The following is a 236,664-nucleotide window of genomic DNA, read 5'->3' on the forward strand; positions in this document are numbered from 1 at the left end:
GAGTCACAATACCAGAAGTCATCTCCTTAATACGGTAAGCGATGTGTCAGTCATGGATCGGAGGATACAGGGGATGTGATGAAGCAATCTGTTCCTTTGTTATGGTTCCTGCAAGGACCTGTAAAGGAGTGTAAGCGAACCATGAGTGTTTCTTGTTTTGTTTGTTTGTTGTTCTAACTGTTTTTATTTGTCATTGTTAGACGACTAACACTAAACGGGAGCTGTTGCTACAAGCCAGCACCAAACCCGGACTGCACTGCACCACTGTTTCACGGTCGTTGTCTTGCACCACACCTGCACAAAGAGCACTCACTGTCTGGAGAAGTGACCTTGTCTGTGTTGTGTGTTATTATTATTAGTGTCTTATTATTTCGGTTTTGTTGACACGCAACCCAGCCAAATAAAGGGCTTTAATTGTGAACTGTCTTGTGTCTGTCATTTCCGGAGCACTACATCATCACTGCATCTAGGGTGACCAGATAGCAAGTGTGAAAGATCAGGCCTCTTTTTTTTTTTTTTTTTTTTTGGGGGGGGGGGGGGTATAGTTGCGTATATATGATTAAAAAAATAAATAAAAGAACATTGGCACACAGGCCTACCTTGTACTGTAGATCGCACAGCTGTCAATTGTATTTACTATATTAGTAATATTTACTAATATTAGTGAAATACACTTTTTTACTAATACAAAAAAACACATGAATATAAGTATGGTCACTCAATCAGCCTCTTATGAAAAAATGTTTAGCAGATAAAATATTGCTTTACGAATTATCAAGGGGCACCGTTAATTCAAAATTGGGGTCTCAGTAGAGGCAGGTTTAATCGTACACGAAAACAGTTGGAGTTTTTACATTGAATGCTACATGTACTGAACCGTACTGGAGTACTGAATTTCAGAGAAACATGCCCAGTACGAAAGGGCCCTCAATGTCCGTACCTGGTGATACTCCTGTGCTGAAGTACTGAATTTCAGAGAAACATGCCCAGTACGAAAGGGCCCTCAATGTCCGTACCTGGTGATACTCCTGTGCTGAAGTACTGAATTCCAGAGAAACATGCCCAGTACGAAAGGGCCCTCAATGTCCGTACCTGGTGATACTCCTGTGCTGAAGTACTGAATTTCAGAGAAACATGCCCAGTACGAAAGGGCCCTCAATGTCCGTACCTGGTGATACTCCTGTGCTGAAGTACTGAATTTCAGAGAAACATGCCCAGTACAAAGGGCCCTCAATGTCCATACCTGGTGATACTCCTGTGCTGAAGTACTGAATTTCAGAGAAACATGCCCAGTATGAAAGGGCCCTCAATGTCCGTACCTGGTGATACTCCTGTGCTGAAGTACTGAATTTCAGAGAAACATGCCCAGTACAAAAGGGCCCTCAATGTGCTAGGTCGTTGATAATTCATGTGACCTTCACGTTGACATGTGACCAAAATATGCTGCTCAAAGCGTGTTTCAGACAACTGTAACTGACAGACAACTTCTGCTGTTACCTACCTGTAAAATATAATAGATACTTTTCTTTGAGGGGTTCCTGTTAATGAAATGATAACCTAAATCTTACCGCTGTGCACTTCCTTCCATTCTATATATGTAAGGGTCACATGTGCAGTTTTGCAAAAAGCATTGTGAAAGCATGACAACGTTTAGGTAAGCATTGTAAAGCCTAGAGAGGTATGGTAAAACATATAAATAAAATGTAACAAACCATGATGAACTATTGTAAATGCATAGTATAACCATGGGAAAAGCACTGTGAAACTGCAAAAGTACCCTAAAAATATACTGATTTTCTAAAGAGCCATAGCATTTTTATTTATTTACTGTACCACACTAGATTGAGACTGTGTGGTCCAGTGGTTAAAGAAACGGGCTTATAACCAGGAGGTCCCCGGTTCAAATCCCACCTCCACCACTGACTCATTGTGTGACCCTGAGCAAGTCACTTAACCTCCTTGTGCTCCGTCTTTCGGGTGAGACGTAATTGTAAGTGACTCTGCAGCTGATGCATAGTTCACACACCCTAGTCTCTGTAAGTCGCCTTGGATAAAGGCGTCTGCTAAATAATAAAATAATAATAAAAGACTAGAAGCGCAGAAATTTCAAACTACCTAGAAGCACCAAACCGGTCATTTTAACAGGTAGCTTTTTAAACAGCTGTAATATGATAATGAAAGACAAATGAGCATATAAAACACAAAAGTTTTATTTACATCAAATCAAACATTTGCATAGCAGAAACACCATATTTAAATGGAAAACAAAACAAAAGGAGCAGTACAAAACAAGAAAACATAAATAAAATAAACATTTCACTAGTAACTATTTTGTAATGGGTCTCTGCACATACGAAATTGTATAAACATTTTATTTGTTTGTAAACAAATTGTTTTTTTCAAAAATAGTATATAATGCACTACTTCAAAACATAAATAACTATAATACAATAAACTATTTACATAGCATATTTATTTAGCCTACATACCTGGCAGCTTTCTAACCTGTACAGTCCACACACAATACATGCTTCTCCACTTTCCCTGAGCATTTATCGCACACTGCCCTTCCACAACCGGCACAGACATCCAAAGTTTTGTTGTCGTTGCATTTTGAAACCTGCCAGTGTTTCCTCTTGCGTGTGGGTGCAGCTCTGCAGCACTACCAGAAGGGGTATCTGTCTCTGCCCTTTTCTGATCCATATGTGCTTGTTGAAGCTCCATGGCTAACTGCAAGATGAAGTCCCTCCTGTTGCAGTTTTCCCTGGTACATTCCTTGTACAAAACATATGCATTGATGGCTGCCAGGTACAAAATGTTATAAAATACAGCCACAGGCCCCAGACGAGCTCCGCCTTTGACTGAACACTGTCGTGCCATCTGGTCCAGCACATCCACACCGAACATGTGGCATTGTAGTATTCCACTGTATCAGGCTTTTTTTTGCCATTGGTTCCGAGCGCCACTTTTTTGTGCATAGAGCTGAGAATAATCACTGTTTTGTTCTTCTTGCACTTGTAAACACTGATGGTGGCACAGTTGCTATGCCTGAACAGTGTAGTCGAGTGCAAGGATGCTCGCAAGCCTGGAGCTGAAGGGGGTAGTTCACATCTTGCCTTATTTACAGTTCCTACCAGGCTGTTTTTTTTTTTTCTTCAATTCTCTGGCCAAATGCAGTGATGTGAAAAAAAGTGTCCGTGGTCACATTCCTCCCTTTGTCGAGGTACGGCTCAGTCAGCCTCAGCACCACACTGTCTCCCAGTCTCTGGCCAACAGGGCGAGTGTCATCCCTGCCCAGATAGGGGAAACCATTGACGAGATATTTTGAAACAACTTCCGCTGCCAGCTAGAACTTGATGCCAAACTTGTCAGGTTTGTTAGCCATATACTGGGTGAATGGACAACGTGATGTTTTGGCCTGGCTTGTAACAGGCAATACTGTTTGTAATGAAACCGTTCCAAATGTCCGATGCCAGGGCACATTTATCAGTCAGAAGGCGTGTGACTCTTGTTGGTCTCACATCAAAACGAATATATCGCATTATTTCTCTGAACCGATTGCATGCCATTGTCTGAGGAAAAAAAGAAATTCTCCACTGCTTGGACCACAAGCTCTCCATATGAACAGTTTTGCCCCTGTATGTGCCACAAATATACAACATTGCAATAAATGCTTGCAACTCCCCCGCAGATAATGTCCATGAATCATTATTTTGTATGCGATGTGCCTGCATTACTGTACATTGTACTATGTGCAGTAGCATTTGCATGTTGCTCAGCAACATAAAAGCACTCAGTACAGTGTTAATATTGCGTCTGGCGTGCGGTGCTGGACCTGGTGTTTCAGTGACTATGTTTTCAGAAGTGCGTCTTCTCACACTTTCCCCCCTGAATTGTATACGTTCTAAGACAGTACCTTCTTTTTCGATCTCTTGCAAACCACTGCTTGGTGTCGATGCAGCTGGTGATGGTGGTGCTGAAGCTGGCACAGCAGCAGGGGCTGCAGAAGACTGAACTTGCCCAGCTGGCAAGGCAGGTGATTCACCTGTTCTGCGGCTCAAACGTTGTCGTTTTCCATCCATCAACAGTCCACAGCACCTTTGACCATTGTTCCATTGTCCAATTTCTGTGTTCTTGTGCATATTCTAGCCTTTTAGTCTTGTTCTCCTTTCTTAACAAAAGTATTCTTACTGCAACACATCCTTTAAGTCCGGATTTAAAGAGTGACCTTCGTACTGTTGATTTGATGGACATCGACACCTGTGCCTTCTGCCAATTCTGTTGTCAATTTAACGCTTGTCTTCTTTCTATTCCTTAAGGGTATTATCTTCAAGTATTGCTCATCCTTGTTAGACAGCTTTTTGGGTCTTCCAGTCCTGGGTTTGTCAGTTACAGATGATGTTTCTCTGTACATGTTGATTATGCTTCGGATACCACACCTTGAAAATCGAGTGATGTGAGCTATTTCACTCAATGTTTTTCCTTTTTTACGCAAGACAAGGTTGTTATGATAGTAGAAAACACCAGTGGAGGCTTTGAGTAAATTGTTGATGCTCATAATGCATCAGAGTAGAAAAATGCAACATGTCTAAGACTTTTGCAGTAGTGTATATGAGGAAAAACCCAGCTTTTGTGGGAGGAAACCTCTGGTCCTGGCGAAGAGATAGCCCCCACTCCGGACATGCTAGCTATACTTGTTGAGCAGAAATACTATCAAGGAGAAAAGAGTGAATATAAGAATCCACTGCTGAGGTAGGACTGGTTGATTTTAACTTTGGCTGCTGATGTTGCTGCACCTATATGGAATGAATTGGAGAATAGGATTGGGGAAGAAGAACAGCTTTAGAATGAGCTGAGACAGAAGATTGCAAATGTATGAATTTAGTTGTAAACCAGTTTGCTGAATGGAGGAATGAGTGGAGGAAAAGGTTGAGCTGAGGGAGCCAGATGTCTGAATTGCACGATCTGTTATGAGAAAGAGCATCAGCAGTGTAATTAGCGATACCTGGAAGGTGTGGGGCTTCAAAATAAAATTATTAATAACTGAAATCCAGACTAGCTGGTGAAGAAGTTGCATAATAATAGGGGAAGAGGAGCGGCCTTTATTAATATGAACAGCAGATTATCACAAAAGATTAAGATAGTTTTCTGCCAAAATGAGCCCCAAAGACAGGCTGCGACAACAATAGGAAATACTTCAATACTTGTTTTATTTCTGGGGCCAGACAGCTGAGAACCACTGATTAAGAAAATACCACCAAACCGATAGAAGAAGCATCCATATGGAGTGAGAGGTCATGGGGGCAGCATTGAAGTTATCGTAACACAGAGAAAGGCCATTCCAGTGCTGTAGGGGAGAGATCTGAAAGGACTGAATGAAAGAGCGAATGCATTCCAATTTATCGAGAAGCAGTCTGGATTCAAATCTAATAGTATCCAAAGTTGTTCCTAGGAACTCAAGAGTGTGAACTGGACCGATGGTTTTCCCCTGTGAGAGGAGGAGCCGACTGCTGAGAAGAGAGACATGAGTTCTAAGAGTGCTTCAGCTGGAGAGGCTGATGGAGGAGCTATAAGGAGAAAGTGAATGTCATTCAGATGAAAGCGGGCAGGTGGAACCTGAATGAGTATCACCACAAATACCCTGCGTCCAGAAATTCTGAGAATGAACGTCTTTACCTTCAATAATATTGCATCTCAGTTGAGGAGAGAGTGAGTGCAATTAACTACTGAAACAGCAGAGGATCCTGAATTAGAGGCGGTCGCTAAAGTCAAGATTGGCTGCTTGAGAACAGGTGTGGGCATGGCTGAAGCAGCGGGCGCGGCAGGTGCTCTACACATGAGGATGTAATGACTGCCTATAGTAATGGAGGTGGATAGAGGATGAATGAGTTGATTGATATCGTTAAAAATCTGATAACGCAAATGAGAGGAAAGATCAGATGAAATTGAAAGCTGAGGGGTTGTAGATGCTGAATCGGAGGCGAGTGAAGGTTGCAATGTAACGGGGGCAGCGCGTGATTAGTTTTGATCTCTGCTGAGTCTTTTGAGGAGGACAGACAGACTCGTCTGATATGGAATTGCAATATGAAACAAATAAAGCAGCCAGATCGCACCCTGCTTCAATGGGCAATCCTTTTTGAAAAGGTTTTCATGAGTTTGTCGATGGGGCAATCCTTGTAAAAAAAAAAAAAAAAAAGTTGTGCTGGAGAATCGTCCTCATGTTTAATGTATTTAGCGAGGCGAAGAGAAATGGCAGCGGGCACAGCTGGATAAGATCGAAGCAGCAGCATTGTCAGGTGGAGGAGTGCAGGATGGGTGGATTTCTTTTACATTTTTTTCGCTGGATTATTTGTTGAAGGAAGACAGCCAGAAGGAGAGAGAATTTCTTCACTGGAGTAAGATGAAAATGAAAGCTGCCTCGGGTGAGTAGTCATTTATACGGATTGAAAACAAAGGTTTTGTTTTAAGATTGGGTCTGCAAGTCTGCGTGGCAACCACAAACTGAAAAGAAAGACGGGAATTAGGAAGCTGGCTAGTTTAAATAGGGTGACTGACAGGTCATTAAAGGTTCACTGACAGATATTTTAGCGGGATGACTCATGGGAGGAGTCTTGGCTCCGGCCCCCCTGAAATACACCAAGGTCCTACTACGACTATGACTACGAATAATAATAATTAATAATAATATCAGCAATATAGTGTACCTATTTTCATCTGTCAAATGTTGGAGGGTCTGATTTTCTTTTTTAAAATACTTTTCTTTATATATATATAAATGAACGCTATTATTTGCAATGGCATTAACAATATTATGTGTATATTGTTTATTTTAGGTTTAAGGTGAATATGTTAGTAAATACATAACATTAATTTAAATGGGAGTATATACTGGTAACTTTATACCGATTTATACAGATAGAAATGAGTACTCCTGCATGGTCCTTGCTTTTTATAGCTCCTCAAGGTGTAGCTAATCAGAAAGAAAACACTTGTGTGTTACATAACATTTAGTATATGTTTGTTAGTGGCCAAATAAGATCATTGTTAACTATAAAATGAAAAAAAGCATTTCAGTGATTTCAGAGAGCAAATCGCAGTGCACGTCTCTATTCACTTTCTGCCCTGCGTATACTGAGGTCACACACGTTAGTTCAGGGGCTATGTGCGCGCATACAGGCTCACAGCAGGCTTGGAGCGCTGCCCAAGTGTAAACGGGGGGCTCAAATGATAAGAATCTTTGATTCCAATCAACTCTAATCCAGTTCAGGTCAGAGCTGTAAGTATAAATATAAGAGGAGTGGTGTTTATCCGCCAGTGGGACATTAAGCTTGCGGAGGAGTGAGTAGCTAATTAGTTACATAGGCAAGACTGGGAAAAGAAGAAAGATGTGAACATTGGAAAAGTTAATACATGAGGGAAATAAAATAAAAGGATGAGAAGATAGGGAGAATCATAGATAGTGTGAGGTCTGAAGTGGGGAAATACTCTGACATTAAGAGCAGGATTTGATTAAAATATAGTCTTTACAGATACTTTTGGGAATGGTGCAGTGAATCACATTTTCTATTAAATTCAAACTTTGTAGGTTTTTTTTTGACTGATTTGAATGTAGACATTAGCAGAACTGAAGATTTATTCAACTAATAATCTCCTCAAATGAAATGCAATTGTTGCTTTCTCCTGAATTATCATTCCAATGGTCATATTGAGTTCTTCTGCTCTCCTGCGTGCATTTGAAGATTTGTGATTTGAAACTTTATTATCTAATTATGTTTCGCTCATCCCATGGAAAAGGTCACTGTGAAAGCATGCAGTTGAGGCATCCTAATCTAAAATAGTAAAATATATTCATTTCAGAAGTGTGTTATCTCAAATCCAGACACTGAGAGGGCAAAGCTGTTGCAGGAGCTGCATTCATAATGTTCAAACTAACATGTAAAAAAGTAACCAAAAAGAACAACCCAAAGCTGTGGCTAAACAATGATAGGTGACAATCAATGTAGGCCTTAAATCAAAACACAATGATGTAATACTTGTACATCTCCTTACACACAGCATTCCACAGATAATGCATACTACTGACGGAAAATACCTCAGTCTTCTATTCAAAACACTATTAATACATGATGTAATACTTCAACATCTCCGTACACACAGCATTCCACAGATAATGCATACTACTGATGGAAAATACCCCAGTCTTCTATTCAAAACACTATTAACACATGATGTAATACTTGTACATCTCCTTACACACAGCATTCCACAGATAATGCATACTACTGACGGAAAATACCCCAGTCTTCTATTCAAAACACTATTAACACATGATGTAATACTTCAACATCTCCGTACACACAGCATTCCACAGATAATGCATACTATTGACGGAAAATACCCCAGTCTTCTATTCAAAACACTATTAACACATGATGTAATACTTCAACATCTCCGTACACACAGCATTCCACAGATAATGCATACTACTGATGGAAAATACCCCAGTCTTCTATTCAAAACACTATTAACACATGTCAGCCCCAGTTATGATTGCAGGCTGGCAAACCTGGTCTTTTCATCTTGCACTGACGCAGAGTTACCTAATGAGCGTAACATGCCAAAAAACACATATGAGGGCAGACAGCTGGGGTGTGAATTAAATATATTATCAGGGAAATATTGGGAGTACAGTGCTGTGCAAATTTATTACACCACCCCATTGCTTCTGTGGTTTTGATTTGTTGTGCATATGAAATCAAACCATCGTAACTGAAAATCTTGGAAAATTGTCAAAATAGGCATTGTCTAATTTAATTGATAACTTTAATAGTACACACGTGCAATTAATTAAATAGTAAAAAAAATAAAAAATAAAAAAGGAACATATTGCCAGAAATCGTTATTTAAGATGCCTATTCTCACACCCAGAGGTTTTCATGCAGGTCGGCATATAAAGGATAGAAATGACCAATCCTGGGGGGTTCTAATATATGTGCAGCTACTGGTGGTGAATTACTATTTAAATAGGAAAACATGCTACATACCAGCTACCATCTGCTCTGTCATTGATCAGATTGCACACTGCATATGCAACTGGCTGCAGATTGCAGACTGCATATGGAACTGGCTCCAGATTGCAGACTGCATATGGAACTGGCTGCAGATTGCAGACTGCATATGCAACTGGCTCCAGATTGCAGACTGCATATGGAACTGGCTCCAGATTGCAGACTGCATATTGAACTGGCTGCAGATTGCAGACTGCATATGCAACTGGCTCCAGATTGCAGACTGCATATGGAACTGGCTCCAGATTGCAGACTGCATATGGAACAGGCCCCCAGATTGCAGACTGCATATGCAACTGGCTCCAGATTGCAGACTGCATATGGAACAGGCCCCCAGATTGCAGACTGCATATGGAACTGGCTCCAGATTGCAGACTGCATATGGAACTGGCTCCAGATTGCAGACTGCATATGGAACTGGCTCCAGATTGCAGACTGCATATGGAACTGGCTCCAGATTGCAGACTGGATATGGAACTGGCTGCAGATTGCAGACTGCATATGGAACTGGCTCCAGATTGCAGACTGCATATGGAACTGGCTCCAGATTGCAGACTGCATATGGAACTGGCTGCAGATTGCAGACTGCATATGGAACTGGCTCCAGATTGCAGACTGCATATGGAACTGGCTCCAGATTGCAGACTGGATATGGAACTGGCTCCAGATTGCAGACTGCATATGGAACTGGCTGCAGATTGCAGACTGCATATGGAACTGGCTCCAGATTGCAGACTGCATATGGAACTGGCTCCAGATTGCAGACTGCATATGGAACTGGCTCCAGATTGCAGACTGCATATGGAACTGGCTCCAGATTGCAGACTGCATATGGAACTGGCTCCAGATTGCAGACTGCATATGGAACTGGCTCCAGATTGCAGACTGCATATGGAACTGGCTGCAGATTGCAGACTGCATATGGAACTGGCTGCAGATTGCAGACTGCATATGGAACTGGCTCCAGATTGCAGACTGCATATGGAACTGGCTCCAGATTGCAGACTGCATATGGAACTGGCTCCAGATTGCAGACTGCATATGGAACTGGCTCCAGATTGCAGACTGCATATGGAACTGGCTGCAGATTGCAGACTGCATATGGAACTGGCTGCAGATTGCAGACTGCATATGCAACTGGCTGCAGATTGCAGACTGCATATGGAACTGGCTCCAGATTGCAGACTGCATATGGAACTGGCTCCAGATTGCAGACTGCATATGGAACTGGCTCCAGATTGCAGACTGCATATGGAACTGGCTGCAGATTGCAGACTGCATATGCAACTGGCTGCAGATTGCAGACTGCATATGGAACTGGCTGCAGATTGCAGACTGCATATGGAACTGGCTCCAGATTGCAGACTGCATATGGAACTGGCTCCAGATTGCAGACTGCATATGCAACTGGCTCCAGATTGCAGACTGCATATGGAACTGGCTCCAGATTGCAGACTGCATATGGAACTGGCTCCAGATTGCAGACTACATATGGAACTGGCTCCAGATTGCAGACTGCATATGGAACTGGCTCCAGATTGCAGACTGCATATGGAACTGGCTCCAGATTGCAGACTGCATATGGAACTGGCTCCAGATTGCAGACTGCATATGGAACTGGCTCCAGATTGCAGACTGCATATGGAACTGGCTCCAGATTGCAGACTGCATATGCAACTGGCTCCAGATTGCAGACTGCATATGGAACTGGCTCCAGATTGCAGACTGCATATGGAACTGGCTCCAGATTGCAGACTACATATGGAACTGGCTCCAGATTGCAGACTGGATATGGAACTGGCTCCAGATTGCAGACTGCATATGGAACTGGCTCCAGATTGCAGACTGCATATGGAACTGGCTCCAGATTGCAGACTACATATGGAACTGGCTCCAGATTGTAGACTGCATATGGAACTGGCTGCAGATTGCAGACTGCATATGGAACTGGCTCCAGGCTGTCCCAGTCTGACATTGGAAAGAGACTGGTTTCCTGATAGTGATGGGAATGTGTGTTTCATACTGCTGCCCCTGAGGGAATGTGAATGAGCTTCACAGTACAAAAGGGAAATAACGCTGTTGTTTGAGATTGATTCAGAAATAAAGAGTCTCAAAAGAACAACATATAATGTAATCCTAAAGCTCTTTATCGGGAGGTTTTTGGTCTGCTTTCTTGATTTAATTTGCCACCTGTTTAACATTAGATAACAAAACAACAAAACCCTACTGATCACTCAAAGTGTCAGTATAAACGAGGCTTGTGATTTTAGGATTTTACCAGATACAGGTTCAAATTAGTGTTTTTTAATATATCACCAGTAAATGCTGTAACAATATTACCAGACAGGCAGTTGTTTCAGTAATGACAGAAATTAAAAGTAAAGATTATCTTCTAAACCAAAGAACATGATTTGTTATATTTTAATATGCTTTTGATGCTGTAAGATAAAACAAAGGAAAGTTAACCATTTTATTTGAATTTCATACATCATACAATGTAGTTTGGGTGTTCTCAAGGAGAGCAGAAGATCACTGGTGACTGTGACTGTATAAATCTATGGAAATGAGTTCAATTTACAAACTACAAGGAATCCTGGGGGTCAGCGACAGGACAGGAAGCACACCGAGGCAAACTCTCACTAACAGCGTGATAGTGGATACAAAATCCATTTCAAACCCATCAGCTTCAGAAGAGAAGAAACTACACAGACCTTTAGTTCTAAAAGGGTATCCCGTTCTTTAATTTGTCTTCTTCTTTATCATTCATTACAGCAGAGAAAACCCAAGGGGGGAAATGAAGTGAATTTGACTCTTAAAATGCATCTCCACTGATCACTTGACAGAAGAACGGGGTTTCTCAAAGCTAAGGGTGAAGCTTTGATTCCTACATAACTGTACAGAGATAACCCTGGGTTAACTGGATGAAATAGTTTCATGTCATAAACGAGTCTACTCTTGTTATACAGTCTGGTTAGTACGTTGAATTCTGAAATCATTTTCCACACATTTGTCATGATGTTGCACAATAAGACAGTATGAAGGTATGCTAAGCAGTTTTTTTACAGTGCGTCTGCACATACAGTATAGATAGTGTAATACTGTACCGAAATTGGGAAGCATCATACACATTACACCACTGTACATTAGGTACCAGAAAGCAGCAGTTTAATTTAGGTTCTTCTTAATGTATTAAGGTAAAAACTATTTTTAAAAAGCATGCAAAGAACAAACTGTCCTTACATCTGTCATTAAAAATGAAAATCTTTAGTTACTAGTGCTAATAGGAGGTAGAGCAATAAACTAACTCTCCTTTAATTACAGACCTGAGCCTGGGGTTTCTATGGCTTGTCTGCAGTTCAACTTTGACAGATTAAACTACGTTTTAAAAACCAGGAATAGGAGTTTGTATTTCCATCCTTGTCGTAACGAGAGGCAGGATTGTCGCTCCTGCCAAGTTAGTGCTTTTCTATACAGGACCTTATGGGCAAACTAGGGTATCAGCACAACGATTCCAACTGTTTAAATGCCATTCTACTTGTGTCTGTACCAATCTAGACAAGCCAACAACTCAAAGCATCTGTTGTACTATCTGTTGAGAGTGAAATAAGCAGTCCAGAAGGGGAAGTCCCCTTCTTGTTGTTCCTGTTGTTGTTGAAGAACATCCAGTTATAGAAAATCTATTGATCCTGCAGTGTATAGCAATGTGAAAGAGAAATGGCCATTCCAGTAGAGTTGTGCACTGCACACTTCCGTTTTTAATTGAAACAGATATTTTATTCATGTTCTGTTCTTCAAGCTGAAACACTGAGCAGGGGGCAAGCTCCCTGTTCATGCATGTGTTTTTGCTTGAAGTCAAATCAATTGGATCCTGCTCCAATAACTGAACAAAGACTGTCCATTTCATTGCAACTAAAAAGCAATCAACATCTTTCCACCCAGACTTGGTGGCCAGCCAGCCTTTCTTTTACACAGTGTGTTTGAAAGACTTGCATTAACTGATTTCTGTTTCTTTTAAAACAATACAAGTTCACAATCCCATGCCTTGCCAATCAGTTTTTAGAACTTTATAGAAAATCTATGTGTATAGTTTATCATTTCAGGCACCACTTCATTTGTTCATGTCAAGGCTAATACTTCTCATGCTAAGCCAAGACGACTGCTTTTCCATGCAAAGGTTGATATTGATTTTTGTCTGCTTGTTTTTGCTGTAAACCAATGCTGATTTCAATAATGAAACACATCACTGAACCATTACTGAATCACCCCCCTGGACCTCTCTGATCACTATTTCATCTCTTTTTCTCTGTCTCTCCCCCCTCTCCCTGCTCCTCCTACCCCCACTATCACCTCTCGTCGTAACCTCCGCTCTCTCTCCCCCTCTGTCCTTGCCTCCACTGCTCTCTCTCACCTCCCTCCTATCGACTCCTTTTCACAACTCTCCGTAGACTCTGCTACCTCCACCCTCTTCTCCTCACTCACCTCCTCCCTCAACTCCCTCTGTCCCCTCACCTCCCGACCTGCTCGCCCCTCCCCTCCCCATCCCTGGCTCTCCTCTGCTCTCCGCTCGGCAGGAATCACACTGCGATCTGCTGAAAAGAAATGGAAGAGAACCAAACTCCCTGCTGCCCTAGACCTTTACCGCACTCTCCTCTCCTCCTCTACTCTCTCCTCTGCTAAATGTGCTTATTTCCAATCTGTAATCCAAGCCTCCACTAACAACCCTCGTAAACTATTCTCTACCTTCTCCTCCCTCCTAAACCCTCCCCCCCTCCTCCTCCCTCCTCTATCTCCCCTGATGACTTTGCCTCCTTCTTCTCTTCTAAAATCTCAGATATCCGCAAACTCTTTAACACCTCTCCCTCCCCCGCACCCCCTCCTGCTCCAACCCCTACACCCACTACATCCCCTACTAACTCGCCCTCCTTCTCCACCTTCTTGCCCCTCTCAGACTCTGACCTCTCCTCCCTGCTCCAGGGTCACAAACCCACCACGTGTGCCTTGGACCCCCTCCCCACTCACCTCTTTCAAGCTGCTGCTCCTGCTCTACTCCCCTTCATCTCCTCCCTCCTCAACACCTCTCTACTTTCTGGTATCTTTCCCTCTGCCTTCAAAAAAGCCTCTATCACTCCCCTCCTCAAAAAACCTACCCTCGACCCCAACTCCCTCCAGAGCTACCCTCCTGTCTCCCTCCTACCCTTCCTCTCCAAAACCCTCGAGCGGACTGTACACCGCCAGCTCTCTGCTTTCCTGTCCAACCACTCTCTGCTTGACCCTCTCCAATCTGGCTTCCGCTCTGCCCACTCCACTGAAACCGCCCTCCTGTCTGTCACCAACTCACTTAAGTGTGCCCGAGCTGCCTCTCTCTCCTCTGTCCTAATTCTCCTCGACCTCTCTGCTGCCTTTGACACTGTTGATCACTCTATTCTACTATCATCTCTTGCTGACCTGGGGATCTCTGGCACTGCTCTGGCCTGGTTCTCCTCCTGCCTCTCCAACCGCACTTACCAGGTAACCTGGCGTGGAGCAACCTCCACACCTCACCCTCTCTTAACTGGAGTCCCCCAAGGGTCAGTCTTGGGTCCTCTCCTGTTCTCTCTCTACACCCACTCCCTGGGCCCCCTCATCGCATCCTATGGTTTCTCATACCATTTCTATGCTGATGATGCTCAGATTTTCCTCTCCTTCCCCACCTCTGACTCCACCATCTCCTCCCGTATCTCTACCTGTCTGTCTGCTATTTCCTCCTGGATGCACTCACATCACCTCAAACTCAACCTCTCTAAATCTGACCTCCTTTTCTTTCCCTCCTCCTCCCCCTCCTCTGATCTCTCTATCTCTGTTCCTCTGGAATCTACCACACTCTCTCCCTCTTCCTCAGCTAAGAACCTTGGAGTCACCCTGGACCCCTGCCTCTCTTATTCCCAGCACATCTCCACTCTGGCACGCACTTGCCGATTCTTCCTGAGCAACATCCGAAGAATCCGACCCTTCCTCACCAACTATGCTACCCAGCTCCTGGTCCAGGCCCTGGTACTCTCCCGCCTAGACTACTGCAACTCCCTCCTGGCTGGCCTCCCTGCGTCCGCCACCCGTCTGCTCCAGCTCATCCAGAACTCTGCTGCCCGCCTGGTGTTCTCTCTGCCTCGCTTCGCCCACGCTACTCCACTACTCCGCTCGCTCCACTGGCTCTCGATCACCGCTCGCATCCAGTTCAAGACTCTTGTACTAGCCTACAGATGCCTTGACCAGACTGCACCCAGCTACCTCCAGACCCTCATCTCTCCCTACACCCCCACTCGACCTCTCCGCTCCGCCTGCACTAGAAGACTAGCTCTACCTCCGCTACGCTCCCCTGTCTCCAGAGCCCGCTCCTTCTCCACCCTCGCCCCGCAGTGGTGGAATGACCTTCCTACAGATGTCAGGACTGCCCAGTCCCTGACCACATTCCGGCGCCTCCTTAAGACTCACCTCTTCAAACAGCACCTGTAGAACTCCTCTGTTTGTATCCTGGGACACTATCACCCTTCATGTAAATGTGCTTTATGTTGCTCTTATCTGCCCCCTATTTTACTGCATTTAATCCTGTACTTCAGAATACTGTAATCTGCCAAGTGTTTAACCTGTAGTACTTTGTATTTAATCACATCCTGATGTAACTATCACTATTTAATCATATCCTGATGTAACTATCACTATTATCTGCTGTATTATTGAATTGTGGTTTGTCACACTTGAACAAAAGTTATTGTATTTCTTGCTCTTATTGTATTACTTGTATTGTAACACTTGAAATGTATTTGCTTACGATTGTAAGTCGCCCTGGATAAGGGCGTCTGCTAAGAAATAAATAATAATAATAATAATAACACAGGAGGAGTAAAACCACCAGGTCTAACACAGGAGGAGTAAAACCACCAGGTCATTAACACAGGAGGAGTAAAACCACCAGGTCTAACACAGGAGTAGTAAAACCACCAGACCATTAACACAGGAGGAGTAAAACCACCAGGTCATTAACACAGGAGGAGTAAAACCACCAGGCCATTAACACAGGAGGAGTAAAACCACCAGGCCATTAACACAGGAGGAGTAAAACCACCAGGCCATTAACACAGGAGGAGTAAAACCACCAGGCCATTAACACAGGAGGAGTAAAACCACCAGGCCATTAACACAGGAGGAGTAAAACCACCAGGTCTAACACAGGAGGAGTAAAACCACCAGGTCATTAACACAGGAGGAGTAAAACCACCAGGCCATTAACACAGGAGGAGTAAAACCACCAGGCCATTAACACAGGTGGAGTAAAACCACCAGGTGATTAACACGGGAGGAGTAAAACCACCAGGTCTAACACAGGAGGAGTAAAACCACCAGGTCTAACACAGGAGGAGTAAAACCACCAGGTCTAACACAGGAGGAGTAAAACCACCAGGCCATTAACACAGGAGGAGTAAAACCACCAGGTCTAACACAGGAGGAGTAAAACCACCAGGTCATTAACACAGGAGGAGTAAAACCACCAGGTCTAACAAAGGAGGAGTAAAACCACCAGGTCTAACACAGGAGGAGTAAAACCACCAGGCCATTAACACAGGAGGAGTAAAACCACCAGGCCATTAACACAGGAGGAGTAAAACCACCAGGCCATTAACACAGGAGGAGTAAAACATCCAGGCCATTAACACAGGAGGAGTAAAACCACCAGGTCTAACACAGGAGGAGTAAAACCACCAGGTCTAACACAGGAGGAGTAAAACCACCAGGCCATTAACACAGGAGGAGTAAAACCACCAGGCCATTAACACAGGAGGAGTAAAACCACCAGGCCATTAACACAGGAGGAGTAAAACATCCAGGCCATTAACACAGGAGGAGTAAAACCACCAGGTCATTAACACAGGAGGAGTAAAACCACCAGGTGATTAACACAGGAGGAGTAAAACCACCAGGTCATTAACACAGGAGGAGTAAAACCACCAGGTCATTAACACAGGAGGAGTAAAACCACCAGGTCTAACACAGGAGGAGTAAAACCACCCGGCCATTAACACAGGAGGAGTAAAACCACCAGGTCTAACACAGGAGGAGTAAAACCACCAGGTCATTAACACAGGAGGAGTAAAACCACCAGGTCTAACACAGGAGGAGTAAAACCACCAGGTGATTAACACAGGAGGAGTAAAACCACCAGGTCATTAACACAGGAGGAGTAAAACCACCAGGTCATTAACACAGGAGGAGTAAAACCACCAGGTCATTAACACAGGAGGAGTAAAACCACCAGGTCTAACACAGGAGGAGTAAAACCACCAGGTGATTAACACAGGATGAGTAAAACCACCAGGTATAACACAGGAGGAGTAAAACCACCAGGTCTAACACAGGAGGAGTAAAACCACCAGGTGATTAACACAGGAGGAGTAAAACCACCAGGTGATTAACACAGGAGGAGTAAAACCACCAGGCCATTAACACAGGAGGAGTAAAACCACCAGGTCTAACACAGGAGGAGTAAAACCACCAGGTCATTAACACAGGAGGAGTAAAACCACCAGGTCATTAACACAGGAGGAGTAAAACCACCAGGTCATTAACACAGGAGGAGTAAAACCACCAGGTGATTAACACAGGAGGAGTAAAACCACCAGGTGATTAACACAGGAGGTGTAAAACCACCAGGCCATTAACACAAGAGGAGTAAAACCACCAGGCCATTAACACAGGAGGAGTAAAACCACCAGGTCATTAACACAGGAGGAGTAAAACCACCAGGTCTAACACAGGATGAGTAAAACCACCAGGTCTAACACAGGAGGCGTAAAACCACCAGGCCATTAACACAGGAGGAGTAAAACCACCAGGTCTAACACAGGAGGAGTAAAACCACCAGGTGATTAACACAGGAGGAGTAAAACCACCAGGCCATTAACACAGGAGGAGTAAAACCACCAGGTGATTAACACAGGAGGAGTAAAACCACCAGGTCTAACACAGGAGGAGTAAAACCACCAGGTCTAACACAGGAGGAGTAAAACCACCAGGCCATTAACACAGGAGGAGTAAAACCACCAGGCCATTAACACAGGAGGAGTAAAACCACCAGGTCATTAACACAGGAGGAGTAACACCACCAGGCCATTAACAGAAGAGGAGTAAAACCACCAGGCCATTAACACATTAGGAGTAAAACCACCAGGTCTAACACAGGAGGAGTAAAACCACCAGGTCATTAACACAGGAGGAGTAAAACCACCAGGCCATTAACACAGGAGGAGTAAAACCACCAGGTCATTAACACAGGAGGAGTAAAACCACCAGGTCATTAACACAGGAGGAGTAAAACCACCAGGTCATTAACACAGGAGGAGTAAAACCACCAGGTCTAACACAGGAGGAGTAAAACCACCAGGCCATTAACACAGGAGGAGTAAAACCACCAGGTCATTAACACAGGAGGAGTAAAACCACCAGGCCATTAACACAGGAGGAGTAAAACCACCAGGTCTAACACAGGAGGAGTAAAACCACCAGGTCATTAACACAGGAGGAGTAAAACCACCAGGTCTAACACAGGAGGAGTAAAACCACCAGGCCATTAACACAGGAGGAGTAAAACCACCAGGCCATTAACACAGGAGGAGTAAAACCACCAGGTCATTAACACAGGAGGAGTAAAACCACCAGGTCTAACACAGGAGGAGTAAAACCACCAGGCCATTAACACAGGAGGAGTAAAACCACCAGGCCATTAACACAGGAGGAGTAAAACCACCAGGTCTAACACAGGAGGAGTAAAACCACCAGGCCATTAACACAGGAGGAGTAAAACCACCAGGTCTAACACAGGAGGAGTAAAACAACCAGATCATTAACACAGGAGGTGTAAAACCACCAGGTCATTAACACAGGAGGAGTAAAACCACCAGGTCATTAACACAGGAGGAGTAAAACCACCAGGTGATTAACACAGGAGGAGTAAAACCACCAGGTCATTAACACAGGAGGAGTAAAACCACCAGGCCATTAACACAGGAGGAGTAAAACCACCAGGTCTAACACAGAAGGAGTAAAACCACCAGGTCATTAACACAGGAGGAGTAAAACCACCAGGTGATTAACACAGGAGGAGTAAAACCACCAGGTCATTAACACAGGAGGAGTAAAACCACCAGGTCATTAACACAGGAGGAGTAAAACCACCAGGTCATTAACACAGGAGGAGTAAAACCACCAGGTCTAACACAGGAGGAGTAAAACCACCCAGCCATTAACACAGGAGGAGTAAAACCACCAGGTCTAACACAGGAGGAGTAAAACCACCAGGTCATTAACACAGGAGGAGTGAAACCACCAGGTCATTAACACAGGAGGAGTAAAACCACCAGGTCTAACACAGGAGGAGTAAAAACACCAGGTCATTAACACAGGAGGAGTAAAACCACCAGGTCATTAACACAGAAGGAGTAAAACCACCAGGTCTAACACAGGAGGAGTAAAACCACCAGGTCTAACACAGGAGGAGTAAAACCACCAGGCCATTAACACAGGAGGAGTAAAACCACCAGGTCTAACACAGAAGGAGTAAAACCACCAGGTGATTAACACAGGAGGAGTAAAACCACCAGGTGATTAACACAGGAGGAGTAAAACCACCAGGTCATTAACACAGGAGGAGTAAAACCACCAGGCCATTAACACAGGAGGAGTAAAACCACCAGGTCTAACACAGAAGGAGTAAAACCACCAGGTCATTAACACAGGAGGAGTAAAACCACCAGGTGATTAACACAGGAGGAGTAAAACCACCAGGTCATTAACACAGGAGGAGTAAAACCACCAGGTCATTAACACAGGAGGAGTAAAACCACCAGGTCATTAACACAGGAGGAGTAAAACCACCAGGTCTAACACAGGAGGAGTAAAACCACCCAGCCATTAACACAGGAGGAGTAAAACCACCAGGTCTAACACAGGAGGAGTAAAACCACCAGGTCATTAACACAGGAGGAGTAAAACCACCAGGTCATTAACACAGGAGGAGTAAAACCACCAGGTCTAACACAGGAGGAGTAAAACCACCAGGTCATTAACACAGGAGGAGTAAAACCACCAGGTCATTAACACAGAAGGAGTAAAACCACCAGGTCTAACACAGGAGGAGTAAAACCACCAGGTCTAACACAGGAGGAGTAAAACCACCAGGCCATTAACACAGGAGGAGTAAAACCACCAGGTCATTAACACAGGAGGAGTAAAACCACCAGGTCATTAACACAGGAGGAGTAAAACCACCAGGTCATTAACACAGGAGGAGTAAAACCACCAGGTCATTAACACAGGAGGAGTAAAACCACCAGGTCTAACACAGGAGGAGTAAAACCACCAGGCCATTAACACAGGAGGAGTAAAACCACCAGGTCATTAACACAGGAGGAGTAAAACCACCAGGCCATTAACACAGGAGGAGTAATACCACCAGGCCATTAACACAGGAGGAGTAAAACCACCAGGCCATTAACACAGGAGGAGTAAAACCACCAGGTCTAACACAGGAGGAGTAAAACCACCAGGTCATTAACACAGGAGGAGTAAAACCACCAGGTCTAACACAGGAGGAGTAAAACCACCCGGCCATTAACACAGGAGGAGTAAAACCACCAGGTCTAACACAGGAGGAGTAAAACCACCAGGCCATTAACACAGGAGGAGTAAAACCACCAGGCCATTAACACAGGAGGAGTAAAACCACCAGGTCTAACACAGGAGGAGTAAAACCACCAGATCATTAACACAGGAGGTGTAAAACCACCAGGTCATTAACACAGGAGGAGTAAAACCACCAGGTGATTAACACAGGAGGAGTAAAACCACCAGGTGATTAACACAGGAGGAGTAAAACCACCAGGTCATTAACACAGGAGGAGTAAAACCACCAGGCCATTAACACAGGAGGAGTAAAACCACCAGGTCTAACACAGAAGGAGTAAAACCACCAGGTCATTAACACAGGAGGAGTAAAACCACCAGGTGATTAACACAGGAGGAGTAAAACCACCAGGTCATTAACACAGGAGGATTAAAACCACCAGGCCATTAACACAGGAGGAGTAAAACCACCAGGCCATTAACACAGGAGGAGTAAAACCACCAGGCCATTAACACAGGAGGAGTAAAACCACCAGGTCTAACACAGGAGGAGTAAAACCACCAGGTCATTAACACAGGAGGAGTAAAACCACCAGGTCTAACACAGGAGGAGTAAAACCACCCGGCCATTAACACAGGAGGAGTAAAACCACCAGGTCTAACACAGGAGGAGTAAAACCACCAGGCCATTAACACAGGAGGAGTAAAACCACCAGGCCATTAACACAGGAGGAGTAAAACCACCAGGTCTAACACAGGAGGAGTAAAACCACCAGATCATTAACACAGGAGGTGTAAAACCACCAGGTCATTAACACAGGAGGAGTAAAACCACCAGGTGATTAACACAGGAGGAGTAAAACCACCAGGTGATTAACACAGGAGGAGTAAAACCACCAGGTCATTAACACAGGAGGAGTAAAACCACCAGGCCATTAACACAGGAGGAGTAAAACCACCAGGTCTAACACAGAAGGAGTAAAACCACCAGGTCATTAACACAGGAGGAGTAAAACCACCAGGTGATTAACACAGGAGGAGTAAAACCACCAGGTCATTAACACAGGAGGAGTAAAACCACCAGGTCATTAACACAGGAGGAGTAAAACCACCAGGCCATTAACACAGGAGGAGTAAAACCACCAGGTCATTAACACAGGAGGAGTAAAACCACCAGGTCATTAACACAGGAGGAGTAAAACCACCAGGTCTAACACAGGAGGAATAAAACCACCAGGTCATTAACACAGGAGGAGAAAAACCACCAGGTCATTAACACAGGAGGAGTAAAACCACCAGGTCATTAACACAGGAGGAGTAAAACCACCAGGCCATTAACACAGGAGGAGTAAAACCACCAGGCCAATAACACAGGAGGAGTAAAACCACCAGGTCATTAACACAGGAGGAGTTAAACCACCAGGTCATTAACACAGGAGGAGTAAAACCACCAGGCCATTAACACAGGAGGAATAAAACCACCAGGTCTAACACAGGAGGAGTAAAACCACCAGGCCATTAATACAGGAGGAGTAAAACCACCAGGTCTAACACAGGAGGAGTAAAACCACCAGGTCATTAACACAGGAGGAGTAAAACCACCAGGCCATTAATACAGGAGGAGTAAAACCACCAGGCCATTAACACAGGTGGAGTAAAACCACCAGGTGATTAACACGGGAGGAGTAAAACCACCAGGTCTAACACAGGAGGAGTAAAACCACCAGGCCATTAACACAGGAGGAGTAAAACCACCAGGTCTAACACAGGAGGAGTAAAACCACCAGGTCATTAACACAGGAGGAGTAAAACCACCAGGCCATTAACACAGGAGGAGTAAAACCACCAGGTCATTAACACAGGAGGAGTAAAACCACCAGGCCATTAACACAGGAGGAGTAAAACCACCAGTTCATTAACACAGGAGGAGTTAAACCACCAGGTCATTAACACAGGAGGAGTAAAACCACCAGGCCATTAACACAGGAGGAGTAAAACCACCAGGTGATTAACACAGGAGGAGTAAAATCACCAGGTCTAACACAGGAGGAGTAAAACCACCAGGCCATTAACACAGGAGGAGTAAAACCACCAGGCCATTAACACAGGAGGAGTAAAACCACCAGGTCTAACACAGGAGGAGTAAAACCACCAGGCCATTAACACAGGAGGAGTAAAACCACCAGGTCTAACACAGGAGGAGTAAAACCACCAGATCATTAACACAGGAGGTGTAAAACCACCAGGTCATTAACACAGGAGGAGTAAAACCACCAGGTGATTAACACAGGAGGAGTAAAACCACCAGGTGATTAACACAGGAGGAGTAAAACCACCAGGTCATTAACACAGGATGAGTAAAACCACCAGGCCATTAACACAGGAGGAGTAAAACCACCAGGTCTAACACAGAAGGAGTAAAACCACCAGGTCATTAACACAGGAGGAGTAAAACCACCAGGTGATTAACACAGGAGGAGTAAAACCACCAGGTCATTAACACAGGAGGAGTAAAACCACCAGGTCATTAACACAGGAGGAGTAAAACCACCAGGCCATTAACACAGGAGGAGTAAAACCACCAGGTCATTAACACAGGAGGAGTAAAACCACCAGGTCATTAACACAGGAGGAGTAAAACCACCAGGTCTAACACAGGAGGAATAAAACCACCAGGTCATTAACACAGGAGGAGTAAAACCACCAGGTCATTAACACAGGAGGAGTAAAACCACCAGGTCATTAACACAGGAGGAGTAAAACCACCAGGCCATTAACACAGGAGGAGTAAAACCACCAGGCCATTAACACATGATGAGTAAAACCACCAGGTCATTAACACAGGAGGAGTTAAACCACCAGGTCATTAACACAGGAGGAGTAAAACCACCAGGCCATTAACACAGGAGGAATAAAACCACCAGGTCTAACACAGGAGGAGTAAAACCACCAGACCATTAATACAGGAGGAGTAAAACCACCAGGTCTAACACAGGAGGAGTAAAACCACCAGGTCATTAACACAGGAGGAGTAAAACCACCAGGCCATTAACACAGGAGGAGTAAAACCACCAGGCCATTAACACAGGTGGAGTAAAACCACCAGGTGATTAACACGGGAGGAGTAAAACCACCAGGTCTAACACAGGAGGAGTAAAACCACCAGGCCATTAACACAGGAGGAGTAAAACCACCAGGTCTAACACAGGAGGAGTAAAACCACCAGGTCATTAACACAGGAGGAGTAAAACCACCAGGCCATTAACACAGGAGGAGTAAAACCACCAGGTCATTAACACAGGAGGAGTAAAACCACCAGGCCATTAACACAGGAGGAGTAAAACCACCAGTTCATTAACACAGGAGGAGTTAAACCACCAGGTCATTAACACAGGAGGAGTAAAACCACCAGGCCATTAACACAGGAGGAGTAAAACCACCAGGTGATTAACACAGGAGGAGTAAAACCACCAGGTCTAACACAGGAGGAGTAAAACCACCAGGCCATTAACACAGGAGGAGTAAAACCACCAAGTCTAACACAGGAGGAGTAAAACCACCAGGTCATTAACACAGGAGGAGTAAAACAACCAGGCCATTAACACAGGAGGAGTAAAACCACCAGGTCTAACACAGGAGGAGTAAAACCACCAGGTCATTAACACAGGAGGAGTAAAACCACCAGGTCATTAACACAGGAGGAGTAAAACAACCAGGCCATTAACACAGGAGGAGTAAAACCACCAGGTCATTAACACAGGAGGAGTAAAACCACCAGGTCATTAACACAGGAGGAGTAAAACCACCAGGTCATTAACACAGGAGGAGTAAAACCACCAGGTCATTAACACAGGAGGAGTAAAACCACCAGGTCATTAACACATGAGGAGTAAAACCACCAGGTCTAACACAGGAGGAGTAAAACCACCAGGTCATTAACACAGGAGGAGTAAAACCACCAGGTCATTAACACAGGAGGAGTAAAACCACCAGGTCATTAACACAGGAGGAGTAAAACCACCAGGCCATTAACACAGGAGGAGTAAAACCACCAGGCCATTAACACAGGAGGAATAAAACCACCAGGTCATTAACACAGGATGAGTAAAACCACCAGGTCATTAACACAGGAGGAGTAAAACCACCAGGTCATTAACACAGGAGGAGTAAAACCACCAGGTCATTAACACAGGAGGAGTAAAACCACCAGGTCATTAACACAGGAGGAGTAAAACCACCAGGTCATTAACACAGGAGGAGTAAAACCACCAGGTGATTAACACAGGAGGTGTAAAACCACCAGGCCATTAACACAAGAGGAGTAAAACCACCAGGCCATTAACACAGGAGGAGTAAAACCACCAGGTCATTAACACAGGAGGAGTAAAACCACCAGGTCTAACACAGGAGGAGTAAAACCACCAGGTCTAACACAGGAGGCGTAAAACCACCAGGCCATTAACACAGGAGGAGTAAAACAACCAGGTCTAACACAGGAGGAGTAAAACCACCAGGTGATTAACACAGGAGGAGTAAAACCACCAGGCCATTAACACAGGAGGAGTAAAACCACCAGGTGATTAACACAGGAGGAGTAAAACCACCAGGTCTAACACAGGAGGAGTAAAACCACCAGGTCTAACACAGGAGGAGTAAAACCACCAGGCCATTAACACAGGAGGAGTAAAACCACCAGGCCATTAACACAGGAGGAGTAAAACCACCAGGTCATTAACACAGGAGGAGTAACACCACCAGGCCATTAACAGAAGAGGAGTAAAACCACCAGGCCATTAACACATGAGGAGTAAAACCACCAGGTCTAACACAGGAGGAGTAAAACCACCAGGTCATTAACACAGGAGGAGTAAAACCACCAGGCCATTAACACAGGAGGAGTAAAACCACCAGGTCATTAACACAGGAGGAGTAAAACCACCAGGTCATTAACACAGGAGGAGTAAAACCACCAGGTCATTAACACAGGAGGAGTAAAACCACCAGGTCTAACACAGGAGGAGTAAAACCACCAGGCCATTAACACAGGAGGAGTAAAACCACCAGGTCATTAACACAGGAGGAGTAAAACCACCCGGCCATTAACACAGGAGGAGTAAAACCACCAGGTCTAACACAGGAGGAGCAAAACCACCAGGCCATTAACACAGGAGGAGTAAAACCACCAGGCCATTAACACAGGAGGAGTAAAACCACCAGGTCTAACACAGGAGGAGTAAAACCACCAGGCCATTAACACAGGAGGAGTAAAACCACCAGGTCTAACACAGGAGGAGTAAAACCACAAGATCATTAACACAGGAGGTGTAAAACCACCAGGTCATTAACACAGGAGGAGTAAAACCACCAGGTGATTAACACAGGAGGAGTAAAACCACCAGGTGATTAACACAGGAGGAGTAAAACCACCAGGTCATTAACACAGGAGGAGTAAAACCACCAGGCCATTAACACAGGAGGAGTAAAACCACCAGGTCTAACACAGAAGGAGTAAAACCACCAGGTCATTAACACAGGAGGAGTAAAACCACCAGGTGATTAACACAGGAGGAGTAAAACCACCAGGTCATTAACACAGGAGGAGTAAAACCACCAGGTCATTAACACAGGAGGAGTAAAACCACCAGGCCATTAACACAGGAGGAGTTAAACCACCAGGTCATTAACACAGGAGGAGTAAAACCACCAGGTCATTAACACAGGAGGAGTAAAACCACCAGGTCTAACACAGGAGGAATAAAACCACCAGGTCATTAACACAGGAGGAGTAAAACCACCAGGTCATTAACACAGGAGGAGTAAAACCACCAGGTCATTAACACAGGAGGAGTAAAACCACCAGGCCATTAACACAGGAGGAGTAAAACCACCAGGCCATTAACACAGGATGAGTAAAACCACCAGGTCATTAACACAGGAGGAGTTAAACCACCAGGTCATTAACACAGGAGGAGTAAAACCACCAGGCCATTAACACAGGAGGAATAAAACCACCAGGTCTAACACAGGAGGAGTAAGACCACCAGGCCATTAATACAGGAGGAGTAAAACCACCAGGTCTAACACAGGAGGAGTAAAACCACCAGGTCATTAACACAGGAGGAGTAAAACCACCAGGCCATTAACACAGGAGGAGTAAAACCACCAGGCCATTAACACAGGTGGAGTAAAACCATCAGGTGATTAACACGGGAGGAGTAAAACCACCAGGTCTAACACAGGAGGAGTAAAACCACCAGGCCATTAACACAGGAGGAGTAAAACCACCAGGTCTAACACAGGAGGAGTAAAACCACCAGGTCATTAACACAGGAGGAGTAAAACCACCAGGCCATTAACACAGGAGGAGTAAAACCACCAGGTCATTAACACAGGAGGAGTAAAACCACCAGGCCATTAACACAGGAGGAGTAAAACCACCAGTTCATTAACACAGGAGGAGTTAAACCACCAGGTCATTAACACAGGAGGAGTAAAACCACCAGGCCATTAACACAGGAGGAGTAAAACCACCAGGTGATTAACACAGGAGGAGTAAAACCACCAGGTCTAACACAGGAGGAGTAAAACCACCAGGCCATTAACACAGGAGGAGTAAAACCACCAAGTCTAACACAGGAGGAGTAAAACCACCAGGTCATTAACACAGGAGGAGTAAAACAACCAGGCCATTAACACAGGAGGAGTAAAACCACCAGGTCTAACACAGGAGGAGTAAAACCACCAGGTCATTAACACAGGAGGAGTAAAACCACCAGGTCATTAACACAGGAGGAGTAAAACAACCAGGCCATTAACACAGGAGGAGTAAAACCACCAGGTCATTAACACAGGAGGAGTAAAACCACCAGGTCATTAACACAGGAGGAGTAAAACCACCAGGTCATTAACACAGGAGGAGTAAAACCACCAGGTCATTAACACAGGAGGAGTAAAACCACCAGGTCATTAACACAGGAGGAGTAAAACCACCAGGTCTAACACAGGAGGAGTAAAACCACCAGGTCATTAACACAGGAGGAGTAAAACCACCAGGTCATTAACACAGGAGGAGTAAAACCACCAGGTCATTAACACAGGAGGAGTAAAACCACCAGGCCATTAACACAGGAGGAGTAAAACCACCAGGCCATTAACACAGGAGGAATAAAACCACCAGGTCATTAACACAGGATGAGTAAAACCACCAGGTCATTAACACAGGAGGAGTAAAACCACCAGGTCATTAACACAGGAGGAGTAAAACCACCAGGTCATTAACACAGGAGGAGTAAAACCACCAGGCCATTAACACAGGAGGTGTAAAACCACCAGGCCATTAATACAGGAGGAGTAAAACCACCAGGTCTAACACAGGAGGAGTAAAACCACCAGGCCATTAACACAGGAGGTGTAAAACCACCAGGTGATTAACACAGGAGGAGTCCCTGGAACAACATAGAAACACACCTTGGAAAGAATTGCAGCTCGTTGGTCTGATGTTTGTATTAATGTCTGCATGAGCAGATCTCAAGATCTCCAATTCCAACGGTAACTATTTACTGACAGTAATTGAATTCCCAGCCCTTTTCATCCTCTCCAAATTGCTATTGATATCTACTGTTCTTCGGGTAGCTCATTAGATTGTGACGGAAACATCTCTTAACATATTTGAAGTGGTGATAGCATCAGAGTACATCTTGTATCTAGTATAACAATGTTCTAATTGGTCTGTATTACACCTCATATCCACTCCCACAGGAGCAGCCTGACCCTTCACTATGTTGTATTTATTTGATATTCTCTGTTCAACATATTTACGTTTCTGTCTCAAATTGATATGTAACAGTTATAAAACGTATGATAAACCATTATAACTAAAGAATATGGACCCGGCAATTATACAATCACACCTGGTGTTCACTTCAATTTATTACCAACAATCAATTTAAACATTGTACTGTAGGCATGGTACATAAGATTGCAACTGTTACGCGTCCTGGCGTAGACTGTGGAGTCCCGTGGCAGATGAATTATCTGGATATAAGTTAATAAAGACAGAGTCGGTATTGCTGCTTTTGCTTCAGTGGTCAGTGAAGTTCTGATTTAATTTACCATTCAAAATAAAATGCACACAATTACAGAAAGGAAGCGGTGTGTTTGGTTTGCTTTTTTATAAGCTTCTTAAGGAGCAATTAGACAATAACCTAACTTGTATGTTTTCAAAGCAACATAATATAGTTATTATTTAATAAAAAGTGTATTAACCCTTCAATATCCTAACCTGCATATAAGTTAATAAAGACAGAGATAGTATTGCTGCTTTTGCTTCAGTGGTCAGTGAAGTTCTAAAGAGCAAGCAACAACGCTGGTCTATATCTGTCTACCTCAGACAGCACCACCAACAGGCTGCCTCCCAGACTACAGGACTTTAGTATACACAAAAATATATGCATTATTCAGATATTTCACAAGCATTAAATTATTCTTGTAGGTAAATACTTTATTTGTGTTATCTTGTGGGTGCTACACAACAACATATAAAATATCAGTCTATAGTTAATAGTCTACTACAGAATAAAGGTTATATCTACCCAGTCCCGGGAGCTCATTGCCAACTCAGGTGTTGGTCTGTGTTCCTTGATCTCAGGAGCTCCCTGAGCCCGGCCCCCCTGTGACAGGATGGTGACATCAGGTCAGAATGCCGGAAGAAAAACACACTGCGGTGTAAAATACTGCGGTGCAAAGGATGCTGCGGCACCGTTTATTTGAAAAACACACAAGTAAAATACTGCAGTGCAAAGGATGCTGCGGCACCGTTTATTTGAAAAACACACAAGTAAAATACTGCAGTGCAAAGGATGCTGCGGCACCGTTTATTTGAAAAACACACAAGTAAAATACTGAATTACAAAGGATGCTGCGGCGCCGTTTATTTGAAAAACACACAAGTAAAATACTGCGGTGCAAAGGATGCTGCGGCACCGTTTATTTGAAAAACACACAAGTAAAATACTGCAGTGCAAAGGATGCTGCGGCAGCGTTTATTTGAAAAACACAAGTAAAATACTGCGGTGCAAAGGATGCTGCGGTGCCGTTTATTTGAAAAACACACAAGTAAAATACTGCGGTGCAAAGGATGCTGCGGCACCGTTTATTTGAAAAACACACAAGTAAAATACTGCGGTGCAAAGGATGCTGCGGCACCGTTTATTTTAAAAAATAACAAAAATAAACTAAAACACAAAACACACAGGTCATGCTGGGCAGATGCTGTCACTGATCCTGTATAATGTATCATTTTTAACTTTTCTCCTTTCGCTGTCCCATACTCTCCCCTGTACACCCACCCAGAGCACAGAGAACTGCAGGCTTATATACAGGTGACCATCTTCTGATTAGCAACAATTAAACAATTAATTAACTCGGGAGATGGTCACCTTCTGCACATGGTTTTTAATGTGGATGGGGCTTCCCATCCACGCTGCTAAACAATACAAAATATTAGTAAAACATGGCTCCGCCGTCATATTTATGAATAAATAAATAACAATAACGATAACAATAATAATAATACCACAAAACAAATACAAAATAATAAATTGCACAGGGGCACGGGTACCCCGTTCTATAAATAAATAAATACATGTACAGGGCTCCTCGCCCTGTTACACCCCCTTATAACACTGTTGGGTTGAGGATGGGCTCAAGAGCTGACCTGTACATTCCTGTTCTTATCTCAGTGCCCAGGACAATTGTCTACATTTTTTTCCATTATATGGTTGTGCAGCTGTATTTCTGGTATTCAGCTTATCTGCAAGTTTCCATAGAACAAATGTCCTGTCCCAGATATCACATCTCAGCACATCGTGACCCACCCAAACATAGCTATACAAGCAAAGCAAGTTACAAAACTGCAAACTGTAGAAATGTGCATTCAAACACACACACACACACACATACACACTGTTATGCAATATAATGTTATTATTAAAATATAAAAATGAAGCTTATTCCTACAAGTATTCTAACTACAACAAGGAAACCATATCTAATTCCACACGTAGCATGCCCTCCCACACAGCCCAGTCCTTTAGCACATTTGAATATATTTTTTGTAAACTTGGAGAAATCTCAGTTGGAATAAGAATATACTGTTACTTTAAAGTAATTGTACAGTAGGATACAAAATTATTTCATAATGCATTTATTCCCAGCTATACAGTGCCTTGCATAAGTATTCACCCCCCTTGGACTTTTCCACATTTTGCAGTGTTACAACCTGGAATTAAAATGGATTTAATTGGGATTTTTACCATTTGATTTACACAACATACTTAACACTTTGAAGGTGCAAAATATTTTTTATTGTGACACAAAAGTTAATTAAACAAAAAAAGACATTTGTTGGTTGCAGCACCTTTGGCAGCAATTACAGCTGTGAGTCTTTTTAGGTAAGTCTCTACCAGCTTTGCACATCTGGAACCTGCAATTTTTGCCCATTCTTCTTGGCAAAATTGCTCAAGCTCTGTCAAGTTGGATGGGGACCGTTGGTGAACAGCAATTTTCAGGTCTTGCCACAGATTCTCAGTCGGATTGAGGTCTGGGCTTTGACTGGGCCATTCTAAGACATTCAAGTTCTTGTTTTTAAACCACTCCAGTGTAGCTTTGGCTGTGTGTTTAGGGTCATTGTCCTGCTGGAAGGTGAACCTCCGCCCCAGTCCCAGGTCTCTTGCAGACTGAAGCAGGTTTTCCTCTAGAAGTTCCCTATATTTGGCTCCATCCATCTTGCCCTCAAACCTGACCAGTTTCCCAGTCCCTGTCGATGAAAAGCATCCCCATAACATGATGCTGCCACCACCATGCTTCTCCATGGGGATGGTGTTCTCAGGGTGATGAGCAGTGTTGGCTTTGCACCACACATAGCGTTTTGCGCTAAGGCCAAAAAGTTCAATTTTGGTCTCATCAGACCAGAGAACCTTTTTCCACATGTTTGCTGTGTCTCCCACATGCCTTTTGGCAAAATCCAAACAGGATTTGATATGGGGTTTTTTCAGCAATGGCTTTCTTCTCGCCACTTTTCCATAAAGCCCAGCTTTTTGGTGCATCCGGGTTATAGCTGTCCCATGGACGGTTTCTCCCATCTCAGCTGTGGATCTCTCCAGCTCCTTCAGAGTTACCATTGGCCTCTTGGTTGCTTCTCTGACTAATGCCCTCCTTACCTGGTCACTGAGTTTTGGTGGACGGCCTTCTCTAGGCAGAGTCGCGGTTGTGCCATATTCTTTCCATTTTTTAATAATAGATTTAACGGTGCTCCGGGGGATGTTCACAGTTTGGGATATTTTTTTATAACCCAACCCTGATTGGTGCTTCTCCAGAACTTTATCCCGGACTTGTTTTGATAGCTCCTTGGTCTTCATGATGCTGTTTGTTTAGATATGCTCTCTAACAAACTATGGGGCCTTCCAGAAACGGGTGTATTTAATCTGAGATCATGTGACACTTTAATTGCACACAGGTGGACTCCATTCAACTAATTATGTGACTTCTGAAGGCAATTGGTTGCACCAGAGCTTATTTAGGGGTGTCACAGCAAAAGAGGTGAATACTTATGCAATCAAGACTTTTCAGTTTTTTATTTGTAAATAATTTTGAAAAATATGTAGATTTTTTTCCCCACTTCGACATTATGGACTATTTTGTGTAGATCAGTGACAAAAAATCCTATTTAAATCCATTTTAATTCCAGGTTGTAACACTACAAAATGTGGAAAAGTCCAAGGGGGGTGAATACTTATGCAAGGCACTGTATATTGGGGCTGATTTTCAAAGCTTTTTAGTCAAAAGTGTACATTACTCCAAGGTTTGATTTTTAAGGTGATTCTCAATGATAGGCAAGACTTTGTAAAGTAACATAAAGTCTGTATACTACTTGTTATCCACCTGTTCTCACAGAATATTCACACTCCATTTATCACAGTGAAATGAAACAAAACAGCCTCTTTTACACGCTAAAGATGACAGCAGCAGCACACTCGCTCAGAAATGTCTTCATCTAGACAATGTGGGGAAGCTATAAAAAAGGCTAACAAGATGCTTGGATATATTGTGAGAAGTGTTGAATTTAAATCAAGGGAAGTAATGTTAAAACTTTACAATGCATTAGTAAGACCTCACCTAGAATATTGTGTTCAGTTCTGGTCACCTCGTTACAAAAAGGATATTGCTGCTCTAGAAAGAGTGCAAAGAAGAGCAACCAGAATTATCCCGGGTTTAAAAGGCATGTCGTATGCAGACAGGCTAAAAGAATTGAATCTATTCAGTCTTGAACAAAGAAGACTACGCAGCGATCTGATTCAAACATTCAAAATCCTAAAAGGTATAAACAATGTCAACCCGGGGGGCTTCTTTGACTTGAAAAAAGAAACAAGGACCAGGGGTCACAAATGGAGATTAGATAAAGGGGCATTCAGGACAGAAAATAGGAGGCACTTTTTTACACAGAGAATTGTGAGGGTCTGGAACCAACTCCCCAGTAATGTTGTTGAAGCTGACACCCTGGGATCCTTCAAGAAGCTGCTTGATGAGATTCTGGGATCAATAAGCTACTAACAACCAAACGAGCAAGATGGGCTGAATGGCCTCCTCTCGTTTGTAAACTTTCTTATGTTCTAATGTTCTTATGTTCTTAAGAACAACACGAGAGATTCCAGTACAATGAAAACACTTCACACTTTCATGGAGAAGGGAAAGCTGTGGAACTACAAAGGTATGATTTTTACCACTGTCAATCTTCAGCATTCCCAGTCCCATGTCCACAACTGTCAACTAAAGCCTAGGTCACAGGGCATACCATTGTCAGTTTCTAAACAGAATAATAAGTCCGCTACATGGGTTCAATGTACATAACACAAAAGGGTGTCACGATCCTTCCAGAATGTTCCTATACCACTAAACCAAAGGTTATACCAAATTCACAACACTATGTAGAGTGCAGTATAAATCACATGTCTATAAAATATTATGCTCTGGTTGGTTGTTAAGCTCAATGACATACAAACTTCAACAGTGTTCCAAATTGACTGGAAATATACCTGTAGTTTTTTGTTGTTTTTTTTCTGCAGTGAGGTAGTTATTTTCCATGCTCAGTAATTGTTTTCTGAGTTACTTCCTGTGTCAGAGTGTGTTTTCTCCCACATCTTTTAGTCTCTGGGCCTGTTGCATTGAAACTCTTTGCTTATTTTATATAAAAGTTCAGGGTCCCTGTTAGGACACGTTATATTTGGTGTATGGTGCAGCTAACAGCTTGGAAATGCTACATTTTCTTTCCCCTGTTCCATCCAGAAGCAGGTCTGAGAGCTGCTAGGCCTCTGTTTGAGGTGTGGTGCTGCTGGAGCTGGGAATGCTGGGTAGTGCTGAATTAGTGTTAGGGAAGGAGATACCTGTTCTGATATATAAAAAGGGCTGTGTGTTTGTTTTTGATATCCTCTTCTTGGTGCATGGTGTATGATATAGTAGACTGCAGGTAAATGTTTTAGCTAGGGTCTGTCTTAATATACAGTATATGTTACCAGAAAATGTGGCTGTAAACTGGTTTTCCTTTTTTTTTCCACAAACTATTTTTATTACTTTATTATTTATTTCTTAGCAGATGCCCTTATCTAGGGTGACTTACAATTGCTACAAGATATCATATTATTTTAACATACAATTACCCATTTTATAGTTGGGTTTTTACTGGAGCAATCTAGGTAAAGTACCTTGCTCAAGGGTACAGCAGCAGTGTCCCCACCAGGGATTGAACCCACAACCCTCCGGTCCAGAGTCCAGAGCCCAGAGCCCTAACCACTACTCCACACTGCTGCTTCCTATTGTTGATTTGGCCAAATAAATCATTTTTGTTTTCATTCAAATACGCGCCCCCTTGTGTCTACCTAAAACCTGCATGCAAAATCAATTTCTTTACTTCCAAAAACATAAAACTGTTTTTACATTTCAGCTTGTATGTTGTTTCCTCAGCTGAGTTGAAGTACAGGTGCACAGGGGTGATGTTTTAGTTCCAGAACTTCATTAGCAGAGGTGTACTCAACATAAGCTGTGCAAATAACCACTGTGTGTAGAAGAGTTACTTTGTGCATTACACAACGTGTTATTCTAGTGCAAAGAGGATTACACACAGCCTGGCTTAGAACATAAGAACATAAGAACGTTTACAAACGAGAGGAGGCCATTCAGCCCATCTTGCTCGTTTGGTTGTTAGTAGCTTATTGATCCCAGAATCTCATCAAGCAGCTTCTTGAAGGATCCCAGGGTGTCAGCTTCAACAACATTACTGGGGAGTTGGTTCCATACCCTCACTGGCTTGCAGGAGTATTTCCTATGTCAGGCTTTCTCTATAAATGATATGCATTGTATCCATTGGCATGTTATTCACATTGTTGGGTTTCACAAATGAACCAAGCTGAATTATTGATGAAAATATAATGTTTTTTTGGTTGTGATAATGTTTTTTTTTGTTTTTGTTTTTTTTTCCACTACACGTACACAATTAATTATTCAATTCAATTATATTTTTTTATATAGATTATGCTGCATAAAAATACAGTAGAATAATAAAGTCTAAATTAAGATGTTAAAATGAACAGAGGGCCCTAAAGGCAATGGCAACCTAGTAAGAACAATGATTCAAAACTATTCATTCCCTCTGATTAACCTCTATAATGCATGATCAATGCACGTTGAAACCCAGTTTGCCAATCACTTCATTCACAGCCACGCTTTCAAAGCATGGTGTGCATTATATAGGAAGTGGGGATAAGGTATTAGTTGTTTGTTGATCATTTCAAATTGTTTGCCTTCCATATAGAGCCTCGGCAGTGTTTTTACTGACCTTTGGCATGTTGTGTGAATGGACCGTTTGTGTCCCTGCTCGTCTATTAAAATATTTACAAGATTTGCAGGCACACATCAAATTGTTGATATAGTCTAAGACTGGAACTTTCCAGTGCAGTGATAGTATATAAATCTGGATGGGAAGTCAGAAATCTGTAGCAACTGGGGTGTTTAGCACTGTGAGTCATCAGTCTATAGATGTAAGTTCCTTTTCAGCGTTTATTTTTAAGGGCTCAGAAAGTAACATATTTTGTTGAGCTGACTTGGCTCTGAATGCGATCATTTTCAATGTATTCTTTGTTTCTGAACAGCAGCTGACCAAATGCAGCTTGGCGGAGATATCCAAATTAAGGGAAATCACAGCAAATTAAATAGGTGTCAATCATACTTATATAACAAATTGTAAGAAATATGGGTTTTAATTTATGTTTTATACATTAATATGGTGTAACGACGGGCAGTGTTGTGTGATACACTGCGTTGCAGATTCTCAAGTGTGACGGGCAGTGTTGTGTGATACACTGCGTTACAGGTTCTCAAGTGTGACAGGCAGTGTTGTGTGATACACTGCGTTACAGATTCTCAAGTGTGACGGGCAGTGTTGTGTGATACACTGCGTTACAGGTTCTCAAGTGTGACAGGCAGTGTTGTGTGATACACTGCGTTACAGGTTCTCAAGTGTGACGGGCAGTGTTGTGTGATACACTGCGTTGCAGGTTCTCAAGTGTGACGGGCAGTGTTGTGTGATACACTGCGTTGCAGGTTCTCAAGTGTGACGGGCAGTGTTGTGTGATACACTGCGTTGCAGGTTCTCAAGTGTGACGGGCAGTGTTGTGTGATACACTGCGTTGCAGGTTCTCAAGTGTGACGGGCAGTGTTGTGTGATACACTGCGTTGCAGATTCTCAAGTGTGACGGGCAGTGTTGTGTGATACACTGCGTTACAGATTCTCAAGTGTGACGGGCAGTGTTGTGTGATACACTGCGTTGCAGATTCTCAAGTGTGACGGGCAGTGTTGTGTGATACACTGCGTTGCAGATTCTCAAGTGTGACGGGCAGTGTTGTGTGATACACTGCGTTACAGATTCTCAAGTGTGACGGGCAGTGTTGTGTGATACACTGCGTTACAGATTCTCAAGTGTGACGGGCAGTGTTGTGTGATACACTGCGTTGCAGGTTCTGTCCCATGTCAGTGAGATGAGTGGAGGCTAAAAGCTCTAAAACCATAATTACAGACGAGCCCAGCTCTTTAGCACAGGGGTTCGCGCCCTGCCCCCACCCTGGTACTTTGGGTTATACTTTCATTTTAGGTATTTTTTAAATCGCTGTAAAATAATCCAGTTACCTTCTGTATTTTAAACCTGCCTCCGTTATACCTGGTTGGCCCTGACCTCTCGCAAGATTTCAGCTTCCTAGTGAGATAAAACAGGCCCCCACACAGAAAGTAAATCGAGGAGACCTCTGAAAAGAAAAACACAGCTTTTGTGTTAAATCTTTGATTAACAGTGCAGTTTGTGAGACTTTACGACAAACTGTGGTTTCTTTTAAGAATAAGTGATGGGGAAAGTGATATTAATGTAATGTTTCTGTAACATCAACAACTGTATCTGATAATACAGATTCTCAGGAGGCTTTATTGAAGTTTATCGCACAGTTTATTATTACATCCAGAGTGATATATATTTAGACTAGCATCACAGCTTACGCCTTACAACACAACCACGCGGCAACCCTTTTCACCTTGTTCCCCTAATAACGTGTCCCTTATCCTTATAACCCATGCACATTGGTTCCGGTGCCGTGCTTCAATATAATTATAAATGATTGCGATATGTCGCCTATCATTACATCACCCTTCCTTTGAGTCTTATAGACTTCTGGATTACTATTAGATTAACTAAAACATTTGCTTTTCAGTATTTTTTTTCTCTTTTTTTTTTTTTTTTTTTAACTTATATACAGTTAAGTATTTCTTTTAAACATTTATTCAGAAATAACAAGCATCTCTATCTTTCTAAGGTTTCTGGGTAGACTACCAGTTGCCTTCATAGCTGCTGAGGGTTATTCTGCCTCCTTTAGCTTGCTATGTGTTAACTAGCTAGATTTGATAGTCTCTGTAGCGTATTGGTCTTTTCACAATTCGTCCTCTGGATGTCACTCTCACAGGACTCTGAGGAGGATCAGGCTCTTCGATATCAGGTAGCTCTTGTGTTGCTTGAGTTTTCTTTTGACCTTCTTCACTCTCTTCTTCCTGCTCTTCTAAGTGTGAAAAGTTTTCTTGTATGAGTCTCAAGTGTCTTCTGTTCCTGCGAAGGATTCCTCTGTCCGTCCGGACCAAGTAGGATCTGGGAGTTCCTGCTAGACGCAGTACTGTAGCTGTGTTTATCCAGCCTCGCTCTCCATCCAGTTTCACTGCTACTTTGTCTCCCGGTCTTAGTTCTGGCAATTCTTTTGCTGAATTTCTTCTATTGTAGAAGCGTCTGTAGCTTTCTTTCGCTTTGTCATCAGCTTTACGAATTAGTTTGAAGTTTGGCCACTTTGGATTCAAATTTTCCTCAATAGTAGTTCTGAGCTGTCTTCCAAGCATTAGCTGTGCTGGACTAACTCCTGTTGCTTGTAACGGTGTGGCTCTGTAGCTTAGTAAAGCTAGAAATGGATCTTTTTGCTTCAAGATTCTTTTGGCTGTCTGCACTGCTCTTTCTACTTCTCCATTGGCTTGCGAATAGTGTGGACTTGTTACATGGTGGAAATCGTAAGCTTTAGCAAACTCTCGAAATCCTCTTCCTTTGAACTGTGGTCCATTGTCTGTTACAAGTTCGTTTGGGCAGCCCCATCTAGCAAAGATGTTCTTTAGGCGAGAGATCACTGTATCGCTAATCATGTCTGGGAGATATGCAATTTCAATGTATCTAGAAAAATAGTCAACAGCAATCAAGTAGTGTTTCTTCTGTAACTCACATATGTCAGCTCCAACTCTCTTCCAGGGTCTATCTGGTAGTGGAGTCGTCATCAGTGGTTCTCTGTGTTGGGTAGGTTTTGCTTCTTGACACACTTTACATGCCTGGATTGTATTCTGGATTTCCTTTCCTATGCCAGGCCACCAAACACTCATTTTGGCACGCTCTCGACACTTTGTGATGCCGTAGTGACCATCATGCAGTCGTTCAATAATTTCCTGACGCAAACCTTTTGGAATCGTTATTCTGTTACCGTGCAGCAGGATTCCTTTTGATAATGAGAGGCAATTTTTCTCAGAATAGTAGGGTTTAATGCTCTCTGGTACATTTGCTGCGTATTTTGACCATCCTTCTTTCACAAACTGGGTCACTGTCTGCAGTTCTGGATCCTCGCTAGTCAGCTGTTTGACTTGTTCTAGTTTGCTTCTAGACATTGGCCATGCCGCCTGTGCTGCTTCTTCATAAGCGTCTATCTCTTCTGTCAATTCAGCTATTTCAGGCTGGACTGCTGGTGAACAATGTCTAGACAATGTATCTGCCACTACTAATGTCTTCCCAGGTACATATTCTGCTTGTGGGTTGTACCTCATCATGCGCATTAGTAGTCTCTGGCACCTGAGCGGTACACAGTCTAAGTCTTTGCTGTTTATCAGCGGTATCAATGGCTTGTGATCCGTCTGAAGTGTGAAAGTATCTAGACCGTACAAGTACTTGGAGAATTTCTCACATGCCCAAACAGCAGCTAAGCACTCTTTTTCTATTTGTGCATAGCGTCTCTCTGTGTCCGTTAGTGTCCTTGAGCAGTATGCAATTGGCTTTAATTGTCCTTTGTGGCTCTGCAGTAGGACTCCACCTAATCCATAGCTACTTGCGTCTGCACTGACTGTAGTAGCCTTGGTTGCATCATAGAAAGCTAGAACTGGTGCTTCTGAAATTAGCCTTTTCGCCTTTGTGAAAGCTTGTTCCTGTGCTAAACTCCAGTTCCAAGATGAACTGCTCTTTAGCAATTCATTCAGGGGTCTTGTTGTCTCTGACAGGTTAGGTAGGTATCTTCCTAGATAGTGTATCATACCAAGAATTCTTCTCAATTCAGATGTATTCTTGGGTGGCTGTAACTCTGATATAGCATTTACCTTCATTGGATCAGGGCGTATCCCGTGCTCGTCTACACAGTGTCCTAAATACTGCAGCCGTGTTTGACGCATTAGGCATTTCTCTTTATTGAGTTTCAGACCTGCAGCTTCAATTATCTGGAGGGCGTCTGACAGTCTTCTGTCATGTTCTTCTTCTGTGGTGCCGTATATCAGGATATCATCCATATACACCGCGACCCCATCTTGCTGCTTGAATAGTTCTGTCATCTCACGCTGGAAGATTTCTGGGGCACTTGTGATGCCAAATGGTAATCTGCGGAAAAAATACCTGCCAAATGGGGTTATAAATGTTGTTAGTTTGGCACTATCTTCCTTTAGTGGAATCTGCCAAAAGCCACTCGCCGCATCTAGTAGTGAAAATACTCTAGCATTGACTAACTTGGGGAGGATGTCATCTAGAGTTGGTAGGACGTATTTCTCTCTCTGTACAGCTTTATTCAGTTGTTTCAGATCAACGCATATCCTGACAGATCCGTTTTTCTTTGGTACAGGAACCATAGGAGCGCACCACTCGGTCGGCTCTTTAATCTCTTCAATCACACCGCATTCAATCATGCGCTCTAGTTCCTGCTTCACTTTGGGGAGCATCGGCAGTGAAATTCTTCTCGCTGTGGGTATGCTGTAAGGTACTGCACCTTCTTTAAGGCTGATTTTAACTGGATTAGTCTTTAGTAGACCGATATTTCCAAAAAGTTCACTGTAAATTTCGTTAACTTGGTATACTATACCCATTGTGGCTGCTACATCTCGTCCTAGTAAATTGCTCACTGGTGACCCACTAATCACATACACCTTGAATTGGTATTCTCTCGCTTTGTACTTTGTTTTGGCCAAGAATTGTCCCACGCACTTTAGCTTCCCGCCTGGACTGTCAAGAGTTACACCTGTACTTTGTAACTGTGGAGTATTCTTCAGACCGAAGTATGTTGTTTCAGAGATTACAGTAGTATCAGCTCCAGTATCTATCTTGAAATTGACTGCAGTTCCCTGAATCATTAAATCTATTTTCCATGCCTTGCTAGAATCGTCCACTCGTGTAACTGATCCTAAGAAAAGTGTTTCTTTACTTTTGCTTTCATGGTTGTATTTGCTTGCGATTGTAAGTCGCCCTGGATAAGGGCGTCTGCTAAGAAATAAATAATAATAATAATAATGGTTCCCACCTGCAATTACTTCATTCACCACACGGGTGCGACAAACTACAGCAAAATGGCCTATCTTCTTGCATTTGTGACATTCAGCATTCCTTGCAATACAATTATCTCCTCGCACGTGTGCTCTGCCACATCGTGTGCACTTTGGGCCGTTTAGAGTTTCATATTTCTGGCCTTGCTTCCTAGTTGTTTTACCCCAACCCCGCTTTGGCTGTGCCTGTTTCTGGCTTTGCTCCTCTTTATAGCCCCGATTTGGCCACGTTTTCTCTAAACGCTGTTTACGCTCCCGAGTTACTTCACAAAGCGCACTGCTAGTCCCTTGTTCAGTCAACTGTTCTTTGATCAGTTCAGACTGGCGTGTTAGCTGGATTGCTTTCTCTAAAGTCAATTCTGGCTTTAACTGTAACTTCTGAGACATGTCTTTATCTAAAATGCCTATTACTAGTCTATCCCTGATACTCTCACTCTTGGCATCCCCAAACGCACACGTTTCTGCTAATTCATACAGGCTTCGAATATATTCTTCAATCGTTTCTCCCTGCTTTTGCACTCTCTGGTGAAAGCGAGCTCTTTCATGAATAATGTTACGCTTTGGCACAAAATATTCATCCATTTTCCTCATGACTATATCGTAGTCTTTTTCGTCTGTATTAGTATCAAACGTGAACGTTTTCAGTACATTCTCAGCTTCTTTGCCTAAAGAATATATAAGAGTGCAAACCTGAACTTCTCCCGATTCCTTGTCGAGCTTCGTTGCGATCCGGTATCGGAGGAATCGCCGTCTCCATTCCGGCCATAGCTCCGGACGGCTGAAGTCAAAGTTGTCGGGAGGGTGAAATTTCGCCATTCTTCTTCACTTCTGACACCATGTAATGTTTCTGTAACATCAACAACTGTATCTGATAATACAGATTCTCAGGAGGCTTTATTGAAGTTTATCGCACAGTTTATTATTACATCCAGAGTGATATATATTTAGACTAGCATCACAGCTTACGCCTTACAACACAACCACGCGGCAACCCTTTTCACCTTGTTCCCCTAATAACGTGTCCCTTATCCTTATAACCCATGCACATTGGTTCCGGTGCCGTGCTTCAATATAATTATAAATGATTGCGATATGTCGCCTATCATTACAATTAATATGATCATATTAAGCACTGGAAATCAGCAGGGCCATAGGAAGCCACTGCTGGTAATAGTCCTAATGAATAATTAAGGATATAAAGCAAAATACAAAAAAAACATATTGTTTTGAATACAAAGCAATTGTTTTATACACTTTTCAGAATCCATTATCTACAGTAAGTGTTTTTTTCTGAACATTTTAAAGTATACATTGCTTAATTCATTGATGTATGTGTTTATGTTTGACTTTTCCTTTAGTATTGTAATGTGTTTGCAGTCGTTCTGAGCTGTTCTGGACTCTGTTTTTCCAATATTGAGATGATATCAATCTGCCTTTACCTTTAAAGAGGGGATTGAAAGGTCACTTTGTCACATGATTTGAATGGAATGAGGAAGATAGATCAGTGCAAGCCCTCGGGATTCTCCAGACAAGCTCAAAGCACACACAATGCCAGGTAATCACTGATAATCACTCACTATTGGAGCAGCAGAACCCAGAACAATCACACTGTATCCAAACATCATTAAATACAGCCAAAATGACCCTGAAGCGACTCACTATTTAATATAAAACTCTTTTGCTCAAGGACATCATGTATTCATGTTCATACCTGTTCATACCTAATTATTGTTATTACTGGTAAAGGTATAACTCCCTCCTAGTACCTCGTACATGCAGGGTTATGCTGTTAGGTGTGACTGGGATGTAAGAGATTGCAGAAGAAAGCAATGGGTTGTGACAGGAAGCATGTAAAGAGTGGTAAACTGGTCTCAGCTGAGTGCAAGCCCTGCTGAGGCTGTCACTTTTTGGATATCTCAGGCGTGCAAGCTTTTGATTGTAGACTGATTGCATTAAACATGTATATTACAATTTACAAAAAAGGGGGTGGCTTGTTGTAAATCGAGTGGCCTTATTTTCTAGTGCTTTAAGTTCAGCTTGTCAAAGTATTTATTAAAGTGGATTTGTAAGATCAATTATAAATGTACAATAGATCCGTTTGAAATTGCAAATAAAATATGTGAGGTGCGTGTTTGCCTTATTCTAGCCCTCTGCATGTTCTGACTGCTGTGCTGCTGGTACCTGGCATGCTGTCCCGCTGAGCTCTCACGCCGAACACACAATAACATTCAGTGTGATAGAGACAAAGTTTATATTTCTAAAACTGGTATGGACACATGGACTTGGACCAAACCACATAGTTTCTTTTAATTGAGTTCCCTTTTCATTAATTCAGAGGGTGTCAAGCCCCAAGTCTGATTTTTCAAATGTTTTCACTGTTGGAGATCCAATGCGTCAGTATACCCTAAGGGGCTAGCTGCTGTTGTGACATCTCATTATACCGTAAGGGGCTAGCTGCTGTTGTGACATCTCATTATACCCTAAGGGGCTAGCTGCTGTTGTGACATCTCATTATACCCTAAGGGGTTAGCTGCTATTGTCACATCTCACAACTTCTTCTAGTTTCTACTTCTTCTACTTGTTTCCTCTAGTTTAATACCCCTCTCTGGAATTCAAGCTGACTTGTTTCCACTAGTTTAATACCCCTCTCTGGAATTCAAGCTGACTTGTTTCCTCTGGTTTAATACCCCTCTCTGGAATTCAAGCTGACTAGTTTCCTCTAGTTTAATACCCCTCTCTGGAATTCAAGCTGACTTGTTTCCTCTGGTTTAATACCCCTCTCTGGAATTCAAGCTGACTTGTTTCCTCTAGTTTAATACCCCTCTCTGGAATTCAAGCTGACTAGTTTCCTCTAGTTTAATACCCCTCTCTGGAATTCAAGCTGACTTGTTTCCTCTAGTTTAATACCCCTCTCTGGAATTCAAGCTGACTTGTTTCCTCTAGTTTAATACCCCTCTCTGGAATTCAAGCTGACTTGTTTCCTCTGGTTTAATACCCCTCTCTGGAATTCAAGCTGACTTGTTTCCTCTAGTTTAATACCCCTCTCTGGAATTCAAGCTGACTAGTTTCCTCTAGTTTAATACCCCTCTCTGGAATTCAAGCTGACTTGTTTCCTCTAGTTTAATACCCCTCTCTGGAATTCAAGCTGACTTGTTTCCTCTAGTTTAATACCCCTCTCTGGAATTCAAGCTGACTTGTTTCCTCTAGTTTAATACCCCTCTCTGGAATTCAAGCTGACTTGTTTCCTCTAGTTTAATACCCCTCTCTGGAATTCAAGCTGACTTGTTTCCTCTGATTTAATACCCCTTTCTGGAATTCAAGCTGACTTGTTTCCTCTAGTTTAATACCCCTCTCTGGAATTCAAGCTGACTTGTTTCCTCTAGTTTAATACCCCTCTCTGGAATTCAAGCTGACTTGTTTCCTCTAGTTTAATACCCCTCTCTGGAATTCAAGATGACTTGTTTCCTCTAGTTTAATACCCCTTTCTGGAATTCAAGCTGACTTGTTTCCTCTAGTTTAATACCCCTCTCTGGAATTCAAGCTGACTTGTTTCCTCTAGTTTAATACCCCTCTCTGGAATTCAAGCTGACTTGTTTCCTCTAGTTTAATACCCCTTTCTGGAATTCAAGATGACTTGTTTCCTCTAGTTTAATACCCCTCTCTGGAATTCAAGATGACTTGTTTCCTCTGATTTAATACCCCTCTCTGGAATTCAAGCTGACTTGTTTCCTCTAGTTTAATACCCCTCTCTGGAATTCAAGATGACTTGTTTCCTCTAGTTTAATACCCCTTTCTGGAATTCAAGCTGACTTGTTTCCTCTAGTTTAATACCCCTCTCTGGAATTCAAGCTGACTAGTTTCCTCTAGTTTAATACCCCTCTCTGGAATTCAAGATGACTAGTTTCCTCTAGTTTAATACCCCTCTCTGGAATTCAAGATGACTTGTTTCCTCTAGTTTAATACCCCTCTCTGGAATTCAAGATGACTTGTTTCCTCTCGTTCCTCACATTCGGATGGTGGTCAGTCCCAGTTTGGGGTAGAGATTATTTTATGCACATATTTAGAGGTGAACTGTCGGCCACACTACAACATCATTTTCCATTATTCATGGAGGGAGAAGCAGTGGCTCTTACTCATGGTAAGCAAGTCTGTACAGTACATAGCTTCACACACATTGATACAGATCTGTAATCCTTTCACAATGAAATGTGTCTTCCTTTCAGAAATAAAGAATTTGGAGTAACTAGCTTTGAGAACTTAGCCCTTTGTAAAATAAAAAAAAAATATGTCAGTATTTAAGTATTTATGGAAACATTTGGAAAGACATTGTGCAATGGATGTATATTATAAAAAAATGAAAAGTTCCTTTATGTATATATTTATTATGTTATAATAATATAATAACCATATCTACATTCATTATTATGCATTAAACGCCTTGGGCTTGTAATGTTCAGCTTATAAATGTGTTTCTGTGGAAGGGTGTGGGAAAGCACCAGGCAGACACAAAGTTTGAATATGAAACACAGGCACAGGCGCCCAGATTTATTGTTCACAGCTGTATTGGCAGGTGCTTTGTTGACAGTTTGTGGCACTCCATCAGTAATGGTATTATGCCCCGTCCTTCATAAACCACACGCGCAGGTGTGGAAACCAAAAGAATAAGCAAAAGGTGAAAGGAAAAAGGAAAACAAAAACACTTTAAGGAAAACTACAAAGTAAAACAAAAAATGCACTTTAAGCCAGATACTGTAGAAACTGTACTGTTTTCTATTCTCTCCTAGATACAGAGGGACGGCTCAGTCCCACTAAACTACCTAGTGTGACTAGTAAAATTAAACAGCCGGTGCGTGGCTGGCTTGCACCACCGGGTTTGACTCACGCTTCTCCAGAATTTCTAGGTTTCATTTCCAAATGTCAGGATTCCGCTCTGAAGTCACACTCCACTATACTTCCTGCATGAGCCAGAGAGGATACAAAAACAATGCCTTTTTATTTAGCCATTCACCCCGTATAGCCCCACCCTCCAGCCAATGACAGAGCACCAGCAATTCATTCACAGCTGACTTCTGCCAAAAGACATTGCCTGACAGCTTGGGATTACAAAGGGTTTCCCAACCCCCCCTGCAAGATGACGGCCACTCCAGATCCCTCACAGTTACTCATTGACATGATGAGCTGTAACCACTAGGGTTTTTCAATGGAATATATCAAATGCAAGCAAAGTGTAGGACTATGCTTTTAGCGCATGTATTATGTTTGATGACAGAACTGCTCATTCGCTGAATGGCCAGTGGATGTAAAAAAAACTACACATGTTTACAAACAACATTTGCATTATCTTTTTGAATATTTTAATTGGTGTCTCTCAACCGGTGCTGAGATAGGCAGGGAGGCAGGGAGGCTGCTAGCCCCCCTGGCGAGGCTGAAAATGAGGTGGAGGTTGGAGAGGAGGAGGTCAACTCAAAGCATGGCACACACTGCAAGGAGAGGTTTACATGTACCTGGCTTGAATAGTATTGGTAGCTGCTACTGATTGAGGGATGACATGAGGGGGTTACCTCTGAAGTCAAATGTCTGCTTGACGTGGTGATGGTTGATTTTTCTTGTCAAATCGGAGAGGAAATGATCATTTGAAATACCGATATCCATCCACCTTAAAACAAATAGATCTTGATAGGATATATGAGAGATGCATTAGTCATTGCAGTCTGCAGGCTACTTTGAGGATCTAAAACTGCCCATTTTTCACATTAATAGGGACTGTTAACACACCTTCATACCAAATTGAGTGAACACACAGGTTACAGAACATGGAGCAGCAGGAAAGCAGTAAAGGAGTAAGCCTCCAGAGGCTCGTTCTTCAAGCCGGGCCGCTACAGCTCCCATGCAGGGCTAATTAATAACTCTTCAGAAATAATGGAGTCCCAGAGCTAATGTGTGTCTGCCCCTCCTGGCTCATCCTCTGTGGGGAGGAGCGAGGCAGAGACGGAGGTGAGGTTATTATTATGGAGAACCTGTCTAAAGGGAGAAAACTGTGCCATTAATAAGAAAGAAGCAACAGCATGAATACATTCATTCTAAACAGGGCAGTCGGAGGTGCTGAGGGACCGGAGCTGCTGATCCTCACTTGTTGCTTGTCTTTCACACAGATTCCTGGGGACTGTTTTCTTTTCTCTGTAATAAAGTCTCTGATTTCCCTCAAGAACACCATGTAACCTTGTAACAGGGCGAGCAGCCCTGTACATTGATTTGTTTATTTTTAGAACGAGGGTTCCCCCTCCGCTCCTGTGTTATTTTGTGTTTGTTTATTTTGATTGTTGTATGCATGACGGCGAGCGCCGTATGTTTGTTATTGTTTTGTTTATTTTTAAAACGTGTCCTGGCAGAGGCGAGATCGGTGCTCGTCCTCTGCCAGGTGTAATGAAAAATACTCGTGCAGAAGGTGGCCATCTCCCGAATTAATTAAGTGATTAATTTAGTTGCTAATCGGGAGATGGTCACCTGAATATAAAAAGCCTGCAGTTCTCCAGTTCAGGGTGGGTGATAGAGACGGAGAGCGAGAGAAGGTTTATTTAAAAACGAAACTAAAGCATAGCCTACAGGAACAGTGACAGCGACTGCCCAGCCTGACCTGTATGGTTTATTTATTTTGGATTTTGTGTTCGAGATTTGTTTTTGTTTACACTTTTATTTTGCTCTGTGAGCAAGTGTTCTTTTGTTTAAATATTTATTTTATTTTTGGATTCATTAAATAAAACGGCGCCCGCGCCACTGCACAATACCTTTTTGTTTTTGTTGTCCCTTCTTCTGCCGTGACGTCAGACCACTCAGCCGTTCCTGCCACACGTGGTGTCCTGCGTGGGATTGCAGCGCCTCCAGGACGCAGGCAGAAGAGGGTACTGCAGGTTTTTTCGTTTTTTTTCGTTTTTGTGTGTGGAGAAAAGGAGAGTGAAGAGGAGGATGGGAGGAAGGAAGATGGGAGGAAGGAGGATGAGGAGACAGCAGCCGCTGCAGCAACAACAGCAGGCACAGGAGGAGATGAGCTGGGAAGCCCTCCTCCATAGCATAAGCCAGCTGAGTTGTTGCTGCATCTGTGGGGAGCGGGGGCATTTCCCAGTTAATTGCCCCCTCCCTGAAGACTGGGATTACAGCTGCTGGAGGGGAGACAAGAGGGAGGAGTTGGTGCGTCCTGCGCCTGCGTGGGAGGAGCCCGAACGTCCTGCGCCTGAGTGGGAGGAGCCCGAACGTCCTGCGCCTAAAAGGGAGGAGCCCGAACGTCCTGCGCCTAAAAGGGAGGAGCCCGAACGTCCTGCGCCTAAAAGGGAGGAGCCCGAACGTCCTGCGCCTAAAAGGGAGGAGTCGGTGCGTCCACGGCCCGAGAGGGGGGAGTCGGTGCGTCCACGTCCCGAGAGGGGGGAGTCGGTGCGTCCACGGCCCGAGAGGGGGGAGTCGGTGCGTCCACGGCCCGAGAGGGGGGAGTCGGTGCGTCCACGGCCCAAGAAGGGGAAGGCCGAAGGTCCACAGCCCAGGTACCTGCCAGCAGAGGGGGAATACCTGCTGGTGCCGCCTCCATCTCCATGGGAGGACTGTGAGTCGCTCCCACCTCCGCCAGCAGAGGGAGAATACCTGCTGGTGCTACCTCCGTCTCCGTGGGAGGACTGTGAGCCGCTCCCACCTCCGCCAGCAGAGGGAGCATTCCTGCTGGTTCCACCTCCACCGCCCTGGGAGGACTGTGAGTCGCTCCCACCTCCGCCAGCAGAGGGAGAATACCTGCTGGTGCTACCTCCGTCTCCGTGGGAGGACTGTGAGCCGCTCCCACCTCCACCAGCAGAGGGAGCATACCTGCTGGTTCCACCTCCGTCTCCGTGGGAGGACGACATGTCGCTCCCACCACCACCACCAGCAGAGGGAGAATACCTGCTGGTGCCACCTCCGTCTCCGTGGGAGGACTGTGTGTCGCTCCCACCTCCGCCACCAGAGGGAGCATACCTGCTGGTTCCACCGCCGTGGGAGAACGACGTGTCGCTCCCACCACCAGCAGAGGGAGAATACCTGCTGGTGCCACCTCCGTCTCCATGGGAGGACGACATGTCGCTCCCACCACCACCGCCAGCAGAGGGAACATGCCTGCTGGTTTCCCTGTCGCTGCCAGAAGGGGAGGAGCCGCCTTCGCTGCCAGAAGGGGAGGTGCCGCCTTCGCAGCCTGAAGGGGAGGAAGCCCTGCCGCCTTCGCAGCCTGAAGGGGAGGAAGCCCTGCCGCCTTCGCAGCCTGAAGGGGAGGAAGCCCTGCCGCCTTCGCAGCCTGAAGGGGAGGAAGCCCTGCCGCCTTCGCAGCCTGAAGGGGAGGGAGCCCTGCCGCCTTCGCAGCCTGACGGGGAGGAAGCCCTGCCGCCTTCGCAGCCTGACGGGGAGGAAGCCCTGCCGCCTTCGCAGTCTGAAGGGGAGGAAGCCCTGCCGCCTTGGCCGCCTGAAGGGGAGGAAGCCCTGCCGCCTTGGCAGCCTGAAGGGGAGGAAGCCCTGCCGCCTTGGCCGCCTGAAGGGGAGGAAGCCCTGCCGCCTTGGCCGCCTGAAGGGGAGGAAGCCCTGCCGCCTTGGCCGCCTGAAGGGGAGGAAGCCCTGCCGCCTTGGCCGCCTGAAGGGGAGGAAGCCCTGCCGCCTTGGCAGCCTGAAGGGGAGGAAGCCCTGCCGCCTTGGCCGCCTGAAGGGGAGGAGCCCCTGCCGCCTTGGCCGCCTGAAGGGGAGGAAGCCCTGCGGCCTTGGCCGCCTGAAGGGGAGGAAGCCCTGCCGCCTTGGCCGCCTGAAGGGGAGGAAGCCCTGCCGCCTTGGCCGCCTGAAGGGGAGGAAGCCCTGCCGCCTTGGCCGCCTGAAGGGGAGAAGCCTTGGCCACCAGAAGAGGAGGAGCCCCTGCCACCTTTACTGTCAAGAGGAGAGGAGCAGGAGCTACCTCTACCTCCACCACCACCATTGGGAGAAGTGGAGCTCCTGCTGCCGCCTTCATGGCCAGGGGCTCCCCTCCCGCCTTCGGCATCGCCTTGGGTCGCCTGTGTCTCCCTTGCGTCTCCTAGGGTTGCTGCCGGTCCTGCGTCGCCTCCCGAGGGTCCGCTGCCGTCGCCTCCCGAGGGTCCGCTGCCGTCGCCTCCCGAGGGTCCCCTGCCGTCGCCTCCCGAGGGTCCGCTGCCGTCGCCTGGGGTCGCCAGAGATCCGGCTTCGCCTGGGATCACTACGCTATGGTCGGAGCCCCACGGAGGGGAGCTGCCGGCCATCAAGAAAGGGGGAGAGGTCAGGAGACCAGCTCCCCCAGCCGCACTTTCGCGGCCGAAGGTCATGTGGTCGGAGCCCCACGGAGGGGAGCTGCCGGCCATCAAGAAAGGGGGAGAGGTCAGGAGACCAGCTCCCCCAGCCGCACTTTCGCGGCTGGAGATAATGTGGTCGGAGCCCCACGGAGGGGAACTGCCGGCCATGAAGAAGGGGGGGGAGGTCAGGAGACCAGCTCCCCCAGCCGCACTTTCGCGGCAGGAGTTTGTGTGGCCAGAGCCCCCCGGAGGGGAACTGCTGGCCATGAAGAGGAGGGGGAAGGTCAGGAGACCAGCTCCCCCAGCCGCAATTTCGCGGCAGGAGAGAGTGTGGCGGGAGCCCCGGAAGAGGGAGCTGCCGGCCATGAAGAATTGGGGGGTGGAGGACATCCCACCATGGCCACCCCCATGGACACTGGGCTTTCCCCTCTTCCGGAACTATGAGACTGAGGGGGAAGGTGGCCGTTGGGCCATGTGTGCTTTGCACAAGGGGGGGGATATGTAACAGGGCGAGCAGCCCTGTACATTGATTTGTTTATTTTTAGAACGAGGGTTCCCCCTCCGCTCCTGTGTTATTTTGTGTTTGTTTATTTTGATTGTTGTATGCATGACGGCGAGCGCCGTATGTTTGTTATTGTTTTGTTTATTTTTAAAACGTGTCCTGGCAGAGGCGAGATCGGTGCTCGTCCTCTGCCAGGTGTAATGAAAAATACTCGTGCAGAAGGTGGCCATCTCCCGAATTAATTAAGTGATTAATTTAGTTGCTAATCGGGAGATGGTCACCTGAATATAAAAAGCCTGCAGTTCTCCAGTTCAGGGTGGGTGATAGAGACGGAGAGCGAGAGAAGGTTTATTTAAAAACGAAACTAAAGCATAGCCTACAGGAACAGTGACAGCGACTGCCCAGCCTGACCTGTATGGTTTATTTATTTTGGATTTTGTGTTCGAGATTTGTTTTTGTTTACACTTTTATTTTGCTCTGTGAGCAAGTGTTCTTTTGTTTAAATATTTATTTTATTTTTGGATTCATTAAATAAAACGGCGCCCGCGCCACTGCACAATACCTTTTTGTTTTTGTTGTCCCTTCTTCTGCCGTGACGTCAGACCACTCAGCCGTTCCTGCCACAAACCTTTATAAAGGTTTCCCATAGTAATAGCATTGCAATGTGTAACAAAGCATAGTAAAAGCATGGTAGAGCACAGGAAAGAATGGTAAAACCCAGAGAGGTATGGTAAAGCATATTAAACACATTGCAAACCATGTGTAACAGGGGACTCCTGCACAATTGAAGGATGACCGATTAGATGATGACGTGGATGCGTGATCGCTGCGTGATTGACAGGAGAATGAGACTGGAAGGTTGGGATTGACATGCCCTGCAGGTGCACAGGTTTATTTACATACAGACTACATACAGGAACCCCATGTGACACTACCAGCCATGGTAGCTCATGTGGGACATACGGCCTGGCGTACAAAAGGAAAAATAAACACTGTACAAAAACTATCAAACAAAAATGTGTCGTGAAGACGGCTCGTGCTACTCCCCTAATAAATGGAGGTCCTGCTTCCACACCTGTCTGCTATACTGGGTGGGATCTACTATCCTGAAACTAACTCCCAGTCTCTCGGGCAGTTCACCCAACTCCAACCTCGGATATACACTCAACTGCTGGTGTGATGCAGCTTCCTTCTCCCAGGACAAGCTCCCGACCTCGGAGCATACACACGATCGCTGTTAGAGGTGGTCGCTTTGTTTCCTGAGCCCAGTCGTTCAGCAGCACAGACGGACCGATGCTTCGGCAGCAGCAGCAGCGCTCTGACCCCTATGGCTTTACAGCAGCCTTGGTCTGTGTAATCGGACCCTTTTATTCCTGGTGCTCTGCTGCACCGCGCACACCTGCTGATTAGGAGCTCATAGCTGGTAATCTCACACACGCTGCTCATTCCTGTAACTAAGCACAGCAGGCAGGCTGCTACACACAGAGCGTCAGGTTCCCCATTAAAACCAATCCCGTTCTTATTTATACAATCACAACACTTGTATTTATAGTATTGTATCACAGAAGCCCCCTCCTTATGTGCAGCCCTGCTCTACCATGGTAAACTTTAGGAAATGCATAGTATAATCATGGGAAAACCTTTGGAAAGCTGCATGATTACCCTGCAAATGCAACAGGTTAATACTGTACAGTGGTTCTGACACCCTTGTTTCTTTATACAAAATGCTTTAATTCACTTTGATATTATTACCACTTAGGAAATTTGGATATGTAGGTACTAGAAATGAACATTTCTCTCAACACAAAAGTTTTCAATTACCAGTATGCTTAGAACTACAGCTATGGCCAAAAGTTTTGCATCACCTAGAATTTTAGGATTGAGACATAATTAAAATCTATGAACATAATGTAGATATTTTATTTAACATTAATCATGTAATAAAAGAAGCTACAAAATGATATTGCAAAAGTCTACCAGAAGCCATAATAGTACAATATTTCATGTTCGATTTTGAAATGTCACATTTCACATTTTTCAGTTTTTTGTTAAGTATATTGAAAACTACAAAGTGGTATGTAATTTAATCTGTTAACGTAACATTATTCAGCATGGTTTCATTCTACTTCATGAAGCAAACTTAGTTAATCGGGTGATATAAAATATTTGGCCAAGCTGTATTGTGTATATAGCCATTAAAACCAGTGATGGTAGAGGAGTGAAGAGGTTTCTTCTAACCACTGCAGTGGTAGTCTTGGAATGATGTTGTTTAAATTATTGGATCCTCTGAGAACCAAAAGCAAAAGGAGAGCAGTACGATGAACTAGAAGCAGAAATATTTTAGCATTCTGTTCCAATCACAGGTCTTCCACACCACAGGTGCAGGGAATTCAATCATCATTCAGTGTAGAGCAAACTTCTTGTATTGTATTGATATGCTGGGCTGGACCTTTTATTTAAGTGCATTTTGTCATACCCGACTTGGACTTCACAGCTGATTCTGTGCTGTAATGCATTCCGATGGGCTGTCCCGCACTGATTAAGTATGAATTGTACTGTATCTGTGCCACACATTCTGTCATATATAAAAGCTGCATCTCCCTGTTGTAAATCTGTTTTACTCTGATGCACTTTGATAGAGCGCTCATAGGAGCCACTCCCTTGGTTTGTTTGCCTTGCCAAATCAAATTTCAGAGTGATAACCCTTGAGGTCAGTCTGGCGAATAGATTTCATTGCAGATTTCCACATCCAACTTCCCCCCAGGACCAGATTGACAGTGTTTTACATGGCTGTGCTCAAGCATGCATTGTATCTTTGTAGCGTACGAAGCACGGTCAATATACAACAGAGAAGCGTCTGTAATTTTACCAGACAATGAGGAGAACTCGATTTGTCAATGAAACCCATTACTTTCAGGAAAGGATATCTTTTCTAGGAGCTGAGCAAAGGTCAAAAAAGCCATTATTTCTTCTGGGTGCTCCTGTGTTTTGTGTCTTCTTTTTAAAATGCGCTGCTGGGGATGCAATTGTTCTGTATTGTCTGTTTTATTTGAGTAATGAGAAGAGAGGCTTCATTTGGCTATTGATTGAATAACACAGCATGGTTTTATTGTGTGAGGGGACAGAACAATTGCATATAAACAACAACTAACACGTTGTCCAGTCATTTTACATTATTGTATTTTGCCTTGTGGCAAAGTGCCCCGCCCCTGTGTGCATTTGTGTGTTCTGTGTATGTATGTTGCGTGCGTATGTTAATGTTGGTGTATAGATTGGTACACGGGATATAAACGGGTCTGTGTTTCACGTGTGTTTAAAGTGTATAATTATATTTAGGCACGAGGATGGCACATCACTTCACGTGCTGGTTAAATGTAATATGTGAGCACGGGGTTGCACAGAATTAATTCACGTGCTGGGATTCAAGTGAATAATTAATTAGTAATTGAATCCCAGCACAATAGTATATAGAGACACGTAGCATGCAGTCGGGGGTTGGTGTTCGGTGAGTGGAGAACGGGATTGGAGACGGAGGTAAAGATAATAATAATAATAATAATAGTAATAGTTAAATCTGCTCACCGTGTTTTGTCTGTCTAGTCCGTTTTTGTTTGTCCTTTTATTTTGGCTACAAGTGCCGTGTCCTGTGTTTTGTTGTTTCAAACCTTTTATTTTCTGTCTGTTTATTAAATGCTGAACGCGATCACGCGTTCAGCCTCACCAAAACCCCATCTCTCTGTTTATTGTGTTCCTGTTTCTGGTCTGACGCCACCCACTCCGGCCGTCTTTGTGACACGTGGTGTCATCGTGGGATAGCCGCGCCTCCAAGCGTCAGACCAGGAGGGGTTTTGTAAAAAAAAAAAAAAAAAAAAAAAATATATATATATATATAATGGCAGAAGACGCCACAAAATGGCGGGACTGGTTCCTGGAGAATGCTGGGCTGGAGGCCCAGGCTCTGCCCATAGTCGTTCGGGCCCTGTGGATGATGGACAGTGAGAGATGGGAGGCCTATCAGCAGGAACACACCCCAAACACCTTGGAGGAAGGTGTGGAGTTTCTCCTCAGCTACCTGGAGGCAACGATAAACGGAACAGCAGCCCAGGTAGCAGGACCACCAGCAGAGGAGTACCTGCTGTCCCCATCTCCACCAGCAGAGGGTGAATGCCTGCTGGTTTTGCCTCCACAGCCCAAGCGGGAGACAGATAAAGAGGTGAAGGACAGGGAGGAGGAGTGCCGCCTAAGGGCCAGGCATCCACGGCGATGTAACAAGCCATCGTCGGGGTGCCTCCTCTGCGACCAGGATCACCTGTTCGCCCACTGTCCCTTCCGCAGTTATGGGGAGGAGCCTGAACGTCCACAGCCCAAGCGGGAGGAGCCTGAGCGTCCACAGCCCAAGCGGGAGGAGCCTGAGCGTCCACAGCCCAAATGGGAGGAGCCTGAGCGTCCACAGCCCAAGCGGGAGGAGCCCGAACGTCCTACGCCTGAGTGGGAGGAGCCCGAACGTCCTACGCCTGAGTGGGAGGAGCCCGAACGTCCTACGCCTGAGTGGGAGGAGCCCGAACGTCCTACGCCTGAGTGGGAGGAGCCCGAACGTCCTACGCCTGAGTGGGAGGAGCCCGAACGTCCTACGCCTGAGTGGGGGGAGCCCGAACGTCCACAGCCCAAAAGGGAGGAGTCGGTGCGTCCACAGCCCAAAAGGGAGGAGTCGGTGCGTCCACAGCCCAAAAGGGAGGAGTCGGTGCGTCCACAGCCCAAAAAGAGGGAAGTCGGGGCTTCCACAGCCGTAGGACCCAAGCTGCCGGCAGAGGGAGAATGCCTGCTGGTCCCACCTCCACCAGCAGAGGGTGAATACCTGCTGGTGCCGTCCCAAGAGCCAGAAGGGGAGGAGTTACAGGCTCAACCCCCTGAAAATTTTTGGGGGGGAGAAGGGCAGGATGCTGGTGTCCCCCAGCAGCCTCTAGCTATGCTGCTGAAGGCAGCACGGCGCGCACATGCCCAGCCGCCACAGCAGAGGGAGCCAGCACCGCCACAGCCTCCCTCTGAGTGGCCAGCATCAGCCCCATCGCCTCTACCTCCGCCACCTCCACCGCAGTGGGAGGACTGCTTGCCCCTCCCACCTCCACCAGCAGAGGGTGAATACCTGCTGGTTCCACCTCCACCGCAGTGGGAGGACTGCTTGCCCCTCCCACCTCCACCAGCAGAGGGTGAATGCCTGCTGGTTCCACCTCCACCAGCAGAGGGTGAATGCCTGCTGGTTCCACCACCGCCAGGAGCAGAGGAGCTGGAGCTGCCTCTGCCTCCGCCACCGCCCGGAGCAGAGGAGCAGGAGCTGCCTCTGCTGCCCGTTCCTCCGCAGGGAGTACGGTGGCCGGAGCCCCAGAAAGGGGAGCTGCCGGCCACGAAGGGGGACGAGGTCTGGAGACCACTTTCCCCAGCAGCAGTTTCGCTGCAGGAGTTCTTGTGGCCGGAGCCCCACAGGAGGGAGCTGCCGGCTACGAAGAAGGGGGAGGTCGGGGGACCACCTGCCCCCGCAGCTTTTTCGCTGCAGGACAGGACCAACAGGCTGTCAGCCGTGCCACTACCGGCAGGGGTGCTGACAGCATGGCCAGCCATGGGCCCACTGGAGCCTCCCTTCCCAGCCCGAGACTTTGTCCTGGACTGCTGGATTTTTAAGGGGGGAGGTGGCCGTTGAGGCCATGTGTGCTGCGCACAAGGGGGGGTATATGTGGCAAAGTGCCCCGCCCCTGTGTGCATTTGTGTGTTCTGTGTATGTATGTTGCGTGCGTATGTTAATGTTGGTGTATAGATTGGTACACGGGATATAAACGGGTCTGTGTTTCACGTGTGTTTAAAGTGTATAATTATATTTAGGCACGAGGATGGCACATCACTTCACGTGCTGGTTAAATGTAATATGTGAGCACGGGGTTGCACAGAATTAATTCACGTGCTGGGATTCAAGTGAATAATTAATTAGTAATTGAATCCCAGCACAATAGTATATAGAGACACGTAGCATGCAGTCGGGGGTTGGTGTTCGGTGAGTGGAGAACGGGATTGGAGACGGAGGTAAAGATAATAATAATAATAATAATAGTAATAGTTAAATCTGCTCACCGTGTTTTGTCTGTCTAGTCCGTTTTTGTTTGTCCTTTTATTTTGGCTACAAGTGCCGTGTCCTGTGTTTTGTTGTTTCAAACCTTTTATTTTCTGTCTGTTTATTAAATGCTGAACGCGTTCAGCCTCACCAAAACCCCATCTCTCTGTTTATTGTGTTCCTGTTTCTGGTCTGACGCCACCCACTCCGGCCGTCTTTGTGACAGCCTATATACCCTATGACAGCAATTCATCTTAGATACTGTGAATACATACACTTCAAGTTTCCCCACAGCCTACACCTCCTTTAAGAAAACTATAGTTGCTTTTCTGACAGTTTTATTAAAAATACTTAAATCTTCCAAAAGAAACCCTAATTTGATTGCAGTAGACTGTTTTCTGCAGAGAACACTGATCACAAAACAAAGAATATGCACTAGGGAAGGCATGAGAACTACCACCTTGTGTTAGAAAAAAATAAGATTCAAATGGTAAAAACAGTAACAGGATTTTAATGGCACATGGGAACTTCCTCCTGGATCGCTGTATGAAACATAGACAGTTTTCAGTCTTTTATAAGCAATAGTTAGTCAATCAGACATCTCCTCTCTGTAAACGTTCCTTCTGAAAGACAGTAAGGAGTTATTTATGATCTGACAGTTTGTGTGTAGAACAGCCAGCAGAAAATTGCCCGACTGCACTTGAAATTGCTTGCAATCAACAGGAGGTAATTATTACCTTGGGCACTGCCAGGGCTGTTCTATTTCCTGGCTTCGATATTAATCTTGCTGAGTATGCTGTCATGGTAAATAAAATAAGAGGGCTCACATTCTCAAAGCTTTTTACTCCAAATGGTTCAAATTAATTTTGTTTCACTAAAATTAATAAGAAACAACTTAAGAATGCTTACAAGCTCAGAAATTAAGTTCTTTATTTCTTGTTTATTAACTTTATTTTGTGTGTTTTTGTTGGTGATTAATGCGCTCAATATTCTTGATGTTCTCGAAACATCTCCACCCATATTTATAAACATTACCATGTTGGTGAATGTATAACACTGTCCTTGTTATTATATTTACACAGTACTTTAAACAGTACACATTATTCATGAGGACAGCAGTCCAGCGACGCTTTCCTTTCCCAGAGCTACATCACTCTTTCAGGATATAACCCCTCTCTCAAACAGTTGAGAAAAGGGTTAATGAACTGCAAACTTGATTTTTTAATCAAAATTATCTTTAAAAGAACAGTCCTGAATATTCCTTAAAACTGTGATTAGGGCCCAGGACTATTTAAATGTATTATAAGGCCATAGCAAATAAAAAACAATAAGACTTCAGGAAGAGATGCGAGCAAGGTTTTTTTGCATATGTAACCATCACACATATGAAAGATTCCTGTGAGGTCATTGTTTTATAAACTCTTAACCCTTTAAGGACCAGGATCGTGTTAACACGATCATACTGAAGTGGGCTTCTAGGATTGTGTAAACATGATAAGGAAGCACTTCTTTTTGATGACTTACAGGGCCACCATACTTTGCAGTACAGGCTTAAAACATGTCATTGGATAGGGGAGGGACTGATGTTCACGCGCTGATAGTTTTTTTTATTTTTTTCGTGTGATGTCACTGAAAAGGGCATTAGTGTCTAAAAGGTGGAAAATGTTTTGACAGCAAGGAGAGAAAAGACATCAAAGCCTGCTTTAGAGAAACTTGTAAGAAAGGTAAGAAAGACATGGAAAAACGCTGTAAATCTGATGTATTTGACACAGTTATATAGAACATTTATTCTGTCTCTGTGTTTTAATATGTATATGTTTTTAGAACATTTATAAATTATCAAGAAACAAGTGGATATAAGCAGATAATATTTCATGAACTAAATGTATCAGGTACTTTTTTGTTTCCTTATTACTGTTAATAATGGAATGAATAACTCATATTTTATTCATAAATATTTATTTTGAGCAAATAATCAATAGTAGTGTCCATTATTGCTTATAAAGACCCTGAGAATAAACGTGTATTATGTCATCGCAATCACTCAGGTGAAACAACGTCTTGCAATTTGCCCAAACATCAATATTTTTCAACAAAACTTTCAAGAAGTGTTGTAAGGTCCCTCGGGTCATAGAATAACATTTTGTATACATGTATCTCTAAGCAGAATACATAATAACAAATACTTAACTTTTAAAAAAGAAATATTGTCTTGAAAAAAAAGCGAAAAGTTTGTATGGTTTCTGTTCTCCTCCTTCTCTCACCAATCTCCTTCTAACACGACACGTAACTTCTCAGTACTCAAGACCAAAAACGAACCAACCCCGGTCAGCAAAAACTGCTTGTATATATAGTGGTCAGGGATTAACTGGTTATCAATTACCTCGTTTATCCCTCGACCTCACGGGTGTTCTAATAAGCATGATCAACAGCCAATTTATCGATAAATTATTAGCTGCCAACCACACATTCTCACGGGATGTATTTTGGCAGACACAAGAATATAACCCTGTCCCTGCCATAGACATTTAACAATAATAATAAAGATTGTTTTTCCCACACCATACATTTAAATAATAATAATAATAATAATAATAATAATAATAATAATAATAATAATAATAATAATCCCCTGAGGAAATTGCCTTTCTTTAGATACTCAGCGTGTAAGGGTACGTTCTTGGTTGGATTTTTAAAGTTTTTAAAGTTTCCTTCTTGCCTAGGGGGTCTGTTGACAGTGGTTTTCTGAGACTGTCATTGTCGTAGTCATTTTAAATCGAGATGATGTGAAAATATTCCTCATGTTTTTTTTCTCTTTGTCTCTTAATCCCCTGAATTAAAACAATGAAAATGTAAATTCTGTCATGAAAGATCTTTTTGCCAGTAAGACGTTTATTGCCAAATGAGTGTTCCTGGTCTGCTTAGTGGGACATTGGAAACACAGACCTGCAATAAAACTATTTTTTGTCAAACAATATTTTCCTTTATAAATGTATTATTTGTTAATGAAGAAAAATTAAATTAAAGGATGGATTTAGTTTGAAAAGGAAGGATTATAATTAAATTAAAATCCTTCCTTTTCAAACTAAATGCTTCCTAAAGAGTCGTATAATATAAATAACCCCAAAACCTAATTTAATCAAGTGAACTAGGTTCATTAAACCACCTCTTTGTCATAGTGCACCACTTTAGTTTGATTTCTCAAAGTTTCCTTTGCAGTATATTCCCTGCTATGCAAGCTGTAATAATTCACTTAATGGTGAGATGAGTGTACATTATTAAAATAAAACCACTCTCCTACATGACATAAATTACACTGTATTAAAATGTGCTCTTGCAAAGAAATCTAGGACAAAGGTTGGTTTCTTCAGTATTTTCAAAGACCTTGGACTCTATTCATAAAGGGACATTATTTTTGCAAGCATTGCCAATGCCATTAATTAACTTGACTGTATTGATTTTACTGTTACAGCCTGATTAACGCTGGGCTCATCAACCCTCGTCATTTTTTAAGGCAGTCATCTTTTTATAGTATTTCTTTACTGTTATTACCAATTTAGACCTAATTCATAAATCATTAACCATTTTTTGCAAGCTATTTAAAACCCTTTAAATTACCAAGCATACATGTTCATATTATATTACAGCACAGGTTCCCAAACTTCTTTACCTGAGGCCCACCTGTTCAGCTGCATTAGGCACTGCGGCCCACTATTAGCACTCCTTGGGAAAATGTCAAATTAAAAACATTTTATATGTTTAAACCTGTAACATTATAAATAAATCTAATCTAAACTATCCTGTATTCATTTGAATAAATATTGTTAAAGATGGAAAGCACATAGACTATGCACTGAGTGAAAATACAAAAAATTGAAACACTTTAATTTTAGTAAATAAAATAAATTGCAAAAACTAAACAGATGTTTTTTGGGAAATTCTTTCCGAATTCTATCCATCAGTGGAATGTAATTTAACTTATATAAATTAGTAAGATGTTTATCTACGTAAATTCCTAAATATTTGATTCCATTAGGTTTAATTTTAAATGGGAATCATCGTTCCAGTTGGGAATGGTCTTCACTCGAAAAGGGAAGGATCTCACTCTTAGACCAATTAATCTTGTGTCCTGAAAATTCACTAAATTCTTCAATAAGTTTTAAAAGAGCTTCTAATGATTTACACGGCTCTGTCAGGTATAATAAAATATCATCAGCATATAATGAGACTTTGTGAATTGTGTTCCCTATTTCAAAGTCTTTAATATTTAAGTCAGTTTCATTTTTTCAGGTAGGGGTTTGATTACAAGAGCAAACAGCGGTGGGGATAGAGGGCATCCCTGCCTGGTGCCACGGGAGATGGAGATGGAGAATGAGCTAGAGATCATTCCATTTGTGTTGACCCTGGCTCGTGGGTTATTATACAGAATACGTATCCAATTCACAAAATAGGGGCCAAACTGAAAATTTTCCAATACCATAAAGAGATATTCCCACTCCACGCGGTCAAATGCTTTTTCTGCGTCAAGTGACACAGCTATTGTAGGGCTATCTAACCTCCCTGCTTCATGTATAATATGAAATAAACATCGAAAGTTGTTGCTAGACATTCTGTTTCTAATAAATCCTGTTTGATCTGTATTAATTAAGGTTGGTAGAACCTTTTCAAGTCTAAGGGCCAGTATTTTAGCCAAGATCTTTAAATCAATATTAATTAAGGATATAGGGCGATATGATCCGCATACAGTAGGGTCTTTATCTGGTTTACATATGAGTGAAATTAAGGCTTCTTGGAGTGTTGGAGGTAATTCACCATTTTCCAAAATATGTTGATACATTTTAAATAATGGATCAATTAGTTCTTTTTGAAATTTTATCTCATGAATAGTCATACCTGCCCCTGGCATCAGATAACGGCGGCCATAAGGAAACAAGCTGCCTGTTACAGCATCAGCGCTCAGAGAATATCACGGACATTTGCAGAGCTTTTTTGAGATGTTATAGTAATAAAATAATGACTTGGATCGCATTATTAGGTGGTGATAAAACGAGTGATCAGGAGATGATCGATCAGTATGTACGACTATTATTATTATTATTATTATTTATTTCTTAGCATATGTGAAAGCGATAGCGAACGAAAGGGTGGGGCGGGGCTGGAGATTCCTAATGAGTGCTTTGTTGATATGCAGGGCCTTTTAAACCCGTTTGACTGTGGAAAAAAAATACTTTTAAACAGCGCATCTAAAATTAACTGCGCGTGTGAAAATAAATTAGACCTGACGCGCACTTAATAAATTGACTGCAAAGGGTTAAATTAGGTACCTTTGTATAATTGAACTTTTTAGAAATGCAGTTATTTTTGTTGGTCATCAAACAATAGTGTATGTCTCTTATTATTATCATTCATAAATGTCTGAACAGGAATCACTTTTGAGTAAAACCAGTACAACATGCACTAAAACATAACTCTTAAATCCTAATTTCTGAACACTGTGTAACGCCCAGCCATTACATCTCACGCCTACCTGTCATGCACAAAAAAGACGAATGCGCACAATACAGAGGGAAATGAGAGCCTTGAATAAGTTGCTTTTTTCGCCAATACTCTGTACAACAAAATACAACTTGCAAAATCACATTCAGTTGGCTTGCAACCCCCCCCCCCCCCCCAAAAAAAAAGAAATCGCGGAGCACAGCTGCCCCACTTAACCGAAAGAAAACCTATGAAAATAAATACATCTGCAGCAAAATTTGAATAAGTCCAAACTTTTTATTATTATTATTATTATTATTATTATTATTATTTATTTCTTAGCAGACGTCCTTATCCAGGGTGACTTACAATTGTTACAAGATATCACATTATTTATATACAATTACATTATTTTTTTACACATTATTTTTATATACAATTACCCATTTATACAGTTGGGTTTTTACTGGGACAATCTAGGTAAAGTACCTTGCTCAAGGGTACAGCAGCAGTGTCCCCCACCTGGGATTGAACCCACGACCCTCCGGTCAAGAGTCCAGAGCCCTAACCACTACTCTACACATGCTTATGTATCATATTTAAAAATAACACAAAAAATATTTTGTTTAATGTGCTAATGTTCTTTAGCAACTGACGTGATTTTTCCACCAAGTAAATCAGCAGTGCGCTTAGAGAGAAAAAGCTTAAGTGAGAAATGGATCATTTTGTGACAAAGGGAGAAAAACATACAACACAAACCGAAGTGAGGGCAGCAGCAGAGGTTCCAGCAAAATGCAGAAGCCGAAAATATGAGGAAGCATATTTAAAACATGACTTTACATGGAGCGGGTCCAGCGATGCACCGAGGCCTCAATGTGTTGTATGCGGCGAACTACCCACCAAACGATAGTATGCAGCCCTGCAAGCTACACCAGCATCTCGAAACAAGACACCTGACCTTAGTGTCTAAACCCATAGAGTTTTTTCACAGGAAGCTCAGTGGGTTAACAGGACAAAAAAAAGTTGTTGAAGTTTACAGCACTGTTAACATGAAGGCTACTGAGGCTTCTTACCGTGTGGCTTTACGCATTGCCAAAGCTGGTAAGCAGCACAACATAGGTGAGAAACTACTACTTCCAGCTGCAAAGGATATGTGCTCATGATGATGGGGAGAAAGCAGCATCACAGCTAGACGTGATCCCACTTTCAAACGACCCCAATGAACTGCGCGAGGAAGTCTGTATTTTTCTTGTAGACAATAACTCTCCACTTGTACAGCATGTCAGTGACACTTGTTGGATATCCTTGTTGTCATATCTGGCTGACATATTCAAGCGACTGAATTCTCTGAATGTGTCACTTCAGGGACGAGATGCAAATGTTTTCATTGCTAATGATCGGATAGCAGCATTCATTAACAAACTTGAACTGTGGTCTTCACGTGTGCAGCAGGGATCTGTTTGCATGTTTGCAACACTGGAGGACTTTGTAGAACAGTGTTATCAACATTTCTTAAAATGTTTGTGAAGTTTTATTTCAGCTGCTTCCATTTTCATTGTTTTTGAACTTAAGATTAATAATTCTGAAGCTCATACTGATCTATATTGATCAAATCCCTTCTACTTTTTATTCATTATGTTGCAACATACAGTAGGATTTCCAGTTTGTTGTATTGTTTCAGTAAACTGGGGAGGCGCAGTAATTTTTTTTTTTTATATAGCTCAGGGAGGCTCACTATGACAAAGTTTGAGAAGCCCTGTTCTAGATACACAGTCCAAATTCTTGTCTTTTTACAATGAGTTTTTTGGATATACATAATTAATATTTTTCAGTATTTTTATATAAAGTTTTTTGCACTTTGAAATACATGGTTTTTCGTTGATTGTTAATATAATGTTTATATAATAAAGACTGCTACAGGTATTTGCTGATTAATCGGACTACCCAGTCCTTAATAATAAACTAACAAATACTGTTAATGCATTCATGCCTACATTTTTAGAATTAAGTTTCATTTGCTGTACTTGTGTGCAGATGTGACTTAAGAACATTTCTAGTTTTTTGTTGTTGTTTTGTTTTGTTTTTAAAGTTAGCCTTTAAAAAAATTATTTTTTCTGCATCCCGTATTTCGGACACTAGGCACAGATGGGTGCGTATTTTAGCATGCTGTTCACATATATCTCTGGAGATATGGGATCTCTCAGCCAACACCAGTTGACAGGGACTGTGGTAGCCAGGGGAGTGCCTGAGGCCAATATGATCTGAGAACCACTCCTTCACAATTCTGGCAGTGTGCACAGTGGCATTGTCATTACTTTACTTCTTTCTGATTCGGTGTAGCTTAGTGGACTTTTGCTGAGTTCTAATAGGGTTACTACAGTGACAGTTCAACATAACCACAAGGCTCCATAATAATAATAATAATAATAATAATAATAATAATAATAATAATAATAATAACATCCCAGAATGTTCTAATATTGATAAATTAAACAATTGTTTCTTGACAGTTTCATTGCAGTTGTGACAGGAATATCAATATCTTTCCTTGAGTTAAAGTAAAAAAAAAGAAAACTTCTAGAAATATGAATAGAAAAATGGGGACTTGTTAGAAAGCTGCAATGCTATTGAGAAATAAGGAAATGTTTTTAGTAGACTTTATTTAAGTTCTTCAGAAAAATATTGGATTCTACTATCATCAGATCTCAGGAACTTTCAACACTGGATGCAGCATTTATTTAAGAACTTTAAACACTGGATGCAGCATTTATTTAAGAACTTTCAACACTGGATACACCATTTATTTAAGAACTTTAAACACTGGATACAACATTTATTTAAGAACTTTAAACACTAGATGCAGCATTTATTTAAGAACTTTCAACACTGGATACAACATTTATTTAAGAACTTTAAACACTGGATACAACATTTATTTAAGAACTTTCAACACTGGATACAACATTTATTTAAGAACTTTCAACACTGGATACAACATTTATTTAAGAACTTTCAACACTGGATACAACATTTATTTAAGAACTTTAAACACTGGATACAACATTTATTTAAGAACTTTCAACACTGGATACATCATTTATTTAAGAACTTTCAACACTGGATACAACATTTATTTAAGAACTTTCAACACTGGATACATCATTTATTTAAGAACTTTAAACACTGGATACTGCATTTATTTAAGAACATTTGAGTAGCACCCCCGCAGTAGGAAATACACACAAAACAGCTTTTGGTAAAAAAGAATGACAAGTGAAATATGTGCAGGTCTGTGATAACAGCTCTTTGCATTTATTGTAGCTTTTTTATACAATTGGGATAATGTTACTTTCTACTGCCATCTAAAGTGCACCACAGAAATGCCATCTTCTCCCTTTATCCATAGAATTACTCTGTGTGTGTGTGTGTGTGTGTGTGTGTGTGTGTGTGTGTGTGTGTGTATATATATATATATATATATTGCCACTTCAGAGTCTCATAGTTCAAATGAAAAAGAACACACACCTAAAGCAAATAACATGTTGAAATACTAACAAGTAAAAGAGTAAACAGCAGAGGAGGAGAAGGGGAACTAATCAATAGATATTGACTATTGTTAAGACAACTGAACTTCCCAGTTTCTCCCAGGGAGGTCTCAAAAAACCAAGATCAATAGAGCCGTTCCTGCATATTTCTTGATTTCTTGGGGAAATGTAAAGCAGCATTGGCTACAGCTCTGGAACCCGCAGTGTACTGAGAAGACAAACACAACCAGAAGATAAAGGCAAAATAATGATGTAGAAATAATCAGATTAGTCTCACTGTCTTCCTGTTAGTCTCACATTGACAATGTGAAAAACCCTTGTGAGGAATTAACTACTGTAGAAACATGTTGTAATGGTCTTTAGTAGAAAACACATTGCTAAGATCCATGGTAGGTCAGAACATTTTGAATTTCATTTGCTAACTTTCAGTATGTATGCTTTTGAATCATACATGTTACATGCATACAGTTGTGGTCTGGATTGCAGACTGCTGATGGGCCCAGTTTGATATTAGACTAAGATGCGATTGAGATTTATGCTGTAGTTGCATCTCACCATATCTATCACAACTTTTAAAATCAATTGTTATTGCAATACTGTCCCAGGATGGCTCACCTGGTAAAGGTACGACAGTGTGGTGTGCAGTGTGAGTCATACAATCAGGGGAGCGCAGGTTCGCATCCTGGCTGTGCCAAGTCCCCTGTCTTAGCTGGAGTTTCCAAATGGAGTGTTACAATGGCTATGGTACTAAAGTAGAAAGCCTTTCTGACTCCCATATTATTATTATTATTTATTTCTTAGCAGACGCCCTTATCCAGGGCGACTTACAATTGTTACAAGATATCACATTATTTTAACATACAATTACCCATTTATACAGTTGGATTTTTACTGGAGCAATCTAGGTAAAGTACCTTGCTCAAGGGTACAGCAGCAGTGTCCACCACCTGGGATTGAACCCACAACCCTCCAGTCAAAAGTCCAGAGCCCAATCCACTACTCCACACTGCTGCCCATAATATTCTACACAATGTCGCATTAGCGCACAATTCTTTGGGGGTTTATAAAATTGCTAGGTTGACTATTTTGACCACAGATATTATTCAACAATCGCTAGTTGTCCTTGTGCATGCAATCCATTAGTTTCACTGTTGATGATTATGACAAAATGTGCATGCAGCTCTACTTTTATCATTAGAATTGTTTATTGAGGTGACAGATACTCCAGTCTACAAGCTGCAAGCTGTGGAAGAGGAATGTGTCTCTACGCTGTGGTAATGTAAATGCAGATAGTTCACAGCCCTCCATGTGCGCTCCTTCCTTGGAGATCTGTCTTTCTGGCACTAATTATGCATTACGTTTCAGTTCCAAAGTCTTAGTTTAATTATTTTGGAAAATGAATGCAGTGATAGGCAGTTCAATTTCAAGTTTTAATTTGCCACTTGAAATTATTTTCATCCGCCTTGCTCTTTTTTAGTGCCTGTGTTGACCTACAGCATAATTACTGTAATTAATTGTTGTTTTCTTATCCAGTAAGTCACTCATAGTATTATATGGGTATTTATAATGCTGGATTGAACTTGAAACTGGGACAGTTTTTCAGCAAGCAACTTCCTTCACATTCATGTCACCAACCTGTGTGAATGGAGCAGCAATCTGTGTGAGTATATTCATTCCACAAGAGCAATCAGCACACATTTAATAACTATATGTGAAAGAATATTTAGCCCAAGAGAGCTGCCCTCGAAACTTGACAGCTGCATTTTTAATTAGACTCTCTTTAATTAGAGATTGGGGGAGGGATTATGAATGTTTGCTCCCTCCTTTGATCACTGTCCTGTTATTTAATTAGAGATTGGGGGAGGGATTATGAATGTTTGCTCCCTCCTTTGATCACTGCCCTGTTATTTAATTAGATTGGGGGAGGGATTATGCATGTTTGCTCCCTCCTTTGATCACTGCCCTGTTATTTAATTAGAGATTGGGGAGGGATTATGAATGTTTGCTCCCTCCTTTGATCACTGCCCTGTTATTTAATTAGAGATTGGGGGAGGGGTTATGAATGTTTGCTCCCTCCTTTGATCACTGCTCTGTTATTTAATTAGAGATTGGGGGAGGGATTATGAATGTTTGCTCCCTCCTTTGATCACTGCCCTGTTATTTAATTAGAGATTGGGGGAGGGGTTATGAATGTTTGCTCCCTCCTTTGATCACTGCCCTGTTATTTAATTAGAGATTGGGGGAGGGATTATGAATGTTAGCTCCCTCCTTTGATCACTGCCCTGTTATTTAATTAGAGATTGGGGGAGGGATTATGAATGTTTGCTCCCTCCTTTGATCACTGCCCTGTTATTTAATTAGAGATTGGGGGAGGGGTTATGAATGTTTGCTCCCTCCTTTGATCACTGCCCTGTTATTTAATTAGAGATTGGGGGAGGGATTATGAATGTTTGCTCCCTCCTTTGATCACTGTCCTGTTATTTAATTAGAGATTGGGGGAGGGGTTATGAATGTTTGCTCCCTCCTTTGATCACTGCCCTGTTATTTAATTAGAGATTGGGGGAGGGGTTATGAATGTTTGCTCCCTCCTTTGATCACTGCCCTGTTATTTAATTAGAGATTGGGGGAGGGATTATGAATGTTTGCTCCCTCCTTTGATCACTGCCCTGTTATTTAATTAGAGATTGGGGGAGGGGTTATGAATGTTTGCTCCCTCCTTTGATCACTGCCCTGTTATTTAATTAGAGATTGGGGGAGGGATTATGAATGTTTGCTCCCTCCTTTGATCACTGCCCTGTTATTTAATTAGAGATTGGGGGAGGGGTTATGAATGTTTGCTCCCTCCTTTGATCACTGCCATGTTATTTAATTAGAGATTGGGGGAGGGATTGTGAATGTTTGCTCCCTCCTTTGATCACTGCCCTGTTATTTAATTAGAGATTGGGGGAGGGATTGTGAATGTTTGCTCCCTCCTTTGATCACTGCCCTGTTATTTAAAGTTCAGGTAAACTCACCTAGCTGTTGCAGATGCAATTCCATTTTGTCACATGATTTCAATGGAAAGAGGAAGTCAGTCAAGCCTACAGTAGGCCAGTTATGACATGTAAGAAAAATAAAAGTAATAATAATAACTGAACAACATTATTAAAAGGCAAGGGAACAGAAAAACTTAAACTACATGCTCTTTAAAATCTAAAGAAAATGTGAACAATATTGACAAGTGTGTTTAATAACTATTTATTATTGATATGCATTATACATTTATTGAAGTCCATAAACATTGAATAGATTATTATTTATTTCTTAGCAGACTTACAATTTTTACATACAATTACATTATTATTATTTATTTACACATTATTTTTTCATACAATTATCCATTTATACAATTGGGTTTTTACTGCAGCAATCTAGGTAAAGTACCTTGCTCAAGGGTACAGCAGCAGTGTCCCCCATCTGGGATTGAACCCACGACCCTCCGGTCAAGAGTCCAGAGCCCTAACCACTACACCACACTGCTGCCCTGATATGCAATCATGTGTGTGTGTGTATCATATTCCTTATGCATGTTGAGTATGTTTATGAAATGTATGTTTCTGTTTTGTCATTTTCATATTTTTTACACAAACTGTGGAGAATGTCATTTTGATCTGATGAAATGTGCATTATTGTCTGAATACAGTCAACCACATAAGTGGACTGTCTTGCATGTGTGTTTTTTTAGTGTTTATTTTGTAGCCTGTGAATTTGTACACAATCTCTGAGCTCTAGTTTCCAGAGTGGCTTGGGGATTTCACGCTTGGTGAGTTTCTGTTGACATGTGGTCCTAGAGCTGCTGCACTGTTTGTTTAAGATGAGTCTATTGCTGCACTGTGCTAATGGAGTGGTTTGCAATATTACAAGGATACAGGATAATATTAAGTAGTGAAGTGCCTGTATCTCAGTTTCTATTTTAAATATTCATGATACAGGAAAGTAGTTCTCTAAATTCCGCTGTTTAATTTGGTTTCAACATTCAACTTTCGTTTCTGTGTATTGTATGTGTTATACAAACAGAATACTCCATGAACGTTCATGGAGTGCTGTGGCTTTTTAACTCAAGAGGATAGCCATCCTCATTCATGGACCAGGGATGGCAATAAGACTCCCATTGCATAGCAGTTTGATCCATTCCTGGTTTCACTATAAGTTTAATCAGCGACACCTGAGCTTGTTACCTATAGACTGTGGCTAATTAGGTTTGTATTAAAAACTGGAATGGGTGAAATTGCTATGAAACAGGAGTTTTATTTCCATCCCTGATGAACTTGTATGCAGTCATGTAGAAATCACCTTATTTCCAACAGCAATTTGAGCTGAATAAAAAGCAGCTCTTAAATAAATGGTGGGTGGGGATTTTGTGGAATGTACTTTTTTTCATAGTTTAAAACATATTTTAAAATATTTATCAGTTTTCTTAAAGCTACAGCAGATTGATGCAATCCAGGGTGATTAGCCAGTGCCATAAAATGTGCTAATAAAATCCAGCTGTGACTTGTCCTAGAAGTAGATTTATTTTGTAATTAATTTTTTTGGCAGACACCTTTATCTAAGGCGACTTACAGGTGTTACAGGGCAGTACAGGGTTACAATGCAAGCTTAATATTTAAATAGTGTAGTTTACAGTAAGTGCAAATAATAATACTAAAATACAATATGAACTAGGATGCAGTTAGGATCACAACAGTTTATATCTACAATGATATAGTAGCGCAGTGGTGCAAGAATAGTGCATTAGCTGAGGATCCAGTAACATGGTGATAGGTCAGGTAAGTTCAGTGCATAATAGGAGCAGTAGAGCAAGAGATCTACAAGTGCAGTCTAAACAGCTGGGTCTTGAGGAGGGAGGGGAAGGCAGTGAGAGACGGAGCACTCCTGAAGTTCTCCAGTAGCTGGTTCCACCACAGAGGGGCTAAGGAAGAGAAAGACCAGTCATGGGAGGATGGAGAGTGGAGGGAAAGCATGACCAGTCAGCCTGTAGAGGAGGAGTGGAGAGGGCAAGAGGGGCTGTAGGGAGACACGAGGGACTGGAGATAGGAGGGCAGTGTGGTGAAGAGAGGTAGGTAAGAGTAAAGGTCTTGAATTGAATGCAAGCATAGATAGGTAGCCAGTGGAGGGTGCGGAGCAGAGGGGTAGCATGAGAGTAGCAACCCCTTGGTAAATTAACCCAATCCTCTGCTGTTGTTTCTCTGTGCTTTAAAATACACAAGGTAGCAGCCATTTAGCGATTTTGTTAATACAGAGAACCTGACATATCCGATTTACTGTCATTGATTCCAGGGGTCCACCGGGTGGTACCTCAGAGGGAGTGGTTATACTGCATTGTAGTTGCTTTATTAACATCGGGGCATTATTCTGAAACACCAAAGTACGGGACTGCATGTGTACTATCAGTGAAAATGATTGCAAAACAAAGCACTGCAATACAGGATTTGGCCATTTACAAAATAGCAAAAACAGTTCTTACCATGCTTTCTCAGTCTATACAAAAGTAATCTGGGTTTTTTTGGGGGGTTTTTTTGACCGCGTGTTAACTCACAATGACAAACTGGCTTGGAGGTTGTTTAATCTTTTTAATGTTACAGTAATTATATTAATCCCTTGTTTTCTTTTATTTAACATGGTTAAACTGGGCAGTTATGTGAAGTGGCAGCCCCTGTGTTATTTTGTATTTGTGTTTTATGTTTTATTATTGTATTTATATATGACAGCGAAGCGCTGAGTGTTTTGTTATTGTTTTGTTTTTATTTAAAATGTGTTCTGGCAGAGGCGAGGTTGAGTACTCGTGCAGAAGGTGGCCATCTCCCAAGTTAATTAAGTGATTAATTTGTTGCTAATCGGGAGATGGTCACCTGTATATAAACCTGCAGCTGTCTACCCTCAGGGTGGGTGTGTTCAGAGGAGGAATGAGAGCGAGGAGCGAGGAGCGATGAGCGAGGGGGTGAGGGAGCGAGAAAAGTAAAATTATATACCGGAACAGTGACAGCAATTGCCCAGCCTGACCTGTATTGTTTTGTTTTGTATCGTGTTTGTGATTATTTTGTTTAAATCTTTTATTTTCGCTCTGTGAGCAAGTGTTTTTTTGTTAAATCTTTTATTTTATTTGTGTCATTTAAATATAGAACGGCGCAAGTGCCTTTGCACCGTAACTGCAGTACTTGCCTGGTGTCAGTTTGTTCCTTCCTGCTTCTGGCCTGACATCACCACACAGCCACCCTGCCACAGACCCATAATAAAATGGGCATTTATCAGTTTCCATCAGTACCGTTCAGTTGGTAGCAGCACATGTACAGGTAGTAGACAAAAAAATGGAAACACCAATGTAAAGTCACTTAATAGGGCGTTAGGCCCCTAAGGTATCCCGCTCTGTGGAGTTTACGGCGGACCGTTTTTGATGAAACTGACTGCTTGCGCCCCAGGTTGAAATTTGCAGTCAGTTGATCTGCAGTTGCTTGCCTGTTTTGCCTTGCACTTCGAATTAATGCACAGATATCACGATCCTGGAATAGGCACTTTCGCCCACTGCTGCCCTTTGCTGATTATGTCTTTCCCTTGGAGTTCCATGCCGACATCACCTAGACAACGTTGCTCGTGAAACATCAGCAAGTTGAACTGTCTTGGTCACTGAAGCTCCTGCTAAATGCGCCCCAACAATCACCCATCTTTCAAAGTCACTGAGGTCTCCTCTTGCAGCCATGCTGGCTATAATTATAGGCAACCAGGCCTGTCCAGCATTTTTATACATGACCCTAAGCATGCTGGGATGTTATTTGCTTAATTAACGCATGAGCCACACCTGTGTGGAAGCCCTTGCTTTCAATATACTTGGTGTCCTTCATTTACCCAGGTGTTTCCATTTTATTGTCCACTACCTTTAAATGACACGTGCCAGAGGTCCATCGGTTAATAGAGGGTATCGTATCTTCTAGGATCGGATATGACAGGTTCTGCTGTACATGACAGGATTAAGTTTGTTGCCGTTTTTCTAGTATTTACTTCTTATGGTCATACATGGACACATTTGCAGACTGGATCATTTGCTTCTTTGGTTTGAAGTTGATGATTGTCAGTATTCCATCCAGAATGTCTGTCAATACAGTTAGTGCTAGTCAGCAACAACTACAGGCCTGTCAATGTCAGAAGAACATAAGAAGAACATAAGAAAGGCTTGGGAATGAGAAAAGGTCATTCGGTCCATCAAGGCTCTTCCCTTGTTAGCACACCATTCTCCATTACTGGGAGCACAGAATCTAGTCATTTTTGTAATGTTCCCAGTGTTTTAGATCATACTACTTCAATCTAACATTCTATTTGCCTTTTTAATTGCCTCACCACATGGCAAGATACTTTTAATGATGACTCCACTAACCCTAAGGTCCTTTTCAAGGTCCTCCATCCCGTTCATTTTATAACATGGATTATTACACCCAATATGCAATACTTTACATTTCTTAACATTACAATTTGTTTGCCACAAGTTTGCCCCTATACATAGAAGGTCCAAATCCGTTTGAATTAGCTGGGCTGCGGTTTCAGAGTCTACTACTACTCAGGTTTGGTATCATCTGCAAATGTAACAATCTTGCAATGTGTATCTTGGTCAAGGTCATTTATATCAATGAGGAACCATGAATTAACTCGATGTTCATGATGTTCTGTGCTCAGACATTTTTTGTTGTTTACTGATTTATGGGTTAAAATGTGTCTTTTACTGACTGTCTGTACATTTGCGGCCCTTGGGATGATAACATCTTTATCTTAGAGTTTTACTTGATCATCAGATATGGTGCAAAGAAAAATAAATAATGAGAAGAGTGTACTTTTATATGCTCAAGGAGAATATCTTCCAGTTGGAAAAAAATAGAGGAAAACAGATGGCAACTACAATAACCTTTACAGAGATTTAATGAGTTCTAGATTACAGACATAATTGCATAAATAATTGCTGTGCATTTCCACCTGATTAAACAGATGTAGGTGGAAATGCCATTAAAATGAAAATGCGATTAACAATGGTGTATGTGAACTAACACAAGAATCTGGAGGCGAAAAGAATGTCTGGAGAAAGCTTTGCTAATTCCGCTAATTCAGTTATTAAAGGTATTTTTAGATAGGCTCAAAGGAGATGTAAGCACGATTTAGAGAGTATTAAAAACATGTGCACCCCAGGCTCAGAGTGTCCAAGACAAACTTACTTACTTAAATTCAATTACAGGTCTATCATTACTAAAGGCTAATCTGGGGCAGATTACACTTTTAATTTAAATCTCTAAGACAAACAACGTTTCCAATTAGATTCTTTTAAATTGCTTGAGATTCATCTAAACTGAATTGGACTTCACTGACTGTTTGATAGCTTTCAGTGAACCTTGGAAACCCATATAAAGCTAAAGAGTAATCGTATAGTCCAGTAGCCATACCTGCACAATGAAGATGTTCATGCCTATGTTGACTAAAATGTTAGGATACTTTTTATCTGCAGCAATACAAGGTGTAGCTACCTCAATTAACCATATCATCAGTCCTTCCTTTTGACCTCACAAACTGGACATGGAGGTCACCGTCACAGGTAGATAAGCTCTAATGAACAAGGACTGTGGGAAACCTACAGTAACAATGGATTACTTACTACAGCATCTGTTTTCAATTCTCCCATGAGTAAAGCAATTTTGTTGACTTTTTAAATGAAATCATAAAAAGGCGAGTGGCCATCACAATTGGCCCATCCAATGCAGCAGTAGAACCGATGACCCGATTTGGGCACAGTTCTGTACTTTTACACAGTCAGGTAAAAGCATGTGTAAGGGCCCATGTAAAAGCATGGCTCCTGTCTGTGTAAGGGCTTTTGTAAAAACATGGCTCCTGGCTGTGTAAGGGCTCTTGTTAAAGCATGGCTCCTGGCTGTGTAAGGGCTCTTGTTAAAGCATGGCTCCTGGCTGTGTAAGGGCTCTTGTTAAAGCATGGCTCCTGGCTGTGTAAGGGCTCTTGTTAAAGCATGGCTCCTGGCTGTGTAAGGGGTCTTGTTAAAGCATGGCTCCTGGCTGTGTAAGGGCTCTTGTTAAAGCATGGCTCCTGGCTGTGTAAGGGCTCTTGTTAAAGCATGGCTTCTGTCTGTGTAAGGGGTCTTGTTAAAGCATGGCTCCTGGCTGTGTAAGGGCTCTTGTTAAAGCATGGCTCCTGTCTGTGTAAGGGCTCTTGTTAAAGCATGGCTCCTGTCTGTGTAAGGGCTCTTGTTAAAACATGGCTCCTGTCTGTGTAAGGGCTCTTGTTAAAGCATGGCTCCTGGCTGTGTAAGGGCTCTTGTTAAAGCATGGCTCCTGGCTGTGTAAGGGCTCTTGTTAAAGCATGGCTCCTGGCTGTGTAAGGGCTCTTGTTAAAGCATGGCTCCTGGCTGTGTAAGGGCTCTTGTTAAAGCATGGCTCCTGTCTGTGTAAGGGCTCTTGTAAAAGCATGGCTTCTGTCTGTGTAAGGGCTCTTGTAAAAACATGGCTCCTGGCTGTGTAAGGGCCCTTTCATAACTAGTTTGTTTGGAGAGGATTATTCGGTCAACACCCAAGTTCGGTTCGTTTTGCCAGGCGTGAAACTTCAAAAATATTTGTTTAGCATCACAGTGTGCACCAGATGCGGGGTCTAGGATTCACTTGAAAAGGTGGTCAGCAGAAACGCAGCAGAAACCAAACCAACTGGTGGTGATGTAATGCATAACCCACAGTCCACAGGAGCTACGTTATTAAAAGAAATTAGGCATAAGCATACCGTTTCTCATGTGAGGAGCCATTTCAGACAACAGTGTGCCATTGCAGAGGGAGACCACGTTTTGCAGTGAGAGAGACCAAAGACATTTTTTTTTTTTTTTTTTTTTTTTTTTCAAATTTAGTCGTCGCCAATTATTTTTACCCCGGTTTTCACCCCAATTTAGCATGCCCAATTATTATCTGTATCCCCGGCTCACCGCTCGCAACCCCCCCGCCGACTCAGGAAACGGAGGCTGAAACACGCGTCCTCCGAAACGTGCTCCTTCCAAGCCGTCATTTTTCGCACTGCAGATCCACAGCAATGCTACCAGACCTATAGTGCCGGAGGACAACACAGATCTGGCGGCTCCGCTGCAGAGCCACAGGCGCCCTATCGGCCACAGGGGTCGCTGATGCGTGGTGAGCCGTGGATTCCCCTGCCGACCTAAGCCCTCCCTACCCGGGCAGCGCTCAGCCAATTGTGCGCCGCCCCCTAGGAACTCTCGGTCACGGTCAGCTGTGACATAGCCTGGATTCGAACCAGCGATCTCCAGGCTATAGGGCACATCCTGCGAGGAGCGCCTTTACTGGATGCGCCACTCGGGAGCCCCTCCAAAGCCATTTATATACGTAACAGCTACACATAATATTACATTATTTTCCCCACTAGTTTAACAGAGATGTCCTGATAGAATAGCCAGTACAGAGTGTACACTAATAGCAAGTCCATCGTTTAAATCTCCTTTATTTGTAGCAAAAAAAAAGATTATTAATGATTGGTACTGAAATAAAGTAAAAGTTATGAAATATCATATTACAATATGATCATATTGAAAGACTATTGAACAGGGATTGGTAGGGACTGCCACTGACTGATGTCAGACTGATGCCAGTGGCAGTGCAACAGCCAACACAAAATTCAAAGAATAAAGTATAAAGCCTCGTTTGTCACCTTTGAAAACGTCTCCTCCCTACACATAATCTGGCACGAAAATGTTGGTGTTCCTCTTTAATATTTTTAACCTGACTTTCGTGCTGCCTTTCTACCTATAGCAGACTGTGAATAAACCAAACAGGAAGCCTGACACGGACACAACCATTGAATAGCCATCTGGGCATCAACAGCCAGGCAGAATTTAGGTCACATATCCAGACAATCAGGTGCACTTGCACAAATTGCAGTGTGAAACTAAACAAACTGCAGTGTGATTACAGTAAAGCGAACTTGTATTCACTTGGCGGCGAACTGCAGTTCATTTGAAACCAATCGAAGCAAAAGGGCAGCATTTCAAGTGAATTCTAAATCAGATCTTTATAAATGAACTTGGTATGAAAGGGCCCTAAGGCAAAGGCTGGACTTTTTGACCAACATATCTGTATGCATTCTTTTTCGTAAAAAGAAATCTGATAGTTTATTTAAATTAACAGCGTAATTAATTGACTATTTTTCCGTTTAAACGAAGTGAATCTGCAGCATCGCATGCAGCATTCAAAATGCCCAGCTTGTATATTTTCTTAACTGCATTTAAAAAGAAAAATAATGGACGAATAGTGCTGTGATAAAGGTGAACTGTATGTAACACTGTTTTTTTTATAGTTTTGCTATTTCTGTGGTTTTGTAGTTTGTCTTGTATATGAACGTATTGGAAAGAGAATACTCATGTTTTTCATGTACAGTATTGCATTTTTTTTCTTTTTCCTACAGAAAGGCCTTTTGAAGTCGACCATCAGAGACATGTGCCAATTATAACAGATACTGCTCCAGAGTCTGCCTTTCGACCCAAACTAGCCCGGCCTCTAGCTATGTGTAATGAGACTGACTCCCATGGGAATAAGGGGCCGGTTGCACAAAAAAAGTCCAGCGAAATTGGTCTAACGTAAAAGACCTTGAGATAAGTCTGTTGCACAAAGCAAAACTTTGTAGGTCTTAAGTACTGTTGCTAAGCAACAAAGACTGGTCTTATTTTTTCGAGTCTGTTTGAAAAAATCAAAATTGCTGCACGCAAAGTGAAGAAAATACTATTTTAGCAATGAAGGAAATTTGGCAATTGTACTAGAAGTAATTAATAAAAAAAGAAATATATTGGGGAGGTCAGGGGTGCCATTAAAAAATTCTGACAGAAATAAACCTTGGCAAGAAATTACTGAAAGGGTAAATGCCATCAACCCAGCCATAAGTGGTACTGTAAATTACATTAAAAAAATTGAAAAAAGCTGCTGGCTGAGGCCAAAAAAGAAACCAAACACTGGAGGCCTACCTTCTGAATAACTTCTTTAATAATTGATATTTATGGGGAAACACGTCCCATTTTCAGAAGAATTGAACAGGTGCAGAGATGGGAATAGAGGATGCTACGGTAATAGCAGCAGCAGGGAAATTAAAAATAAGTTGGTTAGTGTCTATATATTTTCAAATACCGTTTAATTAAAAATGTATTCAATCGGTAGTATTCTTCTACTCAAAATCTGGTAATCACTCAATTTCAAGACAGTATTAATCTTGTTCAGGTAAATACATACAATAAATACATAAATAAACTTTTTTAGAACCGTGCAGTGAAATCGTATATATATACACATCGTTGTGGCATCCTTAAAACCACTAGGTAAAGCTGTGTAATTATGACCACGTTTGTGTAAAGCCAATCAAACACATCTGTTATTGCAATGATCTATCTGTCAACTTGTTATACAGTGCTTGAAAATATTGTTTTCTTAAATCAGATATTTTTTATCATGATTTTGTGTAACAGCAACGTATATGTGGCTGTTACGAGTACAGACAAGTTGGGAATGAAGTTCATTAAAAAGTAACTGTTAGATAACTTTCACAGACCATTTTTTTACTGAAATGTTTAGTTTGTTTATATTTTGCAAAAAGCTGCATGCACATTTTTTAAATGTATGTGTTGTTGACCTCAGCTGGGCAAAAAACGTGCAGATTAGTTTTAACAGTTAAAACTAAGTGGTTATACACATATCAAAGTTTGACTTGTTTACAGTAGTGTATGTCTCTTGGACAAGGGATGGTTGTTTGTGCAGAAAACATTCATGAATAGGGTTAAATGAATCTGATACTACCATTGCGGCTTTTTAATCCTGCTGGCTGACGATTTGTGAATCCCTGTGAAGTCTCCAACAACATTTTAAACACTTCCAGTGGCATAGAAACGAATTGCCACACAAACTTGAATGACTGCGGGGATTCTGTGGCTTCTGTTAGCTGCAGGCTCCAAGTCATCTTGTAACATCTTGTGACAAGGCTGGCTGAGTGATGATGTCAGACCCAGCAAAGGAAACACACACAGGACGGTGAAATGATGAAGGCGCTTGCTTGCGCCGGTTTATTTCAAATAAAAAGGTTGTACAAAACAGAAAAACACAGACTGAACAAACAAAACAGCGCGTTGGCCAAAGTAAATAGACAGACAAACAAAGTGGACGAACAGACAAACAAGTACCGCGCTGGTGCTTCCAGCGCGCAATAGCAATTGTTATTTTGTTTCTTTTTTATTTTTTACCTCCTCTCCACACCTGTTCTCCACTCACGAACACACAACCCCGAGTGAATGAAACGTGCATCTACTGTATATATACAATTGTGCTGGGATTCAATTACCAATTAATTATTCACTTGAATCCCAGCACGTGAACTAAATCTGTGCAACCCCATGCTCACATATTATTAAATACTTTAAATGCACCTGAAGTGACCCCGTGCCTAAATACAATTATACATTTTAAACAGTCGTGCTCATTACCCGCATTATATCCCGTGTACCAACTACAATACACCAACATTAACACACGCGACATACAACATAAAACACAAGAATACGCACAGGGGCGGGGGACATTGCCACACATCTCCACTAAAGTTAATACATCCTCATTGTGGAAATGCAGTCGTTCAGACACAGCAATTGTTTAAATTCTCTAAGGGATTGTGCCTGTCCTTAAATACTCTTTACCTACGACATGCCCTTTCATTTAAAAATTCAGCAAAAGCTATCAGGTGTGCTGCCATGTTGGCTTCTATAGCAACAGATACTTGTTTCCCATCTAACCCTGATGAGGGGGAGGCTTAAAAAATTACTTAAATTTAAGACCGGAATCAAATTAAGACTTTTTGTGCAATATGTCTTATTTATTTGGGGCTTAAATTTTAAGTCTAAGTCCAATAAGCGGTCTTAAAAGCATTTAAGACATTTTGTGCAACTGGACCCAGAACTTGAGCTGTAATGAGACTGACTCCCATGGGAATTAGAGATCAGAACTTGAGTTGCAAATAGGCTGACTCCCCACAACTAGAATTCCCAGATGTTAGGGTGCCCCAGTCTTGGTATTGAAGCAATGAGCTATGTACTGCATGTAAGTTTGGTAAAAACAGTGAGATTGACTTGGACAGAGAAGAAGAGAGGAGGAGACAAGAACTGAAAAATGCCAGATCTCAATTAAATCCAGCTAAAAAAAAAACCTAAATATTGTTTAAATGACTTAAAAAGGAACTGTTTTTACCTGGATCGCCATTGAAGAAAGGAAACATTAATAATTGATTAATTCATATGGACTGAGTGTCCTGCTGTGTTAGACATCCCAATGCAAAGAGGATTTTCTCATTGAAATAAGAACTGAGGTGGACAGCACCCAACACCATCGCCCTACAGACCCGGATCTGAGGTGGACAGCATCCAACACCATCGCCCTACAGACCTGGATCTGAGGTGGACAGCACCCAACACCATCGCCCTACAGACCCGCATCTGAGGTGGAGAGCACCCAACACCATCGCCCTACAGACCCGGATCTGAGGTGGACAGCACCCAACACCATCGCCCTACAGACCCGGATCTGAGGTGGACAGCACCCAACACCATCGCCCTACAGACCCGGATCTGAGGTGGACAGCACCCAAAACCATCGCCCTACAGACCCGGATCTGAGGTGGACAGTACCCAAAACCATCGCCCTACAGACCCGAATCTGAGGTGGACAGCACCCAACACCATCGCCCTACAGACCCGGATCTGAGGTGGACAGCACCCAACACCATCGCCCTACAGACCCGGATCTGAGGTGGACAGCACCCAAAACCATCGCCCTACAGACCCGGATCTGAGGTGGACAGCACCCAACACCATCGCCCTACAGACCCGGATCTGAGGTGGACAGCACCCAACACCATCGCCCTACAGACCCGGATCTGAGGTGGACAGCACCCAACACCATCGCCCTACAGACCCGGATCTGAGGTGGACAGCACCCAACACCATCGCCCTACAGACCCGGATCTGAGGTGGACAGCACCCAAAACCATCGCCCTACAGACCCGGATCTGAGGTGGACAGCACCCAAAACCATCGCCCTACAGACCCGAATCTGAGGTGGACAGCACCCAACACCATCGCCCTACAGACCCGCATCTGAGGTGGACAGCACCCAACACCATCGCCCTACAGACCCAGATCTGAGGTGGACAGCACCCAACACCATCGCCCTACATTCCCGGATCTGAGGTGGACAGCACCCAACACCATCGCCCTACAGACCCGGATCTGAGGTGGACAGCACCCAACACCATCGCCCTACAGACCCGGATCTGAGGTGGACAGCACCCAAAACCATCGCCGTACAGACCCAGATCTGAGGTGGACAGCACCCAACACCATCGCCCTACATTCCCGGATCTGAGGTGGACAGCACCCAACACCATCGCCCTACAGACCCGGATCTGAGGTGGATAGCACCCAACACCATCGCCCTACAGACCCGGATCTGAGGTGGACAGCACCCAACACCATCGCCCTACAGACCCGGATCTGAGGTGGACAGTACCCAACACCATCACCGTACAGACCCAGATCTGAGGTGGACAGCACCCAACACCATCGCCCTACATTCCCGGATCTGAGGTGGACAGCACCCAACACCATCGCCCTAAAGACCCGGATCTGAGGTGGACAGCACCAAACACCATTGCCCTACAGACCTAGCTCTAGCTCCTTTAGGATGGAGGGGGGGGGGGCAGTAGACCCCTTAGAGGGGCCACCATTTAGACACATACTTTTAAACATAGTAATTTTTCGTTGCAGTAAACATATAGGCTTATAGGCAATTCCATGACAAACAAATGCAAATGCAGAGTGACTCAACAAATACTGAGTATTCTTTTAGATGTATTCAGTGCATCTCTGCCACCCATGTTCTACAGGTGTACATCATTTGGGATGACGTTTTTATCTCTACCTCTTTTTTTCTGAGCTGTATTTTTTATTCCTTTAAACTTAAACTGCCTTTCCATTCATTTTATTTAAACTATTATATATATATATATATATATACAATTGCATTCATTTTATTTATACTATATATATATATATATATATATATACAATCTTCCTTTCCACTTTCCAAAAGTGATGAACAAAAAAATGAAAGCAATATAATTAAAGCATAAGTTTTCTATGTTCAGACTCAAAGTGATAGCTTTTTCATGACCCAAAATAACTAAGTTTCTCTTTCTGTCATGAAGCATGGATCGACGAAAAGTATAGAGTATAAGTACCCGTGACAGAGTGGAGAAGGAATTTCCACATGAAGCTGGAGATACACCAATTATTAAAGCTGACACATACATCTTATGCAGCAAAGGAAATGCATCTGCATATGCATGCAGAAGTTTACAGACAGCAGCACAGCCTGCATCTTTGTTGATTTTTTTAAGCAACATAGGTGTAGTTACAACAGTTTCACTGGCCGTGTCATTTTTGTCAATAACATCATCTGAAGAGGCTGTAGCACGGTAGCATCATGTACAAGTCAAGACAAAGACTTCATTAAATCCAGATTTTTCTGAGACAATCTGTGTTCCATCTCTGACACTGCTCTATCTAGAATGTTTAACATGGGTCTGTCACAAAGACGGCCGGAGTGGGTGGTGTCAGACCAGAGCCAGGAAGTAACACACAGACAGAGACTTGGGGTTTTGGTGAGGCTGAGCGCGTGATCGTGCTCAGCATTTAATAATTAACAGACAGAACAGAAAATAAAAAGTTTGAAACAGAAACACAAAACAGGACACGGCACTGGTAGCCAAAATAAACAGGTAGACAAAACGGACAGACACTAACAAACAGGGACGAACAAACACAGTGAGAAACACTTATTATTATTCTTATTATTATTATTTTTACCTCCTCTCTCTCCCGTTCTTTCGCCCTGAACACCCAACCCCGAGTGACAGAAATGTGCATCTATATATACTGTTGTGCTGGGATTCAATTACTAATTAATTACTCACTTGAATCCCAGCACGTGAATTAGTTAAGTGTACTCCCGTGACCACACATTACATTTTACCAGCACGTGAAGTGATTTGTGCCCTCCTCGTGCCTAAATATAAATCTACATTTTTAAATACACGTGAAACACAGACCCGTTTATATCCCGTGTACCAATCTCTATACACCAACATTAACACACGCACGCAACATACAACATATAACACACAAATGCACACAGGGGCGGGGCACATTGCCACAGGGTCTCTTTAATGTCAGACTGCAGTCAGATTTAGCAGTACTTGAAGAGTCTGAATGTCCTAGTGTTGAAAACACAACAGAATCAGCTAGCTGCTTACTTGTGGTTTTCTGTCTCTTTGTAGGATGCACATCTACAGCTACACCACAGTGCTCATTCCAGAAATCTTCATCTTGACGGAGATGTTTTAATGCATCTACTGATGCATTTATCACCTCACCAGCACAAATCAACAGATTGTGACTGAAGAACAGCACTGGCTGGCTTTAAAATACTAAGAATATGGACTAGGAACTTTCCAAGAACAAAGAAGCTCTGTCTCTTCAGCTGAGAAAAAAGATGGGATGCTTCTGTACATAAGTCTATGGAAGCAATATTATCCTCTGAGACTTCTGACAGTATATCAAGAATTATATCCTGATTATTCTGGATATTCAGGAGTAGTATGGGCAGCAGTGTGGAGTAGTGGTTAGGACTCTGGACTCTTGACCAGAGGGTCGTGGGTTCAATCCCAGGTGGAGGATACTGCTGCTGTACCCTTGAGCAAGGTACTTTACCTAGATTGCTCCAGTAAAAATCCAACTGTATAAATGGGTAATTGTATGTAAAAATAATGTGATATCTTGGAACAATTGTAAGTCGCCCTGGATAAGGGCGTCTGCTAAGAAATAAATAATAATAACTAGATGGTAACTTTACAAGTAAAGTTGTGGGGCTTGCTTTAGCTCTTTAAAAGTATTTTTGTGGTAGTGGAAGAAGTTTTAAAAGTTTTACTTTTTAAAGCAAAGCAGTTACATACAGTCAAAGTTAAATTTAGTAAAATAATTGGTCTGATTACTTTGATAGACTCCTATATCAACCTTATTACTTTGGACTGTGGGGCAGTTAGATCACACATTTCATCAGACATGTACCGTTTGATTGGGAGAAGATATTTTTGAACTGATTTCAGATTTGAATAGCAGAGAAGTAGAGGAAGATTTCATACACTAACTTTTTGTCTAACTTGTTGGGAAAGTGGTCAAAGTAGCTGATTTGTGTCAAAAGTCACATTGTTTACTAATTGTCTCATGCTTAGAATGTGCTATAATTTGAAATTTCTCAAAGTTCTATGACAGTTAATTCAACAGTGGGAAGTAGCCTACTGAAAGAAGTTGATGCGGTTACTAAAACAGCTGTAGCTCTTGATTGGTAGACGTCATTCCTGTTTTGATTTCATATTTGAATAGCTGAGAAGAAGAGGAAGATATCATACCCTCTAACTTTTTGTCTAGCTTGTTGGGAAAGTGGTCAAAATTTCAGTTGTTTATAAAAAGTTAGAGAAAATTTAGTTGGTGCGGTTACTAAAACAGGTGTACCTCTTGATTGGTAAAAGTTATTTCTGTTTTGATTTCAGATTTGAATAGCAAAGAAGTAGATGAAGATGTCATACCCTCTAACTTTTTGTCTAGCTTGTTGGGAAAGTGGTCAAAATTTCAGTTGTTTATAAAAAGTTAGAGAAAATTTAGTTGGTGCGGTTACTAAAACAGGTGTACCTCTTGATTGGTAAAAGTTATTTCTGTTTTGATTTCAGATTTGAATAGCAGAGAAGCAGAGGAAGATTCCATATGGTCTAACTTTTTTTCTTACTGTGACAAAGAGCGAATTAATCTGAATCAACCATCTCCCTCTCGACCTGTGAGAGCACTGTACAGCAGGAATTGCGTGCCCCATACTGAATGTTTCGGCAGTTCATTCCGGGGGCAGTCGGAAGCCGGCCATTCAGGAAAGGGATGGCGTCACGGTACCAGGAGTCATCGCCCTAGTACGGTAAGCGAAGTTTCATTCATGAATTGGAGGAGACGTGATTGAACTAGCTATCGTAGGGGGCGGGGCTGAGGGTACTTTAGGGGGACGTGACGCTATAATCGGTTCCTTTGTTGTGGTTGATGGGACGAAACGAGGACTGTTTGGAAGGAGAGTTGTTTTGTTTGTTTTTGCAACCGTGTGTGTTTTGTCTTTGTCAGACTGATTAGACGGATCTGGGAGCTGCAGACTGAGGCCAGCGATTCAGCCGGACTTCACCGCACCTGCACTTAACCGGCATCACTGTTTCCAGCACCGCACCTGCACCCAAGCACTCGCTGTCCGGAGACGTGTCTGTGTTTGTGTTGTGTTTGTGTTTTGAGATTATTATTTCGGGACTGCAACCCCTTGTTTTGGGCGCTGGCAATACCCATTGCTGGGTAGAGCCAGCTTTATTATTTAATTGGTGGTCAAGGAAATAAAAGAAACTTGAACCGTGAACTTTGTGTTTTGTCCTTGTCTGGAGCACCTGCATCACCCATTCACCACGCACTACAACCCACACGTTCACACTTACTTGTTGGGAAAGTGGTCAAAGTAGTTGATTTGTGTCAAAAGTTACATCGTTTACAGTAAATAGAATGTTGGAAGTCTGGGAGTTTTTAAACAATGGGGAGTTTCAGAATGTTGAAAAAAGTCCCATTAAAGTGAATGAAGATGGACAAAAAAAGGACAAAAAGCTTAATAGTTTAAAAAGTATAAAATATATTAAAAAGTTGTATACAAGCACACTACTCCAGACCGGTCTACACGTTTTAAAGTTTGAACGGCGTTTCTATCTTAAACGGAGTAGCGTGTCAAAGAATAAGAAGAAGAAGAAGAAGTATGTCGAAGATTTAAAGTGGGGACTCTTGCTTCACAAGCCCCACTAATAATAATTATCAACAACACATTTGATCACTTCAAAGTGGCTTGTCCAGTGAATTTCTAGCAATCTCTTTAGTGAAGAGCCATTGTACTTTTCAGTAATGTAGTGCCGATAAAAGAATGCATACAGAGAACTGCAAAGATCAAACAATCTCTTTGCACATGGTTCACTTTGAATTGCATGCACTGCTACTAAGTGCAGCTGGTGTTTGTATCAATGTATGTACAGTATGTGCCTTCCTAGTCTTTGCAGCAAAGCCGGCACACCTCCATTAACCCCACTCATCACTGATGCACCATCGTAGCACTGGCTGATGATGCTGTCAGCATTAAAACCTACTTCAGAGAGGTGTTGAAGTATTTCAGTTGTAATGTATTCTGCATCCAACTGATGCAATTCCACCAATCAGATGCTCCTCAGGTACTGAATCAGTAACAAATCTTACCATGATGGACAGATTTTCTACATTGCACTTATCTCATGTCCCAATCACTTTAGATACAGTACCCACTAGAATCAAAATGCAGATATTTCTCTTTAATTTGATTAAGAATCATTTTACTTAATGTTTCTATCACTTCATTCTGTATATCTTTTGATGTATACTTTGCATTTTTGTGGTATAGTCTTTACTATCTCTGCTAATTTGAGTGTATTCAAATAGCTTTATGAAAAGCCCAGTTGTAAAATGGTCCACATCATCTATTTTATCACTATCCCCACGAAGGGGGAGTTCATCTACTACAAGAAAACGCACTCTCTCTCCAATGCTTTTAACAAAGCACCTGTTTTTCTCCACATGTTTGGGTCCTAACAGAGAATCAGTGGTTTCTCCCGTTGCCTGTCTGTGTTTAAACTCACAGCAAGCAGCAACAGCTTGTAAATGAGCAGGACTCGTGGCATGTCTGTGAAAACCCTTTTCACGCTGAAGCACACATTTCCAATTGTTAAACCCGCGTACTGTAAACACGGTGTCCTTGTCATTTACGACCCCGAAAATGTGACACAGAAAACAAAAGCAGGTATCTTTTGTTATTGAATACTCAAGCCAGTGACGGGTTTTAAACCCACCTGCGTTAAAGCTTCTCTCTCGCTGACCAAACATACCTCGGCGTGGAGAGGATTTTAAAACAGGCTGGCTAGGAGTATCTATGTTAAGATCGTCAGCTGTTGCACTAGAAGAACAAGAAGCAATGGCAGATTGTATGTTACTTTCCTCTGTTGGACTTTTATTATCAGTGCTACTAGTAGTAGTGTGGGGCACGGGCTCTTTTATTATCAGTGTTTCTAGTAGTAGTGTGAGGCACAGACTCTTTTATTATCAGTGCTTCTAGTAGTAGTGTCAGGCACAGGCTATTTTATTATCAGTGCTTCTAGTAGTAGTGTGGGGCACAGGCTCTTTTATTATCAGTGTTTCTAGTAGTAGTGTGGGGCACAGGCTCTTTTATTATCAGTGTTTCTAGTAGTAGTGTCAGGCACAGGCTATTTTATTATCAGTGCTTCTAGTAGTAGTGTGGGGCACAGGCTCTTTTATTATCAGTGTTTCTAGTAGTAGTGTGAGGCACAGACTCTTTTATTATCAGTGCTGCTAGTAGTAGTGTGGGGCACAGACTCTTTTATTATCAGTGTTTCTAGTAGTAGTGTGGGGCACAGGCTCTTTTATTATCAGTGCTTCTAGTAGTAGTGTGAGGCACAGGCTCTTTTATTATCAGTGTTTCTAGTAGTAGTGTGAGGGACAGGCTCTTTTATTATCAGTGTTTCTAGTAGTAGTGTCAGGCACAGACTCTTTTATTATCAGTGTTTCTAGTAGTAGTGTGGGGCACAGACTCTTTTATTATCAGTGTTTCTAGTAGTAGTGTCAGGCACAGACTCTTTTATTATCAGTGTTTCTAGTAGTAGTGTCAGGCACAGGCTCTTTTATTATCAGTGCTGCTAGTAGTAGTGTGGGGCACAGGCTCTTTTATTATCAGTGTTTCTAGTAGTAGTGTGGGGCACAGGCTCTTTTATTATCAGTGCTTCTAGTAGTAGTGTGAGGCACAGGCTCTTTTATTATCAGTGCTTCTAGTAGTAGTGTCAGGCACAGACTCTTTTATTATCAGTGTTTCTAGTAGTAGTGTCAGGCACAGACTCTTTTATTATCAGTGCTTCTAGTAGTAGTGTCAGGCACAGGCTCTTTTATTATCAGTGCTTCTAGTAGTAGTGTGGGGCACAGGCTCTTTTATTATCAGTGTTTCTAGTAGTAGTGTGAGGCATAGGCTCTTTTATTATCAGTGTTTCTAGTAGTAGTGTGAGGCACAGGCTCTTTTATTATCAGTGTTTCTAGTAGTAGTGTCAGGCACAGGCTCTTTTATTATCAGTGCTGCTAGTAGTAGTGTGAGGCACAGGCTCTTTTATTATCAGTGTTTCTAGTAGTAGTGTGAGGCACAGACTCTTTTATTATCAGTGCTTCTAGTAGTAGTGTGGGGCACAGGCTCTTTTATTATCAGTGTTTCTAGTAGTAGTGTGAGGCACAGACTCTTTTATCATCAGTGTTTCTAGTAGTAGTGTGAGGCTGTGGCAAAGTGCCCCGCCCCTGTGTGCATTTGTGTGTTCTATGTTGTATGTATGCGTGCGTATGTTAAATGTTGGTGTATAGATTGGTACACGGGATATAAACGGGTCTGTGTTTCACGTGTATTTATAAAGTGTAGATTTGTATTTACGCACGAGGAGAGCACAAATCACTTCACGTGCTGGTTAAATGTAATATGTGAGCACGGGGTTGCACAGAATTAATTCACGTGCTGGGATTCAAGTGAATAATTAATTAGTAATTGAATCCCAGCACAACAGTATATATAGAGACACGTAGCACTCAGTCGGAGGTTAGGTGTTCGGTGAGTGGAGAACGGGAGAGAGAGGAGAAACTAAAAAGTGAATAATAAGAAAGAAAACGTAAATATAAAAGTGACTAACTGTCTCACTCACCGTGTTTCGTTTGTCTGTCTGTGCACTGTCTGTTTACTGTGTAGTCCGTTTTGTTTGTCTTTTTATTTTGGTGTGTAGTGCCGTGTCCCGTGTTTTTGTGTTTCAAACCTTTTATTTTCTGTGCTGTTTTATTAAATGCTGAGCGAAACCATTCGCTCAGCTCCACCAAACTCCAAGTCTCTGTCTGTTTACTCCCTGCTTCTGGTCTGACGCCACCCACTCCGGCCGTCTTTGTGACACGTGGTGTCCTGCGTGGGATCTACAGCGCCTCCAGGACTCAGGCCAGAGCAGGAACAGCATTCTTTAAAAAAAAAAAAAAAAAAGGAAAAATGGCAGAAGACGCGATCAAAGTGCGGGACTGGATGCTGGAAAATGCTGGGCTGGAGGCCCAGTCTATCCCAGTAGTCGTCCAGTTCCTGGAGTTTATGGATAGGGAACGATGGGAGGCTTATGCGAGGGAACAGACCGTAAGCACCTGGGAGGAAGGTGTGGGGTTGGTCCTTAGCTACCTGGAGGCAGTTATAAGTGGAACAGCAGCCCAGGTAGCAGGACCACCAGCAGAGGAGTACCTGCTGTCCCCATCTCCACCAGCAGAGGGTGAGTACCTGCTGTCCCCATCTCCACCAGCAGAGGGTGAGTACCTGCTGTCCCCATCTCCACCAGCAGAGGGTGAATGCCTGCTGGTTTTGCCTTCACAGCCCAAGCGGGAGGCAGAGACGGATGAAGAGGTGAAGGACAGGGAGGAGGAGTGCCGCCTAAGGGCCAGGCATCCACGGCGATGTAACAAGCCATCGCCGGGGTGCTTCCTCTGCGACCAGGATCACCTGTTCGCCCACTGTCCCTTCCGCAGTTATGGGGAGGAGCCTGAGCGTCCACAGCCCAAGCGGGAGGAGCCTGAGCGTCCACAGCCCAAATGGGAGGGGCCTGAACGTCCTACGCCTGAGTGGAAGGAGCCCGAACATCCTACGCCTGAGTGGGAGGAGCCCGAACATCCTACGTCTGAGTGGGAGGAGCCCAAACGTCCTACGCCTGAGTGGGAGGAGCCCGAACGTCCTACGCCTGAGTGGGGGGAGCCCGAACGTCCACAGCCCAAGAGGGGGGAGTCGGTGCGTCCACAGCCCAAAAGGGAGGAGTCGGTGCGTCCACAGCCCAAAAGGGAGGAGTCGGTGCGTCCACAGCCCAAAAGGGAGGAGTCGGTGCGTCCACAGCCCAAAGGGAGGCAAGTCGGGGCTTCCACAGCCCTGGGACCCAAGCCACCAGCAGAGGGAAAATGCCTGCTGGTTCAGCCCCAAGAGCCGGAAGGGGAGGGGTTACAGGCTCAACCCCCTGAAAATTTTTTGGGGGGAGAAGGGCAGGATGCTGGTGTCCCCCAGCAGCCTCTCGCTATGCTGCTGAAGGCAGCACGGCGCGCACATGCCCAGCCGCCACAGCAGAGGGAGCCAGCACCGCCAGGAGCAGAGGAGCTGGAGCTGCCTCTGCCTCCACCACCGCCAGGAGCAGAGGAGCTGGAGCTGCCTCTGCCTCCACCACCGCCAGGAGCAGAGGAGCTGGAGCTACCTCTGCCTCCACCACCGCCAGGAGCAGAGGAGCTGGAGCTGCCTCTGCCTCCGCCACCGCCCGGAGCAGAGGAGCAGGAGCTGCCTCTGCTGCCCGTACCTCCGCAGGGAGTACGGTGGCCGGAGCCCCAGAAAGGGGAGCTGCCGGCCACGAAGAAGGGGGAGGAGGTCTGGAGACCACTTTCCCCAGCAGCAGTTTCGCTGCAGGAGTTCTTGTGGCCGGAGCCCCACAGGAGGGAGCTGCCGGCTACGAAGAAGGGGGAGGTCGGGGGACCACCCGCCCCCGCAGCTTTTTCGCTGCAGGACGGGACCAGCATGCTGTCAGCCGTGCCACTACCGGCAGGGGAGCTGACAGCATTGCCAGCCATGGGCCTACTGAAGCCTCCCTTCCCAGCCCGAGACTTTGTCCTGGACTGCTGGATTTTTAAGGGGGGAGGTGGCCGTTGAGGCCATGTGTGCTGCGCACAAGGGGGGGTATAAAACAAACTCTTTTATTATCAGTGTTTCTAGTAGTAGTGTCAGGCACAGACTCTTTTATTATCAGTGTTTCTAGTAGTAGTGTGAGGCACAGGCTCTTTTCTTATGAGTGTTTCTAGTAGTAGTGTGAGGCACAGGCTCTTTTATTATCAGTGCTTCTAGTAGTAGTGTCAGGCACAGGCTCTTTTATTATCAGTGTTTCTAGTAGTAGTGTGGGGCACAGACTCTTTTATTATCAGTGCTTCTAGTAGTAGTGTGAGGCACAGGCTCTTTTATTATCAGTGTTTCTAGTAGTAGTGTCAGGCACAGACTCTTTTATTATCAGTGCTTCTAGTAGTAGTGTGAGGCACAGACTCTTTTATTATCAGTGTTTCTAGTAGTAGTGTCAGGCACAGACTCTTTTATTATCAGTGTTTCTAGTAGTAGTGTGAGGCACAGACTCTTTTATTATCAGTGTTTCTAGTAGTAGTGTGAGGCACAGGCTCTTTTATTATCAGTGTTTCTAGTAGTAGTGTGGGGCACAGGCTCTTTTATTATCAGTGTTTCTAGTAGTAGTGTGAGGCACAGACTCTTTTATTATCAGTGTTTCTAGTAGTAGTGTCAGGCACAGACTCTTTTATTATCAGTGTTTCTAGTAGTAGTGTGAGGCACAGGCTCTTTTATTATCAGTGTTTCTAGTAGTAGTGTGAGGCACAGGCTCTTTTATTATCAGTGCTTCTAGTAGTAGTGTCAGGCACAGGCTCTTTTATTATCAGTGTTTCTAGTAGTAGTGTGGGGCACAGACTCTTTTATTATCAGTGCTTCTAGTAGTAGTGTGAGGCACAGGCTCTTTTATTATCAGTGTTTCTAGTAGTAGTGTCAGGCACAGACTCTTTTATTATCAGTGCTGCTAGTAGTAGTGTGAGGCACAGGCTCTTTTATTATCAGTGTTTCTAGTAGTAGTGTCAGACACAGACTCTTTTATTATCAGTGCTTCTAGTAGTAGTGTGAGGCACAGGCTCTTTTATTATCAGTGTTTCTAGTAGTAGTGTCAGGCACAGACTCTTTTATTATCAGTGCTTCTAGTAGTAGTGTGGGGCACAGGCTCTTTTATTATCAGTGTTTCTAGTAGTAGTGTCAGGCACATACTCTTTTATTATCAGTGTTTCTAGTAGTAGTGTGAGGCACAGGCTCTTTTATTATCAGTGCTTTTAGTAGTAGTGTGAGGCACAGACTCTTTTATTATCAGTGCTTCTAGTAGTAGTGTGAGGCACAGACTCTTTTATTATCAGTGTTTCTAGTAGTAGTGTCAGGCACATACTCTTTTATTATCAGTGCTTCTAGTAGTAGTGTGAGGCACAGGCTCTTTTATTATCAGTGTTTCTAGTAGTAGTGTGAGGCACAGGCTCTTTTATTATCAGTGCTTCTAGTAGTAGTGTGGGGCACAGGCTCTTTTATTATCAGTGCTGCTAGTAGTAGTGTGAGGCACAGACTCTTTTATTATCAGTGTTTCTAGTAGTAGTGTCACGCACATACTCTTTTATTATCAGTTTTTCTAGTAGTAGTGTGAGGCACAGACTCTTTTATTATCAGTGCTGCTAGTAGTAGTGTGAGGCACAGGCTCTTTTATTATCAGTGTTTCTAGTAGTAGTGTGGGGCACAGGCTCTTTTATTATCAGTGCTGCTAGTAGTAGTGTGGGGCACAGGCTCTTTTATTATCAGTGTTTCTAGTAGTAGTGTGGGGCACAGGCTCTTTTATTATCAGTGCTTCTAGTAGTAGTGTGGGGCACAGGCTCTTTTATTATCAGTGTTTCTAGTAGTAGTGTGGGGCACAGGCTCTTTTATTATCAGTGCTGCTAGTAGTAGTGTGGGGCACAGGCTCTTTTATTATCAGTGTTTCTAGTAGTAGTGTGGGGCACAGGCTCTTTTATTATCAGTGCTGCTAGTAGTAGTGTGAGGCACATACTCTTTTATTATCAGTGCTTCCAGTAGTAGTGTCAGGCACAGACTCTTTTATTATCAGTGTTTCTAGTAGTAGTGTGGGGCACAGGCTCTTTTATTATCAGTGCTGCTAGTAGTAGTGTGAGGCACATACTCTTTTATTATCAGTGCTTCCAGTAGTAGTGTCAGGCACAGACTCTATTATTATCAGTGTTTCTAGTAGTAGTGTGAGGCATAGGCTCTTTTATTATCAGTGTTTCTAGTAGTAGTGTCAGGCACAGACTCTTTTATTATCAGTGTTTCTAGTAGTAGTGTCAGGCACAGACTCTTTTATTATCAGTGTTTCTAGTAGTAGTGTGAGGCACAGACTCTTTTATTATCAGTGCTTCTAGTAGTAGTGTGGGGCACAGGCTCTTTTATTATCAGTGTTTCTAGTAGTAGTGTGAGGCACAGACTCTTTTATTATCAGTGCTGCTAGTAGTAGTGTGGGGCACAGGCTCTTTTATTATCAGTGTTTCTAGTAGTAGTGTGAGGCATAGGCTCTTTTATTATCAGTGTTTCTAGTAGTAGTGTGGGGCACAGGCTCTTTTATTATCAGTGCTTCTAGTAGTAGTGTGAGGCACAGGCTCTTTTATTATCAGTGTTTCTAGTAGTAGTGTCAGGCACAGACTCTTTTATTATCAGTGTTTCTAGTAGTAGTGTGAGGCACAGGCTCTTTTATTATCAGTGCTTCTAGTAGTAGTGTCAGGCACAGACTCTTTTATTATCAGTGTTTCTAGTAGTAGTGTGAGGCACAGGCTCTTTTATTATCAGTGCTTCTAGTAGTAGTGTCAGGCACAGACTCTTTTATTATCAGTGTTTCTAGTAGTAGTGTCAGGCACAGGCTCTTTTATTATCAGTGCTTCTAGTAGTAGTGTGAGGCATAGGCTCTTTTATTATCAGTGTTTCTAGTAGTAGTGTGGGGCACAGGCTCTTTTAACTTTGAAACAGTCTTTAAAGTTATAAGTGCAAAAAGTTGTCAAAAATGTACTTTATTTAAACAGTTGTAGTAACATGTGGAGGTGTTTACTGTTATATTTTAGAAACCCTGCTACTTACTCTTTGAATGTAGAAATCTCTCAAAGTTTCCAAATATTTTCTGCATAGAAATGACCATGTCACCATACAAAGCATCTGAGCCAGCGAAGAAGCCAGAGGACTTCTGACATTAGAGGGAATATCTGCAATATGGAACAGCTGTCCACAGTACATACTGTAGCATGCAGGAAAAGAAATCAGCCCACGCTCCAAACAGAAGTCAGGTGGCTGTCTTTATAAGCATACCAGCCACTGCAATAACAGCCTGATCACTACATTTACATGCACACAGAATCATCAATCCAAACACAATTGAGATTGGGAGGCTTCTGAACACTTGAGCACTTGAATCAGATTGAAACCCCAATTCAAGCTCAAAACTGATTTCCAGGCCGGGTACTGTATATATTGCTCAAACAGGTCGTCTGAATCCAATTAGATTGTGCATATAAACAGGACAAATGACGAACTTGGTAAGGGCGTGTATCATCTTACCCAATGTATTGCTGCTGTTGTTACCTATGTGGGGTTGTGAGTGGCTCACCCGGTATAGGCACGACCATGTGATTTGCCCATGTATTACTGTCCGACCCCCTGGATCATTACACTATAGACAGGTTAAAGAAAAAAGAATCCTCAAATGTATAACACACGTTTAGCAATAAATGAAAAACACACACACACACACGAAATCTGGAACGAGCTGTACATGTTAATAATGACAGGATGCATTGTTTTAGAAACTACAAAAATAATAACTTTTAACCAGAAGTGCAGAAGAAATGTAATTTCAGATATTTAAAACGAATTGGATATTAATGTAATGGGCAGCGGTGTGCAATGTACTGCTATCTGGCATCTGTCGGTGAAACTGGGCTGAGAGCTCTATAAGAACACTGTAGAGCAGACGGTTGCTTTAGCGCAGTGCTTCAGGGGCTCGATGCAGACGGTTGCTTTAGTGCAGTGCTTCAGGGTCGCGATGCAGACGGTTGCTTTAGCGCAGTGCTTCAGGCGCTCGATGCAGACGGTTGCTTTAGCGCAGTGCTTCAGGGGCTCGATGCAGACGGTTGCTTTAGCGCAGTGCTTCAGGCGCTCGATGCAGACGGTTGCTTTAGCGCAGTGCTTCAGGCGCTCGATGCAGGCGGTTGCTTTAGCGCAGTGCTTCAGGGGCTCGATGCAGACGGTTGCTTTAGCGCAGTGCTTCAGGGGCTCGATGCAGACGGTTGCTTTAGCGCAGTGCTTCAGGCGCTCGATGCAGACGGTTGCTTTAGCGCAGTGCTTCAGGCGCTCGATGCAGACGGTTGCTTTAGTGCAGTGCTTCAAGGGCTCGATGCAGACGGTTGCTTTAGCGCAGTGCTTTAGGGGCTCGATGCAGACGGTTGCTTTAGCGCAGTGCTTCAGGCGCTCGATGCAGACGGTTGCTTTAGCGCAGTGCTTCAGGCGCTCGATGCAGACGGTTGCTTTAGCGCAGTGCTTCAGGGGCTCGATGCAGCCGGTTGCTTTAGTGCAGTGCTTCAGGGGCTCGATGCAGACGGTTGCTTTAGCGCAGTGCTTCAGGGGCTCGATGCAGATGGTTGCTTTAGCGCAGTGCTTCAGGGGCTCGATGCAGACGGTTGCTTTAGCGCAGTGCTTCAGGGGCTCGATGCAGATGGTTGCTTTAGCGCAGTGCTTCAGGCGCTCGATGCAGACGGTTGCTTTAGCGCAGTGCTTCAGGGGCTCGATGCAGACGGTTGCTTTAGCGCAGTGCTTCAGGCGCTCGATGCAGACGGTTGCTTTAGCGCAGTGCTTCAGGGGCTCGATGCAGACGGTTGCTTTAGCGCAGTGCTTCAGGGTCGCGATGCAGACGGTTGCTTTAGCGCAGTGCTTCAGGTGCTCGATGCAGACGGTTGCTTTAGCGCAGTGCTTCAGGCGCTCGATGCAGACGGTTGCTTTAGCGCAGTGCTTCAGGGGCTCGATGCAGACGGTTGCTTTAGCGCAGTGCTTCAGGGGCTCGATGCAGACGGTTGCTTTAGCGCAGTGCTTCAGGGGCTCGATGCAGACGGTTGCTTTAGTGCAGTGCTTCAGGCGCTCGATGCAGACGGTTGCTTTAGCGCAGTGCTTCACGGGCTCGATGCAGATGGTTGCTTTAGCGCAGTGCTTCAGGCACTCGATTGCAGTGCTTGTGGGCGCCCTTTCATGATCCGTCTTCGCTCTGTTACATTGTTAAAGAGTGAAGGTACTTTAATTATGGATGGATAGCCATGCCTATTTGTAATGTTAATGGGGGAGTAGTGGTTAGGGCTCTGGACTGCTCGTCTGCTAAGAAATAAATAATAATAATAGTTTGTTGCTGTTTGGTTGCAGAGCAGTGGCAGGTGTCTGATATTGACATATTTCAATGCATTCCAGTTTTAAGTAATATGGTTTGCTAGATAGACTGCAAAAATGTTAAAGTGCTGAGTTCCGGAACATTGCTTTCACTTGAATTCCAGCAAATCACTTTTTTTTTCACAGACAGTTAAGTTCAAGGAAAAAAAGGTTCTTTTTTTCATTTAAAGCTGTCTTAAAGTAGTTTAAACCATTTTTTGTGTCAGCTCAAAGCAAATAGTGTGCTGCATTTCAATATTGTAGTGTGCTGCATTTCAATATTCTCCTGTATGTTCCCAAATTAACTATCTCATTCATTTGATATTGTATCAGGTCTTTGTGCTGAGGTATCAGGTGAAAGTATGTAAGATTAACCTCATTAAGTGCACTGAATGAATGTTATGCTCATTAATAACCAGCACTAGAACATAAGCTAGGTCCTATTCAAATGCATTCAGCACTCTGGTACATATAATGCAATGCATGTGAATCATTACCAGTTCTGGAACTTTATTTCACAATAAAACCAATAGTTTAACAAAACTACTTATTAATATTTTTCACAAAAATACCCCTTTCAAATGAAAACCATTATGTGTAACCCGATTTTAATCATAGATGCTATTTACACATGTTGCAAATAGAGCTTGGCCTCCTAAGAATCAGACGGTTTTAAAACATAAAAAATATAGTTTCTCAAATTGTGAAATGAATCTTAAATCCCTTAACTAACATTTCCAGGGGTTTTGAGCTAGACAAATTTCTAACCTGTTTAGAAAAATAAAGAGAACACACACACACAGTTCCTTATTTTCCTGTCTTCAGCTAGTTTATCTGTGCAAGAGCACAGGCCGCTCGTCTTATTGATTATATTAAAAACACACCCTCCGCTGGGCACTTTGAGAACTGCAGCTTAATCCAACTTTCAATACATTATTATTATTTATTTCTTAGCAGACGCCCTTATCCAGGGCGACTTACAATTGTTACAAGATACCACATTATTTTTACATAATGTATAAATTTATACAGTTTGGTTTTTACTGGAGCAGTCTAGGTAAAGTCCCTTGCTCAAGGGTACAGCAGCAGTGTCCCTCACTGGGGATTGAACCCATGACCCTCCGGTCAAGAGTCCAGAGCACTAACCACTACTCCACACTGCTGCCCATACATGCAATATTATTTATCTCTCCTGTAATTACTTGGGTGCCATAGTGTTAACAATACTGTATTATCTGGCTATATGGGAAATAATATATATAGTAACACTGAATGTGCTGTGGGTTCTAGCAGGAGGTGACACAGTGTCGACTGTGGTAATAACTGGAGACCAGGCCAGTGGTGTGGTTCAATTGGTCCTTAAAAGTATAGTTTTTTAAACTGATCTTTAATAAAACCCAAACAAGTTCAAGAACCTCTTAAATATTGCCGCCTCAGGATCTCATTGGACACTTTCACACAACCCTTCATTTGCATGTTTTCCTTAACCAACCCCATATGGCACACAGGCAGCATGCGCACGTAACCACTCACTCACTGACAGCCGTGTATGGAGGGGGGGGGGAGACGACACACACCCAAGCATGCTCCCTTAACTATTTATATAATTTACATTCTCTGACCCCTTCTCCCTTCCTCACTCACAGTCCGACAGTCCCTGTTTCGCACCGCCGCTACACTGCCCCCCTCTACAGCTTGTCGCCCTGGCAAGCACAAACTTAGTTCCAGAAGCGGAGGGGTGGTTGTAAGTTGCGGCGGGGACTCTGTCTCGGGGTTGGTCCTGAAGTAGGTGACAACAAGAGGTCCCGGGGGAGTCCCGGATAGAAGAGGGGAGTGCGGGGGGGGTGGGGGGGCGCCACTTCCGTCACTGGCAGGGACGAAGGGCCGGAGTGGGAAGAGGAGATAGCTCTGGACCGGGGGTAGAAGGAGAGACAACAGGGCTCGAAATGGTGGTTGCTGGGCGTCGAGGCCTCCTCCGGCGTGGTTGGTGCGGGAAAGAGCCCGGCTCGGGCATGGGGCATTGGTTGTGTCTGTTCACCTGGAATGCTTCCTTACACAGGTCATTCCAGACAAAGGGTTGGTTTTTCTTGAAGGTGAAGGGGGGATGCGACGCGGCCAAAGTGGGGGATGTACCGCCATTAATAGGAGGTCAATCCGATCGATTGGCTGAGGCCACTGATCCACTGCCTTTGCATGGTCTCTTTATGCCCTCACGCCCCACAATGTGCCCCAGGAACTGCATCTCCTGCTGCATCAAGCGGCACTTCTCGGGGTGAAGTTTGTGCCCTGCTGCTTCCAGATGCTGGAACACAGCTCACAGATGGACCAGGGCTCGGTCAAAAGTGGGAGCATAGACCAGGCAATCGTGGGGGGAATGCCAGTCAGTACCCGCTCCATCAACCTCTCAAATGTGGCGGAAGCATTGCACAACCCGAGAGGCATCACCTGGAACTGCCGCAAACCTGTGCCAGTGGTGAATGCACGTGCTTCAGGGGCCAGCTCAACTTGCCAATAGCCGCTGCGCAGGTCAAGTGAGCTGGACCATGCTGACCCGGCAATCAGGTCCAGTGATTCATCAATCCAGAGAAGCAGGTACGAATCCTTCCTGGTAGCATCGTTGAGCCGGTGGTAGTCCAAGTAAAACTTCGTCTCCCCGCTCTTCTTTTGGACTAGGACCACCGGTCGGGCCCAGGGGCTATCGGAAGGCTTGATCACATTGGCCTCGCTCATTTTCACAGCCAGCCCCTGTTTGGTGAGGGGCAGACAGTGGGGACGTTGGCGAATAAGGGCCTCATATCTGGTGTCAATGGTGTGCTGAATGGCATGCGTACAGCTGTTCTCTTCAGGCTTGGTGGTGAAGCTAGCTGAGAACTGCACCAACAGTGTCCGCAGTTGCCTCCGCTGCTCCGGGTTAAGCCCCTAGCACCTTGGACATGAAACTTCCATTGCCGGCTTCACTCGGTGCTGCTGGCAGTGGTCCATGACAGGGTGGCAGGGCGAGACGGGGTAACCGGAATGGTGTGATGAATGGAAGCAACGGAGGGTCGATGGTCAGGTGCTGGTCAGGTGGAAGTGGCCTATTGGGCTGGGGCCGATGGGGACTGTAGTGTAGACCAGGTGCAGGGTGCTTCTCTCTGGCTAGCCATCGTGGTCTCTGGACCGTAGAGCTGAATGGGGTTTGGCAGCTGAAATAATGTGCCCATGTTCGAAGTCGAGTCTTGCCACCATAGGTTACCTTCAACCAGCCCTGCCCTTCCATCGGGGCCTGCTCTCCGGTCACAGTTTTCAGTTTGACATGAGTGGGCTGTACTTGCTATCTCTCTCCAGTCTCCCTCGGCTTGCAGCAGAACATCAGGACAAACTATGGTGATGGTCGAGCCAGTGTCAATTAGTGCTATGCATGTAACCCCCTCTATATACACTGGAACACGCACAAAGTCTCTCTCTCCGGTTCTCCCCACTACCCTTGGTTGGCTGGACAGCGGAAAAGCGACACTGGGGTTCAGCTGGCGGGCCCACATCTTCCCCTCTATGCTATCCCGGCTCTCTTGTTTACAACTCTCACTCTGAGGGTGGATAGCTCTCTCTCTCTCTTCTTCTCTCTCTTCTATTAGTGCTTCCACAGCACGTACTGGCCTGGGGTCGGCGCGGCACGGTGCAGGCTCTTCATCCAGTTGGATCTATTTTTGGTCATGTGATGAGGTTTTAACCAATCACATGCCAGAATTTCTAAGGACTGATATATATATATATATATATATATATATATATATATATATATATATATATACTGTATATACTGTATGTATATACAGACGTGCTCAAATTTGTTGGTACCCTTACAGCTCATTGAAATAATGCTTCATTCCTCTTGAAAAGTGATGAAATTAAAAGCTATTTTATCATGTATACTTGCATGCCTTTGGTATGTCATAGAATAAAGCAAAGAAGCTGTGAAAAGAGATGAATTATTGCTTATTCTACAAAGATATTCTAAAATGGCCTGGACACATTTGTTGGTACCCCTTAGAAAAGATAATAAATATTTGGATTATAGTGATATTTCAAACTAATTACTTTCTTTAATTAGTATCACACATGTCTCCAATCTTGTAATCAGTCATTCAGCCTATTTAAATGGAGAAAAGTAGTCACTGTGCTGTTTGGTACCATTGTGTGCACCACACTGAACATGGACCAGAGAAAGCAAAGGAGAGAGTTGTCTGAGGAGATCAGAAAGAAAATAATAGACAAGCATAGTAAAGGTAAAGGCTACAAGACCATCTCCAAGCAGCTTGATGTTCCTGTGACAACAGTTGCAAATATTATTAAGAAGTTTAAGGTCCATGGAACTGTAGCCAACTTCCCTGGGCGCGGCCGCAAGAGGAAAATCGACCCCAGAGTGAACAGAAGGATAGTGCGAATGGTAGAAAAAGAACCAAGGATAACTGCCAAAGAGATACAAGCTGAACTCCAAGGTGAAGGTACGTCAGTTTCTGATTGCACCATCCGTCGCTTTTTGAGCGAAAGTGGGCTCCATGGAAGAAGACCCAGGAGGACTCCACTTTTGACAGAAAAACATTAAAAAGCCAGACTGGAATTTGCTAAAATGCATATTGACAAGCCACAATCCTTCTGGGAGAATGTCCTTTGGACAGATGAGTCAAAACTGGAGCTTTTTGGCAAGTCACATCAGCTCTATGTTCACAGACGAAAAAATGAAGCTTTCAAAGAAAAGAACACCATACCTACAGTGAAACATGGAGGAGGCTCGGTTATGTTTTGTGGCTGCTTTGCTGCGCCTGACACAGGGTGCCTTGAATCTGTGCAGGGCACAATGAAATCTCAAGACTATCAAGGCATTCTGGAGCGAAACGTACTGCCCAGTGTCAGAAAGCTCTGTCTCAGTCACAGGTCATGGGTCCTCCAACAGGATAATGACCCAAAACACACAGCTAAAAGCACCCAAGAATGGATAAGAACAAAACATTGGACTATTCTGAAGTGGCCTTCTATGAGTCCTGATCTGAATCCTATCGAACATCTATGGAAAGAGCTGAAACTTGCAGTCTGGAGAAGGCACCCATCAAACCTGAGACAGCTGGAGCAGTTTGCTCAGGAAGAGTGGGCCAAACTACCTGTTAATAGGTGCAGAAGTCTCACTGAGAGCTACAGAAAACGTCTGATTGCAGTGATTGCCTCTAAAGGTTGTGCAACAAAATATTAGGTTAGCAGTCCCATCATTTTTGTCCATGCCATTTTCATTTGTTTTCTTATTTACAATATTATGTTGAATAAAAAATCAAAAGCAAAGTCTGATTTCTATTAAATATGGAATAAACAATCGTGGATGCCAATTACTTTTGTCAGTTTCAAGTTATTTCAGAGAAAATTGTGCATTCTTCGTTTTTTGTGGAGGGGTACCAACAAATTTGAGCACGTCTGTATATACTGTATATACTGTATGTATATATATATATATACACACATATATATATACACACACATATATATTATTATGGTATAGGGGCAGCAGTGTGGAGTAGTGGTTAGGGGCTCTGGACTCTTGACCGGAGGATCGTGGGTTCAATCCCCAGTGGGGGACACTGCTGCTGTACCCTTGAGCAAGGTACTTTACCTAAATTGCGCCAGTAAAAACCCAACTGTATAAATGGGTTATTGTATGTAAAAATAATGTGATATCTTGTAACAATTGTAAGTTGCCCTGGATAAGGGCGTCTGCTAAGAAATAAATAATAATAATAAGGTACTTTACCTAGATTGCTCCAGTAAAAACCCAACTGTATAAATGGGTAATTGTATGTAAAAATAATGTGTAAAAAATAATGTAATTGTATGTAAAAATAATGTGATATCTTGTAACAATTGTAAGTCGCACTGGATAAGGGTGTCTGCTAAGAAATAAATAATAATAATATATATAAAACACACAAAATAAGGCATCGCCCAATCAAGTAACATTAATGTAATTCCCTCCATTAATGCCATTGTAATATGTTCCAATACAAATTTCCAATAGCTGCCCAATTTTTGGGATTTTCGATACAATTATATAGTGACACTTACCCTTAAATTCATGAGTGTAACAGGCGGATATAATTGGATAGGACTGGGACAAAGTAGTGTAATGATATAATTGCAGCAATGAAATTAACCAGCAGATGGCATCAGAGAGGCATTTTAAGACGCTCGGGACTGGGTTACATGTGTATGAGGGTCAATTTATTTGTTAATTCTTATTAGAAACTCAAATTACTCCAAATTGTCATTAGCACAGTTTTTTTTGTTTGTTTGTTTTTTGTAAACAATCACAGCAGACATTTATTAGGAGCAAATGACTCTAAGATAGTAAACAATGGTGGATGCATAGCACTGTATAACCATGGACAAAGGTAAACATGCCAAATGGTAAACCTGATTACAGTCATTTTAATTAATCAGATTACATTTTATTTTCACTATACAGCCTGCTATGTAGTACACATAATAGTGGAAAACACAAGAAAGGTATAAGCATATATATTGTAGTGTGTTCTGGATGCTACGCTTGTGCTGCCATAGTTTATCTATCAGAATTGTGTAAAGCAACCAAATGCTAGCCTTCTTAGAATACGATTGATTGCCCCTGTGATATCAGGTGGGGTATAAATCAGTTGCGTGAAAGATGAATGTGACTGATATTATCAGGAGCACGTCCCCGAGTCCCATTATATACTGTCCGGGACATTTCAGTGCTGATAATAAGACGAGGGTTACAGTAGCACAGGAAGTCTGACTGATGCAAAATATTTGGTGGACCAGTGCACTACAACATAATTCCTTTGGTCTTTAAGAACTATTTCTATAAACAGTCTGGTTTGATTGCATTCCCCACAGTAGTCTCAGCTGTCAGGACACAAGTCGTTTTTGCCTCGCTCTGCTGGCCAAATGGTAAGACTTCCCTACAGCCTGCAGAAGTAGGGCGTTATAACTGAATTATTTCACTATATAGTCTGGAAGATACGCTTAAATAAAAAGGGGAACACCCACCTTTATGTTATGCTGATAACGTTTCACAGAAAACTAGATGGCGAATTTGTTCAACATGGTCTTATTGGGTTCCAACAATGGGTAAAACTCCATTTTTCAAACCGGCCATATCTTACCATAACACAGCAGAGGCAAATATAAATAACTTTGAAAAAGAAAAAGAAAAATGTTTGGATTGTTCTTGAAATATACAGTAGGTGGCAGCAATAAGCCACAGCTGCCATTAAATCAGAAGGAAGCAACAAAAAAAAGGAACCAGCCTGCAAATCAAGATCATCTATATCGACAGAACGTCACGGAAATATTTGCATTTTTGCAGTGACCGTGTTCTGGGTCTGTTTTTACACAATTGTTTACTCTCTTGTCAACAATTTAAAACACACTCATTCTGCGCTGGACCATACGGGAGGTGTAGTGTGACAGTGATTTGGCAACAGCATACAGTGTGAGACAGCGAAGAGGATGAATTATATGGTTTACAAGTGAGGACACGGCGAGACCATTTTTAAAAGTTCCCTTTCAGGCTGGGAATTTACAAATTCACTGAATCTCGGTGTTTTGCAAGTATCGGGACCGACTGTTAAAGCAACAAAATGAACACAAGCGACGCCAAAGAGTACCTGTCGAAACGAGAAATCCCTCAACTCTTTGAGGTAAGACGTGCATTTTCAAATCTCTGTTCGTCTGGTTTCAGTAGATAGACCTGAGTGTAGTTCTTTGCCCATATTGACCACTTTGATAAGTATTTTATTTTAATTGTTTAATAATTTTAATATTGTAATATTGTATATTTTAAACCAAGAAACTGCATAAACGTGTTAAAAGGTACAGTGTAAACACAATAAGAAATACTTGACATTTAATTAAGTTTTCCATCCAGTAATAAGTCTCACCTGTGTGCTGGAGAAGGTCTGGGCAGTCATGGAGGAAAGCAGTTTACCTTGGAGCAGATTGGTGTGATGGTCCAAGAGTGAGACTTGGTTTGGACTTTGTGTAGCACACACATTCAGAGTATGAGACTATGAGGATTAAGCAGTTTGGACTTTGTGTAGCACACACATTCAGAGTATGAGACTATGAGGGTTAAGCAGTTTGGACTTTGTGTAGCACACACATTCAGAGTATGAGACTATGGGGATTAAGCAGTTTGGACTTTGTGTAGCACACACATTCAGAGTATGAGATTATGAGGATTAAGCAGTTTGGACTTTGTGTAGCGCACACATTCAGAATATGAGACTATGGGGATTAAGCAGTTTGGACTTTGTGTAGCACACACATTCAGAGTATGAGACTATGAGGATTAAGCAGTTTGGACTTTGTGTAGCGCACACATTCAGAATATGAGACTATGGGGATTAAGCAGTTTGGACTTTGTGTAGCACACACATTCAGAGTATGAGGATTAAGCAGTTGTCTGTCTTTACCATCTCCCTGTGTCACATTGAAGAGTTGTACGTGTAGAACCGCTTTTCCGATTGTGATGAAACTTGGAAGCATATTCATTAGAACAAACTGCTGCGAGCATCTCGAGATACATGTCATAGCCTGCCTGTCTGCGTACAGAGGTTACATTTTACATGTAAATACATGGGGATGTAGGTCATGGCAGTCAGCTGTTACAGCCAGGGCAGGGGATGCTTACTGGAGTGTCACACTGAGGAAGAACACAAGTAACAAGTGTATCCATTAGAAACACTCAATTCAGAGTATGATGCCCTCAGTAACCAGAAGCAATCAAAAGGTAAGTTTACCTTATAGGAAGACAGTCAGACAGACATATCCCCTGAGATTATAATACATGAAATACAACATCACAGTAGGACATGTGGTTCTCCAGCTATATGTAGAAACAGTGTGACAATGGACAGATGGACAGCCGTCCATCTCCAGTACAGTACAGCATATCCTCCAGCAGTATGCACCCCCAGGGAATATAATTAGAATTTTCATTGACGCATGTGTTGTATTTTGTGTTACATGTCTACGTGGTGCTTTATAGTTCTGGATAAGTAGTGGTCACTAACTAGTTCCCAAGGGCCACATACTGACCTAGACAGTACAGCAGTGGATAGGTCTCTAAATGGTCCCTGAGCCAAGGGCCACACTGACAGAACACAACAATACCACACACCTGAGCCGAGGGCTACAGTGACAGAACACAGCAATACCACACACCTGAGCCGAGGACTACGCTGACAGAACACAGCAATACCACACACCTGAGCAGAGGACTACACTGACAGAACACAGCAATACCACACACCTGAGCAGAGGACTACGCTGACAGAACACAGCAATACCACACACCTGAGCAGAGGACTACACTGACAGAACACAGCAATACCACACACATGAGCCTAGGACTACACTGACAGAACACAGCAATACCACACACCTGAGCAGAGGGCTACCCTGACAGAACACAGCAATACCACACACCTGAGCCGCGAGCTATACTGACAGAACACAGCAATACCACACACCTGAGCCGCGAGCTATACTGACAGAACACAGCAATACCACACACCTGAGCCGAGGACTACACTGACAGAACACAGCAATACCACACACCTGAGCCTAGGGCTACACTGACAGAACACAGCAATACCACACACCTGAGCCTAGGGCTACACTGACAGAACACAGCAATACCACACACCTGAGCAGAGGACTACACTGACAGAACACAGCAATACCACACACCTGAGCCGAGGGCTACAGTGACAGAACACAGCAATACCACACACATGAGCAGGGGACTACGCTGACAGAACACAGCAATAACACACACCTGAGCCGAGGGCTACGCTGACAGAACACAACAATACCACACACCTGAGCCGAGGGCAACACTGACAGAACACAACAATACCACACACCTGAGCCGAGGACTACACTGACAGAACACAGCAATACCACACACCTGAGCCGAGGGCTACAGTGACAGAACACAGCAATACCACACACATGAGCAGGGGACTACGCTGACAGAACACAGCAATAACACACACCTGAGCCGAGGGCTACGCTGACAGAACACAGCAATACCACACACCTGAGCCGAGGGCTACCCTGACAGAACACAGCAATACCACACACCTGAGCCGAGGACTACACTGACAGAACACAGCAATACCACACACCTGAGCCGAGGACTACACTGACAGAACACAGCAATACCACACACCTGAGCCGAGGACTACACTGACAGAACACAGCAATACCACACACCTGAGCCGAGGACTACACTGACAGAACACAGCAATACCACACACCTGAGCCGAGGACTACACTGACAGAACACAGCAATACCACACACCTGAGCCGAGGACTACACTGACAGAACACAGCAATACCACACACCTGAGCCGACGGCTACACTGACAGAACACAGGAATACCACACACCTGAGCCTAGGGCTACCCTGACAGAACACAGCAATACCACACACCTGAGCCGAGGGCTACCCTGACAGAACACAGCAATACCACACACCTGAGCCTAGGGCTACACTGACAGAACACAGCAATACCACACACCTGAGCCGAGGACTACGCTGACAGAACACAGCAATACCACACACCTGAGCCGAGGACTACGCTGACAGAACACAGCAATACCACACACCTGAGCCGAGGACTACGCTGACAGAACACAGCAATACCACACACCTGAGCCGAGGACTACGCTGACAGAACACAGCAATACCACACACCTGAGCCGAGGACTACGCTGACAGAACACAGCAATACCACACACCTGAGCCGAGGACTACGCTGACAGAACACAGCAATACCACACACCTGAGCAGAGGACTACGCTGACACAACACAGCAATACCACACACCTGAGCCGAGGACTACGCTGACACAACACAGCAATACCACACACCTGAGCAGAGGACTACGCTGACAGAACACAGCAATACCACACACCTGAGCTGAGGGCTACGCTGACAGAACACAGCAATACCACACACCTGAGCCTAGGGCTACGCTGACAGAACACAGCCATACCACACACCTGAGCTGAGGGCTACGCTGACAGAGCACAGCAATATCACACATCTATGGGCAGTGTTGGAGAGTTACAGATTACATATCATTACTACAGTAAGATTACCGAACAGCAGTAGCTATTGCAATCCATTATAATTACTTGCGTTAAACCTTGAATTTGATTACGGTACCTGTCATTATTTTCATGACTACTGTTGGGAATTACACAAAAACATGACCACAATGTACTGTATGCTATGGAGCTGTATGAAGTGGAGACTGTGAACAGGTGTAAACATTGGTGTGGTTTACATGCAATTTAGAAACTCCAGATTCTCTCTCCATTGCCGTGAGACTGTGACTTAGCAGCACATACCACACTGTGAATTGGATTGGTTTGTCAGGGGTGACGTCAGACCAGAAACACAAACCAAAGCAAGGAATACAGTGCTCAGTGCTTTAATTAAATAAACAAATAAAAGATTAAACAAAACTACACAGAACAAAAGGCACGTTGGCCAAACAAACAACAAATCAGTAATAAGTAGTATGTTATTTGCGAAACCAGCATACATAGCAATTGTTGGCTTTTTACCTCTCTCCCAACCTGTTCTCCACTCATGAACACACTCAACTCGTTGCAGCCAAAGCTGCAGGTTCTTATAGTGGTGACCGAGGGATTGACTAGCTATCAATTATCTTGTTAACCCCTCGGTCACATTCTGCACGGGTCTACTATGGATTCGTGACTGTCCGCTAATTATATTATGTAGCTGACCAGTCACGCATTCCCACGAGGTAATTCAAAAACTAAAACAATAACAAGTAATGGTGGCGGATTTTCGTCTGCGCCACTAACAATAATATAATACAAATACTGTTTTTTCACCGTCATATATACATTAAATCATAACAATAATACAACAAAACAATATACAAATAATAATACGCACAATATGCAAATCAGCTTCTCGCACGAAAAAGGGGGGTAAATCAGCTTCTCACTAAAAAGGGGGGTAAATCAGCTTCTCACTAAAAAGGGAGGGAAATCAGCTTCTCACACTAAAAGGGGAGGTAAATCAGCTTCTCACACTAAAAAGGGAGGTAAATCAGCTTCTCACACTAAAAAGGGAGGTAAATCAGCTTCTCACACTAAAAGGGGAGGTAAATCAGCTTCTCACACTAAAAAGGGGGTAAATCAGCTTCTCACACTAAAAAGGGGGGTAAATCAGCTTCTCACACTAAAAGGGGGGGTAAATCAGCTTCTCACTAAAAGGGGGGTAAATCAGCTTCACACACTAAGAAGGGGAGGTAAATCAGCTTCTCACTAAAAGGGGGGGAAATCAGCTTCTCACACTAAGAAGGGGAGGTAAATCAGCTTCTCACTAAAAGGGGGGTAAATCAGCTTCACACTAAAATGGGGAGGTAAATCAGCTTCCCACACTAAAAAGGGGGTAAATCAGCTTCTCACACTAAAAAGGGGGGGAAATCAGCTTCTCACACTAAAAGGGGGGGTAAATCAGCTTCTCACTAAAAGGGGGGTAAATCAGCTTCACACTAAAATGGGAGGGTAAATCAGCTTCTCACACTAAAAAGGGGGTAAATCAGCTTCTCACACTAAAAAGGGGGGGAAATCAGCTTCTCACACTAAAAGGGGAGGTAAATCAGCTTCTCTCACTAAAAAAGGGAGGGTAAATCAGCTTCTCACACTAAAAAGGGAGGTAAATCAGCTTCTCACACTAAAAAGGGGGGTAAATCGCCCCCTAAAGTTATTTTTTTGCATGGCAACAAGTCTGAAAGCTATGCTATATGTTCATGAGATTTTAGCAGTGAAGATCCTATTTGTGACGTAACCTTGCTGAACTTTCTACTATAACTAAAGGCTGTCCCAAGCAATTCTTTATTATCAACTGAGATCTATTGGGAGGAGCCCTGGCAAGATTCTTTGACCAAATTTAAATTATAATATTTATTATTTATTATTATTATTATTATTATTATTATTATTATTATTATTATTATTATAATACAAGGGGTTTGTTCAGTATGTGTCAATTGCAGCGTACGAAATGTAGTCCTCTTGATGCGTCTAACTGGTGAATGAATTAAGCAGGTTTAATCCATTTGATTGGACTAAAGTTAGTACACCTGCTAATCCTGATTGCAGTGTAGCAGAAGTTAATCCTCACAGGTGGATCATCTGCTAAATCAGACTGAACAAGATCCTGATTGCAGCGTATCAAATCAGATTGGTGATGACCCTGTTCAAGTGGATATACTTAGTACTGTGAAGGATAAGACTCACTTAGTACACATGATCGTTCAAAGCATTTACTGGTTAATTTTTTTTTTGCAGAAACAGCTGCTTTTTTCCTCAGAAATGACTATATTTGAAAACTTTATTCCGTACATTTCTTTATGTCCGTCACATTCGGGCAGTCAGATCCATAAGAATAAAGTCTTGCACAAAATATATACATTTCAAATAAACTTTAATTCTGTACCTTTGATACCATAGTCAGTTTAATGCAATACATTTTCAGTTATTATGCTTTTACTATAAACAGCTAATGGTCCAATGTCACGCAATTGAGTCGGCATCTTAAATGCAAGTGTGATCTGCCAGTTTGAAATGTGCACAAAAAGACATGACAGTTATTTGTACTTAAATATGTTTGATGTAATTATTTTTGTACAGGGAGCCCTTTATATATTTATCTGACACTCAATTCCACATATCGGATTAGTAAAGTGGGTTTATACAGCTATGGCCAAAAGTTTTGTATCACTTAGAATTTTAGGATTGAGACATAATTAAAAAAAACAATATGAACATTTTTGTTACATATATATGGAAAACTTCAAAGCGGTATGTAATTTAATATATTAACGTAACATTTGATTTTATGAAGCAAAATGTGTTGTTTCTGTAGGGCAATGCAAAACTTTTGGATATAGCTGTAGGTTAGTCCCCATAATATCGGTCCTGTTCCGATCAGTTAAACCAGTTACCGGGATCACCTGCTTGGTACGCTGCAATCAAGATTAAGTACAGATTTGCGCATGATTTTCTAGTGTGCATTTTAGTCCACGTGATGTGAACTAAATCTCTGGTACGCTGCAGTTGAGTCGTCTGTGTTTTTTATGTGTGATTTATTCAGCGTTTCAAGTTATTGCTATTTACAGGTGACTCCTAAAATAAAAGTGCATTATAATTTAGTTGTTTTATAAGCAAAGTTATGGAAAAAAATACTGAAGCAATTACAAAGTAAAAAAGGCAACCCTTTGCAAAATAATAATAATAATAATTGGGTACCATCTATAGAGTAAAATCTCTTCAACCTAATTCATAGTGCAAAATGTGTTTCACAAGAATGACACGAGAGAGACAAATATGAAGCTTAATGTCAGCTTGGTGCAAGACAGAACGAAAGTAAAAAGAAAATGCCTGCGTGGATTACATCTACTTGATCGTTGATCTCATACGGGCTACCAGTATACTGGATCCACAATAACAAAAAATACAACAACATTCCCGCGATCCCGCGCTGAAATTCAAGCCCTGAACAGTATTTTGAAAATATACTCTACTAAACATGTATATGTTTATGTTTTTATATCATATATGTTTTTATATCATTAAAATGAGGTTCCAACACAAGCTCAAAACTTCTTGTTAACTTTAAGAAAGCTGCAGTTTAACACAGACTGTTTGCACAGAAGTGTGTGTTCCGTGCTGTACATTAGGTCTCTTCTACTTGAGGAAGTTACAAACCCACAAAGTATACCTTGCAATTGTAGCTGCTGTAGACTCTAGACTGCGGTCAGAGTAACACAGAGTTTATCATTTCCTAGTAACCTGGAAATTCAACAGCCTGTGAGAATTAATTACAGGAGGGCTTATTTAATTAAACGATTTTAAAGCTTGCTTTAGTTGTGCATTTTATATCCCTAATTAAAAGCTAATCCTAAGTGGAAATCTTACTGGCAATGTTTAACTTGCACCTGTTCAAGTGAGCTGGTCTGGTAACCACAGACCAAGGTTAAATTATGCACATTATTTCAGTTGTAAGTACCTGTATGGATTAAGAAACCTCAAAGCCATTCAATTTGAATTTGAAGTGTATCACCAGATAAACCTATCCTTATGAAGTATGTGTTTTAAATCTGCTTTATCAAAAGCATTTATCACATGAATATTGTTTGGGATACAGACTTCATAGCTTCCCTATGTCCAGTTTTGTTTTATGCCGTATTTTATTTCTATTTTTTCATCCATAACTTCAAAACGCTCAATCAAAACATAAGGTAAAACCGAAACTAAGTCAAGTAGACCCACATTTTGGCGACCGTCTTCCTCAGTGTACAGTATTTAACAGAGCTGCTGCACAGTCTTAAACTATGAAGATATTATCTTCATAGCTGCAGGATTTTAAAACACTGCAGGCTAAAGATGATTGGCTGATTGTACATTGCAGACAAGGATAAGAGCTTGCTTTGCCCTGCTGAGACCTCCCTCCTGGTAATGTAGTATTTCTCAAGTGTATGCACTCTATCAGTGATGAGGCCCAGACTCTTCACACAGACAGAGTACAGGTACAGTATACACAACCGGCAAGGGGCCAAGAAGTAATTGCACTTTGACTCTGTTCCATTTTACAAGAAGCACATGTTTCAGCGAACATTTCTTAATCTGTAAAAACGTATATACCCCCCCCCCCCCCCCTACACACACACACACACACACATACTTGCTCACAATCGGTAGTCTACAGAAAGAGATAGAGGAAGAAAACATCTCGGTAGTAGGGCCGCTGATCTGTTTTAGCTTTAGATGACTGTAAGAAACATGTTTATTGACAATAATATGATCATTCATAATCCTTTTCCAGTATAATAAATAATCAAGACTATACAATTATAAAAAATAAATATGTATATATATATATATATATCATGGTAATCAATTTTTTTTCCAAGCAGTACAGTAAATAGTCATCTGTAGTTTAGCCTTCCTTTACTGTGAATTGTCTTTAATCAGAAAGCTGACTTTGTTGAGCAGTTTGTTTGTTGGTTCACACTGTTAAAATGTACACTCTCTCTCTCTCTCTCTCTCTCTCTCTCTCTCTCTTTTGGACAACTTGCAATAAGAAAGGACACATTGAATCTCTGCTGTAGCTCAGGGAGAAGTTACTGGACATCAAAAAAGGGATATCCTTTTTTCCCTTTGTTTTTGTTATATTTACAGAATTTTACGGAAAGTACCTAAAAGTTTTTTTTTTTTTAAACAGTAGTGGACACACCTTTAAACAAACAGAACATGTTCAATTTTGTCCTGTGGAATTCTGCTTTGAATGAAGTTGACACTGTTCACTAACTTGTTAAAAGCTGTTGCTAGTTAAAGGCTGTTTTTCAATTAGAGCTCAGTGTTTTGCCTGAGAATTTTTGTAAATCTTAACAGGAGGAAAAACCTTCAGGCTCACTCAGTACCTCGATTTTATAATGATATCCTTTGTGCTACATTTTCTGCTTGTCTTATAACCAACCAGCCAGGTGCACTAACTGGCTGTGACAGTAACAGAATGCAGAGTGGAGAGACAGGGCCATCCCTCAACACTACTGCGCAGTCACATACAACTGCAGTGTGTTATCGGAGAAACAAGGGTGTCCACATTCTTTGGCTGTTCAGGCATGAAACATGCTGCTGACGGTGCATGAAGTAAACTAGACAGAACTCTGGCTCTCAATGACTATTCCAGTCTAGGACTGTTCCAACCACGTCCTAAATTAGTGAATTGACCCTGAGCCAATTAACTAATTTAGTACCTGGATGGTATGAATGTATAGACTGGAATGGATCTCGAGGGCCAGGGAAATACTGATATAAAAGATTGACTGAATTGTTGCAAAATAAATTATAATCACAATATAAAAATAGGACACTTTAAATACCTTGCACCACTCAGGTCCTGGGCTAAAATTACTAAAGTATTCGGAACAAATTGAGACTGATTGCTTTAAATTTGTACTTACAAGATACTGTCTGTAAGTTACTGATATAGTTGTTTTTAACTTGTCTGGATTCCCACTGCTTTACATTGTGGAAGCTTCATTTTGATCTCCTGTAAGAGCCTTTATCTATCGGGTTGACAGCTCTATCTGCGCAATACAGACCTGCGCGATGCATAACCTGCTGCCAGGCTGGTTATGAGACACGTGTGGCTACTCGCTTAAGTTTCGATTGCCATACAGTACATTGTAGATTTTTTAAATTCATTCGCCATTTTCCTCGCTTTCAATTGAGGAAAAAATAAGAATAAAAAATAACAATAAAGGTTGTCCAAAGCCTAAATTGGACCTTCTTCAACAGGGAGGACCAAAACAAAATTGCCTTTTTAATTGCTTATGGTACGAAAAAATGAAATGGTTGACTGCAAGTATTTGCGGTATTTCAAACCGTCTCTTCATCTTCCCTGTGGATTTCTGTGGGATACAGTGATTAAAATTTTTTTCATGAGGTGTAAAAATATTTTTTTCCACTATGTTTTTGTTATATTCAGTTGCTTGCCTTATGTGCTGCATATACTATCTTACTGTATTACATTTCTTATTAAATTACGATGTACCTTATGAAACTGTGTTTAATTCAGTTATTGTTTGAGGGTTTGTAATTATTTTTATGTGCACGTGTATATAAGGTTGTTATTTTGTCGGTGTTGGGGTGGGTGTTCGAGTAAGAGGAACTTGAACGAGAGACGGGAGAAAGATAAATAATAGAAAAGCCTAGAAACATCTCAATCATGTTACTGAGTCCACCAAACTAATTTCACTTCAGTAGCTGGATTCGAACCCTAGATGTGAAAGGCCTAAACTGTTAGTGATTAAGCCGACCAGGTCACCTAAGCCCCCGAAATATTACAAACAGGAGTTTAATAAGCAGATGAAATTATACACAATATAATTACAAACGTACTAATCCATTTGAAATAAGCTCTTTATAATTCTCCATTCCAAATTGGCTGCTTTTCTGTGTCATTGTATTCATTCATCTGCAAGCTATATCACTGTTCTCAAGCAAGTCCTTTAATTGAAAAATGGGATTTATTTGCTTCTCACGTAAAATTAATTTAATCTGAGAAGGGAAAGAAAACCTCAAACAGCCCAAGTGAAGTGATCTCCTTGTATCAGTGCAGTAACCATGGAGACATAATACTAATTTACCTCACACAATTCATTGAGTACCCTTTGAAAGCTATCCAGAAATCTACCTTGAGGAAGTGGGGGATATAAATGGATGTCTACACTGAGCAGGAATTGGAAGCTGGAAAAACACAGCACAGCTAAGCCAGGTTTAAGTGTATCTCTGCATGGTAAACACAGCGAGCGCAGCTGAGCCAGGTTTAAGTGTATCTCTGCATGGTAAATACAGCACAGCTGAGCCAGGTTTAAGTGTACCTCTGTGCATGGTAAACACAGCATAGCTAAGTCAGGTTTAAGTGTATCTCTACAGTGGGCAGGAATTGGAAGCTGGAAAAACACAGAACAGCTGAGCCAGGTTTAAGTGTGTCTCTGCATGGTAAACACAGCATAGCTAAGCCAGGTTTAAGTGTACCTCTGTGCATGGTAAACACAGCATAGCTAAGTCAGGTTTAAGTGTACCTCTGTGCATGGTAAACACAGCATAGCTAAGCCAGGTTTAAGTGTACCTCTGTGCATGGTAAACACAGCATAGCTAAGTCAGGTTTAAGTGTACCTCTGTGCATGGTAAACACAGCATAGCTAAGCCAGGTTTAAGTGTACCTCTGTGCATGGTAAACACAGCATAGCTAAGTCAGGTTTAAGTGTACCTCTGTGCATGGTAAACACAGCATAGCTAAGCCAGGTTTAAGTGTACCTCTGTGCATGGTAAACACAGCATAGCTAAGTCAGGTTTAAGTGTACCTCTGTGCATGGTAAACACAGCATAGCTAAGTCAGGTTTAAGTGTACCTCTGTGCATGGTAATTTAGCAATTTTCTCAAGGTTATACTATGCATGGTTTGCTATGCTTTACCATGCTTTCACTAACTTCGCAATGCTTTTACTATGGGACACTTCTATAAAGGTGAAGCTGTCGTGGTGTTTTCTGGGTTGCACATCTGCAATGCGAACTACTGTTGCATGTTGGATTAAACATGGAATATGGAACATGGTTGTCTTCACCATATCCTTTAAATTAATTTACAAAACTTGAGTTCTCATTAATCAAAGTGATTGCAGTGAGGAGACCCAGTAAGATCTCATGCGGTAATCTTAATAGCAGTTTATTGTAATGCATTGTTGCTGTTGTTTTTCTGACTGGGCGTTCTCTTTAAGACGTTCGGTCGCTGAAGTGATGACGTTTGTTGTGCTTTACCACGTAAGAGGGAAGACCGTGTGAAGCTTGTCATCTTCCCCACAATCTGATCACCGCAATGCGGAGCAACCAAACTTTCAGTGTGCACCTTGGTGACCAAAAGAGCCACAGGTGGAGGTTGAATAACAGGCTCCATCAAGGGTACTTCCTGGCTCCAGCCTTATTCAACATCTACACCAGCAACATCCCATCAACAATGTCTCTCAAATTCATCTATGCGGACGACATAGCACTGACAACCCAAGCCTCCACATTCGAGGAAGCGGAGTGAACCCTGGAGGTGGACCTGACAGTACTCGAGAAGTATAGTGCTTGAAGCCCAATGCGGGGAAGACGTCCGTGCTCAAGGTCAAATTCGGTGGCATCCCACTTAACCATGACCACGAACCCCTATACCTCGGAGTCACCCTCGACCGGACTCTCAGCTATCGCCATCACCTCAAAGCCACCATCAAGAAGACGAAATCCAGGGGTCAACATTATTATTATTTTATTATTATTATTTATTTCTTAGCAGACGCCCTTATCCAAGGCGACTTACAATTGTTACAAGATATCACATTATTTTTACATACAATTACCCATTTTACAGTTGGGTTTTTACTGGAGCAATCTAGGTAAAGTACCTTGCTCAAGGGTACAGCAGCAGTGTCCCCACTGGGGATTGAACCCACAACCCTCCGGTCAAGGAACAGCCTTGTTTCTCCTTGCCCCAAGGACAGTGGAGTGCTCTCATCAGCACAGTATTTCTCAACTGTGTCCTAACAACGCATGTGAGGTGTGGATCTCTCTTCCACAAATGGAAGATCAATAACTCGGCAAGCTACGAATGTGATGAGGTGCAAACCTTCAGGCACATCACTGAGGATTGCCCAATACACTCGGATTCTGGTGGAACAAGCGGACTCCACACAGCTACCCGGATCCCGTGGAATGGCTTACAGAACTTAAATTTATTTATTTATTTATTTATTTTATTTCTTAGCAAACGCCCTTATCCAGGGCGACTTACAATCGTAAGCAAATACATTTCAAGTGTTACAATACAAGTAATACAATAAGAGCAAGAAATACAATAATTTTTGTTCAAGTGTGACAAACCACAATTCAATAATAAATTACAGTTGCAGCCCGTTGCTTTTCAAATGCCATATGAAAGCAGAAGAGTGCCTGCAAATCAAATATAACATTCTGGCCTTTGGTAGAATAGTGTTTTGTCTCGGTCCTGCATTTCTGCAGCAGGTTTGCTAGGACTCTGAAGAGGCTGTGCCTCCACAGATGATGTGCTTGAAGGTACATAGAGTGCTCATGCTCTAATTGTTGCGTTAATTATGTAACTTGGTAATTGTATACATTTGAGTTATAATTGAGAAGTATTTATTGAAGAGTGGAAGCTCTGAAATCCGTCTACAGCAGAGTTGTTATCGTTCTCTAGTTGATAGCTTATGTTTATGAGAAATGTGGAATTAAGCTTCTTAGGGGTGTAGTGATTCATTGTGTAGCTTTACATAATAAATCATATCATAATAAGAGTAGAGGAATGTATCATTTGTAATGTTATACAAGATCATTGTAGTTCACCATATGGTTGTTAAATGAAGAATAAGTGTGTTTTATAGTTGCTATGAATACATGCTCTGCTTCATTTAATTTGTGTTTTTTAACAAAAAGGTCCATCATCAAATTGTCATTTGTTATTCTCATGCATCACAAACAGCCAACAGTTCCATCACTGATATCGTGATACATAGTGTATCGTTACCTGCATATCGGGATGCATATCGTATTACACCACTACATATTAATGTGATCATTAAAAATATAGGGACAAAAACAATGCTGAATTACGGGACTCAAATGCAAATGCATAAGACACACCCACCCTAGTTTTACCCAGTGCTTTGGTAGTTTGTTTTAAATATACTGCACTAGGCCCTTCAGTCCCTGTGCATTTCAGTGCCTGTGTGTCTGCCCTCAGCCTGTTTCACTGGCCAGGTTTGCGTCACTGTCGGCCTGCTTGTGGATGCGGTGCAGAGTTTCCTAGCAGCCAGCCAGGGCTTTGCTTCCTGCTCTGAGAGAGGCTTCCTGTCCTCATGGGGTTTACTGGAAAAAACAAACAGACAGCGCCCCCCAGCACAGTCAATGTGGGCGGGGAGGAGGGGGAGAAGCAAGGACCTTAGTATCAGGAGGAAGGCTGTAGTTCACAGAGAGGCCAGAATTATTCAAGGAGCGAGGAATCCTATGTGCCTGCAGCTCTAACTATCTTAGATAGTGTAAACAAACTGGTCAGCCAAGTCTACAGCTATGGCCAAAAGATTTGCATCACCCTATAGAATTTACTAATTTTGCTGCATAAAGTCGAATGAACCCTTCTGAATAATGTAACGGTAACATATCGAATTACATACCACTTTGTAGTTTTCCATATACTTAACGAAAAACTGGCAAAAATTGAGAAATGTGACATTTTCGAAATCTAACATTAAATACTGTACTGCTATTATGGCTTCCGGTAGACTTTTGCAATATCATGTTGTAGTTTCTTTGATTACATGATGTCAAATAAAATATCTAAATTATGTTTATATAGTTTCCGTTCCTTCAGATGAAACGTAAAACCGAGGTCCTATGTAAGTCACTCTGTAACAGCAGTTATGATGCATAGTTCACACCCTAGTCTCTGAAAGTCGCTTTGGATAAAAGCGTCTGCTAAATGATGAATTAATAATAATAATAATAATAATAATAATAATAATAATAATAATAATAATAATGTATTTTTTTTTTATTATGTCTCAACCCTAAAATTTTAGGTGACGGAAACTTTTGATCTATCTGAGTGCACAGAAGGCTAAACTGGGTAAACTTGTCAAATCAGTGCCACACTGACCCCTATCTCTAAAAAGTTTGCTATAGGAAAAGTATAGCAAATTGTAATAAAGCATAGTCAAGTAGTAGTAAAGCATAGGCAAGCATATTGAAAAACATGGCAACCCATGGTAAACTATGGAACATGCATACTATAACCATGGGAAAATCATGAATGTTATAGTATTTGAGAACACCTTGTTCCTTTTCAATTTCAGTGTTTTACATATCAAGCAGGTGCTGCTAGCTCATGATAGCTTGGCAGAGGACAGATCTGGTAATAAAGTAACTCATAATTTATTACAAACTCATCAAGAACATCAAACAGAGATTAAATATAAATGCATGAATTACATCTGTGTACGACCTTTAAATAATTGGGTTTGATGAATTCTATAGTCTTGCACATTGAGATGATTCCGGCTGCCATTAGAGGTAATAAAGCATAAATCAATGCAATAATGTTATTAGTATTTACCGGTAATGGATATTTGACAAGTATTATCAAGATCAATTTGAGCATTTGATATCTTACACTAGAAACACCTGCCATAACAGTGTCAATACAGTGTAGTGCCACAGCCAGTAAGGCAATAATATGATACAAGAAGTCTGCAAGGTGTTCAAAATGTTCTTCCCATGTTTAAGTAGAAATCTGCACTCCATTTTTGATGAAGCATCTCTACTTTGGACAGTACTGGCTAGCCAACCAAGCACCTTTCACCTACCCTCTGTCAAAGTCTGTCAGATGGGCCGTCTTTACCATCTTGCAACACGGGAATGCAACAAGTAGAGTATTGTGCTTCCCTGAAACTCAGATGAGGAAGAACCCTGAATTAAAAAAACAATGTAAAGCTTCAGCTGAAGAATCCCAAGACCGCAGTGTGGTTTGCTATTTCTGCACGGGCTCTTGGGAGTTCATTTTCCTTCCTGTCTGGTAATTGACATGTAAATGCCCTCCTCCGAGGTTTGCTGGGGATTAGCATTACAAAGAGAGAAGTGAAAGAGAAGCAAGTCCTTACTGAGAGAGTCTTCCTCTGCACCTGCCTTCCCTCCCCTTCCCTCGTGAGAGGCATCAGAGCTGAGAGCTACAGACCCTTCAATAACACCGCACTGAGCTGAGGGTACCCGACCCCACTCTGCTTCTTGTTTAGATTCACTTTGTATCATTAGAGTCATCAAATCCTGGTTACTAGAGCTCCCAGAATCCTATCTAAGCTCTAACTACATCAGGTACACCAGAATGTAACCATTAACCAGCCCCCTGCAACACCAGTGGATGTGAAATTCCACATATCATATATATAAAGTACATGTGGTATTTCTTACTCTTACTGCAGTTGAGGTGTATGTCATATCTAACAGCGGCAGGGTTCTATTGAGAGATTCAGAGGTTCTTTAAAAAATACATACCAGGATCACACATCTGGAAAGCTACATTTCTGTAAATGTAATCCCTCATCTGTTGCAACTTCAGACACACAAGCCAGAAAAGAAACCACCAGTTTCAAATGTAAACTCTTCCATTTATAGCCCCTGAGTGGCAGTGTTTTCAAAGAGTCAAAATTAAGTTACCATGGCTACAAAAGCATGGCACAAGCAGACAGGAAGTATTTGCTGGTGGTAGTGGGATGATGACCTGGCCCTTGAATTGTTTCACTGACGCCTGTCATGTTGAGTCATCCAACCCAGCCCTTTAGTTAAGAGCAGTGAGTACTTCTCAGTGCTGCGGGTCTAATACTGCCTGTATAAAAGGACTGCAAACCAAGACTTTAGAATCTATTTCCTTACCTAGTATTGGCATTAGCAACATTATCACTACCCCACTTCTTCAGGAGTGCTATGCATTATTATGAAGGATCTTGTCTCATATTGAAGAAATTAGCTATATATGTGCTTCTTTTCAAATGATATTAGTGTACAACAAGCACCAAAAATGTAAATATGTGTTTTGCTTCCCTGAGAAGCTACCTAAAGAGAAGTAAGCTTCTTGGTAATGTGGCCTGGTTTCTGACGAAGCCTAGTGTACAGAAGGCAGAGTGGAGAATGTAGTAAACATGGACCCAGGAGCCACACTGCAGCTTTAGAATCAAATCGACAAACTTTCAACTGATGCCTTAATTGCTATGTAGGTCTCGCAAGTGCAGTTCTGAAAGAAATACATGGTATAGCAAACATGCATTTTCACATTTAAAATGATGTCTGGTACCATAGTAAAAGAAAACTGAGGTCAATACGGTGCACGACAGGTAGAGCAGCTGTCTAACCCCAGACTCTGATCACACAGCACTGCAGCAGAACAGCTGTCTAACCCCAGACTCTATCACACAGAGCATGCTGACAGGGCTGATGTATCACCGGCCCGAGGACCCACTGGGCTACCTGGAGAGCTGCCTGCAGAAAGCACGTGAGCTGGGCGGCCCTGAGAGGGTGAGGTGGGACACCTTCATCACACAGGACCGTCGGCCCCTGCCACCCATCAACGGGGGCCAGAGCAAGAAGACCGTCTTCAGAGCAGGTAAACTCCCTGGAGGACACTGACAGCATAATCCCAGGAAATCAAGCATAAAATCAACTGCCGTCACTCTCTTAACATTTGTCGTAGCAAGACTCTTATAAAAATGCACCGCAGTAAATCTACACAGTGATTTTTCAGTTTTCCCATCCCAGTTTATCATGGTATACCATACTTAATAAGGGAGAGTCACTATAAACCCCAAGCCTGTAATATATGCAATGTGTCCCTGCTCCCCCAGAGCCAGAGAGAGTCAATATAAACCCCAGGCCTGTAATATATGCAATGTGTCCCTGATCCCCAGAGCCAGGGAGAGTCAATATAAACCCCAAGCCTGTAATATATGCAATGTGGCCCTGCTCCCCCAGAGCCAGGGAGAGTCAATATAAACCCCAAGCCTGTAATATATGCAATGTGTCCCTGCTCCCCCAGAGCCAGGGAGAGTCACTGTAAACCCCAAGCCTGTAATATATGCAATGTGTCCCTGCTCCCCCAGAGCCAGGGAGAGTCAATATAAACCCCAAGCCTGTAATATATGCAATGTGTCCCTGATCCCCAGAGCCAGGGAGAGTCAATATAAACCCCAAGTCTGTAATATATGCAATGTGTCCCTGATCCCCAGAGCCAGGGAGAGTCAATATAAACCCCAAGCCTGTAATATATGCAATGTGTCCCTGATCCCCAGAGCCAGGGAGAGTCACTATAAACCCCAAGCCTGTAATATATGCAATGTGTCCCTGCTCCCCCAGAGCCAGGGAGAGTCAATATAAACCCCAAGCCTGTAATATATGCAATGTGTCCCTGATCCCCCAGAGCCAGCCCCTCTAAGCCCCTATAGGCGGTACGAACGCCTGCCTCCCATCCAGGCTCAGTTCTCCATCGAGAGTGACTCGGATATGACAGAATCCACCGGACTCATCCAGGAGTACGACGTCTTCGACCCCTCCAAACCACGGCCGCCCATCATCTTTGTCGTCGGTAAGGGACTCGCGGTGCACAATATCACCACAGATTTCAATCCAGAGAAGCAGATTCATTGCTATACAGTGCTCCCACTTTATTTCTCTACCTGACTAAAGGCTGGTTTATACTTCCGACTGCGACCCAATGTTTGGTATCAGTCAGTGGTCTCCGGTCGGAATGACAGTCGTACGGCCTTTTCTTGTGTGTCTGCGACTGAAAAAAGCAAAGGGTCGGAGGATGTTGAAAAAATCCAATAAGCCAGTGAAGCGCGATTGAGAACGTTTTTGAGGAACCCAATAAACATGAACAACAGAACAGGATTTTAAACTTGCCTCTAAACTGAATGAAATTAAAGCATAAATTAACCTTTGCTAAAATGAATATTGGTGATTACATAGGCTACCATGCGCAGCAACCACTTGTATAATAATAACAATAATAATGAATACAATGTATTGTTGTTATTCTTTTTATATATTTGAGTCACTAATAAGTTGACGTCGCTATTTATTTTCTGTATGAAATGACTTTCCCCATCAAATCAGTAACGTTGCTCAGCTGTTCAATACGTGTGATCGGAGGCAGTATGGAGAACAGCTGATCAGTTTTACTTGTTTGCTGCTCATAAAAATATATCTGAGCCAATTTACACATTCACTTCATTCATGAGACGGGAAATTTTAAAATCCTGTCTCAGTGTGGCGGGATTGTGGAGCCTGTTGGCAATCCTAGTCACAAGTCGACTCCGGCAGTAACGCAGACTGGCTGAAAGTATGACCGACAGCAACAACCACTTTGCTGCGTCAAAAAGTCTGCGAACTCGGGGGTGCTTCAGTCCTTCTGGCGCACCCGTAGAAGTGTCTGCAGCTGACGTACAGCTTTTGTCTGCGAGAGAAGTATAAACCAACCTTTACACATCGAATTCGAACCCAGGCCTCCAGAGGTCAAATGAGACGCTAGTGACTTCCACTGCACCACCCAGCCCTTACTACGTCATTTTTGGTAGATTTTTTTGCTGTACTCAAAGTATTGTTTTTTAAGTGTTAAGGTGCTCTGACTGTGTTCAGGAGCTGCTCTTCATCTCTGGTTGCCTGTCATAAGTGATCATCCAAAGTGTCTTTATAGCAGTGTGTGCAAAGCACTTTGACACAAACTTATGAAAACAATGAAAAATGTAATATTTGAGTAATTACAAACAGAGCCAATCACAATGATTGAAAACACAATAAGCAGGGAAGGAGACAGTGCTGCGTTTGAAGCTCCTCACTCAGAAGTAGAAGTGCTGATTTGGATACTTGTCTGTGTTCCCCCTCGCTGGGTCCCTCCCTTAATAGATTCTTTCTCTCTTCTCATTGGCCAGGCGGGCCGGGTAGCGGAAAAGGCACACAGACTGCCAAGATGGCACAGCGCTACGGTTACGTGTGTGTCTCTGTGGGAGAGATCCTGCGCAACCAGCTGCTGCATCACGCCCCCAGCGACAGGAAGTGGGAGCTGATCGCAAAAATCATCGCCAACGGAGAGCTCGCTCCCCAGGTACTGTCTGTCTGTTGAACAGAATGTATTAACATCCTCTATTCATGTCAATAACATTCTCCTCTACAATAAGTGTTGAATATGATTCACTGGGGTCAGTTAAAACTGATCTGTCGAGAAGAGCAGCAACAGATATCCCCAAACTTGTGCAAAAAAGCTTGTACATGCTATAAGGTTGGATTAGAAATACATTTTTAATTATAGACTACTGCCATTAATTTTGACTTTCTCCCTAGTTAGTAGATCTCACACACTCTTGCTTTTTTTTTCGGCCTGATTTTCCCTTTTTAAAATACCTCTGTTCTCTTACACAGTAGAGGGAGGACTGAATACTTTTCAGACATCCGTTTTAATTACGTGGCACCTAACACCCCTGCATTTCTTTATGGACAAATCTGTTGCCTACAGGATGAGAGGGGAACAAAACATCTTGGTAGCAGTGGTGTTGATTAGACACGAGATTATGGCTGTTAATAATTTTTCAGTACAATAAATAGTGCTGGAATTAACATTTTCTTGTTGGGATATCCCTTCAGAATTCAGACAAGTATCTGAGTATTCTTTCATTTGCAAAACATAATCAAGGCCGCTATATTTAACACTGTGTTAAAGAAAAAAAAATATCACAGAATATCAGATATGTGTCCCAGCACTAACAATAAATAACCAAGACTAAACAAATGATCGATAATATCATTATAATCTGTTATTGCTCAACCCTAACATGCATTAACAAATCAAGGAAGTGAAAAACGTGCGTCAGTACTTCAACACATTTTATTGTCATTGAAAGATAATGAACTATGTAATTTATGAACTAGTAACAGTACCTTTTAGGAGACATGGGTTGATTGAGTATCTGGAAGCAGTGTTGGTGTATGCAGTTCTACTGCAGCGTTACAGCACTAGTAGTTCAGTAGTAGTGCCTCACCTACATGTCTTTCTGTATCGTGTGTAAGCCTGCTCCAGCCTCGTGGCATGTTCTCAGCAGCACAGCTCTCTCTCTCTCTCTTTCTCACTCTCTTACTCTGCCACCTCTCAGGAGACGACGATTGAGGAGCTGAAGCAGCAGTTCATCAAGCATCAGGATGCAAAGGGCTTCATCGTGGACGGCTTCCCGCGAGAGATCGCACAGGCCTTCACCTTCGAGGAGCAGGTAGAGAGGCTCACTCAACCTCTCAAGTGTGACGGGCAGTGTTGTGTGATACACTGCGTTACAGATTCTCAAGTGTGACAGGCAGTGTTGTGTGATACACTGCGTTACAGATTCTCAAGTGTGACGGGCAGTGTTGTGTGATACACTGCGTTACAGATTCTCAAGTGTGACGGGCAGTGTTGTGTGATACACTGCGTTACAGGTTCTCAAGTGTGACAGGCAGTGTTGTGTGATACACTGCGTTACAGGTTCTCAAGTGTGACGGGCAGTGTTGTGTGATACACTGCGTTACAGATTCTCAAGTGTGACAGGCAGTGTTGTGTGATACACTGCGTTACAGGTTCTCAAGTGTGACGGGCAGTGTTGTGTGATACACTGCGTTACAGGTTCTCAAGTGTGACGGGCAGTGTTGTGTGATACACTGCGTTACAGGTTCTCAAGTGTGACGGGCAGTGTTGTGTGATACACTGCGTTACAGATTCTCAAGTGTGACGGGCAGTGTTGTGTGATACACTGCGTTACAGATTCTCAAGTGTGACGGGCAGTGTTGTGTGATACACTGCGTTACAGATTCTCAAGTGTGACAGGCAGTGTTGTGTGATACACTGCGTTGCAGGTTCTCAAGTGTGACGGGCAGTGTTGTGTGATACACTGCGTTACAGATTCTCAAGTGTGACGGGCAGCTTGTGTGATACACTGCGTTACAGATTCTCAAGTGTGACAGGCAGTGTTGTGTGATACACTGCGTTGCAGGTTCTCAAGTGTGACGGGCAGTGTTGTGTGATACACTGCGTTGCAGGTTCTCAAGTGTGACGGGCAGCTTGTGTGATACACTGCGTTGCAGGTTCTCAAGTGTGACGGGCAGTGTTGTGTACAGATTCTCTCCCCTGTCGGTGAGATGAGATGAGGTTAAAGCCATGAATGCAGAAGAACCCGGGTTTTGTGCATATTGGTTCAAATGCTTGCTTGTAGTGTACAGGGTCACCGGTTTGTCCCCCAGTCTGTGCCCTGTTACAGATGCACAGCCAAGAGGCAGAACCTTCTTACAGTCACTTCGTTGGGAAGCTTTCAAATGAAGCTGTGTTTGGTGAATACTAGAATTGAAGAAGTCTCTAGTCAAATCGTTTGTCTGCTTGACTTAGTTTCTTACAGTTGTACCTGATGGAGGTATTAGATGAAACAGTGGTCTGTATAATTTACCAGTTGATTTGATCACCATGTACCGCACCAGGATGAATTACAGGTGATTTGTTTTTCATTTAACAGTACCGAGGAATCCACAAGGATTGCATCAACGACTTCTTTTAGAGCAACCCCAAGATAACCACAGATAGGTGGTGGATGCAATCCAGGGAGATTCTCTAGTGCTGTAAAATGATCCAATAAAACCCAGTTGTGGCTTGTCCCAACTGAGTATAGCTTAGTTTCTTATAACATAACCTCAGAGTTTATAACTGAGTGAGAAGCTGTGGCTGGGAATACTGGAATACTGTAGTTAACATGTTTTTTTTCAGCACAAAGGGTGATTTCTGTTGTTAGGAGCAGGGGTGAAATTCTCAACACAGAAGTGCAGGTACTCCTATGCGCAGCCAGGTGTAAACATTACAAAAGTGTAGCCAGTTTGAGTGCCAATGTATAAATAATGTCGGTAGACAATACTTTTTTAATACAAAATAGGCCTTAATAAAGAAGATGAAAACACTGAAAGCTTTGTGCCCTCTGTAACTATCAGTCATGTGCTGTAATATAACACGTAAGCTAAACCTGAAATGATATGTATTAATACATATTACACTGTGCAGTAGCTGCTGTAGAGAGAGAGTTTTTTTTCAAGATATCCAAAAAAAGAGGTGATATTCTAGAAAAAAAACAACTGTGCTATAAAAAAAATGATACAAAAAGGTCTTCGTCAAACAAGGCACACTAGGGGCTGACATTTGTACTGATGTACTTGATTTGGCCAGTTTAATCTCCATAGTGTTCTCTGAAATCACCCCATACTTTCCAGACCCTGGGTGCTCCCCTACAACAGGACCTGGCTGTGATATATTGATAGCCTTGGATTAGAACATACTGTATATCCCTGTTGTTATAGTTTTATTTTTATACTTATTACTTCTACAATGATATGTTATGTTATGTGTGCTTTGCTGTGTTTCTGTCTATATTAATTACCATGAACTACTCCAGAACAAAATAGCTTTTGAAAAGGCTTCTCAAAGCTGAACAAGAGGAAATGTGATGGGATCATGTCAGTGTTATACGTGCTGTAGAGTTTCTTCAGTTGAAATGTGATGGGATCGTGACAGTGTTATAGATGCTGTAGAGTTTCTTCAATTGAAATGTGATGGGGTCATGTCAGTGTTATACATGCTGTAGAGTTTCTTCAATTGAAATGTGATGGGATCATGTCAGTGTTATACATGCTGTAGAGTTTCTTCAATTGAAATGTGATGGGATCGTGACAGTGTTATACATGCTGTAGAGTTTCTTCAATTGAAATGTGATGGGATCATGTCAGTGTTATAGATGCTGTAGACTTTCTTCAATTGAAATGTGATGGGATCGTGACAGTGTTATACATGCTGTAGAGTTTCTTCAATTGAAATGTGATGGGATCGTGACAGTGTTATACATGTTGTAGACTTTCTTCAATTGAAATGTGATGGGATCGTGACAGTGTTATACATGCTGTAGAGCAGGGGTGCACAATTAGAATTCAAAGAGGTCCAGTGACTAACATTTTCTCCCCCCAAAGGTCCAAACCATTAAAATGTCTAACGTGCGCTATGATTTGGGGGCATATGTAGTTCTTGTATATGTATAGCTAATAAACAAAGTACTACATTTCAATAACATTTCAACAATATTTATTGCACATTTTCAATGCAGACACATTAAACATGAGGTAAAATAAATATGCAGCCTAATCATAAATAAAAGTAGGCCTATCACAAATGTTCTCATTTCAAGCAAAACAAGACTGCATCTTCACAAAAAAATAACAAAAGTGCCTGTTTCTAAAAAAGTGCTTTGATTTTTGAACAAATAAGAAAACACAGGTTTAATATTTATCTTTCCTACTCTCTCCCACTTCACTTCTCCATCTCTCTTCTTTAGTGAGAGAAATGGGCTTTTGCTTGCCCTGCCAGTAATTTGAACCTTGGCTGGAATGGAGTCAGTGCCATTCTCATGCACATATGTAGGTGCTCATTGGTGAGTCTAGAACGGTACTTATTTTTAATGATGTTCATAGTGGAGAAAGAAGACTCACAACTGTATGTGGAGCCAAACATGGTCAAGGTGTGTAGTGCTACTTTGGTCAGACCAGGGAAAACAGTCTCAGACACAGCCTGCAGCCTGAAAGTGTCATGATCAGTTAGTTGAAAGTGCTCTCTTACTGCAACATTTGCTTGCAGATCAATCAGTTCCATCTGTAGAGATCCAGCATGTGCCCACTTGAAGGTCTGTGTCACCTCCTTTGAAAATCCCCTGACATCTGTGATGAGGAATGGATTCTCAATGAGAAGAAGGAGCTGCTGTCCAAGGCTGAAGCTGTCAAAGCGATTTCTGAAGTTTCCAATCAGCTTATCTATGAAGTCAACATGAGGAGAAACATCTCTCTCACCGTGAATCTGTTCCTGCACTTTTGGGAAGTGTGCACAGTCTCCTTGAAGATCTTCCTTGAACACTTCCAGTTTCCTCTGGAAGGAGCGGACAGCTGTCATCAAATCACAAACTGAATTGTTCTTGCCCTGTAGTTTCACGTTGAGCTCATTAAGGTGTGATGTGATGTCTACCAAAAAAGCAACAATATCCATTTTGCTCTCATCTTGCAAAAAAAGTGAAAACTGTGTTGCCTTCTGACTCTTGAGCTGTACTAGGAAAGCTGTTATTTCCTTTCGAATGGACCAAAAGCGTTCCAACACCCTGCCTTTACTGAGCCATCTTACGTTGTTGTGCAGCAGTAGGTCATTTGCATTTGCCTCAACTTCTTTCAGGAATTCTCTCAGCAGGCGATGTTGACGAGATGAGGATGCCCTGAGGAAGTTGATGAGTTTCATCATTGTATTCATCACTTCAGCATACTCTTCTGACAGATTGGCGCACAGGACAGACTGATGAATGATGCAGTGGTAAGCTGTGAGATCAGGGTTGTCCTCTTTCAGCCGTGCAACAGCTCCTCTCTCCCTTCCTATCATGGCAGGGGCCCCGTCTGAGGTGATAGAGACCACTTGTTTTGGATCTATCCCCCTCTTTCTCAGCATCTCCTTTATGGTCATGTATATGTCCTTTCCTCTTGTATGTGTCTCGAGTGGTGTTACACCTAACAGGTCTTCAAAGAATTCCTTCTTCTCTGTGTGGTAAAATCTAACATACACCAGAAGCTGGGCATTATCACTCACATCAGTAGATTCATCAACAGCTAATGCTATGCATGGTGCACTCCGAATAGCTTCATCAAGCTGTGTTAATACATCCTCTGTTAGTATTTCACTCTTTCTTGCTGCTGTTGTACGTGACATTGGGATTTGCTTGATCTTTTCACACAGCTCGTCTTTTTGTTTACCGTCAAGTAAAGTTTCAGCAACAGCATTCATGCACTCCATCACCACCCCCCCGTCAGTAAATGGCTTTTGGTGTTGACCCAAAATCCAAGCTATTTTTAGTGAACATTCGTTTGCACGTTGTTGGGCAGTGAATGCATGGGAGAGGACTCTGGTGGACCGATCATACTGGGCTTTGAGTTCGTTTATTTTGCGTGCCCTCACCTCAGACTGCTGTGGATATATTTGCTCAAAAGTTCTGTGCTTTGTCTCGTAGTGGCGCTTCACGTTGGCACTTTTTATTAGAGGCACGGTCTCTGATCATATCAGGCAGAGTGGTTTGACACTCGCTGCGGGAAGGATAAAGGCATATTTGTCTGTCCACTCTTTGAAAGCTCGATTTTCTGTATCGACTTTCCTGACTTTTGCGCACGCCATTCTATAATTTCTCCTCTCGCTTCCGCTTTTGCGTCTCTCGCTGTCTCTCTCTCTGACAACATCAGTCTCCTAACATGCATTGTAAACATTCGCTTTGATTGGCTGAGTTTCGTGAAGCGATTTAAATAACACACGTGATTGGACAACACACAGTAGTATGGGGCGCTGTCTGAGACCTTCCCAGCTGTGCTACATATGTGTACATTCATCAGTATTTAATTTAACTATTTATGATTTAATTATTTATGAGAAATGTGTCGAGGTCCATATAGAACTTTTGTGTACCTCTGCTGTAGAGTTTCTTCAATTGGCATGTGATGGGATTGTGACGGTGTTATACATGCTGTAGACTTTCTTCAATTGAAATGTGATGGGATCGTGACAGTGTTATACATGATTGTCACAAAGACGGCCGGAGTGGGTGGCGTCAGACCAGAGCCAGGAAATAAAACAAGAGAGAGGTGGAGTTTGGTGGAGCTGAGCGAATGGTCTCGCTCAGCATTTAATAAATAAACAGAACAGCAAAATAAAAAGGTTGTAACACAAAACAGGACACGGCACTTCATTCCAAAATAAACAGACAAACAAAACGTACTAAACAGTAAACAGACACGGACAGACAAACGAAACACGGTGAGTGAGACACTTCTTTTCTTCTTCTTCTTCTTCTTCTTCTTCTTCTTCTTCTTATTATTATTATTCTTTTTACCTCCTTCTCCACACTCGTTCTCCACTCACCGAACACCCAACCCCGAGTGAGTGAAAACGTGCTGCTTTTATGCAGCTGTACTGAGACTCAATTGCTAATCAATCAATTGGAGTCTCGGTACAACTGCACGTGAATTAATATAGTGTACTCCCGTGACCACACATTACATTTTAACCAGCACGTGAAGTGATTTGTGCCATCCTCGTGCCTAAATACAAATCTACATTTTTAAATACACGTGAAACACAGACCCGTTTATATCCTGTGTACCAATGACTATACACCAACATTTACACACGCAACATACAACATATAACACACAAATGCACACAGGGGCGGGGCACATTGCCACAATGCTGTAGACTTTCTTCAATTGAAATTTGCTAGCCAGCAGGGCAAATACTTAAATGAACACTCTACCTCCCTGCCTTATGAATCAGCATAACATTGTTTAAAAATGCAATTTTTATTAAGAAGAGAAAGAGAGAACAGTGGGTGTGTTTAGCTGCTACAGCCTTCATCAGCATTGGAGACGTGAAATCAAGATTCACCGTAATCGGTTCCAGGTAGACTTTCATCGTATAATTATTTACTGTAAGTGGCATTTCTTCTCACGCAGAATGGTCAATCAAATTCCGAATCCAACTGGACTTAAAGAGATTAATTTAACACGACAAAAATTTAGTTGACAAAACTAAAGCATGACTTTAATTTTTATCTTCATGGGAGTAACATTCATAAACTCAGTAGCTTACTAGTTGCATCGTATACATTAAGGAAATAATTATATATTATTTCACTGAAGAGCAGTTCCCAGAATTCATATTTTACTTTTCAATGTCAGAAAATGCCTGTATTTTACAAATTCTGTCATAATCATTGTTTTGAAGGTTTAAAAGAAGAAAATAAAATACAGTATCAATCAGGAGACTAAATTAAAAATGTCATAACAGTAAACTAACTTCAGATGTCATTCATTCAATGAACAACCGTCTTACTTTCCATTTCTTAAAGAATTAGTAATCGATCAGGGGAGAGTACCGACAATGTTATTGACCAATCGGATGGATGGAATGCATGCGTGGTGGATGAAAAGCAGATTAAATAAGTCCCGGTACCCAGTACCAGCATCAAAATAAGTCCCGGTACTGAGTACCAGCAGAATTTCACCCTGGGAGGGAGAATCTCTGTATGAAAAATAAGTGTATCTGATAATGTGTACAGCAAATTCATTTGAATTGATTTCAGAGAAATAACTGAGTTTAGTATAAAAATACCCTGTAGCACTAGCTACATGAATGCAGCATAAGTAATTTGCTGCCTGCTGCTCTTAATTGAGTATCAGAATACCTGGCCAGGTTAAGTTAATTCTCTATTCAATTGCTAAATAAGTGATTTTGTCCTCGTTTCTAAAGTGGGCCTTTCAGATTCTTAAGGTAAAACTTAGGTGAAGCTATATCAATTTACTGTCAGTTTTTGGTAAGGGGTTTATCTCTGCACTGGTCTCGCTCTCTTGTTTTAACTGAATGATCTTTTCCTCAATTTCCACATGGAAGTTCTAATTAGAGTCAGGTGTTGCTAATTGCCTTGGCAAAGGACTTATTGAGCTTGATTTATCATTGTCTAAGTATCTTAATTGGGAGCTCTTTAAATATGGCTATTACTTCCTGGGAAGGGTGTGGTTCCTTTTTCTGGGGTGATTCTTTTTTGGGTGTGGTTTTTGTGGATGCAGAGTGTTTGGCGGAAAGAGCAGGGTTTTTTGAAGAAGGTTGCTGTCTATAAAAGAGAGATCGGGAAGCAATGATCTGTTGGTTGTTAGAAACATGTATTTTTTCTAATCTGCCATTTTCCAGTTTGAAAGTAACCAGTTATCTAATCTCCTGCCCAACTGAAACTATCCACATCATTCAAATTGTTTATTTTTTATCCTAAAAGCAACAACGGTGACTAATCCATTTATTATCCAAATCATCACTTTTTGTCTCCTTACCTGGTTGGAAACTCCAAGCTCTACAGGACCAAGGAAGAACTGGGTGAGATCCCCTGATGGGGAGGAATCTTATCTTTCGCTGCTGGATTATCTGTTTTGTTCTGACTGTTTGGAATTATTATCATTTTGGTTTATTTATCGGGGTTTAACAAGCACCTCGCATAGAAGTCTCATTTGGTTTATTTATCGGGGTTTAACGAGCACCTCGCATAGAAGTCTCATTTGGTTTATTTATCGGGGTTTAACGAGCACCTCGCATAGAAGTCTCATTTTGTTTCTTTATCGGGGTTTAACGAGCACCTTGCATAGAAGTCTCATTTGGTTTATTTATCGGGGTTTAACGAGCACCTCGCACAGAAGTCTCATTTTGGTTTATTTATCGGGGTTTAACGAGCACCTCGCATAGAAGTCTCATTTGGTTTATCTATCAGGGTTTAACAAGCACCTCGCACAGAAGTCTCATTTGGTTTATTTATCGGGGTTTAACGAGCACCTCGCATAGAAGTCTCATTTTGTTCATTTATCGGGGTTGAACGAGCACCTCGCATAGAAGTCTCATTTTGGTTTATTTATCGGGGTTTAACAAGCACCTCGCATAGAAGTCTCATTTTGTTTTTTTATCGGGGTTGAACGAGCACCTCGCATAGAAGTCTCATTTTGGTTTATTTATCTGGGTTTAACAAGCACCTCGCATAGAAGTCTCATTTTGGTTTATTTATCTGGGTTTAACAAGCACCTCGCATAGAAGTCTCATTTTGTTTATTTATCGGGGTTTAACGAGCCCCTCGCATAGATGTCTCATTTTTGTTTGTTTATCAGGGTTTAACGAGCACCCGCACAGAAGTCTCATTTTTGTTTGTTTATCGGGGTTTAACGAGCACCCCGCATAGAAGTCTCATTTTGTTTATTGTTGTTTTTTGGTTTTGTGTTTTAAACTGTTCTGGCTCAACCTGCATTCTCAATACGGACCTCGTATAACAGCTTGGGACTTTTAAAGTATTGGTTGTGGTTGTTTTATGGACATTTTTTTCTATAAGGACTGCCTGATGGACTCTGTGGTAAACACTTTAATCAACATGAGCATGTTAGGCTGTACATTTACTAAAAGCTTGATCTGTTCTATATGATTAGTATTAATATGGTTTCTGGTAAACCATTTTTAACTGGTCCAAATGCTGTCTGATTAAAACCCATGTACACCAAATGTTTGTGGGACAGAACAATCCCGGGAAGGGACCTACAGGTCATTCCATGTGAAATCAACAGGCATCGACGCATCACCTCGCCTCACATCATCTGTGTGACTGTGTCTCACCCTGTCGAGCTGTGTGTCCGTGTGTCTCACCCTGTCAGTCTGTGTGTCTCACCCTGTCAGTCTGTCTGTGTGTCTCACCCTGTCAGTCTGTGTGTCCGTGTGTCTCACCCTGTCAGTCTGTGTGTCCGTGTGTCTCACCCTGTCAGTCTGGGTCTCCTCACAGATCGGCTCTCCTGACCTGGTGGTGCTCCTGGCCTGTTCGAACCCTCAGCTGCGGCAGCGCCTGGAGAAGCGAGCGTCTCAGCAGGGTCGCCCTGACGACAACACCCACGCCATCGAGAGGAGGCTGGAGACCTTCAAACAGAACATCGGCCTCATCGCCAAATACTACCAGGAGAGGGCGCTCGTCGTGCGGGTATGAACTGTCTGTCTGTCCCCTTGAAGCAGAGACATAGAAGAGGGACCCATGTGCATGTTATAGTTCTGGGTTAGAATCCAGCTCTGAAACTGGTTTCTGGTCTCAACCTAGTTCATATGGACACTGTCACACATACTTCTGCTCTCACTTGTAAAAACAGTGGCTTAAAAAAAAAAATCAATTAAAAAACTAGGCTCTGGGGCTCCCGAGTGGCGTATCCAGTAAAGGCGCTCTGCGTGGAGTGCAGGATGTGCTCTATAGCCTGGACGTCACCTGTTCGAGTCCAGGCTATTCCACAGCTGACCGTGGACGGGAGCTCCCAGGGGGCGGCGCACAATTGGCCGAGCGTCGTCCGGGGGGAGGAAGGGTTAGGTCGGCCAGGGTGTCCTTGGCTCACCGCGCACCAGCGACCTCTGTAGTCTGGCCGGACACCTGCGGGCTTGCCTGTAAGCTGCCCAAGAGCTGCGTTGTCCTCCGACACTGTAGCTCTTGGGTGGCTGCATGGTGAGTCCGCAGTGTGAAAAAAAGTGGTCGGCTGACGGCACACACTTCAGGAAATCAGTTCCTCACTGCACTCCCCTTCTCTCTGCAGATCGATGCTGATCGGGAGGAGGGCGATATTTTCGCCGATATCAGTGCCACAGTCGAAGAGAGACTGTTCCCCAAGGGAATCGAAGCAGAAGGTAAGGGAGGGACTGCCTGTTGCAAGAGAAAGTACACTCTCAACTTGATTGTCATTAAATCTAAAAGAAAACCATGAAAACCTGATATTAACATACTTGATCTATTTTTATAGACCCTGTGCAGTTTAAACCTTTAGGATGCTTTTGTGAGTGCGAGATCTACACTCTCAGCAACAGAGTAATTGCTGCTAAAAGGGTTCCAAGAGGGTTTTCAATTGAAACCCTCTGTGAGGTACCACAAGCATAGATACAGGTACAGGTTTACAGCTGAGCTAGATGTTGGGATATTTATTCAGAAGTGTGCAAGAAAAGCCAATGCTTGAAATGGGCCGCTACTCGCCAGTACGCAGTACCGCCACTTCTCAGTTTCAAACATTCGAGTACTGGCACTTCTCAATTCAAAAGACTTATCTACCATCACTTTCCGAATGTAGTGCTATAAATGGACCGGTTTTAGCTTTCATCACTGAAACTTATCACAAGCAAAGGCTTGAGTACCACCCTCTTTTCTATCCAAACTAGTGAGCGGTTGTCAGTGTTTGACTTCAGACAGAGTATAGACTACAACTCCCAGAGTGCATTGCAAAACAGCACAGGAACTTGCTTAATAGCACAGCTTGTAGACTTGTTTCAGTTAAAAACGTAGAACGATTGTGTTGAGTCCCACATTAGATATGATGCTGTTAACATGGATAAAGGGTAGTGGTACGAAAGAAAGATTCAGGAAGAGGACTCAGAAGTAAGACAGAGTGTCGATTCTCACCCCGAGATTGCCGTATGTGAGATGGGGGAAAAGTGCTTCAGAAAGGCCTCTGGAAAGCTGCAATGCCATCAACAGAGATGCAACTGCAACAGATCCACCAGACTGCTGGGCAGCAGAGCAAATGCAGTATTTCTGCCACACGATCGAATGACTTCTAGTAAAGAACAAAAAGTTGGGGTGCTTAACATGTCAGTCTTTAAAATCGTTGGGACCGTACAAGTTGCAAGGGCTGAGGATCTCAACAGAATGGGGGTAGAGCTCAGTGACATACAAAATGACTGACAAAATCAAAGCAACAGGCCTTATTAAGAAAGAAAATGACATGCAGAGTATTCTGTACCGCCTAGGAAAGAGGCAAATATGGAGGCTGTTTGTAGATATGTCAGTGGATGTGGATTTGCAAGAGCTGAACAGGCTTAACATGGGCAGAGTGCTTCACACAAACAAGTCATGCGCTGATATTACTGATCACATTGCATCAGAAATGAGAAAAAAACTGGTGAATGATATTCTGCAAAACAAAAGAAAAATGTGTTTATGGATTGATGAATCCACCACCTTAGGTGGTAAATCTGTCTTGTATTGCAGTGGTCAGCAATAGCGGGCGAAGAAAACGCTCAGACTTTTTTCTTTGACTTGCTTGAGCTTGCGGGAACTACCGGCAGTTCTATTGTTGATGCATTGCTACTGTATCTACACAGACATGGTTTCAATGACTTTCTGTGTGAATGTCTGATTTCCGTTGCCTGTGACAGTGCTTCAGTAATGCTGGGAAAGCGGACTGGAGTTGCAACTCAACTTCTAAGTCAATACCAGAATCCGTTTGTGTGGCACTGCTCAAATCACCGTATAGAGCTGTCAGAGACGTCATTAAAGACGTCGCCGGTCTGAATCAATTTCAGATTTTTTTGACAAACTCACTGTACCATGCCTCTCCAAAAAACCAAAGAGAACTGATTCACTGTGCAAGAGAAACTGGACAGTGTTTGTTAGCTATTGGGCATATTTTGTCAATTCTCTGGGTTGCGTCCAGTGAACGAAGTGTCCAAACAGTGTGGGAGAATTATCAAGCACTTCATGAGCGCTTTTCTAAAGCTTCCATTGACACACATGGAGATTTGAGAGAGAGCGAAGTGTGCCTTTGTCACTAGCCTTTGTTCACAATTTGGGGGTCATGTTGGATGCTTTGGTTGAATTAAGTGATCTTTCTCGCCATTTTCAACGACGCAAAACGACCTTTCCCGAAGCAGACAAAATGCCATCTCGACAAATCTGAGTGTTTGAGTGAATGGTGAACACTCCTGGCCCCTACACAGAGGAAGCAAACAAAGCCTGCAGCCAGTTAGCTTTGAAGGGGGTTGAGTTGCACGAGCACAGTGAAGTTGCAAATTAACGCAAGTCGGTTTTATAGGAGCTCGGCAGAGAACCTGAGATCTAGATTTATGACAACAACTTCTTCTCATGTCAGTACCAAGGTGCTGGAAGCTCCATCTAAAGAGAACGATAACAAAAATATCGTTCAACAAGTCAAAATGCTCTATCCTGAATCCTGGCCAAAGGAGGAAGAGCTTGTGCGGCGACAGGGAAGTGAGACAACTTTGCCAAAATCTAAAAATCGATATAGTGGAGAGTATAAAAGGATTTGGTGAATTACAAGGAATGCAAAGCTGCCCATATCCCAATGCCTTAGAACCACTATTGAAAGCGATCAGAACCATCGCTATATCAACTAGTGAATGTGAGCACGCTTTCAGCTGCATGAATGACATTTTGACTTCAAAAAGAAATGCTAGCTGTCAGCCGTCAATCCAGCCTTGTATTTTTAAAGTGCAATGGGCACTTTTGTTTCCCATTTCAAGCACTGAGAAAAACTCTTTAAATGTACAAAGCACATTGGAGTTATCGTATTTTGGCAGTGGAAAAGTTGCTATTTATGCTGTGTTTTTTCATTTGTTTTATTTTTTGAAAGAAAGAAACATCTGATAATATTACAAAATCAATAACAAACAACTTTAAGGAGGCAGTGTGGTACAGTGGTTAAAGTCCAGGGCTTGTACTCAGAAGGTCACCAGTTCAAATCCTACCTCTGCCACTGACTGACTCACTGTGTGACCCTGAGCAAGTCACTTAACCTCCTTGTGCTCCATCCTGCGGATGGGATGTTAAATCAATGTCCTATTGTAAGTGACTCTTCATATAATGCACAGTTCACAGCCTACCTCTGTAAAGTGCTTTGTGATGGTGGTCCACTATGAAATGCGCTATATAGAAATAAAGATTATTATTATTAACTTAGGTGAAATTAAATTAACCTTCTTCAATGTATAGTTTTCTAGTTTTTCCAAATGAGCATATTGATATTGTATGCTAACTTTGTACTTGGATAAAATTATTTTAAAGAACCAGGCCTATAAGGGTTACATTGCAGTGGTCCTTGATTTTAGGAAGAAGCTCAGTCGATTGAGAAGCACAGGTCTAATCTCTGTCTCTCTCCCGCCTCCCTGTCTGTCCCCCAGGTTTCACAGACCCTGATCCTATGCAGGAGCAGTACGAAGAGGAAGAGGGCGAGTTTGACAATGCTGAGGGGCAGGTAAGGGGCAGTTACAGCACTATTCTTCTAAGGGCAGAGTAACCTAGGGAGCCTGAAACATTCCCAAAGCTCATTATACTGCATTCCTACATTCCCAAACCATTAGTTTGCTGCACTGCCTATACCCAGCACTAAACACAAGATCTCTGTGCACTGCCCGCACCCAGCACTAAACACACAAGATCTCTGTGCACTGCCCGCACCCAGCACTAAACACGCAAGATCTCTGTGCACTGCCTGCACCCAGCACTAAACACACAAGATCTCTGTGCACTGCCTGCACCCAGCACTAAACACACAAGATCTCTGTGCACTGCCTGCACCCAGCACTAAACACGCAAGATCTCTGTGCACTGCCCCCACCCAGCACTAAACACACAAGATCTCTGTGCACTGCCTGCACCCAGCACTAAACACGCAAGATCTCTGTGCACTGCCCCCACCCAGCACTAAAGACGCAAGGTCTCTGTGCACTGCCTCCACCCAGCACTAAACACGCAAGATCTCTGTGCACTGCCTCCACCCAGCACTAAAGACGCAAGATCTCTGTGCACTGCCTCCACCCAGCACTAAACACGCAAGATCTCTGTGCACTGCCTCCACCCAGCACTAAACACGCAAGATCTCTGTGCACTGCCTGCACCCAGCACTAAACACGCAAGATCTCTGTGCACTGCCTGCACCCAGCACTAAACACACAAGATCTCTGTGCACTGCCTGCACCCAGCACTAAACACACAAGATCTCTGTGCACTGCCTGCACCCAGCACTAAACACACAAGATCTCTGTGCACTGCCCCCACCCAGCACTAAACACACAAGATCTCTGTGCACTGCCTGCACCCAGCACTAAACACACAAGATCTCTGTGCACTGCCTGCACCCAGCACTAAACACACAAGATCTCGGCCTCCTAAGAACAACCGATGGGTTATTAATCCCATGTATTCTGAAGTTTAGTACATGTTTTCTCTTGCTAGAATTAACGAAACACTGGTGAAATAGAAAAATGGTTGATTAACCTCACTTAAGCCACATAATGCTTACACAAGTGGTGTAACAACACACATCTATAAAGAAAATATTGTGAGATTCAGTGGAAATTAAGTACAGCTGCCACTTGGTCATTTGATCTCATCCTGCACATGATTTATTCAAAGGTCTGTCTTACAATTCACAGAGATCAAAGGGCAACCCTGACCCAAAGAGCACTTTAACAGTTGCAGAATGAACTGCGATGTTAAGTTTAGAAATGTAGAGCAGGTTTGTTTCACAGGATACACACACTATCTGTAAATCATAGTTTCTAGGCTGGAGTGACAGTCATGTCTGTTTTATAACAGTTCTAAAAACTTTGCTCTTTAAATGTCATTTTGGTTTCAATTTACATTGTAAATCTTTAACAGGTTCACAGTTTTATGAGGGGAAGAAATTACTGGTGCCCACCCCTACTAACCCCCTAGTGGCCATTTTTATACGGCTTTGCTCAGGCTTGCTCCCTGAATCCCCAGATTCAATCACTTGTGCTGAAGAATTTCCTTGGCACGTTTCATCACAATTGCACATGCACTTTTCTAGAGACACAGTACATCCAAATGTAAGTATGACGTGCATACAGACAGAGATGCATCCTCCACATAACTCCCAGATTCTAATAGACAATTTAAAATTAATATTGCTGAGCTCCCAAACCCTATAAAAAGGCCATGCTTCACAGAATTCTAAAAATCCTTTCTACTGTTTTGAGGACTGCCTTAGTCAAGTGTATTTCTATCTCCACTGTCTCTTTCCATCCTGATTTCTTACTGTCATGTTCTAGTGATGTGGTCACAGTGCAGCTATCAGGCCGTTTATATCTAATTAGGATACTTTCATAATGAAAACGATGTCTAAGTATATAGACACAGCGGTGGTATCTTTTTAATTTTCTCCCATGTGACGTGTCCCTGGGTTGAAGCAGGAAAGTCTTATCATCCTGCAGCAGCCTGAATCAGCACTTTCCAGCAACCAGCCAGGCACTCACAGTGACTCGCTGACACACACACACACACACACACACACAACCAGCCAGGCACTCGCAGTGACTCGCTGACACACACACACACACACAACCAGCCAGGCACTCACAATGACTCGCTGACACGCACACACACAACCAGCCAGGCACCCGCAGTGACTCACTGACACGCACACACATGCACAACCAGCCAGGCACTCACAGTGACTCGCTGACACGCACACACACACACAACCAGCCAGGCACCCGCAGTGACTCACTGACACGCACACACACAACCAGCCAGGCACCCGCAGTGACTCACTGACACGCACACACACACACAACCAGCCAGGCACTCACAGTGACTGGCTGACACGCACACACACACACACACAACCAGCCAGCCAGGCACTCACAGTGACTGGCTGACACGCACACACAACCAGCCAGCCAGGCACTCACAGTGACTGGCTGACACGCACACGCACACACAACCAGCCAGCCAGGCACTCACAGTGACTGGCTGACACGCACACGCACACACAACCAGCCAGCCAGGCACTCAGTGACTGGCTGACACGCACACGCACACACAACCAGCCAGCCAGGCACTCACAGTGACTGGCTGACACGCACACGCACACACAACCAGCCAGCCAGGCACTTGCAGTGACTCGCTGACATGCGCACACACACACACAACCAGCCAGCCAGGCACTCACAGTGACTCGCTGACACGCACACACACACACACACAACCAGCCAGCCAGGCACTCACAGTGACTCACTGACACACACGCACAACGCACACGCACACACAACCAGCCAGCCAGGCACTCGCAGTGACTCGCTGACATGCACACACATGCACAACCAGCCAGGCACTCGCAGTGACTCGCTGACACACACACACACACACAACCAGCCAGGCACTCACAGTGACTGGCTGACACGCACACGCACACGAGTCTTATAAACCCATCCTAATTCATTTAAGGTTTGTCTTTTAACAACATAGTAATCACTTTATCTTTTTATACGCTATGCAGAGTTAGACTGGGGGGTGGACGCGGTCCACTTACTTTTTTGGAAGGGTGGACTCAGTCCACCCACTGTTTTTGGTGAAACGGCATTATCCACACTCTCGTCATTGTTATATATCTTGAATAGTAGCCTATTTTATTTCTCCCCAATATTTCATCCTTTAGTGTTCCCGATGCAGCTTTTCCATGTATTGCGTGTGCGTCTGCTCTCTGGAGCACACGCAGTCAGTCACTGGAGCCTTTGTACTGAGATTGACAGGCGGCACCGTGAACGGTTTTGGGCGAAATAATTTTTTTTTTTTTTTTTTTTTGTAAAGAATGTTATCACATGATAATAACGTGCTGAGTCAGTTAAGATATTTCTGAAGTAACCTAAGTGAAAATTAGCATAAGACACTGCACACCCATTTGTACTAGGCTTTAATATAAAGCCTTCTGTTCTTTATTATATTGCATATATTGTGTCATGTTAATTTTTATTTGTGACGTGCTGTTTTGTCAGATTTGTAATGTTTTGTTTTAATTATGCATTCTGTTTGCTTGTTTCTTATTTCAGTGATCTGTTTTTTTTTTAAACATTATCAGACATTTTATTGTAAATGTTTAAACACTTTTCTTTGGTTACCAGTTAGGAGATATGAATAGTCAGATTGTTTTCAAAATGATTTCATGATGTGGGCACAACAGGCATTAACATTTTTGAAAGTCCAGTATTGGAAAGAGTATAGCCTTGCACAAAGGAAAACGAGCACCGTTGGTCCACGTTGTGTAACGCAGAGTCCACTCATTATTTTCTGTAGGAGTCTAACCCTGACGCTGTGCAAAGGATGGATCCCACCTGGACCATGTATCAATGTGTTCTTGTTTTCAAATGCGAATCACGAGTCATGTACAGCATTACTCTGTGTCATTGTGCAGTGTGGGTGAAGCGCTGGATCAATCGTGACAGATTTGTCATGCAATGGTGATTCTGCAGTTGCTCATTCATTAATGTGCATTGCCTTGGTTTTACAAGATTAAGTGTTCAAGGACACTGCAATTTACCCTGCTAACAATGATGTCTACAAAAAGTCTTTGTATCAGATTATTCGTATCAAGTAGCTTACAGCAGATAGCTTGTAAGATGCCTCATTAACATTAGCAATACTAACAAATTATTCTAATTTAACAATGCAATGAAAACTATAGTATAGGTTGCTGTAAGATGCAAGCTGCTATTATTACAGCACTCAAGGTCATAGTGACCAGAAAGTGGAGTTATTATCAGCTTGTATAGAGTATTACTCTATAAAGATACAGAAAATCAGCTTAAATAAAAGGCATGCCATTCAAAGGGTTATTGTACACTGTAATATTGTGTGTAATGTTGATTAAAAAAAAAAAAAAAAAAAGCATAACTGTACAATCCTGTTCTGCCTTTCTCTGGGGATATGAAAATCAATAACTCTCCAGACTAGCACAACAGTGAATTAGGAGTAACTGTGGGACCGAAAGCAAAAGACTTCACAGAGGAGGGGGCAGTTCAAGCAATCAAAACGGCAGCAGTTCTCATGCTTTTATACTGGAAATACAATCTGAACAAAAATGCCCTTGTCAGTGCGTGAGGACCATGTTGTAATTATGTAATCAATCGCAGTATTTAGATTCAGAAGGCTTTGGATTTTATAGACCTGTGTGTATGTAGACAAGCAGAAAATAATAAGGGAGAGGGAAGGCGAGATACAGTATCAAGCTTCATGCACTAGCGATCTTCAAGCCGCATTCACCCTGCACCTTGCATGAAGCAGCTTTCTGCAGCACAATTCAATGGCGCTCTCTCTCTCTCTCGCTCTCTCTAATTGATATGCGGAACTGCACCCTGGAGTCAGATAACCGCCCAGACAAGGACAGATTCATTCATACACACACACACACACACACACCTCTTCCCACAATGCAACAGGCCTGAGCCTCCTTAGTTCTATATAAAGCCAGGAGAGGGAAGCAGGGGGGTGCGTGCAGCAACTACGACAGCTTAGAGACAGACGGGAGCAGCCTAGCTCACTGGACAAGAGCCCACAACTCACTGAGAGGTCAGTGCTGAGGAGGAAAGGCTGGGGGGGGGAGTGCAGTATTTCTTGTCTCTGGGAGGCTGGAGGTCGGGACGGGAAGGGGGTTAGAAAAGAGGGGATGCTTGATCTGCTGTTTCCAAGCTAGTAATTTCTGTTTGGGTGTTGTTGATGTGCAGGTATATAGCAGGCGTGTGTGTGTGTGTGTGTGTGTGTGTGTATTGGTGTGCTAGTAATTGCTGTTTGGGTGTTGTTGATGTGCAGGTATAGCAGTGTGTTGGCAGGAGACTCTGGAGTTCTCTCCTGTCAAGGGATTCCTGATGACAGCTGTAGGGCAGTATTGGCAGGGAATTGGAAAAACAGGTGAGGCAGGCTCAAGAGTCTACATCTCTCTGCCTGTCTATCAATGTATACAGTGTATATTTTCAGTGTATACAGTGTATATTCTTGTTTAGGAAATGGTACTTGTTCTCACATATCATTACTAACTAAAGGTTTTACTAAATGCCCGAATCATTTGTTAAATGATGGGTTTGATAACTGGCAGCTGTTAAATCACCCTTACCCTATTTGCGCCGTGCTAGATTTATTGGGAGACACACACCATGTATCTTTTGCACAGGCCACTTACAATTAAGAGCGCCAAAAAGCCCTGGAATATTGCTATGCAATAGGTAGTATATAGAGATAAATATATGTATAATGTGGAAAAGCTTAAGGGCCCTTGCATAAGCATTCAGCGTGTCAGCTAATGCATTTGGACTGCATGCATTTATTGGGATGGTTTATTAATATGCAGCTGCCTCTGGGCCACAGATCTGTTTATAGCTCAGTGCTGTTAGAGAAGCTGCAATACTGAGCAGCTTGTGTGTGTTGTTTCCACACGCTTCCTTCCCCTTAGTGTGTGGACTGTGTGACTGTTCCGAATCCTAGCTGTGTGTGTGTGGACTGTGTGACTGTTCCGAATCTTAGCCGTGTGTGTGTGGACTGTTTGACTGTTCCGAATCCTAGCCGTGTGTGTGTGGACTGTGTGACTGTTCCGAATCCTAGCCGTGTGTGTGTGGACTGTGTGACTGTTCCGAATCTTAGCCGTGTGTGTGTGGACTGTGTGACTGCTCCGAATCTTAGCCGTGTGTGTGTGGACTGTGTGACCTGTTCTGAATCCTAGCCGTGTGTGTGTGGACTGTGTGACTGTTCCGAATCTTAGCCGTGTGTGTGTGTGGACTGTGTGACTGTTCTGAATCCTAGCTGTGTGTGTGTGGACTGTGTGACTGTTCCGAATCTTAGCCGTGTGTGTGTGTGGACTGTGTGACTGTTCTGAATCCTAGCCGTGTGTGTGTGGACTGTGTGACCTGTTCTGAATCTTAGCTGTGTGTGTGTGGACTGTGTGACTGCTCCGAATCCTAGCCGTGTGTGTGTGGACTGTGTGACCTGTTCTGAATCCTAGCCGTGTGTGTGTGGACTGTGTGACCTGTTCTGAATCCTAGCCGTGTGTGTGTGGACTGTGTGACCTGTTCCGAATCCTAGCCGTGTGTGTGTGGACTGTGTGACTGTTCCGAATCCTAGCCGTGTGTGTGTGGACTGTGTGACTGTTCTGAAGTGTTGCTTGTTGTCTGTAACTGCTCTATACTGTACACTTCTATTACTGGATGCTCCTTGTCAATGGATTTCAGACAGAAGTGTGAGATAGTGGCTTGAGATCATGGGAACCTCACACACAATGATAGGGGTTTCAGTGAGCTGCTGAAAAGAAATACATAATCTTATTTTTTTATTCTGTTTTTCACATTGTAGAGAGTATATGGGCTATTTTGTTTTTAGATTAGTACCACAATAGTTTTTATTTTTATTATTACTCAATGAAAACTCTTTGATAGTCTTCCAATTTAAAGCTTTAAGTCAAACTATGACAAATGGATGTGGTGGATTTAGGATTCCATTTAAATTGTGAGAAAACGAATAACTAGTAAATTGCTTCTGTAGTGTTATCCTTTAATAATTGCAGTTGTTTTGGGTACTTTTTAAAAGCTGTTAAAATGATAGCAGCGTCATAATTAACGCCAATCCCAAGGTAAAGGTTTTAGGTATGACAGACTTTCAACACCCACATTAGGCTAGGGGGAGAGATTAGGTTGAAAAAAAGAAAAAGTCTGTGCACTGAATGCATTCTCTAGATCCTAGTTCAAAGCGATGATGAAGTTGTGATGGGGAATATCTGTACTTGACGACGCAGCTTGAGGGAGTTTGAGATAGTTTATCTAATCCCATGTTGGTTCCTGATTTACAGATTAAACATTCCAAAGACATTGTTCTGCAGGTGCAGTATAAAAATATTCTACTTTTTAAAAAGTAGCTAAACTGACAGATTCCTGTTAATCAAACAAGTCTGAGCCTCTCCTGGGAGTTTTAGTTCTATTGGCCTTCCCCATGATTTAATTTTGTATGTAATAGTTTTATGTGTGTGTAGGGTGCATAATATTGTATAATTTTGCATAGTTTGAACAGCCACAACTGTAACCAAATCTAAAGGAAATAATACAAAACAGTGTGAGTCTGCATATAATAACAGTAATATGTACCCCACCCTTAACGGTTGCATTTGGATCGAACATACTGTACCTGCATCAATCAAGATGCACATTAACACAACTTCAGGAGAGGCGAAAATCTCTTTGGAGTGACTGGACTTAATGGCTGTAATGGTGGAAACCACTTAGCATTCATATAAGCGCTGAGCTACTCAAACCACTACCTCCCACACTGCAGCTCAGCACTCTAACCACTGAGCTACTCAAATCCACTGCCTTTCACAATGTAGCAGAGCACTCTAACCACTGAGATACTCAAACCCACTAACTTCCACTTCCACACTGCTGCCCGGCTGTAACATTTCCTGTTGCCCCTCATTTGGAACATGTAGTGCCACTTGTAAAATACTTTCAACTGTCCATTTGTCATGCACACACATAAAGATAACTTGTAGTGGAATGTTTTTAAAATCCTTAACTGGCAGAGAGGGACTTAATGCGTTTTAATCGAATGTTGAATAAATTGCTTAGTTAGCCAAATGGTGTTTAATTCCTTACATAAAGCATGCTTTAAGACCTGCTAAGCATTTTGAGAAATGGGAAGGATGGTTTCATGTGCCTCACTGTCTTTGAAATGTTTTAGGTGAAGGAGGGCTTGCTCTCACTAGCTGTTGTTTGACTCTTCTTTACACACACTACAGTGCAGGTAAAACCCGTATCGCCAGACAAGCTCAACCCCATAGAAACAGAGTTTGGGGCGAGGCTTCATATGAAAACATTACATTCATACTGTCTCTTTGTTTCTGTGCGCAAAATCTACTTCAGTTTAAATTCTGTGTCAAATCTCAATTACCAAACAAGAAACTCAAATCAAGAAATATTATCTTCCAATCGTGCTCAATCCTCTCAGTAAGACTGACTTTTTATTTGATATTTGGAGATGTTATTTTATTACTAAGGTAATATTTAATGGAATGGAATGCATTGTTACTAAATATTGTAAGGGTTAAATGACTTTGGGTCAGAACTGAAAAATGATCTGGTAAAACCTTCACTTAACTGGAATTCAAAGGCAAGCAATGCTTTTTACTACAAAAGATATTTACATATTAATAAATGAAATTTATAATTAAAGTTCGGGAGGAGGGTCAGACACCAATCTCCGCATCACCAAACTGAATCATTCAATTTACACATTAGCTAATTTAAATTGTTAGCACTATAAATACCCTCTTCACTTATCTCTCAGTTGCGTTTTGATTTCATCGTACATGCACGCATCATGGTCTGCAGTCTGGATTATTCCGTTTCGACGGATGACGATCTGTTTGCTGTTTTCCCGGAGCCGAGATCCACGCAACCAGTTCAACCAGCCCTTCCCGGGCCAACTCCACCACAACTTCGGTCGGCGGTATTACCACTCCAAACTTCTCTGCCCAGATGTCAGCTTCTCCTGTCTGCTGTGGCTCCCGCCTGGCCACTCGTTCCTCCGCAACTCCTGACATCAGAGACTGGACGATCTCCCGGCTCCAGCTTTATTTTCGTAGCAACAACATCCCATTCAAATCTACAGCACGTAAGGAGAATTTGTTTACTTTATTTCATCCTTCCCGTCGCAGGCGCTATGACGTCATCACTGATCGTTGCTTTACCCAGTGTTGCCAAGTATCACAAAACAAGCCCAACCCATGTCAGTATGGGTGTTTTTACAAATTCCAACCCGCGACTCAAGAAGAAAGCCCAATTTCCGCGTATTATAAGCGGACTTGAAACACCTCCCCCGCACCGACTGCATCTCCACGAAGCGCTTCTACTACCGGAAAAATCCGAAAGCAGGACCATCGCACCTGTCAATCAAAGGCTCATTTAGCAGTTCCTGAGCATTCTGGCTCCAACTATAACCTTTCAGGTTACCTCCCCTCACTGCAGGCCCCTGCAGTGACCTCTTTTTCCACTATGGGCGTCCAGCAGGCCCTCATAGTGATCCTTTCTCTGTGAAATGCTTTTCTTTCTGTGCTTAAGCAGTTTTGAGCATTTGTATCCAGAGATTGTTATTACAGTTAGGAGCGGCTGCTCCCGCGATCTATCCTGGGGTTTCGACACCCGCCACTGTTGTATAATATGCATCTGTAACCTTCTGGTTACACCCCCTCATCACTGCAGGCGTCCAGCAGGCCCCTGCAGTGATCTCTTTGGCCACTATGGGCGTCCAGCAGGCCCCCATAGTGCTCCCTTCACCTCCAAATATAACCTTTCTGGCTCCCTTCCCTCACTGCAGGCGTCCAGCAGGCCCCTGCAATGACCTCTTTGACCACTATGGGCGTCCAGCAGGCCCCCATAGTGCTCCCTTCACCTCCAACTATAACCTTTCTGGCTCCCTTCCCTCACTGCAGGCGTCCAGCAGGCCCCTGCAATGACCTCTTTGGCCACTATGGGCGTCCAGCAGGCCCCCATAGTGCTCCCTTCACCTCTAACTATAACCTTTCTGGTTCCCTTCCCTCACTGCAGGCGTCCAGCAGGCCCCTGCAATGACCTCTTTGGCCACTATGGGCGTCCAGCAGGCCCCCATAGTGCTCCCTTCACCTCTAACTATAACCTTTCTGGTTCCCTTCTCTCACTGCAAGTTCCCTAACCTTTCTGGTTCCCTTCCCTAACCTTTCTGGTTCCCTTCCCTCACTGCTCATCGGCAGTTTTGAGCATTTGTATCCAGAGATTGTTTTGCCAGATTTGTAATAACTTCATTGAAGGAACCTGTGCTATTCTGCCTGTAACTTCCTTCATTTCCGCTCACCGTAACTCCACCACACCCAGCATCAACAGTCCCTCACGAAGATTGCTCCCTGCAATATGCAAATCGACCACGCCATATTCTTAATCAAAATTGCTGGGAAAAACGCATGACTGGCTAAAGCCAATATATCAAACACATTTAAAATCATGCCCATTGAGCCTGTCCTCAGGGGATTGTATTTTTTTTATATTTCCACTTTTCTGTCCGGTCTGGTCCCCCCCCCCCCCCCTACTAAACGCAATCTTCTGTCCCTCCTAGGCCATTTAAACTACATGGGAGCATGGGAGGATTTGCAAACAAGAGGATGCCATTCAGCCCATCTTGCTCGTTTGGTTGTTAGTAGCTTATTGATCTCAGAGTATCATCAAGAAGGATCAAGAAGGATCCCAGGGTGTCGGCTTCAACATTACTAAGTTGGTTCCAGACCCTCACAATTTTCTATGTAAAAAAAAAAAAAAAGTGCCTCCTATTTTCTGTTCTGAATGCCCCTTTGTCTAATTTCCATTTGTGACTCCTGGTTCAAAAAGTCTCCTGGGTTGAAGTTGTCAATACCTTTTAGGATTTTGAAAGCTTGAATCAGATCACCGCGTAGTCTTTGTTCAAGTCTGAATAGCTTCTTTTCTTTTGGCCTGTCTGCATACGACATGTGTTTTAAATCCGGGACAGTTCTGGTCGCTGTTCTTTGCACTCTTTCTGGAGCAGCAATATCCTTTTTCTTTTAATGAAGTGTCCAGAACTGAACACAGTATTCTAGGTGAGGTCTTACTAATGCATTGTACATTTTTAGCATTACTTCCCTTGATTTTAAATTCAAAACTTTTCGCAATATATCCGAGCATCTTGTTGGCCTTTTTACAGCTTCCCCACATTGTCTAGATGAAGACATATCTGAGTCAACATAAACTCCTAGGTCTTTTTCAAAGATTCCTTCAATTTCAGTATCTTCCATATGATATTTATAATGCACATTTTTCTTGCCTGTGTGCAGTACTTTACACTTCTCTATTAAATGTCATTTGCCATGTGCTTGCCCAGTTCTGAATGCTGTCTAGATCATTTTGAATGACCTTCGCTGCTGCAACAGTGTTTGCCACTCCACCTATTTTTGTGTTGTGTGCAAATTTAACAAGTCTGCTTACTATGCCATAATCTAAATCATTATGTAGATTAGGAATAGCAGAGGACCTAATACTGATCCCTGTAATACACCACTGGTTACCTTGCTCTATTTTTGATGTTTCCTCTAATCAGTAATTACAGTTGGGTGCGGCTGCTCCCGCATTCCCCACCCCCCATCACTGCAGGCCCCTGCAGTGACCTCGCTGGCCACTATGGGCGTCCAGCAGGCCCCCATAGTGCTCCCTTCTCTGTCAAACGTTTTTCTACCAGCTGCGAGCTTCAACAGGGCCCCACTGCCCCCTTCTATTCCTTACCTCCGCGGTCTTCCAAATGTAACCTTTTAGGCTACCCTCCCCTCACTACAGGCATTCAGCAGGCCCCTGCAGTGACCTCCCTGGCCGCCATGGGTGTCCAGCACGACCCCATAGTGGTCTCTTCTCTGTGAGATGCTTTTCTTCTTTCAGCTTACCGGCAGTTTATTCAAACACTTTCAAAACCATTCCCATTTCTTTGAATATCAGTCAGGGCCGCAATACTGCATACTCTGGAGGCCTTCTGTTTTCTACATGTTAACTACTCCCTAATCCACGTGCATGCATTTCATTGAATCCCTACTGCGTTCAATATGAGAAATTAATCTTTTATGTGGGACTTTGTCAAAAGCTTTCTCGAAATTTAAATAAACCATGTCATATGCTTTGCAATTTGTACGCAATGAGGATAAATCCTCGAGGCAGAGCTTTTATCTCCTACCTTCTCTCTATTTGATCCTTTCTGTCGATTCCCTCAATGATGTCATACTTATGGTTTGGTTCCTTTTTTTTCGCAAGGAACTCCGCCTGTGGGAGCTCCTACTAAAAGAAAGGAATGGCAGTACTTTCTTTTACGACAACTGTCTCCTGCTGCACAAAGACATTCAGCCGTTCAAAGATGCAGCTCCCTCTCTTGGCTTTGGAGGATACTACAAGGGAAAATTGGTTTTCTGCTCCATGGCCCAACGAATTCAGCATTATTCCTATAACCGATCACTCCTCGTCATTGCGCAAAGTGTGTCCATTTGCTGTAGCCGCACTCCTTTTGGGGGTCTTCCTGGGCTCAAAATCCATTCTTCTCCACTCACAATTCACCTTCAGTCTAAATCTTTAACAAGATCGTTCATTATAATGAGAATATTCAGAAGGATTACCTGTTTATCTGTTACTCATCAGTTCATTTTCAGAGCTCAACACATTCTCTGCCACCTGAATATAATTGATTCTTTCTCGTTTCCAAACGCAGGGATTCAGAGCATTGGCTTCCGAAGACGACCTCCTGCAAACTCAGATTCCTCTTTTCAGACCTGACATTCATGTGAGCCACCTGCTGCATTCCCTGATTTCTGCAGGCTCAAGAAACAACTCTTCTCGGCATCACTCCCCGCTCACTGCAAATGTACCGGTCATCCTGGAATTGCTTTAAAATTTCACTTTGCATTCAACATTCCTTTCCATCATTTTCAGTGCCCGTAGTGTCATCCTGTTTTATGTCCCTTAAGAACAGAGCGATAAGATTTGAATTTCCGGCATCAAGTTTTTCTACAAACTCAACTCAATTTCAGTGTCCCAGCTCTACACTCTGCAACTCACAAATTTCACTAATCCTGAAAGGGCTTCAACTATCAGAATCTCTTTCTCCTCCTGCTTGCCTACCTATTGCCATCAACGTACTCTCTTGATGCCTCTCATCTGCTCCAGCTACTCCTGCCTGTTTTAGATAAAACCTTACAGCTCTTTCTCTTAGCCTTCTTGGGTTCCCATAGGTGCTGGGAGTCTACATCGCTCTCAAATTCAACCCCCAGATTCACCCCTTAATCTCTGACCTAGCAATCCCCTCATCTGATACCCTTTCCTTCCTGCTCAAAAGAAGTAAAACGGACAAGGAAGATTAGAGAAAGCTTTTCAATTTTGTTTATAAATTAAACTCCCATGTTGGCCCATATGACCCCTTTCTCTCTTGTCCATCTCCATCTTTCTCAGGGCGCATCACCCTCAGGCCCGCTGTTTATTAACAAAAACTGAACAATCGTCACCCAACATTTGTTCTTCTTTCACCTGATTTATTTCCAGGTCCGGATTCGCAGCTGAGCAGTTTTCCGGTCCTTCCTTCAGAATCGTAGCAGCTTTTTCCCACGGGGTTCCAGACTCTCTTATCAAACGGTTAGGTCGTTGATCCTCCAGTGCTTACCAAGTTTACATTATAACAAATATTATGGAGCCTAAAATTGCTTTTACAGAAATGTGCTCTTAAGTGTTAGTAGCCTGCCTGGAGGAAGGGCAATCGAATCAGCCATGGATTCCCAGAGGTTTATTTCCCAAAAATGGGTTTTGTTTTCCTCTCCTGCGTGCTGATGATCATTTGTTAAAGGTTGGCTAAACCTTCAAGTGGGCTATATTCAATTCTAATTGTGGCATTGAGACCGGCTTGTTCTTTTTGGGGGTCTCAGCCTCGTCCAGTTGGCCAGGCAGCGAACCCTCAAACCAAGTTTAGGTTTGATGCCAAATGAATGTGTATATACAGCATACTTTTCTGTTAAATCGCATACTCCGCATTCTCTACAATAAATATTTGTACTAAAACATTTTGTGATTGGTGTTTGTCCCGAACTACTGAAATGAAATTTATAATTAAAGTTCGGGAGGAGGGTCAGACACCAATCTCCGCATCACCAAATTGAATCATTCAATTTACACATTAGCTAATTTAAATTGTTAGCACTATAAATACCCTCTTCACTTATCTCTCAGTTGCGTTTTGATTTCATCGTAACCCACCACCTCCCCATCTCCACCTTTCTTAACAGTTTTTATGTTTTATCAAATGGGGGTCTCAGCCTCGTCCAGTTGGCCAGGCAGCGAACCCTCAAACCAAGTTTAGGTTTGATGCCAAATGAATGTGTATATACAGCATACTTTTCTGTTAAATCGCATACTCCGCATTCTCTACAATAAATATTTGTACTAAAACATTTTGTGATTGGTGTTTGTCCCGAACTACTGAATAATAATAATAATAATTTAAAAAAAAAACAGAAATAGATTCACCACTATAGTCGATTTATCTTTCATCTAATTTCACACTTCCAAAAACAGCACCTCAATAAATACAACTTGCTTTTAGTAACATAAATTCCTATGAGAAATGAAAAATATTACTCCAAAAATAGTATTTCTTGATGTAGATTTTAATTTATTATTTTTAATTTATTTAGCTAAGGGCACAATGTACAGTATGGATCTTCTTAAGGGAGCAGGTGTCTGAAACAATTTACGAGAGGGACATATTTAGAATCCCATGGAGCCATGGGTGTCTCCAGCCAGGAGTCAAAAATAGGCAAGCCAGCCTGTCAGTGAGACCTACAGCTGACTCAGGGCTGGCATTTAAAAGACAAGGGTCATCTTGATAAGCTGGACTCAATGTTTGATCCACAAGATCTTTTAAAGGAGAGGGACAGTGGCACTAGCTGCAGTCAGGTGTGGGGTCTTTATCTACGAGATCTTTGAAGGAGAGGGACAGTGGCACTAGCTGCAGTCAGGTGTGGGGTCTTTATCTGAAATAGTTCAGAAAACACAAGTAAAATGTGTCTATCAGATCTGGACTCTCAGTTTCTAAAACAGCTCTACTATATTCAGTTCTTGGGGGCTGTGCAATTGATCGAAATAAATACTGCCACTGAGATAATGAATTAAAATTGTAACAGGTTTATGGAGGTCAAGCATGTAACAGTGCAGGTGGGTTTCAGTAGTGCCTTTCTGTCTCTAATGTAGGGTGCTAAGGAGTCCTGTTTCTGAAGTGTTCCAGAACCCTCCATACTGTACTGGCTACATATGTTTGAACTGTTGCTTCCTCCTTCAACACTGTTGCCATTCAACTTTGTCATGAAGCAAATACAAAATCCATCATTTAATGAAATCTGTTCTATAGATCAGAATGGCACTCACCTGATGTGTATTTTGTTGAAGTGCACCCTGGGTTCACAATTGCATCCTATTGTTCAAGTACTACAGTAAAGTCCCATATGTTTTAAACAGAAAGGTTTAATTAAAGTTTGCTGTGAATTATTAAAACTTTATTCAGCAGGATAACTCAATGTAGTGCAACAGCTATTACACATTCCCACAAGATAAATTCAACATAAAAAGATACCAAATGTAACAACGCTAATACTTAACACACAAAATTAATTGGCTTGACACATAGAACTTCAAACATTTAAAGGCGAGCTAAACCAAGCTTTTAAAATCCATAAATAAATAAATAAATAATGGATTATTTATTGATCTGCTCTTCAGCTTCAACAACTATGAGCACTGCTGCTGGCCACTGTTGTATTTCAGAGTACCTGACTGGGCATCGTTTATACCGTCTTAAGCACGCTGTATATTTCGGGCAAACTCTCTGTTTGGATCTCGTAATGTGCCATTCACATAGATTTAAATAATAAACACACTGCTTGTTACTGTAGGAATCGCTCTTACTAATCCACCAATCAGCTGTTTTCACCTCATTACGTTGCCATTCACATAGATTTCAATACAAAAGGCAGCACTTTACTGTAGTAAAAGCTTGACAGATCGATCAATCAGCTGTTTGCACCTCGTTACTGAGCGATTACCCCTGTACTGTACCTTGGCTATTTAATCCCTGTACGCAGTGTAGGTTTACAGTTTGAAAAAACAGCACTGACTGCAACAGCAAGCATGGCTGGAAAGAGAAACATGCGCATCACGAAAATTCAGTGTGTAAATAAAATGTCTCTGTTAGATACTGTGCGCTTGCTGAAGCATTCTTGGAACTCCATCAGTCAGCAAGCAATGCCATGTTGCTTCAAAAAAGCTTGGAATGTTGTAGTTGAAGAGGAGAGTGCTGACGAAAATACAACCGAAACTGAAACTCTGACAACACCAGAGGAAGAATTCTCAGTGTCACCTTAGCAACCAGGACACTGCCTGAAACAGACACGGATGACGTAATCGTGTGCGTGCTGCGCTTGTAACACTACTAATATGGAGCAGCATCCGGATATAAAGCCGAACTGGGATTTTTTAGAAAACACTGACAAGGTTTGCCGTTAATACTTGCAAAAAAAGATTGTCCAGATACGTATCACAGAGTTCTTAGCTGGAAACAATCTGCAGTAACGTATCCTGCCTGTTCTGTACATTTCTGCACTTGCATTACTTTTTTGCACTTACTTTTTATTACATTCAGAGGTTTTAATACATCTTTTTTATTAGTGTAATGAGTGTCTTTTTAACTGCATACACACTTGTTTGTTTTGATTACTGTGCTGGTGATTGGGGGATATGTAGAAGAGAAAAATAATGCAAATATTCTTAGAAAAACAATAAGCGACATAAATTTAGTGAGAAATGACCTCAGCCACATGCTGTCCATGGGATGTTATGCAGTATAGACTGATTCAGAAAGCAAAGGGAATCATCCAACTCCACCGATTCTCTGATACTCCGATTCTTAGTAGTAGTTATTATTTGTTTATTTAGCAGACGCCTTTATCCAAGGCGACTTACAGAGACTAGGGTGTGTGAACTATGCATCAGCTGCAGAGTCACTTACAATTACGTCTCACCCGAAAGACGGAGCACAAGGAGGTTAAGTGACTTGCTCAGGGTCACACAATGAGTCAGTGGCTGAGGTGGGATTTGAACCGGGGACCTCCTGGTTACAAGCCCTTTTCTTTAACCACTGGACCAGACAGCCTCCCATGTAACATGTTAATAACATAACAAATACTGAGTGTTAAAATAAACTTATTTTACATTTTTTTTATTCTTCAGTTGTTAATAATAAACACTGCTAGTTACACAACTTCTGTCTGTGATGTCACTGTGTATTATAATAAATAATATACACCAAAATGGTACATGTAAGGCTGTCATTCTATCTGGGCTAGCGCCCTCGTGATTTATATGTAAGTAGAAACCCTTGATAGAATTACAGCCTCATTCCGCACAGGTGGGTGTACAGTATACATTATGTAAAGTATTTATGAAGTTTAGATATGAATACAGGAGAGTGGGGTGGCTGTGGTGCGTTACAGTACAAAATCCTCAATCTGTAAGCGTCTCGGATTCAGTTTCACAGTCAGGTCGGTTTACACTTGTACAGAGCTATTAATATTGAGAGAGGAGCTGAGGAGCTCCCCTAGACTATTCAGATCCCTGCATGGGCTACAACTTGGAAACACATTGCATCTCCCAGCGTTCAGATCCTAACCCTTACAGAAAGACCCTGAGTGTTCCAGAACAGCGGTGGTTCCACATGCAGGATATCTGTGTGGCACACAGAGCCATGACGTATTCCTCAGCATGGTCCTGCCGACCGTATGCATTGCGGCTTCCAGCTCCTCCACAATGGCCTTCCAGTCCTTATGGGTCATCTCTTTAATGAATGCCCCAGACTCTGTCACCTCAGGTGGGGTGCTCAGGACTGTGTGGTGCTTCTGGTCCTTGGAACTTGGACCCCATCCACTACCATTCCTGTGTTCTGGGACTTATGAAACACCCAGTCTCCTCCCAGCTTGTAGGGATGTAATACTGAAGAAGGTATAACCCGATACAGTGACCTGACCTTTTGGTAGCCGCTCATTCCGTGTTATTCAATAGGCAGAGCCAACAAGTGCTGGTATACAGGAAGCAGGGTTGTGGTGCTGGGTAGCTTCACTACTGTTTTTTTTACTTTTATTCTTTCTGTTTTCAGGTTGAAGGATTTCTACTCGCAGATCAGCTCATCATGGCAGGTAAACATGTGCTTTCATCAGTGTTGTCTGTAACAATGTAAGTGAGATTCAGGAATTGTGAATTATTCATCAGAGAGTAACAGTGTTTCCTTTCACTCACTAACACTTAGGTGTGTTTTTAAAATGTGAACAGTAGATCCTATAGACCTTTCATATTAGCTCAGGCTCGTGCACTAGATTGTTGCACGACAGTTTTCTCAAATTAATTTTTCGAGGAATTGACTGCTGCTGTTTAATGCCAAGTGCCCAGGCATTGTTGTCGATTAACATATTCCATAAAAAGACTCCACAGGGAGTGTTGCATCGTCCCTGGATCTCCCGGAAGTTAGGGCAGCAGAATCGGCAGGGAATCGCCTTCCTACAGGGACCCCTACTGGCTAGCCACTCGGTGATCTTAGGCAGACACCTGCAGGGATGGCCTTTGTCCTCCAGGGGGCGATACCTCACCGACATCCGCTGTCAGGCTCCAGAGTGTAAAAAGGTGGTCGGTGCTGAAATCACGTCTTGGAGTAATCAGCCTAGAGCAGTCACTCCTCATTACTGCCAGCCTGCCTGATTTACGAGCTCCACAAAACAAGAATATACTGTGGAGCCGTAGCTATGGTACAGTACTGTGTATGCAGTGGAGTGGAAAGTGTGTTTATTTATTTAGAAAATCTTACAAGACACTGCTGGGCTGTTAATAAAATAACAACTTAGGGCCAAAAGTATTTGGTATAGCAAAGCAATGCAATGTCCGTCTGAGATATTTGATAGTGAAAAAAGATTTTCTTAAGGGTCTGCACCGTCAGCCCCCACCAGGAGGTGTAGTTGAGGTGGCTGGGGTTCTCTGTTGACTGGATGTTTGTCTGAGGTATGTTAGATAAGAGACCAGGAACAACCCTTGCCCCTCTGTCTCTCTCAGTATTAAATTATTAATTATCACTCAGCAGGTAAATGCGCGACCCTGAGATGGACAGACTGGGCTTTCAGTGCTGGAGGGCAGGTCATGTGAGGCCTGGCAGTGTGTGTGTGTGTGAAAATAAAGTATGCTAAAACCTAAAAGAACTGTATTCCACAGATCAACTGGAATGCTTTAGATACACTAACTTCACATCTACCAAACTATAGTTTTACTAGCAAGATATATTTCAAAAGAGGATGGGATTCAGGACATGTAATAAAATATACTAGATCTGACTGTTTTTTATTACGGAGTATTGAAACTACAAAAAGTTTCCGGTGTATCAAAATTCACATCACTGTGTAAGCAGTCAGGGTGCTGCTTATAATCTAGGAAAAGACCCCCCCACCCCAGCTCTGCTATAATTAGCCCCCCAGTCGAGGGTGTGGAGCAGGCAGGGTGGGAGGGAGGGGTGGTTTTATAAGTTCAGACAGACTGACTATATCGCCTGTGGAATTCAGGGAGAGTATGATTACCCAGCCCACACCACGGGATCGGGTTCCCAGAGAGGAGCTGCTGCTGTCTGATCCAGACTGTCCCACCCACACTGGGTAGCCTCAGTTTACACCACTGGTACTCCTGCAATGAAATGGCTGAAATGCTGTGACCAATTCATTAATAATAGATTTGTTCTATATGTTTCGTTCGACATTGCTTTTGTCCTAGTGTGTTTTATTTCAGTCAATTAAAAAAAATGAATATTCAAAATAAATGTATATGCGACACATTTCCTGCACCTTCCGACCCTCCAGCAAGTATTGGGACACCCTGTATTGTCCGACTTATTATTTTTTAAAAACAAAAAATTCACGATTTGGGGTGGCAGGAGTATAAAAGTAAAACAAACTTTTAACTCCCCAAGTACTATTTCAAAACCTGAAGAAATCTGTTGATTGGTTTTATAAAAAAATAAATAAAAAAGTATAAATCTGTATAGTGTCTCAATACAAAATATAGTGCCATATTAATGCAATAAACTGTTGTGTAAATTATTTTGGACACTTTTGTATATAGTAGAGTGCATAATATAGTGTGGTTGTTCTGGTTACATTCTAATACAAAGTTACTAAATAAACTTTAGTATTACTTTTTTGTAAGAAATAGACTATATAGGAATGCAGAGTTAAAATATGTTTCAGACTGCAGACTATGCAAACACACAGAATAAGGAATTTAGTGACATGTCACATTTCTGTAATGGTTAACCAAGCTGAGCTTCTTAAGTCAATCCAGAGCCAGATTTATTCTTATCTTAACCAGGGTAGAGCTTTTGAGGGAAGCACAGTCAATAATTAATAAAGTTTTTTTGTGGAAGCACAGTACTTTTTTTCTTATAAAAAAATAAAACATACACTTCTGTGTTTTATTTAAAAAAAAAAAAGAGAGAGAAAGAAATAAAAAAAAAAACTTAACCTTGTCCAACCCTCCACAACTCAGCTGCCAAGTTGTGTTCCTTTGAAGTGGGCTAGGCCTGTCAGGCTAGCAACCGTAACCATGGCAACATCTGTTTGACTGTAGCCAGAGTGAGGAGGAAAAAGTTAAGTAGCAGTTCTGTTTGTTTCTGAGAACATTTGCTCTGGAGAAAAGAAGGGCAAGGAGAAAGAAAAGTGGAAATCATCCGTCAAAATGGGAACCAGTTGTTCTTCTGAAATAGCGACAAAAGTTCAGTCTGCCTCTGAACCAGGTACTGTTGTGAGCCTATGGCATCAGGCAGTCACAGGCTCTGCTAGGAGTCGCAGGACACTGAGGAAGGTGTTAAATTGTTTCTGTTTGTGAGCAGTGAAGTTCTTCCCTCGCTGTAAGGGGAGGGCTTCAACAGCAGGGCCTCGTCCTGTTGTTGACTTTTTAAACACAGTGTTCCTGTTTTGCTTTATGGGGGAAATTACATTAAATGGTCTTTCTCTGTGTCTCCCTCAGATAAACTGAAGAACAGCAAGATCATCTTTGTAGTTGGTAAGTCCCAGTGATTTATATTCCATTCCTTCTTGTTTTAACTCTCAGAATGCCATCACTAATGTCTTTGTAATGCTTCACTGAGAAGCTCCCTTTGGAATCATATACAGTGCTCCCTTGATATTCCAAAATGTGGTTAATTCACTGTTTTCAATGATTTCAGGGAGCACTGTATTTATTTAGCATGTTATCTGAAAATAGAAATTACTTTTGATTTATTTTTAAACAGTATTTTTACAAATGTGTCCTTACCATTGGTCAGGATGGTTTCTGGCGGTGTCTAATTTCACTTTATCACCTTGGTTGACTTTCCAGACATACTGTAAAGGGAACAACCTTCCAAACCCCTTCCATCTTGATATCTTGCTACTTATCACTTAAAGTGCAATAAAAAAATAAAAATAAAAAAGTGTAAAAAAAGGAGAAATAAAACCAAAAGGGACGTGACAGTGGCTACTCCAGGCCGGAATAGGCACTATGAATGATTCATCTCCCCTGCAAGCACAATCCTGGCACAATTATGTCCATTCAGCCCTGGGTCTCTCTCTTCAGGGATATAGCCAGTTGTGGACTAAAATAGCAGGGTGCTCTTAGTTCATGTTTAGAGTGCATTTATACATAATTACAAAGTAGTAATAACTCTTCTTTTGAGATGAGCAAGTCAAAAGAAACTGTTCTTAAAGGTTTAGTATTTTGAAAACCATTACAGGTCAGTGTGCTGAGTGTGTGTGCATCTCTGTTTGCAGGCGGTCCTGGCTCTGGCAAAGGCACCCAGTGTGAAAGGATTGTCCAGAAATATGGCTACACTCACCTGTCCACTGGTGACCTGCTCAGGGCAGAGGTCAGCTCAGGCTCAGAGAGAGGCAAGAAGCTGTCCGCCATCATGGAGAAGGGCGAGCTTGTCCCCCTGGTAAGAGACCCAGACCACACCCTCTCCCCCTTTCCCCGTCCCCCTGGTAAGAGACCCAGACCACACCCCCTCCCCCTTTCCTCTTCCCCCTGGTAAGAGACCCAGACCACACCCCCTCTCCCTTTCCCCGTCCCCCTGGTAAGAGACCCAGACCACGCCCCCTCCCCCTTTCCCCGTCCCCCTGGTAAGAGACCCAGACCACACCCCCTCTCCCTTTCCCCATCCCCCTGGTAAGAGACCCAGACCACACCCCCTCCCCCTTTCCCCATCCCCCTGGTAAGAGACCCAGACCACACCCCCTCCCCCTTTCCCCATCCCCCTGGTAAGAGACCCAGACCACACCCCCTCTCCCTTTTCCCGTCCCCCTGGTAAGAGACCCAGACCACACCCCCTCCCCCTTTCCCCGTCCCCCTGGTAAGAGACCCAGACCACACCCCCTCCCCCTTTCCCCGTCCCCCTGGTAAGAGACCCAGACCACGCCCCCTCTCCCTTTCCCCATCCCCCTGGTAAGAGACCCAGACCACACCCCCTCCCCCTTTCCTCATCCCCCCCTGGTAAGAGACCCAGACCACACCCCTCCCCCTTTCCCCCTCCCCCTGGTAAGAGACCCAGACCACACCCCCTCCCCCTTTCCTCTTCCCCCTGGTAAGAGACCCAGACCACACCCCCTCCCCCTTTCCTCTTCCCCCTGGTAAGAGACCCAGACCACACCCCCTCCCCCTTTCCCCATCCCCCTGGTAAGAGACCCAGACCACACCCCCTCCCCCTTTCCCCATCCCCCTGGTAAGAGACCCAGACCACGCCCCCTCCCCCTTTCCCCGTCCCCCTGGTAAGAGACCCAGACCACACCCCCTCCCCCTTTCCCCGTCCCCCTGGTAAGAGACCCAGACCACACCCCCTCCCCCTTTCCCCGTCCCCCTGGTAAGAGACCCAGACCACACCCCCTCCCCCTTTCCCCGTCCCCCTGGTAAGAGACCCAGACCACACACCCTCCCCCTTTCCCTGGAGATGGGGTTTGCACAAACTGTCCACTAGATGGAGATCAACACAGCTCAGGCCATTACACAAATGCCTATTTGTTATACAACAGTGGAAATGACTGCCGCACTTTTGTAGATTCAAGTCGGTATATTTTACGACGTGCTTACTCAGTACAGAATTGGTATATTCTGTGGTAAACCCAACATTATAAAGGCTTTACTTTTTAAATCTCAGCAACTGAATGGAACTGACACAGACCTGAACATTCAAAATGGCAGTCTGTTTAATGTAGTATTAGTAGTAGTAGTAGTAGTAGTCGTATTGATAATAATAATAATAATAATAATAATAATAATAATAATGCTTTAAACAGATCTTATTTGGATACTGTACCAGATTGGATGTTCGAATAAATAACTACTGTCTTTAAAATATTTTTTTAATAGAAAAAAATATATTGTGTTGAAATTTGTTTTTATTTGTACTTTACTGGTCACAGGTCCCAAACTGAAAAGCCACAGGGTCAGCTGCAGTGTACCAGTACTAACTTCAGGACTAGAAAACAGAACAAAATGGTACCAATTGGAGCAAACTAGATCAGAAAGTGAATTAGTTTAGCTGATCTGATCGAGTGGACTAAGTTAGACTGAGCATGGGAAAACCAACCCATAGAGGAGTATATAGAAAATATAAACAAGGATCTTAGACGAGTTAAAGAAACATTTTCTGTGTGTTGCAGTGCAACTATATTTAGAGCACATTATAGCCCTCTCTTTTATATAGTTTATTTACATGATCTCAGATTTTTTTTAACAGACAGGACTTGAACTAATATTATCTGTCATATATAAGAGAAGTGGAATCCACTGTTCTACACAATGCATATGCTGCAATATATCAAGCAGGACAGTCTACATGCCCCATTGCGCTCTGCATACATGTTAATGATGTATAATCTGCTTCATAAAGGCTGTTTGCTTTTTGTACTTTCAATATTCATAGTACATTTAGTGGTTATTTTAATATGAAAAACAACCCCATCCAAACTGCAATTAATTATCTGCATAATTTGCATAGGAAATATCAAAAATAAAATATACACAGAAATCAAACATACATTTTAGGGCTTTTTTTCCATTCTTAGTATCTGTAGACTCAACTCGGTTTATCGTTTATAGGTTAACTGTGTTATAAAGGTGCAAAGTTGAAGTAATATTCATATTCTTTAAAACTTAACATGGATCTGTGCTGTGACTACAAAGGTCTGGTATAGTACGCTGTAATCAGCACTAAACTCAGGGGCGGCTGGTTAACAGTGTTCTCTAGCTTCCCTTCTTCCGGGTGATGTGCATTATCCTAGGTGATGTGCATTTCATTTTCCCCTCTCACGTGACACTGGCATGTCAGCAATGCTGTTCATCCCTTGTGTTTAACAGGCTGAAGCTCAGCTGCGTTCGCTCAGAAATGCGAACGCGCAAGTCAGCCGTGCGCATGCAGCCGTCACCCAGGACTCGCTGTGATTGGCTGGAAAATGTCTGGCTTCAGCGCAGATGGTTAAAAACAAGGCGATTAGCACGCATGTGTCAAAACAACAAAGGCTAATCTACACAAACGTTTAAACTATTTAAATATTCAATTTAAATGTATGAGTCTAATTATATTTGTCTTTGTCTAACTTTAAATGTTTTGAGTTTATGGATACTCTTATTTGTTCAACTTCGTTTTAGCTGCAGATAGAAGGCTCACACAGCGTAGCTCTTGCATGGAGCTCACATAGGGTAGTGCTGCGCGTGCAACTCGTAATTTACAATATGTCGTGCTTCATTCACCCTCAGCACCGCTACCATGTGACCATAAACAGGGTGTGGGAGGGGGAGAACACTGAACATAGTGATTGCCCTGGGAGAATTCATTGGTGATCCACGGCCAATACCTCACAAACCTTAGGTTTTTAGCTCGATCCCTTTTTTTAGTGTTCGTTTTTTTGATCGAGTATTTGTGAATAAATAATTTTGTGACTTTTTAAAAAAAATACATTTAGCCTAATTCTCATGGTAATATCTTGCTGTGTTCAGCAAATTTCTTAGCTTTTTACATTGTTAATTTATTAATCGTTTATTATATATACCGTACAGTATATTTCTATTTTAATATCTTTTTTATATATTTTTTTACATGTTGCTGATAGCCGCACCAGGCATTTTTTTTTCTTGTGTGTTTTTAGCTGATCAGCCTTTTATTCGGTTTATATAAATCTTTAAACTAGATACCGACTTGGATTCGGGGACAATTTAATTTTAAATAAATACAGATTTCAATTTCTGAGTACATTCGGTGTGTTTTAGTTTTTTAACCTTTTTTTTTTTGGTACATCGTTGCCAGGTAGAATTTTTGCTTGCTAATAATTTTTCTACAATGGAGGAAGTGCAGAAACTCTAGATCAAAAGGTTAGGACTAAGCAGATTGTCAGTAAAATTAGTGCAGGTGAACAGTGACAGAGGACGGGCATTCACTCGAACCTTTAATGAGTCGTGCTATAAGCTTAGGCCATGGGGTTGTGCAAGTGAAATCAACAATGCACTGTTTTGCTTTCCTTGAGTTACAGACCTGCAACATCTCTAAATCAAAAAAATAACATGAGAACTCAAGAGTTCATTAGACATGTGAAATGCGTCTAGGTATGTTAGGGAGAGTGAATATTGCTGTCCAGCCTAGCACTGCCTATCGAAATGCCATAAAGAAGCACAATGAAGAAGTGTCTATAAACCGACACATACTGACACGCATCATTGAATGCATGAAGTTCAGTGGAGCTTTTGAATTGGCCTGACAGAGTCATGATGAATCATCATCATCGTCCAATCCTGGTGTGTTTCTTGGGCTGGTAGATTTTGTTTCAAAGCTTGATCAGGCAATGGAAACGCACTTGAGGAAGGACACAGTCTTTTAAAGGCGCCTTTAAGACTGTTCAAAATGAACTTCTAGGCTGCATGTTGGAGGTTTGCTGTGACTACAAGGGTCTGGTATAGTACGCTGTAATCGGCACTAAACTCAGGGAAAGAACTGAAACAGACTGTTTTATGTCGCTAGTCAAGTTGATGAAACCAGTGACATTACAAATAGTTCCCAAAGTGTACTAATTTTAGGTACATTGTTCCCAAAGCTAGACATGTTGTTGAATGATTTTTTGGGTTTACTGAGTTGCAACGTGGAAATGCTGAAGCTATTTCCACTGCCACTATGCAACAGCGAGATGCCATATTCACAGAAGAAAGTGAAAAGGCTCAAATAATTGCACAGAGGTATGATGGAGCTTGTGTAATGTGTGGCGAGACTGGTGGGGTCCAGAAGTTTGTAAGTGAAAAATATCCAAATGCACATGGTGTCCATTGCTGTGCCCATCAACTCAATCTAATAATGGGACAAGCAGCCAGTCAGTTTCAGAGGCTCGCATTGTTTTCCAGACCCTCTCTGGTTTCTCAGCTTTTTTCTCTCGCTCTCCAAAGAAAACTGCTGTTTTGAATGAAGTTGTAAAGAAAAGACGACCAGCTGCTTCTCAAACAAGGTGGGATTTTGGTAATGGAGCAGCGAGGACAGTGTTTCAACAGTGCAATCACCTGTTAGTGTTTTTAGACAGTTATTAATTCAGGAGACTTTGACAGTGTCACAGTTAGAGAAGCTAATGGTTTTTGGACAGAGAGTTTCTGTTCTTTCAGTACTTGTTCCAAAACATCATGATGAAGGTGGATATTTTCTATGGGAAACCCCAGGCAAGGAATATTACAGGTGTAACTTAATTTATTCAAAGCATTCAGGACATCCAAGCATCTGTTAGAACACAGGAATCCAGCCTCCCCGAGAACCTGCCACCAATACCAAAAAGACAAAGGGGCCCAAATACTACAGAAGATTATGACAGAGCTGCCTTGCAAATTTGTGACATTATTATGTCTCATGCAAAGGACCGGTTTGACTTCATAAAGCACCTTGTCTCTGCAGCGCTGTAGCAGAGTGACCGTTTTGATGAATATCAGGCAGCTTTCCTGGATGGTGTGCTAGAGGAAACAGTTCCAGCATATCCAATGCTTAATAAGACTTCCTGTACTGACTTGCAAACAGGGTATGAAACAGAAGCTTTTAAAAGGCAAAAAATTAATTACATATGTTTGAACTGATGATATATAACAACTTAGACAGAACATTTCCGGAGATTACAAATCTACTGAAGATAGTTGTTACCACTCCGATGACTACAGCAGAGGCAGAAAAGGGTTTCTCAGCACTGAAGCGGATAAAGACCTTCCTGAGAAACAGAATGAAAACCCAATGATTAAACACTGTAGCCATGTTATTAATTGAAAGAGACATGATCCTGTAAATCAGTACGCTTCACAGCATATACTATAAACACAAATGTTTGTTTTACATAACATTTGATGGGGTTTCTACAGGACAGCAAACTAAAGTTGTAGGTTTTACACACCTTTAAAAAATAGCGTTTGAAGTTCAAGAAGACATTGGGTCTTGTACATTTTTTTACTTGTGCTATTTTACGGTGGACTTCTCATTTTGTCTTGATCGTCGTGAATTGTTTTTTCATTTTAGAGAAATTGATTGTCTGTTTCCAGTTTAAGTTTGCAAAAAAATAATGTATAATTAATGGTAAATGTACCTCTTTTTCACAATAGGAAAACAACCATGAGATCGCACCTGTACCAAAAGGTTGCCAGTTGCCGGTTCCAAAGCTGCTTGTGCTTGTTTTAGAAAATACCACCACTGCAAAATGATCCCCAATCTAAATGGCCATGGAAGAAGTTATCCAAAGCACACTCGTTATTATTATTCATTCATGACATTGTCCCCGCTGTTGGCAGTGCCACTAACAAGGTTCTACTGGTCCTGTGTAAGCTTGTGCTGGGGTAGAATTTCCATCAGGGTACACTGAATAATAAGAGACATAACCTGGATAAAGACACAGAGGCGTGGTATTGTGAATATTTAGTTCCACGGTGAATGCAGCTCACCCCTGACCCTGCTGTGCTTGGTCTGCAGGACACTGTTCTGGACATGCTGAAGGACGCCATGATCGCCAAGGTTGACGTCTCCAAGGGCTTCCTGATCGACGGGTATCCCCGCGAGGTCAAGCAGGGAGAGGAGTTTGAGAAGAAGGTATGAGTGGCATTGGGCAGGGCTATCCAGAACTAGATGTGGTCAAATCGAAATTGCTACTCGATAAGATTAAAAGGTTTTCTGTAAACATTATATTGTAAGTTTGCTCCTATGTTTTCTGAAATGTTGTTATAAAGGAGTAAGAAACCACTCACAATGGTAATTAAACTGCTCTTACTTGCACTAAATTGTTCTGATTAAACTGCCCTTACCTGCACTAGTGTTCTGATTAAACTGCTCTTACCTGCACTAGTGTTCTGATTAAACTGCCCTTACCTGCACTAAAGTGTTCTGATTAAACTGCCCTTACCTGCACTAGTGTTCTGGTTAAACTGCCCTTACCTACACTAACGTGTTCGGGTTAAACTGCTCTTACCTGCACTAAAGGGTTCTGATTAAACTGCCCTTACCTGCACTAGTGTTCTGATTAAACTGCTCTTACCTGCACTAAAGTGTTCTGATTAAACTGCCCTTACCTGCACTAGTGTTCTGGTTAAACTGCCCTTACCTGCACTAGTGTTCTGATTAAACTGCTCTTACCTACACTAACGTGTTCGGGTTAAACTGCTCTTACCTGCACTAAAGGGTTCTGATTAAACTGCCCTTACCTGCACTAGTGTTCTGATTAAACTGCTCTTACCTGCACTAAAGGGTTCTGATTAAACTGCCCTTACCTGCACTAGTGTTCTGATTAAACTGCTCTTACCTGCACTAGTGTTCTGATTAAACTGCCCTTACCTGCACTAAAGTGTTCTGATTAAACTGCCCTTACCTGCACTAGTGTTCTGGTTAAACTGCCCTTACCTGCACTAGTGTTCTGATTAAACTGCTCTTACCTGCACTAACGTGTTCTGATTTTTTAAGAAACAAAATATGAAATATGAATTGATGATGCTACAATACCATAGCAACATGAACCCTAGGATTACATTTACATTGCAGGACTATACTTAGAAGCTTTGAGAAAATACAGTACCAAATAACAAAACTACAGTTACAGTGCAGGAGTATTTAATGCAAGTGGTATCAGTTAGATCTTGATGTGAATTGTATTTAATGCCAGCTTCTTCAGTTAGGTATTGATGTGAATTGTATTTAATGCCAGCTTCTTCAGTTAGGTCTTGATGTGAATTGTATTTAATGCCAGCGGTATCTGTTAGATTATGATGTGAATTGTATTTAATGCCAGCAGTATCAGTTAGATCTTGATGTGAATTGTATTTGTCACATTTTGAAAAGCCGCTATAAGGATAGCAGTGGCAACATTCTGATGTAATCCTGTTAGTGAGAATGCTATAGAAATCCCGGGTGATTGTAGAGTTGTGTGTTGAGTAACGCTACCCCTTCCCCCGCTCTCCAGATTGGCGCCCCGACTCTGCTGCTGTACATTGATGCTGGTGCTGAAACCATGGTGAAGAGGCTTATGAAGCGCGGAGAGACCAGCGGCCGCGTTGATGACAACGAGGAGACCATCAAGAAGCGCCTGGACACCTACTACAAGGCCACCGAGCCTGTCATCGCCTTCTACGAGGGCCGTGGCATCGTCAGGAAGGTATGTCTGCAACTGGGGCTCCTATCCAAGATACAGGGGGTCTTCAGTCACTGAGCTGCTCTGAGCGAGAAGATCACTGATGAAATGTGCTCTGTAGCGCTCGCCACTGCTCAGGAGGAGTGGAGCTGAGCATGCCGTTATGTGGGTTCTTTCACTGAGTGGCTCAGCGAGGAGATTTCTGCTCACTGAGATCTCTGATGAAATGTGCTCCGCAGCGCTCGGCGCTGCTCAGGAGGAGTGGAACTGAGCATGCCGTTATGTGGGTTCTTTCACTGAGTGGCTCAGCGAGGAGATTTCTGCTCACTCAGATCTCTGATGAAATCTGCTCTTTAGCGCTCTGAGCTGCTCAGGAGGAGTGGAACTGAGCATGCCGTCATGTGGGTTCTTTCATGAGCAGCTCATTTACTTAACACGCCCACCGTATACACTGGAACTTGCTTGGCCAGTCAAGGAACCATCAAAGGGTGCCCTTAGTTTTCTACATGCAAACTTTTCTAAGCGTTTTAGTTTGAAAAAGTTTTTCACTTATATCAAATGCACAAAAGAGGTGCATCATGTTGCAGTTTTCAGAGAGTTTGGTAGTTGACACTGTGTTGCTTTTTCTAAAGCAAGGTTTTTTCAGAGAGTTTGGTAGTTGACACTGTGTTGCTCTTTCCAAAGCAAGGTTTTTTCAGAGAGTTTGGTAGTTGACACTGTGTTGCTCTTTCTAAAGCAAGGTTTTTTCAGAGAGTTTGGTAGTTGACACTGTGTTGCTCTTTCCAAAGCAAGGTTTTTTCAGAGAGTTTGGTAGTTGACACTGTGTTGCTCTTTCTAAAGCAAGGTTTTTTCAGAGAGTTTGGTAGTTGACACTGTGTTGCTCTTTCTAAAGCAAGTTTTTTTCAGAGAGTTTGGTAGTTGACACTGTGTTGCTTTTTATAAAGCAAGGTTTTTTCAGAGAGTTTGGTAGTTGACACTGTGTTGCTCTTTCTAAAGCAAGGTTTTTTCAGAGAGTTTGGTAGTTGACACTGTGTTGCTCTTTCCAAAGCAAGGTTTTTTCAGAGAGTTTGGTAGTTGACACTGTGTTGCTCTTTCTAAAGCAAGGTTTTTTCAGAGAGTTTGGTAGTTGACACTGTGTTGCTCTTTCCAAAGCAAGGTTTTTTCAGAGAGTTTGGTAGTTGACACTGTGTTGCTCTTTCCAAAGCAAGGTTTTTTCAGAGAGTTTGGTAGTTGACACTGTGTTGCTCTTTCTAAAGCAAGGTTTTTTCAGAGAGTTTGGTAGTTGACACTGTGTTGCTCTTTCTAAAGCAAGGTTTTTTCAGAGAGTTTGGTAGTTGACACTGTGTTGCTCTTTCTAAAGCAAGGTTTTTTCAGAGAGTTTGGTAGTGGACACTGTGTTGCTCTTTCCAAAGCAAGGTTTTTTCAGAGAGTTTGGTAGTTGACACCGTGTTGCTCTTTCTAAAGCAAGGTTTTTTCAGAGAGTTTGGTAGTTGACACTGTGTTGCTTTTTCTAAAGCAAGGTTTTTTCTGTGTTCTAGTTCCCAATTCTTTTGACTCCAGTTTTCTAGTAAAATAATCAGTTAATACGCAAATGTAAATCAACAGAATTTGACTAAGTACTTAAATGAGTTAATAATAAATTAATTCAAATGTTTTTAAAGTTGTTAGTTAAATTATATATATATATATATATATATATATATATATATATATATATATATATATATATATATATATATATATATAATTTGTAAACATCACTAATTTCACAGATTTTTCCCTAAATATAATTGATTTGTCTATCATTTTTTGGGTCTATGTGATCCAACAGAAATGTTTCCATCATGACATTTTAGGACTTAACATAAACTGTTATATTTAGTATTTCCTTCTACAGAGTATGTGCACAGCCCTCCTGTTTCAGTTATATGACAGATTGCCCAGCTAACCTCTGCCTCTCTCCTCGTTCAGATGAACGCAGAAGGCAGTGTGGATGATGTCTTTGGCCAGGTCTCCAAAGCCCTTGATGCCTTGCAGTAAACCAGACGAGGAGGACAGGGGAGGAACCACCTTTTCCAGGAACACAGTAATGAGTCGGACTCAATTCAGTGAAAGACCTTAAAAGACAATCTTTGCCTTATCACAGCGACCCTAACCATTGCACAGACCCTGATCAAGAACTGCAAAACCGCAGCCACAATAAAAAAAATAAGCATGCACACATACACGCAGGGGGTTGATTTCGGACTTTGGGCGTTTAACTGCACATCTGTAATTATTTAAGTGAAAAACGCAACCATGAACAAAGATAGACCATAAGAAGTGGAAGGATTCCACCCCCCCAACCCCCAACACGACACATTTTAACGTGATGGTCGTGGATTTTATAGGTGGTGTGAATAGGCTATTAAATGCCTGCAGATGAGACATATTCAGTGTATTGATTACAAGCAAAAGGTACTCAGATTGCTGCCACAGTCCTGAGCATTTTAGTACCACTGCTAATTCAAAATACTCTCTATCTTTTCTTGTGTAGGTTCTCTCATCATGTCCTGTTTCCGTGGTCCCTGTTGTTGCTATCTCATTTGCTGTTCATCTCATCTCCTTCAGTCCTGTTCTGTTTTCATTAAACATTACCACTACCTAACTGACCCAACACTGGGATCTGCTGCTGCGTGTGTGCGATCATAATAAAACACAACGAGACAGAGAAGGGTACCTCTGAAAATGCAATCTCAGCTTCACAGAGTGAACTGTTCTGTGAAACACAAGTCTTTTTTTAGTGGTGATTTGGAATTAGACAGTATACCTGTTACTCATTTCACAGAAATGCATTTTTGAAAGAATTATAAACTAAAGTATTATATTTGATAAACAAACAAAATGATGTGTCTCTGAACAGTTCCTTTTTTGCCTTGTGAAAGGCAGAATGTCTCATAGAGGCTAGGGGTTGATTTGCTCAGCCTATACCATGATAAGCCACAGCTGTATTTTTCAAGCATTCTACATCACCAGCCATTAACCAACAGTGTGCTGTAAAATGCTCTAAAGAAATCAAGCTGTGGCTATAGCGTGATCAAATAAACTCATCCAAATAACAAATGAATTATCTCAACTGTTTAGACACAAGCACAGTTTAAATATTATTGAGCATCAGTGCGGTGGGGATGTGTCACAGAAATGTCTTAAAGTAACATCATTTTTATGTTGCTATACACTAGACTCTCGCTAATCCAAAACATTTGGGATGAGACCCTGTTCAGATTAGGGATTTGTTCTGAGTGCTGATCGTTATCTATACCATACAAAAATGGTCTTGTCTAGTCTTTGATACTTACATTTCATCAAAGATCAGCAATAAATAAAACACAGATAGACAACTGCAAGCATTTTACACACTCATCACAGAATTGTGATACTGAAGTTTCCACAGCTGCTATCAGGCTGCGTTTTATCATGAAAACACGGTTCAGATTTTAGGTCAACTTGGATTTGCGAGAATCAACTGTACGGTGAAATGAAATCCCCCAGGTTTACACATTTTCAGGTGTTAGATGAATATCTCTGTTGAATGAATATCTCTGTCTCTATTCAGATCATTACAATAGACCTCTGAGTGTGTAGGAGCCACGATCTCAAGTGCATTACTGGTGACATCATGGAACATATGATGTGGCTGTCTCAAACAAAGACATTTTCAGGGATAAAACACTGTGGTGGGTCAAAATCCATTCTTTAAACATTATCTTAAGAGTTCTATCGGTGTTATCTAAGAACTGTATAAATATATATGAATTGTAATTTTATATATATATATATATGAATAAAAATTAATTGGAAAAAAATAAACATTGATTTAAAGTTCTCTCACAAAAAAGAATGAATTTTTTCTTTGGAATCTGAGTGCTTTATGAAAAGCAACAAATATTGCAGCACGCAGTCTGCACTGACAATGAAATAGTGTCATTACTATATAACATATAAACATGTTTCCAGAGTGGTACCATTCTACCAGGCAGCTGCCCCTTAGTAATACTGCATTTCCATAGCAGATCATTTATTTGGTAAGGGGTCTGGATCTCAGGGACTTCATTTTAAAACGATATCTAGAATTTAACCAGTTAAATAGTTAATATAACATTTAGACAATTAACACCTATCTTCTATAATCTCATGCACGGTTTAGATAATTATAAAAAATCAATACCTACAGTACAGTAGGACTTTCCCTGCAGGACTGTTGAACAGCGAAAAAATGACCCATTTCACAACCCCTTGTGTTCTCCTCTCACCTGTTAATCGTGCAAATACGTATCTGAACCAGGCTCTCCGGTAAGGTCAGTTCTTGAAAGGAAAAATGGCGCTGAGATCTGTGAGCGCAGTATTTGTATGCCCTAGGGTGCAGACCCATACGGTAATACAGTAGTTACATTTCGTACTTGAAAGGGAAGAAACAGATGTATTTATTCAAACATTCAGTGACAACTGTAGCCAGCCGTCCTGGACCGTGTGCCACAAGTCACACCAGTGGAGTGTAAACCCCAAGTCGGCTGCAGCACTGGTGGAAACTGAGGGTCTACAGGAACATTGTAGCCAATCAGAAGACCTTGCCTTCATTTCGGTTACCATGGCAGACCTCGACAGTGGATGTCATCAAGCTACCCCCCCCCCCGGAGGACAAGGGCCAGACCTGCAGGTGTCCTCTCTGCGCTCCCAGGACGCCTGGCCAGCAGGTCCGCCGTGGCTCAGTGAGGAGAAGTCTCCCTAACTCGTGGAAGCACTAGAGCTGATGTGACACTCCCAGTGCAATCCCCAGCAACTTCTCACAGCCAGGTCGCAAGCCTGTGCACCTTTATTGTTATAATTAATAAGCAGCCTGGGATAACATCCTAGATAACAGTAATTGTGCACATGCATATGGTAGTACTCCGGTTTAAAACATCAATATTGTGCACATGCATATGAGAGTATTCCAGTTTAAAACATCAATATTGGCACAAGAGAAAGTTGTCAGAATTAGAACACGCCAGCAGGTGGTGTGAGGACAATTACTGTCGATTCCTGTTTACAAATTTGAAAGGTCAGAATGCCAATGTGTAGATAGCATCTAGATCAACAAGGATGTCAGCATGGCTGTGCAGTCATGGAGCAGGGGAGCTGCTGTTTTTTCCCTGAAGACTGCATGGTGTCTCTAACCCAGGAAGCTGTTTCTATGGTAACAAGATGATTCATTAATAACTAGGTATGAATTCAGATTCTTTTAGAAGAGGGGAAGTTGCTTTGGCGGCCAATTCAATTACCGGACAGTCATTTCACTGTCTGGTGGAGTCGAGTGAAGTCCTCAGGAAATTAAGGTTTAAAGAGCCAGAAAGTTTCATGGACTTTTTTTTTTTCAAAACAACGCCAGCAACAACTTCACAGAGACATTGTACGTAAACTTTGTGAGACTGCAGTTGAATTCCTTCTAAGAAGCTGTTCTTTGATGTCTCTAAATCTACAAGCAAACAGCTCACAGATTTTTAGCTTGTGAGAACTTTTTTTAATTTATGAGGACAGCTACTAGAAATTTCTATGAGGATACATCATAAATATCCATAGAGTACTATTGTTGTAGTAATATATATATATATATATATATATATATATATTACACACACATATAGATATATAGTGTGGCTGGATGCCTCTCAGTGTGGGTGAATGTGTAACTACACTATCTACAAGGGTTGGACAAAATAATTACAAACACATGCCACAACACTATCAACTCATACCACACTCCTTAAGATGGGGATAGAAGTCGTCAGCAGCATTTCTGTTGAGACGTCACTAATATAAAAGCACATTCCAATGAAGCACCTACTTTCAGACCTCCATCAGTTTTGTCTGCTGTCTTGCCTATTGTGATTGAAACTGACTTCCAATACAGAGCTGGCACTTTATATATTACAGAACACCTACTGTCCATAGCCATTAAACACTCAATAGTGGTACAAGTAGGAATATTAAAAAAAACTGAATAAATTTAAAGACATTCCACCTGGAAATCTTCTTGAAAACATTGAAAAAAGACTTCTAGTCTAGTCCTTAAGTCTATTACGTTTCTTTTAGTTTTCTGAAATACATCCTGTTATTTGAGGGAAAGCCCATTTACACAAGAGTGGAGTTATATATGCAGCTTCCTGGCCCCAGTACGTGTCTTCAGGTAATGTATGTGAGTGTGGGTCTGTGCTGAGCTGTCTCCTCTCACCTCAATGATGGCTCAGGGCTGGAGCGGAGACTGAACCAGGTATCCATGGCAACAGCCTATCTCTGCAGCACTTGAGACAGTGAAAGGGTCGCAGAGATGACAGCTGATATTATAATAAAGATGCTGCAAGCCGAGGAGTCGTGTGTGTGTGCGTGGAGGGGGGCTGTCTCAATTCAAACTGAATCGCATTCAATCACCCACACCACTTCTTCATCTTACACAAGAGCCTTCTGCTTTATAGAAGAGGGAACAAATGAGTCTGTACATCCGAATACAGGGACACTATACATGTGATCATTATTGCATACCTTCATTTTGGTTTGTCTTGGATTAATAGAAACGTTTTTGATTCAATCAAAGAGCAAGTAGTTTCGAATGTAATTGTAATAGCTTTTTAGGTTTTATAGAGTTTGCAATCAGACTGAGTGGTTCTGGGTTCTGTTGCTTCAATATTAAGCTCTAAATTCACCAGAGACCCAGAGTACCTGCACTCATTCAAACCATACTGATCCCATTCAAATCATACTCTTTCTTTCTTTAGAGAGAGAGAGAGAGAGAAGGTGGGTTTTTTAGATTAAAATATTGGGACTAAGATAGTAATGTCAGCAAATGCGTTAATAATTCCATTCATCAACCTATAACCTGCCAGGATACACCACAGCTGGATTATACAGCACATGTAAAATTACAGCACATGTAAAATTGTACCGGCACTCATTCCATTCGAACCATACTGATTCCATTTATGATTGACATGCAGTATCCTGAAGAAGTTAGAAGTGCCCAGGCTAAAAAACTACAAGTTCAAAATAATCAGAGAACACCCAGAGTGTCTGTATGCAGATTATGATCTCACAAGACAGCAGAGGGTTAAAACAAAACTTCTATACAGAGCATCCCACTGCCTGGCACACAGCACTGTGTAACATGTACAGTAATATAAAGAAAAGAGGGATTGGGCAAACACAGAGAGAGCCCTGCAGCTGCTGACCCGGCCCACCATGGGGAGCCCCCGCACCACCCTGATCCACACCGGCACCAACGACCTGGCCGCACAGTGGGAGGGGGTGGCCAGGTCAGTGAGCAGAGTGGCAGAGAGAGCCGCACAGCGTTTCCCTTGATGCCAGGATCATCATATCCACCCTGCTGCCCCAGCACGACACCCCCCAGCACGTCATCAACGGCATCAATGTGGAGATCTCCCGAGGCTGCGCAGAGCTCCCCAGCATGCACCTGGCACAACACCCCACCCTGAGCACCGAGCACCTCTATGACAGGGTGCACTCAACCAGCAGGGCAAGATTTTCGCCAAGACCTTGAAAGACTGCGCCCTGAGCCGAGACCCAGCCAGCCCCCTCTGCAAGGACAGACGCAGGGCACAGCAGAGGCAGGAGCCAGCAAGGAGGCCCTCCCCCGGGAAACCCCACACCAAAGGCTGGACATCGCCAACTCACACTGCGTCCCCCCAGGCCAGCCCAGCCTGACCCTGCTCGGCCCATCACAGCAACCAGCATCAGCACCAGGGCAACACTGGACATCAGCAGCAACAGAGCTACGCTGCGGCCCTCGCCCAACCAGGCAGCCCTGCCTCCACTGAGCTAGGAGAGATCAAACAGCTCCTGAGCATATTATGTGCAAGGCTAATTAGCTGAGGGACACCATACTGATTTGTATTTAAAATTCACATTGTGTTTTGTTCTGAATGAAAAAGTTTGCTTAGAGAAAAATAATGAAATATATAAATATGAAATCGCTATCAATTTGCAGCTGGAACATTCAGGGTCTGTATTCCTCGTTTTTTGGGCTGAAGAGCACAGACCCTGAGTTCCTCAACAGTATTGAAGGAGTGGACGTGTTGGTGCTGCAGGAGACATGGTGCAGAGATGACATGTCCACCCACTGTCCATCAGAACACAGGGAGCTAATAGTGCCCTCTGTGAAACACACGCAGGTCAGGCATGGCAGAGACTCGGGGGGCATCATCGTGTGGTAGAGAGAGGAACTTAAAAACCACATCTCCCCAGTAAAGAGAGGGGAGTCACATATAGAGGTCAAAATTAAAGGTGCAGTGTTCCAACAGCAAAGTGACACATACATGTGTGCGGTTTATATGCCACCCTCAGACTCCCCCTACTACAAAGAGGAATACTTTCAACATCCAAAACCACATTACCCATTTCCAAACCCTGGGCTCTGTGCTGCTGTGTGGAGATCCCAATGCCAGGACTGGCAGAGAGATCGACTTCATCAGCACAGAGGGAAACACCCACATAGCGGGGAGCGCCTCTCTACACCACACACCTGTAAGCCCCCAAAGACAAAGCCATGACAGTGTGGTGAACAAGAGTGGGAAGCAGGTCCTGCAGCTCTGGAAAGGCCTGGGTCTGTACATAGTGAACAGCAGGACCAGGGGGGACTCACATACAGCTCAGCTCTAGGGAATAGTGTTGTTGATTATGCCATAACTGATATAGACCCAGAATTAATAAATGCTTTTATAGTCAGGCAGCAAACGCCCCTATCTGACCACAATCAAATAATACTGTACTTAAAACGGTCAACACAAAACATCCAAGAACAAGAACCCCCAATAAATGAATGAATTCAGCTCAAACCCCGTTATAAATGGACTGAAAACTGTACAGAGGAATTTAAAAAACACACGAGCAGCCCAGAGACTGAAAACATGTTAAACAATTTCCGGTCTACTGATTATGAACCTAATAAAACTGGATTACATTTAGCAATCAAAAAATAAATGAAATATTTGAAATTATAGCAAAAACATCTAAAATAAAAACTTTCAATACAAAAGGTACAAACGCAAAAACAAAACAAATTGAAATCTGGTTTGATAACCAATGTGCGGCTGCCAGAAAGGACCTCAGACAGCTATCTAATAAAAAACACAGTGAGCCCCACAATCAGGAACTACACCTCAGCTACTGCCAGGCTGGACAGCCCTACAGAACCTGCTCCGAGAGAAACAACAAGACACACATCCCAAAAATGAAATGACATCCAAAAGTCTATTGAGCAAAACTCCTTCTGGGAAACTCATCTGGAATCAAGGACTGATAACCACGATGTATAAGAGTGGTGACAAATTCGACCCCAACAACTACCGAGGCATCTGTGTGAGCAGTAATCTGGGGAAGGTATTCTGCAGTATCATTAACGCCCGGATACTGGCCTTCCTTACCGAACACAGTGTCCTGACTAAGAGTCAAATCGGATACTTACCAAACCATCGCACATCCAACCATATTTATACCCTACACACCCTAATCGACAAACAAAAAAAAAGAAGGTAAAATATTTGCTTGCTTTATTGATTTTAAAAAAGTCTTTGATTCAATCTGGCAGAAAGGACTATTTTATAAGCTCCTTCAAAGTGGTGTAGGGGGTAAAGTCTATGACGTTATGATTATTTTGATTATTTATTTCTTAGCAGACACCCTTATCTAGAGTGACTTACTTCTATTCCATAAAAAATCAGCTTTACAAAATCAAACCACCAATAAAAATTTGGCTAAAAAATTCTGACATCGTCATTCAGCCAATTCTTCTGTATGGTAGTGAAGTATGGGGAAATCTAAATAAACCATGTCATATGATTTGCAGTTATCCATTGTCGATGTTGCATCCTCAAAAAAATCAAGCAGGTTAGTTAGACACAATCTCCCTATCCTAAAACCATGCTGACTGTCTCCCAGGATATTGTTACCATATAGGTCATTTTCCATTTTTTTTATTATAGTTTATATAAGTTTACATATAATAGAAGTCAGGCTTGTTGTTCTGTAGTTATCTGGTTCGGTTTTGTCTCTCTTTTTGTGAATCGGTATTACGTTTGCAATTCTCCAGTCTGTCAGTACAACCCCTGTGTCAAGAGACTGTTGCATGATCTTGGTTAACGGTTTGTAAATAATTTCTTTCATTTCTTTGAGTACTATTGGGAGGATCTCATCTGGCCCAGAGGATTTGTTTATTTTAAAAGTCTAGTCCCTTTAACACTTCTGCCTCTGTTATGCTAAAGTTATTTAAAACTGGATAGGAACAGGTTGACATGTGGGGCATGTTGCCAGTATCCTCCTTTGTAAAAACTTGTGAAAAGTAATCATTTAATATATTTGCTATTTTTTTCTCTTTGTCTATGATTTTGCCATTTGTATCTCTTAGACATTTAGCTCCTCTCTGAATCTGTGCTCTGAATTCATTAGAACCCCTAAGACAAATATTATATATCCAAAAATCACCACTGTAGAGTAAGAGAAGAGCTAAGGTTTCTCTGTGATTTGAAACTCCTTGCTGACAGCATCTCTCAAACTGCTGCTGTTTGCTTGACAAATCAGTGCCACCTAGTGGTATGATTAGGAAACTACAGCTTTTACTGTTCACCCCATTCTGTGCTTTACCTAGGATACCATGATTAGGGAAGAAGATTGTAGGGTTCTACCACCATGGTTCGTAAGGGTGTGCTGTAAGGACAGGGCTTACATCCATGGTAACATTTCAAACACAAAGCTTTGAATGGGTAGCTTTAACTCGACCAAAAACATTTGCAGCTATTTATTTTGAATACTTGGCAAAAATTATAGCATTTATAGTAATCCTCATGGTTCAAATTGAAGGCACAAATTATGATACTAGTATTGTTCTTTTTACATAAGAATGTGCCTCAACATTGGTCACATTATATATGTTGTTTTTATGTTATATGTACTGTACAGTACTGTAGGTTTGTTAAATAATGTCCACACTATTGTGCTTTTACCATGAATAACATTGCTATTTAAATGGCAATTAATATGAGCAGAAATTTTTAACATAGATTTTTTGTTAAAAAAAAATACAGTAGCCCAGAGGGTGTATTATTAAACAAATATCGCAAATATTTAATGATTCATAAAAAAACAAAAAAAACAAAAAAAAACAATGTAAAAACAATGTAAAAGACTACTGCACGTGATACTGCAGAAATGGTATACAAATTAGTAAAAGCTATTTGGCGCACTCTGCTGGAAACAGAAAGTATTGTGTTTACATTTAAAGCATCATTACCACCTTGTCACCCCACAGTTTGTCAAAGGGGAAGCCCTGTATTGTTGTCCAGAAGTAGTACATCCCCTTGGGCGTTATGCCCAGCCTCTCAGTCTGTTTATCTGTCTATCTGTCTCATCTGCCACCCTAGCTGTCAATTATCCGTACAATGAGAATAAAACCAGCAAGTCCTCTACTATCAATAACAATACACTTGCAATTGTGCACTCTGGTTGGCAGCGAGTGAAACAGTTCAGTGCAGCACTTCAGCAGAATATTCTGTTCCAGCTCAATACTTTCTATATATACTTTTGTCAAGAAGAATTTCTAATGGCTGAGTTGCATTTAAAGAACAAATGATGTGTAATCTGAAGGACTCAGCAATCTTCCAATCTGCAATAATATACACTCACGTGTGTCTGGGGATGGCCTGATATAATGTGACTATCCTCAAGAGACAGGACCAAGTTCTTAATGAGATGCATTCAAGAGTCAGGACCAAGTTCTTAATGAGATGCATTGAAGAGTCAGGACCAAGTTCTTAATGAGATGCATTGAAGAGTCAGGACCAAGTTTTCTTAATGAGATGCATTCTAGAGTCAGGACCAAGTTCTTAATGAGATGCATTCTAGAGTCAGGACCAAGTTCTTAATGAGATGCATTCAAGTCAGAACCAAGTTCTTAATGAGATGCATTCAAGAGTCAGTACCAAGTGCTTAATGAGATATATTCAAGAGTCAGGACCAAGTTCTTAATGAGATGCATTCAAGAGTGGACCAAGTTCTTAATGAGATGCATTCAAGAGTCAGGACCAAGTTCTTAATGAGATGCATTCAAGAGTCAGGACCAAATTCTTAATGAGATGTATTCAAGAGTCAGGACCAAGTTCTTAATGAGATGCATTCAAGAGTGGACCAAGTTCTTAATGAGATGTATTCAAGAGTCAGGACCAAGTTCTTAATGAGATGCATTCAAGAGTCAGGACCAAATTCTTAATGAGATGCATTCAAGAGTCAGGACCAAGTTCTTAATGAGATGCATTCAAGAGTCAGGACCAAGTTCTTAATGAGATGCATTCAAGAGTCAGGACCAAGTTCTTACTGAGATGTATTCAAGAGTCAGGACCAAGTTCTCAATGAGATGCATTGAAGAGTCAGGACCAAGTTTTCTTAATGAGATGCATTCTAGAGTCAGGACCAAGTTCTTAATGAGATGCATTCTAGAGTCAGGACCAAGTTCTTAATGAGATGCATTCTAGAGTCAGGACCAAGTTCTTAATGAGATGCAGTCTAGAGTCAGGACCAAGTTCTTACTGAGATGCATTCTAGAGTCAGGACCAAGTTCTTAATGAGATGCATTCTAGAGTCAGGACCAAGTTCTTAATGAGATGTATTGGTAACCTGGATTTGTTTCTGTTTTGCTGCAGTATTCCACAGAAGCCCGGATAGGTTTGAACAGGAAAGGTGTACAGTATGTGCAAATTAAAGGTAAACAAGTTCAGAACAGAGAGGTCTGCATGCACTTTCTCACTCAGGAAAATTAAAGCACATGTAAAATATGTGAGCTCAAAGCAGTGAAACAGTGGGGGAGAGAGGTCATTCAGGGCACCACGGTGGTTGTTTATTCCACAAGAGGGAAACGGGAAGAGCTTTGAGCCATAAGGGATGAATGACTTCTTCTTGACCTCTTCTTCACTCACACGTCTGACTTCTTACAGTCTGAAGGCTGGTCAAAAAGGCAGCTTACACTCCTTCATGTTGCTTCCCTGGTGTCTTAGAGCACACAAGAGTAAGACTTAGCAGTCTCAAACAGGGCTCAGCATTATTTTTTGAGAACTTACCAGTAGCACTTTCTAAGGACCGGTCTCCTCAATTAGATTTGGCATTCTCCTGGTGTGGGGAATGTTCTCTTGCTATACCTTGGGTACAGTGTTGATGAAGTTACTTTTAAAAAAGAATCTGTTATAGTTACAAGTTACTTAAACAAAATAGTAATTTTTTTTTTCTTCATTTTTCTCAAAATATTCTTTGAAGATCCAGCTATCGAACCCACTGGCTCCCTCCTCTGACACCATTTCTTAGCAGGATGGTATGAAAAGCAGGTTTGTGTAACATGTAAGGTTTGAGGTCCATGTTAAGCATTAGCCATAGTGATTTTTTTTAATGCAACACAAAAATAAAAACATAATTGTTTCACATAAAAGGAAGCCGTCAGCACATTTCACTTCTTGTCTAAAAAAGGAACATTACAGTTACTGAAAAATATAATCAGATAATGTGTTACTCTCCAACACTGATAATATGGATTATTAAACCCAGAGATGTGCATCCCAATTGCATATACAGGGTCACATGACCAAAAACAGTATGTACTGTTGCTGAAAAAAACATAATTGAACAATTAATACACATCACAATGAACAAAGTGGTGGATCAGCCACGCATCTCAGATTTCTTTTGATTAATTATGTTAATTAATAGGAGTTTAATTAAAACGGATGCTGACTGGTGTTTTCACCTTATTGGGACATTAACTCAACAAAATAGAGTATGTGGTATAAAGAGCAGTATGGTAAATCACCTCTAGGGGGGGGCAGTGTTGCTAAAGTGTGTTCACGGAACACTGCCAGTCATTGCAGTTTGCATTAGATAGGGGTTTACAGTGAGTGTACAGCATGTGAGCTTTTCCTGAGTGACAGTCTGTTTTCGGTGCTGAGCTGTGTCCATCCAGTTTGAGATGTATTAATAGTATGTGAGACTAACCCTTCCGCACAGCGAGTACTGGTGCAGTACATGGTGACTCCAGGGTAATGTGATAACATGATTTAGTTCTAATCACCTTACACATGTTGTATCAAACCAGCTCTGGCTGATACCCTGTTCACATTGTAATGGCAGGAGTTCCTAATTCTAAACCAAACCCTGTACATGGGTAACACAATAGGCTTTCCCTGCAAATCTCTTTTAATGAAACAGCTATGCTGTACCCCTGGCACTGCATTAAAACACTTAGCAAGTTTTCATCATGTTCTGTCTATAATAGGATATGAAAATACACATTTTGTAAAAATGTAAAATACTTTTTTTTTTTTACTTGGTTTAAGAAAGATTCTACAAAAACTTGAGCTGTTTTTTTGTTTTAAAACATCAGCTTATTTTCCCATTTACAAAAAAACTGAAGCAAATTCAGAAATGATTTAATACTTAATGAACTTGGCTCTCAAAGTATTTTTCAGCATGAATTGTATGACGCAAAGAGGACGTACAACTATGATATAATATCAAAAACTTCCTGTCTACTTCATTGTGGTGACCAGAACTAAATTCCCACAAAGGAAAACACAAGCAGGTTGCTAGGTAGTGACAATGACAACTAATAACAGCATTCCTGGAACCGGCACTTATGTTATAAACAGCGTTACATCACAAAATAAGGCAGTTCTTTAAATGAGAAGCCAGGCAGTCTAGAGATGCGATCTGCAGTGAAAAGCACGACTGATAGGGAAAGGTGAGCAGAACAAGGGAATGCCTCCCATTCTAGGTTTTACTGTGAGCTAACTGTAAGTCACCAGCACACAAGGTGTTGGATTGTCTCAAACTGCTGTGTAAAGGGAGCTATTCAATTATACCAGGAGACCTCCTAGTGATAGACTACAAGAAACACAAATACACAAAAGCACACTAAATAAAGCACACAGCTTCAAACGTTCATCAAATGAAGATCACAGCATTAACTTGGCCAAAAAATATAAGTGAGATTCCAATGTGACCAAAAGAAGAAAAAAGAATACCTGATTTGGACCAAATTTTGGTTAAAAACAAAACAAAAAAAACAAGCTTTGCTCAGCTGTACTAAAAAATATTTTAGATGCTGAAAATGCTGAATAAAAAATACATTTAAATCTTTAAAAACCTAAAGTGTTTTATTGAATAAAATAAAAAAGCAGTGCTATAGAGAGGTTGATTTGTTTATTATCTAAAATAGTCAAAACATTTAAGCAATAATTCCTAGTTTATTAGACACATTTGATAACTGGCTCTTTAATGTTAAATATATATATATATATATATATATATATATATATATATATATATATATATATATATATAGTTATTTTACGCATTTTCTGTCACATTTTCCCTCATAATCCTCATAAACCCACAAGTAACGTACCTGCAGTAACAAGTTACTTGCAATTTCTAATGACAACTAATCAAATTGGAAGAAGCATCTGTGAGAAAATAACGTTTCCGTAAGCATCTAATTAATAATAATTAATAATAATTAAATTATTATTATTATTATTATTATTATTATTATTATTATTATTATTATTATTATTATTATTATTATTATTATTAGCAAAAGTAACTTGAAAGTAATCAGTAATATATTACTTCTATAAGAAAGTAATCAGTAAGTTTCATCACCAGTTTTGGTGCCAGTAATCAGTAATCTGTAGTATATTACTTTTACAAAGTAATAATAATATCCCTGAAGTAAAGTGCTTCCAAACACTCATACCCTGGCCTGTATACTATATTGAATACCCAACACTGTGGTACAAAAACATTTCGACTAGAAGTCTTTTTCAGTGTTTGTCATTCAATGTTTTAAATTAATTTTAGTATTTCCAAATTGAACACTATTAAATAGTTATTGGTGATGTATTCAAAAATATGCAAGCAAGTTAGCTGTTAATGTGTAGCTGTGTCTTGCTACAGTCTGTAACACCAGAACCTGCTTCGCTTTAATATAGTCATTGAAAATATTCAGTAAGAAGAACCATGTACACATACGAGCCGACAGAAGATTAGGAATAGTTGTTTTGTTACATAAAGTTTGCCTTTCATAGAGAAAACGTGGTGCAAACTTAGCCCTAGATCCAATTTAAGAGCTTCTACATATTACCTGTTCCAGGAGATGTATAACATTACCATTTCCCCTTTTATCATAAAAAAAACATCTGCGCTACGCTTTGTATAGGGCACGATGTATCACGCAATGATAGAATATACGATCAAAGTTATACAATATTCGTATATTATGTGTTTATTTTATTAAATGAACAGTGTGGTGATATAGCCAGATTATTTAAATGAATACAGACGATGGTCTCTGCAACTGCGTGTATTTTTATGATTAAAAGACCCTGCATCACACACTTTTGCGAAGTAGCATACACTGTAAATCAAATGTTTAAGAATTAAATCCGCAACAGATTATAAAGACATTTTGGTAACCGTTTTTGCTAAATTGCTCCTGAAGTATGTTCTCATACAGTTAAAAGAAACACTAAAATGTCTTTATAATCTGTTGCATTCGCATCTTTATTGTTAATTGTGTGGTTTTACAGTTCAGTGCTGTCTTATTACATCTGTTTCAATGAGCTATTACCGTTTCTCTTACATCACAGTGAGACTGTACAGTAACCAAATTACGACCCGCCTCCCGCTCCGCCCTCAACGCGAAACCACAAGACGCGGTTGGTCGCTGTGCTTGTATGTCGGGTGACGCGCTGTTCAGCAGACCAGACCGGAGGAGTGCTACAAATCGTTTCGCAGGAATGTAAGGACCTTCACTTTTGGGAAGTTGTACAGACAGCTTGCGACGGCAGTGGAAACTTCGAAAACATTAGAAAAAAAGTTCTCCTTAGCCAGTAAGTGATTTTCTTTAGTTACAATTTCTGTTTTGTGTGATTACTTTAGCTGTCAGTTTGTGATCTGTTTACGGTTCGACGCCAGCTAATTAAAAGAGTTCAGATGAGATGTGTTTTTAATCCATGTACTTTGATGTATCCTATCTGATGCATCGGGGTTTGGTACACCCAATGACTGCCGGCTTGTTACATTTAAAATGTCAGAAACACTTTTGACGCTGTTTCTCAAAGTGTTTGTTTTAAAATAGGTGGTTGTGTTTATTGTTTAAATGTGTATAATGCATGTGTCTGCTGCATTATACAGATTGGATAAAAGTAGAAAATGTATTTATTATATCTTCATGACAAATACCATTATTGTGTAGACCAGTTTGATTGTGATCAACTTTATTACACTTGTAGCTGCTAGATATCATATATTGCATATTTAAGTTAAACAGTAGCTTGCAGATAATAAAGCTAATGTAGGCTGTATATCTTGCAGATACATGTTATCGGTCCATATCATTATCAGGTCCCACCAGATTCACATTGTCTGGGTCGCTGGTGGCCTCTGTTATTGCGTGGTTTAAGGTTTTTTCCAGTTACTCAACAAGGGCTTATCAAATCTACTCATTGTAATGGTATTTAAAGAAAGGAACCGAAGTGCCATTTCCGGATAAAGTCGGCCAAAAGTCACTGCCGATTCCACTGCCACAGCGCAGCACGCGTGTGATGTGGTCGTGAATGTGCAATCCACAGGGAGATGCTGACAGCTTTCTCCAGAGGATCAGCTTTGCTCTGTACATCCAAATGAATCCCGCAGTGTGCTGAATATTACTAGACTTGGAAGATGATCATGTTTCTTTTTCATGTAACATCTGTGGTTCAGTTTAGAAAAGTACAGGACATGTTTTTGTGGCAATTATTACGGTAGATTCAATGATAAACTACTAATTATTCCGTCCTACTGTAGTTACCGTTTAATACAATATAAAAATATATAATAAAAAATGTAATTATAAGAACGTTAACATAGTGCTATAATAATGATGATGATGATGATGATGATAATGATAATGATAATGATAATGACAATAATAATAATAATAATAATAATAAGAAGAAGAAGAAGAAGAAGAAGAAGAAGAAGAAGAAGAAGAAGAAGAATACAATATTTATGTGGATTAATATATATATATATATATTGGACTAGCGCCTGCGAATACCTCATTAACCGGTTTTAAAAATACATTTCAAAATACACATTATTTGTTTGTTTATCATACACCTTGGCTTTATCCAAGGCGATTTACAGAGACTAGGTGTGTGAACTTACAACAACAACGTCTCACCCGAAAGACGGAGCACAAGGAGGTTGAATGATTTGTTCAGTGGCTGAGTGGCCGGGATTTAAAGCAGGGGCTTCTTGTTTACTAGCTCTTTTCTGTAACCACAGGACCACACCGCCTCCGACGTATTTATCACGAATTAATAAACTAATGCACATTCTTGAACTGCGTATGAACTGTAAATACTGGACTATAGGCACGAGTAGAGGAGCCGTAGCATGGAGTGTTGCCTTTATGACTGAGGCTTTTTTAAAGTGCGTTCAGTTAAACACCGGACATTGCCAATGTATGGATATTTGTTATCTGTGAGAAAACATTTGTACGGTTCTCACACTTTCCGAGACAAACCAAATGCACAGTAGGCTACTTGGTGTGCCCGCCGTATTTTCACCAATTCTATATCCTCATGGGAAAATCGTTTGTTTAATAGTTCTATTTATAAAGAACAAGTCGAGTTAAAAGTGCAGACCATTCTCCATTGATGATGGATATGAAATATGTGTTTCTATACCTAGGCCCCTACAAAAAGTTGATAACCACGACATTTAGAAGAAAACGCAACCAACAGTTGTCTTCCTATTAACCTTTTTTTTAATTATATATATATATATATATATACACACACATATTTGCTTTATTTAATTGTCATATAATTTTAGGTAATTTTAGTGCGCGAGAGAGGTGAGGCCGGATTGCGCACAGACCACCGGACCATCACGCGGGACTTACCGCCTGTAGAAAGACTTGTAGAGTAGGAACACTCTATGTTTGTTTTTTATTTTTATTTTTTAATCTATTGATTGCGTTAGTGTTCCTAATGTACACTAGACTTCTACATTAGTATACTCACAGTGTGTTAATCACAATTTTAAGAAACCAGGTATATAAGAGCAGCTTTAGTGAAGCAGAGAATTATGACAGCTGCATTAGAAAAATCACGGTGAAATGACACAATTACACAGTTACATTGCAAATACCGTGGCAAACGTTTATGTGTGACTTTCTGAATTCTATTCTATTCAATTCTATACGTTTGTGTGACTGAATTCTATTCTATTCAATTCTATGCGTTTATGTGTGACTTTGTGAATTCTATTCTATTCAATTCTATTCTATTCTATAAGACAAAAATGCCCCCAAAATGTTTTTTTTCAAACTAGCGCTTGATCTTGTGAGATTAATATTCAGTGCCATATAAGATACATTTATTTTTCATATTTAAAAAGGTTTCTGTAAGCTTCTAGGACAATATCAGCAAATTAAAAAATGAGCTAAAATGTTTAGCTTCCTGAGCCATAAGAGAGCCAGGAAATTTACTTTAATAACCCCCTACATCTGCAAGCTGTGGCAGGAACATAGGCAACGTCTCGTTGATAATTTATAATAACGTCTCATTGATAATAATAACATCTCATTGAGTAACACTGTGGAATTCAGCTTTTCAACAAAAACGGGAGGGGAGTAGCCTGCATCAAAAACTAGTCAGAGAATGTACTCAAACTGGACTGTAAAGGACTGCTGTCTGATGAAGTAGTCCAGTGAAGAATAAACACAGATTATGCATTCACCAGACAGCAAGGGAGTGTAGTGTCACAGCACTGTGGTACACTGCTTTAAGCTACACATTTCCAGTGCTTGAGCCTTCAGACACAGGGGTTGATTGAAGAGCATTTTACCCAGGGTGATTCCTGGTGCTGTAAAATACTCTCATAATATAAAAAGTAGCCTAACCCTTTGAACTATAGTGAAAACTGAGTAAAACACTTTATTAAACGCGTGTAACACATTTGATTCCCTAGCAATATACACAAGGTACTGTTTCTTTCTTTCTTTTGTTGGGGCATAAACCATGGAGGATTCAGTAAGTCACTGGGTTGAAGTGATAATATGTCCCACACTTCCTTTTGCAGCTGATTTGTGCAATCATGCTCATCTCCACATGTTGTTTTCAATTTGAATTGTCACTTTGGTTTTATTTTGTTGTTTTACGGTATTCGTGGGTGGAACCTCTGTCTTCTGGGTAACCACATTGGTAATGTTCATGGGAAATTACAAACACAAACTGTTCTTACAAGCCACCGTTACAAGAGCAGAGGAACTTAAATTATTTGCAAGCATGCAAGAGACGAACACACTGGCTCTTGAAAAGCTGAAAGCAGCTTATTTTCCTTCTGAGGCAAGTTAGCTGGGTGTGAACTTTAATGACGGGATTTGAGGGTTTTGAACTGAAATGTTTCAGCCAATGCCTTCCATCAATGGTATTTTTTTTTGTATTGTTCTCCTCATTGAACAATTGTCAATTAGGAAGAAATGTTTTAAATGGGATAAACCACGGTAAGTGTTGAATCGGTAAAATAATTCACAGTGTCTCGTGCCTAGCGGCACTCGAAACGGCGGATTATTTTACAGATTCAACACTTACCGTGGTTTATCCCTTGCATAAAACTGTAAGAAGCTGGTGTTATAACACAGACATAGGCAGGAGCTGAAACATTATCACCTACTTAAACTTAAACGTAAATGATTCAGTGTTTGAAGTTATAAAAAGAATAGAAACTTCACAGGGTTACAAATGGGACAAGTAATTCTCTGGAAATCCCTGAAATGTGGTACAAAAAGCGATCGCTAAGATTGTGTATGCTTGTGTTTTTCCTTCAGCTTTCTAAGACCCGTCAAGGCTGGATTTGCGTGGACGATCCTGTTTAACGGACCTATTTCCAAACCCCCAGCCACAGTGTTGCCAGAGAGAGACAGTTGGGCTAGTGCCTGAACTTCTTGACACAGGGTAGAGTAAAGACCACAGAAATCCAGAAGCATGAAGGTGGCCATACTGATCGTTGTGCTCATTGCTGCACACACAAGTAAGTGTACTGTCTGCTTGTTTACTAATTTAGCTTTACAGTTTGTTCTGATATGACCCCATGAGAGTTGCTACCGATTTGTTATGTGGGGGGGGGGGGGGGGGGGGGGGTTGCTAGTTACTGTTTTGTAAGATAGATCACAAAAAATGAATACTAGTAGGCTGCACACTTTCACAGTTCCTCAGCTTTATTACTAGGGCAAAGTGGCTCCTAGTCTCTTGGCTGCACTGCCTGCAGTCTCAGGCTCAGTTCTGGTCCCTCCATGAACAGTTCAGAGCAAGAACAACTAATAAGAAAAGCGTCTAACATGCAAGCTGCTCGTGGCCGAGGAGCCCTGTGTCCTCCGGAAGAGAGACTCGACGGGAGCATTATGTAACCATCAGATAACACGACGCAGGCTGACAGACAGATGGCTTCTTAGATACTTTGAAAAAAATAAATATGCCGTCAGAAGTCTAAATAAGCAACTTTAAACACCCCCCCCCCCCCCCCCCCCCCCTCCTGGCAGTCGAGACTGGGTGGCAGTGAGACCTACCGACGCGACCACTTGTCGCCCCTGGAGACACTGATTCCTATCTGAGGGCAGGAATTAACAATCTGCACTCCAGACTGCTTTTCAAATATACTAGTGCTCTTCAATGGCAGTAGCACTACAATCGCAATGCCACTTTTTTGTACTAATGGGCTATTGTAGCACAGGGGGCAGCAACAATGGTATGAGCCTTTCGTTGTTAGAACGGTACCACAGTCGTGACATACTCCCCTAGTAAGGCGTCACAATGGTAGGAGCATCTCCTACACTTGTGGAACCCATTGCAGAGCTGTGGTTTGAGAGCTGGCTGTGTGTTACTGTATGAGGACCACTGTCTGCAGATCCTTTGAGTATCTGTTGCTGGTAATGCTGTGATCTGTTTCTGTGTCTGCTGGGGTTTCTTCAGGGTAACACAGTGGGTGTTGTCATGCTATTCCAATGGTACACTTTGTATCTCATAAGAGGCAGGCATATGGTGAGCATTTCAAAGAACATCTTAGCACTGAGGAGTCGGTTGCTATTTAGTAGTCAATTAGCTTTTCTAAAATTAAACTTTTCAGTTCTGAACTTTTGCATTTACTGTATAGCAGGATAGTTATGTCACATTCCCCTATTGTAAGTTTGCATGTACATAGTGTAGCATAGAATTGGGTAAAAAAAACCAAAAGCCCAACAACAGCCTCAGCTGAAGCCTGTTTTTCTTCCCCCATGCAGTGATAAGTATCTGCTGGATTTGGGTTTTTCTCTCAATTTTCACAGCCTTATGAAAAGAGTTATGTTCGTAGGAGGACACTTTTTCACTGAGTTGACTGGTAATAACCAGCTTACTAACACGTTGCACAATGTTATTTTAGTACAGGACAAGGAGACGCAATGCCCTTACTGGCATGATTATATGAATAATAATAATAATAATAATAATAATAATAATAATAATAATAATAAATCAGTGTAAGCACTATACTCAGAAGCCGATCCAGTGGGAACGACACCTGGAATGTGTTTAAAGGGTCGTGGAGGTCCAGGCTCACTTTCCCGAGTGTGTCATAAGCTGCAAGCTCCACACGCCTCATTACCACTCACTCGCACACACAAGGGATGCAGAGCTCATTACAGCCTGATAAGCATGTGGAATATTCCCCAATCACGCTAGTGCCAGCCGTTATGAAAAGGGACTGCATTCTTTCTCTTATCTCTGGGGCTGAGATCCAGGGGGGGGGGGGGGGTGTACTGGTCTGCAGCCCCCCAGCTTGATGAAGATCTCTGCTGATGAGCTGAGGATGAGATCCTGGAGGGGGGGGGAGGGGTGTACCGGTCTGCAGCCCCCCAGCTTGATGGAGATCTCTGCTGATGAGGATATAGTAGATGCACCCGTGCATTAGTAAAAAATTACTTAAATAGAAATATAAGACTGTGCATTTTGGCCTCCCTTGTATTGTTACTGTAAAGCATATTTATTGATTGAAGTTACGTTGCACAGACTATATACTGTAAGCATTGTTTGGCAGAAGTGTTTAAGAGTTTATGAAACTAACCCATCAGAGCCTCTCTCTGGAATTTTATGAAATTTTGCAAAGCCATTTGTTTCTAGTTATTCCACAAATCCACACCAGATGTGTTGAACTATGTTGGGGAATGCAGTTCCATGAAATTGATTTCCCATTAATGTGTGGTTATTGTTGTTCTTGTTCCTGGATAGAATTTCATGACTTTGAATGAGAACTTTTTTTTATTATAATTTTTGCTACCTAGGGACATGCACAGTGAGGGTTAGAAAGTGGAGATTCTGGGAACTGGGTCACAGTTTTGAAAGAGAACTGGGACGGTTTGGGGTACTTTTACCTGTGTGCCTCCACCAGAGGAGAAGGCCTGAGCCCCCACGGCCCCAGAAACCCTTTTAAGTGGTGCCGCGACGGGGTGACTGTGAGGTGACACAAGTCCTTCTGTGCAGTCCTGATAAGAGCTTGTTTACCTTCCTCTGGATGGAGAGCACTGCCTCTCGCTGAGGAAACGGCAGGACAATAGGTGTCTGGAGTAGAGGCAAGCCTGCTAGAGCCAGCCCTGACCTTGGATCCAAACAGCCTATTCAATACACTGACCCTGACCAGCAAACAGGCTTGGAGAAACCGAAGGGACATCGCTCAGTGCTGTCACACTGTCTGCGTTACACCCAGCTCCTGGGCCTTGGACTCTTGTGTTCATTGGAGTGAATTTAGATGGTTTATGTACAGTAGGATAATATTTACATTACATTATGTTACAATGCCAGGCCTGTCAATTGAAGAGCGACAAAGATGAGATGCTGATCTTTAAAATCCCACCAGTAATCATTGAAAAGGAAGGACAGTGCTGTCCGTCGTGTCTGGCTCTCAATAGACTTTTTCAAGATAGAGATTCCAGCAGAATCCAAGATGCACAAAGCTCTGAATTGCTGTTGTTTAAAGAAACGTGCAAAAGCAAAACCAGTTGACAGCCTTCAAATATACAGAGCCCAGTATCCACTGCCAACACGTTTCTGAATCTGCTCGGAACAGAACTGACTTTTTATAGGAGTTATCCAACGAGTCCACTCGAGTCTAGAGAGTACTAAGTGATATTTTAGATTGTCTGCTGGAAGAGCTACAAGTAACCATGAAGGGAAGACAGTTCATCCTAATCAGGTTGGTTTAGTGTACTGATTCCAGATTTTCGCATGAGCCTGAGTTTCGTAACACAGTTCTGCAAGGTCTGGTTGTGGCAGCATGCAGTGGCAAGGGGCCCCATTCAGCAGTAATCCCCACAGTAACTGAGCGCCCCGCTCGAGCAGTCTCTGTCAGGGGGTTGATTGCAGGGTGAGTGGCCCCTGTTTAGAGACGCAATGAAGGAAGTCAGCGCTTCCAGGAAATGGCCAGTTGCCAGTAATTAGGCCAGATTTCTTTCTGACTTGTTGTTGCTGTTTGGAATGTTTCTTTACAGTACTTGTTGAAATAGAGAGAATAAGGTATGGCTCTCCATTGCTGTCAGTGTCTTTACATAGACTTAGACTAAGACAGACCAATGTGGAGCTCCAATCTCATGGTAGACCTAACAGCGCTTATGTTCTTATGTTCTTAAGAAAGTTTACAAACGAGAGGAGGCCATTCGGCCCATCTTGCTCGTTTGGTTGTTAGTAGCTTATTGATCCCAGAATCTCATCAAGCAGCTTCTTGAAGGATCCCAGGGTGTCAGCTTCAACAACATTACTGGGGAGTTGGGTCCAGACCCTCACAATTCTCTGTGTAAAAAAGTGCCTCCTATTTTCTGTTCTGAATGCCCCACTATGTAATCTCCATTTGTGACTCCTGGTGACCAGAACTGAACACAATATTCTAGGTGAGGTCTTACTAATGCATTGTAAAGTTTTAAAATTACTTCCCGTTATTTTCACGATATATTCGAGCATCTTGTTGGCCTTTTTTTATAGCTTCCCCACATTGTCTAGATGAGGACATTTCTGAGTCAACATAAACTCCTAGGTCTTTTTCATAGATTCCTTCTTCAATTTCAGTATCTCCCATATGATATTTTATAATTCACATTTTTATTGCCTGCGTGCAGTACCTTACACTTTTCTCTCTTAAATGTCATTGGCCATGTGTCTGCCCAGTTCTGAATGCTGTCTAGATCATTTTGAATGACCTTTGCTGCTGCAACAGTGTTTGCCACTCCTCCTATTTTTGTGTCATCTGCAAATTTAACAAGTTTGCTTACTATACCAGAATTTAAATCATTAATGTAGATTAGGAATAGCAGAGGACCTAATACTGACCCCTGTGGTACATCACTGGTTACCTCACTCCATTTCGAGGTTTCTCCTCTAATCAGTACTTCCTGTTTTCTACATGTTAACCACTTCCTGATCCATGTGCTTGCACTTTTATTATTATTATTTATTTCTTAGCAGACGCCCTTATCCAGGGCGACTTACAATTGTTACAAGATATCACATTATACAGATATCACATTATTTTTACATACAATTACCCATTTATACAGTTGGGTTTTTACTGGAGCAATCTAGGTAAAGTACCTTGCTCAAGGGTACAGCAGCAGTGTCCCCCACCTGGGATGGAACCCACGACCCTCCGGTCAAGAGTCCAGAGCCCTAACCACTACTCCACACTGCTGCCCACTTCCTTGAATCCCTACTGCATTCAGTTTGAGAATTGGGTTGCCACCTCATGACCTCAAAAATAAGGAACAGACCCTAACACTAACCCTAATGCCACACAACACCCGTGCTGCCCCCGCCCCCCCCCCACCACCACCCTCACAGATCCAGTTGACCTCTTAAAACATAATTATTAGTTAATCTATTTTAAGATATTTTGACAAATTACATTTATTATATATAACGTTAGTTCCAGGGCACTTTTGTAGATTCTTGGCAATTCAAACAAATGTCAGGATTTCACACACATTCAATACAAACAAATATCAATGAAAAACCTAGAACTATGTGGAATTACAAGTTCCCTTTAAAATAAATACCACAAAGCTATTGCACATTTCAAATGAAGCAGTGGAGATGCAGCCTGCCCTGGTTCCCGATGAAATTTCTGCTGACAGGAAGTCACATGACAGAGTGAATATGCTGCATAAAGCTAAAGATAAATACAATAAAAGATCTATTGATCTTCTAAACTCTCTGCATGTACAAATTCTGAGCCTGAGCTTGTAAGTCTTTACAGAATCAGAATTGGTTGTCAAAATGACTAAGATATGTGAATTTAGAAATTGTTAGTAAAGTAGAAATTATTACTGATTTACAAATTGCTTATGATGAGCTAATAACAATGCTGTTGTGTCCAAACATGGAAACATATATTGAATCTTTATTGGCAGCCATTAAGTTCATTATTTCCTTTTCCATGCATTTTTTTGGTTGCTTCTTGCAGCAGCAAGGAGAGGTTTGCCCTCCATGATCAAGGAGTGGAAGTCTGCACACCCCACATCAAAATAGAGGCTCACAAGGAGCTCACTTTTGATAAGCTCTACTGAACACCTGTTTCGAATGTCGCTCCATTTGTTTTGCACGCTCCATAGTTGACATGTGTTGTTCGCCACTAAAAGCTGAAACTGAGTTCAGAGATAATCCAAACCTCTCCAGTGAGCTGGTGATGCATGCATCTGCAGATTCATCTAGATTTTAAATAACATATGTGTATATATATACATATATATATATATATATATATATATATATATATATATATATATATATATATATATATATATATATATATATATCAATAATAATGAATAAGGAATAAAACTTCACTCTAGCTACATTAAGTAATACTAGCAAGTTATTTCAATATTTAAATACAAATTGTGTAATGCAAATAATAATAGCAACACGTTCAATACATACTATTAAAATGTGAATATATAAATAGGCTACATCTTAGATTAGAAGAACCCAGAAAATGATCGATATATTAAAACGCTATTTACATATCACACATCAAGAAAATACACTTAGAAGGATGAACGGATTATGAGTGTGCGCACGTAAAGTATAAAGTCCATTTAAAACTTTAAGAGTAACGTTAGCTACTAATTGGGGGTGCGCTTTGAATTTATATTATTATATTATATTATTTATTTCTTCGCAGACGCCCTTATTCAGAGCGACTTACAATTGTTACAAGATATCACATTATTTTTACATACAATTACCCATTTATACAGTTGGGTTTTTACTGGAGCAATCTAGGTAAAGTACCTTGCTCAAGGGTACAGCAGCAGTGTCCCCCCACCTGGGATTGAACCCACGACCCTCCGGGCCAGAGTCCAGCACCCTAACCACTACTCCACACTGCTGCCCTATTGTGAGAGCGGCCCAGAAAATGTATTTCGTAAACAATCAAAACTACACAAGAACAACACTGTCCAATCCATAATTAATTAAAATAATTACACTTAAAGCCCACAAGAAAGCAAAAAAAGAGACCGGAGACCGCATTACAGAAGAAAATCATAACTTCATGCTCGGGTCTGTGAATGGCTAGAAATTGTGTTGGGTAACATTAGCTATCTAACGTTAGCTAATAAAATTGTAATCGCTCTAGCTAGAGGAATAAATTGTGCAAGGAGAAGTACAGTAGCCTGCCTCCCTTATCAGCTTCAGGTGATCTCTCTGGAACAAAGAACGATTGAATAGCCTGATTGGTTCTCCTTGTTCGTTATGAGCATGGCCTTCTCCCGCTTCATGCTGTCTAAGGTCACAAACTCCGCCCTGAGAGATCGAAAATTCTTTCCTGCACACAGTGCACCGGGCTTTGAAAATATTGTCATGAACTTTGTTCACCCATGTAAAATTCGTCTCTATATTTTTGCATCCGTTTTTTATTTTTTTTATTTTAACAGAATTTGTCATCGTGTCCGAAATCGGTCAGCTAGGTTATATGTTTCATAGCTACATAGCTGACAGAGGCACACACCACCCAATAGGATTTAGAACTGCCTGGCGCTAATCGATCCTTTTCGCACAGTATGTATAAAGTGAATAATTGTTAATCAAATAAAGTACAGCTCCCATAATTACCTGCTAACTCTGAGATGGACCCGGTTCCGGTAGGAAGTTGGTGCTTCACCAGAGACGGAGATCTCTGACTTCTCATGCTTGAAAAATACATTTGGCTCAGTGGTGCAAAATACAGAACAAATTGCATTCCGTATCGATTTGAAACGGAACGCAACATTTTATTAACCAATACGGGACGATTCCGTATTCTACAGAACGGGTGGCAACCTTAACAGCACCTTTCACAATGTGGGGAAGACCCCTTAGATTCCAATGTTGAGGGGATTGAGATATTTTGAAGGTAAATGTATATATGTATCTATTTATTAAAATCCCTAAATAATTAATTTCCAGTAAAGTTTTTATTTTAAAATCATTGTAAAATTCAGTTTGAATGAATTCCTGTTTTCCCCCGGCTATTTGTAGCTTTTCTGTATTCAAGTCTAGTTTGTATGTGAAACCGTACTGCTGTTTTTCAATGCTGAGGCTTATTAGCTGGTAAAGGGAAGTGACCACTTAGTTCATGTGACTTAGTTCAATATAACTCTTTTTTTGTTTTGCTGCCATTTGCATTTGTATCTGCAGTAAATCTCAGGAGATCTGTGTATGAGCAGTTTCGGCAGTATATCTCAGGAGATCTGTGTATGAGCAGTTTCGGCAGTATATCTCAGGAGATCTGTGTATGAGCAGTTTCTGCAGTATATCTCAGGAGATCTGTGTATGAGCTGTTTCGGCAGTATATCTCAGGAGATCTGTGTATGAGCAGTTTCGGCAGTATATCTCAGGAGATCTGTGTATGAGCAGTTTCGGCAGTATATCTCAGGAGATCTGTGTATGAGCAGTTTCGGCAGTATATCTCAGGAGATCTGTGTATGAGCAGTTTCGGCAGTATATCTCAGGAGATCTGTGTATGAGCAGTTTCGGCAGTATATCTCAGGAGATCTGTGTATGAGCAGTTTCTGCAGTATATCTCAGGAGATCTGTGTATGAGCTGTTTCGGCAGTATATCTCAGGAGATCTGTGTATGAGCAGTTTCGGCAGTATATCTCAGGAGATCTGTGTATGAGCAGTTTCGGCAGTATATCTCAGGAGATCTGTGGATGAGCAGTTTCGGCAGTATATCTCAGGAGATCTGTGGATGAGCAGTTTCGGCAGTATATCTCAGGAGATCTGTGGATGAGCAGTTTCGGCAGTATATCTCAGGAGATCTGTGGATGAGCAGTTTCGGCAGTATATCTCAGGAGATCTGTGTATGAGCAGTTTCGGCAGTATATCTCAGGAGATCTGTGTATGAGCAGTTTCGGCAGTATATCTCAGGAGATCTGTGGATGAGCAGTTTCGGCAGTATATCTCAGGAGATCTGTGTATGAGCAGTTTCGGCAGTATATCTCAGGAGATCTGTGTATGAGCTGTTTCGGCAGTATATCTCAGGAGATCTGTGTATGAGCTGTTTCGGCAGTATATCTCAGGAGATCTGTGTATGAGCAGTTTCGGCAGTATATCTCAGGAGATCTGTGTATGAGCAGTTTCGGCAGTATATCTCAGGAGATCTGTGTATGAGCAGTTTCGGCAGTATATCTCAGGAGATCTGTGTATGAGCAGTTTCGGCAGTATATCTCAGGAGATCTGTGTATGAGCAGTTTCGGCAGTATATCTCAGGAGATCTGTGTATGAGCAGTTTCGGCAGTATATCTCAGGAGATCTGTGTATGAGCTGTTTCGGCAGTATATCTCAGGAGATCTGTGTATGAGCAGTTTCGGCAGTATATCTCAGGAGATCTGTGTATGAGCAGTTTCGGCAGTATATCTCAGGAGATCTGTGTATGAGCAGTTTCGGCAGTATATCTCAGGAGATCTGTGTATGAGCAGTTTCGGCAGTATATCTCAGGAGATCTGTGTATGAGCAGTTTCGGCAGTATATCTCAGGAGATCTGTGTATGAGCAGTTTCGGCAGTATATCTCAGGAGATCTGTGTATGAGCAGTTTCGGCAGTATATCTCAGGAGATCTGTGTATGAGCAGTTTCGGCAGTATATCTCAGGAGATCTGTGTATGAGCAGTTTCGGCAGTATATCTCAGGAGATCTGTGTATGAGCAGTTTCGGCAGTATATCTCAGGAGATCTGTGTGAGCAGTTTCGGCAGTATATCTCAGGAGATCTGTGTATGAGCAGTTTCGGCAGTATATCTCAGGAGATCTGTGGATGAGCAGTTTCGGCAGTATATCTCAGGAGATCTGTGTATGAGCAGTTTCGGCAGTATATCTCAGGAGATCTGTGGATGAGCAGTTTCGGCAGTATATCTCAGGAGATCTGTGTATGAGCAGTTTCGGCAGTATATCTCAGGAGATCTGTGTATGAGCAGTTTCGGCAGTATATCTCAGGAGATCTGTGTATGAGCAGTTTTTTAAACAATGCTGTTAGTATGAGGATGAAAAGGAAACAAAACATAACTGAAAAATAAATTCTCAGACTATAATGATGGGCTGCAAAGTTATAAATAACATTTTTTTTAAAGAAATAAGAGACAGCCTAAAGTAAACCGGCTTGTGTTTGTTTCTTTTAGAGTGTTGAGTATACATCGACAGGCTGCCAAGAGAGCCCTTGGGTTAAGCAGGGGGAAGCTTTGAATAGAATTTGAAATCAAAGGGAAAGGTTCAATTTTCTTTGGACATTAAAATACAAAGGGAGAACTGTTTATGGATACCAAGCTATTTAATAAAAAGCTAGCAGCCTGAATGGGGTCAAATGGATAATACATTGTAACAGAAGGGCAGCTACAATGATATGAGCCGTTGGTAGAATTCTGACATGATAGCCAATGGTCTGACCCAATAAACACTAGTCAGTACCATTTCTGATGAGGAGTTGTTCTGCTAATGGTTTTGCTATGTTTCCTTCAGGGTTAGTACACAGATATTATGCTGTGTTTATGTATTATGGTTCTGTAAATGCGTCTGAGACATGCCCAACAGTGACTACATAACTTCCTGGCTTGGTACACAAAGAATAATCATTTTGCATTGTATAAAATGAGCACATTGCATGACCAATACATTGTACAGTATGATTCAGTAATATTCAGTAATTTGTGGGTTTTGTAAATGGAAATTACCTTCAGATTTTTCCATTTTGATTAGAAACACACCATGAAACATCACAGATTAAAAACAACTGCCTCTTCTGCTAAAGTGCATGAAAAAACTGAAAAAACAATGTAAAAGTACAGTAAATCTAAAGTAAACGAATGTAGGAGAACCAGTAACCAGCATTTCACCAAAACTAAGCCTGTCTCTCTCTCCTTGTATTTGATGTGCTTCTGGTGTTGTGCCTGTTTCCCTGATTCACAGCCGTGTGGCCCCAGATACCATCAGCACAGCTCGCTGCACACCATTGCACCGTCTCGCTGCTCTGACTGGGAGCTGGGAGCGGAGCGCCAGCTTCACTTCCCCAGGAGAGAGACCAGACTGCCAAGAGAGAGAGCGCCATCATTTACTGTGAAGCCGGTGTAATATTAGACTGTCCCATACACACAGGCGGGTCTTCTACAGGTTGCCTTCTAATAAAGTGTTGACAGTATTTAGACTTGGGAATAGCTAGGTTAGTTATTTGATTATGTTTCTGAGATTTGGACATTGATAACTATTGGACTACTAAAAGGAAAATTGCGGTGGTGTCTCTTCTAATATGACTTATGGACGGTCGGACAGACAGACAAACAGCTTCAGTCTCCACTGCTGTCATCATTCGCAATTTAAAGATACACATTTTTTTGAGATGACAGGCTTTTTTAAAGTCTTGTAATCAGAAAACAGAAACAGGAAGTATGTTTTTAAAAGCCACAGGTGAAGAGCTGTGAGCAGGGTATGAGAAGGCTTCCAGGAAGGCATTAAGTGACAGTTAATTAGAGCCTGCTAACGAGCTGTGACACTCCGCTTGGGAGCAGCGATTCCCGGGCTGTGTCAGGTCTGCAGCCTCCACTTGTTTACGTCCCATGTCACGCCAGGGCCTGCCAGAGCCCGGCGTCATCGGCATGCTGTCTAAACAGGACATTTCCTGTCAGGAAGCTGCAGTGGAGGCATGGCAGTGGCCAGGCAGACAAACCTGAGCTCAAGAGCTGCCTGCCGGAGAGCTGTTCGGCGTCTTTCCCAGCTTTACTGGAGCGCTGGCAGCAGCCACTGGGGTCCCAGCTCAGACAGCAGAAGCACATCTCAGGTCCTTACATTGATGGCCTCTATGAATAGAAGCCTAAGAGAGAAACATTCAGGATGAAAAGAATTCAGGTACATCTTATCATAAACACTTTCAACCTTTCTTCATATTCAAAAATGCACCATCTGAAGCAATGCAACCATTTCAGTTTTTTTATTTATTGTGATGTCCCTAACCGAGAATATTGAAAATCACGCGGTAGACACAGGACACCTAACCGCATACCCAGTACTGCATCAAGTCAGCGCATGTAGTGAATTCTGAAAATGAAACCAAATTGTCAGCTTTGACAGGCAGAGTTTAAGATATGTCCACAATAGCCAGTAGATGACAGTGAAGTTGAATTATTAGCATGCACCTGCAACAATTATAATCTTTTTTTGTGTTTATCATAGTGGTACAATCTAATCCTTGGGTTGTAAAAAGGTGAAATACCAAACGATTTTTTTATTTTTTAAGGAAAATAAATGCTGTTATACAAGAGCTGGAAAAGGAATTGAAGTTGTGATAGGTAGTGATTAGGGATGTCACGGTATACCAGTTTTACGGTAAACCGCGGTATAAACTGCCACGGTTTTGAAACTGCAACCATTTTTTTATACCATGATTATAATAATAATAATTATTTATTTCTTAGCAGACGCCCTTATCCAGGGCGACTTACAAGATATCACATTATTTTTTTTTACATACAATTACCCATTTATACAGTTGGGTTTTTACTGGAGCAATCTAGGTAAAGTACCTTGCTCAAGGGTACAACAGCAGTGTCCCCACTGGGGATTGAACCCATGACCCTCTGGTCAAGAGCCCAAGAGTCCAGAGCCCTAACCACTACTCCACACTGATTACCAAGTTCACACAGTTTAAGGTGATATAGGCACGTTTTTGTATTCACCGTTTGCCCATTAGTTAGTTCATTAGAACTAACTAATGAACACTGACATCTCAAGTCCTGAAAACTGCCATGCATGAGATTATCCGAGTAAGCTATTAAATAAGTGATGTCATATTTAATATAAAACGCCCTACTAAACAATGATCGCTAGCAAACGTGATTGTCAGTAAATGAAACACAAATACTCAAATGTCAGCAAGAACAAGGCACTGTAACTTTTCATCACTGCCTTCCTATTAATTTACCAAACCAAAGAAGTAACAGCAGCTATTATCTATCGAATGGGTCAAGAGAAACGCAGTAAGCACACACCAAGGCAGAGAATCAAAAAGTCTATTTCCTACTATATAGCTAAGTCTAAGATGCTACAGGCATTTGTATTATTTTTATTTTAAACAGTATTGTAAAGATGTTGCCATTTCCTCAAGTTGATAGTGTTGTAGGGATTTTGATTTTATGTTAAAACATTTATACAATTTTATTCCCATTTAAAAAAAAAGTCCCTTAGATGCCGCTTAACTTTGCAAGGGTGTCATACCCACCTTAACTTTTCTTGTTTCCTTTGTGTTTGTTGCTGTTAACATGCAGTCCAAAAAAAAATAAAAAAATGTGCAGTCTCCGTCTATGTTTTGCACTCTGCTGAGAGATCAGTGGGCGGGCGCTGCATGTCTTAAAACGCACTCGATTGGCTATTGCTAGGTAACACTGTGCTTCTCTTAACTAATAGGATGCCGTCCAAACTGAAAGATGAAGAGTGTACTCGGTTGCAGTGGTCACATCCTTATCCCCTGTCATTCCAGACTGAGCCCAGAACATGTTAATATTTTGTTGTTTCTCCACAGTAATGTGAAATAAAAACGCAGCATTATTTTGCTGACCCAGTGTGAGCTGGAGTGAACACTACTTCCAGTTAGTGCCTGATAGAACTGTAGTTGTATTTGTTTTTACAACTTTAAATTAAAGTAATTTTCTTGTTAAAAAAGTACTTGACTTGAGTGTATTTCTTTAAATAGCCATTTAAAAACGGATTACGAAAAAATTACATTATACCGCGGTACGTCGATAACCATGGTATATTTTTTGATGGTTATCATACCGTCAAAATTTGCTACCGGGACATCCCTAGTAGTGATTGGTTCGAATAACTGTCTAGCTCCGTTGAGACACATGAGGGTAGCCACATACAGTACTATACAAACTGCTAAAGCCATCCTGATTACTGCCATCCAAGTCTTTTTCAGGCCACAGGCGTTGGGTAACTCGATGAAAAGCTATTAAGAAGTCTACATTTCACAACACTCAGGTCTGCAGGGAAGAGATTGCTGTGCCTCTGATCCTGCAGGAAATGACACCTGACCCAGCTTCCCTGAGGAAGGACAATGTCTTGGGGAATATTTATTGGCTGCTAACAGGAAACTCCTCGAGGAATGTCTAGCTGGAGTCTTAGCAGGGGAGTGGTTTTTAAAGATCTGGCTGCCATCTTCTGAAAAGTTATCCATTTCCCCTTGGAGAACATTGCAATAATAGAATCCCTGCTCTCCCCACATCCCCTCCACACACACAGACACGCGCGCTTGTAAATAACAGCGCCTGGCATCCTTCACAAAGCGCCTATAGAAGCACATCTCGTAAGCTGTTTGGAGTCCAGCTTGTGGTGATTGTTGAGGGAGTTTACCTTTCCAGAATGCGTGATGATAAGCAGAATGTGTCGAACATTCCATATTTCCTGCCAGTACTAGGTATAAACTATTTAATGCAGGCCTGGGCAGGATCATAATCTGACTGCATTATTTATACAGACTTCACATTTGTGTTTACTGTTTTGAACCATGTATTCCAGTATGTACAGCCATTACCTTACACAGACACATTGTCACAGCATCTGCACTGTACCATGCGAAAGACAGCAAGCATGACCATGGCTCAGTAACAGTACACCAATTTGTTTAGCTTTCTATTATATTTGTGTCAAAACATACCTTTCAGTGCTCCCAAAGCATGCAGGTTTATCATATATCTGAAGAACCACTTATCCAGTTGTCATGAAACTTACTATTAACATTATTTAGCAGAAGCTACTGAGAGTATCAGATTCCTGTATGGCGTCGTCTGTCTGTCCTTACAGCTGTCCATCTGCATGGCACAGAGGAGTATCTGGAGAAGCGCTTATCAAATTGTCACGGTCATCAACGGTTTCATCATACAGTACAGCTTGAATGTAGAATCTCCAGCTGTGGTGGGGATGCATGCTGTTTGAACCCCTGTGCATGTCTTTTGGTTTAGCTGTGTGACAATAACCCCCATGACGTTTTGAGATTCAGAATGTAAAGGACAGACGGAAAGCATTCTTTTGGTGTAATTTGTAAAAGGATAATTCGTGCTTATTGTAAGTAGGGGAACTCAGAGAAGTCTTATTCCATAGGATACAAGCTGTTTCCATGTTAAAGGATGAACAGACTATACATGCACATGTTTTGTTAACAATTCTGTATTATTTGAAGTGTCTGTGGTAGAATTGTTGTCAGGTCCTGGAATCCCAGTAAAGTAGACTCACCCTGTTTGCTTTCTGCAGGTGCAGTACCGCCCTGTGAGCTTAAGGAGGTGAAGGATGAGAACCCCATAAAAGTGACTCCTTCTTGGGTCTCCCAGGGCTGCTGGAGTGCGGACACCAGTGAAGGAAGAGAAATCCACTTGATTAACCTGAATTTGGACATGATCAGCTCGGTACGTTTCTGAAAGATTGACACGCTGGTTTTGACAGAATTGTAGAGCATGATGAAAATGCAGATCCTCTTAATGTTAATATATTCAACACATTGTGTCTAAATTTATAAGGCCCTGTTTATAAAAGTGTGAAGACTTAAGGTATTTTATGTGTTAGCACTCATTCAGGGTACTTAAAAAAACTATTTAAACAATAGAATGTTCATGCAATGAAAAGGACAAAGTTGCTACAATTACAGGAGAATATCCAGGCCAGTATTCTCTTCTTTTTCACACATGTGTGTTAAATCGCTTATACCCCATATCTGCAGGACACAGCGTGCCCTATTCACAAAGCTTGAGCTCATGCCTTAGTTAAATAGTTCTTTGAACTCTTTTTAAAGGTTAATAAAGTTTGTATTTGTGTACATTTTCTCATCTGGTGTTAAATAGACCAACAACCGTCTCGAACTGTTTCATCAACAATATAACATTTTATATAATCCATGAAAACAACTTTCAGTGAGCTTTGTGAGGAAAGGAAGCCAGTGAAATGCAGTGGTGTGGGTTTCTGAACAGACACTTGCATGTATAGCTATACATAGCAGTACTGGCACAGCTAGTATGTAAAGAACATGTCATGTACTGTACTGTACTGCATGAAACAAGGCCAGGGTATTTAATAATGGATCCGAATTCCACAGAAAACTAAGCAGAGAAGTTTACCTGTGTAATGGTGGCACAGAGACCTGTTTTTAATGTAACATTTGTTTTTTAATGGTTATTCTCACTACTACCATCTGGCTAATATTTGGTCGAATCTATCAGTTGCAGTGCTTCAGGGTCAGTTAGTCTGCTCTGACAAATAGGGAAATGGAAATGTTAAGATAGAGTGGAATCTCAGAAACTGTTTTCACTTCTCTTTCTGATACGTGATTCCAGCTGACAAGTACCACATGTCTGATAACGCATGGGATCAGTCCCTCAGAGCCGCTAACACTTTTCTGCACTGAGAACAACATGTGGGGAAATGGCAGGTCCAGCTCAGCACAAATATTTTCTTTGGAATTGCTCTTGTGAAAGTCAGCAGTAAAGCATACAACATTTCTAATACAGAAACTTAACTTGTGACCTACAAAAGTCTCTTAACTTTGCAAAGGATGATGCCTTATGTTATTTCACTTTTATACACTGACTGGAAAAAAAAATGCTGTTTGACACCTTTGCAGGCTCCATCATTCATTCATTACCTGCTTACAGCTGATGGTGGTTTTTGTAAACCTTTTCCATTCCACCTGGGAGACTTATTGATTGATAAATTGTCAATGTAGCCACTGTGTCAAGGTAAGAGGTGGTTGCACAGACACCAGCTGCCATGCCCTTGTCAAGTCACTGAGATCTCTCTGTGCACAGTATGCTGCGCACTTGGGGATTTTCTCATTTTAATTGCATTCTCCAATTTTTAAGCCAGTCTCTATACATCATTTAATGAACCTGCCAGTTATAGTGCTGTGTTGCAGTGGGTCATATAACCATACTGTACACTACAATTGTTTAAAAAATGTTTTAATTAACATTCAATAACTTAAACAATGCAACAGATGGGAGCATGTTACGGGGTGTTTGTTGTAGGTAGAGGAATAAACTTGTTAAGGTAATCTTAAGGAATTGCTCTATGTGTAGTTCATTCCAAGTTGGTTGCGATCAGCATTGTTAATCGTGTTCTTGAAAAATGCTTCTGTATACAGCTGAAATCAATTTTGTAGTTTCTTCTCCAATTTTTCCTACATTTATTTGACCGTAATATGCTTTCTTGGATATCTCATAAGGTCCTTGACTAAATGATCCTTAATGACAATGCAGTGACACAGGATTTAGTATCGAGCGCATGCAAGAGAACTGTGAAGCTCATGCCCTAAATGCTGATACCTTGTCTGAAGTTTGCAAAAATGCAACCCTTTTTTCTAAATGTAGGGAATGACATTACTATCATTTTATAGGTTAAAATGTTACTGTTGCATTGGATATTAATGTTAGAAGTTACTTAAATGAAAGCATTATAAAGCAAGCATGGTACAGAACAGAGAAGAAAGTTAAAGCATATTAATTGCAATAGCATGATTAAGCGAGGTGAACTCAGCTGCAAAATGACAGCGCATATCTACTGAAGTGAACTGTTATATGGGAATGATTGAGTCTAGGGAATAAGCAAGCCAAACAATACAAACTGATTCAGGAAAAATCCTTTTCCTTTCTGGCGCCTAGTTTTGTACTTCCTTTGTAATGACTGATTTTGGTATTTTCCTTTTTTTAGATTACTTCTTATTGAGTTTTAATCTTTCTTTCTTTCTTTCTTTCTTTATTTATTTATTTATTTATACATCATACAAAAATAAATGAAACCCCCAAAACAGAAAGCTAACAAGCTAATAGTAAAAAATAAGTGACTATAATTGTTCTCCTATTCTGTGTTTTATAAGCATGATATTTTGTTACTGTGTACATGGTCGCAGTATGACAGAGTTATTGTTAACATGTTGTGTAACAGAGCAAGCTGTGGGGGAAGCTACTTTATAAAAACGTGACCAGCACACAAAACAATCTCCCTGTTTTCCACAGGTAAAAATGGAGGCCAGTGTTGTGTATGTTGGTATCAGAGCAACTTTGTAGGCAATGCTGTTTTGTTGTGTACTGGCAAAACCAATACGACCATTTTTCAGGCAATGTTTGTTCCTGATTTTCACATACAGTACAATATTTGCCCCAGCTACCATACCAATATGACAGTTTTGTGTTGTTTTTTTTTTACTATGATAGGGTTAATCTAGCACTGGCTATAAACTTGGCTTGCGTTCGGCCCATATATTCCTAGCCTTGATTTGAGGTCTGGCCAAAGACTCCTGTCTTTAACTGCACGTATTTCACATGCACAGAGACCAATGATATCTGAATGGCCGGGCCACACTGACTTCTCCAGAACTGACCCCAAAAAGTGAACCTTTTCAGCAGCAGCCAGCACAGTAAACAACAGTGATGGAATGTGCATTCTGAGAGGGGGGGCGGGGGGCTAAAACCCAGATTGATGTCATAGCTTGGCACCCCGCAGACACTGCTGGCACTGCTCCTAGTCCAGAGCTTGGAGCTGTCTTGGGTTAAAGGAGAACTGAAGAATTACGGGAAGCCGGTTTGCAGAAGCAAAGCAAAAAAAAAAAAACAGCTCTCGAGAAAGAAGAAAAAAAGTAGTCGAAAGGAAAACAATTGTATCTGTGAAACACAGGAGCAAAAATAGCAAGGGTGAGTGAGCATGGCCGGCACCTTCATTGTTCAACACTGAGAGGGAGAGGGGCGGGGGGCTGCTTTTCAGCAAACACTATAGCATGTTCACTTCAAGGAACGCCTTGAAGGGTGATTCATAGATTTGTAGATTTTTTAAATTATTATTATTATTATTATTATTATTATTATTATTATTATTATTATTATTATTAATAGTAGTCGTAGTAACTGGCACAGACCACCATCCGAGACTAATACATTCCAGAGGAATATTATTATTATTATTATTATTTATTTCTATATGAAGTGGGATTCTGTGCCAGCCTATAATTGGTCCTGATTCCACTCATTTGAGATCACAGTGTATACAGTCAAGTTCATACCATTTGATTGTTTTTTCACGTTCTTTCGTCTTTAAATATCTATAAATATAAATAAGTGCCCGATGAAAGCAAAGCATTGTCTTGATATACTGTAGATAAGACCATTTTGTAATAAACATCAGCCATAACACTGTCAATAAGATCCAGAGCCACCAGATTTCACTTGACGATGCGTGGCCATTGCTCAATGATTAGAGATAAGTCTGTTCAGAATAAACAAAAGTCATTTGTGCAGCGTGGGATATGGAAGCTTCCAACCAAGCACATGCAATCAATCCTTGTGTTGTATATCAACCTATTAAGTGCCATTGTCCACATGGTGTCATTTCTTGGGAGCATTTTTAACTGGCATCTAACTGTTAATTTTTCTCTTAAACTATGTTGTTATGATAACCTACTCTAATTTTGTTAACCGAAAAAGTGAAGTCTTAATGTTATGTATCAAATTACATAAATACAACTTGTGTTCTGATTTTTTTCAAAGAAAAAAAATTAAAGATTTGGTACTTAATGGGTTAAAGAATATTTATATTTATTTGCATTACAAATAGTAATTTAAATAAAAGTGTATGCTGCATATTGCAGGTGTAACCGAGTAGCATTGGTGTGTATGGAGTCATCAACCCCCAAAGGACCCTGGGAGGGTTAAAAGGTTTTGTTTTTTCCCCCCGGTTCCTGTGAATCAGTTGTCCAGGGCCTGATGTTCAATCAGCTTCCTGTCTCTGAGACTCTGAATCAGACGGGATTGCCTGCTGTTTGTTTAAAACCGCTTCACACCCACGCAGTGGGGTCTGGCAAAATCCACCTTAAATCTTTAAACTGCGTCCGTACTGACGAGGAATTGGGACTATCAAAGGGAAGCTCTCCCCCAAACGGAACACTTTGATTCTGAACTCTTGTTCTCCTTTGCTAAACGGATTTTTGGTTCACAAGAAGTGCCTTGCAATTCTGTTTAAACATGAATTGTGTCATCTGCAAAATCCACTGCTTTGTGACAGATTTTTAGAGGTTATTGTTAAAAAGACACATTTACAGTAAATTGGTTTGAGAGTCATTACTGGATGTTCATGTGTCTGATTTCCACTGTGCTTTTTTTTTTTTTTTTTTTTTTTTTTTTTATAAATGAATCAGCATTTATCATAGTTTATCCTTTTAAGCACAGGAAATGAGTACTCTTTTAAGCTGATAAAACCCTGGGCAAGGTTGGGAAATGTATTGTCGTCACTTTTTATTTGGCAAAGACAATAGGGCTTTATTGATTTCAGAAACATTTGGGTTCATTTAACATTCCTTCCTGACTAAACATGTGTCGCGAGCGTGTAAAACCAATACAAGAAAACATACTACTCATTATTACTCCCCTGGAATATCGGGCCTTTTAGTGGTCTGCATGCAAGTTAACCTGGCAGAGAATTTAATAGTGGAGTGAAGCAAACCACAATTAATTGAAACCAGACATACAATATTTAGCTTTTAAGTGATCAGGTAATTGCTGAATGTTTTAGAACATGAAACAAAGTCAGTTTCACTTCAACAGGGAGACTAATGGAGAGTAAGCATTAATAATTGTTACAAAATAATAATGTTTATTTAAATTTGTGGCAGAGTACACAAAAGGACGTATTTGCCAAACCTTTGTAGAATTTTTTTAAAGCGCCGGGTATGCAGGAACAATTATTATTATTATTATTATTATTATTATTATTATTATTATTATTATTATTATTATTATTTATTTCTTAGCAGGCGTTAAACAAAAATACATTTCAAAATTCAACAATAACTCCCCCTCACAGCTCTGCCATTCAGTCTGAGGCCTCTCTAAGCACTGGGTACTGGGTAGGAACACGAGTCTCCCTCACAGCTCTGCCATTCAGTCTGAGGCCTCTCTAAGCACTGGGTACACAGGAACATGAGCCTCCCTCACAGCTCTGCCATTCAGTCTGAGGCCTCTCTAAGCACTGGGTACACAGGAACATGAGCCTCCCTCACAGCTCTGCCATTCAGTCTGAGGCCTCTCTAAGCACTGGGTACTGGGTAGGAACATGAGCCTCCCTCACAGCTCTGCCATTCAGTCTGAGGCCTCTCTAAGCACTGGGTACACAGGAACATGAGCCTCCCTCACAGCTCTGCCATTCGGTCTGAGGCCTCTCTAAGCACTGGGTACACAGGAACATGAGCCTCCCTCACAGCTGTGCCATTCAGTCTGAGGCCTCTCTAAGCACTGGGTACTGGGTAGGAACATGAGCCTCCCTCACAGCTCTGCCATTCAGTCTGAGGCCTCTCTAAGCACTGGGTACACAGGAACATGAGCCTCCCTCACAGCTCTGCCATTCAGTCTGAGGCCTCTCTAAGCACTGGGTACACAGGAACATGAGCCTCCCTCACAGCTGTGCCATTCAGTCTGAGGCCTCTCTAAGCACTGGGTACACAGGAACATGAGCCTCCCTCACAGCTCTGCCATTCGGTCCGAGGCCTCTCTAAGCATAGACTGCTAACTTAGCCAGCTTGTACAGGGTTTTGTGATATGGACCAATGTCCACGAGAGGCTAGTGAATTAGACCACTGCACCACCCAGCCCCTTTGACAAACTTAAGTATTTGCTCTAATGCATTTGGGTTCCCATAGTAAAATACTTGTGCAAAGCTACTGCCTACTTCTCTCTCTCTCCCTCTCCCTCTCCCTCTCCCTCTCTCTCTCTCTCTCTGTCTCTCTCTCGGCTGTTGTTTTCCAGGATAAAAACCCTGCTCTTATTACCGTATCTTGTTTCCCCTCACTCATTTCCATCATAGTTCTGAATGCTTCCACAAAGCATCTCTGCTTCAACCTGTCACTACTACCAGTACCTGCAGCTTTCTTTTGGCAGTGCATAGTTTGAAACATAACACGTCCCAGAGTCAATCCTATTTGTAAATGACCTATACAAAAGATGCATTTTTGTTTAGAGCAAGAACCAAAACACAGGCAACCTGCTTTTACATTCTATTACCATATTGTAGCACTGCTTAAAAACCATTAGAACACTTTTTTTTATCTTGTAGTCCTTTAAGCACTTTGATGGTTGCTCATTTTTTTAAGCTTTAGGTCTCTGTCTCCTGTACTGGTTTGATAATAGCACCATTATATTTGAAATGCATGGAGGATAGCTGATTGGGTGGAGATTAACTGTTTCACGTTAGTTGCCAGTCAGTGCTAGACCCTAATCATTGCAGAGGTGAAGATATTTACATGCCTGCCACCTCTCGATCTGTTCAAGATGAGGTATGCTAATCAGGCTTGACAGCGGGGCCACCACTGTTTTCAATCTCTTGCTAACACTTCAGCTAATTAGGAGCCATAGTCTCAGTGGAAGTATGACTGCCAGCTCTGCTTTTTTAATGTGGAAGATGGAAATGTGGCATAAAATACATCAAATCAGTTCAAAATGAGTTTTTTTAATACCACAACATCCACATCAAGTTGCTAAGCAGGGACATGTTGAGTTTTCAGTTCTCTCTGGGCATAACCTAGGCAGAGTCAGATGGAGAGTGCCACATGCTAAAGAGCCCCCAGGGTGCAGTGAGGATGCTGGGATTGGCACCCCTGCCTAGCTTGGGGATGAGTGATATTTCCTCGCCCTGCCCAGGTGAACGGGACAGTGGGCAGAGACTATCAGGAAGAAAGGGATTGAGTCATGGAAGAAAGTGGGAAGTGAATGTAGTCGCTTGTTGACGTACCATGTAGAGGTCAAGGGGACCATCTGTGACAGCAGCGTCCTGCACTGCAGGAGGGGGACAGGCTGTCCTTCCAAACACAATGAGAATCCCCACTGGTCGTGGGGCATGACCGCTAAACTTAGCTCCCGCTGACAAGCTGCGCACACAAGCCTCCTCTGTACAGGACCAGGTGGACTCAGCTCAAGGGTGGAAGGATTTATTTATTTTTGTTTTCAAATACCGGTATATAGCTGACCTTGATACAGAACTGAATTTCCCATTGGGGAAAATCATATGAACAGACGTGCAAGACAGGAGACAAGATGTTTCTTTGTGGGCCTGTTCAATCAATCTAAACTGTAAAACTGTCCTGACCTATTTTATACAACAAATGGCAATGTTTCTTGGTAGTTTTGCCATGAGAACAGAATATATATATATATATATATTAAGCTTGTTAAAGTTGTGGTTGAAAAAATAGTAGTTTAGTGAGTTGTAGAGGTTAGAACTCTTTAGGGCACAGGTTCAGTTCTCTGACTCCTATGTTAATCTTTCAGCTGCCACCGTAGAACGCTGTCTCTCCTGCTGTGCCGTGCCACTTTATGTTGTTTTACTAAAATCTTTAAGAATTTTACAACCATTACTATTGTAATTATTGATCAAGTCTTAGAGAAAACTTCCAGCTGCCTCAAAACCAAAATATTTCTATACTTCGCTGCGCACAGACTTCGGTCAGTCCAGAAGTAATTGAATCTTCATCTGCTCTGCATATAAATGCTGACTCACAGCACCTCTGAAAGTATTAAGTACAGTGTCATGCTGAATTTTGCATTCTTTTGAGATGTGTTTTTTAATTTTTTATTTAGTAGATGCCAATTAGTTTTTTTGTAGTTTACCCCCCAAAGTAATAGTGTCCAATTATTTTTGTTTAGCTCAGCTCACCGCTACCACCCCCGCGCTGACTTGGGAGCGGCGAAGACGAGCACACGCTGTCCTCCGAAGCGTGTGCCATCAGCTGACTGCTTTTTTCACACTGCAGACTCACCATGCAGCCACTCAGAGCTACAGCGTCGGAGGACAACGCAGCTCTGGGCAGCTTACAGGCAAGCCCGCAGGCGCTGGGCCAGACTACAAGGGTCGCTGGTGCGCGGTGAGCCGAGAACACCCTGGCCGACCTAACCCTCCCTCCCCCCGAGCGGCGCTTGGCAAATTGTAAAACGCGAGTGATTTTACTGGATGCGCCACTCGGGAGCCTTGAGATGTGTTTTGATGTGGTTTTTTTGGTTTTTTTTTAAATTTAGCAGTCGCCAGTTAGAGGGTACAGAAGTTGTGGATGTGTTGATTTATAGCTATTGAATGTCTGAAATGCATTTGTTTGTCGGATTCTTAGAAAAACAATCAATGGAATAAAATCAATGGAATAAAATGGTTAAATAATACTTTAGTGTGTGGTGTTTGCCTGCGAGACTGACAATGATTGGTATGTATAGGGTTTGTTTTTTTGTATCTTAATATAAAATAAACTGAAATGCAGATTTTTAGATTGCAAGCGTTTCTGAAATGTAGGTTTTCAAAGTGTAGCTCAATCTCTGTTGCATGATTTCAACTACCCTAAAGATCACACTGGACCCCACAGAGATGCTCTGTGTTTATTAGTGTTCCATACAAGGCATGTGAAAGTTCTGCATTTGATTAGTTTTACAGTAATAGACTTGTCTACTTGGTGCTGAAAGAGTTAAACCCTCCTAAGACTCCTTATTATAACATTTGTTTTTACTTTCAGGATTCTCGCTTGTGTCCTGTTTGACAGCTCAGGAGGTTGAATTAATTGGCCTCTAGGGTTTACATATCAAGACAGTGTCTGAGCGAGAATCCAAAACCAACTCAGTCTGGCTCCTGGTGTTTAACTCTAATCTCTTGGCCGGCCCCAATCCCTGTATCTAAGCTCCAGTTCACCCAGCCTCCAAGTCTGTGCCTTGGGAGAGAAACCAGATTTTGACTGGCTCCCATGCCTGAACTCAAACCACTAGGGCTTGCTGAGTGCTGACCTCCAGTTCACCTCAGAAAGCCATGCAGCCCATATTGCTATTTTATCTCAAAGAAATTGGTTTCCTATGGTTTTTCACACATTTCAATTGTAAGAGAAGGGGTAAGAATGAGACTTCCTTGAAGCTGAGGGGCTACGTGCCCGCTTTGGTAATAACATTAGAAAGGGCCAGCAGGGCAGGCTGGAGCTTGCTTGTGAACCTTTATACCAGAAGAGAGCGCCAGAGCTGCAGTGTGGTACTTACAACCAACCAGGAGAGCGCTAGAGCTGCAGTGTGGTGCTTACAACCAACCAGAAGAGAGCGCCGGAGGCAGTGTGCTGTAATGGTCAGGCAGTGACCATTAGAGGGATCACTGGACCACACTGGGAGGCAGTGTGGTCCAGTGATCAGAGCTGAGGGGCTGGGAGGCAGTGTGCTGTAGTGGTTAGAGCTGAGGGGCTGGGAGGCAGCGTGCTGTAGTGGTTAGAGCTGAGGGGCTGGGAGGCAGTGTGCTGTAGTGGTTAGAGCTGAGGGGCTGGGAGGCAGTGTGCTGTAGTGGTTAGAGCTAAGGGGCTGGGAGGCAGTGTGCTGTAGTGGTTAGAGCTGAGAGGCTGGGAGGCAGCGTGCTGAAGTGGTTATAGCTGAGGGGCTGGGAGGCAGTGTGCTGTAGTGGTTAGAGCTAAGGGGCTGGGAGGCAGTGTGCTGAAGTGGTTATAGCTGAGGGGCAGTGTGCTGTAGTGGTCAGTGCTGAGGGACTGGGAGGCAGTGTGGTCCAGTGATCAGAGCTGAGGGACTGGGAGGCAGTGTGGTCCAGTGATCAGAGCTGAGGGACTGGGAGGCAGCGTGCTGTAGTGGTTAGAGCTGAGGGGCTGGGAGGCAGTGTGGTCCAGTGATCAGTGCTGAGGGACAAGGAGGCAGTGTGCTGTAGTGGTCAGTGCTGAAGGACTGGGAGGCAGTGTGGTCCAGTGATCAGAGCTGAGGGACTAGGAGGCAGCGTGCTATAGTTGTTGGAGCTGGGAGGCAGTGTGGTCCAGTGATCAGAGCTGAGGGACTGGGAGGCAGTGTGGTCCAGTGATCAGAGCTGAGGGACTGGGAGGCAGTGTGCTGTAGTGGTCAGTGCTGAAGGACTGGGGGGCAGTGTGCTGTAGTGGTTAGAGCTGAGGGGCTGGGAGGCAGAGTGCTGTAGTGGTCAGTGCTGAGGGGCTGGGAGGCAGTGTGCTGAAGTGGTCAGTGCTGAGGGGCTGGGAGGCAGTGTGCTGAAGTGGTCAGAGCTGAGGGGCTGGGAGAAAAGTTTGTTGTAGATAGAAGTTGAATATAAAAAAACAAGAAAAATGAATTAGTTAAGATAACTGATATTTCCTACATCAAGGTGCGTATTAACATTTTGCTTTTGTTCTCTTTCTAGTTTACAATGGACCTGAAGAATACAGTTCCTGCAAGCATCATCCTGAACAGCAACAAAAACGTCTCCTTGACTTTATTGAACGAGAATATTTATGCAAAAGTCTACGTGAGTATGGGTGTTTAATATATGCAGTAGTGGAGGTGTCTGCTCGTCATATTCACTTTTTAGATGCACTGGTTCCCCCACAGTGTTGATATACTGTGGTTCCAGTGTGGCTCAAACAATTGTGATGATTGTGGATAGTCATGTTTTATAAATGTTATGATAGTTTTTTGTTATAATACTGACAGGTATTATTTGGTATTTATAGATATGTATCTGTATCTTGCTAGCATAGTTGTACTTTTATTTGGTACTTGTCATTTGTTCTTAGTACACATACAGAAGCTTGTCATAATCTACTAAATTAATCTAAAGGTTTGTTTTTCTAGGTTTTCTAGGCAATTAGGAGTGTATGATAAAAGTCTGGCAGTTCAAGGCAGTTGTTTTTTTTCATATTGAATGTGATGGGCAGACAGACGGACAGACACAGTCAGTGCATAAGAGTTCTTATTGCCTTAACCTGGCCCTGAGAACAGTCTTGAAGCCATACAGGACAGCTGTGTCCTCTCTGCCAGCTGTGTGCTCTCTGCTAGCCGTGTCCTCTTTGCTAGCCGTGTCCTCGCTGCTAGCTGTGTCCTCTCTGCTAGCCATGTCCTCTCTGCTAGCTGTGTCCTCTCTGCTAGCCGTGTCCTGTCTGCTAGCTGTGTCCTCTCTGCTAGCGGTGTGCTCTCTGCTAGCGGTGTCCTGTCTGCTAGCTGTGTCCTGTCTGCTAGCCGTGTCCTGTCTGCTAGCTGTGTCCTTTCTGCTAGCCGTGTTCTGTCTGCTAGCCGTGTCCTCTCTGCTACCTGTGTCCTGTCTGCTAGTGGTGTTCTGTCTGCTAGCCGTGTCCTCTCTGCTACCTGTGTCCTGTCTGCTAGTGGTGTGCTCTCTGCTAGCTGTGTCCTCTCTGCTACCTGTGTCCTGTCTGCTAGTGGTGTGCTCTCTGCTAGCTGTGTCCTGTCTGCTAGCCGTGTCCTGTCTGCTAGCCGTGTCCTCTTTGCTAACTGTGACCTCTTTGCTAGCTTTGTGCTCTCTACTCTCTCTGCTAGCTGTGTCCTCTCTGTTAGCTGTGTCCTCTCTGCTAGCTGTGTCCTCTCTGCTCTCTGTTCTTTCTGCTAGCTGTGTGCTCTCTGCTAGCTAGGTCCTCTCTGTCAGCTGTTCCCTCTGTCAGCTGTTTGGCTGATGGATGCTTAAAGACCCTCACCAGCTGCTGGTTATTTACAGGGTGAGGGAGGAGTGTGAGAAGAAAAGAACAACTCTAGGGTCAACAGGGACTAAAATCACTTGGCAACACTTCTCAATTCTCATATCATACCCAGTACACAGTAACTGTTTCAAGACTCTGCTTTTACAAACTGTATCACAATATAAGACGACTCAAATACACTGTTCATACAGGGAGCTGGCCACTTCACACACTTTTCTAACCACTGATGCTATTCAAAACAACTGCTTTCCATGCTGCAGCCCAGCACTCTAACCCCTGAGCTGCTCAAACCCACTGCCTTCCACACTGCAGCCCAGCACGATAACCACTGAGCTACTCAAACCCACTGCCTTCCACACTGCAGCCCAGCACTATACTGAGCTACTCAAATACTGCCTTCCACACTGCAGCCCAGCATGCTAACCATTGAGCAACTCAAACCCACTGCCTTCCACACTGCAGCCCAGCGCTATACTGAGCTACTCAAATACTGCCTTCCACACTGCAGCCCAGCATGCTAACCATTGAGCAACTCAAACCTACTGCCTTCCACACTGCAGCCCAGCACGATAACCACTGAGCTACTCAAACCCACTGCCTTCCACACTGCAGCCCAGCACTATACTGAGCTACTCAAATACTGCCTTCTACACAGCTGCCAGATTTTTTAACTGAGAAACTATGGACACACATGCTGGGCATCTTTCACTCAACTTCACACTACAGCAGTTCAAAAACAGCAGATCAGGAAACTCCTGTTTTTACAGTTTCCTGTTAAAATGTAGAACCCTTAACATACACTCCCTTTCCCACTCGTTATGACCTTTTTAATGGTAGATTGATCTATGACAGGGGGCCTAAAGTTTTAAAGACAGCTGACATTATTAAGAAATGATTAAAACCAGCAGGGCAGTTTTCTGCAAATACAGTCTGAAACCTGGTTATTAGTAAGAGGTGGAATTTAGTCAGGGAAGGGGGCACAATAACACTGATAAGGAACAGATGTGCTACTACAGAACGTCGAAGGAAGCGGAGTTTATAAAGAGAGGAGGACAGTATGACTGTTACTGAGCATTACATCTGAGAACTTTAACTCACAATGACAGGGGTGGTGAAACAAGCATTACATTTCATGAGGGAGAAGTAGTAAAGATATTTCACCAAGGAGCAGTGTTGGTTTATTAAAAGCAGGGTTCATTTGCAAACAGACAATCAAAACCTTTATTTGAGCAGGTAGAACCCTTTGAGAGCAGATTTATATTCATCATTTTGGTTTTGGACTTACATCCACTGGGGGCTATAAGAGCAATTATACTGGCCTGAGCCAGTTCCATTATAGGTCTCTTCCGCCCCTGGTAGACAGCAGATGCAGAGCTGGAGTGAGTCCTGACCGGTTAGTTGTTTGTAAAAGAGTGTCTGTCCTCACACACAGCCTTAATCGCCACCGGGACAAAGGGCATTGTGGGTGAGAGGTTACCTGACAGGTACCAGGGTTCAAGGTTTCTTTGTAGCTGGAGAAGAATGGTGGAATGTGCCTGGTGGAATAAACAGGATCTCTGGAAGCCATGGTCACTCAGACCACACCCCAGCCTGCTCTCTTCCTGGTACAAGTGACAGTCCCCTCATCCAGACCCACTGTTCCTGGTCTCTCTTTCAAGTCTTCTGTGACCCAGCCTTTTATCAGAAACTCTCTTTTGTTTTTGTGCTCTATAACTTCCTCTGTTCTATTTACATTTTTCTTAAGCAAACAAAAAGAGGCCTTTATTGCAAGACTTCAATAGCTGTGCTCAGTTTAGCCCTCATTAGTTTGGTCATGTTGCTGTTTTAGCAACGGTCTCATCTGGCTGTATGCACACTGTTAGGCTCTGTCCCCTGTTCTGGATTTTTATGTCACTCTTAGAAAACATATTGAACAACATATTGTCTTGCTCTATTTCCATTGTGAAATAAATTGTTTCTATAGTGAGATAGTACTGGAGCGGTCCTCATCCATTTTCCGTTTGAAGTTTTTATAGTAAATATGCAGCTCAACTTGCAAAAAAAAAAAAAAAAAATCATGCTGGTTTCAATATGTCTTTTTTATTTTAGCAGTATCACTAAGAAACTTCAGTTATGCCTTCATACATATGTTTCAATGATAACATTTTGTCAATGTTTTCATATTACTGACTGAGAGTTCTCCTAGAAATTCTGTTAGCAAAGAGAAGAGGAACTTAAAGGGAGCTGCCACAGCAAACAAAGGAAGTGGAAGAAAATTGAGTAGAGATGCTGAAAAATATAGATGGGACAAGAAGTCAAGTGATTAGCCTAGTGCTCATTATTAAAGTGCAGAGTGATAACAACGCTGAAGAGCTAAGGATGAAGGCCAGGACAGAGAACTGTGGGACAGGATTACCCCGTCACCATCCTCCAAAACCAAGCTTGCTCCGTATTGGTGGATTGGAGGAAATGCACTTTTCCTATTGGGCTCTGAGCCAAGACCTGGAGGAGACGCTTCAATAAAAAAAATTTAAAAACCTGTCAGACTGTAGACCGCACTGACGCACACAACTTAAAAAAGATATTGTTTCCTGTCCCCACTCAGGAAAGACCTTGGCTCCAGCGGGGTCACTCAGCAGGCTCTTGGCTGCTTTAGAAAAATAAACATTCCTTTTCAAACGATTGTGTCCAAGAATAAAGAAACGGTCCAGTTAGTCAGCAAGAGGCAGGGAGGGAGCTAATCGGCAGCAGTCTGGGTAATAGGACTGACAATGGAGCTCAGCTGATTTTTACACACTCATTGATGTGGAGGGCAGCAGTGCTGGGATGCTAGGAACTCATTGTGGCTCTGCTTGTTATTAGAGTGTGGCAGTGCTGAAGCGCTGAGTGGACAGACTAGTGCTCTTTGGCCATTGCTTATAGTGGGTTTTGTATAACCTGTGAATAAAATAGTAAAAATGAATGGTTTGATATACACAGAAGGGATTTTACAAGCTGTATTTCATTTAAGATATTGCCCCCTCCTCCTCTTAATTGTTAACCTGAATTAGTCAGATCAGTGAAAAGGGCTGACCAGGATGTATAGCCATTTTGGTTGGGTCAGTATTTCTTTCCTTTCGTTTGCCAAAACACTAACATTCACGCTGGATGAATGATCCCCTTAAACAAAGTGTTTTGGTCGCTCCATATTCAATTTTGAGTGCAATATTTCGTGTATAATGTATAAAGCCAGAGCATGCAGGAGTGTTATGATTATTGTCGCTTGCTAATTTTATAATAGTGCACAAAAATGTTTAAAGGGCTTACTGAACAAGGTTGAGGAAATATATAACCTAGGTTAATATTAAGAAAAGGCGATTCTTTTTTTTTTTTACAGTTGATAAGGTCAAATTCCTGGATCACAGTTACTGGACCAGATAACACGGTGGACTTGGATCTTCATGCAGTCGTTCAGTCAGATAGCAATAGTCTTTTAGGCTGGGCAAAGAGCAAGTTTGGCGCCGTGACATCCTTCACGGAGCTAATAGACCCCCAGTCCATCACCTTCAATGCAGGGCGAGGTGAGTACCAGTTTCCCCATGTAATCTGCTATGTTCCAGAGCTCTTTATTGCAGGTATAATGATACACTAATGTCACGATACGTATCACAATATGCAGGTCTCAATTCCATATGCATGGCGATGCATGTGATGGTCCTGATGGGCAACGTGTTTTATGCATAATAAGATCAAACAATCATTTAATGATGGACTATTTTGTTAAAAGACAAAAATGAGTGAGCCATTAAGGTCTTCTGCATCACACACATAGGACATGAATCTATGGGGACTGTCTGGAAAACCAAACAGAGGTGTTCAGTGTGAGGCTTTGACATGAAGAGCAGCAGCTGCAGTATGACTCACCTCCCCGTCCATGGCTGTGTTTCTCATCGCTTTATCCAACTGCAGGCCATTCTCAAGATTGTGAACTGCAGACAAACTTTACCCAAGGGAAGTACCTGGATTACCTGCCTGTAAACACGTCAGTGGAAGTGAAATTTTGCAGGATCCCGATGCCATTAAAGGCGAAAGAGGAAGTACACATTATTAGGCATCTGCCCGTGGACACCATGACACCAAGGTATGAAATGTTACTGTTTTAGAGCTGGCCGAGGTACAAAGCTGGAGAGCTGAATGGAGTGTTTAGACCAGTGTTTTCTATTAGGATGCAGGATGACAGCGCTGGAGAGCTGAATGGAGTGTTTAGACTAGTGCTTTCTATTAGGATGCAGGCTGACTGTGCTGGAGAGCTGAGAATGCTACCTGGTTCACGTGCTTTGATGTATAGTGTGTTTTGAATGTTTCAGCAATGTGTTTTCTGCTTCCATTATTTCTGGTTCTTGTAGCGGGCTGCTGAACTCTGTTAGCTCTTTATTCCCAGGATCCAGTAATTCTGGTAGGTACAGTATTATAGACTGCTGAGGATCTTTCAGCCAATCAGATTTTGTAGCCACAACAAATAAACCCAATTCATGACATCATTGAGTATATTCTCAGAGTTCACATCACCTGCTTGAAAAGGCATACCTCAAGCACCCCTCTGAATTCAAAATAGTGACATCACAGTCGGCCACTTCATTATTCTCTTCATGGAAGTTTGTTATAGTAGAAACAATTCTAGTTGGATTCTGTTAGTTATATATCACTGATAAAGCTGTATATACTAGAGATGAAGGATGAGAAGAGTAGGCCATTCCGTATCATGTAAACATATCTTCGCTTCCAGATCATTTCTATCCCCTCATACACAGTCCAATCACCACATGTTGTATCCAGGATACAGCTCCATAACTATGCCTTATTGAACAGAACTACTGAAAGCACCAACAAAAGGTGAGGCTACTGTGAAAGATGCACTGTGTTACACACAACCACTGACTGTATCCACGAGAAAGCTGAGAACAGGACACTGGATAATATGAATACAGTGCTAGGGTTCCATGCATACTGTAAGCAGAGCACCAACATCCTGACATCACCTTTTTACTTCTGTTTTATGAAGCTTTCAGAAATACTGTTTTTGTTTAGAGATATGTAAAATAAAAATCCACAGGTTTTTTATTTCTCATCTGTGTGTGAAAGTGCAGAGAGGCAAATGAAGGAGGAGGTGTGACGTTGCACAGCTGAAATGTGGAGGAGGAGGAGGGAGCAGACATACAGTGGGGATTGTGAACTTCAGCAAGCTTCTAATTTAATACAGCATGAAATCTTACTTGCTGTATACAAAGGAGATATGTTGAAAAAAATGAAATAAATTAATTTTTTTATACAAGCTTAGAGAACAAATGTAACAATGAGCTCTTTTTTCTTAGAGAATAGTAATCCTAATACAAACTTTATCTTTTACAGATTAATCGAAGTGAATTTCACCCATCATAATCCCTCAACTCTAATTCTACAAGGTCCTAACACTACAACATGGAAAATCATATGTCGCATTGATTGTAAATTCAAGGTAAAAGGAAATAGACATCTGTGTTTCAGGTTCTAATGACTAGGCCACACTGCCTCCCAGTCTCTATGCTTTAACCACTAGGCCACACTGCCTCCCAATCCCTCAGTTCTAACCACTAGGCCACACTGCCTCCCAGTCCCTCAGTTCAAACCACTAGGCCACACTACCTCTCAGTTCTTTAGTTCTAACCACTAGGCCATACTGCCTCCGAGTCTATCATCTTTAACCACTAGGCCATACAGCCTTCCATTCTCTGGACCCTAACCACTAGGCCACACTCTCTTACAGTATGTATTTGTTTCTTAATCTGCATTTTTTTCATTATTTTCTTTTATTTATTTATTTTATTTATTTCTGTGTTTTATACAGTCTAATAACCCATTCATTATAATGGGTTATCAATTGCTGCCCAACTCTCCTAATCTCCCAGCCTCATATGAAGGTCTCCTGAAATTTGCAGAGGCAGACAGCAATACAGCTCCTGCTTCCTACACTGAGATATCGACAGACTCAAAAAGGCTAAAAGTGTATATGAAGAGTATGACCAATACAGGTATGTGCACAGTACTCGTACCTACATCTACCACAGAACAAGGCTGATAGCGCGGGTGGGATGGGATACTGTATAGCAGGTAATATTGACATTGACACATACAAAATAAATCCACAGTCTGTGCTGCTTTTCTGGAAATAGATCAACAGGTATCTCTCTTTATGTTGTTTAAACTAATGATATGCTCATATGAATGTTCAATTATGAAGCAAATGATGACACCAAACTGCACAGCTGCAGTTGTCAACCAGAACCTTGAAGCAGCCTCCTTACTGCTCTGCAGTGTAGCTAGTACAGCCATGACCACACACTCAGCCCTGATGTCTGTCTGACCACAGCTATTATCAGACACATTGAATCTACCAGAACATTCCGTACTAATTGGATATCATTAATCTGTGGTTCCACTTCATATGTGCTACATATTGATTATTAAAATCCTTATTTTCATCTATTAGATTAATCTGTTCAGAGATACCAAGATATTTCATAAGAAAACAGTCACAATGATTTGTATTGCATTACTATCTGGACACACCCAGCATGTAATTCTCATTGTGATATTATCTATATGGCAAATAGAGGGCTGCTCTAATCCAGGTTTCAATCCATTTGCTCCTCTAATGTGATTTCCATTCATGGCAGGATGTAAATAGCTAAGAGGAGCATCATCAATGCTTTGAAAAGCTCACCCATAACTATAAAACACTCAATCACTGGACATGTGGAAATACAAATAGTCAATTCTCATTGAAATGAACTCGTATTAAACACATTTCCTGAAAAGCTCACCTATAACTATAAAACACTGAACATGTGGAAATACAAATACACTCAGTTGAATTACATTTTATAGAATAGGGATTGATTTGAAACACATTTCCTGTTTGTGTGAATTATATTGCAGCCTCCCAGGGAAGAATCATGTGAATAAACAGGTTGCCTTCGTTCGAACAGCTGAGATATTGTAAAATATATTCACTTGCAACCAGATTAGCGCTCTCTTTAGTGTATTTTAGTGCTGTTTTGGTACTACTGATCCTGTGATGCATTTCGAGTTGCCATAGACAGTTTTTGAGTTGCCACAGTGGTCCTGCATCAGTGCCATTTCCATGGATTGAAATGAGTACCGGTGCAAACTTTCGTGCATTATCCTTGCAGACAAAAGTGGAGGTGTTGAAAGCTGTGGATAGTGCACCACCATACAAGGAAAAGAAAGATGTTGCTGCAGATTTCAACATTCCCACAAACACAATCATTCTGAAAAAATGGAATACTGTATAATAATACAGGCCTATGATCAGCAAACTGTGGATGCAATTCTTCAGCGTTGCTCAATACCCTGATGTTGAGGACACTGCATTTGTGGTTTAAAAATGCTTGTGATCAGAATGTGCTTGTATCTGGGACCAATATGTAATAATGTTGCATTATAGATTTTCACAAAGTACAGTACTGCACGTGCAATATACTGTAACTTAAAATTGCCTTTACAACTTTTTTTTGATGAAATTGTTTTTGCAATGTGTACTTTTAAATAGTTCACTTACAAACGTGTGTTCAATAAAATGCAGTGTATTTTTAAATGTATAATACTTTTCTTCGTACTGTGATTGAAAATTGATTTCAGTGTTAGTCTAACTTCAACTTTCTTTGCGGGTCCCTTGAAATTTGTATTAACGAGAGTTGACTGTACATGTCTTTGACTGTGACTACACTGATAAAGACTTGAACAATGTTGTCAAATAACTTTACTAGTATTTCCACTTAAGCTTTTCAAGCTGCAGAGGCATTACTTTTGTTGTCATAATAAAGGCAGATTTGCTGTTCCAAGCTCTGCATGCAGCTGCGCAGATGACAGTTAGTGGGAGTTCTTGTAAATGACATTCCTAATTCATGCCAGTGTTTTCCATAGCCCCCCAGCTACCCAGCACAAGCCTGCAGACCACCACCAGTCCAAACAAGCCGAAGACGACAATGCACCTTTACCTTTCCCCGGACTACAGGAGCCCATCTGAGGGGATTGTGGAAGTGCTGAGCAACAAAACCATATACGCAGAGGTACAGCATACGAGCAGGGCTTGAGCATCAGATCACAATTTCCATTTCATTTGTTTTTGAATCGGAGAATCTGTGTGAGATTCCTATATTTTCTAATGGTCCCTGCATTTGATACTTTTGAACAAGGCTGAAATCTATATTTACTATCAATTTTAAGTGTCAGGATGAAAATGACAAAAGTAACGCCAAAGTTGAAACTCTCTCAAGGTCTCAACCAGCCTTTCAATGGAGGGTGCTGAACTGGATATCGAGAACTGCTCTCTCCGTGCCAGAGCGCTCGGGATGGAGCTAAAGAGCCTGGATATTAAGAAGGAGACCTGCAACCCCAAGACGTGCTCCAGCAGGAGGTTCAGCTTCACCTTAAAACCTGTCCAGGAGCACCACAGCCAGCGCTGGGACCTCCAGTGCTTCACTACTGTTACCTTTATGTCTCACCTGGTCAGTATTTTAACAGGCTTGGTGCATAGCTACATACAGTGAGTGAGTGAGCACCACAAATAGGGGCTTACAATTCAAATGCATGTACATTGTATATCTAAAAAATGATTTGTGTGATTTACAATTTAATAAAAAAAAGAAATGCAGTTTTTATATGCAATATAAAAATACTACACCTACACTTACACACACACACACGCACACACTCCTCCCTGTGACTTCATATTTGCAGGATTTTATACACTGCAGGCTAACTATGTTGGTGACCATGACATTGACCTCATATGACTCAATGTGACTTAAGTGTCTGCTGTATAGAGAGAGTACACTTGGAGTCATTGTCTTAATGTTTTTTTTTTATTTCATTTTTTTTAGCTCCGTTAAGGGAGTCAAAATGTATCTTTTTACTGCTGCTATGTCAAGTGCTGGTACAGGGGATATATATCCTGTATTAATCTGCTCGTCCCCTGAACTGCTACCTGCTTTACTCAAACCATCATTATCAGGATAGCATTTGAAGTAACTCTCTGCTGTCCTCATTTTTTATTGCTATTCCAAATCCTGTTATCCTGCAGTAACATAAAATGGTGCAGTTTGGATTAATAACACAGTCACAACAGGACTATGGTGTGGTCCGCTTGAAGGATCAAGTCTGTTTTTTTTCTTGGATCGGAAGTAGAACATAACTGAAAATCCACAACATTAAAAAAGGGAAGACCGAATTACTTATGATAGCCATGCCTACAGGATGCATCTAGTGTACTTAGAAACAGCCTCGCTCAGTACTGTAGGATCCTGTATTGCTTGACTGACATAGCTAGTGGTTTTCCCCTTATAATGTTTTTCCCCATGAGTATTTTTTTCCTTTTAGTTATTTGCACTCATAACATTGTATGTTGTTCTGTACATTTTCACTGTGTTGAATGGCAGAGGGTTTGGGTGAAATTTCACAATAATAAACCTTTTTCTCTGGTTCCTTTTATTAGATTTCAAGAGAAGGAGTAGAGAGAGGCCTGAAAGTCATCAAAGCAGTTTCTACCTTGCCGCCCAGTAAGTGTGAAAATTCAGTTTTTTGATTTGTAGTAGTTTGTACAAACTACTGTTCTACCTCCAGTACTGCACTACACCATGCCTTACTGTGCTGTAGCACAAGCAGAGCTGACCCTGAGGAGTTCTGTTCCCTCAATGGCCCGTCGTTGTTACAGATTCCTTTTAACCCCATGTGTGTATTTTTCATAAAACTGACACAAATACAAGCCAGCCGCGCAGAATTGCACCTGTTCCAATGGTCAGCTGCTGTTAAAAAGCATGATATTGATAGGCCCCACCCATCCCAGTGGTGTGGAATTAGTACAGTGTGCAGGATATAAAGCAGGTCTGGATGCACCACACCCCACATAGCGATGCTTCTGATTGCTCATTATTTGTGATGATTTTACATTTACATTTCAGTAAAAATAAGCAGAAATAACAGTGCTTGTATTGTCCCCCCATTATTGCTTATGGAAAAACCGTTGTATTCACGAAAAATGTAACATGTCCATCCCATGACAACACATTCAAATTCCATAAATTATACAAAAAACATAAAATAAAATAAAAACCTGTGCCGATTTTTGAGATGTCATTTTGCATATCTTAGGATGCTGCTTGAAAAGATGGCCAGTAATAACTGTAGTGAACCACCTTAAATAGCATAATGTTACACTGCTTTTTGTCAATGAGTGGTGGAGGTGCACGGACACATGAAGATGCACTCACATGCTGAGCCAGATTCCTTCAAAGGGAAATTTGGTATCATTTTTTATCCTTGAAAGAAATACAGATTTTGCACCTTTCTTGATTATTTTTCTACTGAATTGAGGTATTTTGAGATATTTGCTCAACATTTTGTTCCACAACACTGCTCGTCATATTTTTTTTCTGAAAAAAGGCCCCCTCCCTCCTTCTCCCCCACCACCACCTTTTCTGAACTCTAGATTTCCTCATCTACTCGGCCAACCGCAGTTGCCGTGCCGACAGGGTATGATGTCAGTGGCTGTTGCCATGGTGAGGGGTCAGGAGCTGACTCTGAGGAAGGAGTGTATGCTGACCTTGTTGCTGCAATCAGAGATGATGAGTCTGTGGGGATTTATTGTGTCTCTGGCTTGGACGACTGCCAGTCCAAACTGAGACCTCCGTCCTATTGTCAGAGTTACACAAAGAGGGGAAGGTGTTGTGCTTCAAAGGCGAGAGAGTTAGACAGAGCTGCATTCCTCAGGGTGTCGAGAGAGGGCCAGCGGAAGTGTCTAATAGAGGAGCTAGGTGGCGCACTAACTTTTTACAAATGAAGACCTTGGTTAGAATCTGAATAGGCTTGGCTGTGTCGAACTCCAAGGACAACATTAACTAAACCTTGCATCGCATTTCAGTTCCACATGGCTGGACACAATCTCTGCAAGGTTAACTGCCTGGACAGAACGTTGCTGCACTGTTCTTGCAAAGCCTGTCTTTAACCTGTCCTGATACAGAAGACATTTTTAGGAGGTCCTTTTAGTTATTCTGTTATTAACGAGTACACATGTTGGGTGATACCTGTAATACTGGGTTAAATATTGTATAAAATCCACTGCAGTTTCTGGGGATTCAAAGGGAAGAATATATAATGTGCTTCATTTTTTTCTGAGAAAATGTGTGCATTCTCGTGTTTGTTTCATACGAAGTAAACAGCATGAATGGTTAGATTATGAATGAAGCCTAATTAGGAATGAGTGCTGTAGCAATTGTAAAGACTGAACTTGTGTAAGAGGGAGCCCTTTGGAAACAGGCCATTCTATTAAACTATCTCCATGATCAGTGAAAAGCAAGATTCAGAGGCTTCAATAACACTTTAAAGAACCCAACTGTAGATGTTTTTACAAATAGTCATTGCTGATTAAACTAACCACAGCTCTGAACCTCTCCTGGGTGGAATTTGAAATGTTTGGACAGTCGTTCTGCTCTGGTTTCCAACTCCGCCTTCCTTCCTGTTTTGTACAATTTTCTGGGGACTATGTGAGCTTACCAGATTGAAACAGCCTTACCAGAATGCAGAGCACTGTTTGTGTACACATGCTTAAAAACTTTAATCATACACTCCCAGGGTAGAACAGTGATACATATAATCAGTATTTCACATTAGGGAGGACTTCAAACCTTTTCTTACATTTAAGAGTTAAGAAAAACAGCCATTTAAAAAATTACAAAATTAAAACCTAAAAAGCGTTTTTTCTTTTTTTTTTTCTTTTTTTTTTTTTTTAACAGATTGAGTTACTTATTCCAGTAAAAATGTTTGAAAATCACCCCCCATTAGTCCACAAAGAATTGAGATCTGGGTTGACAGACACATATTGCTGACAAAGCTTTAGAATCCTTCATCTGGAAAAAACAAGGTAGAGGTGAGGTCAGGTCAGGTCAGGTCAGGGGTGCCGTTGTGAAAGGCGTAAACACTTTAATTAGGAAGACTGTCGGATGCCCCCAGCCTGAGACAAACCATGCACTTCCTGGAGGTGTCCTCATACAAGGGATGAAAGAGCAATAAAGTGCGTCTGTGTGTCTGAGCGGAAAGTTTCCTGTCATTTTCATTTTTTGAACCTTCATGTCTGTTTGTTTTTTCCTTTCATCTTGTTGGTTTTGAATTGTAATGCTTAGGAACAGAGAAGGAAAGCAGGCCCAGACCACAGCCAGTACCCACGGCGGTGCAAGCTTCTCCGCCCACCTCAATTGTTTTATTTCATTTATTGAAAAAAAAAATATATATATATATATTAAAAGTGAGACCCCAGCTACTGTTAAGCAAAACAAATAGGTTTTTAATAAGAACCTAGACTGGAACACCAGTACATGCAAAAGCAGGAAGCATGGTAAGATTGGTTTTATGCAGTGTAGGTTTATATTTGGCTGAGTTTTTAGGGTGGTTTTCGGGAAGGGATACGCATTTATAATAACTGGTGAGCACATTTTTTTCAATGGGATCATCCAGTTGATATTTCCTGTAATAACTGGCTGGTTATTATGGGAAACACGTGCTCATTAACACCAGCAACAACAGAGTGCGACCCCAGCGTGAGCTAATAACTCACTGACACAGACCACAACAAGCAACACACTACTTTACAACTCTGGCAGAAAACAAGTGCTCACCAGAGATTATAAAAGATACTGCATGGGGTAGTGTGTGATAAATGAGACTTGAATGGACACCCCTCGGGGTGTAGGATCCCCCCCTCGGGTGGGCATTACATTCTCCTATCACACACTGCCCCATGCATTGTTCTCCATATGTAGGCAGTTAAACAGAACGTCAGTCCCATGTGAAGGTGTGTGGTAAGCCTGAGTCAGGGCCGTGGTAGAACACCGAAAATTGTATTTATGAAAATTGTATTTATTTTTTAAAGCGATTTAACCATTTTACATGGCTACATGGCAGCATAGTTATAGTTGGATAAAAAAATCAATACGGTCAAGTACATTTTTACAAGACAACTGACAGTTGGGCGCCATCTATTGTTAGTAAGGTTTGAAAGGAATGGCTCGCAGTTCTGTGCCTCTCTGTTTAAATTCTGTTCAACGAGTTCAGGCAGATCTAAAACAATGTGTCTGTATTGGAGAGGAGAAGCACAGGCGTTCCCTCCCTGCCCTGCCCTGCCTCACAGCCCCACTGTGTCTGTATTGGAGAAGCACAAGCGTTCCCTCCCTGCCCTGCCCTGCCCTGCCCTGCCCTGCCCTGCCCTGCCCTGCCTTGCCCTGCCTCGCCTCACAGCCCCACTGTGTCTGTATTGGAGAAGCACAGGCGTTCCCTCCCTGCCCTGCCCTGCCCTGCCTCACAGCCCCACTGTGTCTGTATTGGAGAAGCACAGGCGTTCCCTCCCTGCCCTGCCCTGCCTCGCCTCGCCTCGCCTCGCCTCGCCTCGCCTCACAGCCCCACTGTGTCTGTATTGGAGAAGCACAGGCGTTCCCGCCCTGCCCTGCCCTGCCCTGCCCTGCCCTGCCCTGCCCTGCCTCACAGCCCCACTGTGTCTGTATTGGAGAAGCACAGGCGTTCCCTCCCTCCCTCCCTGCCCTGCCCTGCCCTGCCCTGCCTTGCCCTGCCTTGCCCTGCCTCACAGCCCCACTGTGTCTGTATTGGAGAAGCACAGGCGTTCCCTCCCTGCCCTGCCCTGCCTCACAGCCCCACTGTGTCTGTATTGGAGAAGCACAGGCGTTCCCTCCCTGCCCTGCCCTGCCCTGCCCTGCCCTGCCCTGCCCTGCCTCACAGCCCCACTGTGTCTGTATTGGAGAAGCACAGGTGTTCCCTCCCTGCCCTGCCCTGCCCTGCCCTGCCTCGCAGCCCCACTGTGTCTGTATTGGAGAAGCACAGGCGTTCCCTCCCTGCCCTGCCCTGCCCTGCCTCACAGCCCCACTGTGTCTGTATTGGAGAAGCACAGGCGTTCCCTCCCTGCCCTGCCCTGCCCTGCCCTGCCCTGCCCTGCCTCGCCCTGCCTCACAGCCCCACTGTGTCTCTTTGTTGCAGGGGTATTCCACGGCCTGGAACTGGGAGCAGTGCTGGGAATTGCCTTTGCATCCTTCCTCATCGGAGCCTGTCTGACAGGGGCTCTGTGGTTCACCCACACACACACTGGTATGTACAACCAGGGAGACACTCCCGGAGGGGGGGGGGGGGCCAGTAAGGGGCAAAGAAAGCAATGGAATCGAAGCAGTAACTCAGTAATAAAGTGATCAAATGCATATATATATATATATATATATATATATATATATATATATATATATATATACACAGTACTGTGCAAAAGTTTTAGGCAGGTGTGAAAAAATGCTGTAAAGTAAGAATGCTTTCAAAAATAGACATGTTAATAGTTTATATTTATCAATTAACAAAATGCAAAGTGAGTGAACAGAAGAAAAATCTACATCAAATCAATATCTGGTGTGACCACCCTTTGCTTTCAAAACAGCATCAATTCTTCTAGGTATACTTGCACACAGTTTTTGAAGGAACTCGGCAGGTAGGTTGGCCCAAACATCTTGGAGAACTAACCACAGTTCTTCTGTGGATTTAGGCAGCCTCAGTTGCTTCTCTCTCTTCATGTAATCCCAGACAGACTCGATGATGTTGAGATCAGGGCTCTGTGGGGGCCATACCATCACTTCCAGGACTCCTTGTTCTTCTTTACGCTGAAGATAGTTCTTAATGACTTTCGCTGTATGTTTGGGGTCGTTGTCATGATGCAGAATACATTTGGGGCCAATCAGATGCCTCCCTGATGGTATTGCATGATGGATAAGTATCTGCCTGTACTTCTCAGCATTGAGGAGACCATTAATTCTGACCAAATCCCCAACTCCATTTGCAGAAATGCAGCCCCAAACTTGCAAGGAACCTCCACCATGCTTCACTGTTGCCTGCAGACACTCATTCGTGTACCGCTGTCCAGCCCTTCGGCCAACAAAGTGCCTTCTGCTACAGCCAAATATTTCACATTTTGACTCATCAGTCCAGAGCACCTGCTGCCATTTTTCTGCACCCCAGTTCCTGTGTTTTCATGCATAGTTGAGTCGCTTGGACCTTGTTTCCACGTCAGAGGTATGGCTTTTTGGCCGCAAGTCTTCCATGAAGGCCACTTCTGACCAGACTTCTCCGGACAGTAGATGGGTGTACCAGGGTCCCACTGTTTTCTGCCAATTCTGAGCTGATGGCACTGCTGGACATCTTCCGATTGCGAAGGGAAGTAAGCATGATCTGTCTTTCATCTGCTGCAGTAAGTTTCCTTGGCCGACCACTGCGTCTACGGTCCTCAACGTTGCCCGTTTCTTTGTGCTTCTTCAAAAGAGCTTGGACAGGACATCTGGAAACCCCTGTCTGCCTTGAAATTTCTGCCTGGGAGAGACCTTGCTGATGCAGTATAAATACCTTGTGTCTTGTTGCTGTGCTCAGTCTTGCCATGGTGTATGACTTTTGACAGTAAACTGTCTTCAGCAATCTCACCTTGTTAGCTGAGTTTGGCTGTTCCTCACCCAGTTTTAATCCTCCTACACAGCTGTTTCTGTTTCAGTTAATGATTGTGTTTCAACCTACATATTGAATTGATGACCATTAGCACCTGTTTGGTATAATTGTTTAATCATACACCTGACTATATGCCTACAAAATCCCTGACTTTGTGCAAGTGTACCTAGAAGAATTGATGCTGTTTTGATGGCAAAGGGTGGTCACACCAAATATGGATTTGATTTAGATTTTTCTTCTGTTCACTCACTTTGAATTTAGTTCATTGATAAATATAAAATATTAACATGTCTATTTTTGAAAGCATTCTTACTTTACAGCATTTTTTCACACCTGCCTAAAACTTTTGCACAGTACTGTATATATATATATATATATAAAAATTTAGTTTAGGTCATCATTTTAACTTCTGCATGAATTTCTTCACTTGTGATTGAACAGTGTTCAAAAAACTTAAAAACTCTTTATTTCACCTTGGGTAACAGCACAAACACTTTGTTAAATGGTAAAGCAGCAGATTTCATACTGACATGCTTTTTTCTTGTTGCTGTTGCCTCTTGATTGCCCAGGTTCTACAGTAAAGCGGCAGCCGGTTCCTGCCATACCCCCTGTGTCTGAGAACAGCAGTGCAAACCACAGTATCGGGAGCACCCAGAGCACCCCCTGCTCCAGCAGCAGCATGGCATAGGGAGCCCATCCTCTCCCCTGCCTGACACAGGGAGCCCATCCTCTCCCCTGCCTGGCATAGGGAGCCCATCCTCTCCCCCTGCCTCCTGGACACCCGCACACCGTCACAAACCAGGGGGCAGGGGGACCTTCCACGTGCCCTGCTGGACGCAAGACCTTGTTCGATGGAGCCAATATAGGAAACGCAAAGCCCGTCTCAGAAGCTAACAGCAAATACAACTTTAAAAGCAGCTAAAAAAGTTAAACTAATTATAAATGACCTTCCTCCTTGAGGGGAATGATAAAAACAACAGCCTTCTGAAACAGCAACAGCCTTATTGAACTGCCTAGCAGCCAACAGATGCAACCGTGTTACCCAGCAACAGACCACAGAAGAACTAGACGTGTACACATTCATATACTTTGCTCATAAAAAACAGCCTCGATCCTACGGAGTCTTTTAAAATAAAGGACGTAATCATAAATACAGGCAGGTTTAGTAGCTATACCAGGACACTTAGAAATCCCAGAGAAATGAACGTGGCTCATTTGATCAACCTTCACACAGCTTGAAGCTCCACATTGAGCTCACCAGTTTAGAAGGATCCCTTTGAATATAATGGGAGTCAGAAGCAAGGCTATGCAGTGTGATATTGCAATTCTCCCATGAAGTGTCAGCAGGTAAGGCAGGTAAGGCAGGTAAGGCGTGGCTTTTGGCTTGACCCTTACAATCTGGGGGGAAGGGGGAATGCAGCAGCAGTAACTTAAAAGAGATTTTTGACATTTAAATGTTTCTATGTTTTCATTTCTCACCAGTGTAATATCCCACTATGTGTATTCTGCATGGTATTCCTGTTGTTGCTTAGATATTTTTTTGTCATTGCTTCTGAAAAGACTCCTCAAGGTTGATTGCCGGTAGTTAAGGTGGGGAGGCATATTAGTCCTGTGCTGTGGACTGAACCCTGTGCAACACTGATATGCTTCCCCAGCTCACTTGCCTGCAATCGGAAGCATTGTTTTGCTGATAAGCCTGGTAAATAATACTCTCAGCAGAAACAACAGAGAATCGTACAGAACACACATTCTAGGATATGAAGTATTAAAGAAATGTAGATTATATGAAGTATCCCTTCAGGGCCCAGCTGAATCTATAGCTGTGTTTTCACTGCCCAGAACCCTCTCTCGTTGAGCACTGTGCCTGTGACTGGCACCCCTTTCCTTCACAAGGAGGTTCATTCAGGGCTCAGGACTGTAGCAAAAGCTGGAGCGTGAGCGGGATCCGGTCACTGAAACATAGCTTTCAAGTGTTGAGAGAGAGACAAGGGCAGCATGTATGTGCCTCTTCAAACAAACACTGTCATGTTGTGCACAGTACTGCTCACTGCTGCACTACAGTATTTCTTCAGAGGCAGACCAGTACAAAAAAAAAAAAAAAACAGTTATTCTTTATGCTAAATAATGTATCTGTGTTTTGTGATGTTTTTTTTAATTTGTTTCATGTTGTGATGGGTTAACTTTTAAAAAATGTTATGAAACTAAAGGGAAATAATGCCATTTATTGCAGTTACATGAACTCACTTTCTGGGGGCACTACTGATTATTATCCAGTAGCAGTAACTTATTTGTTATAATGTGGCTGTGTTTATTTTCGCAAAACCAGCTTTGAGTTAGTGCAATATGTAATTTCATGCTCTCAGAAGAAAGGCAGCTTAGTGTTCTCTATGCAGTGGCATTTCCAGTGACCGTTCATGTTGAATGTTATTCTGTCCCATTGTAATACATCTGCAGTGTGGCCCAGTGTTTGTGGTGTTGTGCCTAATCTCACACTGCCCAACTCAAAGTCCCCATGCATCAAACTGAGAAGAATTGCAATGTGGTATACTGTACATCAGTGCCATTGCCATCATGAAAAGGACAGCCCTTCACCCAGTGTTACAGTATACAGTGAAATGCAACACACTTCCATGTGGATAGAAGCCTCCATATATGCCCAGATTCAGATTCTTGTTAATAATGGCAGGTGCACATTTAAATTAAATTCACCCATCAGTGATTGGTTTGCTTAATTGTACCAGGGCAATTCTGAAATTATTTAAAAAAAATGTTTTTAAGAAAATGCTGCAGAACATTATTTGCACATAATATATAATTGTTGGCCCCCTGTAATTTTTTGATGTGTTAAAACAAAGTGAACTAGAAAGCTGGACCAACACCCAAGTTCACTGTCCATTACTCTCCCCTGCAAAACAGCCAGTCACAAAACATGTGCACGTTGCCTGAGCAGATCGCTCAGAAGTAGAACCTGCAAACCGTAAAACACATAGAACAACTTTCTTCTCACGCAGCTATGGACCCAGCTGCACACAGAGAAGGTAAAATGCATCTACTCATTCAAATCACTGTTGTGTCCAAACCGTGCCACCCTTACAGCTCCACACACCCACAACACTGGGCCAGGACTCCTGAGATCCCACGCCCCCAATGAGCTCTGAAGACACTCCTCCAGTTTGGATGCCAGTGTATTTCAGATAAAGGGGGTTGTGCTGTACTTCGATACTGTAACCTGTGTCACTCTTGCATGTTTCAGAAAGTGCTTTGTTTTTTTCCCCATCTTGAGTGAAGCCTCATAAGTTGGCCCAGTTAAAATGTATGTATATTGTTAAGCTGCCTTAAATATATTGTAATTTTATACTGACATTCTTAAAGAAACATAACTAATAAAAATGACTGGTGAGATTGTTTTCAGGCTCTTCTGTTTCATTTAATAGAACAAAAATTGAAACAACAAAAAAGGTTTAATCATTGGTTTCTACAAAACTACAATACTGTGTCTAGATGCATGTAGAAAAGGAGAAGCCATACTAATGAGGGATTTCAACTTCCCCCATATAAAATGGGAAAACCCGATGGGCACGACGGACGAAATTAAAATGGTGGAAATGACAAATGACTGCTTCCTAACGCAATTTGTCAAGGTACCGACTAGAGGGGAGGTATGCCTTGATTTAGTCTTTTCAAATAATGAAGACAGAATAACTAAAAGAGGTCAGACCGCCATTGGCAAACTCAGACCACAACATGAGTCTCATTTGAAGTATTTTTTAAAACCCCAAAAGTAATGACTAAAGCTAAGGTTTACAATTTTAGAAAAGCAAACTATGAAGGTATGAAACAGAGACTAACAGAAGTAGATTGGAGTAAAATAGAGAAAACATCCACAGAAAAAGAATGGCTGTTTTTTAAAAATGTAGTACTAGAGGCACAAAACAATTACATCCCAAAAGTAGACAAATCTAAATCTAAAACAAAATGGCCAAAATGGTTTAATAGATCAATTAAAAGAAATATTCAGCGAAAAAAGGCACTTTACAGAGCATTTAAAAGGGACCAAAAACAAAGTACACAGAAAGAGTACTTGGAACTGCAAACACAAGTCAAAAAGGAAGTTAGAAAGGCCAAGAGAGAGATAGAAATCAATATTGCTAAGTGGGCTAAAACCAATTCCAAAATATTTTTCCAATATTATAACAGCAAGAGAACATTCAAAGATGTGGTTAAATGTCTAAGAGACAAATGGCAAAATCATAGATGAAGAAAAAAAATAGCAAATATATTAAATGATTACTTTTCACAGGTTTTTACAAAGGAGGACACGGACAACATGCCCCACATGTCGACCTGTTCCTATCCAATTTTAAATAACTTTAGCATAACAGAGGCAGAAGTGTTAAAGGGATTAGGAGCTCTTAAAATAAACAAATCCCCTGGGCCAGATGAGATCCTCCCAATAGTACTCAAAGAAATGAAAGAAGTTATTTACAAACCGCTAACCAAGATCATGCAACAGTCTCTTGACACTACAGACCAATAAGCCTGACTTCTATTATATGTAAACTTATGGAAACTATAATAAGATCCAAAATGGAAAATTACCTATATAGTAACAATATCCTGGGAGACAGTCAGCATGGTTTTAGGAAAGGGAGATCATGTCTAACTAACCTACTTGACTTTTTTGAGGATGCAACATTGAAAATGGATAACTGCAAAGCATACGACATGGTTTATATAGATTTCCAGAAATCCCGCATCAAAGATTAATTCACAAACTGAACGCAGTAGGGATTCAAGGAAATGCATGCACATGGATTAGGGAGTGGTTAACATGTAGAAAACAGAAAGTACTGATTAGAGGAGAAACCTCAAAATGAAGTGATGTAACCAGTGGTGTACCACAGGGATCAGTATTAGGTCCTCTGCTATTCCTAATCTACATTAATGATTTAGATTCTGGTATAGTAAGCAAACTCGTTAAATTTGCAGACGACACAAAAATAGGAGGAGTGGCAAGCACTGTTGCAGCAGCAAAGGTCATTCAAAATGCTTTAGCATTCAGAATTGGGCAGACACATGGCAAATGAAATTTAATAAAGTGTAAAGAATTGCATGCAGGCAATAAAAATGTGCATTAT

At 42.3% G+C, this 236,664-nt stretch overlaps 3 protein-coding genes across 9 annotated transcripts; 2 read left to right on the forward strand and 1 right to left on the reverse strand.

Moving 5' to 3' along the window:
* Window positions 1–37,766: 37,766 nt before the first annotated feature.
* Window positions 37,767–41,995, reverse strand: LOC117964653 (uncharacterized protein K02A2.6-like). Its single transcript, XM_059005203.1, has 3 exons — window positions 41,593–41,995; window positions 38,311–39,985; window positions 37,767–37,865 (listed from the first exon to the last, which is right to left on the reverse strand). The coding sequence occupies exons 2-3, from the start codon at window positions 39,922–39,924 to the stop codon at window positions 37,767–37,769; spliced, it is 1,713 nt and encodes a 570-aa protein (XP_058861186.1). The 5' UTR covers window positions 39,925–39,985; window positions 41,593–41,995.
* Window positions 41,996–103,518: 61,523 nt separating this feature from the next.
* LOC117396924 (adenylate kinase isoenzyme 1) lies at window positions 103,519–171,718 on the forward strand. Of its 4 annotated transcripts, XM_033995279.3 has the most exons (15): window positions 103,519–103,891; window positions 120,833–121,019; window positions 121,830–121,994; window positions 123,340–123,512; window positions 124,555–124,668; window positions 133,831–134,022; window positions 134,618–134,708; window positions 137,988–138,061; window positions 156,346–156,385; window positions 159,246–159,281; window positions 160,028–160,191; window positions 166,225–166,341; window positions 167,702–167,893; window positions 169,841–169,955; window positions 170,406–171,718. In XM_033995279.3, the coding sequence occupies exons 1-14, from the start codon at window positions 103,832–103,834 to the stop codon at window positions 169,907–169,909; spliced, it is 1,674 nt and encodes a 557-aa protein (XP_033851170.2). In that variant the 5' UTR covers window positions 103,519–103,831; the 3' UTR covers window positions 169,910–169,955; window positions 170,406–171,718. The 4 variants fall into 4 exon arrangements, with proteins under 4 accessions (XP_033851170.2, XP_033851169.2, XP_033851173.1 ...); XM_033995278.3 differs by having other exon boundaries at window positions 169,841–171,718; XM_033995282.3 differs by lacking the exons at window positions 103,519–103,891; window positions 120,833–121,019; window positions 121,830–121,994; ... (3 more) ...; window positions 134,618–134,708; window positions 137,988–138,061 and adding an exon at window positions 143,027–143,175 and having other exon boundaries at window positions 169,841–171,718.
* A 12,973-nt stretch (window positions 171,719–184,691) lies between these two features.
* Window positions 184,692–234,933, forward strand: LOC117964646 (endoglin-like). Of its 4 annotated transcripts, none has more exons than XM_059005674.1 (13): window positions 184,692–184,821; window positions 188,811–189,013; window positions 203,770–203,921; window positions 214,687–214,791; window positions 219,330–219,513; window positions 219,902–220,073; window positions 221,342–221,447; window positions 221,817–222,000; window positions 223,904–224,061; window positions 224,269–224,499; window positions 225,486–225,549; window positions 230,030–230,137; window positions 232,096–234,933. In XM_059005674.1, the coding sequence occupies exons 2-13, from the start codon at window positions 188,968–188,970 to the stop codon at window positions 232,212–232,214; spliced, it is 1,629 nt and encodes a 542-aa protein (XP_058861657.1). In that variant the 5' UTR covers window positions 184,692–184,821; window positions 188,811–188,967; the 3' UTR covers window positions 232,215–234,933. The 4 variants fall into 4 exon arrangements, with proteins under 4 accessions (XP_058861657.1, XP_058861658.1, XP_058861659.1 ...); XM_059005675.1 differs by having other exon boundaries at window positions 223,916–224,061; XM_059005676.1 differs by lacking the exon at window positions 203,770–203,921.
* The last annotated feature ends 1,731 nt before the right edge of the window (window positions 234,934–236,664 follow it).

Source organism: Acipenser ruthenus, chromosome 31 (assembly GCF_902713425.1).
Source record: "Acipenser ruthenus chromosome 31, fAciRut3.2 maternal haplotype, whole genome shotgun sequence".
NCBI lineage: Eukaryota > Metazoa > Chordata > Actinopteri > Acipenseriformes > Acipenseridae > Acipenser > Acipenser ruthenus.

What these genes read in the sequence shown, in the direction of transcription:
- LOC117964653 (XM_059005203.1), bottom strand. Translation starts at nt 39,924, where the DNA reads ATGACAGAACTATTCAAGCAGCAAGATGGGGTCGCGGTGTATATGGAT. An exon ending in ATTCGCAAGCCAATGGAGAA is followed by an intron (nt 37,866 to 38,310) that starts GTAGAAAGAGCA and finishes TTTCACACTTAG; the next exon opens with AAGAGCAGGAAGAAGAGAGT.
- LOC117964646 (XM_059005674.1), top strand. Translation starts at nt 188,968, where the DNA reads ATGAAGGTGGCCATACTGATCGTTGTGCTCATTGCTGCACACACAA. An exon ending in CACCTTCAATGCAGGGCGAG is followed by an intron (nt 219,514 to 219,901) that starts GTGAGTACCAGT and finishes ATCCAACTGCAG; the next exon opens with GCCATTCTCAAGATTGTGAA. An exon ending in AGTTTCTACCTTGCCGCCCA is followed by an intron (nt 225,550 to 230,029) that starts GTAAGTGTGAAA and finishes TCTTTGTTGCAG; the next exon opens with GGGTATTCCACGGCCTGGAA.
- LOC117396924 (XM_033995278.3), top strand. Translation starts at nt 103,832, where the DNA reads ATGAACACAAGCGACGCCAAAGAGTACCTGTCGAAACGAGAAATCCCT. An exon ending in GAAGACCGTCTTCAGAGCAG is followed by an intron (nt 121,020 to 121,829) that starts GTAAACTCCCTG and finishes CTGATCCCCCAG; the next exon opens with AGCCAGCCCCTCTAAGCCCC. An exon ending in CAAGATCATCTTTGTAGTTG is followed by an intron (nt 159,282 to 160,027) that starts GTAAGTCCCAGT and finishes CTCTGTTTGCAG; the next exon opens with GCGGTCCTGGCTCTGGCAAA.